The sequence below is a fragment of the Pseudopipra pipra genome, chromosome 8, assembly GCF_036250125.1.
Source record: "Pseudopipra pipra isolate bDixPip1 chromosome 8, bDixPip1.hap1, whole genome shotgun sequence".
Lineage (NCBI taxonomy): Eukaryota > Metazoa > Chordata > Aves > Passeriformes > Pipridae > Pseudopipra > Pseudopipra pipra.
The window spans coordinates 6,600,110-6,829,059 of NC_087556.1; the positions used below are offsets into that span (position 1 = coordinate 6,600,110).

General features: G+C 40.2%; 2 protein-coding genes and 2 long non-coding RNA genes across 11 annotated transcripts; 2 read left to right on the forward strand and 2 right to left on the reverse strand.

Moving 5' to 3' along the window:
* The first annotated feature begins 44,453 nt into the window (after positions 1 to 44,453).
* Positions 44,454 to 61,639, forward strand: TMEM26 (transmembrane protein 26). The gene is made up of 6 exons (XM_064662371.1): positions 44,454 to 44,796; positions 47,911 to 47,989; positions 53,699 to 53,812; positions 54,300 to 54,520; positions 55,540 to 55,616; positions 57,896 to 61,639. The coding sequence occupies exons 1-6, from the start codon at positions 44,606 to 44,608 to the stop codon at positions 58,309 to 58,311; spliced, it is 1,098 nt and encodes a 365-aa protein (XP_064518441.1). The 5' UTR covers positions 44,454 to 44,605; the 3' UTR covers positions 58,312 to 61,639.
* Positions 61,640 to 104,068: 42,429 nt separating this feature from the next.
* LOC135417841 (uncharacterized) lies at positions 104,069 to 137,211 on the reverse strand. Of its 2 annotated transcripts, none has more exons than XR_010432233.1 (3): positions 134,573 to 137,211; positions 133,021 to 133,112; positions 104,069 to 105,264 (listed from the first exon to the last, which is right to left on the reverse strand). It is a non-coding gene; the product is annotated as an uncharacterized LOC135417841 (long non-coding RNA). The 2 variants fall into 2 exon arrangements; XR_010432232.1 differs by lacking the exon at positions 104,069 to 105,264 and adding an exon at positions 122,832 to 124,101.
* Positions 137,212 to 139,275: 2,064 nt separating this feature from the next.
* On the reverse strand, positions 139,276 to 162,726 carry LOC135417840 (uncharacterized). The gene is made up of 4 exons (XR_010432231.1): positions 161,863 to 162,726; positions 160,280 to 160,348; positions 156,474 to 156,562; positions 139,276 to 139,858 (listed from the first exon to the last, which is right to left on the reverse strand). It is a non-coding gene; the product is annotated as an uncharacterized LOC135417840 (long non-coding RNA).
* A 146-nt stretch (positions 162,727 to 162,872) lies between these two features.
* Positions 162,873 to 219,339, forward strand: RHOBTB1 (Rho related BTB domain containing 1). Of its 7 annotated transcripts, none has more exons than XR_010432234.1 (13): positions 162,873 to 163,398; positions 167,551 to 167,649; positions 191,975 to 192,176; positions 192,514 to 192,617; positions 205,817 to 206,002; positions 207,482 to 208,449; positions 208,869 to 208,987; positions 211,391 to 211,541; positions 213,035 to 213,123; positions 214,537 to 214,642; positions 215,166 to 217,228; positions 218,462 to 218,672; positions 219,168 to 219,339. XR_010432234.1 is itself a non-coding variant. In XM_064662374.1 (11 exons), exons 3-11 carry the CDS (start codon positions 191,985 to 191,987, stop codon positions 215,333 to 215,335), a joined length of 2,085 nt encoding a protein of 694 aa, XP_064518444.1. In that variant the 5' UTR covers positions 162,873 to 163,398; positions 167,551 to 167,649; positions 191,975 to 191,984; the 3' UTR covers positions 215,336 to 217,470. The 7 variants fall into 7 exon arrangements, 4 of the variants coding, with proteins under 4 accessions (XP_064518444.1, XP_064518445.1, XP_064518446.1 ...); XR_010432235.1 differs by having other exon boundaries at positions 218,466 to 218,672; XR_010432236.1 differs by lacking the exons at positions 218,462 to 218,672; positions 219,168 to 219,339 and having other exon boundaries at positions 215,166 to 217,012; positions 217,120 to 217,470.
* Positions 219,340 to 228,950: the final 9,611 nt, after the last annotated feature.

A 228,950-nucleotide genomic window follows, 5' to 3' on the forward strand; every position in this document is an offset into this window, starting at 1 on the left:
CATTGTCAATTAGCATGAGTACTTTGTTTTATAACATCCATCTATTCACTGTATGACCTATTTTAGTGTACACCTCAAAATCATCTTTGGAGTGCTTCCACTGGAGCCAAGGGAGTTACTCCAGGAATTAGCTTGGCCAGTGAAGTAATTCATATGCAATAGAAATAGTTACAGAAACTTAGTCAGAAAAGAGTAATAGAGAGATACTCATTCATGCTATAAATCTTCTTGGCTTTGTGCTAATGTTATTTATCCACCTGAGATAGGGAGGAGGTTACATAATGTATGCATACTGTGCAATATGGGAAAGAGATTTGTAATGTAAAATGTCCATTACTAATGCAAAGCAACTTATTTTCATCTGCTAGATCATTACTGCAAATTTTTCTCCTCAGTCTGGACATGTTATAAATCTTCATGAAGTCCACATTTGTTCTCTTTATCTTTTACTTCCATTTGATTCACTCTGCTTCAAATGTATGTAAACACACTGTAAGACCACCGAGCTTTATGTGATTTTAGTAGGGCAATGCTTCCACTCCTAGGAAGAATTTGATGCCCCAGATCTCAGTCTGCTGGCCTAGCTGGGAGAGAGTCCAACATTCCCTGAGCATCCCTCACTGCATGGTGCCCGTACCACCATAAGACACAATAAATTTAAATGGATTGAAGCACAGTTTGAGAAAGCCCAGCAGAGCTGTGGCTGCAGGACAGTAGCCCTATGGCCACCCACGAGTAGGGTGTCAGGAGACAAGGTGTAACAGCTCCTCCAGCATCCCCATCCCCCGTGTCCCTCTGGAGCAGACTGCACTTCTCCAGTGCATTGGCAGCAACATGATAAAACAGCTTTTGGCCATTTGCAGGACAGCTGACTCAGGGGCTGACTCACATCCTGTTCAGCCTCCCATTCTTCAGCTGCGTGAATTTCTTGGCATTGGCTCTGTAAACATAACAGCCAATGATCACTGACAGCACATCCGGCCCTGCACCAGCTGCTGACACCAGACCAAATGTGACCACTGCCACCAGCCCCTGGAACTGACATCTCAAACAAGTTGCCATGTGGTCAGTTTGGTTCACCTGGATTTATTTCATACGGTCGCAGTATTTCACATCCTCTCCATTTGCCAATAAAGGTGCAATGAAAGAAGCAGTAAGTTGCTACTCATTCTGGAATGACCTTGGGTTTGGTGAGAACTATTGGGATTGTTATTAACCCTTGCCTTCAATGCCTATACAGTACAGAGAGATGTACTTACTTATCTGGGCTCCTCCAGCTGTTTCTCACCCATAAGCCTGTCTCTCCTAAGCGCAGCAGCATCTACGTTGTTGCACCCAACTCATTCTTTAGAAGTGCAGGTGTATGGCAAGGGAATAGCATTGCATTCCAATGCCAGGATTATTTGCATACTCTGTATTATTCCAACTACGTAAGATAGCAATATTGAAAGAAATACTTGGGCTTTTGTAGGACACCTGTCCTATTCCACTTCCCACTGAAGACCTGCAGACACAGACACAGCCACTGACAACTCTTCCAAGCTATTCCAGTTTCTCTGTAGCTTAATGTTGTCTTTATGTAGGTGTTTCTGTAGCTTCTATCCCCAAACATTCAAAGCAGGTGCATGAGACGCATGCTTGCTGCTGCACTTGGCTCTTCAGCTCACTTGGATGCATATATCTATAAGGTCTGGTGATGTCTGTGTCTGGTGTCTCATCATCACCCACAGATCTTAAAGCATAATTTCAATGAATATTCAAAGCTGAACCTAAGACCTTAAGACAGGTGACATTTGTATATCATTGGTGTAAAGAAAGCTGGAAGGAAATCAGTCCAATGCACACAGGTTGGTTATGGCGGAATTATCTTAAAAGCTGGACTTTAATTTCCAGCTCTTCACCTCTCACTCATTTTTGTGGTTTTGGTCAAGCCACTAACGGTTTTTAAACATGATTTCAATATAAAAATAGACACCCAAGATTTTCAAAAGCATTAAGGCATTTATGTAACTTAGACCTCAGAGTGTTTTTAAAAATCACTGAAGGTGTGTATCTGAACCTTCCAAGCAAATTTAAATTCTCTTTCAGGATTTGTCTCCACTTCATTCAAACTCTTGATTTCATTATGCAATAATTACATACACTTTCTAGGTATCTTCTAAGTTCACAGGGATCTACTAAAAATTATTTCATTAATATTTATAAACTACAAGTAAAGCTGTAAAGCTTTTTTCCTACAATAAGAATTATGCTTTTAGCATTGCATATATATATTTGTGGGAGGTATTTATTGGATTTAATAATCACTACTCTGTAGGAAGCCAGCAAAAATTAAGATTTAGCTGACATTCCTTCATCCAGGAAATCCTATTAGTGGAATCCTACATAAGACATACAGAAAACTAATGCAGTTCTGCATTCTCTTTAGGAATAGGCTCTTGGGATCTGGATTTTCCTTCTTTGGACAAACACCTCCAGGGAATCTCAACCCAGGAATTAGAAACTTCTGCTTCTTCCTTTCATTCTCTTTCATGCCCAGAAGCCATCTCTACTCTTTGAAGACTACCAAATAGCTGGCAAGGGAATGTCCTTTATTGTTAAATAGTACTTAGCTCTTTAAATAGTTCACTGACTAATAGTTACAGGTTAATAAGACACAAGCATTAAAACACATTTTCTGTGTGCTCTTCACTGGAAATGAGTTCCCAAACACTTCCTACCCTACATGAATACTGCAACTGGCAGGAAAACCAAAGCAGTGTCACTGTAACTCAGCTGACATTCCCTTGTTGCAATTCGCAAGGGTTATAAAAGTTTGTGCGTGTATTCCACCAGTGTTTGTGTGTTATTACAACACATTTTAAAATTAACCAGGGTTCTGTCTGTGGTGCAGTTCTGTTCACACTGGCTTCTGGACAGGCTGCATTGGGTCCACGAGTGCCTTAAACAGCAGGATCCTGCCTTGCTCCTTATTGCAAACACATGGACATGGAGCAGTCACTTTTTTAATGCTTTCCTAGTTATCAACACCGCTCCTCTTTGGCAGGGGCAAGCGATACACCACAGCAGAACAGCCAGCAGCCAGGACCAGTTGCCAAGCCTTCCATGTAGCTAACAAAAATGCAGGTTTTGGCTCCAGGCTTCAGAAGATTTTGAAGCCGCCCCTTTGCATCTTCCCCCTCCCCCTGGTAGGCTGGAAATGCCTTTCCTCTGCCACATCTATCACAGAGGTTTTGATGGAAGATGACCTGCACTGTCTTGTATTTACATCAAAGTGGCAGTCATATTGACCTGTTACCCCACACTATGTGCTGGCAATCACTGTGCCATGAATCCCCTATTTTATGTGATCATTACGAGCTTGACAAGCTACCTGACAACAAACTAAACACCAGATATTCCAATAGCCTTATTCACTGTATACAAATAGTAGCCCATAGGTTGTATTTGACTATTGGAGATAAATAGTTTGTTAGTGATGATCCATTGTATTTCAAACTATTTGGCAACAGGCAGAGAAACTCTTAAGTGATGCTATAATTATTAAGCTGAGTGATTTCTTTATATTTATTTTAACAATATGTATTTTAAAGTGCCCTCTGGGAGCAAAAAGATGTTTGTAGACATAAAGCTGTAGGGAGCGATACGTTCATGCCAACACATGTAGCTGAACCACTAATTTCGTTTTATTAACTTAGTTTCTGGATTTGTTCCTGATATCTACAGCTGTATTATCCCCTCATAGAGGTGGATGAGTGGGCGGAATGAGGTTGATTACAATTGATTCAGTAACCAAAGAGTATTTTTTTCCATTGTTTGTTCAGCACATTACTAAACATATGGCTTAATTACAGTTGCCTTGTGTTCTTTTCAGTCTGGTATTGCTTATTTTACTGAGACACTGATTTATGCAAAATATTAATTGAAATAGAAAACAGACTTACTACGAGAGCTGACATCCATGAAAACACCAGTTACTCATATTTTGCACCGAGCCCATTGGACTTCTCAGGGGAATCAGCGTTTACAGTTTAATTTGGAACAACATGGGCTCCCTCCCTCCAGAAACTCTGGTAGTGCATGTACTGCATCCTGGAGCACGGGTCAAAAATTTCCTTTTCCCAGCAGCTGCAAAGGGAAATCCTCAGAGTTCTTCAGCCAAAGTCTCAAAAATGTGCTGAGGTAGCTGTTCCATTTCAGTGCGATTGCAATAATTGTATGCAAATGTCTCATTAAAAGTAATTCAACTTTATATAGCTATAAATAAACTACTATGCTGTTGTAATGTGTTTCCAGGCCATTAAGTACCATAATAAAGATGCATGAATTCTCTCAATAGATTAGATAATCAAAAAACCCACCCACCCCCCAAAAATCAAGTAACTGTGCATTGAGAGATGCTGTTTTGTTTTCAGAGTCATCATTGTAATTAATCTGTTTGGAATAAATAAATCATCAAAAATAAATATAAAATAATGTTCACTCACAGAATTCATAACTCAATATATCCAGGAGGAATGTTTTTATATCTCATTTCCTATTCAGGATTTTAATTCAATCCATTGAATTTTGCTGTCTCTTTCATAAACCAAATCTAATATACAATCAACTTTATAACCAGATAGTCAGAATGCAGAATTAAATGGTTTTGCAGAGACAGACATAAAATCCTCACAAATATTTTTTAGGAGAGAGTATGAGAATTTTGTAACCTTCACTACCCACTAATAGGATTCAGATATACACTGTGAAATGATCCAAATATTTCCTGGGTAACAACCTCTGCAGTTGTAATATTAATTTTAAAAAAATACATAACTAATGCACATATCTATACTGCAGTATGGAGATAGTCATAGGAACCAAGACTAGACAATGGGAGAAAGAAAAAGTGAGACCCAATATCAAATTCAGCAGAGGTGGCAGAGAGAAGGGTTTGGGTACCATCACTGGGACCACACCCAAGGCCTGGCAAGAATGAAAACCAGAGCAAACCCAGATGTGAATTTAAAGTTTGTCCTATGAGGAGGTGAAGTCTAGATACATAAACTCAGTTTGGATACACACTCTAAATACATCTTCTCTCAGCGGGGTCATGAGGCAACTGGAACACATGTACAGCAGGACACACCCTGGGCACGTCACTGCCTCCCACATTCCCCTCTGCCTGGACCAGGCTGCACTGAGATTTTCTTTTGCTTGCTACTTAAATCAGATTGCCTTAGAAGAGCAAGAATACTAGACGTTGTTGTGGGGCCATAAAGGGGGTCAAAATGGATGCATGGTATGTTTTTGCCTTAGTTTAACCTCCAAAGATTTTCAGGGCTTCCGAAACAGGAGGAAGTACATCCAGGAGAAAAAGAACAGAGAGAAAGCAGAAGAAGAGCTGAAGTTTCAGTGACTTTTTAACTTTAGTAACAAAGGACAAGATGATATTACAAGACCGTGGGGAGAAAAGAGAGGAGAGGCAGGGGAGGCACGGGAGATCTGATTATCCTCCTTGCCGAAGTTTGCTAGAACAGGAAATAGCCACTGTAAGTGCAGTGTGCTATCAGACCCATGGTTACTCATAAAAGGCATCCACTGTGCATTCTGTCTGCTTTGCTCCTGCCCCTTTCACTCCTGAGCTGTCAGGGAAACAAACCAGAGGCAATTGTTTCCATCCCCAACCGGTTTCAGTGGCAATTTCAGGAGGTGTAATGCAGGTGTCTGCAGGTGAGCACAGCTCAGGCTGTAAAGGGAGGCAGTGTCCTGGGAGCAGCAAAAGCAGCTGCTACAGCCCCAGACTCACCCATTCTCACTCCAGGTCAGCCTCTACAGACTCCCAAGCTCTTCCCTTCCATCTCCAGCCAATAGCAGAACTCAGTTTTTCCCAAAATCCTGAGGCCTGTATTAGAGCATGGTTGCCTCCTCCAGGAAGGGCTGACTACAGCTGCAGTGTGTGCACAGCCCAGGGCTCGTTGCTGTACCTGCAGTGGGAGGGGAAAAAAACTCAGAACAGATGCCAGGCATAGGGGGACAAGCCACCAGGCCTCCAAACGAGGCATCTTGTCCTCCCTGAGCAAGTTCTAAGCCAAGGAGCTAAACCTGAGCAACTCCTAGTCCAGGCAGCTCCAGATGAAGTTCACAGGCAACAGGCACCACTGATGAGCAGGGTCTGGTGTTGTAAACCTTTGAATACTGTTTTCAAAAATGCTTCAACTGCTGAAGACTTCCCCATGTTAGTGTCTTACATCCTCCAAAGGCTTATAGCAGCCTATTAAACACAGCCTTAGTATGATACGTCCCAAAACCTTTCCTCCTCCTGGAATGGACTCGCAGGATTGTAAAGCAAGATGCAGTTCAGTGATACAACATGCATAGTGACAATTCTCCAGAAGGTGATTATGGGAGAAAAAATCCAAACCCATCACAATCACTCACACAATAGCTTGGAAACCTGAACCAACAGAAGAAAAATAAACCAAGAAAGAAGGAAAAAGAAATAAAAAACTCCAAAATGAATTGTTAATTCAAGATTGCAATATAATTTGTATAAAATATTTAAGCTGTTTTTATATTTATTCCTGAACCTAGAGTGATTAAAATGCAGCCATAGTACACTGTGTTGCTCTTTTTTTAATCACAAATGCAATTTTAAGCAAGTAGACAAACTCTAGGAAATTAAAGTGAATATTTATGTCCATATAAACTTCTTAATGGCAACATTCTTGCTGTGAGCACAGCAGCTGAAGAGGGTGGATTAAATTATTTTGGCCAGATCCTGTTACTATTGTTTTCATTGGCAAAATTCCCACTGACTTAATGGGAGCTGGATTAGATCCTGACTTGAATGAAGTACAAATTTCAGATTCATATATAACATCATCACTGATATTTCATGCATACACTCTAGTTTTCATATCTGTTTCCCCTCTGAGAGTTTTACTAATGCTCTGAAAACACTAATCAGGTAAACTATATACCAGTGATTAAAGGTGTGCTGTCTCATGTTTCCAGAATTTGGGAAAATTTGTGGTTTACACATATTTGAACTCAGAAACCACAGTCTGCATGATATTCAGCCTCTTGAGTACAGACCTTCAAATCTTAGTATGTTTAGTTCCTCCTCTTGCAGGCTTTGCAATGCATATGAATAGCATTTATTTAAAAGCCAAGGGAATTACAGCACATTTGGCAGACAGCACATGCTGTTGGTGTGATATTTTCAACCTCTCTCTCCTGTTTCCATCATTCAGGAATATTCAAGAGAATCTTGGAAAAGCTAGGAACCTCTTGGGCTTCATTCCTTCTGTCTTGAACGATGACCTCATACAGAAGAGAACAAGGTTGTTCCCCAAGCCTCCAGAAATTTTAAGAGGACACATTAATATACAAAGGACATTTCTTCATCAGAGGTCTTACATGACCTCAGAAGTAATCAGAAGTAATTCCACCTCCCTGGACAGTGAGCTCCAATGACCATAGTTCTTTGGGCTGATACTGCTCAGCTCCCTGTTGAATTTGGGACACGGGCTGTCACACCACCAGTTCCATTCCGAGGGACCTTGTCCCAACATGTACACCTGACTGTGTTGTTCCCAAGCCTCTTCTAAAGCTCGCTGAGTGTGTGCCCTGCTAGAGTTTGCATGTAGCAGACACGGAGTCTGACGCCTGACTACCTGACTTTGAGTGCACATATCGCCCCGAGAAAGGAAAGAACAGCCCTGGAAGGAGGCTCAGTCAGAACACCAGAGTTCAAGCTGTCCTTTAAGATATCTTGTTCCTAGGAAAAAAGTTAAGCTGAAGTGGTGAGCCTGAGAGGTTCCCAGGACCACCAGAGCTAATGGGAGTAACTGAGCCCTCCATATGCTCTGAGTCAGGATCTGGTTCCACACACACAGAGGGGAGTGGGTTTTCTAAACAAGTGCTCCAACACGGTGGAGATTTATCTGTGATTACTGTGGCCCATCTTTGTTTGAGCTTGGGAAAGCAACATTACTTTAAAATGACAGTGTAATTTCCTATGCAGAGGCTGTTTCTCTGTATGACTCATCTATGTATTGTATTCCAAGATGTAAGTATGAATCACGGATAACTGATAGAAAAATGCAAATGAATCCATTAAATTTTATTTTTTTTATTATGCTTTAAACAGAGCAACTTTTTTTTCTCCTCACTGTGAAATTTACTGGAAATAAAGTGGATCAAGTCCAATTGAGAAATCTTTGCATTCTATAAAGCCGCAGGCATTTTGTTGTTGTTTCAATGGGGCTGAGGATGTGGAGGTGGTTGTTGGTGCAGTTGATTTTTATTTCATTTTTTTGCACTAAGTGTGCAGGTGAAGCTTTATGGTCAGTGTCACCAGCAGCAATCCAGTTAGGTTTTTGATTTTTTTTTTAATATAATAAAAGGGATACAAAATTGATTGTTGATGGTTATTATTAGGTATCAGAGAAATGGGCTGTAGGTGAGAATCTAAATCCAGTCATTCCAGGCTCAGCACCTGGCATCTAATAAATGAATGAGAACATATTTGAGACATTCACTGCAGACCTGTTTTAAAGAAAACAACCCGCAGCAGCAGCTCAATCCTACAGCATAAGGGACTAATTTAGTTATAAGACTGCAGAAGTGACTTACAGAGGAGAACCTGTGAGAGGAGCGGATTGTGAGCACCAGCAGCACAGAGCCAGTTCCCAGGCACTGAGTGCAAGAGGGAGCCAGCCCAAAATCAGGCACTGTCTGCCTGATGCTGCTACTGACAGGGCCTGGAGCAGGCCACAGGACACATGGACCTGCAACAGGTCTTGGGATCATGTCTTCAATCTCCAGGGACACCTGCAAGGAAGAGCTCACAGCTAAAGCAGGACACATGGCAGGGTTGGAACGATTAAGCTACCCCATTGATTTCTCTCCTGGACTGTGACATCTCTTCCACAGAGCAGAGGAGACATGTAATTCCAAAGACTGCATAAATCTACAACTGAAGTGTTTCAGTATCTGAATCTATTTAGTCTCTGCACCGTCATTTAGTCTTAAACTGTAACACCAGCATCAACTACTCAATTAGGACTGATTTGGACTCCGAGGAGTGCAGAATCAAACCTGTGGGTCTAACAAAAACTGCCAGATTAACAGTATTAGATACAGAAACAAAGACTACCTAATTTTCAGGGCTGGAATGCCATCATAACTTTATCTTGTCTTGGAGCATTTGTCCATTACAGACAACCCAAATTAAAGTATGGATTTTTTCTGTATACTACTTTCTATGTTCTGCTGCTTTTCCTATTTTAAGACCATAACAGCAATTCAGAAAAGAGACTATTATGCCTGGCATAATGACCAAAACTGAAAATACCTTTTCCTGGAGTCCCTGGGGCAAAAAGACATTTATGCCTATGATGAAATTAAACTGACAATGTCAGCTTAATATTCTCCCATAAAGAGATTAGGATATCTTGTATTTAAGTGTACTTTGGGATTCAGTAAACGTCTACCTGTCCAAATCTCTGCTTTCTGGAAGGACTATTGCTAGATCTGATTCCTTACAAGTAGAGGAATTTTATAAAGTAACTGCCAAAGTAAGTAAACATAAAAATGCAATGCTAGCTCTAATATTTACTTTATGCTTTTTGAGACAATATGTCCTGAAGTGAAACATAAAAACTAAATTTCATAAATCTCAAAATCTATAATTAAGAACACCTGACAAGATAATTTTTTTCCAGCTGACAAATAAATGTTGCTTTTAAAGGAACCTTCCGCAGAGTGATAAAAACAAGCAAAGGGGCAAAAATTGTTCTGTCTTCATTGGTAGAAAACACGGAGGGGTTTTTGATAAGTACTTACAATGACCGTGCTGTTGACTTGGCAGACACATCAAAAGCGTGACAGATTTGATTCATGTTCCTGTGCAATACAAACAGTGACATGGAGGCCGGATCTGAGCAGCCCTCAGCGAGTAATTGAAGGCAGCACAAACACACTCTGAAGAACCAGCGGTGCACAGTTCTGCTCTTAATAAATAGAATTGCAAGCTAGACATCCACCTTGTTATTCCATGGTTTTCCTCAGTTATTTATTTAATTTTAAAAAGCCCTTTTTGCCTTGGGTCAGGGACTTTCAGAGACTAACTGGTCCAGTTACTCCTGAAAAAGCACACATTTCCTGTGGCTGGTGGGGCATTTTTGCACTATAAGGTTACACAGGGGATCTGCCTCCTGTTGCTGCAGAAAAGGGAAGGTGCCTTCAAAAACGAATACATTGTGACTCTAAATACTTAAAGGCAACAGAACTGGAATGTGTCTTGCTTGATTAGGTGTAGCTGCAGTGGTTCTCCTCTGGTTTCAGAGTACTTTTCTAAGTAATTCAGTGCAACTAGTTCTGTTTTTAAATACAATACTCTCTTCACTGGTACCAAGGCAAATGAATATGAAATTACTGCCATCATAGCAAATTGTAGTGGGTCAACACATAATGCTTTCATTTTCCAGATGTCTGAATCTGAGCCATTTCCTCTAAAAATGTTCATATTTACTCCAAATTAATAATGCATTTTCTTGATACATCTAATGGAAAACTTATGCTAGTCTATCATTCATATTGAAGTCAGGGACAATATTCACTTAAACCCAAGAAACTCAAGAGCATATATATTGGGGAGGTGGGGCTGAACAGAAGGATAAAAACTAATGGGGTTTTTTTGTTCAAAATTATTTGCTTTGGTCACTAAAGCATGATTATTTCTGTGTTCACCTCCAACATCCCCAATCATAACTTGTTCAGGTCAACTATTTTCTGCAGATACTTGGGGAAGTGGAGGAAAAGGAGTCTTACATGAAAAAGAATATATTTATAAGGTTAAGTGCTCTGAATGCAGCACTGATTAGGAGTATAAAATTCTAACTTCCTTGAAGTTCAACATATATTAAAGTAGGCATTAAAGTAATTTCTAAAGTGAAAGAAGAAAGAAATCAACGGCTTATAAAAATGTTCTGTTTAAGCTGTCTTTTCACCATAAAAGTGTGAGTTTTTACTAAACATATTAAGTGGCATAGAAAAGTTTCCCTTGACTAGAAAATATAGCCCAGGGCTGCACTTAAAAAGATGAGGTTACATACTTTGAATCTGTAATAGCTTACATCATCATTTTAAAGCCAAGATAATTTAGTTTCTAAATTTTTATTGAACTAAAAATTTTGTCCAGGTGTTTTCTGTTCCTTTAGGAATTTTTATGCTCATTTTCACTGAAAATTACTTTAAGCAAGTCCCTGATTTGAGAGCTTCAGCATTTCAATGTGTGAAGAACCCTTTCAGATAGCCCATCCAGGAAAGAAAAGCAATAATCACATCTGGAGGCAAACAAAGCATAAATCACCGTGCTGGCAACCAGCCAAGACAGTAGGGGACAAGTGTAAAAATGTTACTGAAATGGCAGTACAATATTCTAACCACATGCTGTTAACAAGACAAAACAAGGTTGAACATTATATTTCTATTGTCACAGAATATTGCATATGAGAAGGAAAGAAGAGTGGGGATTTGCTAACTGAGGGTCAAATCCACTTGTGGAATAACAGAGGGCAAGTCCTTTGAGAGACAATAGGAAAATTTACCTTCTTTACATCAAAACCACACTTAACCCACAGATATTACAGTTGGGAAGGGTTAAGCATTCAGAAGTTGCCATTTCCAATAAATACTTTAATATTATATTCCTAATCTAAAATACAACCACACAAGTTCAAAGAAAATCGGGCTGGAAGAGTAGAGGGCACTTGAAATGCTACACACACCAGTGGCAGTTTAGTTTGTCATCAAAAAGCAAATATAACTGCATAAGATGAATGCTGAAGCACTTCATTATGTAAAGATTTACATGATGCATAAAATTATTATCAGCTAATGTTTAAACACAAGCATAACTCCAGTCCAGGCTCAAGGATCCATTATTTTAGACATTGCTCAGGAATAAAGGGGTAACCCCTGCCACAAAACAAGTTTTAAGAACATTTTTTTAAAAATATTAATTAGATTATCATGCAGGTGAATTTCCCAGTGATAACCCTGCAATCCACAGTGTCAAATGCAATCTGACAGAATATCCATGGTTGCCCTCATATAAGAGAAGTCCCTATGATTGCAGCACACAGAAAATCTCCGACTTTCTGAAAGGGACAAAACCTCAAGTACCTGACACAGAAGACAAGAAGTGATAAACTACTTCCAGGCTTTGGATGACGATGTATTATAGGTCTTGCAAGACTCATCCCCATGTTTTAATCCTGATGAAATGAAGATGAATGTTTGCTTAAAACCTATTTAATAGCTTCTAAACTATTTTAGATGCAAACTAAACATAGTGAATGGAAATCAGTAATTTGATAAGCCTTCCACTTAAGGATGGAATTCTAAGAGAATTTATGAGTGACGCCAGCTGTAGTAAACTGGAATTGCAACTAAATATTGAAATTGTGCTTCAAGAACAGATACTATTTTTTTAGATTCCTATGAAGGCCAAGTAAGCCTTCAAGTAATTCAAACTCATTGAGAATGGGTACCTTTGGTATATGGCTAAAGAGAAAAGGAGTTTTCTGTAAATGCAAAAAAAAAAAAAATGAGAAAACATGCAATGTCAGAAATAATATGGACACTTGAAATATCATTATATGAATAATATTCACTATCAAAATGGCTTATTTGCATCATAGTATAAATGTAAGGTCATGTAAAGCTACATCTATGTGAAACAGGCAGCCCTGGTTGCACATCAGGTCAGCTGAATGCCAGCCAGTTCCAGTAGTCACTCCAGCTTGGTGTCAGAGCCATGGAGAGAAAGTTCCCTGTGAGTTCCAGATTGGCATTTGCCTAAGCACCAGCTTGGGTGGTGGGGAGAGCACACAGTGGGCTACCTACCCCTGGCCAGTTGGATATGTACTGGCATGACGAGCAGACAGATTTCCGTGTGTACCCCACACTGGAAAATCCCCAATTACAGCACATTTCTGTGAAGGTGATAAACCTTCAGATGAGAATACCTGAATTAAGAAAAGCAGGAAGGGCAGATTTATAGACAGCATTAAACAATCAACTAACCAAGTACCAGGCCTCCTGATACTATGAAATATATTTAAAATAATTAGCAAGAATGGATCCAAACTGGGAAGACATTAGTTTCGTTCCTTTGCCTTACCACCTAAAGCCTCAGAACTACTTGGATGATACTGAAAGTTTCCTGGAAAAGAACCTTTTACTAAGGGTTTGCACACGGTTTTGGTATTTCTTGCCAGGGCCAGTAATCTGTTTGGAGATTATTCTGCCTGTACAAAAAGAAAGCACTACTATGTGATAGTTTTCAGTTGGGTGACCCTCTTGATCTCAATACCAGACTTTGAACACTAGCACACAATACAAAAAGTGAATAGATTTTCCTTTTCCCCAGCACAGAAAGCATCTGTTCATACTCAAGGGCTAGCGGTCATTGTGAAGCAGATCCCCCTATGCTAGAAATCCCATAAATCTAGTTTCTGTAAGAAGAAAACCACTGTACAACGTGCTCTGTGGAGGAGGTCTGAGAGGAAGAGATAGAAGACTCAAAAACAAATCAGAAAGCCAGGAGAAAAAAAGCTTAAGAAGTTTGATGAAACAGGATGAAAGCCTGATTGATGAGACACGTTACTCCTATTCCTGACAGCCTAAAGAAATTTGCTGAAGCACAAAGTATATGTAGTTGGCAAAGGATACATGCAGTTAACTGCCTGATGAGAGAGGGAGGCAGAGCATTCATCCTTTCTTCTGTTAGCCAGTGGTTAGCAGTGGTGAGACATATTTAATCTTGTGTTTTCTCTGAGAGCAGATAAAAAGGAATGAAATTATATTCTGTGCTTCTGCCCTGTGCTCATGGGGCAGCGCTAATAGGGAACTGTCACTGATTGGGGCAGCTACGTCTCTGTGCTTGTGCTGGAGGGCTGGGGTCTGGGGTCCTTATGGTTTCCCAGCACATAGAGGAGAAGACACAGTAAGCCTCTCTAAACCAGCATGTGTGTGCACGTGTTCCTGACTTCAGTTTCACCGAGATAGCTGTGCAAAGCAGACCATGCAAATTCTCCTCTAAACATCAACCTTCTCCCAGCCGTTTCCATTCCTACTCACTTTCTCTGAACTGCATCAGAGGGCTATGAGCATATTCTCTTTTTTGTTTCACATAGAAAAAACCCACTGTGTTAAAACATGTTCACTACCAACAGCCTCTTAAAAGTTATTCCGGAAATCTGATTTTCCAATACTTTCTCCCTAATTATATCATATCCCCCTTTCCCTACCACAGTTTTATAAATCTGCTCACACTCACTTCTAATTCTTTGTCTTGCAGCCAGAATTTGTCTGTGATGTAGAGGATAAGGGATTATTCACCAGAACACAGCAGCCCCCACCCAGGCTCTTTACAGCAAGTTAAGAAAGGTGTGAAGAAACTGCTCACCCTTAACACACAGTCACAGTTTAAAGTGAAAAATAAAAACTGCCTATAAACGGAAAGAATAGTTTAGAAAAAATGTAATAGGAAAGGCTGGCTGGAAAGCATGTTTTCTTGTTTGCAGGCTTTATTTACTTGTTTATTTTACCACAGCTGGGGATGAAGCTCATACACACGAGGAATTCCTCACAGTGGGGGAAGCTGGGCAAAGCAGATACTAGTGACAGGTCTGTAACTGCTGACAGCAGCAGGAAGATGATATGCCTGCTTCCTGGTCCAGGCAACACACCTAGACCCTGATGGCTCTGCCATGAGCCTGGGCACCTCCAGCCTGGAAGCATGAGCATGTTGGGCTGCAGAGTTTGGAGAGGGCTCCAGAGCTGGGGATTTGGGCATGTCTCAAAGCCAGGCTTCCTGGTTTGGGGAGCATCCACCCTCCATCAGTGTAAATTATTTCTAAGGAGCCTTCAACAAGATGAGGAGCACAGCAGGCTTGAGTCATCTTCCTTCAGCCCCCATCTTACCCCCAAGTATCCCTGAGAATAGGTAAGCACTGATTTTCTCTCACTGAGATACTGTACAACAGGATGAAGTGCCTACCCTTTTCTCCTCTTTCTGTGTCTAGAATGGTCCTCTGAGTGTTCCACCTGGTGGAATATCTGAACATGCTGCAATATTTCAGTATGTTTATCAATCATAAAAAATAAATGTGGTTACACACTCAGGTACACGTGACAAAAATGCCAAACTAATCAGATTCTTGTTAGAAATTTGCCATATTCTATCACTTTGCTTTGCTTTCTATCCCTATTTATGATCTTATGCCACTTTTGCACTGGCACAACTAGTTTGACTTCAGTGGAGCTAATGGTGATTTGTAGCAGCAGGCAATCAGAATAAGGCTCTTATTTTTCCTTGGCAATGGATCCCCAGGGAAAGCTTGTCCATCTCCAGCACCTGTTGCTTTGCTACATCTGCCTAACTTTCCTTTTTAATGTCCACTTTTTCAAGTTTTTTTTAACGTCAATCAGTGTGATATAACATCATTCAGTTTTTTCCTTTTGCAATCAAGTTTTAGCCATCACAGCCAGATGTTGTTTTCATTACAACCCCAACCCCTTCTCAATAGAGTTTCAATGTTTAACTATCAAGAGCACTCCTTATTTTCCTTTCAATCTTCATGCTTTCATAATCTATTTCACCCTGACATCCTGTCTACAAATATGGCATGTTTGATCACCCCTGAATGTTTGCCTTTGTATTCTTTTTGCTTGCTTTTCCTGTTTCTTCTGCAGAGTGTACTTTATCCTCAAACCAGGTCAGTCCAAAATACTACAATGCATTTCTGTGTATAAAGATATTTAGAGATCATTAGGTAGCAGGTGGGGGAGGGCAGATGGAGGCAGATGAAAATTTATCGATTTCAGGACCTGAACTTTAAAGAATTGCTTGATCCCTTTCTTTCAAATTTCTGCACATATTGAGGAGGGAGCAAGCTGATATTTTCAGTATTATACTCTGTGTCTACAGGGATAAATTCCTTCACAAGCCAACCAGCATTTGATTTTTCTGTTATAAAACTCAGAAAGTTCAGCATCTAAGGAAATGTTTCTGTAAGGGATGAAAAAAAATAACATACTTTACACAAAATCACCACCTCCACATTGTACATTGCTCAGGGGCTCTTCTGTGACTACACAGTTATGCTAACAAGAGGATATAATCTCACTGATGGAGAAAAGTAGGAACAGAAGGTTAAATTCCTCTCCGCAGAATGAGGGGTTTCACACGTGCAGCCAAGGTGTGAGGAATTCAAGTAAGCCTAGAGCAGGCATGGTGAAAGAGTAAGCAGAATAAAATTCATCTGAATGAGTCCATTAACTATGGACTTCTGTCTCAAGTGCAGGCCAGGTTTGCTCTCACCAGTTCTGACCAAGGAAAGGAGGCACCACGGCCAAGCCTTTAATATTGTGTTTGCCAAGTTATAGCAACTGAACAATGGCTGCACTTTCCTGAAGCAGTTGCCTGGCTCTTAGAAATGTAGATTAGTGTATTGTGTGTCAGACATAAGAAAGGGGTTTCAGAGCTAATTCTGTATTCCATTTGATTGCAAGATTAATTCCCAAACGGTGCTATATGTGAGCAGATCTTCACCATACGATGTTTCCTCAGTGGAAAATGCAGAGATTCTTATTTAGGCTCCAATCTTGCAATCCAACCAACAGTGGCAGTTCTTATGTCCAGGAGGATAAGCACTTACTTCCAATGAATTAATGATACAGACTACCTCCATATAGATAAGACTGAAGGACTGAACTTACTCTTAAGGAAATCTATGTTGCTTAAAAAGAAACTTGAAAAATGACCGAGAATTAGACTCTAATCAGCACTGGGTTTACTCTGTAGGGGTTTGAAGAATCTGGCAGATGACATCAGTAGGAAATGAGAGAATGAAGGTATTTGTCATCACACACCTCATCATTACCCACATTGTGCCAACTGCCAAAATGAGATTGGCATAACAGCTGCTAAACAAAGAACAGGTAAGAGTGGAATTACCTGGTTTACAGCAAAGATTTCTCCTAATCTTTTGCTGCAGAAAGAAAATCCAACTTGTTAGATTAAAACACAGCTCATGAATGCATCAGGCAACGTGATTGAACTACTAGGCAAATTACTCAACTCTCCTTTTCAAAATTCCATTTCAACTTCTGCCGTTTCTTTGCTAAAAGCAATGACATTTAACAGGATTCTTTAGATCACTTCAGTAATGCAATGTCCCAATTACTGTAAATGCTCTCTGTACTTTACTAGTAGCTTGATAAAATTGATTTGATTTTTCTTTTCATTAGCAAAGGAAACAAAAAATTAAAGCCATGGTTACAGACAGGTTGGAAAACAGTTGCATTATGCTTCAGAACTACTATGAAGAGGAAAGAAAAGTCGAGGAGAAATAGATGCCAAAAGAAATAGAGTATTTTTTGTTAGCTTAACAGAAAAAAATGTATAACCCACTTATAATACATTTTGGATACATATTAATATACTTAAGATTTTTTGAGAAAAAACAAAGTGCTTAATTACAGCTATTTGGTGCTGATTACTCACATTTTTACACAGAAAAGATACCATATAAAAACACTGGCTGTATGGTCAAATACTCTTAGGGCCTCAGGCCTCAAGGAGAAACCCGAGCTGGTGAGCCACCTCTCACTGTTGTTTAAAATGGTAACAGGAGGTCTGTTGGCCAGATTCTTTGCTCTGGAAGGGAAAAGGAGCTCAGTAGCAGTTTCAAGAGCATGCAGAACACGTTCCACTTGTGCTATTTCATTTCTGCAGATGTGTCCTTGGGTGCAACACCTACATCAGCATTTTGGCTAAAGGTGACTGGGACATGCACCTCAGTTCTGCTCACTCCCACATGGCCAGGACAAAGTGCCTCACTCTCTCGTGCTGACTATGGTGGTTGCTAAACCACCAGGTCAGGTTTCTGATGTGGAGTCTAACTAAGGTATGCTATTAATACAATGAGTAGAAGAACAAAAAATGTTAGAAGAAAAATACTGGCCAGCAGGTGCTGCTGGGAAGGAAGGATACGAGCTTCATCTCTTCTGCCTTAGCTCTAGTTCACTACTTGATTGTAACACTAAACCTAGTTAAACTGGAATGTTCCCAGTTTCATTCTGAGCCTCAAATGCCAGATATTTTACGGCCTCATTTGCCCATACCATCACCAGGCTCAATATTCACTTCCTAAAGTATGTGCAGGTGGCTTTGTGGCCACCAGTGGCCTGTTCCAGCCTTCCCCACCATACAGAGAGGAGGACAAGGATCCTCCTAGCATTCGTGAAGATCACAGCCCCTTTACAGACAAGGGAAGGAAAGACAGGCTTCTCAGCATCAGTTAGCTGAGAAAAATGAGCAAGGCCCCTCATTTCCTCTCTCTCTCTCTTCCCCACCCATTTAGCAGGGTTGAAAATTTTATCAGCTCAGAGTGCTGCTATTGGGAAAATAAAGTCACTTTATGCTTATGAAGCATTCAGTCACTGCAGAGATGAGGCCATATGTTAGATAAGTGCTTTCTGTGAGAAAGTATTTTTTTAACTGTGGAGCCCAAACAACTATTAAGCTAGGACTAAAGAAACAGGATAAGATAATTTCTCTGCTATCACATTTTTGAGTGTTACAGTTAGGACAAAAGAAAAAAGTCACTCAACTCTTAACATACGTGACAAATATGTATCACTCAATTACCACTAGAAACATTTTTCATTTCACTGTTTTCTTTCTCATATAAGGTCTAAACTTGCAAACTTTTCTCAAGCACATTTTGCTCTACAGGGTAACTGTGTTTTGTTGGGGAAAATATTTCAAGTCCTGGGCACTATGGTCATATGAGTAAGGAATAAAGTGCAGTATATGAATGAGTCCAAGATAAGAAATAGAATAAGTCTTATATTCCATGCCAGCTTACAATTTCCTGTTCACTTAAGTAGGACCAGATCAAGATATTAATTTCTAATGCTGAAAGAGAATTCTGAGGTGGAAAGAAGAAAATAAATTACAAACGTTGGGGTTTTTTTTCTTCTATTTAGGTATTACTGTGTTATTTAGATTGATGAGATAGAACTAACATCAATTTCATTCAAGTATCCAAAGATGTCCAGAATTGTCACGTTTACCTGATGTCTGTGTCCCTAAGTGATATATTATGTACTTTTATTTCTGATGATACTGAAGATCCAACCAGAAAAATCCTATTGGCCAAACATAAGAGAGTTGGGAGGGTAAGTTATCCTAGCTAAATGCAGAAAACCCTTCTGAAGCTATCTGGACTCAGACCAAGATGCAGGGTGAGCCTCCGTGCTAAAACTGAGGAGTGAGCTCTTGCTCCTCACTCAACAAGAACACTCTTGCTTCCCCCTTCCCCCCCCAAAAATACTGCAGCAAGTGAGCCTGCAAGCAGCAAGAGCATCTCAAAGGGCTTTTGCCCTCTCCACCCTATGCAGGAGCATAAGTGTAAGGCAAGGCAATAGGGATTCAGGGATACAGCTTTTTAAGATGAAAACCATTGGAGACGGATGCTGTGCTTTCTCTGGAGCTCAATTCCTCTCGCTATAGAGAGAAGATAAATATGAGCTCATTTCCTATTGAAGCACACAAAACATAAAATAAATATTGCCATATATGCAGAGGATTTCATTTCCTGTAACAGCATTCAAACAGCCTTACCAATGTTTACCTCACTACACCAACTCAATTTTATTCTTGAGTAATGGAGTCAGGTGATCAATTTTACAGGATATTCCCTCAGTGAGCTGTCAGATAAATGCCAAGATATTTCAGGTGGCATTACCAAGCTATTTGCTGGCCTGGCTAAGCTGCAGTGTGTGAAACACAAGCTTAGGATAAGTAGTTCAGCATGGTCCTCCCTACCCGAATATAGACTGAAGTGAGCCACAGTACTGGGGTATTTGATTAAATACTACATTTCCATGAACAGTTTTATCTGCTAGTGATGATCCTGAGGCATCATTACAGTAACTTTCACCTCTTGTCCTTCACACACACAGCCCCAGTTTTACTCTGCTCGTTTGGTAGGACTTGGTATGTCTCAGCTTGTTTCACTGTCCAGGGTGTTCTGCCTGGCCTCCCACAGCAACCCCCACCCCTCCTCATTTCCCTTCCAAGGCACAGAACTGCAATAGCCCCACAGAATTTGGAGGGAGCAGAATCTGCTGCTTGTGCAGTTAAAGGCTGCCAGAGAAATGGGCAGCTTAGTATCCTTACCCCTAGCTCTGCTCCCTGGTTCCTGTTAAAAAAAATCAAAGGTGAGGGAGTGAGAAGAAGCTTTTGCTGGATCTTGAGATGAAATAGCAGGTCACAGACCTGAACCACTGCTGCTCTTATCTTCAGTAATCATTCAGCAGCTTGGCACCTGCCCTGCCTCTCTGTAAAATCAAGGTATGTAAGGAGTGAATTTGGCCCTATGCTATTACTTTGTTTTAATTCCTTTCCCAGAGAAAATTCACTTCAACAGTTTGATATGAATATTTTTTTAAAAGAATAGATGATATTAGCTGCCTCCTGCAGATAAGACTTCTGACTTTTAAAGCTCCCTGTTTTCACTCCAATACTTTGATTAAAGGTTTAAAGAGATTCATTTTGGTCATTTTAACTTCTTTTCTCTGGAAAGCGGTAAAGGCTAGAGTCAAAAAAAAAAAAAAAAGGAAGCAAAAAAGAAATCCTGAAACAGGACTTCTATTTCATTTTTCTGTGTTATATATAGTAAAATTTCACTCTCCAGAAGAAGTTGGGATGGTGGCATACTAGGTAACCCACATTCATCCTGTTTGAGTCTTGAGGTGCTGCCTGCACATGGGAAGATACAGGTCACAGGTCAGTTGAAATACTGGAACTTCACTGGTTCAAATCAGGAATGGCCAAGAAGCAGTGGATTTGATATGGAAACTTCTGTCAGGCTTGAGCTGTTGGTAGGACAGCAGCGAAAGAAAGCAAACCTCAAAAAACAAACAAACAAACAAAACCTCCAACAAAAATCCAAAACAAAACTAACCAACCAAAGAACAAAAACCCACAAAGAAACAAACAAAAAACCCCTAAAAAACAACTACCACACACTGTGTGGTGAAAAACTGAGCAGCTTGCCAGGGTAGGGAGAGGAAATATCAGGTAAGTGGGTCAGGTGCTGGGATGTGCAAAGGCAGCACAGTGTGTCCAGTCCTGTGCTACCCCTGTGGGAACAAAGGGTATCACAAAATGTGCAAAAAAACTACAAAATAAAACAAAATTGGCCATTCTTGCCATAAAACCGTGGAGAATCCAACTGAGTGTTTCACGTGTGTGTGTTACTTTTTTGATTCTGTTCACAGCCTTAAGGATTGGGTGGCGCCTCCCAATTTCATCTTATATAGCTGCCCTGATTTCTGTAGTATTAAATTTATTTCTGATAATAATCAGTGTATGTGAGTCCATGCATGAAAGCTTGTCCTTAGCAATGCTGTTTTTAGCCAAGTCTGCCTTCACACCCCAGCATAAAAACATTTAAACCAAAATTGCTATAGAGGATAAAGAAGCACATTGGAATGAAATTATTTTTAAAAGCTTCTGTTGGAAATATTTTGCTTTAAGTAATGTAAATTGATCTATAAATGTTATTTCGCAGCTTGCCAATAACAGCAAATATAACATGCTCCCCTACAATGCTAGATTAAGACATAATAATTGAAATATTTTGTTTGTTCGGGTTGGATTTAAAGAGTCAATAACAGCAGCTACTACTTAGTTCTAATGCAGATGTGGTTTTCCTTTCCTTGATCACATTTGCTTCTTGCAATGAAAAACATCTCATCACTTAGTTTCATGTCAAGTAACTATCTAAATAAGCCCTGTCTCCCAAACGAAAATTCACTGTGAAACTTAAAAAATTTTACGTATTTTTAACATGCCATACCAAAGGTTTTTCAGATCTGATCTTTTAAACAAATTGGTTTTTGAGAAATTCAAGCACCCCTGCTATACAAAACAAAAACATCTTTTGAGATGCCTTTTGCATATAATTTCTTCTATAACTCCTATCAGTACTTTTCTCGTTATTTTTTTTTGCCTTGTGACATTTAACATTTAAAAGGGTTCAAAAGCTACTGTCTCCTTCCACAGCAAACAAGTTTGTTATCTATTAGATGGCAAAATACCCATTTGGATACAAATTCATATCCAACATTGTATGCAAGCAACTGGACTACTTTCAATTAACCTAAAAATCCCCTTTAATCACAGCTGTTTTCTGGTTCAGCTGCTGCAATTCACTACTCCCACACACAACCACTTACCATACACTTTCTTTCCCTCTCTCCCCACCCCTGCCTACTGCCCTTTCATGGTGTTTTCATTTCAGGCCCTGTTGTTTATGTTTTATCTCATTTGCATGATATTGAAACTAAACCTCTCATAATATTCCGACTTTGCTACTGTCACCAGCAGCTACGTTATTCTCTGGTTTTTTTGTATGTGTAATCAACTATTTTAGCTCTCTGGTTGCTTTTTTACCTCCTGATTCACAATAAGAGATGTGAGATTTCCTAGGCCACCAGGGAAGAATCCACCAAGAGCACAAGGAAGAGGTTACAGGTATTAGGCAAAGTTGCCACCTGAAGCTTGAAGAATTACAGTTGTTCTCCACTGGTCAGTGTACTTAATGCTCACCTGAGTCTTTAAATTGGCTTAGCAATAAATACTCCTCATTTACATTTTTATGATGTAAAAGCTACATGATCATGAAAAAGGTTTTATTTTTATCCAGGTAACTTCATAACAGATTTTTTTTCCCTATAAAAGCTCTTCACTAAATGCTCCTTTTGTTGCCTTTAAATTCTGTTCACTTTCACTTAGCACTTTTATTGCTAAAATTTTTTTTAATATCTTGATTTAAATAAGCATCTTATACGTTAAGCCTTGATATCTATTAAGTTGAGTGTTTCCTGTTATGTTGAAATACCGTTTCCAAACTATATTCAGATGTTCCAAGGTCTGCATATTTCATGTTTTTTTTGGGACAGACCCCGTTGGTTTGACTCATAGATCTCACACATATTTAACCTTGCGGGTACATTTTTCTACAGTTCAAACCATTGTTCTTAGTGAAGACTTCAAAACCTGCTATCACTGAAGACCTGGCAAAACAGTTGCTCTGATCTGCACACAGAAGTCCCATCTGCACTGCTCCTTTTTTCACAGTTTCTCTACAAGCCCATGATTTTGCTCTTCACTCATAAAGACAGCATAGTTTGTTTCTCATATTGGAGTTTGGCTAGGAGTCTGCCAAAGGATATTCATCCACTGATGTTCTCTCAGAAAACTGACAGTGTTTTTATTCCCATCTGAACTGGTCACTTCGTTGATTATGCTACATAACGAGTGATAGACCAAGCCACACATTATAAATCGCATTCCCCAGCGACTCAACATCAAGTCTTTCAGTCTCTTTTCAAAGCTTATAGAAAAAACAGCCCTAAAAGCTCCACTCCATCAAGAGTCCCTTTAGGCCAAGATGAAAAGCAGATTCACATTTATCAATCCTTGAACAAGAAAACTATCAATCACTGAAAATACTTAATGCAGAACAGCGAAGAATGTTTGCTAAAGGCAAACAGTGCCAAGCACGGAGTTACTCAGGAACACAGAGTGAAGTCAAATACTGATTGTCTCTACAGATATGCACAACCTATACATGACACAAAGACACACTGCCCTTTGCCTAAACAAATCAAGATCTATAAATCATGCTGACACTCACCACAGTTTAACTCTCTCACCTGAGAAATTACAGCATTCTTGCTGTTTATGACTTGCAGGGGAACAGTGGAACAGAGTTTGTCCTTGTGAAATTTAACCATTTCCAGGGTATTTTCAGAGGTCTGGCAATATCAGCGAGCCTTACCAGGTTGCTGTAAGTAAAGAGTGATGACATATTGTTGCATGGTATGCAGCATAATCGTTACTGCTGGAACAGAGTACTTGAATTTTTGCCTTGCCAGCCAGCAAAGGCAGATCTGAGACTGCCTTTTTACACACAGCAACACATTTCTCTAGAAGAGCTGACCACATTGACTCTCACCAGCCAATTTTAATGAGACCAATTTGTACTGAAAAATGGATTAATGATGTAGGGCAATTACTTAGCACTGCATGTCTGCAAGGAAAAACAACTTTTTCAGGAAGAGAATAGAGTCAGTCACCTCTAACAAGGGCTGTGCCCATAACCTAATTTCATTTGTTCTGTGGGGTTCCTAGGATGTCCATTATAATGATATTCAAGTTTGGATTTCAGTTATTTCCTACATTCAAAGGAACCAGCCTTTTATTGACTAAACCGATCTCTCAGAGCGGGAAATGCAGCATATTGCTAAACCTAAGGCCCCCAGACAATTAGCACGAGCTACATTTACTCAGTAAGTCACGTAGTTCGGTCTCTTGCAGTGTCATGGAAGACTTTGAAATGCGCCCTAAGTGACAACAACAGTATTTCAAAGACCCCCTCAAATTCTCACAAATTTAGACAAAGTGATACTGAGCAATTGACAATCTCCAAGAGACCTTCTGCGAAAAGGAACTTTTTGACAATTAAATTATCACAGGAAAAAGATCAGAAAGGGTAGTATTGTGAAACCAATTCATTCAGCCCCAAGGAACACTAGCAGCATAACGGACTAATTGCTTTACGGTTGGTGTGCTGCAAATGATTGCCCTCAGTACCTGGGAGGGTATGTGCAACCTTTGGTTGTAGCTGCTTCTACAGTAGCTGTGACTTTCCCTGGTATCTATCAAGTGACATGACAGCTTTTCTCCTGGTTGGCAAAACACATAGAAACTTGATGATCTCTCCAACTTCTGTGATACCATTAAATTAGGGCAAAATCGGCTAACAGTTATTTGATACAGAACAATAAAACCAGACAGACTTACTTGTTTAAGTTTAAAACTGATCGAAATACAAATGCCATTTTTGAAAGAATTCCAAAGGTTAAATTTACAAAATGTTAACACACGCACATATATATATATATGTATACATGAAAGGTGATATATACATGATTGTTTGCAAGCTCTCAGGAACATTCTCCACTAATTAGTGAAATACAACAATTTTTCCTTCAAACTCAGATACTCTCTGACCAGGCAGAAGAGTTTGCTCCTGGTCCTTGATGGTTTGGATGCATCCACTTCAGCAGATTGGATTGGAGCTGTCTAGCACACAGATGGGGCTGTTCTAACCTCTGCCAATAGCTCTAATCTCAATGTACAGCCTTCTAGCTGAGGACCAGAACTACCTCTGATCCCACTGACATTCCTATCAAGGTTTGAAATGGAGGTGCTGCTTTAGCATCAGGAGAGGTGATCCCTTTGTCTCCTGGGGGAACACAAGATCTCACACACTTGCTGCAAGATCAGTAGAAACAGAACTGACCAAGAAAAGCATTGGCACATAAAGCTGATTTTTGAGTATGTGCCCACCAACACTTTTGTTGATTTTTCCTCTGCATATGAATCTCACACACACAAAGTAAAGCACAGCTCACATTCTAGTACCACATTTTGGGGCCAGCTCTCCACTACAATTTTCCAAATGAGCTATGAGCATAACTCAAATGCAGCCACATGGCAGCACAGCTCAAAAAGAGAAGCCTATGGTAGTGAGAATGTGGGGAATTAGTGTAGTAAAGTGAGAGCAGCTGCATTCTTTGGTCTAAAAACTAAAGCAAACCAAACCTGGATTACAATTGTTGGGGAAATATTTGATAAGATCCCTATCTGTTTGGTGAAGTATCTAACAAGCAATATTACAAGAACAGCATTTGTAGCAGAACTTTCAACCAAGTCCAAAGGGGGAAATATTGAAACTCTCATGAGAAACATCTACTCTTGTGACTGCCTTGTGTTTAGAAGAGAAAAGAATGAACAGGGATCTAAAATGACTAAAACTAAATATTTGATGATTTGTGTAAATATAGAGAAGCAGAGAGGAAAGTGCTACACAGTGGTCACTTGAATCACTATTTTTCCTCATTACTTGCTACCAACTGGGCCAAGCAAGCTGCCAAAGGGAATTCCTGGCAGGAGTGTTTGAAACATCAGCTTCCTGGTGACTTATATATTCTTAAGTAGTTACATACTCCACTTGTGTCCATCACTGCAGCTTCTTTAAAATCAGTGCTGCCATGCTCAGCATCCATCCCAAGCACTGATGGTTTGTTTTCTTCTTTTGAGCAGAGCCATTAGCACCCATTTCTTTTATTACAGTGGTAGCAGCTTCAGGTGAGTAAGAATTATGGTGACAGTCACCAATCATGACCAAAGCTATTTCTTATTTGCACCATTTTCTGAATATGAGTGGGATCCAGGGTATATCAAAGAAACCAGGGAGATTTCTCTTAGGCTTCAGCACTGTATCATATGTAAACCAGCTTCATCTGCTAAAGCTGTGCAGTGAAAGAGTGAGGCCAATACAGGGAGAGAAAAGTAGAAAACAAGTTTACAGAGCCTGAGGCTACTGAAAATAAGACGGCAGGCACACAACCACCTCATACAAACAGCTCATTTAAAAACCACTAATTCACTTTGTCTTACATTTGATAAGGTTTGGAAGGAGAAAATTTTAAACTATCAACGTATCTGGCCTTCAAGGTGGGAGGTGAGGAAAGAGCAGTAAGAGAAACAGCAAAAATCTTCACAATTTTGAGCATGACCATTATTAAGTGCTTTGTAATTTTCATTGCTGTTTACCGAAACTATATTTTTGGCCAGTTTATCAATTATAGAAGAAATTATCAATCTGATGAATACTGCATTTTGTGATGCCAATGTTTTTTTCCCATGCCTTTCCTGAGGGTATTGCCAGTGGCCCCCCCACTACACTTCTGCACTGCATGTCCACCTCTTTTTTGATGATTGCCAGGCTTCCCCCACAGGGCTGCAGTGTGCACCTACATGGTTCACATGCCTTAAGTCTAAACTCTCAGTAAAATAATTGAATTTAGATTAATTTCCATAACTGTATTATGAAATAATTGAAACTTGCGCATATATATTATCAAAACCCACTAAGCGCCTCACGTAAGCATCATATTTGCCTTCAAATAATCACTGTATGGAACATAAGAATTAATCACAAAGGAGGGTTCTCTTCAGCAGACCTGCTCTGCCAGGTACTCCCATACAGAGTGTCCTGAACATACATGGATGTTTGGACAGAATAGCATTGGAGAAGTGGAACATGGCTTTGGATGACACAGCTGCTAAAGGCTGACTTCAATTATTGCCTTCATAGTAACTGCACAGAAATGCCTCGTTGCTCTTAATTTCCTATTCAACCCAGGTTAAGGTCTAAAACAACCAGAGAGAAGCAGTCCAGAATGTCCTGCTTTTACTCCCTAGAAAGGCCCTGCAGACTAACTTCCCCTGCCTGCATTCCTGCCATCCTTGTCTGCATTAGCCCAGTCTCTGCTTGGGAGCACAGTGCTCCAAAGGAAGGGCACTTTGGAGAGAGGCACTGAGCTTGTCTCACCAAGAGCTCTCAGCAGGAATTTCCACAGAAATTCCTTGTCAAGGATCATGATTGCAACATTTAGGACGAAAGCTATTATTATCATCTCATTTATCATGTTAATAAAGCTTGAGAACATTTCAGGTGCTAGTTTAGTGTTAAGTGACATGTTCTGCTGCTCCTCCATTGTCTCCATTTCCTGTAAGGGACTAAGTAATCCAAGCAATATTTACCTGCACTACCTGTTCAATGGCAGGATAATAAAAGCCTTACATGTAATTCACAAATACATTTTTTGCTAGGAAGCTAAAGGGTTATCAAAAAGTGGTTCTTCCTTACAGCTCAGATGGTCTGGGAACAAGGGAAGTCTTTCACCCATACCTTCTCCATTTATATCTCTGAGGCATGTCAAAAATATCCAGCTTTTGGACTTTTTCTTCCCCCGTGGGCTGATTTCCAACCTTTTTTTTCAGCTTTGTGAAATCTTAATTTCTGACAGTTTTCACAAGCTGCACTTCAGAATTATTCCATCCATATAGTGACTTCATCTCAGAACAGCCAAGATAAACAATTGTAGCTATTTCATGCATCTCTTGATCATTTCCAGATTTTCCTATATTTCTTATGAATCTGGTAACATAGTATCGTGCATTTTGGCAACATCCTGTTGTTTCACTCAACAGCTGTAATTTAGATTTTTTTCAATTTATATTAAAGCTGCAATGCCTCTGATTACACAGGACTAAAAGCACTCCTGAATTGGCAAAATTTAAGATCTACTCCAACCCCCAGTTAGTGCTTTAGTTACACACTAGTGTCATAATACTCCCTCATATGTTAATTTATGTATTGAAAAAGAAGCAGGACAATTCTGTTCCACAAAGCTGGAACAAACAGCTAAGTTCAGGCAATGATGTTAACAACACTAAATATTTTTTCAAATGTCAAAGGTCAGTGTCCTCAGATGAGGGAATTACCCTATACCCACTACTCAAAAGAATTAATAGAGTCATTGATTTAGTCGCCTGGCATTTAGGGGTTTGAGTTTAGGGCCCATTTTGGAAAAGAGAAAAGAAAAAAAATCAAGGTAAAAATAACGTTCTGTTACGTAGTTCATGCTCTGAAAGTCTACGAGATTTATCTGAATTTGAGAACAGATGCTACCAGCCAAATAGGAGACCAAAAAAATCCAACTGCTACTGAGTACATTAGCGTAATTTATGCATTCATAAAACTGATAGACACATTTCGGAAAGTCTTTAAAGAAGAAGTAATAATGGAGCTAGTCAGCAATTTACCACTAGCAATTAATCATTCTCACAATATTCACAACACTCAGTTTTGTTCTTGTTATTCGAGGAAGCAATGATTAATTGATAAAACTTTAGCAAGTGCAGTAATAGCAGGTGCTCCTAATTGCAAACTCTCAGGGATAATTCAGTCTGAGCTACTTTATGCTAATTTGTACAGCATTAGTCATAACAGTCTGTAATTTTACTTTTAAAACTACTTTTTCCTGTAGTCACTATAATCTAATTAAGAATTTTATCTAGTTATTTGTATGGAGAACACTGCTGAACTGGAAACGTGGGAGCCTGATCACCATAAAAGATTAAAGAAGAGGTCCTTAAAAATGTCCCCAGCAATTAAAAGCCCTTGCCAATTGGTTTCAGAGATAACTGTTTTAAAGGACTTTTAATGTCAACATTTACCCTAATCTCATATAGTTTGAAGCCCAATCCCAATATCCATATCCTCCATTTTTTCTGGACTGAAAAACCTTTTCCTTTTAACAGCAAGTACTTCTCTCGAAGGCTGAAGAAAACCAGTGGGAAAAGCTGCATTCAGCTACCTGTTTTCCATTTCTGCACTTGTTGTGCACCCAGAAGGTTCATTGAACTCAAGCTACTGGGCAAACAACTGGTACCAAACAACTAGACAAACAAGCACACCATTACAACAGCCAAAGAATTGAACAATGGAATTTGTTATCCAGTTGGTCTTTGAGCAAATCAGCTAAATTGACTCCCGTTCTTCTTAGGAAAAAAAAATAAAAAGAAAGTCTTTATTCCCAATTTATTCCACAGACCATTTAATATTGTACTTTTCAAGCAAACTGTGGTACATGCCAGGATCTGAGAAATCCCTTGAACATGTGGTAAGCCCTTGCACATGTGGTAACAAGGTAAAATCAAAATACTCCCAGCAACAAGTCCTTTTTTTTCAATGCCACTTTACAGACGTAACTGTTCTTATAAAGAACAATGGAGAATAGTAACAAACACTGTATTATTCTATATGGAGCAGGTAGATTTTTCACAGGGCATTTAAACAACTACTTTGATGTTTGCTGGACCTCAGAAATGCTCAGGGCTCTTCCACAATACTGAATGAGGTCACTTCTCCTCAAAACATGAAAATGAATGGTCAATTCAAACATACTTGGAAATGCTTCCTGCATATACTCAATTTTCTTACAGAATTTCACACTGTGGATTATCTGACAGCTACAAAGCCAAGCTTGGTGAGTGCTCTCTGCATTACTGGTCATTCCATCAACTGATCACACAACACAGGTGGAAGCAAGCCACTGCTGACTCCTCTCATCTGTGATTCTCAGGAAATGGGGAGGTTTCATTTGGAACCAGGAGCAGCTGCCAAACTGCAGATGTTCTTGCTGAGGCCTGAAAAACTGTGTGCTATATGTCTTCAAATAAAATGACAGTCCAAATACACTAGCTAGCAGCTAAGCTAGCTTCTTTTGCAAGGCTTTGGGAAAGAGAAATGCAGTACAGACTTGGTAAGAATTGCTGTACCTTGTGACTAGGATGGGAACTTCCCTTTGGAATGCCAAAGAACTTGCCTGTGTTTGCATTTACCCAGTCTATACTAAATAAAACTAAAACTTAGACATTATCTGATGACTGCAGGAACAGGTGAAAATTGGAGGCCTTAAGTTCCTCTCTGACAAGGATCATGCCATATCTAGAATTCAATATCTGAAGCCAATGTTTAAGCTGGGAGCCCAGATCTGGCTTTTGTACAACAGCTCAATAAATATTCTTCTCTTTTGGACAAGCAGCCCTTCACCTTAATGCTTTCCCCCCAACTCATTATGGTTATTAAAATAGATACACACACAATAGAGGTCCATTAGCATCTTTATCAATACTGCAAGTGGGCCAGGGAAAAACATTAGAGACTCACTTCCCTCAGTAGCTCATTGAATTTTCTCTCCCTTTCACACACATGCACTTCTCATACCTCACCATTAAGGACTGGATTTCAAATTCCCTTGAACTTAAATCATCTATTACTAATGCACTGATCTCGGGCAGAAAAATAACTTAATTTTCCTGCTTGAGATCTGTCCTTCACATGGCTTGAAAATAATTGTCAGCTCAGTGACTAAAAACCTGAAAGCCAGTGATTGACTTTAAATACCAATAAGCTCCAGTTGCATTATTCTAAAACTTCTTATGCCATAAACATCTCTGTGGCACCCAAGTGCCTTCCAGTAGTGTATGAAGCAGCCATGACTAACATCTGTCGTGTGTCATTAGTACTCTCATCCCTCAAGGGGAAAAGCATTTGCAGTGAAGTGTTTTGTTTTGGTAGGAAATTAAAAGAAAAAACTGCACACAGCTACATGTTTATCTTAGAGGAACCAAGATCAAAGAGATGTATTTTGTACTTGGAGCAAGGTATGATATCTCTGAAGGTCCCTGGCTCTTGGGGTAGTTTATAACATGGTCTTACACTGCCCCCTTTGGAAAGTCTGCTCTCTGGTACCATCCGTCTCTTGATCATAAGGACGTTCCATCAGGTCTGAAGAGAAAGATGTCAACCACAGAGCTGCCTTTCAGCAGGCCTGAGCCTAAGCCATGGGTCTCTGAATGGAAGGACTGAAGAGCTGAGCTTGATTCAGTGCCAAGTAGTAAGTCACTGAAGATAGGCTTGATGTGCTTGAGAAGCTCCTGGTGGTGAGGAGACTCCTATGCTCTTCAGAACTTTTGAGACTCACGAGGCTTTATGGTGAGGTACTGCTGAGCTCCCCTTGGAAAGGGTCTTATCACGTGGTATCTACGAATGCTCTTGCCAGGTAACTCGAGTCGCTGCCTCCTTGCTCTGGTTTAGTTTTTCCCACCCCTCTTGTCCAACCATAAGCTAACTGTGCCATGGTGCAGCAGCATGGTGTGGTATTGGGACAGCATGTCTGGTCATATGTAGGAAAAGACAAGCAGCACATGTGTGTTGCCTTCATAGTGTCACCCAGTCCAGTCCTCTGCAGGCAAACAGCTGGACAAGGATTGGAATGGAAAGAGTTTGCTGTAGTTGGAAGTGTAGCCTCTCACCAGTATCCACCAAGACCACCTCAGACTAGTGGAACTGGTTAAGCTTGGAGAGTGCTTGTCAAAGTCCAGGATGATCTCTTCCCAACACGATCACTCCCACAGCTTTACTAAAGCATGTTGAGTTTTACTTCCTGGTCCAAATCCAGATTTTTCTAGGAGTGCAGTACAAGGCTTCACTTACATTATCTCAAACTTGACCAGCAGTATTTTATTTAAGGAAATGTTTGAAAACTGGTCTCTGGTTTAGCAATCACTTTGTTACACGTAACATTGGCTTACAAGACTGTCCTTGAAAACCTGGGGTGATACAGCATCATCCGTGGCAAAGAGAAAAGCTAAGTCCAGGTGCCTTTTCACCTTTTTCCCCAGATAGCTGCAGGGATTTCCTGGTCCACATCTCCTCATGAGCCGGAAGATTGTTTTGATTCATCAACATATTTTCAGTCTGACCTTTAGCTTCCTTCCTTAGTGGTATCAGACCAGCACACGACAATGCAATAAACCACTTTTAATCCAGTACCCACCATCACAGCACAGCAGTGGTTTATCTGCCCAAGTTTCAGAGCACAGCTGACTTCTCCGTGCTGGCAGCTTTGCTCATGTGCACATCGTGCCTTGAACAGGTCCCTGAGCAACACTCACAGACCAGCTCTGCCTACCCTGCTGCAAGGGCTCACAGCTGCTGATGTGCAAATCCAAGAGAGATCAAAACTCCATTAAAACGTTGCTCTTGGAGGCTAGTGCAGGAAGTGGAATCAATCCACTCAGAGTCACCAATTTAAGTCCCTGCAAGTTTGTCAGGGACACAGATCCTATATTTTAAAGGATGTTTTATACAATAAATACCTTGTGAAACAAAGGTAAGTTTTTTTTGTGCTATTATTTGATAATTTTTATTTAGCTATTTCCTCACACATGAACATTTTACAGTTGTACCTATGGATGGTGATAGTTACTGTAGTGACAGAAGTATTAAAATACCTTTAAATACCTCCATAGAGACATCTTTTTTAACATCTCTGGTGCAGTTGTATTTATAGCAATAGCAGTTGCCAGTTTTTCAGGGCTAATTACTTTGACTTATGGATATTTTCCATAATCCATGAAGTGTCCCTTAATATACTTTACTGTCACATTTCTCCTCTTGCAAGTTATATTACTGTACAATACATGAGTAACAGTATTTTACTCATGTAACAGTATTGTTACTCATACATGACTAAATATCTTGTTCTTAAAACAAAGGAAGTCCTGTTTTTCGAGTGCAGTATTCCTGCAAATTAAGAGGTAAAAGGCATCAAGAGTAAGTGTGGGCATAACCTTCCCCTCTCACTAACTTTTGGTACTGACAGATTGAATAAATCGGGTGCACTATTGAAAGAAACATCTTTTTTTTTAAGCTGGTACTAAAAAATCTATTCATATTACTGAAAAGGAAGCTGGAAAAGCATGAGTTTGAGAGCCTGCATCAATTTGCAGTACAGCTGCTAACAAAAAACAACCAACCAACCAAAAAAAAAACCCCACCACTAAACACCAATCCTTCTAGCTCAGCTGAGTTTGTAAAACATCTCTGCTATCTCTGCTACCACTGAATCAGCAATCTTCTCTATTTCCTTTGGGCAACTGCCTCGAAATACAAAACGAAGAGCCAGTGACTCCAGATTACAGGAAACCAACTCTTTATTTTACTCAACTCTGATTGTAAACATATTTATCTACAGCATAATGCAGCTCTGGTTTCAGTTCCCAAATGCCTCGTTTATTAAATGTTCAGTTTTGTAACCTTGGTGTGTAGGACTTCAAAACTGTGGAGCTTGCCAAGACTAAGTGGACAGTTCATCCACATCCTCCAGAGTATGTGCTATATCCCCTTAGGATACTGCACAATGTGCTGTATTTATTACTAGCTGGATTAACTCATGCTTTACTACTGACATCACGCCAAACAATGCTGCCCTCTCTCACCCCCTGCTGCATTTGTAAATCTGCCCTTCAACATCTCCAATACAGCTTCAATTCCACCTTATCTGAAATCTCAGCCACATCTTGCCTTTCTGGTTCCCTGTTAGGCTCATGAACTGACTGTTATTACAAGTTCAAGAATGCATATCCAGCCACCACACTGGAAGGTTCTTGAACTTGTAGCAACAGCAGATGAGTCATTTTATGAAGAAGGCTGGAGAGGAACTTTCTAACAAGGACATGCAGTGAGAGGACAAGGGGGAATGGCTTGATACAGAAGGAGGGTAGATTTAGATTAGATATTAAAAAGAACTTCTTTCCTGTGAGGGTGGTAAGACCCTGACACAGGTTGCCCAAGGAAGCTATGGCTGCCCCAGCCCTGGAAGTGTTCAAAGCCAGGTTGGATGGGGCTTGGAGCAACCTGGTGTAGTAGAAGGTGTCCCTGTCTGTGTGCATGTGGGGATGTAACCAGATGATCTTTAAGGTCCCTTCCAACCCAAACCATTCTATGATTCTATGATTTCAGAGTCTAGCTCTCATTGTCCAGGCTCACTTCTTCCTTTACAGATGTCTCTTTCAGTGAACTCAATTTGTACCTGTTTGGGTGATCCTAATTCACCTACAGCTGACCTCTCATTACACACTACCTAATTTCTACATCCAGTACAACTTTCTCCTCTGGCTTCTCAGTCTGTAGCCACACCCAGGAAGTTTATTCAAGTTTGCATCTTATTTCCAATCCCAGTCCCATTACCCTTCAGTCTTTTGAATGGGTGATCTACAGTTAAGCAGTTTGGGATGGTTTCCTTAAACATACTGTGCAGAAGAAAACAGTGTCGCAAGAAAGCTATTAACATACAAAGACAAAAAAAGAGAATCATAAATGAGAAGAAGCTCTATAGTCCTCCTCATATTGTCCTATCATTGTAATAAACAAGCTCATAAATAATAAATAATCACAACAATGACTAATAAAAAAACCTGTCTCTTTTTGGTAGAACCTTCCCATTCCAGAAATGCGTATTTGGAAAGTATCCATTTCATTTGTGCATGACAGCTCACAGGCTTGTAGCTAATTATTGCCATGCATAAGATGGTTAAGAGAGAAAAAAACACCTGTCAAGCCATAAAGATTGGTTAATCAGTTAAATATATATCCAATGTTTATGCAGAAACTGGAGCAGTCGAAAACTACTGTACCATCCATCTATATTGCAACATCAGTATCTCAGAATGGAGACAGGATTTACACGTATTACAAGTATGCCAAATTACAATTTATAAATCATATTCTCACATGCCATTCACTCTAATACTGGTGCTTCAGGTCTGGCACATGAGGGCGGTTTCCAGTTCTGTAGCCCCAGTGGTCACTTGGCTCAGAACTCCTGTATCTGCTCCAGCTGGGGAAGTGTTACCTGTGTGACTCCTACAAAAGCTGTGGCAATTCAGGGTCTCAGAGGCAACGTGAATTCAAAGAATACAGGCTTTCTGAATTTCAAACTTGCAAAGTTCTCTCCTGCCAATATTAGACACACTTTAAGAAAAGACTTAGATTTCAAAATATGCTCGAGAAAAGTACTAAATGTTTCCTGACCCACCACAGAAATGAAAGAATTGACAAAATATCTTCAGCTCAGCATGCTGTAAATCAGGATCCTGACTTGCTGGGCATTTTGGGCTGCATTTCAAATAATGTACCTTAACATATGATTTATACTACCTCTGTGCAATAAAGGTATTCTGGACAGCTTGATCAGTCCCCCATCATGCTTGCTCACCTCTCTTTCTCTGATTCCTACCCCCACAAAACAAACACATGCCCTAAAGACAACCTCTCATATACCCAAAACAAACCCACAAAACTCAAAGCACACAGACTGGCTGCAATTAGGAACACAAGGTTTTTCTGATGTAACTGTAATTGTGGCTCATTTTTTTAGCCCTTCTGAATACAGCAGCTCTCTCTTTGGGATGAAACTCAGATCTACAATGTAATGGGCTTATTCTAAGAGATTTTGGGTTTACTTGGTGCAGTCAAAATAATAAAAAAAGTTCCTTCTGTGAACAAGATATCTCTCTCCTCAGATCTTCCAACAAGCACATCAAAACAGTCTTGTCTGTCTTTGAGACACAAAAGAGACTTTAAAGTAGAGAACTGACAGGATCTTACAAATCCTCTTCTAGAAGAGCCCTTGTTTTCTGATTCAGTTACAGACAAAAAGAATCAGTTAGTAGGATTTCCAAATAGGATTTCTAAAAATATAATGCATTTGGATACATTTTGATTCCTACAAAGCTAAAGTTATAACCCTAGATTAGTAGATCCCAATCAAACTTCCAGAACAGGGACTCACAGCTTCTAGTCAGTTGAGGTACTGGAAAGTACTAATCAGCCAAGATGTTTCCAAGAGCAATAGGACTATCTTCCCCCATTGAAACTGTTTGCAGAAGCTGGCATAACTGAAATACTCCAATGGAATCTCTTGGATGGAATAGTTATTTTTGCTCTTAAAAAGAAACAAAACCAAAGCAAGATAACAAAAAACTCGAAGATATTAAAGCCCGATGAGACTTTATTGTTATTGTCCCATGGCTGTCATTCAGCATGGCAAACACTCTGAGGTACTCCTAAACTTCTCTCTGAAGGTGACTGAGGCTAAAGCTGCCCTAAACACACACCAGACCTATGACCACAGACCCACCCTTTTGACTTCTCATTTGAACCTTGTAATACTGTTACCTAGTATATAGTAAACATGGAAAAGTCAGCTGCTAGTTACAAAACTCAGTCTAAAACCTTTCCTTATTATTTCTTGCCAGATGCTGAAGATTCTCCTGTCAAGGAAGATTTTGCTATTTCAAACACAGTTTTTCAGGCTCAGCAAATCCACACGAACTAGTATCCATTTGCTGGGATCATTAGTTGGTTTTTCCGGGTGGCAGTTGTTTTGTTTCTCTTTTTCAATTGGCTTTTCCATGTGTGACTTCTCCCATCAGCAGTATCAGAATTGACATTTGACTTCAAGGTAGTTTAAAGGCCATCAGGAACATACTGTGACATCGCTGAGTCTAAACTCCAGAAGATATTTGTGCATGACTATTACACCATATAAGCTCTCTTTGTTCAAGTCTCTCAAGTCATTATGCATACCAGGACCAGCACAGACAGATGTCTCAAATAAAGGATGAGGGAAACATAAGACAGTGGGATAAAGCCCTAAAGAGAAGGCAACAGATGACATTATTTAGAAACAAACTGGCATTGTGAGGCATACAGTGTGAGTGATCAGAAACAATGCAAACTCATTTTTAGATATTGTCAGACAACTCAACGATATTGTTTTAGTCAACAAAAAAGTTTGAAGATCTCTGTGGGTGTCAGATAGGTATTAATAACTTATGGGTAAACATCACAGGAAAAAAAAAATTCTGGCACTCAGCCTCTCTTTTTGCCAGGAAAGAAAATGATTGAGCAGATGGTTTGTTCAGAAACCGCAGCCTTTGGGAAGAAGCTTTTTTGTAAAACTGAATATATTTTGCAACCAACAAAGATGTGGAAATTTTTGTCTTTAGGAAGTTTTCACTGATAGCAAGAGGATGGGAAAGTCATTGCAGTTCAAAAGGAGTATTGCTAATCATACTATATTTTTTTACTTAGCAGGTCTGTGGCAGTCCAATGCAACAGAATATCATTAAGCATCTTGACAGGTTTATGGAAGCCTTGCTCTAGGACAAAGACCCAGGTCATTATATTTCTACTGCAGAAATGATGAATACGATTAGCAGGGTTTTTTTGTGGAGGGGAAAGTTGTTTCCTTCCAAAGCTCCTCCTCCCCTTGTCTGCATTCATAAAACAATTTCCCAATCTGCCAACCTGTATTTTGTGGCACAGCCCTTTCTTTCAGTCTTTTCCAGCACAGAGATTAAAAAACCAGCTTAACAAATTAGCTTGTAAAAATATTGTGGAGTTTTGCACGCAGCTTCATGACTATTTAGTTTATTAAATTCTGAACACATGTCAGGGGCCTGAAAAAAAATAAAAATATACATAAAAAAATATATGTAGATTATAACTAAACCCCAGTATCATCAGGGAGGAAAGTGGCTTGCTAGGACCATAGCCAAGTGTGATTGTTTAACTGTTCTGACTGATGATGGCAAAGGCCTACACACAACCTGTATATCATGGAAAATAAAAAAATAATAATTAAAAAAATAAAAATCAAGAAAGACCCTATTTATCAAGCACAGATGAGCCCAGAAGCCACTGTCCTTCCATGACTCCTCCAATGAGTTACATCCTGGCTTTGTCAGACTTCTCATGTGCCCAGTACAAACATTACATGTTTGGGGATTTTCTTTATATAGTCAACATTTTGCCATCTCTCTTCCTTATGCTTTGAGTTTATCAGAGGCATATGATCGTAATTACCAAGACACCATGCCCAAAGAAATCAAGCTGTAGTGAGACACTGATTGAATTACCTTGATCTCAGACTCATTAGCTTGGACTTGGTGCCATAATAAATACTTCCACAAGAATCCCAGTGAGTTCAGAGCATGGAGGAAGAACTTAATTGCAAGACTATGCAGAGGTATTCAGAGGGTAAACAAAGCCAGGGCCATTAGCTTTAAACTTACATGCTTATCTTGACAACTGTCATCTGAAGCCTGAGATATTTTGCCTGTGTGCCCAGTGCTCCCTCTGTGAGAGGAGCTGGCCTTTTCACTGGCAATAGCTGCACCAGGAACCCATGCCCAGCCACCATTTCATTATGCCTCAAAACTGAATCATGTTTTTCCTGTCAGGTCATTGCATCATCCTTACATTGGAGAATAGGAGAGAGAATGACTAGAAAGACCATTTAAAGGATTCCAAGCCAAAAATAGAAAATTTTCCTCTTTCCTAATGACAAATGCTATAGTTTTCCCCAGTAACTTCAGGTCTCCTGCTTCAGTCATGGTTGAAATAGCACCTGCAGAACAAGGTTGCTTTTCTTCTTCTTTGAAATATTCAGTGCTGCAGAACTCCTGTGTGTTCTCAGAAATAGAGCCCTGGCTGGAAGAGGAATTAAATATCCTACTAAAATACCTGAAAAATTTTTTCTTTCTTTCTAGTTCTTAAAGAAAAAAGTGGTCCTTCTGGAGGGCTTTTTTTCTGAACTACAAAACCAACAGAAAAGTCGTATAACTGTAGAGAGCTATAAAGCGCTTGTGTGCTTTCCCCCAGCTTTAATCAGAGGGGAAAACACACCCCTCTGTGCCAGATTTTGGGGCTGCAGAAGCTTTGATGTCAGCTCTGCCAGCTCACACCACCTACTACTCTGGCCAGGGCCCTGGTGCCCATTGCAGACCCACATCCACTCATAACTGCAGGGCCAGGCAGTCAGTGCATTCACCTTCCTTTCTAAAAACCTGGACTCACAATGCACTAAAACAGGAACTGAAATTTGGGCTAAGCTCACTTTCCTCTATCAGATCTGTGTCTTGGAAGGCAGTGTCAGCTATCCAAAATAGCCCATTTGATGGGTCCTATCCTCCAAGGAAAAGCTATAGAGGAGAGAAACGACTACAGGCACAAGAAGGGAAGCATTGAGTGGAAATTACATCCAGGTTATAGAGATGCAAGAGAGAACAAGAGCAGGCTGGCCACCGGAAGCCTTTTGCTTCTTCCTTCATGGGGTGCATATTTGCACTTTGGATGATAAGTGTATTTTGAGACCTGATCCTGCAGCTGGCGGTGTGGGTACAGGGGGGCACTCAGACAACATCTACGTGGCAAATAGAAAGGTGCCTGAAAATACTGGGGGTTTTATTATCAGATGAGGGTGTTTTTACCTGCCTCCTTTCCTCTGCACAAAGACATGGTGCTCTGCTTAATTGGACACTGAGCATTTTAATTCTTTTTTTTTTTTTTTACATGAAGGAAGAGAGCAGCAGAAGCAGGGTTATAAGAAAGAACAGACAAGATTTGTAATGTTCATTAAGCCAAAAGCTAGGAAATTAGATGAAAGAAAACTATCAAGGGTGTATTCCTTTGATGACTGAAACTGAGACTGAAAAGTTCTTTTTAAGTGAATTATGATTTACTGGATAACAGATACAGAAAGATTTCACTACCACCACCTGTAAAACTGCATTGGTTTTTATCAAGTAGCTCCTGTTTAGCCCATCTAGTTGATGAACATTCTTCTCAACTAGCAAATATAAATGACTTATGGGGATAATATTTCAATATGTAATGACATTGCTATATCTTGGATTCTTTTAAGATCAGGGTTATTAAATATTAAATATCAAAGCCGTAAATTATTGTAGCAGCTTTATACAACTAAATTAAATTCAAACAAAACCTAATTTCCTTAATCATTGACTGTAATCCTCCAGGAACATATGCTATTAACTCAGCTACAAATGGCACAGAAATTGTACGACTTTAGTTAAGTTATTTTATATCAAATTCTAATCCAGGGCAGAGTCCTCAGTAAATCTCCTGCAGGGATTTTAATGCTTCTGCAATCATATTGGCTTTTTACTGGAGAGCTAATCTTTTTATACTCTGTTTTTTCACTCCTTTATTCATTTCCTTCATACCCTTACTGAGCTTAGCTGGTACCTTCTTTTACATATCATGTTTTGAAAGATTTGGCTTTCCCCTCTTGTATTTGATGGGCAATAGTTAGGCTTTCATGTATGCCAGAATTGGGTAAGTTTTTTTGTTTCACATGTGCAACTGAATCATTCCCATTTGTGTCAACATGTATGTTAACTGCCTCTTGTGATCTCTCTGTAAGGCTGTCAGAATTATTCACAGTTTGCAGTCAAGTATTGAGAAAGCATAACAATTTCCTCCTCTTTAAGAACCCAATGGAAGTAAAATTAAACAGATTTAATTTAAGCAAGAAACTTCCTTAGAGACTCAAGGCAGTGATTGGATAATAAAGAAATAAACTTAGAGCCCTAGGAGGTGAGACTCGGAGAAAACTCCAGAGATCATCCAGTCAACCCTCTGCCCCACACTGATCAACTAAACTGCTGTCATCCCTGACAGATGTTTCCCTAATCTGTGCTTAAAAGCCTGTGACAATGGACATCTCTCTATACAATCTATTGCAGTGCCTCACTAGCAAGAGGTGTCTTCAGACACCTACTTGCAATTTTTTTTATTTTTTTTTTAAGCCTTTTACTTCCTTCCCTCTACTTTGGGACTGGAAAAATGGGTCTATCCCTGGCCTCCTGGCAACACTTGGCCACTTCCATCTCTCAAGTTTTCTTTTCTCTAGACTGAATCACAGAACCCCCTTGCTATCCTGTCAGCTCGCTCTTGGAAAAGCATCACCTGAATTAGTGTAATTTGACTGAGGTCTGAAATCCAGCACGTTACACATCTGTTTATACACCCCAGTGTCTTGAACTGAAGAAGGCAAACAGCCACTACCCTCAAATTTCACTACCAAAAACATCCCAGTTTGTAAACAATAGAAGTAAATTCTGAGACAATTTCTTTTGCTCAGAGCTCTCCCTTAAAACAAAACCAAACTCCCCAAAAACCCCACAGCACATAATCACCAAAACTCAGACACAGTTAGTTTTTGGCATCCACACAGACACAGTTTGCAGGCAAAAAAACCCCAAACAACCAAACAAACCCAAAAAACAGAGGAGAGGGTATATCATTAGCAGAGCACTCTATACAGACACAAGCCTTGCTTTCAGCTTGGATCCAACCAACACTACAACCTCTCATACACACAAACTGTCTTGCTCCCATTCCAGGACAATTTCTGAGACCAGAAAGTCTCTATTATTGTAACCATTCTGGGTCAGAGCAAAGGTCCATCTGTTCCACTGCCTGTATCCAACAGTAGACCTAACTCCATCCTCAGGGAAAGAGTACAAGAACAAGGTAAACAAAGTAATTCTCCCCAGCCTGTGATCAATTAGCCTGACAACTGTAAGCTGCAAATAGCAGAAACTATGAAAAGAAAAGAATTGGTGGAACACCCATACATATAATGTCACCAAATAAAAAAATTAACTCTATAAGGTTTTGTGCTGGAGTCAGTGCTGTCCCATTCTACAGTGTACACCTGTACTCATGCTGGGACTCCAAAGAGTTCATCTGTTCCTCCTGCACAGCCGTGCCACCCCCTGAGGGTTTCCGTGCCACCTGACCATCCCCTCACCGAACAATTCCCTGGCAGACTTCCTGTTCATGATGTGTTAACAGACATTTTAGCTATTATGTTTTTTGCCAATTGTCCCTCACACTCCTTCAGCCAGCCTTATCATGTTTGTACATGCCAGAGTTTATCATCTTTTCAGTTTTCTTCATCTGGACAGCACTTCAGCTTTCTGAAGGATGCTTTCTTGCTCCTGCAATCTCACTAATCCTGCCAATGCTGGCTTCTTCTCACCCTTTCTCAAGTTTCTCTTGATACACAGTTATTTTCTCTGTACTTCCCATGTGATTTACGGAAGCAACATCCATACTCCCTGCAAAGAGTTAGGTGTTCCATCTGTCTTACTTTCAACAAGCCTGCTGATCTTCATCTAGTTTTCCTTTTTCAAGCTGAGCAGAGCAATGGTAGAGAACTCTGGCTTGTCTTACTCCTGCCAAATCTAAGCACATTAAGATCCCCCTTTCAGGGAAGCTCTTCAGCTGTTAGTCCCTACATCGTATCCCATAAACCACGGAGGAGTCAAGTCAAGCGCTGACCTCGTGGGCTCCTGAACAAGCTGCTCCACAAATTAGTCAGAGACATCTAAAAACATACTCTGCCAAGTCTGGATGCAATATTTGCCTCTTCTAGACCAAATAAAAGTCATCCATGAGTACTTACTTCCTCCCTCTACTCATGGTCCACCAGTGAGGGAGGCTGAGTCAATACTATATATCTTCTTCCTATTTGAGTTTGGGACTTTCACTGAAGTCTGGATTGTTCATTGATTAAACTTCTTTTGTAAGCAAGTCAGCTCCAAAGTGTCTTTAATATGCAGAACTACTAGCTATCAGCAAAGCTCACTGCATCCTTCCAGAGCACAGTATCATGGGAACATCCCACTGATCATCATCTTTCCAAGTTTGTGACATCTGCCCTGTTAGGATCTCCATGACCAGTCAGATATACCAGTTCCCCCAGGTCATTTCTTTGACATTAAGCACTCCTACAGAGGAATATCTTGTTTAAACAATCTCTTGAATCCGTCTGTTCCCAGTTTCCTTTTCTACTAGATTTGACCTTAACACCAGCGGAAGGGCTGTGAACCAGCAGCACTCAAGGCATGATATGGCCGGGTGGCTGTTGGCAGGGGATTATCAGTAGTAGGTCCTTGACTTGAATTAATTTTCCTCTGAGCGTGAGGAGTTTGATTTTTTTTGCTTCAACAAGGCACGCTGCACAGCCCATTTATTTACACAGGCATTTCCCCAGCGAGTGATCCATATTGTGGAATGGACTTTTGTTTTCCTGGGTAGGGTTATTTTAAAGTAGTCTTCTCCCCCATTATCCCCCCCGTCCCCAAGGATATCAGGTGGCCAGCACCAGCACTTCATAAAGGAAGAGGTTTGGCTTTGCAGTAAGGAAAACTTAGATCTTAGCAATTGAGGAAAAATACCTTCTTAGAAAGGTCATAACTCTTAGAAGAATATCTTCTTGTGTTTAAAGTTAAAAAAAGGACTTTTTAAAATTAAATCAGCTAGGAAGTTGGGACCTTTGATAGTATGTTACATGGACTTGATTTGCATTTTTCAGTGGTGTATCTCAATTTAAGCATGTTGGCAGTAAATTAACACAAAACTAGAGCAACACAGTAACAGTTTTGATCAAGAAGAGATTTCTCTTTCGTTGCCCAAGTGTAAATTCAAATAAAATTTATAATCTCTATAAGAAACATCAAAGCAGTTTTAAAACATACTCTGTACTTTATACACTGTTCCCACAGAGGATACTAAAAGTCAGTCTGGAGGTAACTGACCTAACAGAAAACTTCGTGTGATTTTTGTATATGTCTCTATTGGCCAATTCAGTAATATTAGTACTAGCCCAGATTTCATCCTGATTTCTGGAGTTCTGCACTCCTTAGTCCTGAAGCGGGGTGTAGATGATACAATAGAGTGGCTTAACTAGCTTTTCTGGCTTCTATTACACAAGGGATTCCAGTATTGAGCTAAATACACAGTTTCTGCTTTCCAGTATTGCAGTGTTAAACAAACGATTTTAAAAGCTCCCAAGTATGAATTATATCTTTCACGGAGAGCAGAAAGAGGGCTTTTAGTTTGCACTCTCAGTAGTGCAGTGGAGCTTTCAGCAAAAATGATTCAAATTAATAACGTGTCTTACATTTTGCCTCTTTGTTAGAAAATCTACGAGGCAAGAGCAGCAAGTGGGGCTGCAGAGGGATGGTAACTGTGAGAGGGAAACCTCCCTCTGCTGGGTCCCCGAACAGATGATAGAGGGGACAAACGCAACCCTCCCCCACCCCTGCCTTGGGGCGGCCAGGGCTGTTTCGAGCCTGCAAACCACGGTAGCATGGAAGAGTGCCTTTTTTTTTTTCCCTCTAAAAAGTTTTCAGGAAGTCTGGAGGAGGGGCGATGCTGTTTCTTTTTTGTTATAATGGGCCCCTTTGTGGAGATGGAAGAGAAGAGATCTGTGTGCCTGCGGGGCGCGGGCTTCCCGGTGACTCCCAAGGTAACTTCCCAGGGCTCCTAAAGGCGCCGGGCCCCCGCAGTGCGGGGCGAAGGGAGGGGGCTGCTCCGGGATGGAGCTGATGGTGCTGCTCAGTGCCCTGGTGACTCGCCTGCTCTTCGTGCTGCACTCTCTCATCGGGGTCTGGAGAGTGACTGCCGTGAAGAAAGAACCCAAGTACTGGCTGCTGGCACTGCTCAATCTTCTCCTGTGCCTGGAGACAGGGCTCACCCTCAAGTTTAAGCAAGGCAGAGGCTACAAATGGTGAGCATATCCCGGCGGAGCCCCTTTTGCTTCTTTGCATGTACTTTGCTGGAGATGGGACGCTGCCCCCGAGAGCAGGGGCTTCCCCGGCCCCGGCGTTCAGGGGTCGCGTTTGCTCCCCGGCTGCTCCTGGGCGGCGGGGATGGAAAACTGGTAGAGTTCGGCCAGTCCATTGCCAAACAGAGGGCTTTCAGGAGGGGCAGTTCTGCAGCAAACTACTCGGGAACCACTCTGTATAATTGTGCGTGTATCCATACTAACAGTGAAGAGTGTGGGAATGTAGCTGCAGGCAAGAGGTGGATGCTGTGAAGCTGTGGGCTGGGGACGCTGGGGGCACCTCCTGAGCCACTGCCTGTCGGGGCTACAAGCTGCAGAGGGATGCTGGGGCACCCACAGAGATTCCCTGCATCTCATACTCTGTCCTGTCGTGCCCTGGTTTGTATCTCCTTCCCTAAGGACTGTATTCCCATTCCCCCCTCCTTCCAAGAGTGCTAACACCATGCTAGTGCATGAACCTAAACTCAGTGACAAATAAAAGATGAGCGGCAACCACTCTTCTGATACAGCAACAGTGGCTTAAATATTTGGATTTGAGAGGCTCTTCCAGAGGGGAACTTTCATGCCTGAAATGCTGCCCTAGAAATGAACAAAAAAGTTAGTCATCGCAGAGCTTGCCCAAGCACATGGGTTTTTACGTGCATCTAAAGAATTGCTGCTGTCATCTACAGCTCATCAGTGCTCAGGCAGCCAAAACAAGCGCCCTGTGAAAAGGAAGCGGTCATGTAAATAATTGTCAAGATTTCACTAGGACCTTTTATTGTTAAAAAACTCAAACTGCAGGCAGGCCCTGAGACAAATCCAGAGCCCCAGAGTATTTCCATGTTCTTAAATTCCTGCCCGTTGCAACCTGTGAAACTCATCATAACAGAAGCAGTGTTGTGTGACAATTCACACAAGTGCTCCATGCCCTAAATTTGAATGTAGTAAAAGCAGCGATAATGTCTGGGACACTGGAAAATTTAACAACAGCACAGCCCTAGATGCAGTTATGAGACAGGCAGATTGAGCAGACCCAATTCACTTGGGAAAAGAGGCAGCAACAGAATCTTCATGAAGGAAGACTTGCTATGGCAGCTTTTGGAAAATCCAAAGAAAAAAAGATTCTGAAAGCAGATCCATGTTAGATTAATACATGTGCTAAAAGACTGGGCTACGTTTAGTTAGAAGAAAATTTTGAAAGTGGATGTGGTCCAGCGCCTAAAACAGCACAGTAAAGACATTTATAGGTAAGAACTGTAGACAAATGGTCAATATCTATTTGTATCAGGGTAATTTTCTACTCCAGTGGAAAACACATTTAGAACAGGAATTACCAGAAGCATTTATAGAAACACCTCTACAGACAGTCACCAATCTAAGCAAGGGGCAGACTGTGCTGAAAGGCTCCTGCCTCCAAGAGCCTCATATTGTCTCTGTTCATTACTGACAGAGAACTGTTCCTTATTACACCAGCATAAAACATTAAATGGCACATGTGGAGAAAAAGTATTCTTGTGAGCCTGGCCATGTAACATTTCCTCTAGATTGCCCCTTCTGACAGAAAGGCAGGGTTAAAGCCCCTGAAGTCTCCTGGCCTGATCTGGTATCATTAGCTCAGTACTGCTAACCTGCCAGCTGGACAGATTTTTCATGTGCTCAAGTCCTACAGGAAACACTGTAAAATATGTTAGTTCTTCCATTCAAATGAGAGGTGTGTTCTCTCCCAAAATAACCATGCTAAAAACCCACAGAATCATAACTTTTTTTATTTTTTTTAAAGAGCTAACAACAAAAAACCCCACTGTCAAAACAAACAACACTTCCAACCTTGAAAAAGAAAACAAAAACACTATGAAAACCTAAACCCAGACTATTTTACAGGGGATTGTTTGAAACATTTTAGAGCAGCTCAGCAACCCAGTCATTTCCCTGAGCAGCAGGGTTTTTTTCTTTTCTCAGTATCTAATCTCCCCACTGGAAAAGTCATGATTTTCAAAATAAAGGTACACTCAGTATAGGAACAAACAACAAATGCAACAGCATTTGACCAAAGTGTTGCTGTAGTTGCATACTTATAAGCAATTCAGATTCACTGCAGAATGTGCCAGTGGCAGGATAGAAGAAACCAAGCAAATGTCCTGAGTTTGACTACATTGCCCTGTCCTGGGCCGTACATATACGTGATACAAAGGCAGCTGAGCATCTCAGCAGTGTTGCAGCAATTCTCACTCTTTGGAGAGCAGAGTCAGATGGAACATTAGTGGCATCACACCTCATTCCTACTCCAAAAGGATAGGAATTGCCAAAAAAACCCCACCCCAAACAAATGTCATCTGTTTTATAAGAGAACATCAACTCTCACAAGAATCAGTACTTGCAGAGGGAGTCATAAAACCTCTCCATGACTTCTGCATAAACCCAGCTAAAGAAGCTGAAGATAATAAACTTTCATAATCCTAAGTGATACAGAAGACTGGCAAGGAAAGAAGAACTAGAGACAGAAATTGTGAAGAATTATACAACTGCCAGCACAAATGGGGAAACAAGGCCAAGACTCATTTTCATAGACCCATTTTCAGTGCACAGCCTGCACTGAAAGACTTGCTACTGAAGAAATACTTGTTATAGGCAAACTGATGCTATTTCTACATTTCCTGTGTCAATGCACAGGATTCTGACCCACAACCTTTATCCCAGCATCACTCAGTAAAATGACTCAATGCATTAATTCACTCTCATGAAATCAGAAAGAGCATGTTAGCTAGAGGCTTTTTAAGTACAGAGAGTGCTGTGCTGGAAATCCAAACAGCAAATTGCCTTTGGTTAGTTCTTAAAAAGAGATTTTAAATAAACTTCCATATATGATCCTAGATGCATGTACAAATAAACCTGTGATTTATAGTACTGACACAGCAAGTGATCCAGCAAAAATAGCAATTCTTATTTGCAGTTACCCTATTTCTTAATATCTCATATGGTAGAGGCACAAGATAACTTTTCAGTGCAGATAATGTTTGGATATATGGTATTTATGATGTGTTATAATACCAAAATATCTTTTCTTTTCCTTCACAGGTTTTCACCAGCAATATTTTTATATTTGATTTGCACAGTACCATCACTATGGCTGCTAGAAATTCATCATGGGACTCAGGTATTTATTATGAGACAAGATGAACTAGTTTGAAATCGACGCATTATTTGATGGGTTGGATTTGGGCATAGAGACAGAAGTCTGCCAAGTCTTGTTCCAGTTCTCTATTTCATATTGGTGGGTCTCCCAAGCCAGCTATACTATGACTACTGTGCACTTCCTAATTATCAGATAATGAGCCTCATTCCTAGCTAAAAATGAGATCATTTATTTGTATTTATCTGGGGAACTAAGGACTATAAGTTTGAAAAACACAGCCTTTCACCCCCAGGTTACCAGCACGAATCTTGCTCAATATGATGAAGGAATTTCATTGCTTTGGAGGTCTTTGTAAAATAAAGTATGAGTTTCACAGCACTTAAAAGCAGATAACACAACTCCAAAAAAGTAAAAACTGAGACAGGTGTCAGCGAAAGGGGTCTTATACTCAGGTTACCTCATATTTGCTGCAACCTAGGACAACACTCACTGGTTGTTACCACGGCCAGTAATTTGTCTGCCAGTGTTTATATCTTTTCTTTCTTTGTGCTGCACAGTAATCTAGGAGGGGGGTGTCTGGATTCCAATTCAGGACTAAAACACACAGTAACACTTTTAAAGGCAATTGTTCTGGGGTCATTTAGGCATTTAGGGCCAGAAGAGTCACTCAGCCCAGCAGCTCCCATTGAGTGAACCATCTCCTCATGCAGGCTGCTTTCAAGTCCCTATAGCACTTCCATGTAGTGAAAAGGAGATTTTGTCTATCCCAGCATTTGCACATTTGCAAGGCCTTATATCCACAGCAGTAAAGGTTCTGATTGAAACAATAAAAAAAAAGTAACAGAAGAAAATACATAAATTAGACTAAGACCTAGTGCCTCATTTTCTCCTTTGAAACATTGTTAGAGCCCACAGAAACATAATCAAATATTCAAAATTGTGTTTACACTGAAAATGCCTGAGGCTTTTTCTAAATACAGCAGCAGGAATTTATTGTCTTCTTGTTTTCCCAAATCTCCTTAAACAGTCACAGACAGGTAATGTGGATATTGAGAACATTTGTCATAGTTAAACCTGGTCCAAGAAACAGGCTAATTCTGTAGTCAAAGGCAGCAGTTTATTTCCCAAAATGATGTTAGAACATGGCATACTTTGTTCTTATTGATATACTGCTACTGTGAATTAAAGGGGAAGTATATCAAGTTAACAGCTTAGTTTATACCTGGAGAGATAGGATAGAGAGTTCTGGAACACACAATCTAACAGATTCAAAAACAATACCTCCAGAAGGCGAACAGCCCTCCTATCAATTAACCTCAAACACAGCACCCTGATTAGGACTACTCTCAATACTGAAGTATTCCTGGGACTTTCCTTATTTAAATACTAACAGAATGTGTAATTATGCTAGATCAACACTTTTAATTTATTCACCACGAAAACAGTTTGTGGTCTTTAAGGCAGTAGAACTTTGATCTTGTGTTGAATCTTTACCAGGAAAGATCAGCTGCTTGTGTTGGTGTTGTTATTTAAAGCAGGTGCTAATAGGCAGCCCCCCTCCCTAAGACAGAGGCAATTCTGCCTCTCTGTGTACTGCAGAACTGGACATAAGTAATACCATTCATATATCAACAGTGAAATACTGACTGCATAGAAACTACTGCTTTGTGGTTACATATTCAGGAATGAAATACATGTTTGGGAGAGATGATAAAGTAAATTGAACTGTACTGAGAGAAGACATTGCTGTCTGCAAAATAGAGTGTCAAGAAAATTAAAACCGTTTAATCCATTAAAATCCCCAAACATTCTTTCTTAATAATGTACAATATCTCAGAGAAAGAAATACCTCTGTTACCTTTTCAAATGCCAGGTGTATCACTGCCACAGAAAGCAATAACCGACCACCTTTTGCAGGGCTTACCCGACTACCAGTGCTGGAGTCAGTGTAGGCTTCCAGTCAGTAATAAGGCAGATACTTGTAAACCTTGTAATAATTTTTAACCACCTTAAATTGAATATTTTGAGGAAATAGTGAATATTACTGTCCATTCCCTCATTCTGAGGTGGGATTCTCTTACCAGCTAAAATTATAGCATAATGATCTCCTCGAAGTGATCTTACATCTTTCACTATTTCTTCCCTCCCATACCCATTATATTCCTCAATTTGGAAAATAGCTTAAGCAATCATTTCTCCCTGTTTTACATTTCAGCTCTCCTGTATGAGCAAAATGAAGCAGTCAGGAGTGCTTTGAATTTCTGACATCACACATGTTGCCATAGTGATGGCCACACTGTTTGCAGCAAATCACAGACAGCAAGCAGGGTACCTGTTGCTTGGCAGAGGGCCTGCTCCAGGGAAGGGCTAGGCTCTTCCAAAACATCCTCAGCCTGCACAGCCTCCACGCACATTAACAGGTTAAATGTCATGGTTGAGTACCCTCGAGTGCCAATTTTACCATCCCAATGCTGGACCCAGTGTGAAGAGTTTTAGCTAACCTCCGTTTTATTTGGGAATAATGGATTGTGAATAACATGCAAACAGAAATTGCCTGAATTAGTTCAGTGTTCCAGATGTCCCCCATGCACTGGCAGTGAGCTCTCTGCGGGCCATACACTGAGATGTCGCCATGTCATGCAACAGCATTTCTGTTTTGATTAGATGTTTTGTAAATCAGAGGTGTGTAAGCTTCATCTCAGAAGAAAGAGAAAGTAAACAGAGCTAGAATTTATACAAAATGGGTATAACTTCCTCCTGTTCTATCTTTGCACAGGAAAAAAAAAAGGCCTTTTTATTTAGCTAGATACAGTCTCAATACCTAGGAGTGACTGGACTCTAGTATTAAAAAAGCAAACCATGTTTATCAAATGCCTGTGAAAAACAGTATTGAGTTTTTCCTTGTCACGTTCCCATTAAGTCACTGCACATCCATAACTTGCTAGGTAAATATGCCTGGCATCACCAGTCCTATTTACATGCATATACATGTTGAAAATAAAGGCTCTTCTCCAAACTTTCAAGTGAATCACTTCACAATCACTACTTAATAAATATTCAGAGAGGAACAAACTGAAACAAGACATGAACATACTTAAATGAAAAAAACAGGAGCCTACTTAAACAACTGGCTTTTGCAGATGCAATTTTCCATTTCCTGTCTGCAAACAGTTGAGAAGAGCTATGGACTGGCCCTGGGAGTGCCATTCAGTCCAAGTTCATGGAGCCTTGCACTGAAATGGAAACCCACTTCTCAGCTGGAAATACTCACAAAAGTGACAGACACCAATAACACAAATTAATTTTCTTAGAGATATTTCCTGCCCCTTTGTGCCACTAGAATAAGATAAAAAGAGGTTCCTTGCAAGCCCCCTGTAAGCCATGGCATGCTTTCCTCCACGTCCTCCCAGCAGTGCGAGCTGCTGACCCCTGCAGCTCCTCTGCCGGTATGGAGGGAATGTGGATTAGCCCTGAGATGATCCATAATTGGATGTGCTTGCTGGTGGCCCAGGGAGAGCCACACCACATGCTCAGAGAAGCACTCACACACCTTGCTACCCACACACTGTAACTGCTGCAGGCTCCTGTTTCGGTCCTGTCCTTCAGCCGCCTGTCTGACTTACTGGATGTTGGCACAGAGTTTGGGAAGGGATTTCCACTGTCCTTGCACATACAGCAAGTGTGGCAAGTAGGTTGCCCTACGTGAGTTCTGCCTCAAGTTCAGCAAATTCATCTCTGAGCAACAGGGTTTTAAAACACCAATCAAAAAAAATCTCCAAACTTGGATGTGAAGTTTGATACAGGTTCATGGCTCTTATCCTCTTACCGTGCCAGACCAGGCAAGGGTGAGTTCAAATGCAGACAATGACAAAACAAAGGCTGTTGGAGTCAGCCTTCCTCCTCCTCCATGAGTTGGCAATCCCTTTGCCCTACCCAGGCTACTTGCTGATATTCACTTAATATTCTGGGGTGGTTAGGACAGTTATGCAATATTTTTAGGTCATGGCCTCCTCAGCCAACTGTGTCACACTGCCTGTGCAGGTAATCCAGAAAGACTGACTTCGGGCTGGTCTCCATAGATTTTAGGCTTTTTCTATAGGCAACAGATATAAATGTCTCTCCAGAGCACTAGTTAAATTTGATTTCCAAAATATCCTCTGAACAAGATGTTTTGTCTCTCTCCTTTTTTTGTCTCTCTCTTTTGTGGCTGAAGGGCAAACCCAGGGAGATTAGCCCTGCAAGGCTGTAGCCAGGCAGAGCACCAGCCCCTCCATCTCACTGTTTCCATGGCCAGAGCTTTAGACTTCCCTCTTCCAAATGGAAATATCATCTTCCCCCACATCTGTGTGTCAGTCTTTCAACACTCTCACACCCACTGTCCAAATAAGATAAGCATTCATCTTAGGAGTCTTTACCACCAATTATAAAAGCAACGAGCACTGACATTTTTCCCAGATTTTTCAAGTCACAAGAAGTTTATCTACCACAAGGTCAGGCAAGAGGCAGCATTTATTCAGATACTGAGCAACATTATCAGAGGCCAAGTGAAGTATCGAAGTAGAATCTGAAATTTGCTGGGAAACGTTGCCCTTGTATTGGCAGGCATTATGCTGAACACAGCTACTCAGTATGCACTCAAACACATTCCAATTGTTGCAGAAAATCACTCCCCGTGCAATAAAATGGTGGGGGGCCCAATGGAGAAATGCAAATCATCTGCTGTTCTCTGGCACAAATAGGACAGGATAAAAGTCTCTAATACCAGCATGGTTTGATTATCTAATTACCCTCCTTTTATTATAATGAAGAGAGATGTTAAGGGGTTGTTATGAAGACAGATTTTGGAACCATAACCCCCCAGTTGCTCCTGGGCCAGCCTTGGGTGTGAAGGTAGAAGGGCAGGGCAGTGCTGCAGATGCAACATAGCCCTGCCACTGGTTTACTGCAGTTGGAATAACAGTATGTTTTAGCCAACATTTAGTTTCCCAGAGCACTGGGTACTTGGAGAAAGTACTCAGTACTTTTTTCTACTCTGTGGGGGTAGGCAACAATAAAGGTCCATTTTTCTTAAATATTCCTGTATTTCACCTCACACACTTATGAATTTCCTTACAAAATAAGGCACAGCAGGGGCAGAAATGGCATAGAATACAACCCAAATATCCTACCCCAACTCGATTTCAGCCTTGAGGGAAATCACACAGAAAAATGAAACAATGGCATTTTCTGAAAACTTTTTCTGGATAGTAGAGAATAGGAGCAGATATTTTGAGAACAAGTTTGAATATAGAGCCTGACCACGAACATAACACATCAGACTGACCATGACCAATTTTTACCTTATTTGACTGTTTTAGCAAAAGAGAGCCCATGTAGGAACCCAGTGGCCTGTTCAGGAGAGCTGCAAGCAGATCACATTCAAAGAGTGCAGACTTGGCAGCACAGAGATGTCACCCACTGCATCAGCCTTTGAATTTACATCCTCTTCTGCAGTACAACCCTACACTTCCTCAGGGACCTACCAACACATCACTCTTGCCCTCACGAAAGGAATTTCTCCTTTCTGAACAAGAGGGGAATAACATTCAGAGTGAGCACCTTTGTAAACAGCAACGGTGTTTCACAAATGAATCCTCTGCAGTTCGGCAGAACAGGACACACTCAGCCACAGAGCACACCTGCTCCCTGTGTGGGATGTTTATGTATGTGTCATGTTTTTGTTCACAACAGTACTGTGGTAATGAGCCTGGGGCAGTTCAGGTGAATGTCAGCAACCAAGACTTCAATCAATCCAGAGACAGCAGTCATGGAAATGAGGGAACGGATCACCACATCATTCAGACGGTGGGACACTTTTCCTATTCCTAGTGGAGATCTTGCAATAATTAGAGCAATTAGAGAGAAAAGCTTCTTGCAGAGTGAGTAAAACTAAATATATATATCTAATTTCAGAAAAGCACATTGTGAAAATGCTGCATACTAACTATTGTTGCCAAGACAAGTGTCTGTGTAAAGAGGAGACTCTTCCACGACTCTCTTCCAGATCTCAGTAACTGAACTTAGAAAATGTCAGGGTGATGATCCTGCAAAGGATAATGCTCAGCTGAAAAATGAGAACAGGAGGAGTAGTACACAGAGAAAGACTTGCTATTCATTATCCAAAGTCTGTATTAACATGCCTTTTTCAAATTAGGCCTGCCAGATAGAAATGATTTGCTCTCATACAATATGAAAGAGAACAAAAAGCAGGCTCAAGGACAAATAGTCTCTGAAGGTACTTATAGTGTCAGTCTGCTGAAGTTATAGTATGCCATTGTTGTCTTTTAAACAGGCTAAAGTCTTTGTCAATCAGCTCTCCACAATCTGTGAGACTGTATGGACACTGGCCCTCCACCAGACTTTTCTACTGCTACTAGTAGTTGGGAGATGGCTTCTCCCCATTGGAGTCGAAATCACACGGGATCAATTGTCTCAGCTGCTTCTCATGTTTGTGGGAACAGCAGCAGATATACTTGAATTTGCCAGTGAAACCTTGGACATTGAGGATGTTCGGTAAGGACTTTTTGCTGATTTAAATAACTTGCATGGTGCAAGATGCTTGTGTAATGTGCAGTGTTCAGAGTGGTGAACTGTATTTCCCATAGAAAACAGAAGGCTACATTCAAAGGCTCTGTTTTCCTACTCTTGCCTTTCCCTTTGTGAAAGGCTTAAGTCCTACAAGCTTTCTTAGTCCTACAAGCTCTTCTCTGTTGCTAGCAGAGAAAGCATGTCAGATCCATCACAATAAAAGGTTCAAAGAGCCAAACAAGTAGCAGAACTGCCATGCAGCATCAGTTCTTTTGGCTACAAGAGCTGAAACACTGGATACATAGTAAGCCTCCTTCAAGTTAATGAATTGGTTTAAACTGGCAAGGAAGCAACTAGAGTTTGCTTTAGTGATTCATTATCCAAGTTGCTTCTTCTGTTATCTCACGTGTGCTTTCTTCATGATAGAATGACAAAGTGTTCAAAGATAAGGAGAAAGGGAGTGACAGTCTGGTATGAATTTTCAACTGTTGTGACCTCTCCCAGAGAAAGTAAGCTCATCTCCCCCTCACAGTGCTGAGAGATGAGCTGTGAACATCATAAAGGAAAAGAGTCACAGAAGAGGTTCATCCTCCCAAAGAAATACTATTTTATTTTTATTAATATCAAAGCAACGTTTTTAGAGCAGGAAAAGAGGTCCCTCCCACTTGGAAGCTTAAGGCTTCCAAGGAATGTAAGGAATGTAATCACTGCAAGGGTAAAGATATCTCCTCTTTGAGCCACAGAGTCTATTTCCATATGCTTATCATTATAATGTTAGCATCAGATATTTAGTGTAATTACACAGCTGCAACATGCAGCCTGAACAGCAAAAATTCCATACTAAGAGGTGCCTCTGTTTTCCTTAATCTCAAGAGCATGCATTAATAAATCACTCTTTCACTCAACCACTCTAAATGACATTCCAAACACAACAGGAAACATTTTTGTTATCACATAAGGAAACCGCATCTTTATTGTTATCACTTTTTTCCCCCCTCCCATAGGAAGAATTATGCTCTCATAAATGCAATTCTTGCTGTATGGACCTGGAGTATGCTACAGTTTCCACTTGATCTTGCAGGTTAGTACTTGCACGTAGACAAGAAAAGGAAAAAAACGCTCTTAAGTTTTCGCTGGCACATCTTGTGGCTGTGCACACACTACAGGCTATACCGAGGACTTCTGGCAGAGAGCAATTTATATGACAACGACAGCTTTTGAAGAAAGCCCATTATGGTTTCTTTTAAGGGAACGTTTGGTTCTGGGTAACTTCTGATCTCCCCAATAGAACTCTCTACTTTCAGAAAAAAAAAAGAAAAAGCATTGTAATATTGTATTGCTCCAGTTGCCTGTTGCTGCCTTAAACTTCACCATGTGAGCTCTCAAGTTAGATCTGGTCTACTATATTATGTCTCCAATGTGGGTAGGTTTCTAGACCCTGTGGAGAGGCAGGCAATTATTAACCACAGAGAACAGCACAGCCAAAAGCACTGGGGACATTATCCCAGGAGAAATTGCCTATTCACAGGAAACCTAAAGGACCATATGATGTTGGGACTGTACACCCTTACCTTAATCTAAAAGGCCCAATTATTCAGTCAGCTCAGGGTGGTGTTTGTCCCTGGGCAGAACAGGCTTTGCAATGACCAAGAAGAACAATGAAAGCTGTCCGAGTCCTCATCTGTTCCAACCATTTTGTTCTCCAGTCACTAAAAGTTTGCAACACAGGTATAGTAGCCCAAAGATGCTTATCCTCACTAGCATCTTACACAAAATTGGTTACTAGGTTGACACTATGACTAAAATAAGTTAAAAATTCCTGACCATTTTTTATTATTATTTTATTCACTAGCCTTTGCTTCATGGACAGCACTAGGCTTTGTTTTCAACAGTAAAGTTATGAAAATATTTCAGCATTTCAGCTCAGCAGCTCGCCTCCTGAAAAATCTGATGCAATCACATTTCAGATTTATCACAGCTGAAATTCTTGTTATGGTAAAATACATTCTGTTACAGATGCACAGCACTCAGGTTTAAAAAAAACCTTAACCAACCAAAAAACATCCCATACACATCACCACCATCCAGATAAATTCAAACAGCACTTAAACAATCTGTGCATTTTTTTCCCTCTGGCTGTTGCTTTTCTGCTTGTTTAATTACATTTACCAGTTAGAAATTAAGTTATTGAACACACTTTTCCCTGAAATTATTATGGGTACGGCTTATTTTAGGCACTTCTATACAGTTGCACAGATAGTACTTATTATTCAAGCATCAGTGTTTACTCATGCCTCCAAGATGACGTAAAAGAAATTTTTAGGCACTTACGATTAGACTACAGCAATGCAGTTAGGACTATTAAACAGCAATAGCACAAAAACATATTAAAAAATTAGCTGCTGCTGAAGCCTTGCCTAATGGATTCAGCAAATTTCTACATTCTACAGCTCATTTTCCATTTGAGTCTCATCTGGTTTTCCCCCTCTCCAGCGATGACTCAAACAATAGAATTCTTTTAGCAAGCTGAAATGTTTGGTGGTTGTTACTGCATCACAAGTAGTGATGTTTTTTAAACTAATGAAATCTCACTGCCCAAGAGACAGGTTAGTTAGTTAAGCTACGTGCATTTTTGTAAGAGACAGCCAAAATGACCCCATACAAACCCTCCCAATGGTCCTTCTCTAGGCACCACAACACAGAGAGCATTTGAGCCCACCACCACCTTTATAGCCAAGGGGAACACATGTATGCACGTTCCAGCAGCTGTGTGCAATTGATACCCAGAAAACTAAGTAACTGTGGCTCAAGTCTTGCATGGCAAGCAGAAACCACACAGTGTTCAATACTGCTCTGCACTAACAGGACTTACTCATTCTGTGACACATGAAAAAGGCAATGGTTATCTGGTGAATCTTTTAAAAGCAAGTTCTTAGACAGCCTGGAACAAGCTGAAGTGCAACAGCTCAGGCTGCTCCTATTCAGCACAGTAGTTTTTTTCTTAAAGATACATGATTGATGTATCAGCATGTTGATTTACCAAAGAAATGTCTGGGAAAGTTGTGAAGAAAGATTAGGTGATCTATTTCTGTTTCTTGCTTTAGAAGTGTATAAATACTGGTATCTTTGTGGGATAGAAAAAGGGAAGTGGTTTTTGGTCCTGTTTGCTGGACCACATAAGTGCCTCACATGAGCTGAGTGTTTTGCCGAAACAAATCCCAGAAAATGGATATGCTGCATGTTGCACAGTTCACAGTTGAATGCATCAATAATCCGGGGTACCCTGTCTTATAAGGGCCCTTTAAACCAACCCTGGCTTTGCTTCACAAAGTTGTTTTAACATAACTGTTTTGCTTCTAGTACAGCATATTGGCTGCAAACCAAGTGCATCATCCAGGCGGATCCCCAGCCTGCTGCTGTGCAGGTACAGCGCAGAACTGTGGAACATCTGGGTCAGCCTTTTCATACAGGATGGGCCCTTCTTCATTGTGCGTTCAATCCTCATGGGCCACTTCAGAATATTCAATCAGATGCTGGTATTTTTTACAGCTAAGAATGTCTTGGTTGTGACTCTACAGTTGTATCGTTTGGCAGTGATAATGTTCGACTTCCGTGCCACCATCCTGCAGAAGAGCAGGAAAGGAGAGGTCTGTTGCTGCCCATGTGAGCCTTACGAGGCTCGTGCTCATGCTGCCAGTCACCACGACAACGAATTGAAAGAGCTGGTTGCTTTTCCTCCAAAAGAGGAATCCCAAGCTCCGTCAGAAGATCACTGAGCAGTCACTGACTTGAAAGAAGTTGCATTTCCCGCAGCTTCTTCAGAAGGGCTTTGCCTGTTTCTATGATCAAACACACCTTGAGTGCCTAAGTCACCTCTTCCACCATGAGAACATTAACTTCTTCTAAATTGTAGGGGAAATTTCTCAAGCAAATTCACAGGAGTGGGACTTCCTTTTTAATCCATTTATATGGTGGGTTTTGACTAGTTTCATATTATTATTATCCACAGGATTTTGTAGGCGTAGTTTGTAGTAGAAAGGTTGTACCAAGAAAGGCTGGGTGCACTAACAAAATTGGTTATTACCATTGGTGGCACTGTGCTAACCTATGTACTTGCATGTATTCAGATAGACAGACAAGCCTATCCATATGGGAAGTACAAAAGCATTTAGCTCTACTTGAATGGTTGGGCTATAACTCGAGTGTGATGAACAATATCTTCACTGTGTATGGGAGCAACTTCAGCAGCAACAACTGTGCAAGTGAAGAGGGATGACAAATGTCTGCTGTTACTATGACATCTGAACATTGTTCATTCCATAAATTTAAGAAAACCTTCTTCAGATGTTACCTCATCCATGGCTGGATTCAGTTAAGAACTATGCAACACCATGAAACTGCATATAAAAGACACTTACAATCTGCATGGTCTGAATAACCTAAACCTTACAAGAAAACCAAAAGCAGCCTTATGGATCATTAGGAGACAACTGCATTTGCTAGAGGCATTTTCTACAGAGTTGCTTGCCTTTCTATTTCTACCAGTTAGAACACACGCACAGTTAGAACACACACGCACAAAACCTCACCAAAATATTTGTAAATACTTTTTTTCCCTCTTGATTTCACTGTTCTTACAGGTGAGACAAGTTTTTAAAATATCTCCATTTTATATGATTTTTTTAGAAGTGGCCAGACCCAGGCATACAATCTCACTAGAAAGAAGATGGCACTGCTGCTCAAGCTTGACAAGACAATCTAAGCAAAAGGATTCAGGCACCCACTTCACATTTCATAAAGCACCACAAGGTCCCCTGAAATAACCTGAGAGATTGCCTGGTCTGGTGAGTTTCAAGACCCATTTTTAAGACATGGCTACTAATTATTAATTTACACTTTTCACATTTAGAATGAACTACATATGTCCCAATTTCTCCCAAGTGCACACTTGAGATCAGTGTAAGGCCATTGACTTTGCTGGACTTGGTTTATAGAGGCTAAAAGTAAGAGAAGTGATTTTTGAAAGTCCACCTAAAAATTAAATTCTCACACAGAATGACAGGTGGTTTTACAAATTTCTGCATCCATTCTGAAAGAGAGCAGAAAAGCATATAAAGTGACCTAATTAAGGTAATTTCCCTTATGAAAAATGCCCAATTAAACACTGTTTTCTAAAGCCTCAGCCATCTAAAGCCAGAATCTGTTTTCAGGAATGAATAAAAAGTGTTTCTGCCACCACTGCAGCAGTCATACACTTATTTATCTACAGCCTGAGAAGCAATGACATTTATTCTTTAAAGGTGAACCTATTTAAAAATTCCAAACCCCAAAGATGTGAGTATTTGTTTATGCTTGTGAGTTTTTCTTACTATTTTATGCAGGATCAGACTCTTCCATTAGGAAAGAAGAAAATGCATAGCCATAAAGAAGGAAGTCTCATGTACTTCATAGCCCTTTCTACCATTCATACAATAGTAATAATATGCAATACCTCCTCCTCTTCTTATTTTGGGCCTTTTTCCACCAGAAATTTAAAAAAGCCTATCATTATTTGCCATGGTATTGTGATGTAGACATATGGAGAGTGGAATGCAACTTCATTAAGGATTTTAATTCAAGTCTAGAGGTAAAATGTGACATTTCTGATGATGAGCTGTGCTGTCTAAAACCTTTCACACTGGGAGGAATTTAGAATCAGTTGGTAGAACCACAACACAGCTCTTCCTTATGGATGCAAGCTGGGACTACTCATATTCATTTTGAGTTTACCACTTGCTGATATAGTAATTATCCTGTTAAAAGGATCACTGCTAATTAATTTGGAGTGTACTGAGCTTGCTAGAACATCATTCTAAATTCATCAGCACAAAAATTGCAGGATGTTCTTTTTTAAACTTGCTGTCTATTTAAAGGCTTAGTTCAGCAACAAACTGCCTACTAGGCTCAGCCTGCAGCAAATGCAAGATCCCCTGGGGTCAGCAGTACAGAGACTGGTTACAGCAGGAATATTTTACAGAGAACTCTATTTCCTGGTCTTCAGTCTGTTCAATTTTAAACAGCAGTAAAGCTTCTAATCAGATTTATGGTAAGAAGAACTCGCTCCAGTGTCAGGTGGTTACTACTAGATCCCATTCCCATTCACTCAGACAAAATCCTCCTTCCTGCTTACAATAGGATTTGGACTTTCCTTTTCCTCCCCAGTATTGCAGTGATGGCAATCAGATTGCTCAAAACCAAAAGAAAACCCAAACTGACAAAGCACTTCAGTGGTGGGTAGACTACTACCTCCCGACCTCTGTGCAGAGGGGAATCACACACGCCAGGGAGCAGCAGGAATGACATGCAGTTCCCTCTACTTCACTGAGAAGCCTGGGAATGGCAATTATGAAGTCTAGTACCTCGCATGTTTTGGGCCGAGCAGCAAACCCCAGTTGCAAGCCCTCCTCACCCCTGCAAATGTTCTGAGCAGGAGGATGCAGCAGTGCATTTTGCAGCTGGCTGTTTGAGAGCCACTGTGCCATCCCACTGCCTTCCAGAACTCTGCACTAGGCAAGTGGTAGAATGGGTTCCCTTGAAGATCTGCCAGCATCTGTGGTGCACCCAAGGATGTCACATTTGCTATGCAGGAAAAGCTGCAGTAAACTTTCAGATGGGGAAAATTCAAGCCTTCAAAATGCAAGAATTTCAGAACATTTATCTTAACAATTATTCACTTTTGAGTCAGAAGAATTACATTACTAAATCTGTTCTGCAAATAGATATCTGGCCATTTACTGTTATTTATTCTGGTTGTTCCTGCCTTGTCCTTTTAGATTATTCCATATTAAACCTCACTAAAATGTTTTACTACTTGTTTTTCCTGAGCTAAAATGTATTCCTCCTTTCCTCTGGACATTGGCTCAAATAAGCTCATAGCCCTGAGCGGGAAAAACAACAAACAACAGCGATGATTTTATTGCATTCCTGTTGGTATTTGTACTGTACGATGTTCTCTGTGACCATGTGGAAATGGAAGAAAATGTGCAATTACTTTTAAAAAATTCCAACTGCACTTTGCAAATAAAAGGCAGTTACCTCAGGCATAGCTGCCAATTTATTATGTGAGAGCTGACTGTTATATGTTCCCATTAATTATATCTTCCACATGCTGCTTTTCCTTTCCATGCTTCGTAAGTTAATTACTTAGGCCAGATTCTGACTGCAGCCACTGCTTCGAAAACCTACAGCAACTGCAGTTAATTCCATTCTCTTCTGGATATGTTGTTCTTTATGCAGAACCTTTGCCTCCAGGTATGCACAGTGCAATCCCACAGAGGATGTGTTTAATATCTGCATACAGGAGGCATTTAACACACACAAATATGTACATGCATTTAGATATCCACACACACCTGGCAATGCCCAATACATACAGCTTTTATTTCTGTTACGATCTGCATGATTGCTCATAAGAACATTCTGCAGATGTCTCTAAAACACTTACAAAAATACCTAAATGTTACAAATGTCTTGAAACTCAGAGCTCTAAACAGTGATTTTTTAAAAAATTTGTTTTAAGTACCTTGGAATATATTGTTTCCAGGCAGATATCCTCAGTTGAATGAAATGTACTCAATTATTACTTTCCCCTCAAAAATAAAGATTTTTAGAAGAGCATCAGAACAGAACACCAGCATCTAAAACTGCATAAGGTTGTTTCTCTGGTTCTGTGTCAACAGAAAATAGGCAAGTCTTGAAATCAGCAGGTTGGAGAGTCCTTGGCCCTCTATCTGGGGATTCGGTTCTCCACTTTTTTCACGCTGTTCTATGAGGAGGGACGTCTTTCCTTCCTTGTGAGAAGAAAGAAAACAGACTATTCCTAATCTGTAATGGTGAGGCAATAAAAATGGGTCACAGTGGCAGAAGTAGCAAAGATGTTTGCCCAAGATTGTTCATTGCACAAGCAGAGACATACAGCAGTACAGACCCCTAAGGGAACAGATACTCATGAATGAGAGAACCACATATGAGCTGTGTTCTGAAAACCTTCCCTGGCCCTTTAGTGCCAGCACAGGAAGAGTTCTTGACAGTCAGTTCTACTCCAGTGATCTCCAGCAAGCTGCTAGGACAGGAATTCCAGCTATCCCAAGTCTGTCTTGAAGGTGACCCTAAAATGCTCTGTGCAAACTTTCCCTAATTTGGGCTCACTTGGGTCAGGTCTTTTCCATTAAGGGTGGATAAAGGGGTAGGAATAAAAGCAAAGTAACTGTAAAAAACTTCATTTGTCAACCCAAATCCTTACCTCATCCACTCATACTGCCCTTCTTTCCTCAACCACATTTCCGCCTGTTTTCTGGGCCCACCTTCCAGATCTCAGCACACAGATGCTAAAAGATCTCAGACAAAAGATGCTAAACACTGCACTTCCCACTGCTGCCTGTGAAAATCTTTACGAAAGCACACAAGAATTCAGGCCAAAGATAAAGAAGAGCCAAGCCTACCTCTTCCTGTTAAAGATGAAAGCTATCTACAGCTGCCAAAGAGTTTCCTCCATTTGTTTGTAGCCTACTAGAGGGAGAAGAATCTTTTCCTGGGTAGTCTGTCTGTGAAGGACTAGCTTATTGAAAAACCAGCATCATTTCCTGTAGCCCTATGGATTAATAATATCTCTTTCAAACTATCATGAGGTCGCACAAAGTTGGAAACAAGACTGTCCGGATGTAGGTCAAGACAATGGAGTTGAAGGTTGGTACAACATAAAAGTGATGCCCTAACCCAGCATTTCTAACTCTGGGTGGTGGGAAAGGACTCCAAGCCACGTAAAGCAGGTCTGCATGAGTATCATCTGTAATAGTGGCTTGGAAGAGCTGAACTAAAAATCGCTCTAAAATCTTCAGTCTCCTATACTTCTAACTAATAAGTATCCTGAAATAATCGTACAGAATGGGTATAATCAAAACTAACACCCTTGCCCCTCAAAAGACTCCAGAATAGTGTTAGAATAGATCTACAGTGTAAAAAACTGGTTGAGTGTTGCTGTTCCTTCATTTGATATTATTCTGAATAAACTGATGCTTCACATTTGAAGAATGTGTTGGGCTTAATTTTACCTGACATCCCGTCTAAGTGCTTCACAATTACAGTCTCCTGATAGAATTCACAAAAAAGCTTGTTTTTCACAACAAACTTGGTAGAGGCCTTGTTGGAGCATCTTTCAGGATTGCAAGAGACAATGGTATGCTCAGCAATGGCAGTCCCTGAACAAGTCAGCTGTCAGACACTATAACTCACTGCAGCCCTAATCCTGCCTCAGTCAGCACTCACAGTGCCACTGCTGAAGATCAGCACTACACCTATAGTATTACAAGAGAAACATAAAAACAGGACTCATTTTCTCAGGCAACCAATCAGAATGTTCAAAAAGCACCTTCCAAAGATATTTATCACAACTGCCAAACTAGAATACTGTCTTTTACTCATTAGAGGTCAGCCCTGAAGTGGTTAGCCTTCTCCCTGAGTGAGAGAAGAGAACTCTTTCTTCTTTCCTTCTCCTTCCAGATTTCACATTGAGGTGAAATCTAGTTGTTCTAATCCCATAACAAACTAATACCAGTTAATATTCTGCCTTATGAGCTGCATATCAAGTCTAACTTGAAATTTAAGCTTCATTGTGGCAGAAAAGATTATTTTGTGGTCTAATCCAAGGAATACTAATTAATTAAAAAAACCCTCTTACATGCAGAAAAAGGAGAGAATGCATAAGTAAGATTTGCCACAGGGGTAGCCTGAAGCCATATGCCAGCAAGTTACACTTCTTGTATATTATGAGAATTTTTATCTATCTAATCAATAAGAAATGAGTAGTTACTATGGCAATTTCTACACTACAAGGTATTTGTGCTGCAGTAGAGTATGTTCTAGAAGGACGAATACACTTGCCACTCTGTTATGTAAATTTTTGCACCTTTTACAGTGTTACAGTACAGTGTGTAGGCTTGAGAAAGGTGAGAAGGAAAAAACAAGTTAAAATATAGTGGTGGTTATAAAGGACAGCTTGGGAATTCTTAAGTGACACTAATAGATGCCAGGTGAGAACATTCCACAAACATTCAAACAAATCAAGCAGCGATTTTGCAGATCTTTATATGAAATCATATATAATGAAACTAAGATTTCAGTATTGCACATCATTTTTATTATCTTCCTCAAAGTTAAAACTAATGGGGCTAGAGAGTAGTCTCCTTTATACCACTATCAATTTATACTAATATTGGTTTCAAAGGACAGCAATGCACAGTAGTAACCAGGGCTGATTACAATGGATGTATTCCCTTCCAGCACAATATTCCATAACCCCGTAGGGCTTGCTGACACTTACACAGAACAAGCATAAAACTTCACTCTCAAGATACAGAATACTACAATAAAAGTGCAGGGTTCTTTTAAAGGTTTTGAAAATAATTGATCACAATCATCTTTATGAAATACACGGAGAAAATACATATGCCTCCCATAAAATATTTATCACAACTCCATCACATTATGTTTTGAAGTTGTTTTTTTTCCCCTACCCCTCTTCTCAAAATATTATAACTTTTCAGATATTAGAACAAATGGGAAGTGGCAAATGCCGAGGAGAAACCTAAACACTACAGAGGTGGGCAGTTCCCTTTGAGAGGTCTGGCAGGGAGAGATGCCATGGCTGCACACAGAGACAAATTAAAGCTCACCACAACTGCTGAAAATGGACCAATGATTGTAGCAAAAAAGATTTTTGGGAGAGAAGCCTGGGTAAATTACCATGTGGACAACTTCAGATGAGAGAAAAAGGGACATGCAAATGCAGGACACTTTGAAACAGCCATTAACTTCTCCCATAATCCATACACATACAGGGAGAAGTTAGAAGTGTGCCTATTTCTGACAAATACATGTTTAGATTTTGACACCTTTTTTTCCAAATGAACAGTGCTGAGAACTGAAAGCTAATGTAACTAAAGTACTGTGTCCTTTCCCATAGGACTCAGATACAACTGTATTTTCCCTCATAAAATATTACTGACTCTAAAGTTACATTACAGAGAAACACTAATTCCTACATAAGAAGGCTCTGGGACTCGCTGTAGTAGCAAAGACATGCCCCAAAACCCTCACAGGTGGAATATAATTAAAAGAAGCAATAAGTATAACCCACAATATCATGTAGGTTCAAAAGAGATCTTTGAAGTGGGACAATGCCTTTGAAATCTGAGAAGAATTAAATAGAGACCTTACATCAAAAGACAAACGTGGGTAAATCTTGTGAAAGCTGGGAAGTTAAGTGATAGTTGTGTATCACAGGCCAAGCAAACATTGAGGTAATGTATAATCATGCAGACAGAAATCCAAAGCTCTAACATTGCACAAAAGAAAAACTTAAATTAGAAGGTGTGCCTAGCAAGCTTACCCTACACACACCATCATAAGGAGCATACTAAGAGGCAGGGCTGCTCTTGGAGAGGACACTCAACCTTCACACTCTGCCTGCAGCCAGTGTATCACAATAGCCAACCTTTAGCCACTTGAAATTAACACTTTGTCTGGATACAGTTTTCTAGGACTTTTGAAAGGACTCACAATTGGACAAGAAGGGTGTTTAAAAGGGCTCTTTGTTTTCTCCTGACTGTGTTACCTCAACAGCACACCCATCAGATGATTTCAAGTCCATTTCCTTATTAAAATAGACCAGCTACATCAATTTTTCCACTGCAGAAAGAGGGCATGAAACACAAGGAGACGGGCCCAGAGACAGTCAACATCATAAAACTAGACTTGGAAAAGTCTTTATTCTCACCTCTCAGAGGTTTACTGAGATCCTTAAAGCCACAGAGCAATTCCTCAGAAAATACCACATAACACAGCTACCAATATCATAGTTCAGAAGTTAGTCAAGAACATAGAAGGGAAGATTTCACTATTTCATGCAGAAAAACTTTAAGGCTTGTGTTTTAAAGGTCTGTAGATGGAGCAAGCCTCTTAACTTGAATCAGGTGACCAGGGCAAGTCTGATACCTCCTTTGAAAAAAATCTTCAGCTGATCACATTTTAAATTTGCACCAAATGTGTCTGTGTCTACCTCCATGCCACTCATCCGACACAGAACGTTTTACAGCAAGTTGTCCTTTTAGTTAGCTCTGCAGCCAAGGTTAAAGCAGTGAAAATGGAAAAAAATGTGGCCTGTAAGGAAACACAACAGGAACTGACAGCACATCTAGGCTACTTTTTGAGAAGTGGCTTTTCCATGGAAGTGTTTCCAATAATGAACTTCAGCAAATTTCCATTTTGCTATTTCAGGAGTCTGTCGCTGTGGTTTCAACAGGGTGCAATAGCACCAACTATTCACATGACATGAAAACCAAACCTTTTTAGAAGAGCAACTTCACTGTACTGCACTGAGAGAACTGCTGCCTACCAGGACCTAGAAATTACCTTGGAAGCATGAAAAAACAGTATTTTCCCCATAGAATGCTTAGGTCTTTTAAAAAAAGTCTGAAGCATGTCAGCCACTCTCGGATCTCCAGGATAGTATAACCAAGACAGAGCATGAAATATGTGCTGTTGTTACAAAACACAATGAGCTCTCCAGTTTCAGTATTTTGTACACCCTAGCCTCCCATTATCTAATTTCTATTGTGTAGTGTCCTATTTATGGACTTCAGACTCCTTACTGGTTATTTTATTGTCATCAGAAACAATTGTTTCTGCTTTCACTACTTCCTTACCGGAGACTTATACAGCCCTCACACTCTTAAGGAGAAAACCAAACAAATAACTGACAACCCAACCCCACAACACATAACCCACACTTTCCCTATTTGGTGAGGAGTTTACAAAACAGCTATCATAAGCACCTTGCAAGATCATAGGTCTAAGCAGAAGCAAAGACAATGTTAAACATTTCACTCAAATTGGAGCATGAAAAGATTTATCCTAGAATGAGTCATTATTAACAGTTCAATGGAAAGTAGGATCTTCTCCTCTACGAGTATTTAAAAAAGAAAACAAGTAAGAAAAGAAAAAAAGAAAAAAAAGTCATTTACTGAGTCATAGTGGCAGCAAGAGAAGTCAATTCTCTTCATTCTACCTTTCTTCTACGTCCTGAGAGATTACTCTCATCTCCTTGCTCCTACACAGCGTGGTTCCAAGGAGCTGCATGGACAGGGATCCCCTATTATTTATATTTCTGAAAGATGGACCTCAAACTACAAAAAACTCTGAAAATAAAAGTGAGTAAAGCCCAAGAATAACTGCATCTCACCACAGATGGGAATATTAGTTAAAGAGAATAGAAAACGCTGCACAGGCACCCTTGTCCTGGTGGAATCCAGTGTTACTGCTTTATTAGGAGAAGTGAATAGTCACAAGAACATGCAAGAAGGGACAACACTACAGGGAGGTTTCATTCAGCTACATACAAGAACATACAGCTAAACCCTCTAACTGCACATTTCAAGGGCACAGTGAGGGACCGTGTGTTTTTCAAATGCTCGGTAACATTCCAGATGATTCCAGATGTTGTTTGGAAGTACTTTGCTTGGACACAAAACTATTAGAAGGAGACCACAGGCATTGGGAGGGAAGCAGGGAGAGCAGAAGGGTACTTAGAGAGTTAGAAACAGGGCACACATTTGCACCTTACTGTGGGGCAGGCAGAGATCTTGGTTAACCCCAGGGTTACTGCAATCAAATGATTCCTGTAACAACTTCAGCACAATTTTGCACAACCTCAGAGTAACATAGACCTCTTCACACCACACACCTTCAGTGCTGCAAAAGACAGATAGGATTCCATCAGTTCTACTTATCATAATCTTGCTTTCAATTGTCCTGTAAAGGGGAAATCTGCTGATAATCCTTCAGGACAGATTGAAGCAGAACTAAGTCACATCAGAAGGGGTGACCTTCCTCTCTACTGCATTCAAGAAATGAATGAACACTCCTAAAGCAGCCAACTTAGCAAATTGTGAACTACTTCTTTGTCTTTCCTTTTCTTTACTATGGGACTATATATGTTATGATTAACATAGTTCTGAGCCCACCCTGACCAAAGACATAGGAAAACTTTACAAAATAACCCACTTTTGAATTCACAACTTCATCACCACCACAGGAGAACAGAAAATGTTCTTACCATGTCAGAGCAGTCCATTTCCCATCTAAGAGTCCAAGAATACATACAGACACATAAGCACTTGAACTAATCTAACTCCCTGCCTGCAACAGGAAGAGCTTTTACTCTCCCAAATGCTTGTTCACTAGCCCCTCCCTTCCCTCTTACTCCTCCTGGGGCTCACCTGATGGCATTTAGCAGCTCCTTGATCCAATTCAGCAGGAGACTAAGCAACAGAGGCAGGGGAAAGGGAGGCACAATGTGTTGCTGCACTAACTCAGCTGTGTTGCCTGACTGCCTGATGAATGACAACTCCCATAACCAAATTGGAAGGAGCCAGATCAGGAAACTGTTTCTATGCTTAACTGTTGAACAACGGGGCTTGCATTTGTTGGATCATTACTGACTTGAAGCTCTCTCACAATATGACAGGAGGATTATCCAAGGCTATCTCTGTCCAATGCATTACACAGAACAAAACAGCAGAAAGCCCTTCAGATTTGCCTGAACTTGGAAAGAGTTCCAGGAAGGACAAACTGCAGTGGCAGGATTCCTTTCTGGTTTAAGTGGAACAAGTCTATCCAAAACAGCTGCTTGCCACTGAAACAAGAGGCTGTGAGACACTGACGAGAAAATGGAGCAGAGAACTGACCAAAGGGAGATGGACCCTTTCCCCAAATAGAAAACAGCACCTCTGCCAGTTTTCCACTTCTTTCCCCACTTCTCTGTATTCCCTTAATAAAAAAGAGGATTGAAATCCCAGATGGTAATGACAGTGCAGATCTCTTTGGCCTCATCCCCTTGGGCTCTGATCACATTCAAATGTATCAGAAAAAGGAGTGATTAACTCCCACTATCAGGTTGGCTTGTGGGCAGAACAAGAAAAAATTGCATTAAATCACAATTTTAGAGACTTCAGAGAATTTTTTTTGAAACTGACTTATGGCCCCCATATTTCTCTGCCAGTTTTTACAGGATATAAACTTCTTTAGGGCTTTGTAGCTTGCCTGAATACTAAATGATTCATCTAATTTTCTATTTGTATATATTCATATTTTCAGCCACAGTGAGAGAAAGACAATAGAGGCCAGATATGAAGAGCACAGACACAGTTGTGTAGTCAGGCTCTTCTAAAATCATCCCAGTCTGTCAGGCCATAGTTCCAAAGTAGTCACTAGTGGCCAGTTTCCTATTTATGCTGCCCTATGGCTACAACACCATATCAAGCAGCCCCTTACGTTCAGGTCATCATGAGTTTCATTGAAGATCAGTGATCATTTCTGACAGTCATTAATTATATAAAGGGCAGGTTGTTGTGTGTCTCAGCCTCTAACTTCTCTGTTTTTGATGGAGTTTGATCTTATAATTGTTCATCTGTGCAAACAGACCACTCCTCATTGGAAGGCTACAGATTCTTTGCTCAATTTCTTCATTCATTTGAGTTCCAAGAAATGGATCTGTCACTTACTGAGCTTAATCTAACAAAATTTCTTTGTCTTGCAGTATACTGAACCAGGATTTAGCACTTGGTCTAACATCCCCAGTCTTCAGTGTGACAGCCAGTGTTATAATCATAGAAGACCAAGTCCAGGCCTGGGCTCCCAGCGTTAAAAAACTATAAGTGCAAATAAAACAAGTGTTGTTATTCCTTCTCCTGAGCAATCCTGAAATTGCTACCAGCCAGCAATCTACCAATCTGACATATATATGTCAGTATGAATGCATGTTGAAGGGCTGTACACAATGGCAACAGCATCTTCTCCATTTCCGAGCACAGAACTTCATTTGCAGACCCAGGTGACAAAAGGGAGGGACCCTGGGGGAGAGCCTGGCAGCCAAATACAGGAGTCTCATGGACCCCTTGGTTCACTGTTAGAAAGCTGGAAGATCCAGTGTGAAGCACAGCAAGTGGTGCTACATAGAAACAACTTACAGGTTTTCAGAGTATGACAGGATGACAGACCTGTTACAACTCACAGCCATTCCTCAAATTCTTTACAGCAAGAAATGGTAACCCTTGGGTGAGCTGACAGCCATGGGGATCTCCATGTATTGTTCCATGTACCATTCTTCGTATGTTAAAGCCGACTGTCAAAGATTCATGCAGTATCAAGGATGACTTGTTGATTGTTTTTCAAAGGTTTCCAACAACGTTAGTTGTCTGAGAAAAAGAACATGTGAACAATCTTCATCTAAGTGAACTGAATGAAAAAGTAATGCAGTTATCAGTAAAAAGCAAAGTGTCATGATAAGACACTTGTCTCATTCAGAACATGAGATTACATCAACCACCATACCATTTGCACCTAACCCCCATGCAACGTAATGCAGCTCAATTCAGCACACACATAAATCTAAATGTGGCTAATCACAGCAGTCTGTCCACACAAAATGAAATGACCTGTGACTAATACAGATGGAACTGAGCATCTGTTTGGGCTGCACTCAGTTTCTCGCTGGTTAGGAAGTGAGGATGGTAAGAAAAATAGGACCCTTATGCTCAGCAAGGCTCAAAGCTCAGCAAGCCTTTCACACACAGGAAGAAATTATTTTGCCAAAAGACAAATTGTTCAATATTTTGCAAATATTGTTTTTCCCCCTGAAGGACAGTTATTTGGTTTGATATATTCCCATGATCTCCAGGGAACTACACAGAAACAAAGGTGCAGATAAAGACAGAGAGAACAGTAATGAAGTCAGATGTCCTGAGGTACTGATGATGTGCTGTCAGGTCACAAAGTAACTACGTCTAAGCATTTTACTTAGCAGAGATATACACAGTTCAGAAGTAGAAAATCAGAGATGTCTGTTCAAAGGCCAAAAAAAGCTGTAATAGTTCATATACCATCTGAGGGTGTGGCTGAACACACAACCATGTTCTCATTAAAGACTTCAGGGAAGATCTACAAGGTGCATTTCCTAGAGGTAGATAGTTCAGGTAGAGGAAGAGACATCAATTGTTAAAAGGACCTAATATTTCCTGAACGCACATCAGTACCACTGTGAGATTGAAGCAGTATCCCCAGGTAGTCATGCACTTTGATGCTGGGGATATTAGTGACTACCTTAGGCTAGGTGATTAAACAATTATGCTTTTTCTACTTGTAGGTATGAAGCAAGAAAGAAGGTTCCCCACCTCCTCATTATAACACACAGAAAGTACAATTTGATGCTACATATATTAACCACATGAAGACAGAAGTTCTCCATTAACCTGCACCTCAGGAAGTCCCCCATCATCCCAACATCACCATTGGCCAATCAGAGCTCAAATCAGTCCAGCAGTTTAATTACCTTGGCAGCCTCATCTCCTCGGATGGTAAGATTGACAGGGAGATAGACAACAGGTTAGCAAAGGCATATAGTGCTTTTGGAAAACTCCACAAAAGAGTATGGCATAATAAACACTTGAAGAAAAGTACCAAGATCAGTGTTTACAGAGCCATAGAGCTGTCTGCTCTCTTGTATGGTTCCGGATCATGGCTCCTAGAACGCTTCCATCAACGCTGCCTCCGAACAATCTTAAACATCCACTGGTCAGATTATGTGACCAATACATCTGTTCTAGAGCAAGCAGCAGTCTCAAGTATTGAGGCCATGTTGATGAGAACACAGCTGCGATGGGCAGGGCACGTCTCCAGGATGAAGGACCACCACCTCCCTAAGATCCTGCTCTATGGTGAACTTGCCACTGGCTGCCGCATGAGAGGAGCCCCAAAGAAAAGGTACAAGGACTCCCTGAAACAACATCTCAGCCTTGGCCATATTGATCACCATAACTGGTCTACTCTGGCCTCCAGTCAGGAGGTCTGGAGACACACCATCTATAACGCAGCTGTCTCCTTCGAGAACACACGCAGGATCACCCTCGAGGAAAAAAGACAACGCAGAAAGAACCGTGCATTGCAGAATACACCATCTAAGGAGTCTTTCTGCTGTGCCTTTTGCAATTGGACATGTCTGTCACGTATTGGCCTCATAAGCCACCAGCGTGCCTGTATCAAATGTGGATAAAGCCTTCCTAAATCTTCGTTTGTGAAGCCTAGCCATGATATTAACCACATAAAGCAGCCTTAGGAAGCAACTACAGATCCTGTGACAAATGCATGTTATGCCAGAGACAAGATCTAGCTCAGCAGGCTTTTCCTTTTCTGAGCCGTACTGAACAAATGGCCCTTGCCAAAGTGTCTGGGGAGTAATGACCTCACACCTCTTCAAGCTGCACATGCATAAGTGTGGATGTGAAGAGAGAGGACTGGGATGGGTTGAAATTCACACCAACATCAAAGTTTGTTCAAGCAGGAACTAGCGATGAGGACAGATGACTTCAACCATGCAAGACCTCTGCTTTCTAAGGCCAGGAACAGAAAGAAATGTCCTAGAGCATCTGAGCTGGATAAACTGTTTTCCAGTACTCTTCTGAATAAAATACAGTGAAATGATGCCTCAAGAGAAACTGAGATGTAGACTGAGTACCAGCCAATAGTATATGTTTATAAGCAACAGCCTGATTCAGCCGAAGAATTCTTTTTGGATGTTTTTGTTGTTTAAATGAGGAAGAGAGACACTACTGGCAGCCTGCCATTGTAATGTGATATCTTGGCAGGAAAACACTTTGTGTTATATCACAACCATATGGTGGTGGAAAAGATTTTTTTTCTATTAAGTTTCTGTAATAATCTGTTCCCATTTTTAATCCAGCCTTTTGGCATAAGAAGAATGTGTTTGCTTCTCAGTTCTGTCACAAGAGTTGTTAGTATATGACTACACTTTTATACCTAATAATGGCAAACATTAAACCATCACATTTTCAGAGGTACAATTAACTCTCCTATTGTAAAAAAGGAAGATGAGCCCACCGATGGAATGGAGTTTCTGTGAAGAGTTAGCCCTGGTTTCCCATAGGATGGTACTCTTTTTTTCCTTTCCAGTGGATGAGATTACTGCCCAAATCAGCTATGATCACCCTCAGAAATGAGGTCTGGTATTCTTTAGTAACAGTGAAAACAGGAAGATGTGTGGGAAGTTGTCGCTTGCATTTCTGTCTTCACTGGCTCATCTCCATTTCAGGAACAGCAGCAATAAATAGATTTCCTCAGATATGTTCCTACTGCTAGTAGAAGCTCAGAGCAAGTCAATGCTGTAGGTGACTGAGTTTGTCACGCATTCTTAGGACAAGTTCCTGCTCTGGTCCAGATGACTTTCTCCCTCTTACATGTCTAGGAATCAGCAAGTAGAAACACCAGTGAATTCAAATTTTTTAGATTTGGAATTCTACAGGCTTTGAATTTCCTGTTGGGATAAGTCTTTTATCAGTGTGAGGCTACAAATGAGTTTTTGGCGTGTGCATACTCCCCAGAATCCAGTAGCAAGCACGTGTTATGATGCTGCTCATGTTTCCAACTTTTGCAGTCTTCTATCTTTGCAACACAAAAATGAATAAAAGTACACAGAATTTCTTTTTCATCACCAGTAATCCAAACACTACAACAATCACCTCTGCAATCACCTTTTATTTGCTAAGGAACTGAAATACAAGATAAGACACAGAGGTACTTATCTAATAAAGCTTCCTCGAGCACAGCAAATAAACTTCCATTAAGGGTTCCTGAGGCAGATCTCTGCAGGATCCTAGTTCAGAACACGATCCCCCTGCAGCTTGCTCTTGCCCAGACAACTCTGCTGGTACTTCCAGGAGTGTGTAAAGCAGTGGATGGGTAACTGGATTATGCTTCTTCACTGACGTTCTTTGGCCCTCTCTGGCTATGCTGAAGTGCAGTAGTGGATTAAATAATGCCCCAAACATTTGCAGACACTGAAATGTGACCATCTATGCAGTTAGGCAGACAGGATGTTTTCTGGCATGTTTCTGACCCATGCAAAACAGTATTCACCCCTACAACCCCAAGGTGTGTGTTAGGGCCGTGATGTTCCAGAAGCTGTCCCCAGCTGGTAGGAGGAGGCTGGGAGGAGGCCCAGAGAACCTCCAAGGATGCTCATATGCTGTTCTGTGCTGGTAATCCTCAAGGCCTCGATATTTGCATCATTTCTAAGAGATTTAATTTAGTAGGAAATATGTAAGCTAAGCTTGCATTGATTTCAGCTATGAACTAATGTCAAGGAATAGTTGCACTCTGTGAATAAAAGCAACAAAGTCTGGCCCACATTTGAATTTGCCCCAAGTCCTTCGTGATATTGTTATGGTCTGGATGCCTATGAAAACCAGGTAAGAACAGAATGACCTCTGGAATGAAAAACCCAAAGGGAGGAGTTTGTGGGAAAATGATAGAAAATTTAACTGCTGTGACCTGCATGATGACAGCGCTGAAATTCCTGCAAGAAACATTACTAGGGCAGGTACAAATATGAAGCTGTTTCAACAAATGGTCCATAACTTGCCTACATATCAGAATTCAATTTTCTCCACTTTCATACACCTTTATTGCACTTCTTGGAACATAACAACCTAAGAGGTTTCTCTTTATGACATGGAGCATATGAATGTTATAGAAAAATATTTACAGCAAAATATTCTCAAGAATTATTTACATTACTGTCAGCTCTTTTGAGACATTTAGACTAAGCCTGTCTTTAGGGATTTTCCTTGTTAAAAATCTCTGTACCCCTTGATAAAGCCCTTTACACTTTAACCAGAGAAACCATATTTTGCTAATATTATGTATTTCTGACTGACAGCATCATTTTCAGCCTTTAAAAATATCCATATGCAGCAGTCAAAACATTGCATTCTTGCAGCCCTTTGGAATCTTAATTCCAAGTCTGTCTAACTTCCTGTCAAAACTTACAGAGTAAGCAGTAATCAGAAAGATCTAATGTGAGAGTCACTTTTGCAGGATCCAATGAGACAAAGCAAAGGGGGTTATCTTCTGATTTTCCAGAGCAGAATTGCAAAACAAACACTTCAGACTCAAAGCAACAAATCCGAATTGGTCATGGTATAGCTCAATGGAGAATAAATAACTCTGAAAAGAAAATGAGAGATGAAAGAAAGACTTGACCGTAATTTTTACATTTGTTAATATGGAAATTACGAAAATAAGTAAATGTTTATAAAAAGACATTAATAGAATTCACTCAGATCCACAGTTTGAATTTGATTTCTTCTTATATGTAGTCGAACAGAGCTCAAGCTGCCCAAAAAAGCACCATTATTACAGTAATGCTGATGTTTGCTCTGCCTAGTCATGAATAGCCACTCTGCCAGTGAATGTGCTCCACTAGTAAGTGCCCAGGAACACAGGTTTCCTCTACTTTGACTACCACCTGTACCTTCCAGCCAGTATCCCCTGAGTAAAGCTTTGTATTCTGCAGGCCTTATTACCAGCTCTTTCCAAACCTGTGCTTACAAGTCAGCCACAAATAACACTGAGAGTTTGCAACTGTTCCTGTTGAGCTCAGCGGTGAAATTTGCTTAAACTTTGCTGCTCCTGGGAGTGTCACGGTGTGTGGTGTGTGGGTGCCCTTCAAAATGGCTACAGCACTAGAGCAGCCTGTGACTCCCACTGTAGAGCTCTGGAGAGGTAAACTGGTCTCTAGTCAGGTCCCAGATATAATACGAAATGCAAACCCACTTCAGAGATCACCAAATCAAGACATGGTCACTCAGAATGCCCATGTGCCCACGTGCCCAGAGAATGAGCAGGCCTGGAGACAGCACAGTTACATGTCAGCACGCCTGCCTTGACAAGAGACTGATTTGTTCGAACCCAACTTGTACTATGCCTAAAAGCAAGTAATTCTCACCTTGTGTTCATTACATTCTCTCTGCTCTTTATGTGAAAATGATCGTTCTGACCTGCAGAAAAATGTTTAATTATTTCTCAGTTTCATGGTCACAGCATTAAGTTTTTTCAAAGATGTCTTACAAACTGAGAACAAAAAAAAAAAAAAAAAAAGAAAAAAAGAAAAAACCTGTTACCTAAGAGCCTAAATTCTTTAAGTCTCTGGGCATGCATTATGTATTCACCAAGTTTGCTGCTGGTGATGTAAGTTAGAAATTCTCCTGCTGGTTTTGATTACAGCTGCAGAGTCACAGATTTGAACACCAGTAGACAATCATTCTTCTGAGCCTGCACATAAATGTAAAATGTTTCCTTTTTCTTTATCACATAAACCTTCCACTATGATTACTTCAAAATGAATTCCTGTTTTCTTCAGATTTTCTCCACTTATGGTGTTACAATTAACAAAATGTATTCCATCCAACAAAGCTATGTTATTTGCATATTCAAAGGTCACCATATAGGTTAAAGTTATTTAACTATGAAAGAGATGATAATTTTGCAATCTTTTTGCATGCAGATAAAATACAAAATTACCTCTGGGTTTTTAATTTGCACATTTACAGACACATGATAAAGAGTTTTACGATAATGGTATAAGCAGCATAACGAACTTTCAATTAGGCTGTGACAGCTCTTCCCTCTAGTCTTTGCATTGTCATTTTATTATTTAAAACACTGTCATGTCTTTAAGGCAGCAACAAAGAATTTTACTTACTACACTGATACTTTGGAACCACAGTGGCAGCTTCTCCCAGGAGTGCTGCCTCAGCGTGTCAGCTCGTGTGTGCATGGTGTGGCATTGCAACCTCTCCTTGCCAAGGGTGGCACAGAGATGGGGGCAGATGAATTATATCAACAGACTGTCAGGTTTTATGAGTGTTCCTACCACTGAACAGTCCAGATCATCAGATCAGAGCAGTGATAAATTGCAAAGAAAAGTCCTGTGTGTTGCTATACACCCTTGCGGTGTTTGTTTGTTTGTTTTTTTACATGTTGAATTTTTACAAACACAATAAAAATCCTTCTGGACATTAAACCTAAATTAGTCCTGGAAAAAGCAATGCTCATTGAATTCCCTATGAAATGGTAACAAAGTGAAATTCTTCCCCCATCTAAGAAGTTCTTGGCATACCTTAGAGAAAATTAGATGCCTCAGCACGATACTTCATCCACCTCAGGTAATAAATCAATACAGCTGAGCTAATCATGAGTCCAATCCATTTCAAAGTTACCCTTTTCTCAATTAACACCATGATCACAAACCAATCCAACCTCTTAAAATGAACAAGCAGAGGACAAACATTTCTTAATATCATCAGTTACTCCAAAGTCAGTTGCTGTGACTACTTCCTATTTGTGTTGAAAGCCAACCATGACAAAATCACATTTTGTTTCATTCTCAATTGTCTGCACTTTAAAACCAAGGAGTAATTAATTACAACAAACCAATTTCTGTAATTCTGTACGTCTAACCAAAGCCTGCGACTGCAACTTGAAAATTCCTAGAGACACAAGCACTAAAAAATATAAAAATTATGGGAATTTAATGAAAAATAAGTTGCTACAAGCCTCCAGAAATTGACATTGCTTATTGAAAATCACAGGTAATTTTACATCTCAGCTGACTGCAATAGATTGCAGCCATTTCTGGACATAACTGATGTAACAATATTGCACACCAATGGTAAATCTTTACAAATGGACCAATTTTGAAGGGTGTAATCAGTAGGTCACACAAAGCAACAGCCAAATTACTTCTCCCTCAAGCACTCTGAACAGTAAAGAAAGGTGAGATACACATATAGGCATAGGAACCCCTCTGGGAAAATCACAGTAACATATGGCTACAAGGGGTCTAGAATAGCTGTTGAACTCTTCTACTGTCAAAGGTTTAACCCTCTTTAACATGTGCCTTCCTCATCTTCATTTGCCATGAATCCCATCTGGCCTGGGACATGGACAGTTCAACAGGTTACACAGTAAAAGAACCCTCTCTTTAACCCATCCTGAGACACTTTAAAGGACCTCTGCACCTTCTGAGATTCATGTAATTTTATTTTTTTTCTCTGTTGTAGATTGGTTTATAGCAGCAGGAGAGGAAGAGGCAAATGTAAGTCACAATGAATAGTGTCCTAATTGTACAGAATACAGGTACATGCTGTTCCCCCCCCCCCATAGTAGGTGCCCCCTTCAAAAAAAAAAAAGAAGATTCAAATTAGTAGTACAAACCACACAATCTTAGAGTTAGAATGCAATTTTTCAAGATTCTTACTAGAGGAAATAAAACCACATGCCTTCAGGGCTGGAAATGAGAATGCCATTGACAATGTTGCAATAGGAAAACCAAATGCCATGCATTTAAAAGACTGTTAAGAAAGACATGAAGAATTTAGAAGTGTGGTGCCCCTAAGGCTGCATAAGAAGAAGTGAGTTAATATTGACTGAAGAGGAAGTCTTCAGGTGGATTTAAACTTTTTAGAAGTTGATAAAAATGAGAAGCTTGGCAATGTGCATTTCTCTCCCTGATTTCACCTGGAAGTGGTTGTATGAGAAGCACTACAAAAACCTTCAATTTTTATTTCATATCGAAAAAGGCTTCAAATCATGTTCTGGAGAACTGGAAGACTTGGGTCAAGATTAAACTGCCATTGTAGCCCAGAAGAAGACTGTATTTTACAGGTGAGAAACTTGCTTGGACTGACCCTTTACAAAGTTTGATACAACACTGAAGCTCAAACTAACCATGTTAAAATGTCTGAATTTTAAAATAACTTATCTTTCTGTTACTGTTACATGTAGGACAGAATTCACAGTCTAACTAAATTTTTTTTCATGTAAAATACAGGGGAGCTATGGAACCACCAAGTTGCTTTCAGTAATTCATCCTGAAAATCCTGCCTCCAGTTAGTGCTTTACTGCAGAAAGCACCTTGAAGCCAAACTCTAGCCATTGATGTAAAGGAAGAAAAGAGCAGTGAAAGGTGGTTTGCAATCAATGTGCAGTTGGAAGCCCGAGAAGCTTAAGGACTTAGAAATGTTATTGGTCATAAAATTACTCAGCACTTTTAAACTATCCAGCTACAATATTAGTCTTGGTAACCTTCCTTGACAATGACTTTACAGACTTACCAGACACTGAATAAAAGTAGTATTTCCTTTTATTGCATACATGTTTATTCTATCTAATATCATTAAGTTCACATATTATAAGTAAGAACAAAGAAGGATTTGTTTTCACTATACATTTGTGAGCTTGATGCAGATTTTTTTTTTAATTCAACAAATTCTTTGTCCTAAATCCTTGCCATCCTGCCCAACTGTATGCCTCTTCAGAATAAACAAAATAATAATAAAATAAAAAATAAATTGCAGGAGGCACAGAAGTTGACAGTCTCCTCCTAGGATACCTGCTGTCCTGATACCCTTGTCTCCATCCTGAGATATGAAAGGCTCTTTGAATTACACTATAAAATGAGCTGTATGCCTGAGTGGCAGAATAAAAAAGACCCACTCTTCACCAAACTGTTTACCAGCCCACGCTAAGGAGTAGCCAAGGCTACTGGATGGAACTTCAAGAAAATCTTTTAATACTCAATTTGACAAAGAAATTGAAGTTTTAGGCCAGCTCTCCAGAAATTCATGCCAGATTCAGAAACATTCTGGCTTTAGAAAAAGGAAAAAGAACTCACAAGAAAACAAGACTTGTGTGATCATGCTATGCAAACGTTTGCGTCCCTCACTGCCACCGTTTACTCCCCCTAATAACTTGGACAACCAGTAGGCAGTGTTAATTGCCTGGCACAGCAATAGCAGCTCAAAAATTCCTACAAGTTCCATGAAAACAAACAGCAAGCTAAAGGAGGGAGATCATTTTAGTGCACACACTGAGGGGACCTCTGACTGCACTGGTAGGTACCAACAGCTGTACATGAGCTGCACATGGGCTTTGATCACAACTCACACCCTGTTCAACACCCAAGCACCGAAACCCAGAGCAATGAGTCCTGTGAGTTCTGCCACTTTCAGGATGGAAATCAACACAGAGAAAAAGCAAACCAATTCTTCCAGCATCTTCAGCACACAATGGCTAAGCTCCGTGTGGGGAAAGATGGAGGAAATCCCAGCTCGTCACTGCCTGAAGTAGCCAGTAGTGCATGGTGAAGGAAAGGCATTTCAGTCATTGCTCTAACTTAAATCAGAAGGAAAATTCTTATCCCAACACCATAAGAGATTAGCCAAAGAGAAGTGACTCAGTGGTGTCTTATTGCCACAGAATCCCCACAGAGCCCCAGCTCATGTGTTGCTCTTTGCTCAAGCCATTGCATCACCCAACAGCTGGTCCTGATCAGGTACTATCTGTATACTAAACCACAGCACATTTTCCAGCAAAGAAAATGAGTATTTTATTCTCTTAATGCATAGAAGTACTTTTCTCTCTGTATCTTATAAGTACTTCTGAATTTCAGCTACTTTTACATTTATTTTAAATCCTCTGCCTCCAGGTCATTTGTTGAATCTTAGAGAGATTTTGGAGCAACTTTACAAAGTTATTTTTCTCTTTTAATGAAGCCACTCTTCTTTTTTATTGTACCTTCACTTGAACATTTTTATAATACAATAGAAAGACAAAAGAATGCTGTACTTAAGTGCTCTGCTTGTGTTACAGAACTATACTCTCACCTTTCTTAACCTGACTGCACATCAGTGCTGCAGAGCTCAATGCAGGAGGGCACAAAGCATTGGCTTAGGACAGGCTTGTTAGACACTGAGGGCCTGGCTGTACACAGAGACTCACCCTGGAAAAGGAACCAGACAACAAAAAATGCTGCCAGTTGCACTCAAAAGCAAATTTCCCAGAAAAAAACATAATTCAGAACTGGAAAAAGGGCAAAAAGATCTTGGAAAAAGGCAGAGTTCCTTCATTCTAACAGGGAGATTGTGGTTGCAACTTCCTCCCATGTCTTCCCCCTTAGAACAGTGAAAGGTTTTCCATGTGCCCAGGACTGAAGTGATGGGAATATGGAGCCACTAAAAGGCTCCAGAGATTAGCTATGGAAGAAGGAAAAAGCAGAGGATAGAGCATTTTGTTTACAACTTTTGCCAGCATTATTCCTTCAGGAGAAGGAGGAGTCTTTTTTGGAGTGTGGGTGGAAGAGTAAGTGGAAGGCATTGTGAGTCAGATCAGATGAAGATCTTTCTTTCCAAGCTTTCCATTGAGCTTTCTGAAGCCATGGCCTTGCAAACAACATTCCTCTTGGGCCTCAGTTTCCCAGCTGCAAAAAGACATCTTGTTTCATGGAAGCTGAAAGATGGCTGTTATTTAGTGTGGGTCCTTACAAATAAGCATCAAGGAGTGGGAGGTTCCGGGCAGACAACAGTCTGTGAAAAACAGATATTATCATGTCTCAGTGCTGAGAATGTGTTATTTCTCAAGAACCATAACCACTAGAGCTTAAAACTCTCCCAAATCTTATTTCTAGTTAAGTATGAAAGTTTAACATTTGAAAGATTCTTATGGATACAAAACAATCTGAAAAGTAACTTTTTAATGTGGAAAAGCTCTAATTCTGAGTTTATTTTTTTAATGTGGGTGGAAAAAAGGATATGTTTGTCCATATCAAGAGGTTCCCTGGGCTGCACTATACTAGGAACAACTCAGGGCATTTTTAGCTCCTTTCCCATGCTGTGGTGACAATGGCCTAAAGTCCTGAGAGTCCTCACAAAGCTGAGGCTCTCAGAGTATTCAGAAGGAAGAAGGGAATACGTGAACCTTGGTTGCAAGGGTCCTTGGAGCAATGATATCAGATCCCCAGAAGGTTTCCAATAACACAAGCAAGACAACTGGTATGCAGCATTCTGTCCAGAAACCTGGCATTTTGGTCCAAGTTTCCTGAAACTCAAATAGTTTCCATGAAACATTCAACTGTGAGTAAATTTATGTTGTCTGATGAAATCCATTTAAGTAAGACGGGGCTTGCTACCCTTGCTATTGCAGCAGGAGGCTCAGCTGAAAAGAGTGGGGATGTGGGGGCACTGAAGTAACATCTTTGCTCTGAGGGTTAGAAGAAGCCCCGTGCCCTCCAGGTAGGAATATTTGTAGGTGCACTTTACATAAATCCGTCTGATTTGTCTCTCCATCATCTCATGTTCTATCTGCAGGAGAAGACAGACTGGCCAAAGGAGCCAAATGCCATTTAGAACAATCACCAGTGTTAGCACAAGCTTTGAAGGGAAGTTGTTTCGTGAAAGTTACCATAAACCTAACTCCCTACCCAGCTGAATAGCTACTAAAAAGTGGTTCTCAAGCAAGTAACCTAAAGTGAATGGAACAAAATAATCAGAATTTAGAACTGAAAGGAGTTAGTTTACTAATCATGCACAAAACACTGACATTCCAAAAACCAAACACACATAATTCAGTATCAGATCTCCTGAATAATACTGAAAGCTTCATTGCCTAAGCATATTTATAGGCTCTAAGATGTGTATTGAGTTTCAGACTTTGGCAATATTCTCCAAGGCTCCTGGGAAATACACTTCCCATGTCCTAATCCACACCCTGTTGATTGTTACTAATGTTTTGTATGGTACAGACTAAACAAACTGACAACAGATCAAATTTAACAGGAAATGTTGATTTTGAAACTGCAGCAAATCATCCTCTAAATGCAAAATCAGTATGTCTAACATTAATCTATTAGTATCCTTAGCACATTAAACAAGAACAGTAGGAGCTGGTCTAATTTTTACTATCTTTTCCTTTTTTTTTTTCAAACTAGGGGAACATATTTTAAAAGATACAAACTCTTAGAAAGTGTAAATAAAGAGTAATTGAAACACAGAAGTAATTGGACAGTATTACATCACTGGTTACCTGCATTCACATCACTAGTTGACAGAATCCTATCAACTTCTAGATAATTAATTTATTGCATTATTAAAAAAATTGTAATTTAAAATCATTTTCCTTGTTTATAAACCAACTTCCATGTACAATCCCTGAAAAAGCCTTAATTATCTGTAGAGCTTTCAGGGATAACACAAACCAGAAAGTCCTACCTCCTTTTTAGAATTCTGGTTTATTTTCCACCATGCATAGCTCACACTCAGATATGTACCTTTGAACTCTTCTTTAAGCAAAAGCAACTCTTTAAGGCGTGCTGCATGACCAAACACTCAGAAAAGCACACTGATGACTAGCAATCATTGCGTGCTATCATTTTCCCCACAAAAATAAGTCGGAGCAAAGGTTGTTTCCCATATTTGAAGCCGATAATATCTAATGAGCATCCTCAGCAACAGGCACTGATAACCACACTCTTTACTACGGAATAAAATTCTACATCAAGAGAGCCCAGGGAAAGCACATAATTTCTTTCTTCATGAAGAAGTATGTGATAGATAAAAAATAATTCTAAAAGGCACTTAGAAACTTTGCTTTCAGATGCAGCATTTTGCCTTGACAACTGAGCCTTCTGAAGGGAAATTTCTGGAGTGAATATGGCTGAAATTAGCAGCTGAAATGATTACGGGAAACCTGCTTGTCCCTTAGGGGTTCAGATCCCATCAGTACCTGCTGTAGTTGCTCCGGAATGACCTCATCATTAAAGATTAAACTCTCGCTGTGGCAGCACATCATCTCCTAGGTTGAGTTTGGTTATTCCTTTGCAGTTGATATGCCTTTTCATAGTCTGCATTAATACTCCTACACGGGGCAATGCTGCTTGGCAATGGCATTCAAGAATGATCTATATGTACTGGGGCTGCAGTTCTTTCAGCAACTGGTTCAGTGGTTCCCCTGGATGATGCTTTAGTTTCAAGATCTACGTCAGCTTTTGCTGTCCAGAATGACATCTCAGTTCTCTGATAGAGACTACACAGCGTTCATGGATATCCATTTCCTCAGTTCCCTTGATGGCAATCTCATACGTCCTTGTACTGGAGGCTTTCTTGGTGAAGAAAGCATTATCCAAATGTTCTGGCTGTGCCCTCTCTGACTACATAGTAGGTACAAAGGGTAAGTGATTTCTTGAACTTTTATTCTACCACACTGGTTGGCTGAGCTTGTCATTGCTGCACATTCTGCACTCAAGACTTTATCACAGAAGAACCAGCTCAAAGGAGAGAGGAAGAAAAGGAGTGGGGTTTGTTTTTTTTTCCATTAAAATATACCTTTTTAAAAGAGTTATAAATATCTGTAGTGACTGTTTTGTAAAATAAAAAGGGGACTCATCTGTCTAGTACTATTAAATCAGCATCAGGTTTAGGTATCTGCTGTACTGAAAGAGAACAGAGATGTATCCAATGTCAGGGCTGAGAGTGCTTCCACACAAAAAGAAGGCAATATGTTCCTCTTCAGGGAATATTGCAGTTCCCAGACTAAGGCTGGGACTACTCCATTCTAACCTGAAATTGCTTTGCTGCCCAGTGAGAAATCGTTCCTCTTCCCTTTGTGTAGATGAAAGCTTTAAAGAAAACCCTAAAAATGGAAATCTAGACTAAACTCCATTGACTCTATGTCCTGAACTGTAGCAATATCATTATAAAAACAAGAACTGGCTCTGACGGCACAAAATCAAAAGAAACTTCAGTACAAAAAAAACTAATAAGATCTTTTTCTTAAAATATATTCTCGGGAGTGTTTCAACAAGATACTACAGTGACTATCTCACACAGGTTAACAAAGCTTTAGAACTGCCAAAAGAAAAGAAAATCACTTCAAATATAATATTGAAAAAGGGAAACAGGAGCAAAGGAAATATAAATCAGTCTGTTACATGTTTGGTTAGAAACAGCTACTAAACAACCATGGAGTAAAGTTACCTGTATAGAACCATGCTGGCTCTGCCTCTTGCCAGCAGGATGATTGTGTACAAATCACCATCAACATGACAACTTCACCCTGCAAAAGTTGGGACAGCAATAACCTGCACTGCCTTTTTGATACCCAACAGAAGTGTAATCCTGTTCCTCTCAGGAAAGCAGCTTCCTTCATCTAAACAATACTATGTTTGATCACTCTTTTATATCTCCTAGGCCTTTTTGAATTGCCAGCTGTGAATCAGACTCCAGACTGATTCTCAAGCTTAGGAGCCTCTCTATATCCAAAAGAGCTTGTTACCCCTTCTAGGTTCTCAAACAGCTCATATATCTTCTTACAAACCTTAGTCTGTCCTAGAGTAATGATTTAATATTTACTTTTTGCTGGAAATCACATGCAAGACACCTGTAAGTGTTAGTGCACCGACTCCTTGGCTTCTGCCTTTCTCTCAGCACTGGCAGGGACATGTGCTACAGGGTCTCCTGTACAGCTTCTCATGAGAACAATCTGGTCACAAAAGAAGAAAGTAACCACGATGGGGACATGGACTAAGGATGTTTTTCTGGGCAGGGAGGGGATTCATAATCCAACAAAAGTCAAGTGTTTCTGGGGAAAAGAATTCTTTTGCTCTTATTACACCTGTAGGAATTCATAATTGAATCTTGTTTTTTTCCTACTGGAGAAGATGCTCTGTGCTATCTTGGCCATAACACAAAATGGGGAGACTTAGAAGAGATTGAAATCTCATTGTCAGTAAAATCTGTGATTATTATATGATTTTTATGTAGGCAAAATTATAGACTTTACTGTAGGATAGGACTTCTCACTTGGTTATATGGAATGAGATGACTCCAGTCTCATCTTGAAGCAGATTTTGTGGTGTTCTATTGCATGGAAAATCATAACAATTTACAGCAAAGAAATACTACCGTATTGCTTATAGCAGATGTGGCTGTGTTGACACACAGTTTCAGGGTTTGTTTTCTTAACATTTTGATTATATTTTGCCAGTATTTTATTTTTAAAGTAGAAATATTACTTAAATGAGTCCCACAGTTTTCATTGCTTGTTGCTCTAAAAAGAGACTCATCAGATGGTTTGTTTTAAGGATTTTCGTAGCCCTTTCTTGGCCTAAAATGAAAATTCATGTCAGGAAATCAGAGTAGAGAGATATTCCTGCCAGAGCTAGAACGGATGAGTTTTCTAGGTTTAGCTCATTTGAGAAAAGCCCAGGTGCAGAAAACAGCATAGTGAGATTAAGACTGGACAGGTGCTACCACAAAAATAAAGGCTACACAGCACATCTCACCATGATTGAGGGCAGTTTATGTTTTGATTCAGTAAGTTATTAATATGACTCATCCGTATGTTACCAAATATCACACCCAGCAAGTGAAAATTGAAACATATGCCTGCGAGATATAAAAGGGAGCTTTTACGAGAGGCCTTGGCAGGATGGGTGTGAGGGAGGGGTAGAAGCAGGAAGAAAAGAATAGAGCTTTTCTTGCTGTTTGCTACATCAGGTAAAATGAATGCATTGAAATTTTCCGGTAAAGGAAAATAGGCAACACCCAGACTTTGCTTTTCTTTCCTGTTGGCTTACCTTCTAACTCCTAACAAAGGACAAGGTGAGGATGGGAAGGCAGTGTGTGGACTCATCACAGCCCTGTGCAGAAAATAAGATGAGGTGTTTGTGATCCCTCTGATTTCTCATTCCTTCAGCCTTTCCCTAATCCCAGTGCTACCTCGAGGCCCATGCAAGGGCAGAGAAATGCGCACGGTATGAAAGGGAAGGCTTTTTGAGGCTGCTCTCTGAGCTTAGCCCAATACCTATTTACAGTTTCTTAACCATTTCACATAGGAAGAATTCACTAGGCTAGTGGGAAATTATGCAGGGAAATTACATTCTTTTCATGTGTCTTTCTCCAGTTATTTTCAGGAAGAACACCACTAGATGGCACTGGGAACTGTAACCACCCTGCGTGGAGCTGCAGGCTCTTACCTGTAAGGGCAGGCAGCCGGCGTGCAGCAAGGGCTGCTGCTCCTGGACTTGCTGCCCCGGCTTGGACACCGCGGCAGAGACGGCACAGCACATCACTCCTACCAACAGTCTCATGGATAGGAATAGTTCTTCATATCAGAATAAATCTGACTGATCAGCGTTTTACTGCTCTTTAAACCACGCTCTATATTGTATCAGCTGTCTGGCATAATGGCTCCACATGCTATTAAAGTGATGATAAAATAATCAGGGACTAATGTTACTATTCACATTATCAGCAACATCGTTTTCAGTTCTTTCAAGCTGGGGCAAAAGGAGGAGCACTGAGCTAGTAACGGACCCTAACCTCACTCACAGGGTGACAAAACCACAGAACAATTGTATTTTGCATAAGGTTGTAATTCCTAGAGGACAAAAAACCTTCTGTGAAATTTCAGGAAAATACATTTGAACAAGGGTCTCCCATGATTATGTCTACATATGTGTAATTAATTTAATTGGAAGAGCATCAGCATACATAACAAGTTTGTGATCCTAGTTGTCAATGTACAATATTTTTACATCCAGTCATGTAACGTTTGAGATACCATACACCATGTGTTTAAAAAAAAATCCTGCCAACACACACAAAAGAACACATTCATCATCCTAAATCCAATCTATAAAACATATGCTACTTGTACCTTCCCCTCCCCTTCTCTCTGTGTGAGAAACTGGCACAATTGCTGTCTCTAAGCAGAAAATCTTCATGTGAACATGCAGTTCTGCAGCCAGTTCCACACTGGTGAAGATCCATTAATTTCAGTTGTACTCATTCATTCCCAGCATCAGGGCATAACTCTGAGAGGGGTTGCTTTAATGCTGCATAGCACCTTGAGTTAGTCAGGCTGGGACTCAGAGAACCCTCTCTCAGCCTAACCTTTCAAGGCTCTACCTTGAATGGACTGGGAGCACTGAGCAGAACCTAGAAGCAAAGAAGCAAAGAAACCAAGCAGTGGGTTTGGCTGAGATAAGCAAAACCATCCAAGCTCAAACAAAAAAAAAAAAAAAAAAAGAAAAAAATATTTGATCCTTATGGCTCTGTTTCCCCATTAAAGAGCTAGTCTCTGTGTGAAAGAAACACTTATTCACATGTTAAGAAGAGCTCAGGTACTTCTGTGTACCTCTGTACCTCAGTGTTTGCTGCCTCTTCAACATCCAGATGACTTGCCAGGTGCCAGTGGGCCAAAGACCTCCAGAACTTAACACATATTTCTATTCCTTATTCTCACATGCACTGTCTAGAGAAATCTTTTTACTAAGAATTTAGTAGTCATTTTTTCCCATTGTCCCAGAGCCAACAGGAAAAAGAACCCTCTGTACTCATGAAGATTAGTCTAAGGAAAACTGGGCTTCCTGAACAAAAGATGCTTGGAAGCTCCCCTCAGCCTGGCTTCAAGTCCACTAATACACACAGCACTTGAGTTCCTTCCTCCAACTGTTTCCTGAGGAAAGATAAAGGACTAGCAATTCACATATTGTCACTTGCCCATCTCAAATCAGTTCAGCTGGATGGTCATTAAAAAACTTCTCATGTAGGTCACCAAGAGTGAAGGAGATGGTGGTTTTTCTGTGAGTTAGAGGAAATCTTATATGGAAGCTGTGTCCTCTATAAAGATCGTTTATTAAGTAGAAGTATTTCTTAGGTGTGAGGCCAAATTATTCAGTTCACTCATCACACATGCTGAAAATCCCAGGAGGTAATTTTTTAATCATTCCATGATACTCAGAAGCAAAGTCAGACACCCAAAAATTAAGAAACCAGATGTATTTTAAGAGAGTGTGAAAAGTTCCTTTGGAATTTAATCACAGACTCAGAGTAATGAAAAGAAGTCGTTTCCCATATGCTGCTATTCAGAATTCTCTGAAGCATGTTACACCCATGTCACAGGTCTGATCATTTGCAACAGCAAGCAATTCCTGAGCAGGCAACGATGTAGTTGGGAAATGCTGACAATGCCTCTGAGAGGAGATTGATGCAAGACAGTCATTCTAAAGGTTACCAGAGATCTACAAAGCAATACATCAGAAGCCATTCCACAGGGACATAAAGGTATGGTCCAGTCTGGTAGGCTGGTGGACATAGATCCTTGAGATGCCACACAGAGGAGTGAAAAACTTTTGAGAAAAAAAAATTTCTGACTGCTAAAATATTTTGTTTTGATATCTGACTTTTTCTTCCTGCTTTGAGAGGAAAAGACAGAACCGTTCACTGAGCATTACCAGTATTCCCAAAATTGAATGATCCAGAAACTGAACTTTTTGGCAAATTAACTTTTCTACAGAGGAGGAAAAGAATAATCCAGCTCCACATCTCACTGCAGCAACTTTACCACAGCAGTACTGAGAATAATTGACCAGCTCTGATCAGAGAAAAAATTCTATTGCAACCTCAAAGTATAACTCTCTCTAATGCTGACCTGGATAATTTTTTTTTCAATATTCATCTTCTGGTTTTAATTACTAGGAATATTAAACCTCAAACTTTAAAAGATGCACTAGTGCCTTTCCGAGTGCAATTGATACAGACATAAATCTACCACCTGTGTACAATGTACCAGTTATTTGCCATTCTAAAGATCCACCATAAAACAAAACAAAATCAACAAACACACTCTAGCTGCTGCCTCTAAATCTGACCAGTAGATGTATTTGGACAGCTCTTCCATAGGTCCTGGCTGACTTCCCACAAATGACCTGATTAAGCCAGTGCTCATTCAGAATTCCCCAAACTCTGAGTGCAGCAAACCAGAACCCAGATAATGTCTGTCCCCAGAGGTGTTTGGGGAGCTTTCTAGATGCCAAGTAGGCAGTGGGATGTAAGTCCTCCAGCTGTGGATTGCAGCAAAAACAGATGCAAGCTAGCTTAACAGAATAGCTGACTTCACAGTTTCAGCTTTGCAGGACTTCAAATAAATTCAGAAACCTTAGAGTCTGCTGCCTTCAGACACTTCCTTCAGATTATGAACATTTTTATATAAGTCCCTTTTAAAAAATACTCTTCCTCCTGTCTTGTTATTAGCTGCAGTCTCATGGCTATTTGTAGCATCATGGTAGAAAGGTGTACAGAACCATTTTTTTTTCTTATGCAGACAACTAATCCACAAGGAATAGCAGATAGATGATTGTCTCCTTTCTCAGTTCTTCTGAGATTTATGGTCATCATTTACAAGGAATACAGCAACCTGAAACATAACTTTCTTTTATCTTTGGAGATGGTTCCTAGCCCAAAGACACTCAAAACAATACTGTAAAGGTAAATGTTTTTTTGAATTTTTGCTTTGTCAAATGGTTGCATCCGTTTCCAATTCCATTTGATAAAATACAGTACATTCACAGAATTTCATTCCAACTTAACTCTAGAGTTCCTCAGCACTAAAGGAAACCGAAAATCCATCCATATCCAGCTTGCTACACACTATGAATTCTTATGAGCAGGAAGAGAGAATTCTTGTACAACAGCTACATTATTGGAAAACTGAGTGTATGAAAAAATGAACACCTCCTATACGCAGACCAGTTTCCAGACAGACCAGTGATTACAGAGTAGCTGAAAATAAACACATCTGATGTCAGCCTCAAAGGTTTCTCCATATGTTATTGGATTTCTACCTTCTTCTTGCTGTACCTATATAAGCTGAATTCCCTGAAAGACATGTATACTAGAAATGGATCCCTCATTTTAAATCCTGAAAGACTTGTGAGTTTATCAAGACCAGGAAATTTTTTGAGGGAAAGACCTCCTCTTTTCAGAGTAATGTAACATTTTTTACATGTTTATGTTCCAGAAGTTGGGCAGCCTCTGGCTTCCTGCTCATAGTAAGAACAGCTAGAATGAAATCAGTAGGAGCCTGAAAGCCCAGTTTCAGTACCCAACAAACCTACTTGCTTCAATTAACATTAGTACCTGGATGCACAGATAAGAGCAAAAATTTTGTAGCTCTCTAAAGAGATGGAAAACACTGCACAAATATTGATTTCCCCTTCCTCCCTATGCCGTAGGTCATTAAATATTAACACTGCCAATACAGTAATAGTCTACGCTTTCACATCAAGTAGCAACTTAAATAATTAATTTGAGAGAATAGAAGATAACTCTTCAGAATGGATAGGCAAGGGGTATCCCTGTATGTCAGGGAGTGTTTTGATTGTCTGGAACTTAATGGTGGTGGTGACAGGGTTGAGTGTTTATGCATAAGAATCAGGGGTAAGGCCAACAAGGCAGATATCCTGGTGGGAGTCTGATATAGACCACCCAACCAGGGTGAAGAGGCAGATAAAACACTCTATGAGCAGCTGGGAGAAGTCTCACAATCGCTGGCTCTTGTTCTCATGAGGGACTTCAACTCCCCAGATAGTCTGCTGGAAGTACAACACAGCAGAGAGGGAACAGTTTAGGAGGTTCCTGGAGTGTGTGGAAGAGAACTTCCTGACCCAGCTGGTGAGGGAGCCAATCAGGGAAGGCTCCTTCTGGATCTGTCTTTGTCAACAGAGAAGGACTGGGGGGTGATGTGATGGTTGGAGTTTGTCTTGGGCACAGCAATCACAAAATGATAGTTCTTGGTTCTTGGAGAAGTAAGGAAAGAAGTCAGCAGAACTGCTACATTGGCCCTCTGAAGGGCAGACTTCGACCAGTTTAGGAGACTGGTTGAGAGAGTCTCTTGGGAGCCAGCCCTGAAGGGCAAAGGAGTCCAGGAAGGCTGGACATTCTTCAAGAAGGAAATCTTAAAGGTGCAGGAACAGGCCATCCCTGTGTGCCAAAAGACAAGCCAGCAGGGAAGAAGACTGGCCTGTCTGAACAGAGATTTTTGGCTGGAACTCAGGAAAAAAAAGGAGAGTTTATGACCTTTGGAAGAATGGGCAGGCCACTCAGGAGGACTACAAGGGTGTTGTGAGGTTATGCAGGGAGAAAATTAGAAGGACCGAAGTCCAATTAGAACTTAATCTTATTCCTTCTGTAAAAGACAATAAAAATATTTCTATGAATACAGTAGCAACAAAAGGAGGGCTAAGGAGAATCTCACTGGATGTGAGGGGATGCTATACCACTTAGACATGCAAAACAGTATGGGGCTGGATAGGATCCATGCCAGGGTATTGAAGCAGCTGGCAGAAGTGCTCCCTGAGTCACTGTCCATCATTTACCAGCAGTCCTGGTTAATTGTGGAGGTCACAATTGACTGGAAGTTAGCAAATGTGACACCCACCTACAAGAACGGCCAGAAGGAGGATCTTAGGAACCTACAGACCTGTCAGTCTGACCTTGGTGCTGGCATATGACATGGAGCAGATCATCTTTAGTGCCACCACATGGCATGTAGAGGACAACCAGGGAAGCAGGTCCAGTCAGCATGGGTTTAGGAAAGGCAGGTCCAGCTTGACTGGTGTGGTCAAGTATACCCTCAGTGAGTTTGCAGATGACACAAAGTTGGGTGGGAGTGTTGACCTGCTGGAGGGCAGGAAGGCTTTACAGAGGGACCGGATGGGCTGGATTGATGGGCTCAGGCCAGCTGTATGAAGTTCAACAAGCCAAAGGGATCCTGCTCTTGGGTCCCAACAACCCCCTGCAGCACTACAGGCTGAGGGAAGAATGGCTGGAAAGCTGCCCAGTGGAAAAGGACCTGGGGGTGCTAGTTGACAGTGGCTCAACACAAGACAGCACTGTGGCCAGGTGGCCAGTGGCATCCTGGCTTGTATCAGAACTAGTGACCAGCTTGTATCAGGACCCACAGTGACTGTCCCCCTGTGCTGGGCACTGGTGAGGCCACACCTTGAATCCTTTGTTCACTTCTGGATCCCTCACTACTAGAAAGTCATTGAGGGGTTGGAGCATGTCCAGAGAGGGGCAACAGAGCTGGGGAAGGGTCTGGAAAACAAGTCTTATGAGGAGAAGCTGAGGGAGCTGGGAGGGCTCAGCCTGGAGAAAAGGAGGCTCAGGAAAGAACTTTTTGATCTCTACAACTGCCTGAAAGGAGGTCGTAGCCAGATGGGGGTCGGTCTCTCCTCCCAGAACAGGACAAGAGGAAGCCGCCTCAGGACACACCAGGGGAAGTTTAGGTTGAATATCTGGGAAAATGTCTTCATGGAAAGGGTTGTCAAGCATTGGCACAGGCTGCCCAGGGAAGTGATGGAGTCACCATCCCTGGAGGTATTTAAAAGATGTGCAGATGTACCACTTAAGGACATGGATTAGTGGTGGGCTTGGCAATGCTGGGTTAACAGACTCGATGATCTTAGAGGTCTTTTCCAACCTAAACAATTACATGATGCTACAAACATCCAATGTGTTAAGTGCTTGAGTGAGTAGGGCAGATGGTAGAAATCAGCATGATTGCATGGAAGCCATAGGGAAGCATTATTGGATCCAGAATCACAGTCAAGAATAAGCTCTGCTGGTTCTCTGCTCCCCTTTCCAGTTGGGTTCCCCGGCATAGATCTCTGTTCATTGCAGACAAGCTGCAGGGGAATGGAAGTAGGGAATATATTTGAAGCCAGAACATCTGCCACCAAAGGATGGAAGAAAGAACTAGATTCCCAAGAAATCCTCTGGCTTAAGAGAAGGCCAGGCAATTAAGGATTAGGGAAGAACTTTCAGTGGTTATTTAGTAACACCACATTGACTTCCTGTGATGTGTTAGAAACTACTGTGAAACCACATCTTGACAAACCTTTGATTGAACAAGCAGGTTTACATTTTGTTATTAGGGAGAGAGTGCAGGGAACTTTAAGCATCTTGGAAGACTGCAGCCAAGATATTACCCTAATGCAATTTTCCCATAGTTAGGTACAGATGTTTTTTTTTAAATATGTGAGCATTAACACTCTGTCTTTCTAATTATGCAGGCCTAGACTCTTACATCATGTTTAAGGGGTCATAAATTTAGTGTAATAAATCTCAGCTAAAATACTTTAAACAAAGTGTGCTCAGCGCTACTTAAAAATTACTTTTAAATTCCACATTTGCAGGGCACCTATATTTCCATGAGCTTTTTAGAACATCAGGTTCTTTCTTACATGAAAAAGCCACATTGGGGATTTTTTATGCCTAAAGAATACTCTGAAGAAGGTTTGAACATTCAAGGGTGAATGTTCAAAACAGTATTAGAAAATAATGTGAGATTAATTAACATCTGTCTTCTTCTGCCTTGAAATCAATTCTGCCTGCATCCAAGCTGTTGGAGAAATCTCAATTGCAAGCCTTGAATTGTAGATTACCAGTGATCTCTGCAAGGTAAGGCAAGTAAACATCCACATTCCCTTATGCCTTCACTTTCCTGGCCTGTATGTGCAAGCTGACTAAAACAGAGAAGAGCATCAGCTGCTGTAGTGTCTTCAAAATATGGAGATGAGCTCAGGGATTAAGACCTACGGCTATGAACCTAAATTATGAAGGAAAACTATGTAGCAGAAAACTGAAATGATATATTGGCTTAAAGTGTTCTGGAGAAAGTCGACTGTGAAAAGACTTGTTGATCATATCTGAGCTGCCAACACATCTCTAAGCTCATAAAAAAGGAAGAAAAATAATTTTTCAAAGATGCTTTGTTACTGTAAATCAACTTCCTTTTATGAGGTTTAAGAGAGCCCTGAAAAATCTTTAAGGTGAGCTGACTCTCCATATGTTTGCTTGGTTTGTTCTGAATGAGCAGCAAAAAGAACTGGAGTCCTCAAGTGATTAATTACTCAAGTCCATATGATTTTTTTTTTTGTTACTCCCTTATAAAAATACCCCATATTGCATTTGCACAGACATATTGTATCCTTATATTTAACATGTGACAGGAATTATTTTCTCATGAAAATAACACCTTGACAATCCTTAACATACCATATCTTCTGACCCTATGACTAGATTGACGGATGAAAGAATATTATTTAGTGATTCATTCTTCTGCATTTACAGGCTAGTTTATAGATGCTTCTACAGCAGTATTGGAAATTTATTTTGACACTGACTGAGTAGCAAACACAAAGACAGCAAATAAGCCAGTCTCTGAATGAATTAAATCCATGAGGTTGTACAAGTACCGGTTTTGTAGCATAAGCTAAAATCAAATAGTGAATTTGTTGGTGTACTGGATATTTACTGCACCTCTTCCATTAGCTGTCTTTCTAACATGTCTGGAATCTGCTCCAGGAAGATCTAGGCTGGACATTCCTTTCCAAGCACTGGAGAAATATTCCTGCAGTACTGAGGGTTGATAGATGGAGGGGATTATTTTCTAAGCCTTATTCCAGTTCCAGTTGATCACAGACATATAGGAGAAGCCAAAGGAGACAGCAGGTCACTCACTGGAGCTTTCAGGAGCGCTCCAGCTTCGTGTTAAAATGTTTAGCTGAGGAGAAAACTTCTCCCAGTCACCTGCTTCTTTGCCATCCAGACAGGAGTATCTCAAACCAGCACTGAAGGCAAGAACAAAGCAGAGCTGAGGACATGATGAACATACAGTTCATTGTGGCGAAGTTACTGCAGAGAAGTCCTAGTCTGATTCTGTGGCCTAAGAGCTGCTGGCAGTCCTGTCAACACTATCTTATCCCTGTTTCCACTCTGCAGAATGAAGCCTGCAGCTTCCTTCCACACCCTCTTTGCTTTCAGTGTCCTGAGTTTGACTTCATAATTACTCCATGAGACTAAACTTATTCCACAGCTACAAGATACAGTTTTCTGCAGAGTTTCCCAAAGGAAAACTTGAGGGTGTGTTTGCCTACAGTTATATAAATAGCCTGACCTATTTCAAATACCATTTTTCAGTTCTTCCAGGACAAGTGCTCACACCTTCACTTGGGGAGTTTCAATCACAACATCCTCTCTGTGCTCTCAGGATTATTTTTTTTAAATGCCAACAACAGCTTCCATAATAAGGCCTTTATCCTCCATGCTGGGATAAAGGCCTTTTGGGTTTTGTTGCCAAAACCCAAGAAACTGTCACTGGTTTGGGATATAATAGGCTGTTCTGGCAAAGTTAACCTATTTTTCTTATTCTGTCTTCTGAGAGATACTGATCTATAGGCAATCTTCTGAGATTAAGTCAAAATGGAAACAATAATTTTTATGCTGGAGCCTGCTCAGGCACACAGAACTCCAATATGTAAGCTTTTACATACCTGTCAGCAAAATCAGGGCTGTAAATGTAGATTCTGCCACTTAGGAATATCACCTGTGTTTGTGGTATTCCTCAAAAGATTTCTGACTCTTAATTAATTAAAAAAAAAATAGGGATGTCCTTTCCTGACATGCACTTGTCTTACTGCTAAAAAAGATTAAACTTGAGGCCTGCCAAAAGTAATTAATTCTCCTCAAGATTTGATCATGAAACCACTGTCAATAGATTTTTATTACTTTTCCCAGTACCAGTAACAATGCCCAATTCACTGTTCCCTACACAATAGTAATAAACCACTTATAAAAAGAATATTATTTGAGAGTATTTGAGTGATGGCTGCATTTATTTCACAGCATATATGCAAATGTCTTCAGACACCTCAGAATCTTGTTGTTCAGTAAAGTTTACTTCAATAGCATGAAGAGTAAAAACCAGAAGGCTTGACTAGGAGTAGATCCCAGTCTTGTGTCTTCTTTTGGATGCTGTAACCAAATAATTATTCCAAGGCTCTAATTATTGCATCAGCTTCTCAAGGGTGATTATTTTTTCATGTAGTGGAATGTTGGCATTGTTTAAAGGAAGACATAACCCATAATTCAAGAATGTGCTTTTAAACACGGCTGTTTCTGCTTAAGAACTACTCCAAAATAAGCACTGAATACACTCAAAAGAACAGAAGGAAGCAAGAAAATATTCTATCTTTATGATGGATGTGGCACCACATTTTGGACTAAATATACAGGGGATGTTCAACTGCAAGAGTAAAGTCACAGCTGCTAAACAAGTTACCACGTGTTAGCAGAGCTGTTGTATCTGGTCCGATACATCCCAGTCTGGAACAATTGTCCAGGTCAGCTTATGCTGTCCTTAAGGCAGCCCCACATTCCAACTCCACTAATTTACTCTGTAGAGGAGGATGAATAAATCTAAACAAGAGTTTTGTGCTGTTTTTAGTAGATGGTTTTTGACATCTAAATGAGACTGAGAATGCTCTGTTTATGTTAACAGCAGAGTGAACTGAAATATGAGCAGCTCTTAACTGCCCTGATAGATCATCTGGAGAGCTGACATGCCTAACAGGAGCCAGTGATTTATTCCTGTGAGTAAACAAGGCACATTAGAGCAGGACACAGTAACAATGAGCACTTGAAAGCACAAGACCTTTGGATCTAGCCCAAGGGCCAGGAATGATTTTCATTTAGCAAAGCTCCCATGTAGGAAAGTTAAGCATACACACCGGAAGTAATTACCAAAGTCTCGACTGTTGGGGGGAAAAATCCATTTTTGGAGGGGTAACTCCATCTGTTCTGAAGCATTTATAAATTATTGCTAACGAGAACTACAGTGCCCTCCAATGTGAAAAAGCGCCAAAGCTGCTGGTGAGAGGGAACATCATACCTTTGCTGTGCAAAACGCACATCTTTGCATTAATATTTTCTCATTCCCAGTCTTTTTGAGTCTGTTAAATCTCTTTCCTCTGCTCACACAGATCTGACCTCTCTGTAGAGATATTCCTTCTCCTGGAAAGTAATAATTTTGTTTGCAGGAGAGGTAGAGAGAATATAAAGCAGAATAGAAAGGGACAATTTCTTTGCACAAAAAGTGAGAATTTCTTACAGTCACTCAAAATAAATATTAAAAAAAAAAAAGACTAAAGGTCTATAAGATTTTCTGAAACCAGAAACAGTCAGGGAGGAGGGAGTGAATTTCAAGGTGAAACTTCTATGTTATGCTTTTTATTTATTTGGTGTGTATGTATCTGCCATTTCTCTGTATTTTTCCTAAAAACCCATGAGTTTCCATATAGGCTCCTATGCTTGTGCTAAAAAATAATAGTACATGGCAGGTAGAAGAACAGACTCCCAGCTCTACTGCATGTACAACACTGCATGCAATACTAATATATGCAGACAGGTGGGGTTACCCTGACCACGTAGTTTTAAATACCCTTTTCCATATATACAATTTTTGCTTTTTCCATTCAAAGCACTATTCTTTCTACAAATGCATTTCTTCCACAGACAATAGTGAAGATTCTTCAGCAGTAGAAACAGTAGGAGTTTTTAGGAAAAATCTCATTACCTTGGAAAATAACTTTTTTCCAATTACCTTGGATAATTAAATACAGCTATCAGCCAAGGACATTCTTCAAAACAGCAATGTTTTCATTATTTTAGACATGCAGTTACCACTGTATTACAATCTGCTCTGCATTAGCATTGGAGCAGAAAGGATTCCTAGAATTTGACTTTTAAAGCGGAATCTCACACTATGATTAAATTATTACTGCTTCTCCAATAAGGACCGGAAAAAAAGAGCTTCTTTTAACCTGGGGGGTGGGAAGAACATTAAAAGTTTCACTGGCTAAAGTCTGAACACTTCTCCAGCCAGGTATCCTATTTAGGGATGTTTGCTCATTACCTCGGACACACAGGCTGCATACCCCGGTGTCATGTGCCCAACTCCAGAACCCATTAGAAAGTCACGAGGTGAGAGGCGCGTGAGTGTGACTGAATAACCCACCCTTGAGCTCGCAGGACACCGTCATGTCCCTGCAGCCCTGTCTTCACAACATCACCAGCGCAGCCTCTCCTGCCTCTGCTCATAAACCTGGGAATAAGATCATGTTGGTCACCAGCAAATTTTACCAGGCAAAGCATTCACGGGGGTTGGGTCAGAGAAGGACTAGCAGGTCACTGGAGCTGAGCCAGTTTTCCTTGCAGCTGTTTGGGATACACAGCTTTGCTCAGCTCTGCCAGGCTTTTCAAACAACGTGTGGATACAAGGATGCACTTCCAGGGCATCCCTAAAGCAGCCACTGTAAGAGGCAAGGAAAAAGGTAACTGCAGACAGGCACAGGAGCTGAGGTTGCAGCCTCTGTTCAAGGCAGGTAATTTCAAACTTTCTGGCCGACAAGGGCCTGGCTTTTCCATCCTTCCTGCTGCAGCAGGACCAAGGTAACAGTGCTGCATAGCTCCCCTAATACTCTGCAGCATATTTCCCCTAGCACCTTTGGGCACTCATTTTGCTACAAGGAACAAAGAGCAAAGAGTAGTATGGACTATAGAAAACAAGAAGGAAAGTGTTATCTGTGGTGGAACACAGGAGTTTGCATGGAATAACATGATTTCCGTTCTTCTCATGTCTAAGTGTTCTCAAAAATGAGCTCCCTTATCTTTTCTCAAAGTGATCACGAGTATTTTGCTCTGTCCAACTATATCTCTTACTAGATAAGCTTGCATTTCAAGATCAGGAAGTTCTTTATCTAAGGTGAAAAAATGTGTAAAACTATCTTGGTGTTCAAGCAGTGAGTGTTCCTTGAGTTATACTTTATAAACTTTATTAAAAAAAAAAAAAGAAAGATTTTGTTCTCTTAGCATTTTATGTAATGTTTAACTACTGAAACCCCAGGCCAGAGTTTTCAGCAGCTATAATAAAAACAAACAAATGAACCAAAACCTCACAAAACCAAATCAATCAATCAAACAAACCAAAATAAAACACAAAACCCCCTCAGACCTGAACAAAGGTAATCCCTTGAGGTTTTATCATTGTTCATTTGTGTTGTAAATGCTTCTGAAGCTTTTCCAACCCTAGAGCAAAATAAGCAAATAGGTGAAGTGAGACATTCTATAACTAATGTCTCAGTTTATATTATAGTTTATATGATGGCAGTAACTAGATCAATATTTGGTTTGTTTGGAAATACTGCATCTATTTACATTTCTGCTGGACATGCCACATGGAATCTTTAGAAATGTGCCTGATTTTCTTTCTTATTTCTAACAAACGGGACAGAAATGGAGGGGAAGAGCCCTATGTTTACAAATCCACTTGCATTAGAAGTTGAAAGTTTGATGATTCATAAACAGCTCTAATAAAGTTCTCCCAACTCAAGATCGAGCTACATAAAAAAAGACTACTTGTTTGACTCTCTCTGAATTACTGCTCTTAGAACAAGGCCACCTGGGGATAATGAACAGCTGATTTAATTTTTAATCAGCATTTAAAAGCCTTTTAAGTGGAGCTCATTTTCATTAGTTTAAATAAAGAACACCTCGGAAAGTGAAAGGTCATTAAACCTCTGGAAGTACATTCATGCCAAGACTTCAGCTAAACATAGGTCCTTTTAACAGGGTGTCAAGGGATTTATTAAATATAATGTGAACAGTTGTTCATTTCTGTAGTCAAACAGGGCCTCATAAAGGGATCTATTGTCTCATCAATGCCTCACACAGGAAATTGCTCTATTTTGAACCTGCCTATGCCATCTGAAAGTATCTTTGTAAAGCCCCCACTGCACAAGGTATTCAGAGCTCACTTTTGGTGAGATCCAGGGAAACTGTGCACACAGGATTAGGGGCAATGAGTAGCATGGTTTGTAATCCAGACCCAGCTGCTTGGTAAGAAGGAATATTTTGCATCTCAATGCTTTGATATGAGATTTGACCATTTCCTAATCTGCAGGCACAGACAGCCCTTGTGAGATGTTTGTACACACTTGGTTGTGCGTCTCTTTTCAACTTGCCTGTTCAAGCCAGGCTCCAGGGCTGGCCTTCCAAAGTACACCTGTTTTCCTTGCCTACAGAACAGACTACTGTCATAAGTCTAACTTGCATACCCTTCAAGTTGTTAATAAAACATGGTCAAGCATAAATAAATATAGATATAATCAAGGATTGGAAAGTCCATTCAGTAAACAAGGCTACCCTGAAAAGCATGAGGCTCAATTCCATCATTTCATTCCCAGTTTTGTTCCATTCTCAGAGCAGTCAGGGGGTTAATTATTTTTTTATGAGCCTGTAAACATATAATAGAACATTACTTATAACTTCAAGCTGGGAATTTCAGCTCCTGTGATGCTCATTTTTCACAAACAATCAGGAAAATTAATGAGATTCAGGACACATTTAGGATTGTTCAGGATATTAAACGTCACAGCCAGAAAAAGCGACCAGATTCATGCTACCTGCTTCTGTTAGGGGAATTCATGCTGAGCATAAGAGGATACAGACAGTAAAGAGTCACACTACCACGTCTTACCAGCCCTAAGGTCTAGGTGAGGAATACTAAAGGATAGCCACAGGTCTTGGTAGAAGAAAACTCAACCAATATATATATATATATATGGAGAGAGAGAGAGAGGTTGGGCTCTACACAGACTTTCCAATATCCTCAAAACTTTGTACCAATGCTGAATCAAGAAAAATATTCATATCCTTCTCACTAACTGGAAGGCAGATAGTTTCAAACTCAAAAGCTTCTACTTCATGAAAGATTTAAAATAGTGCTTCACCTCCCAGAGAGGTTGGGATTCATCTGAATGCACTGGGTTTTAGTGTCCCTGGCAGCTCCTCAGCTCAAGTGTTGGTTCTTATCTTGGCAATTCTTTTGTTGATGTGTAACATGGACTAGGAATCCCAGAGATGGCAAGTGTCCTGGAGTAAGCTCACTTCAGAGTAAACTCAGGGCACTCAGTATTCTTCAATGTTAGGCTGCACTCATCCATTACACATTTGACTCCTTTTGAATTCAACAGCCTTACAGTTTGTATCAAAAAGCTGAATTTGACGCCTCCATTCATAAATTCTATCCAAATCAGTCAGAATTCCAGGTTTGGGATGGTGCACTGTACAGTGCATGTATGTGTGAAACAGATCTAACAATCTGACTGAATTTCTACATGATATGAATGGAACAACTTCTGCGCCCAGGTTTTCCTGTCAGAAACATTAACTTCACTTTCCCACCCCTGCCTGTTAGATGGCTTAAATTTCTCTTTATGCAGAAGACAGATCTAATGAAAATTAATTTCCCATAAACACTAAAGATTTGAGGTTGTAGATTTGCAAAATGAAATCACTCATTGTAACTCAGGTTTTCCCTTTAAAGCAGCTTTACAGTGTTCCTTCCTTAGGATTAGATAAGCCTAGTGAGGCTGACACATGTTTTTAAGTACAGGGAAAAGTTACAGCCCTACATGCCCGTATGTGTGCCCCAAGCACACTGCTAGACTGATGCTTTGAGAGATGTTAGAAAAGCTACTGATTCTTCTGAAAGGATCAAGCCATCTCCAAGTGTTATTACTGATACGAAAATTATGGGGTTTTATAATGCAGAAGTAGTAAAAAATCCATATTTACGTTCTCCTAGGTAGCAGTGTCTTTCAATTGTACCAATATCCAGGCTAAAATGTGGAGAACTAGGAAAGAAGTGGTAGTTTCACTGTTTAATACTCTCAGTGCTGTTCTAAAAGTTAGTTATTCTAATGTTCTGGTTTCTTATGTGTTGGCTTTTTTCTGGTTTTGGAATAACATACTATATATTTCCATCCAACAAATCACAGTAAAATTATTAAGTATATCCTACCTAGCAATTAACACAGGATTTCAATCTTTTCCAGGACTTACTCGGGGAATACCATGGCAGAAAGATAATATACAGTTGATTGCTTCCAAATAGGGGGAAAAACACCCTTCCAGAAGTAAAGAACTTCTGTTTTAAATTAAAACAAGGGCTAGGTTTCCAAGGGCATGTGATCATTAATTTATAAAGGCCATGGTTTGCTTATCAGGTGACATTAATGGAATCACTGACCTGTATCAAAAGTTGTGGAAAGAACAAACTTATGTTCTTTGAAACAAACAGGTTGGTTCCATGCCTTGGCCACAGACTACTCTAGCTTGTTTTCACCTGTGAAGTGTCCATACACAAAATCCTTGGGGATATTTCCAGGAATCTCTGGCTATAAATGCTTACTGCAGATCTGGATGAAAAAAATAACAAAACAAATGCACAAAAAAAAAAAAAAAAAAAAAAAAAAAAAACACCAACCAAATGAAAGCCCCCCAAAAAACCCAAAACCTAAAAACCTCCTTGATAATACAAAAAACTGTCCATTGAAAATTCAGTCTGTAAGATCTGAGATGACTCCAGTGCCCCAGTCACTGCCCATATGCTAACACAGCCAGACCCTACTTAGACTAGTTACATCAATAATAGCTATTTTGTCAACATGGAACCAAGGCAATGATCTTTACAGGAGACATTGTTTGTTTTACTAGTTAGATTAATTTTAAAATTATTGTAATAAGCGTAACAGAGAAATCTTCTGTTAAAATATGCCAGCTTGAAATTTATGAAGTGGAAAAATTCTATCCAACGTTGTTGATTCTTTGTCTAAATTATTACCTTTTAAATAACACCTTTGTTTCTGTTTACTCTTGAATGGACACACTAGTCAATAGGAAAACCAAGTAAATGCTACCTCAAAGTCTACAGGCTTCATTTGTTAGAACTGGCTGAACCAACTTTTGATATGATCACAGTTCCTGTTTTTTACACATTCAGAACAGTTTCAGAAACTGGAACCATGAAATTTGCTCTAATTTATTAAGTTTTGCATAATTCCCAGTGTATTCATGGGAGGATATACAAGCTTTCAAAAGCCATCCCTCACCAACAGATAAAGAGTCCAATCAAATGTCTGGTTTTTGACTTGTTCATCCCTGTGAAGAGTCAAATGGAAAGTATTATAGGAAATATCAATAGTTTTGAACAGTAACATTAACAAGATAAACCTGTTTAATGCCCATTGGGTCTATTTATTTCATAGGCCTTCAAGCAAATCCAAACCCTTACCAGCTCTTGAACTTGCACATTTTTTTCTCTAGCTTTTTGGATACAAGATAAGGGTGGCATATAGAAATCTCAGCTGAAAAGAATTTCAAACTAGATAATTCCTAATGTTCATTTATAAATATCAGTTCTGTACTTCAAAATGCTTTTATTCTCAGTGCTTTTATTCTATTGGTTGACATTATGTTAATATTAGTATATTATCTGAATTACAGAGTTTTTAAAGATTAACACTGAAACTGTCTTGGAAAACAAGTCTGACTTCATAAATGTTGTGTAAGGATAGTTATCCTTAGTTAAAATATCTCCATTAGTTAGTTTACAAACCTTTTGAACAAAAGCCTAGATGAGATACAAGTTAATTGCTCCTATTACTCCATGAACAGGAACCAGGTGCCCTTTCATATATTAAATTAAATATTCATATATTTATTTCAATTACTGTTCAAGGTCTAATCCTCTTTTGTCAGTCATAAGAACTGCCAAAACCTGCCTCTCTAAAGCATAAATGACATATATGCTTATACATAACTTTAGAAAAAGCCTTAGCACAAACAGAAAATACTTCAACATAATCATAATAAACAGGCAGGGTCTTCTTCATGGCATGAGAGTTTAAAGGTGGAAATTATTTATTCCTGCAATAAATCAGAAGCAAAATGTCATAACCCTTGATGCTCATCAGGACAGGTAATGGATAGATGGATTTCCTGTGAGTTTTGCTGTGCAACCTTTTCATAAAGGCAACTCCCAACATATCTGAACCAGAAACAAGAGCATGTGTTAATCAATGAAAAGAATTAAGGAGGCAGATGAGAGATAAATAGGAGCGGTAATGCTGTGAAAATAAACTTTCCATGGCTTTGCTGGCTCTTGTGAACACAACTTCAGCATGTTTTGTGAAACAGAGGTGGATGGCAGCTCTTAAATGCAGCAAGTGTTACAGCTGCCAAGCAGCATTCCCTGATATTTCATCATCATTATGAGATATTCCCCCTGACATGGCAGTGTGATACAAATGGCACATCACACCAGTCTGATGTCATCTTAAAGTCTGTCCCACTCCGTTTTGGTAGCAGATACAAAAGCAGGTAACAATGAAACCAGGGATAAGCTGGGGATGTGCTGACATTGTTGCATTCTTTCCTGGGTGGTACACACCTGTGATGGGATTTAGGTTTCTATACAATTTTCTATAGCCAAAAAAAGGAAAAAAAGAAAAAAAAAGTGAGTACTCCTCAGCACTGAACCAGTTTTGCAGTCCTCTTTCAATTTCTAGGAAAGAAGAGTCATCATGGAAATGCAGACAGAGAGTTAATGATTATGGAATTTCCTTGAACCATTTCGCTGGAGCAGATAAATGCTCCAGAATAACAGGATGTTAGATTAGAAACTGACTGAAATGTAAAAAGAAAAAAAAAGTTTTTAGAAGCTATACAGAATTGGTTGCTGCAAGGAGTTCTGATTGTTTCAAGATCCAGCACTATAATAAAGTTTGAGCAGTTTCAAACAGAGAATAAAATAATAATACTAATAATTTTTTAAAAATCAAAGATCCTCTTGTGGTTTCTACCAAAACTTCCTCCTGGTTTTGAACCAAAAATAAACAATGCTACTTTCCTTTTCTGCCATCAGAGCCTGACTGACAGTGCTTTGCAGCTCAAGGGATACATGAGGTTTTTAAAGTCTCAAGACTATTTCTGGCAATCTGACTGTAAAAAGAGATGAGTTCAAGTTATTCAGAAAATGTTTTGGCTTAGCAGAACTCCCTTTCTCTGATTCCCATGTGTACGGTGCTGTGAAACATATCTTCCATTTGTGCTACAAAATCCAAAGATTTACCCCAGCCACTTTTAAAGAAGGGGACCCCCTGGAAACAGAAGAGAACTGGAAGATATCCCTGAAAATATCCCATAAATTATTTTATAGAATCAATATTAAGGTGTTAAATCACAGGGAGGTGCAGAGCCAGTGTAAATGGAAATGCTGAGCACTCACAGCCTAATCATGGCACAAGACAATCTGCACACAGCTGGCATGGGGTGCCTGTGGGTGGAAACAGGAAAGAGCTGCTGGCATTTCTCAGTCCTCCTAATGAACTTCTGAGGTAAATTTGAAATCACAGAAAAATTTCAGCACAATAGACTCATCAAAGTGGTATCAACAGGGCAAATGCGTAGTATTTCTCTCTAAGCATCTATGACTTGCAAATTTCTGATAAATCAAATTCCTACAAATCCTCCTTAGGACCACAACAGCTGGCTAGGGACACCAATGCTTTCTGGCTCCAGGACAGCCACAGAGGTCAGGCTTCCAAGTTCACTGTCACAAAGCTGGCAGCTGTGTGGACTGAATCTCCTGGTCATTATGAGGAGCCTAAGCACTTCCACAGTCCTTGCTCCTCAGTACAGCTTTGAAGTGGGTAACCTGGAGTCTTTTAACACCCTTTAAATGGTCTACCCAAAATTAGAGAGGTCACAGTTTCCAAAAGTTTCCAAATTCAAAAACAGATCTCTCAACCACAGAGTACCAAGAGCAATAACCAGCTGCCAACTAATCATATTTATAGCATCTTCCAATATACATGTTTCTTATGCATTTTTTTCCATGACATTGTGCTTTAACCTGTTAAAAATTGAGGTAAACATGATCTGCAGGGAAAAACTGAAAACAACTATGCAGAGTCTTAAGGGATCAGGCTTAAATAGAAAAGAAAGTATTTCATTATTTCCTGTTCACATACTCATCCAACAGAAGTGGCTGCTGGAAAAGTCAGACCCTTTCTCCCTACTCAATCCCAGTCATGCATGATACCCAGGTTTATTCCATGTAAGATATTCAATGAAACTATGAATTAAAAACTATCCAAAGGAAGTCTTCTACAGAAGAAAAATCAAACACAAACAAACAAACAAACAAAAACCTTGTTCCCACTGTAATAACTCCTGCCACTGGCTTATTCTTTATGCTTCTAATGTTTTTTGAAAATTATATATATACACCTGTAAGTATGCAGCAAGCAGATTATATGTCCCTGTAACACAGTAATAACTGCTTGGAAGTGTTAATAATCTTCTTAATTTTCCTTATGATCCAAAGTACAAGTAGTCTAGAACATAAGCACATGTTATGCAGTGTGTCCAGGAGGAGAGATGCTGAGCTTTTCCTTCACCAAGAGCCAGGCACAGGTGATGAAGCTGTAACTGCAATAGGACTGTCACTGTAGTTCAGCTGAAGGGCCTCTGTGTTCTTACAGGTTAAGCAGTTATTTTTACCAGAACAGAGTTGTGAAAATGACTGACATCATTGTTTTTTCTATATTTTCTTGCTGGGATAACATACCTGCCACGATGAATTCAGACAACTAGGAACAGGAAGCAGTTCAGCATCTCCTTATTAGGAATGATCTACTCTTTGTAAGCAGTGGGCAAAGCTGGACTCAAGTCTAAGGGTGGCATTTTTGAGACAGATGCTGTACCACACCCTACCACTATACCCAGTGCAAGTGCAGTGGGGAGGAGAGGTGGCTGGGGATGGGTGGAAGTTTATTTTCAACCCTCCCCTTACTCAACTTTTTTTTCTATTACTATTCACCATCAACACAGCATATACAACAGATGACTCAAGTAAAATTTCCTTCTCCTAGAGCAAGTTTCAATGTCTGTCATGCCATTTAGCAAATCTTCCTGAGTTGATTCAAGAAGTCACTATTCTTGGCTACTATTTACAAGCTCATGACTGTTCTCAGTGCAGAGGCAGCAGAAGGGACTATGTGTCCGAATCTCTGCCTTCCAGACCATGAAATTTGTTTTACACTGGGAGTTAAGACACAAGCACATGATCCTCACCCCGCTCTTCCTGCATCAGGTTCAGTAACCTCCATCCGAAGGTGAGGTAGAGAACAGAGACATATCTTAAACTGTCCCTGGAAGATTTATTAGTGTGGGCCCCAGTGGGTCCAAAATCTGCCATGTTATGAATTAGGCAAACTGTGCTGTCTGTGTTCTCTTTTTGGCCCTACCTCTAAATGTAAAAAAGTGCCTGTTTCCAGTATCCATGCTGTAAAATTTAAATAGATCAAGCTGGGTGATTTATCTCATCAAATGTTTCTTGTGTTACAAACTTATTACTCTTCACAGTTCTCAGTACCAGTGGCATACAGAGTCTTTTTTCTCCCCAGTGAAAGGTGGTGTTACTCTATTGTGCAAGCACTCTGAAAACACAGGATGCCCTTGTTAAGAGAAGACGCTTGTGACGCATCTATATTTTGAGGCTTGAAATACAAATTCTCTTTTGTCTTTTACCATTGTTCTTTGAGTTGAATTCCAACAGCTATTGAAGCTGCTTTCTTGCCAAAATTACTGGATTTTGTGACAAAATCGTGATTTGGCACTTCAGGTTTTGCATAACCATGAAAGAAAACCTGAATTAAAATAGACAAGGAAGTGCTAAGTAAATACAGCCAAGGCTGTACTTTGACAGCAAAACCCCAGCCCCACATTTTCCATCTAGCTAAGGAGGAAACAGCTGTTTATTCCTGAAGTACAGTTGCACCAACACAAATACAACCACAAGCTGGACCCTCATTTAGACCACTTTTAGATATTAAGTAATTCTAAATAAAACACCTCAGGAAGATGAGAACTGATCAAAGGAGCTGACTGTGGTCAGAAAGTCTGTGTGAAAGAGGGAAGAAAAGGCTGGTAGTCCATTTAGAGGAAGAGTGGAGATTCATCTAAACTTGAAGAGGTGCAGTTATTTGTTCTGAGTATTCTTTTTACAAACAATCTTGTTTACAAACAAACAAAATTTCTTTGTTTGCAGCCCCATCTTTAGATCTGGATTGGGCTGTACCAGAAATGCAAGGCAGAAGCACAAAAGAAATTTGTAAGGACTGATTCTTAAGAAAAACCAAACAGCAAGCTAACAGAAATCCTAGGGACAAAGTAAATTTTAAAATGTCCCCTCTCTAAGCTCAACCTCTTTTGGTGCTTTGTTCAGATTCAATTTGTTTAGGAAGAGCCAGTCCTCCATCAACTACCTTATATCAATCCAAAAGTCAGGGCTAATCTCAAATGGTCACAGTATACAAAACTATATATATATACATATCTCAAAAGAGTTGTATAAAATGTTATCTACACTTAATATACTATAAGTCATCTCAAAACGTGTTTGCTTATTAAGGCCTCAGGTACCTTTCTGAGGTCCTTGCTTTGAAAATGAGAGGAATTTGGCTGTCTTTAGTCTATTTTGATATATTTAGAGTTTCTGTTCTAAAACGAAAACCTGACCCAAGAATAACCCCATAGGAAGGACTACCTTGACTACAGCCTGCTCAGCGTGCATCAACAGCATCTGACCTGCAAAACAGGAAGGTCTGAGCAGTAGGGTCAAAAAGTATGATTTTCATTCTTGGCCTATGTTATTTCCTCTATGAATGAACACTTATAAATTTGCAATTACTCAATATATTCTCTAAATCAAGTGCATTTACTTGCAGCTGTGACACTAATCCTATTTCAATCTTTCAGAACATTGCTTTTTACTGCATAAAAAATGTGACTGAAGTGTTTCAAGACAATAAAATGTGCTATTAATAATGAATTGTGCTAAAAACATACTCTTCAGTGTTATCACTTGAGCATATCACTTAATATGAGAATATCAAAGACACAGGCAATGCTCCAAGTTATCTACTGAGTCCTGTCCAAATGAGAAAAAGGCTAGACCATTGTGACATGAATTTTCCATTGTCTCCATTTTTATTCTCTACACTCTTTTCATCTCTAACTACTTGTTCAACTATGTTCGTTCAATTACTGAAATCCAGCTGGTTGAAATGTATCCAGTTGGGCTTTATTATCTTTTGAACTTCTTTTTTAGAGAGGTCTTTAATGACTTTAACTGTTGTTCTTGCAAGTCTCTCTCACTCACACTAGATAATGCCAAGTTATCTTTGTGAAACCTATCTATAAACTTGACTCAAGTTCACTTGTATGCAAACTTCCAGGAGGGGAAAATGCACTGCTTACACAGTGAGAACACTCAGCATTCATTTCCTACCTTCTAAGAGCATTTTATATTAAATGCTTTAAAAACCTTCTTAAACAGAACCAGATGTTTACAGAAATTCTCTGATTGCTGTCCAAATGAAATTATCTTCCTCTCTTTCTCCAAACTCCCTTTATCATTAAATAATGCATTGAAATGGAAATATAGAGCATGCAATGCTTGCCAGAATTAAACAAGGGGCAGATGAAGAGAAAACTGAATTACTTGGGTGTTTATGGCTTTTTTTTCTTGGTTATCCAGTCTCTCTTAAACACATTCTCTAGTATGTATTTTGATCCCAAGAATACATGTTTGCTCATCACAGTTTCTTTAAGGATCATTTAAAAACAGATCCTTTGCTTTTATTTGTATTCTGAAGTGACCAGTTTTCTGGTTTTGCTTGTGGGGCTGATAGGGAAAGGCCCAGAAAAGGAGGAGAAATCACTCTTACACATTCCCATGATGTCCATTTCTGTGGAAACCAAGGGTTCCACTAGGACAAGTCTCCTGATTCCAGAGAACCCATGCTCTGTGGAGAGGTGCATTGTGCCAGATGATCCTGGGGAAAAAATGATTTCAGGTGTCTACATCACCTAAAATGCACACAGCATTAAAGCACATAGTGGTTTCTGTCTCTAAATAACAGAATACATTGTTCCCATCATCAGTGAAATTACTAAAACCATGGTAAATTGCAGAAATCCAGCTCATGATTCACAAGCACAAGTATTACTACAGCCCGCAATGGAATAAAAGGGAAATTAGCATTGTCTCTTTAGACATATAATCAAACAAGGTTCTTCATGCCATTAGAGGTCATTGGAGCTGGCTATGACATCAGCAGAGTTCTACAAATATGCACCAATTTGAAGTTTTAAAAAAAGGAATAGGAGAAAAGAAGGGAGTTCATTTTCTTGGGATGCACTTCACTTTTCTCCTCTCAACTGGATTCAATCTTACTCCACAAAGAGGGTTAACCCTCGGCTTCCTGTTGAAATAATGTGATTTGCTTATGTAAATGTCAATGACCTCTATTCTTCTAACATCCAGTTGGATATAGAAAAACCTTTTCTGTAGAAAAGCCATAATTATGGAGCTGATTCAGCTCAATAAATTCTGCCAATGTTTGCCTGAAGTGTTCAGATGTTGTGGCTGCCCTGAACGTACTGGGAAGGAGTGTAAGAGGGAAGAGAGCAAGCCATGTCATCTGAGGCTTAATATGATTGCCAAGTCTAACAGCAGTGTAGAGTGTTTGAAACGTATTCCATGTGCTTTGTCACGTATCTATCTATTTATCTTTCTATCTGTCTATCTATCCAATCTGTCTATCTATGTGTATGTATGTGTAGGTGCACAAGGAATATATCCATTCTTTGTTTGACCACAATATTTTAGCATGAGTGCAAACTATAACACACAGGTCTTTTCAAGTCTCTGGCACCCGTCTTTTCTTTCCTATGTAAGCCGATAGGAAATCACTCTGAATCACAAAAAAAGACCAATGCTTACCTAATATTAGTCTGTGTGCAGTGCTACAGTGTAACACATGGGCTATTCACCTGTGTAGCCCTTGCTTTCATCACAATAGCAGTAATATGGTCCAGCAGCAACTCTCTAACTCAGCAACAGAACTGACAGACTGATGGAAGCAGCCAGGAAAACAAGAAGAGGCCAAAACCCATGTTTCTCTGCTCCACAGTTCCCCTGAGTAGACTCACAGCTCAGCCACTGTTTTTCTTCACAGTTCCAGTGACAAGCAGCGTGGGGACTCAGTTCAGACTGGTGGCCTGCTGCAGCTTGGAGGCTGAGAGCAGAAAAGACTGACAAAAGTAGCAATATTGGCATAAGGGTTTTATTTTCAAATCTGTTCTCTTTCTTTTGGCTGGTTCTTGTTTCAGCTTTGACTAATAGGCAACCATACCAGTTCCCCAGTGGAGGGATCAATGAACTTTATTAGCGGGCCAGTGCCCACAGTGACCTATATGGTCAAAACCATAGGGTGCTCCTGGTATGCACTGAGCAATAATGATATTTACTTAGTACAGGTACAAATGCAGACAAATTCTGCTGATCAGTGCTCTCAGCAGCTCAGATTCCAGGTTTAAGATGTATTTTATGCCACTGCCTCTTCCCTTCCCTGCTCCCACCAAATAAAATGGAGATTCGATCTTTAATCTCACCATATGCAAGATCAGTCTCTCCATTAACCGTGAGTGTTTTTCAACAAACTCTCTACCTACAGCCCCATTATCTTCAGCGGGGATCACACAGAGCACATCTGCAATACAGGACCTGTTGCCAATAATCAGTGCTAGCCAACACAGAGCAATTGCCCTCATTAAGACTGCAGCTCACAAAAGGAAAGTAACATCTTAAACTTCAAGAAGCTGAGGTATCACAGCAGTGAGAGCAGAATAAGAGCAGAGAGAAGAAATCTCTTTGAACAGAGCCCTGCTGCAGCAATTACCCATCTGACAGGAATGTTACTTCATTAAGCAGGAAATACATGAAGGCTATTATCCTCCAAGTTCTATATCATAATTGAAATAGCTGCAGAGGTATTTCTTTTGCTATCTGATAGATCTGCTTTTATATCTGGTGACAGGAATTCAGCTGGAATTAATAGCTGTAAATGTAGAATGTACAAAAGGAGCGTAGCTCCACACAGTGCACTAATTTCTTCATTACTTTTTGAGCACCTTAAGGATAAATGACATTGAGCACTCAGATTCTGAAATGTGTTAAACATCCCTGTGACTCTCAAAGGCATCAATGGTTTCACTAATAACAAGTTATGTTAATTAGCCTGTGTGCAATGAAGGCCAGATGTCTCGGTGCTGAAGGTTACAAACATTCAATGGTACTACGGCACTTCACTCATTTTGGTCATATTGCTTCTCAAAATCTGGTTTTAGTCCATGGAATTCATCTTTCCAGGATGCCAGAACCAAATGTTTTTATGAAGTCTGGATTTAATTTTGTTTTTATTAAAGCCATGTCAAAATTAGAACCAGTATTTGTACATATTCGAAAAAGATTAGTGAAGTATTATTACTTATAGCCAAAAAATCACAGCAAATCACATAAACTTCTGCAGACAGATTATATTATTTCTTTCTTCTCTTGATATGTTAGTTGCTCACATGACAAATCTCTCTTTTTGTTTCCTTCTTTCCTTTCCCTCCTCCCTCCCACTCTACCCTTCTACCCACAAACCATAATTTTCGTAAGTCTTAAACATTTTTCTCTGTTGTCTTAGATTTTTATAATATACATTTCTTAATTATCTATTGTTTGTTCCAATCCACCAAAAGCTTAGCTAGTATCTCAAGCTGGTCTAAACCACTGGGATAAAAATAATGAAAAATTATCCATGTTAAAAAACTCCATCCAGACCTATTGCATGCATGTGCCTGTAAACAAGCAACTAAAATACATTCCATTAAATATATTATCTGAACTATCACACTGCTGACTCTGAAATACTTGGAAGGACAAATGTTTTCTAGGAATATAGCTGACTGTGAAAATGTACAAACATAGTAACCTCAAAGATTTGCAGCATCAGCAAAAGATTTCTGTATGGCTTGTCTTCCCAATAAAAACTACAGTATTTAACATGGTCCCCCATCAGACAAGGTCTTGTGTTCTTTAAAAGGGACTAGTTGTGCTCACTGTTTGTGGAATCTTACTGTCATAAGATCTGTAACTAGAGTAAGAAAATTATCTGGAAAAATGAGTAGTTTGGTTAACTAGAAGTTGTTAGCGTTCACTACGGGTCTGCTATAAACAAGGGTCTATCTGGACAGAGGCACAGTCCCTGAAGGATCTCCTTGAAGAACAGCTCTTCTTGGTACATAATTGAGAAGAATATTTATGCTCAAAAGTGGGAATCTTGTGCTTTATTTAAGAATTTGCATACATCAAGCTATGGGTTCTTGGGTCATTTCTAACAGATGGTAAGTGTTTACAAAGGAAAATGTGCTTCTAAGCACCCTGAGAAACAATACTGCAAGGCAGAGCAGGACTTGAATGAACTGGGTTCTCATGTGTGCAGTCCTCTGAATTTTAATACCCTTACACATTTTAACTCCAAAGAGACCATTCATACGTTCCCGTGATTTTAAGGATTGTCTTCCTCTGTGATTCAGAGAAAATTCTCATTTTTGAAGCATCTGTTCATCTTCATCCTTACAAAGCCTGATTAGGTGTATGTATTGTATAAATCCCAAGTAGCGATACAAAAGGATACATGAATTCTTTCTTAAACACATTTTTCTACCTCCATTGAGAAAAGACAAGGTCTTCAGCCCAAGTGCCGGTGAGAACAATAAGTGATGTACTGTTCAACGTCTTTCTGGATAGATGCCTATTAAATAGGAGTTTTTCCTTTAATATCCCCTTTTACTCTGTTTCAGGAACTTCAGGTGCCATGAAACCTACCTTTAAAAATAAAGTAACTATCTGCCAATTCACCATGATTTCTAAAGAATTACGTTTCCTATTCTTCTAAATAGATTCATATTCTTAACGAGCAGAACATCGGGGACAATTTGCCTAAACCAGTGATGTAATCCCTAATGGCAACAACTTTCATCCCAAACAGTCTGATAAAGATCCCCATGATATTCTCCCTAAACTGGATTCTGCTCTCATTTTAAAATGTACGAAGCTGCGGATGCTGCAATGAAATGGTATTTTGACACAAGACACAAAATGTTTTTTTTTCTGAGGAGGGTTTATAAATTCTGTGAAAATTATTCAAATACGAATGTTTCCCAGATGAGTCAAGCATGCAGAACAGCTGCCACTTAGCCTAGTGGGCAGTAGAGAAGACTTGACTAATTCCTGTGATACTCCACAAGCTTTTGGTTTTTTTCAAAGCTGTTACTGAAGTTCCGTTTGTTCTTTTCCTTTCATTTCCTTTTTCACCTTCACTTTGGAACAGCTGTATGTAACAAATTAGTTCTTGAAAGACAGGAACACTGAAAATATGATGTAAAATAATTTCCCCTGGGAGTTTAAACTATTTGTGTTAAATGAAATGAAAAATCAACTTAAACATCCACATGAATGCCCTAGGAGAAGTATTTAGCCACTGTGATACTTTCTACCTTTTCCCTCTTCACTAAGGAATAGAGTAAGAGATTTCCATTAAAATAATGTTATGTATGAATTACCCTTTGCCCATGGGGAATAGGGCAAATTACAGCTTTTATACTCTGTAATTTACAGGGACTTGTTTTGGGATGCACTAGGTTTACTACAACAGTGCTGAGTACTAAGTGTTTCCAGGGCATAAAATATGTCATTTGCAGAAGACCTGCACTGAACTCACAGGAACTATTCCAGCCATTTCAAGGATTCTGTTCTCCAGCCATGTGCAGAAAATGCTGAGGTGCCTGTTCAAAGTGCAATTGTGAGTTCACAGAAGGACTGGACTCATTCCCATACCCTAAGATCTTTTTGAGTATTTGGTAATACTTGGCTTCAGGCAAGTCTGTCTAATGGTTCTTATCCAACAGTCAGAAATCCAGTTAAAACCAGTTCACATGGATGACACCTGGCCCAAAAGATTGACCATGTGCAAATCATAGAGTTGCTGAGGAAGTAAAACATTCACATCTTGTCCTCCATCAACAGGTACAGTTCTCAGCTCCACATACAACAGCAGCTGTGCATGGGCACAGTTTCAGTTCTGTTTAAATACTGCAAGATATGGTCTCAAGTTGTCTTTATCAAGCCATGTTTCTTAGGCTGTGTAGCAAGTAAGATGTGTCTGGACACTCTGTGGCTCCAGCTGCAGTAGGACTGGGCGCAAACTCCTTTGAGAACAGCATCAAAGGAAAAATTCAGATTTCAGCAAATTTAATTTTCTGACTATTGTAATAATCACTGCACCTACTCAAAGTTGTCACAAAAGCCAGGGCTATGATGGCACTGAGGTATGTCAAACACAGAGGCACTAGGTGAAGTGATATCAGATCTGTTCCACTGGGGTACTCATAAATTCATTGGATCATATTTTGCCTCAAAGTTGGAGCCGTTTTCCAGGACAGAACTGACCAGAGTACATTACAGTTTATGAAGATGATATCTGAGCTTTGACTAACTTTAATCAATATACTAATAAAACAATCTACATACTAACAATACTGTTACATATGACATACTATTTTCTGAATGTATTTTTGACAAATACCTTACATGTTCTTTCTCTTATTAGGAAAGTCTAATAATTACTGTGTGAGGTAAATATTTTTTACTATTTACACAAGATCCCTGTTCATGAAAGGAGACATTTTGGGCATTAATCTGAGCCCTCTGAAAGACTGGCAGTGTATTAAATGCAAACCATTCTACCCCAGTGAGACATAATATGGGAACCTTTGGATACTGTGCACATGAAACACCTTCTGTCATTTAACATATAAGTTCTGTCCATCTTTGTAGTCCTAAGGTCAGGAAACCTTTAGTCAAGACTGCTGAAGAAGCTGGTACAAGCATTAAATTGCCCTTAAACCAAATTGTTGTGCATAATGTATTCGAAATGCATTTGTAAGTGCACACAGTGTTTGCACAGACACAGACACAGCTCTGTTCATCACTATAGCTCTCAGACAATACAAAGAATAAACAGTAATTATCATGCTTGGCAATTTTTAATGATACCTCTGTGATTTTGCTTACAACTTTATATGAAAGGACTGTAAAGTGCTGCCTCAGTGTCCCTGTCCCAAATGCAACCTCATGTGGTACATGCTCTGAAGACTGCTCTGGAAAGAGTGATTGAGGGGCTGGACATTTATCATGAAATGAGATTCGGTTTTTGTTACACCATGTTTTTCCAAATGGCTTCTGTCTCCTTGCATATACAAAATGAGGTGCTCTATCAATGATTGAGGGTTGTGTAGTGCAGAGTGTACCTGGAGAGAGGCAGGCTGGACAGGAGAGACAAATTCTCAATCCCAGAAACTCCTGTCCTCTTTGAAGGCATGAGATTGGGAAAGTTGCAAATTTCCTCTACCACAGACCTTCTGATGAACACACTAAAACTGTCTTGAAAGTTCATCTTGGCTGGAATTCATACGGATGAAGAGAGGCAATGATCATTTTTCCTTTACTTTCTCTGTACTTATTCATAGCTAGTTTTTGGTTGCCTCCTGTCTAGGCTTTCTTTTTTATCTTGAAAGTGCCTGTGGCCCACTTTTTAGTCTTCCCAGGGCAAGTGAGGTCTGTCCAGGTACTTTTCCATTAGTAAACAGAAACACTTGCTGTCTCCTAGGTGCTTAGCCTTGACAGCAAGAGGGGAGGGCAGAGCAGATGTGTTCTTCTTCAATTCTATTAATAGCATCGTAGCCTGATTGTCATTCAATGGGGAAATCACCTTTCTGCAGGGTTGATGCAAAGAAGTTAGAAATATAGATAAGCAAAATGTCTTTTATGTCTCCAGCTGTGCTCAGTGTTAAATCAATTGTAGGTGGTTCTTGTTCAAGGTTAGAAACAATATCCTGTGCAGTTTGGTTGTGTAAATCCTATTTGCAGAACTGCCCTCTGAACACAGCGTTCCTTCTTTCAGTCACGCCCCTCCAAACGTAGTTGATCCAGTGATGCCCAGGAATACATATCTTCCACTGGACATGTGCCTTCTCTAGTCATGGGTACTCAACAGGGCTGTGTGTGTTGTGTCCTTGAGGCTCACACAAGGTCAGGCTTTTGAACTACCAGTGCCAGCACTGGGGGACATTCAGGGGCAAACCTGGATGTTGAGATCTCTATTAATTGATAGGAATTGATAGGAATATCCAGCCAAACTCATGTGGGCTCAAAGGGGGCTGCACTATTCTCGTAGCACCAAGCCACTGTGACTCCGTTTAGGCATCTTCTTGCCTTGTACTGCTCCATGGATACAGTCCTGTATTGAAGAACCCTGTCTGAGCCTCCTTTCTGAGTAGAGCCACCTACCTAAAATGCCCCTACTTGCATGAGACCTATCCAGGATTAATGCCTCTGTCACTCCTGGTGTGGGAGCCATGGCTGGGAATACAGCCCTCCCAATGCCTTTGTTCTCTCACACCTCCCCAGGGCTCATTCACTCTCCCTAAGGCTGGCAACTCTGCTCCAGGTGCTGGACTCTGCTCTGTGAGACATTTCACCTCTAACACTGGCATGGGGAATGGGTGAACTAGATAATATACTGGTTTATTTTATCAGCTGATGATTATTTCAGTTTTAATCTTTTGTTGTGGTCAGGCTATTCTTATGTGACGGGTTTGCTGGGTTTTGCAACCCTAAACGTGCCAAAGAGACTCTGAATATGCTCCAGAGCCATTTCTTACTTCTCACAGATACTTGTTTTCCACACAATTTTGCCAGCTGACTTGGTGTTATTGGAATGAAAAGCACATAAATGCCTCCTAAGAAATGCTCGTGATTTGTTTGCTTCTCTTTAAAATCCTAATCCAAAAAGTTAACACTGACGTTATGCAAAATGCCACATTTACATTTAATAACAGCATCCTGAATAAATATTTAGAAAAACTGCAGTTTTTTAATTAAACCTGTTGTGAATGAAAGAGCAGATAAATAATGCATACAATAATAAACTTTCCTTAGTCAATCCACCCTTTTGGCAGCATAGTTAGTATGTGATTTTATAATATTTTTAAATAGGTAACATCTGAGCATGATCCTTCCTATTTTTGTGATTATTTGTTGACTGAGTATATGTACACACAGAGTTCATCAGATCAGTTGATTCCTCCATCTGTTCATTTCTGCCCAGAAAGGGAGACAATATTTTATTAATCATGAGCAAACTATAACATAAAAGCACAAACCCAGATTCACAGAGCTAGCCTAGCAACAGAGCAACATTTTAATTTCAGAGGACATAGCAAAAGGACTCCAGCATTCTGACTCAGTGATCAAAATTTAATACTCCAGATGGGTGACATTTCTCATTTAACAGCCTTAAAAAAACCAAAACCTAAACTCTTCTCTGTAACAACTCAAGTATAAATAATTCTTCTGTCTCACTGGCCAGATGAACTAAAACATTTATACTTTTTTTTTACAATGAAGATGTAGTTTGGTCTACAAATTGGAGGCCAATTTTTACTTTTCTCCCCTTGCTGACTGAAAGGTTATGCTCTCGTATCATCTGACCCAGACCTGGCTGTACATAAGGGGTGTTCCTGCCCACAAAGCTTATCCTGAAGTTCCTCATTCTACCTAAGAATAAGACCACCTGACCTGCGGACACAGTGTGAACTAGTACAGAAGACAGTTTCTTTTTTGAGCCCCGGAGTGTACTGCTGCTTCACCAATGATCTGATTATCAGACTCATGCTGCATGGATTAGAGAGCCACATTCTTGGACTCTGTCTCTGTACTTCTGAGCCCTCTGTGGCCCTGGCTTTACATTCAGTGCCCAATGTCCAGCATCAGCTGTGTCCTGCCTGAACAATGAAGCTGATAGGAGAAGAGCAGGAACCAGAATGAAAGAAGAAAGAAGCCCTCAACATCCCCCTAAGGGGCAGCAGATGGTTAGGATCACACTGAGGGTGGCTGCCATTGGCCTGTACAGCTGTAGGAAAGACTGAGCTGCAGGAGCAGCAACTGTAGGGAGCTTGATGCTGGAAGACACTCTGAGCATTGCAGACCACTGGAACAATGACTGAACACAAAACGCAGAACAGCTCTCCCTCCAGAACCAGAGTTAAGAATGAGCGTTGCTCCCATCATCAGCACAGCACAAAGCCAACTTCTCCAACTCACCTTTTCCTGCTTAATTTACTACAGATTGCATAAAACCCAAGAAATGCTAAACAGTGTTTCAGTTTGGGTAAAATTATGCAGGCCCATGGCAATTACAATGAAATGATGAATATTTCCAGCAGAACTAGAGGTCACAGTTTATAGATACATACACACACACAGACACACACACAAATTCCCCCACGTAGGAACAGACAGAAGATATTCCCACTGAAAGGGTTAAAGTTCATGAAACAGCCATACTCTTTCACTGACTATTCCTATTCTAATAGGAATACAATGTATTTCGTGTTATTTTATTGCACACTGAAAAATTATGTAGCTCATAAGGAAACAATTTATACTACAAAATTCCTGGTACAGAAAATTGGTGAAATGTTACCATTAAGCACTTTTAAGAAACAAAGATCCAGTTTCAAGATTTCAGGACATTCAGTTTCCAGAGAATTACTTGTTTGAACTTACATTATCAAATCTCCACGAGAAAGTGTATATTTTTTTTGTAGATCCTCACTAGTTTTTTTCTCACTTCCTATAACTGGCTTTGGTACTTGTAAATTATAAAAACACTGGGAAAAGTTATCCTTCTAGGTGGTCAGGGAATAGCTCTTGTTCTACCTGCTTTGTCACCATACACTGAACCCCAACTGCACCAGCCCTACAGCTGTACATATCAGGCTTGTTACTACAGATCAACTTCTGTGCACTGGAGTTATTTGAAACTGTGTTTTTCCACAGGTTACATCCCTGTGGAAACCTGATTTCTTCTATTTAGCAATTTTGGATTTTTTTTTATAATTTCAAGATAACAATCTAAATTTGTTTTCACATTTTTCCTCTCCTCCTCATTCTTTTTTTTTCCCTGCTTCCACAGCTTTTTCCACTTAAGATACAGCAGATTGTAAAACAGAGGAGAAAAGTGCCAAGTGTAGAAAAGAGAAGCGAGTAAGAAAATAAAAATTTCTTGGATTTGTGATTTTTCTCCCTTTATTTTGTGTGAAACTAAGATGGTAACAGGCTTAACCAGAATTTTAGTTCCTTCAGACTTACTCCAGTTCATGAAGTATTAAACTAACTTCTCATATTCTCTGAATTCTTTGGAACTGGCACTATGTTATGAGGGCTTTGGCTTGGTCCTGAGGGGACCTCCTAGATTCTACAGTAAAACAAATACAAATTATAATCCCTGAGAATGTGTCTCAACATGAGCAATCTCCCTACTTTTTGTTTGTTTGGGGTTTTTTTATTGACATACCTAAGGAATTGAGATGGGGTATTAAGGAATTAAAAAGAAAACACAAAACATTTTTCACACTGAAAGTGCAATCCTCTAAAATTAAAGTCTTTAATGATGTGTTTTCAGCGAGGGAGACAAATACCCAAAGAAACTCTCCAAAAGCTTCATTCTGACATATTTAAGTTGTGGTACAGCTGAAATTGGCTGCAAAACTTCCATTTACTTCAATGTGACTAAAAGGTCCCTCTGAATATCTAATCTGTTTTCTTTATGCTGTCATTTTTCCTGTTCCTATTATGAATACTACTGTAATTTATCTGCATAGACTTCTCCCTAGCTTTTTAGCTCCAGCAGCGTTTCCTGATTCAATTTAGCTCATAAACAACTGCATTTTTTGTTCTTCCAATGTATTTCAAAAATGGTACAATTTTCACAAATGGACCCCATCTCATTATATTTGTTCAGTCTAAAAGCACACAGATTTTCCTCAGGATACAGTGTATAATACTTCTTGTTTCCATAGCTAGTGTTTTTCTGCATATTATTACAAAGATCGAAGAAGCATCTTCAATACAGCTCATGAAATGAATTCAGATTCAAAATCTCCATTTTTTTTCTCCTACAGATACTAATGCTCTTTTAGAAGTGTGGAGCTTTTTCACTCCCACTTAATATTGAAATTCACACATTAATTCTGCCAAGTCTAAGAAAGTATTGATAATAAATAATAGTAGAATTATGTGGTAAATAGATGCTCTGTTTATTATACACTACAATGGGTTTAGAACATAGTATTTACTCATTATGCTGCAGAATGCTACATGTAATACCACCTAAAGAACTGCTCTTGCCTTTTGTGGTAACTTGTTTTGCAATATCTAGAATGATAACACAACATGGACCTATTTGCTCATCAAGTCACTGGAGGGAGCTAAGCAAACACATCAATTACAGTGAAGCAGAATTAGCAGCAAAACACACAATAACAGATTCTAAACTATTTGTTCGAAACTACAGTCTAGAAAGCCCTGAAATGTTTGATTAATAGAAAATAATGTGTAGCTAGTTTAAATATTTACAAAGAATACAGATGTTGCTGCCCACTGGTGGAACATTCCTTAGGTGAATCAACAGCCTGAAACAAATTCTACATGGTAGATGTTCAATTGATGAAAATCTACTCATATGCATTCAATGAAAATTGTAGAAGTCAGCTGGTTTCTCTAATGTGTGTGTAACTGGTGTCTGCAACATAACCTCTGAAACTACTGCTGTTCATTTGACTTCTGTATGTACTCCGTATTTATAATACTTGAAATTTGAATGAAACCAACAAAATAACAGGAAAATCCATTAGCAACCTAAGCACTGCTTCTATAGCATGTGGGAGGTTACTCTCAAGGGATCCCATTACCACGGAAGAGAGGAAGCTAATGAAGCTCCCTGTAGCAAGGGGGTTCATAGTGACAAATAGTCAGATTATCACTCTGCCCAGCACAGGTTAATGCAATAAAGTAAAGTAACAGAATGCTGGACTGCAAGGTGAGGAGTAGGGACAAATAAATCCAAACTAGAAAAGATATTCTTAGAAGAAAAATATTTAACAATTAGAAATAACATATCCGAGTATGAACACACTTTATATCCTGGTCACATAGTGTGCCCTGCTGGATTACATACTGTGAGAAATTGAAATTGTCCTGCATGTTTTTATTGGATTTGAGAAGACAGCATTAATTACAAATGTCCACATCTTTTCTCCCATGAACAACACATAAATTAGCTTTTCCAGAAAAAGTCTGCCAGTTTTGGCTTGATGCCTCCATGTCATGGTATTAGAGACATATGCAATCAGAGGAAGTGCTGGCATAAGAGAGTGTTGTATCACTCTGACTTACACTGATGACAAATCTGGCCCATTGTTACACTGCATAAAACTGTTACTGCTGAAAACAAGGCAAGTGAAACATTCCAGCAGCAGAGACAATGTGCTACACAAATTCAAAGCATCCAGGGCTCTATGAACCTAAACCAGCTATCAGATGGTAAAAACGTGCTGTCACTGCTGATTTGACCTAAGGGAAAGCCTCTCCTAATCATTACTAATTTCCTGAGTCAGTGTGTTCCCTTAATGCCTGTCAGTAATCACACAGATTTACTACTCAGTACAGTATTTGTGAACCAAAGGAAAAGCTCCTGATATTTAAAGATTATGAAAGACTATTAACCTAACATTAAAAAAAAATAAAGTAAAGCAAAAAAACCCCCACAACCCTATAAAGACAATGATGAGCAATGGCAGGATTTTGACTTATGACATTATGACAAGATAAGAAGCACCTAATCTGAGGGAGGAAAACAATTACTTAGGGCTGGTTACGTGTGTGGCAACATGTCCGTTACCTTTCTGCTAAATATCAAAGCTCCTGCAGTCCTTCCACACTATCCCTGTAAGTTGGAAATCAGCTTTGCCATTTATAACACATGGCATTTCACTGAGGCACCCAATTGGGAGATATTTTTAGACTACAGAGGAGAGATTTGTTGGCTAATAACCTTGCAGCATTCCTGCATTATGTTCGTGGAAGAGTCCCTGACAAAGTAACAGTTCAAACACTGTTTTTCTGTCATACTCTTGCTCTTTGTTAAATTCATCCCCTTCAACCAATAGCTTCTAAACAGCTGAAAATTCAGAAGTCTGTAAAAATAAAATGCCTGCATGAAAGGTATTGGATAAAATTCAGTCAAAGATCACAAGGTTAGGATGTGACGAGGCAAAAATTTCTGCTGTGGGAACAGAACAACTAGTTAGACCTATTGATTTGACCTATTATGTGTGGATAATACCTATCAAATACCTATTTGACCTATCTTGTGGATAGGTTTGCAGGAGAGGGCCCACAGCTTCTGGAACATAAATTTACTTTGTTTTGTTCATTAATGTCTCCCTGCTGCTGACCTAGAGAACAGAAAAGATAATTATTAGATGTTTTCAACACTGTTTCCCATTGAAATTAACTTCCTGTATCAGGAGCAGAAAACAAACACTGTAAAACAGGTCCAGTCCCCATATCTTCCCACTGAAGCAGAGTGAGTACTACGGATTCAGCACATTTCAAATACTGGTTATATCATTTATGCAATTTATCTTTCACATTGTGTAGATATCTCATGCCTCTTTCATTAGCTGAAGCAATTAAAGTACAGTCAAACATAAGATTTATATTTTCATATTCCCTCTTTGTGCGATTCATTTTGAGATAATTAAAATAATTTTTCAGAGAAGCTGTCACAGCATAATGAAAAATGTTATGGGAATATAAACAAGACTTGTAAACATTTTATGAGGTTTGTTTTTTTTTAAAGGGGGAGGGATCCACAGCAGCTTTAAAAAATCATAAAGGATTCCCAAGGTGAAGAAAGAACTGTAACAGGATTTTTAAGACTCAGCTTACAATTACTTGAAAATAATTGCTTTCCCAGAAAAGAAGCATATGAGAAAAACATCAGCTGATGAAAATAATTCAACATTTTTCCCCTTATATTTTCTTTGTGTGATTATTACTGTACCTGTCCAGATAACAGAACAGACAATGTGAAATAGTACACATCATTTCCTGTATTAGCTGCTTTAATCTGCTGTGATTGAGAATGTATTTCTGGACACTGTCCAGACAGGCTTCTGGCAATCAGAGCAGTGACGAGACCTGATGTACCTTGTTAATTCTCTTAAGGCTAAATCCCAAAGTCCTTGCCCAGGCAAAATTCTCATTGAGAGTTTTATTTAGGTTTGATTTTGACCTATTAACCTTAACATCTTGAATTCATGGTTCTTTCGTCCATATAAATAAAGTATCAGGTTTACCTAATATACTGATACCAAAAGATATTACTTGGTACATCTAACACCATGTGTCGTCATGTCACTGGGGATCATCACTGGAGAAAATCTTTCTGTGAGTTATGGGGTAGTTAAACTGATGTGAACATACTGAAATAGAAGACAGGCATTAGGTCATTTTATCCCCGTATTGCAAGCTGATATGTACAGGAAAACCACTGGATCCACACAAAGCACAAAATTACATGACTAACTTCAGGACTAAAAGAGTTCACTCCAGCAAAAACTTCTTGAGTTTTTTTCCCCCACTTCATTTACTGTCTATTCCTCTGGAGACTGGTCTACATATTAGTATTTTTCTTTAAGTCATCCTTGTGATCTTTAGCAGTCTGGAGTGTTTTAATTCTGTGAGAAACCACAAGCCAATGTGAGTACTTTGGGGCTGACATTCATTTAAAGAATACACCGTTAAAAAGGGAATATATACCTCAACAAAGATTCATCTTATTCCTTCAAAGACTGATTTTGGAACTCCTCTCCAGGCAGTAAGCACAGATCTTGCCATGTCAGTCACCTTTCTCTACACCTGTAATACTTTTATTTACCTTTTTAATTAAAAACAGTAAAAAAACCCATACAGCAAAAGCTATGTGTTTCTGCTCTTGTGCTGTCATTGCCATAAAATCCATCATTCAAAGCTTATTTTCTCTACAGTAAAATCTGACACTTGACATTTGGGAAGCTCCTCCCTGTATCTTTGCCTGCAACTTCTTACGTGACCTGAATCACTAGAGTCTCCATATTCCTTATCTTTTATGGCTGGAATTAACCACCTCTGTTTGTTTGATGGACTTTTTGCCACAGCCCTGTTTCAGTCTTCACTTTGTACTCTGCTGAGCTACAGGCCTAAAAGGCATTCTATAGGATAATGCAAGAGATAAGACATCTAAATGCCACCAGTTGGCTGCAGCAGAGGCTGGATTCATTCCAAGGTTCACCATGTCCCTTCTGTATCATCTCTGCTTTTATAGTTTAACTTACTTATGTGCCTTTACTTTAAGAAATATACTTTAAGCTTGGAAGTGCCTGCCATCAAAGATATTATATAGATAAAATTATCTGCACTAGGTCTGAGCCAGATGGCCTAAAGAACAACAGTATTACTGACACAATAGCAGAAACTTCTACATGTTTGCAGCAAATACAACATACCCTACATACATACCCTGAACAGTCACTTTTTCATGGCAGACATTCCTGGATCCCGAACCCTTTTTCCTTACAGATGACACTGGAACAGTCCAAGAGATCACTCATAAGCTAATGATTCAGTTCAGGATCATTTAGAAAGTTCTCTACAATTGGTTGTTCTTAATTGTATGAAATTTCCTTACTCCTTTGTCTTTAACCAACAAAATTCCTCTGTTGAATATTGCATACCTGGAATTAGCTACTGAAAGCACTTTGACAATTGTTGTTACACAGAGTTTGATGCTGTGCAATTTTCTCTTTAAAAAAAAAAAAACTTTTAATCATCTACTGCTTTTGTTTGTTATAACTAATACCAAAGCCCACCTGTGCAAGCCAGAGTGTAAAGTTACAATTCAAAGGAAAAACTCCACGCTTTCTATGTGTAACAGTTTTGCAGTAGGCAAGCACTTAAAACGAACCAGACCACCCAGTTCCCAGCACTGTTCTATTTGAAGTCCTTCTAATGTTGAAACTAATTATGCATCTAGCTAGGCAGGCGAGCATCAGAGCTGGAGAAACAGCTTGAAATAAAAATCCCAACAATTTAGGATTTAAAGGATTCAATTCACACCCTAATGCGAAGCCACAAATAATCATGAACTCTCACTTTGTTTTATGAGCATTCATTGCTGTTCTGTTGGATATGTTCTATTTTTCAATAATAGTTCATAAAGAAAATGTCTCTTGTGGTAAATAATACAAAATGTTTCATTTTCTTAAGAGTAGAGGAAAAGTTCCCAAGTTACAGTCACTGGTATTGCTGTATGCAATAAGCTAGCAAAGATTTTAAAGGAAGAATCTAGGATGGAAGGAGGATGGAAGTGCTGAGAAGGTGAGTTAGCAGAGTACACACCTTCACCTGGAAAGAGTATTTCGGCTGGCATACTTTTCATCTTTTCCCTAAACAAAGTGAAAATCTCTATCACTAGAAGGGGGATTCTACTGGTACCATCATGTTCAGAGATGGTATTTTCCAGCAGGAAAAATGCATTTTGAAAAGCAAAAGCCATTAAGGGAATAAGAAACTCTGTTCTCTCTCAGAAAAAGAATTAGAGAGAAAAGAAGAGAAAAGAATAAAGAAAACATGTGGCAACCCACTTTGTCTCCTGTTTTTCACTGTCAGTGCCCAACAAGAGGACTCATGTTACCAGAAGGCTCTCATTCATACAGATCTTCTCCCTTTCACACAAACATCCAAACATAGTTACAAGTCTTGCTTTCAAAAGAACAAGGTTGTGCACAGTATCTACAGCCTTCGTGTGCCCACAGGGGAAACACTCTTCTCCTAATCACAATCCCTTGGCAATCCAGCCAAGCTCCTGTTTCAAAGACATGCACTGTGAGTTAGGGTGTCATCCACCCTAGCCCTCAGTTCCCCTTTAACCATTCACCATGGCACAGATGTCCCAACAACAGCATTTCCATCATTTCCCTTCCCATTTAGAACCCTCATGGAGCCTCATTTCTGCCTGGCATCTGCAAGGACAAGCTAACCAAGGGCAAGGCCTCTGCAAAGCCCCAGCTCTTCAGCAAGAGCTCCAGCAGAACTGGGAACTAATAAAGGAAGAGCCAGCAAGGATGTTGATTTATAGACATTGCATCAGGATACATCAGTATAATTGGAACAGCAGAAGCAACACAAATATTAAATACAATTAAGAAACCATAGTTTTTTGCCAAGATAATTCACATTTGTAGCATTTTTTTTTTTCTGCAAAAGAAAGTCAAAGCTATCCTTTCAGACTTTCTTAGAAATGGGGAAAAATTTAAGTATGGAAAACCTGATTTTTTAAAAATACTTTCCTTATTTTTCCTAAAAATGGCATGTTTCATTTTAGGACAACCCCCCACACACACTTCGTAGTAAAAGATGCTTAGAATTTCTACTTCAATCGGCTTTCTCTTACATGTCTGCCATCCCAAACAATACTTCAGATATCTATTTAACCTGGGAAAGATAAAGCCACATTTGAATTCCCAAGCAAGTATAAATGTAGTTTAAATGAAAATAATCCAGCACCAGTTCTCACTTTTCTTTTTCTGTCCATAGTTCAGACATGTGGGTATTCTTCATATTTCTTTTTCTCCTGAGTCTAATCTGACATTTTCTTCCAACATACACAATTTAAATCCTAAAGAAGGCCAGAAGCAAAATTTATGGCTGGTAGAACTCCACTGAAGTCAAGAGAAATTTATCCCATGTGTATAAAGATCTGGGGGTACAGCAGTTGTAGCTTTAAAAAGAAAGCAGAAAAGTTGAAGCGCTCTAGACACAAAAAAGAAGTGTAGAAGTTTGCTTATATGGGTAAATTAATGAGTTTCGGTACATAATCCTGATTTACTGCCCTGGAGCTGTCACCTGCCATATAGAATACCCTCACAGCCTTGCTCCTCTTATAGTTACAAAGGATCTAACCCTACTGTAGCAGGATTTTGGCAAAAAAAAATTGAATCTACAAAGCCCAAATATATTTATTTGAAAATTAAAAACATAGTGTATTTAAAGATAAAAGCATAAGCCTCCTGCACAAAAGATTTATATGAACCTGACTAGTAAGACATTTCCTTCTTCTAAAATTAGTTGCTGCATGAGTAGCATAACTAATGAAATGGCTTTCTTATAGATTTGTCCCCTACTGTCATGACCCAGTTCCTGCAGCAATATTTCCAGCTGCATCCTGCAAGAGACAGCTCGAAAGCAGAGTTACAGCTCATCTGACAGTGCACAAATGCTAACTGGCTGGTCAGGTACATTTTGACTGATTAGTTATAACCAGATGTTACATATAATGTGTGAGTTCTCCCAGGAGGGTCTTCATTTGTGTACAGCTCTCTCTAGTCACGAGCCAGTTTTCCCAAATTTTGAATCCATTTAGGCATCTCTGACAGTCCTACCTGTTCCTCTTTCAGGTTTCACTGGAATTAACCCCTGGGCTCAAAAGTAAGTGGAGATGGGGCAGAACTGACAGGGAGACAACTGCTACACTATGGAAATATTTTCCTTGGGCACCTGACTTACAAATATAGAGGATAACATCTAGAAATACCTGACAATCCCTGTCACTATTACAAAATACTTCATTTAAACATCACAGAATTAATTCTTTAAATTATTTTTTAGGAAAAGCCTTAAAGAGATGAAGAACTGAAGAGCAAATAATAAGGGAAGCTGAGAAGTAACAGGGCCTTGTTAGTCTGTCAGAACATTTTTATAACATTGAAGGCCAAACCCGGATATTCTTCATCAGCTTGGCAATCCCATGGTGAGAAATCCTGTCATGAGTTCTAAGTGACACTCCTTGGAGCAGGCAGGATTTGGAGGTCTAGATTTCTTCCTCACCATTGGCGAGGATTTAATAAAAGACTGTGGGTGGATGCACCTGAAATGCAGGACAATTTCCTTACCCTCCTGCCCTGGGAAGCATGAGGGTTTCAGAAGAATTTTTTAAAATACAGGTTGTCAAGTAGTTCCCATGAAAGAAGTAAACATTTTGGTTTTTGTCTGGAAACCAAAGTACTTTGTGGAAAGCTTTATTTGCTCTAAGGTCTGATTTACCTGTTTTCCTAACATATTAGATTTTGTTCAAAGTCAGATAACCACTATTTTGAAGAGGGGGGGGGCGGACAGTGGGGGCACCCTAAAGGGTGTGGATTTTGTCTTGGATTAAAGACAATGTAGTGGCACTTCCGTCCCAGTTACTTTATGTCCCTATTTCATCTGGCAATCAGAACTCAAGACTGCAGATGTCAACACAAAATAATAGAGTAAAATAATTTAACATATTCAGATATTGAATGATATCTTTGGAAAAGGCAATGTAGGAGTTGTGCCACCCAGTGGAACAACTAAGAAGAAAATACTGTATACAGAAAGTTCTACAGTGCTCAAACTGCAAATACTCTCCATAGTATCATTTAGACCATGGTTGTTAATTCAACCCTTTTATTTATTTTTCTTCTGAAAACTCAGTGGGAGCTGCCAATACTTCTTTGCTATAGTAAATAGGATTTTAAGCAGTATACAAAAGACTGGTTCATGGGAGGTGTGCTCCTTTACCTTATTTTCTATCTTTCATGGCTCTATATAGACTTGATTTCTGAAAGACTCCCTTGCAATAAATTCAAAAGTTCTGCTTCAGCCATGTAAGTTCTCTCTTAATATTTGGCAGTAGATTAATTTCTATGGAGTATTTCTACAAGAGTTTAACTGGGGCTGCCACTGAGAAGCCAATGATCAAAGACTATAGCTCTGGTCTCAGCAAACAACTGTAATTGTATTATGCAAAGTGCAAGCAATCTCAGTCCTCATATCCAACAATCAAACTAGCACATGGGGCCATCTGATGAGGAAACACTCATTAAAGATGTTCAAGATCAACCTAATGAGGTGCATTTCAAGCAAAAGTCTCTACCTTGGAACAAGAACTTAAGTGAATAAGACACACTTAAGCTGTGCTTGTGGTTAAGGCTTTTCTATTCTGTTATTTAGCAAGACATTCTCTGCCCCATTTGTTTGAGAAAATGGTTTGAAAAAAAAAAAAATACCTGAGAGAAAGGCATTGTAAATCTCTTGTAGGCATTTCCTTGTAAAAGGAAACAGTGACTCCATTTAAGATTCCTCACTGTAAACTGAAGGACTGGGAGAACCTAAGTGAAGCTGCAGCATGGGAAAAACATCTTCTGTCTTGCATGGACTATCAAAGTGGGAGCCAGTCAATGCCTCAGCAAGTGCCAAAGGTAACATTCAGAATCCTTCTGCTGTGGAGGTGCTAAGTAGAACAGAATCCTTCTCTCCAGCAGCTTTCAAAGCCCAAACTCCTAGATCTGCTGATATACTAATGCTGTAATACATTTATCAATGTACATATTAGGTATGAGGTAGAGCTTTCTACATAAATGTTTGTTCCAGCTGCTGTCAATCTCTGATGTACCCTCTAAGTCCTCTTTGTGATGAACATCAGAATGGGATAGTTTTGCATAAATAATGCTACATCTTTGTTTTAAAAGGCCTCCAAATGCAATGCCATAGTACCAGACACAGAGGAACACTAGGCTTCTTTTCTGAATCCTTGAGAAGCATGTTAAATTGTCTTACTCCTCGTTCATTAAACAAGTTACCACACTGCCAGGTGACCTTTCAGTTGCAAATCTCTTCAAAACTGCTTTTTCTTGAGTTGGTTATTCAGCACGTTCTCAGAAAGCAGACATTTGTCCTTATTTCCTTATCATTCGATAATTATCACAAAACATAGGATAAAAAGGACCTTGTTTATTAAGATGAAGGGCAGTGTGAATATGTTCCTTTTTGGTATATATCTAAATATTTGCTGTTAAATATGAAACTACCATCCACCTTCAGAAAATGTAAGTTTTGCAATTTGGGGGGTGTCATGGTTTGAGATCCCCAAAATCTAATTCCCTAGTCTAAGCCCCCTGCCACATCTCAACCTAGTATAAAATGTGTTTCTTTTTTTCCAGACAAAACACGAGACTCAGAATGGGGGAAAGGGAATATATTACAATGACTGTACAAATAAATATTATAATACATTATACACACGATCACAACTATCTCTACCATGACATAAGTATTTACAAGGGATCAGATCTTTTCTCCCCTCCAAATAAAAGTCCAGGAGGGAAGAAGGACAGATCCCTTCTAGTCTCTGAGAAGCAGTATCTTCTAAGGCAGCAATCTGTCTTCTTCACATGCAGCAGCTGATAGCTGGATCTCTGCCAGCACTCACAAGGGGGGTATCCAAGCCCCCTCAGCCCCCGTCGTTTCCAAGCGAGGGGGTCTTCCATGGGCTACGTTCACCCCAGACAAAGGTCATTCCACCACGGTCATATCACGAAATGCAGGGGCATCTTCGTGACAGTCTGGTATCTTCAGGGAATTCAAATTCCCCTTTGCAGAGCTCCTGTGCCCTGCCTCAAGATGGCTGCGAGCTTCTTTGTAGCTTGCAGCAAGGGAGGGCCCCCAAGGTCACCCTCTCTGCATTCCGTCCTGGCTGAACTCTCAGGACCATGTATTCCAGGCTAAGGTCACACATATGGGTAGGTTGCCTGCTTGGAGGAAGAGCCAGCAAACAACTACCAGGCAGCTGCAACCATCTTAGCAAGACTGTGTCAGATAGTTGGACCACAGAACTTTCTCTGAGAACATTCTCTTAAGTTGCTTCATTGGGAGTTACTTGGAGTGATATAACTACATTTTGGTATAATTTGAGAGAAGGATATTGGGGTGACTACTCTAGAATCTTCCATTTCTAGTCACCTAGTTCAAAGTACTATTGGTCTCACTGAATCATTAAAGTGGTACTAAGGATATCTGACTGAGTGCCTCGGAACTCAGCAGTTACTCTGGCTTTGTGTGATCTGCCACTCTCTTCCTCCACTCTCTGCCATTCACACTCCTCTTTATCTCAGCCCTCAAGGAGTGAAGAGATGGTTGGCTGAATTTAGCATCTTACAAGTGTGCTTATGCACTGGAGCGTGCTTATGTGAATCTGACATGGTGAGCTAGTGGAAGAATGCAGCTGGTTTAGCAATCACAACAAAATAATCTTTCAAGCCAATCATGCTGTTCCTCTAGGCTCCTGTTTCCAGAGGATCCCAACTGGAGGGTTTGCAACAAAACCAAAGCAAATGTGCATTGCCAGGAAGCAAAGCAGAACACCTTAATGTGGGTCAGTACATCCACCTCATGACAGAGCTGGGGCTCTCGCTGCTTGGAGGCATGTACCCTTTTGTCTACCAAACAGCTACTTTGATTAGATATTCTACCTTGGGCTGTGATCTTGATTTTCTTATAGTCTCCAGCTGTATTTTCACATTTTCCTCAGACCATCTGCGAGAAGGATGGGGTAATATAACCACTGTTAAAAGCAAAATGTAGAGTGAAACATTATGAAAAAATATTTACTTTTCATATCTGCCAGGTAAGACAAGTAGCAGACTGTCACTCTTGTTAAAAACTCTGTAGCATCCCATTGCCAAATTTCAGCATGGATAATTAAGGAAGTGCTCCTCCAAGCACATAAACTCAGCTGGAATCACTTCCTGAGATCATTTAGCTACATTTCTACATGAAATTAAGAACATCTTTTAGTCTGTGCAGGGCTTGGACTGAAATTCCAACCTTAGATTTTTCATTTGTTTTTCTCCCGTTAGCAGTGGCTAAGCCAGGGGGCACACAGACCTACAGAACCCAAATTCACCTGACAATCCTGGCAGTTCAAGACTAAACAAAAAAAAAGCTGACGAGTTTTAACACTTCTTTGCTCAGATCTGTGTAAGGTAGGAAAAGATCTCTACCCCATGGCTCCTTATACCCTAAGAATAAAAAACTAGCAAAGCAGCTGTCATTTTTCAGTGAAGGAAAAATAAGTCCTTTATTCCAGCTAATGATTTATACAATTATCATGGATTCTTCTTTTTTTCACATTGTATAGGATTATTCTTCTTTTTCATGTTATATAGAGACTTAACTTTCTCTGTACTTCCAAGTACCTTTAGGACCCTCTTGAAAAGACAGATGGTATTTGTTGTGAAATACTAATGTAGAGAAGTAGAGGGGTGAGGAGAAGCTGAAGTAAATTTTCATTTTACTGTGGAAAAAGATGGTTCCTCAACTGGAAGAGGACATCTCCTTTTTCTGTTTTAGTCCAGGTGTATTTCCTACCTATGTGCTTTCAGGCTTCCAAGGTATATAGTGCTGCTTTAAGCAGGAGGCTGGACTAGGTGACTTGCAGCATCCCTTCCAACCACCGTGTCCGTGATTGTGTCTCTCATTTCTACTCTTATTATTCCTTGCCCTCTGCATCCCACCCAAGCTTCTGTGGCATATATTTAATTTTTAAATTGTTCTAGAGCAATTTCCTTTGTGTGTTTGCAACCATTGTCAGCTGGCTGACATGTCCAGCTGTGCCAGTATGTCATAGACTGGTTCTCAGCAAGAGCAGAAGCAGCAACCTGCACTAAGGTTCTGCTCGTGAGAGAAGACCAGGAGGCACATATAGAAAAGAAAATTTAAGATCTGTACCACAAGGCCAAAAAGAAGGTCTGCTATAATTCATGATGGGCCTTGTGTGGTCCATCTGCCTTTCCTAGCAAAAGCCTAAGGAATTATATGACAACAGCCAGCCAGCATTAAGACATCATGAAGTAACTAAGGTCAAGAGGTGTCTATGGTGACATCTGTTATTATGATAAACTGTCTAACTAGAATAATCTCACTTAGATAAGTGTGTCTGTGCCATGAAAACTGATCTGACAGCAATCCCAGTTACTGTCAAGAACCTCACCATTAGCCTGTGCAATAAAAAATGTAACTTACCAGCCACTGTCCTCCCTGCTCCAGAGGTGACCAGTGTAAATCAAGAGCTTGCTGTATCACAGACGAGCTGAGTGACTTTAATGAGAAATCTTGTCTTTATGGATTACTGTTCCCCTGCCACATCTTGTCAGCAATTCTTTAGAAAATTATTCTACCATTCCCAGTTGCAAGGAAACAGATGGCACATGGAGGGAACCTCTCTGAAGTGTAATGTCTTGGAAAAATAAGAATAAATAAATTAAAGACCAGAGGCCAACACTAATATTGTCTTCTACCAAAATACAGCTTAACTAGGGGTATTGGGTTTGTGTGTCAAGGTGTTGTAGCGGAGGGGCTGCAGGGGTGGCTTCTGTGAGAAGCTGCTGGAAGCTTCCCCCATGTCCAATGGAGCCAGTGCCGGCCGGCTCAAAGATGGACCCACTGCTGGCCAACACTGTGCCCATCCATGACTACAGTAACACCTATGGGATAACAGATTTAAAAGGAGGAAAAAAACTGCACAGCAGCAACTGCAGGCAGAGAGAGGAGCAAGAATATGTGAGAAACATTGCTGCAGACACTAGGATCAGTGGAAAAGGAGGTGGGGCAGCTGAGATTCCTCTGCAGCCTGTGGTGAATGAAGCCCATGGGGAGGCAGCTGGTCCCTGCAGCCCACCTAAGTCCATGGTGGAGCAGCCCTTGGAGGACTACATGCCAGAGCAGGAGACTGCCCAAAGGAGACTGTGACCCCATGGAAAGCCTGCACTGCAGCAGGTTCCTGGCAGGAGCTGTGGCCCTGTGGAGAGAGGAGCCCACACTGGAGCAGGTTTGCTGCCAGGACTTGTGAACCCATGGGGGACCCATGCTGGAGAAGCCTGTTCCTGAAGGGCTGTCTCTCATGGGAGGGACCCCATGCTGGAGCAGGGAAAGAGTGTGAGGAGTGTGAGGTGCAGGGAGCAACAGAAACATGTGCTGAATTGACCACAACCTCCATTTCCATCCCCCTGTGCCACTGGGGGAGCAAGAAGTAGAGCATTCAGAGGTGAAGTTGACCCCAGGAAGAAGGGAGGGGTGGGGAGAAAGTGGTTTAAGATTCAGTTTTTATTTATCATTATCCTAGTCTGATTTGATTGGTAATAAATTAAACTGATTTCCACAAGTCAAGTCTGTTTTGTCTGTGCCAGTTACTGGTGAGAGAGCTCTCCCTGTCCTGACCTTGACCCATGAGCGTTCCATTATATTTTCCAAGGGGAGTGATGGAGCATCTTTGATGGGCTCCTGGCATCCAGCCTGGGTCAACCCCAAACACTAGGCTACATTTATTTTCTATTTAGCACTTAGATAGGATGGTCATTGTTTGATCCACTTTTAGCTCATTCCTGCAACAGCTGCCTAAGCAATATATACTGTTTTCACAACAAGCCACTGTGAGTCATAGAAAGATATGAAATAATAGTAAGAGGAATATATGAATTTTCTTGGATTTCCAAGTATCTGAACAAATACCAGGGCATCTATACTTCAGTCATAATTTATACATAGGCATATTACCTGTGCATCTATGCATATGAAATCCATACACAAGATAACAAATACTCAGTAAAGCGTATTTACAACAGCTCTTGCTAGTGCAATGAATCCCAAACCTTAAGAAGTAATGCAGAATGTTACAAAAATGAATATCTGAGTAGCAGTGAATGGATACCAAATGTATTCTTCATTTGTTTCCATGCTTCTCAGCTCTGTAATAGAAGAAAGAGGGGAAAATTTTCCTAAAGGCATGAGTTATACACAGACTTGCAAATAACATCTTTAGCAACTTACAGCTGGAGAACAAGCAGAGAAATAGCATTTTTTCTTATTGAAGTATTATGGGAAAACTCAGTTCTTGTGTATAAATACAGAGTTCCTTAGAGAAGTAATTCATTCAAACATATTTGGCACAGTGTTCAACAACCATTACTTCTGCAAGCTGCATCCAAGTAAAGGCTCTGAGTAAAGCAAATGTATTGATATGTAACTCATGAACATACTACTGAAGCCATCAAAAATTTGCCACTTCTAGAAAGCTCCTGGAACTGTTTCTATACTAGTATACTATTTCTTTGGTCAAAAGAACAGTGCTGTGGAAGGGGACTGAGTACTATTTATAGGATAAGGAATAATTTAGAGGATACCCTAAGCACCTGCACCACTGACTATTCTGTGGCTGGACTTCACTCTTCTGAAAAACTCCATGCTCATGTAGACAATGAAAGCAAATCAAGTACTGGTGCAGTCTTGCAGACTTTCACTCCCTCTCCAGGGATACCCTGCTGGAGTGCATGAAGTTAGGATAAATACCTGATTTTCCTGTTAGAGGAAATTCTCTTTAAAGTACCGTGGGTACTTTGACACAATGTTGAGTTTGTGCCCCACTGCACAAGGCAGGTGCAGCCAACAACCTCTGGCTGACAGAGCTGTCACTGGAAGAGTTCAGGTTCCACAGCCAGTGGCAAGAAAACCAAAACAGAGAATACATAAAAATTTAATACACAAAATTTAATCCCAAAAATGGGATACAAAGAGCCATCTCAAGTCTGCCTGAACAGTCCTTATCTCATTAGCAATGCCATGAAGACCAAAAGTCACTAAACCACCCATTCCACCATCAAAAATAACTTCTCATACACTAAAGAACAAGACACAGCTTTTGCTAGGACCAGCCCAGTAGCAATTGGCATTAAGCCTATGAAAGTTTTGTTGAGAGCAGACTGTGAATATATCTGCTATTTGAAAAAAATTAACAACTTTGATGCTACCTTTCAGATTTCATAAGTTTTAAATAAAGCAATTACATCCAGTCTTGCCTTTCATGACACGGTCTATTACTTTTCACCTAAAACCAGCTCTGCTGACACCTTCAGCACAACAAAAAAAGAAAGTTACTCTGGTGGTGATGATGACCAATTTGTACCTTCTTTTATTTTCTGCTGGCTACCTGGGAGCTGCTGTGATGCAAACAACCACTTATCTTGCCAAGCTAAATGGAGAGGATGTGACTCACATGCTCTGATACAGGTAGTCTATTAGTCATGACCACAAGACCATTGTTTTGCTATGCTAAGTTCTGACTCCTGCTATTGCTATTATGCCCATGAGTTTTTGATGATGATACATGGGAACAGTCAGTTGTGAAAGAGAACAAGGTGCTCTGTACTGCAATATTTTCTGCTCTACTACTGTGCATTTTCACAGATGGTGATGGATTTCCAGAAGCAACTGAGCTTTTCTTTGTTCTGACGTATGTAATGTTCATGACTGCAGGAGTCAAAGATTAGTTAATATGGTCTCTAAAATAAACATACAGTTCCCCATCCTACCTCTATATTGCTGTCAATGCCAGTGTTTGCTCCAATATATTCCAGAAGGCATCCAGACGATCAAATATATCAAGAGGTAAAGAATCCATCACTTTATTCAGCATTTTACTATAATTGGCTCACTTTGATTTTTAAAGTTTGTTTCCAGCTCACTAAATCATTGATTCTTATGTCTTTCTTCATCAGATCTGGATGAAGATGGGGGATAACAGCAGCTGCAATATCACTGTTGAGTTCTCTAGTGTCAGTAGATCAGAGAAACACGTTTGTTCTCATCTTCCAGGACTCTTGTTGAGGATTCCTATATTTTAATTGTTATATTTGTTACAAAGAAATTGCAATAAGAGAAAAAGATCTTTTTGGTGCCAATGGATTTTTATGACATAAAAAGTATTAGTAGCTATCGTATTTTTATCAGTTATGATCCATTTCAAGCATTCTAAAATGTAAAATAACTTACATATGTGTGTGTGAATGTATGAATGCAAATATATGTATAGGAAAAACCTATTATTTGCATAATAAAGGCCTGATTCTGCAGAAACTCAGACTTCCTGCTGGACTTTACCTTTGTCAACAGGACCATGGATTAGAAGGACAGTGCTCTTCAGGTGCTATGAGCAGATTATGTGTTAGGATCATGTGGCCATTGGTCTAATTTATTAACTTCTCCCAAAGACAGCAAATTGACTTTACCTAAGCAATACACAACTCATGTCAATACTTCTTCAGATTTCACTGTATTGTCTGACTGAGGTCACAAAAATGTGACAAAGGTTATATATATATATGTGCAATGAAAACCTGTTATCCTAATTATTTATAATTTGCTTGAACTGCTAACTTAGCACATTCAGATACAAGCAGCAGATTTTCTGTGGTTACTATATATATATATATGTATCCATATAAGACAAATAGTCATACCATCGTTAGATCAAAGCTTACAGACTTCTATAAGAGAAATTGTATGAGCACAGTCACTACTCCGTGGTTTGACCCCTTCTTGCCACAGCAAGCCTGTACTATGCTTGTTCCCCGTGTGTGTTACAGAGAGATTTTCCTAAAGCAGCCTTTCAGAGGGGCTGTAAATAAATTCTCACGCCCTGAGAGAGTTTTTCCTGATGTCTTGAAGGACTACAGCTACATAGTAAAGGAGAGACTTCACCAGAAAAGCAACATTCTTTTAAAAATCATTGAATTCAGATGTCCCTGCTTGAGAAAGCAAGGAAGTAATAACAAAAGCAGAAAACTTACATCATTATTACATTATTCATAATGCTATATATTATTGCACATAAAACATTCTTATACATTATTGTTTTTAATGAATCTGTAAGATTTTCCAGATGCACAGCACTGATCTCAGCTGAAAAGGCTACACAATAAAGATATGTGACTTTTCTCAAATTGTTTCCATGGCAGGGACTATTCTCTAAGGCTTGTTCTTGAGATATGGTGACAAGCTCTCTTCTATGGGAACCGCAATATAAATAAATATAAATAGCCATGTAAATAGTCAGATATAAAGAATAATAAACAATGTTTTATTATATGGCACATTTTAGGGAAGGTATATTTTCTTTAACATGCCATACATTGTCACCTCAACTGCATATTACTACTGCCCTCAAAGACACAGTACATAAGGCATACCCATACCTTCCATTTGTTCTATAAAATTTAAATTATTATAGGTTTTAATATATCTCAAAGCAATCTCTGAATTTCTGCGTTTAACAGAATGGAACCAGTTTTATAATTGATCTGTTATCTAAACAATTAACCTTTTAATACTTACCAATGCTGATCTGAACCTCAGCCTTAAGCAAATCAATCATTCAGATCCAAGTTTCCTTATGTGTGGAAAACGGTTTTTCAGATGCAGCATTTGAATGTACAAATTGACAGAAAATATTCTTCAAATGGCAATAAACTGAAAGAACTGGGATATGAAGATGGAAAATGAGGTCATTAAATGTTTGGTCATATTCTAATCCAAGATTTCTCAAGTGTGAGAACACGTTCTACTGAATCTCTCAGGACATAACACTTCTCAAATAATCCATATCCACTTCTTTGTGAAGTTACCACTTTCTAAAACATAAACTGTTCTTTAGGGGACTAGATGAATCAGGCTCACACAATTTTATTCACCAAAATGAAAGATAAAATCAGGTATTTTGTGGAGCTCTGAATAAAATAAATTTCATCTTTTTAACTTCTCTTCTTATTTCCAGAAGAAGTTACATCGAATTTTCCCTTAACTTTTTATACTTACCTTTAATGTGAAATGTCATAAATCTCAGTACACATAGTATCAGATTGTTTTTATTTTATGGTCATCATAAAAAATTTAGCACGTTGTGAAACAGAAACTAATCAATTCATGAAGCAAAAAATTACTTTTCATACTGTGGATTCAAAGCTGACAAAACAAACACATGTACTTTTGGAAAATGTTGTTAGTTAAGGAAAATTAATTGAGAGCTTTTATCAAAACAACATCATAAATTTTATTGCACCTTGCATTATAGACCCTTCAGTTTAAGATCTACAACAGAATCAAACATTAACCAACAGTTAATTTGGATAGTATGGCTAGGAACATTATGTTGCCTTGATAATTAATTAATTCAGCATTCCCAGGGCATCCTTTAAAATAAGGAGCTATGGTTAACTCTCATTTAAGCACACAGAGTCCAGGGACACCAAATGACCCACTGAAATAGGGGTCCTGTGCAATCACAGCCATCTCACACATCGGCTGCTCTGGCCCAGCACTGCAGTGAGTTCCAGGGGGTTATGCAGATCTTCCATCCCTGTCTGTTCAGACCCTCCAGGCTGAGCAATAGGAAATCTCTCATCTACCCTCATCATTAGTACCTCAACAGAAAAATATGGCATCAAATCCTCCAGAAGTCCTCGGATAAGCCATTTCCAGCAGACTGTATCCTATCTCATTTGTTAATTACCTTACAAACTTGTCTCTTTTATTAATAAATCCTAGTATTAGTTGACTATGGTTTTTCTACAGTAAATAATGTTGTAAATTCACTTTAACAAAATAAATTGCAATTTCCAGCATTTCCACAACACAGAGACAGCAGTGTTCATGGTTCAAAATGTTCTTCACTCTGTGGTCCAGAGACCACTGGCAGACCATAACCCACCATAAAGTAGTCTATAAAAAGAATACAAAAGAAATCCAACAAAGAAGCAATGCATACATGTTCTCACATGTACAAGGAAGCAAGCAAAGAAACATAGGGAAGAAACAAATGTAATAAATATGCATTTTAGTAGGTTGTGACTATTATACACAAGATTTTCCTGTATGAAGAAAATAACATTATCATTGCATGTATTTAAAATAACAGAGTCAAAATACTAATGTCAAAACAGCCAAGGGGCAGGAAATCACTATAGATCCCAAACACAACAGAGTTATTAAGCCACTTTCATACTAATTAAATCTCATTTTAATGTCTAATATCCTACAGATGGCTTTGTACAGGCTTTTCTCACTGTTATAGAATGAGCCTTACAAGGTAACCCCTTCAGTCTCTTCAGCTGTAAATTCTTTATTGGTAGAGCTAACCCAAAAGCTGGTCACTTATCTCCTGTAAAATTTGGTTTTAAAAGCTTTTAAATTCAAAGCCGTGAAATATACTTGCTTCCACTCTCACTTTGTTTCAAAATTCCAAAATTTCCTAGAACTACAGTGAGGGATTCTGTATAAGTGATGATGTCTAATTATTTAAAAGGGCAAACAAAGGTGATATAACTTTAAGCCAGGAGTTATATTTACATAACTGGGAAAGTTCCAGTTTGGGATTTCATTATGCTTTACACCTTGCACCCTAAGACATAGAAGGGACTTTTCTCTGGTAGGGGATGTGTGTATCCACTGTGTCAGGATATATGACAGTGGCATAAATAATCCTTTCCCACCTCTTGGAGCTTTGTGCTGAATAACTTAGCCAAATCTCAGAATCTGTTAGCATTTGAATGGCATTGGAAACTGTATCACACTAAACTGCACTGCTGTGTTTCCTGTGCTGCTTCAGAATGTCAAAGGAATCTTTTTATAATTTTATTTCTAATTGAAGTGGGACAGGGACAACTCTAAAGGTTATATCTTGTGTTCTGTTCATAATACTGACCTCCTTACCTCATTTCCACTATTAATAGATTTGCATTCCTTAAGACAATAATAAATGAGGCTAGTCTTGTAAGGGGAGTAGTATATTTTAATAGCTGTACTGAAATAATGGGAAAAAACAGAGAAGCTTGCAGACCCTAAAGGAGTGGGTTGTGTGCTGAATACTCCTCTATTTTCTCCTGCTAAAGTAGTGGTCTAATAAAAAGATAATATAATGTTATCTTTTAATACTTATGCTTCCTTTGTATCCCCAGACCATCACAACTGCAACAAATCTACTTTAGACAGGTGACTGTTCACAAACCAGTTTAAAACAGAGAGGAATGGTTTAATATAAAAAGATATGTATATCCTTCAACTACACTGTGGAGTAAAGTTCCCTTGGTTCATTAAACAAATAAAAGTCTTACTGTATTTCTTTAAATACCAACTACCAATTTTAGGAAAAAAAAATCTAATCAGATTTTCACTTGCACCTTTAATTAAACATGAGCTTTAGCTACTTTCATCCTTGGGATTTCCCACAATTCATCTGTAAGTGATAAAACTTAGTGATACTATGAAATCAAATGCTTTACATTAAAAGCCCATGATTTCCATATTTTTTGTTCACAAAGGACAAGATTTATCATAACTAACTTCTGCCACCCACAAATTAGAATCCTAAACTTACCTTGTCACGTGGACCCCCTGATAACAGACAAATACTTTAGAGGGATGACTGACTCGTCTTGATGCCTCAGACACATACAACCATCTTCTGAAGAAGCCCATCTCTCTCTTCTCTGATCACACAAGGAGCCAAGACAATTTGTTTAGGCTGTGGATTAAATGTAAGGGTCTAGTCCCATGGGAGTGCCCTGACACAACCACTGCTGCCCCAGAGGATCAAGGATTTGCCTTAGGTCCTGTGTCAGCCTTATGGAAGTACCTCACAAAAGGTAGGGCATCACAAATGGCACTACAGGTCTCTGTTTAGGCAACTGAATCCTGCTATAGATGTGTAACTAGAACCAGTCAAAGTTAAATGAAATTTCAGCCATAGGAATAATAGTGAACTATGTAATATTGAAAGATCTTCAGGTAAATGATACAGAGAAAAGGACAGAAAGCAATGAATGCATCTCCTTTTTTTTTTCTGCTGAGGTAAAAGGAGGTCTTTTCCCCCTACCACTTCTAGGTGGTAAACTTGCCTTTTACCCTAGCATTTCCTACTTTGGCTGCTAAGGAATGAGCTTGCCTTGTTTCAATCTGCTTTAACCAGGGTCAAACCAAACTTATGTTAAAGGTGAGGAATGTGTTTAATTTACTTTGTGTTTGTGTCCTGCAGCTGTCTCACTGTCACTGCAAGAGGTTTCAGACACTTTGCATTTGCAAATCCACAGTGAACCACAAAGCCTTCACAAGGCCTGGCCCCTCCACCACAATCAACAGTGCATTTATAATCACACATAATCAGCTGAGTTCATGTGAAGGCACATGAAATGGTATGTTTGCCTCTGCCCTTGCAATTGCTTCCAAGGTTCACATTTAAAGCAGGATTTTGCAAAACCACAGGACTGTGTATGCAGTACACAAAAAGACAAAGTACTGTTACAATAATAAATATTCCACATTTTCTCTGCCCACTAAGAGGAGGAAACGTGGGTTGAACATTGCTTTATTTGAGAGCTTCATGGATGTACAGTTCATGAATGCAGGAAGTTGGGTTCAGAATAGATTTAATTCCATACTTCGGATATACATCTTGATTAGATTATTCTGCATCTGCCTCATTTTAAAAGAGGTGTTAAAAAGCACTATCATATTTCCAAATCTGGTTCACACCCTTTGGTATGCTAAGAATTTTAATATGTCTCACATTCTACACTTTACTGTAAGAGTTAACGAATTTTGCATTCACAATCCATGCTTGTTACTAAGTATGTGATTTAATAGTCAAAGAGAGAACTGCTCTAAATCATTTTATACGGTATGAGGCATGTAACAACCATTTCTGCTCTGCAAAATGTATCAGGAAAGTCTGTTGTTACTCACTGAAACACAAGTGTTTGAAGGCCCTGGGATTATAATCCCATTTTTAAACCACATGTTTATATGAAGATATATTTCTTTTCTAATATATGATAAAAATGCAGTAAATTTAACAGATAGTAAATAAAGCAGATGTGAACCACGAACACTTGTTTAGGAAATGTGGGATAAGGTAGGATGAGATGATGCTATCTTGAAAGCTTCATGGACACTTGCCCCAGATCAAGAATAGATGTTTTAAAGTGCAAGTAGGTTTTCTAAATTACTTGTTCCTCCTTGATCCTCAGACACATTTAACTGCAGCACAAACCTTTCATATGCCTCCATATGCTCATTTTAAGTCAGCTTTGCATCTGATGAATTGCACAAACCAGCTCCATTTGCATAGTTGGAACCTCTTAAATGCAAAAATCCACATTGAACAGTAACAGGACGTGCAAGCTAAATATGTCCTCTTTGCTAAGAACAAGAGCAGTCTTATTGGAAATAGCTCATATGACAAGAGGGTCACAGGAAGGCACAACACAAGTTTAGCCAGGCCACACAGGAAGGCACAACACAAGTTTAGCCAGGCCACATTTTCTCTCCAGAATCTCATCTCCCAAGGTGAAATCAGAGCAGATTGGTTTATACCACAACTGTGCTCTAGAAGCAGTAACAAGTACAGACCAAATTGACATTGGCAATACATATATGGGTTGTTATCTGGTCAGCAAATATATTCAAAGCCAGTGCCTAACCATCAAATACCTTCAGGCTCCATTACCCTTTCCTTTCACCCAGCTGCTGTTTACAGACAAAAGGAATCCATTCTGTTTTGCTGAGCAGATCAAAGTGTAACGGGCTATATATGGCCTGCAGTGGAGGAAAACAGTGTGGCACGTCATACCACTGCCCTGACGTAAGGCATTTACAGGCATCAGCAATGACACATTGACTTTTGCACCTACTGCAATATTTTAAGCCTCTTTCCACCATGTCATCAAATATAGAGTTCAGCCACCAGCAGCCCCAGGCAAAATGTGCCAGTGCTGGCCAAAGAGGGCTGGGACACAGAGGACAACTCTAGACATGGGCTTGAGAGCCAAGGTCTGACGGAGCTCTACCTAAAGCTCCTGGATCAGTGAATGTCGTGGTGAGGTGAAAAGGTAAGGGTGTGTAGCAAAGAAGACTCAACACCCAGCAAGAGACAGAAAGGAGAAATAGCAAAATTCAACCATAGTTAATTCTTGATAGAAAGCTTGTGTAAGCTGCTCCCCTTGCTAATGGATTCTTAAAACACAGTACAGTACTTACAGCATAGAGAATCATGAGAAATATGTAGGAGTGGTCTGGATCAGTTCCTAACTACCTGAGTGTGCTGATGTGAATCTCATTAGACACTATGTCTCTATTTACTGATCTCATCACCAAAAATGTTTTCTTCCTCTTAGATTCAGTGCTAATGCAAAAGAAATTTCAGGTAAGTTTAAAAAAGTTTTAAAAAGTTTCTAACAGTACACAGTTTGTGCCTTTGCCTTCCATAAACATGGTAATAACAGTTATCTACAGAGGGACAGAATGTCAGAGGAGCAGAAAAAAGATGCAATAAAACAAAAGATGTGATGTGATGAAAACACCCCTCAAAATGAAATAGGCACTACTTGAAGATTTACATCATTGGAGAATTAAGGTAGGCTAAACCCAGTGAAATTGGAAGCTAGTTAGCACACCCCATGCAGAGAAACATAGCATTGTTTTATAGACTGGCTTATGGTTAATAATATTATGAGAATGGTTCACTCCAGCTGACATGTGCAACTTCAGCTTAAAAGATTACCTTTTTTTTTCCAGTCATCATTATAGTAAAAGTCTGTGTTGGTCAAGCTAACAAAAAGGAAAGAGGATTTGTTTTAAAGGAAAAAACGTCTCACTCAATGAATGTTTAAGAACATTTCAGCTTTCCAGTTTTGATCTACTTGACTGGTTTATAAACTGCTTTTAAAACTGACAAACAAATCTTGCCAGAGAATAATACGACACAAAACTAAGCTGTAGCAAATGATTTCCCTTAGGGTTAGGTTTTGCCATGTGTCCAGAAAAGACGAAATAAAAACTTGTCCTTGCTAAAATAAAGCCGTTTTTCAAAATTCAGCATCCTTTCCATACACAGAGTTTTAATTTTTGCAGCAAGGCTTTGCTGTCTTTTTGGTTTATGTGCACATATGGATTTCAAGAAATGTCAGTAAGAACAGAGGGACTTCACCAGACTCCTCGGAAGGTTTTTCACCTGGCTCTATAACAGCTGTATGTGCTAGTGAAAGCTGAGAAGCCCCAGGTTTATGATTAACAGTTTAATGTTAGTTACATCATGGGAGAGGCACCTTGTGCAATCTTCTGACATAATTTACTGTACACGGTATTCATTCCAATGTGAGTTATAAGTCATCCATGAGTAAGTTCTGAAGAATCAGAGGAAGCTGTAAGCAATACACAGGGCAGCCTGACAACAATGACCATTTGTGACTGGTTAATAACTTTGTATTGACCTTTAAGTTTTGGGTTTCCAATTGTTAAGTATAACCAGCAGAAACCTCCAGACTGATGTAATCTCTCATATTCCCAACTTGCAGAATGGGCCTTTCAGCTTTTTATTTTTCCAAACTGCTGTCTTTGTTAGTGCTTGCTGCAGAAAATTACTATGAAAGCATTAATAGCTTTTGATGGCAAAACAATGAAATTCTGAGAAAGCTGGGGTTATGCATAATCATGATCACAGTCACTTTATATGTGTGAATGATTTCATTAGACTCTTATAATTTGTAACTTTTTATGCTCATTCAACTAGGACTACTTTTATCTTATATACATAAGGTTGCTAATGCATTTGAATGACTGAGGATTTAATTGAAATTAGTAGTATGCAGTAACAGTCATAATACTGTAGCTACTTCCTAAGCACACCAGCAACAGACTACACTCCATGGTGTTCAGTGTTGGGAAACAGCACAAACAGAGGTAGAGAAAAGAAAACCAAAATTTCCGAAGTGCAGCAGTTGTGTCAGAAGCTTTAAATGAAGGGTTGCTGATGAACCAAGGGAGAATGAACCATTGCTTGGGGGCTATGAAAGCAAGACACAAACATTTGCTATCAGAAATAAACCCAGTAAATGTACCATTCAGCAAATATGGGCATCACTAATACAAGTGCAAAGCTTTATCATTCACCGCACTTGAAATGAAAAATTCTCAAATCTCATTCCCACATGTGGAGGACACACTACTACAGCTTCCATGTATAGGCCTGCAAAGTTGTTTTTTTTTTGCTGCTACATTTTGGACACACTTTGAATTACAAACCTGATGGGAGCAGGAGCTTCTTTTATTTAGATCTGCTTACAAAAGATGTTTTACACATATCAGTATCATAACTGCATTATATGCCTACTATGTATTTTGTATTGAACATTATGTTATAGCAGAGAAAGGAGATCTTTCCATTTAAAACTTGCAGGCAGACTCCAAATATTACCATGGTCTCTAAATAGAAGCAGGAATAGCCAAAGTTGTTTCGATCTGTTGTGCCCTCTTCATCCATGAAGTACTTAATTCAAATATCTCTTTTTGCACCAAATTTATCAGACCCCAGGGATCCCCTTGGCACCAGGAATTCTGGCTCAAGAAAGCAATCAAATGGAATGGAAGAACTGGGTCACCAATCAATTTGTTCTCTGGGATGCTCAAAATATCCTTAAGTCTGCTAAATTTGACTATGTGAGTGATCTCTGTTGTACAGAGGGAATTCTCAGAAGGCATGGAGCTGCCAGAGTAACTTCTTTCACCATGTCCTCCAATGGGCCTCTTTTATTGCATGAGGCACAGACAGGAGAAGGTAACTCCCTGCTGGCACAGATCCCAAGGGCCACAGCTGTTATCACATGTCCCAGTGACCAGCCTGACATTGGGATGGCCACAGCTCTGCAGCCACAGAGTGGAGCTTTCTACCAGCTTCAACCAGAGCATGCACTGCCCTGCTGCAAGTTGCCAAGTAATCAGTTCTCTTTTATACTCAGTCAATATTAATCATAGTAGGTGGGATTGTCAGGAATGATTTATGGCACACCTGCACATCCAGAGCAGCGATAGAAATCTGCACATGAAAAGAGTGGCATTACAGGAGTTTTTTTCCAGGAAGTGACTGAATATCTGTGTGTGTATCTGTTTTTCCTTCACATAATTACTTTAAATGTAGTTTTTTTGGCAGAAGTTGCCATCTGCAGCTACATACTATGTCTCACAAAACCCAAATTCTGATCTGATAATTTAGCTCAGTTTTCCACTGCCTGTTCACTGACCTATGTCCTTCCATGTCATTTCCCTTAAAGACTTCATGTAGTTGTGATCTTACAGCATGTTTGTTTCTACATAACAGTGTATGTAGCAGAACCACAGACGAATACAGCAGAAAATTCCATACAGGCATACATAGAACACATGTGTACATATACAAAGACTGACAGAGCCAGGCATATAAGCTAAACCCTAGGAATCACACTCAGGAATTAGTGCATGGATCAGTATCAAGGGATCACACAGCCAGGCTTTGAGGTGGAGGAAGACTGCATGACCACATTGTGTGTTCACTATAGCAGATACAGAAGATGGTCATGTTAAGTTCTAACAGAATTAGATGCAAGACCTACATCTCAAGCTATCTTCTTCTCAGTCTGACATTCCTGTTCCCAATGGGTCCCGAAGGCCATAGTTTACTGGAGTAAGACTGTATTTCACTCATTCTGCTCCTGGGCTCAATGTAATTCCCTATTTTGCATTAAAATCACCTTTGTGAGTCTGAACAATTATACTTTAGTATCAGTAATTAAGCAAGGCTACTACAGGTACAAAACGTGTGTGTTCTATATATCTCCAGTGCATCTAAGATATTTAATTAGCTTTATCCAGATTAATAATGCTGAGAAAAAAATAAGATTGATAAGAGATCCCCAGAGACACAACTGTTTTCTGACCTATTACTGCAAGAGATCCTTTCCTCATTATTTTGAAGTAGGTTATTTCCAGGTAATGTTATTTCTGCCCAGACTTGCAAAGTACCAAATGTGTATGTAAGGAAATTATCTGTTGTTTTATAGAGTACTATTTGGCAAAATTTGATCTGGAATATAATTTCAAACTTGCCACGTTCATTCTGGATTCATAAGCACTGCCTTAGGTTTGGTCAATGTGGTTTTGTATTTTAATATGGAATAGAACAATAACGGCTCTGCCTGAGAGAGATTTAGGTCTTAACCAGAAATTCAAGATAAGGAAACTCCCCATGGTGCAATGTGAGGTCACCTGGGCTGAGTAAAGATAACAGCCAGGATTCAGTAGAATGTCTTAATTTTAGGATGTCAAATTTGAGACAACTTGAAAAGCCTGGGTTTTCAAAGGACAGGTGTTCCACAGTTCTCAGAAAGAAGGCAGCATAAGTGTTACTAAAAACAATGAGCCAGCAAATCTTGGGAAAAGTGCTTTATTCCAAGAAGAAAAATTGTTTACATTAAGGGTAAAGGTCCTTTTTCCATTTTACATTAGGCACTTGAAAACCCAGCCAGCAGCTGCAAAGCATATGTGTTTTAATGATTGGATGAGAAGAGGCAGCTGTAAGGAAATGATGGCTATGAAATCCTAAAGTAAATTCTACACAAGATATTTTTATTAGTCGCTGGAAGCTTCTGTATTTAGAGGACATTCTCTCCCTTGCTGTGTCCATTGAAGTAGACAGAACTTTTCATAAAGCTGCCTTAGAATTATGATATGGCAACAGCTCTAGCCGATGTCACCAGACCTATACAGAGTTGGATACTGTTATTCCCCTTATTAGTTTATATCTGCTTTCAGCTGGGCTTCACCCAATTACTGTGTGCAACTCAAGACAATGTAACCAAAGACCTTGCTCTGTGATGATACCTGGTGCTAAAAAGGTTTACTGGAGGGTGGGGAGGGCCAGGGCAGGTTGAGGGGTGCAAGCCACCCCTAGGATGTCTTTCTAAGATAAACTGTATTTACATTTGCCCAGTGTCTGTGTGCACTGAATGACCTTGGCCCTGACCTCACAGTGACTGTCTAGCAGGTATGACACAGATGTACTCAGGTAGCTGCACTCTGTTGCAGAAAGCTGTAAAGCAAAGGAGAGCACAGGCTATCCTTCACTTTTAAGAGGATCATGTACCAGATTATACATTACTTTGCCTCCATGCCTTTGTTTTTATATATCTTACTCCTTGTGCCTTTTACTCCTTGTACAGAACTGCAGAACTTAGGAGTGCATTTCCATCCACAGCTGCCTCACTGCGTCTGTGTACCACCTTTCCTCAGATTTTAAATCACTTTTGGAATCCCTCCAAAGGCCTATAGAAATATGAAGTTTCACATCCCATGCCTCTTCTAGTAACACCTCCACTACCTCTTCTCCCTCAGAAAGATTTTTTTTCCCAATCAGGTATACATTTGTAAACATAATGACAAGAATATGAACTCTGTGCAAACTGTGAAGTAGTTACCAGTATGCTAAGAACACTTCACTGAAAGAGTAACTGGAAAAGAATGCAAAGAGATTCTCTGTCTCTCAGCTTAAGGTTTTAACTAATTTCTTTTAGCTACTGTACAATGATACCTGTGTGGATACCTTTGCTAGAACTGGCCCATTAAACCCTGAGCTCCATGCTGAACAGAATCTTTAAATCACCCTTCCTTGGGCTATCTAAACATCAGCTTTCTTGTGTATTTATGAACATCAAAATCTTTGACACATTTTAGCATCTTACTGCAGAAAAAAATACTCTCTTGCTCTTGCTAAACTCTCTTGTTTTGCAAGATAGTACAAAATGCACAAAGCAAATATATCTGGCTCTTCTAGGAACATGCAAAGAAACAGTCACTATTTTTTAGGATATAGCCAAGGATCTGGCTCTCCCCCCTTCTGCCTTCCACCTCTGGAAGAATATGAACAGGAGGGTTCTGGGTTCCAGCCCTTTCCCTTGTGTTCCTGAACACCTGAGCAAGCACTCAACACATCCCCATAGCTGCCAGAGACTCAGCTGCAGCCAAGAATCAAAGCCCAGGTCTTTTTTTTTTTTCTAATGCAACGTTGGAAAACATATTTAAGAGCCTCCCCTTCAGCTTCTTCCTCTCTTTTCTTCTCCCCAGGACTGTCAATTCTGTCTCAGTTCTTTTGACTGAGTATCATATCACTGGGATTGATTGCACAAGAGTCACCTGAATGCCAGTCACAATGTTTAACCTTCCATTCACCTGCACGCTCTGAGACACATGATCTTCTTCAAACAGTCACCTTATGATTTACAGGTAGGGAAAAAGTGAACACTGAGGCTGCAAAGTACAGGGCTTCAAATGAACTGAAATGAAATGTTTCATATATGCAGGCATTGCTACACACTGAAGTCCTTGTTTACTATTTTATTTTACCTTCAACCCACAGTGACTTTATCACACCTCATTTGTAAACTCTGGGTATGAATTCTCACAGACTAAATGTATTTCATTTATTCATACTGGTAAATCTTTCCTCAAGGAAGTTGTCCTGCTAAATCCGTTTGGGCTGAGACAATGCCTGTAGTTGTGCATTAGCTTAAATAAAAGCCCTAAGAATGGGCCACTTATTTCCACAGAACCTGAACGGGAGATCAGCATCACCCATTCCAGGAAGCCTGCACTGTCCCAGAACCAAAAGGAATGTAACCACATCATTCCAAGACAGCATTTGGGCTGATGGCAATTGAAGCCTATGGCAGTACCCTTCTTGATAGCTAAACTACTTGGCAGGCTGCTGCTGCTGCTGCTGTGTTATATGGGGAGAACAGAAAAAAAACAAAAACAAAAACAAAAAAACAACAACAACAACAAAAAAAACCAAAACCAAAACCAAAAACCAAAACCAAAACAAACAAACAAACAAAAAACCCAAAAAAACCAAACCAAACCAAAACAAAAAAAAAAAAAAGGGCTTTAATCTGTTACATAGCAGAGAAGTAAGACACAGCATATTTCAGAGAAAACCAGGACAGTAAGAAAAGAGCTTGCTAATAAACAATCACTTAAGTCATGACGCTTCCTTTATATGCACAAACCTAGTCCCACCCTAATATCCAGCCAATTTCAGTCCCTGACTATCCCAACTGTGAGGAAAATTTTGGTCAAGGTGCAGACACCATTAGATCCCCAGAAGATGCAAACATGAAATTGTACCTTCTTCAGCCCTGCTTCTCTCAGATCTGTTTGTAACTCAAGAAATATAAACTAGACAAGGTGCCCTGGCAGATTCACCAAAGTTCTCACTGACTTCCTTTCCTGGTAGTCTTCTATTGCAAAAATTGCAGTTCTGTTCTCCAGACATTGGAAACAGCAACTACCAAAGACATTGAGTTTATCAAAGATACTCATTCCAGCCAAAAACTCCCCATGTCATAGAATTTACCAGATTTACACCAATTAGTGCCTTGGGATTTTCCACTTTCATTGCCTCATTCTCCCACCAAAAAGTAGATATGAATCCCTATTATTCTCACTATCCAGTTAACAGTGCTCTTTGCTTTTAATTCCCAGCAGGATCAATTATCAATGAACAATTAACAGGAGTGCTTGAAAGTTCAGAAATACAGCCTAAGAAGTAAAATATTTTCAGATGAATGCATGTCCTCTTAATCAAATTTTACACTCACCAATCACAAACTATTGCTTAGTTCTCTTTCTAATGGCCCAGATTTATACCAAAATACAAATGTTCTTGCCAGAAAGTCAGAAAGTCAACCATGTCACTAAGGCTACAGCTTTTTTTTTACCTCACAGATCAACTTTGGACTAAGAAAAGAAAAACTCATCTATTTTCCACAAAATAAACCCTGAATTTAAAAATAACACGGCTTTTAACTGTGGATTTTGTCAAGTTTTTTCTTCTTTATTTTCTGTTCTTAGGAGCCACAATATGTAACGGTACAAGTGATGTGACAGAACAGATGACAGGACAGATTGCCTTGTTATCTTTCAAAAGCCAAACCACATTCAGGGGTAGAAAGAAAGGAAACTTTCTATAGTCTGAAGTACTGACACTGATTTCCTGATGAGACGAGTAGTCTCAAAATGAGACCCCGCAGAAGTGCTGCTTCTCTGTACTAGGAGGGAAAGTTCCTGTCACTGCAAGTTCAAATCTCTTTCCATAGAATTGAATCTTGACACACTGTAGGTGCTGCTGGTGATTGTAGCATCAGGGCTGCCTGATCTGGGAAGCTTGGAATCTGAAGATTCAGTTGGGATAACTGAGGTTTATGCAGGTAATTTGTAACAATTTCTCATAGCAACTCTAGTTGCTGCCATCTGAACTGGCAGGACTCTCATTCTTTTAGATTCCTTAGCACAGGAAAGATGGGGACCTGCTGGAGTGGGTCCAGAGGAGAGCCACAGAAACAATCAGAGGGATGGAATACCTCTCCTGTGAGGAAAGGCTGAGATAGTTGGGATTGTTCAGCCTGAAAAAGAGAAGGCTTGGGGAGACTCTATTGCAGCTTTTCAATATTTAAAGGCGACTTATAAGAAAAATGGGGATGAACATTTTAGTACGGCCTGTACGATAGGACAAGGGGTAATGGTCTTAAACTAAAAGAGAGTGGATTTAGACTAGATATAAGGAAGACATTTTTTACAATGAGGTGGTGAGACATTGGCACAGGTTGCCCAAAAAGCTGGTGGATGCCCCATCCCTGGGGCAGCACCTTCAAAGCTCTGTTCAAACTCAAAACTATTCTGTGATTCTATTATTATTTTGCTGTTTCAGTATTTGTAGCCAGATTTAATTCTTCCTTTCCCCCTGATCTTCTGTGTACTGGTTAGTGGCTCTGTGTGCACTCCCAACTGAATAAAATGGTAGACACTTGTGGAGGCACAAGCATCCATTTATCCTTTTTAGTGCTAGTAGATTATGTTAACCCTAAACACTGACAAGTGCTAGGGCACAAATAATCACATTGTAGACACTGTTCTGCATTTTCAGAACATGGAAATACTATCAAGAATTTTTTTTGGATGTTGTCAAGAAGTTTTCAAAACTCAGACTGGTGAGATATTAGGAAAGATTTCTAAACCGTGTATGTCAGTCAAATGGCAACACTTGTGCTTGCAGGTCTACTGAAAAATGAGAGAGAAATTAAAGATGTTGCTCTTCATAACAGACTATAATCGAAGGGGTAAAAAATAGTTCAAATATTTATCACTAAATCTACAGAATTCCTTAAAAGGAAACTGTAGTGGTTTGAATCTTGTTTTCTCCCAGAGGCTAAGAAAAGTGGTAGACCCCAAGGGGTGGAAACCCCTGGAAGTTTTGAAGTTTTGCCCAATGGGTGCTCCTGCAAAAAGGTAAACATACCACAAGCAAACGGAAGAGATGAGTTGTAGTTTGGTTGTTGAGGAGAGGTGGCCATGGTGTAGAGCCACGAGGAAGGGGCTCTGAGCCCCTTGGGGCCTCTGGGGCCTCCCAGCCCCTGGCTGGGGGGGGAACTGCAGAGACTTGGAACAGTGTTAGACTGGGCTAAGTGTTTGTGGTTAAGCTGGGAGATGTTTCTCTCCACCCTGGGCAGCAGAGACAGAGCAGAACGCAGAGACGCAGCATCCAGAGACTGGCTAAGAGCCAGGAGAGATAAGAACTGAACTGGAGAAGCAGCAGAAACAGCATGTATCGCAGAAAGAACTCTTGGAAAGAGAGAGAGTCAGTAGCAGAGGTACAGAGTTCTGGGGTAAGAACTGTACCAGACCCCCCCAAACTCCTTTGAGACCCCTCTTGGAAAAGAGGGTCATGGACTCCTATTTTGGAGAAGAGTTTTAGACATGCAGCACCGGAGAGAGAGAGAGGAGCTGAGAAGCTCAAAAGACGTCCCGGAGCTGGACCGGGACGGCCAGATGGAATGCGGGGGGAGTTGACCTTGGCCCCCCTTGCTGCTGCTGACAAGCCTGGCAGCCTGAGACAGAGCACAGGAGCTCTGGTAGAACTCTTGAGGCAAAGGCTTGCAACTGAATGCTGCCCAAGATGTTCTGACTCAGGGGAGAATGCCCTGAGGAAGAGACTTTCACGAAGATGCCCCTGCATTTCGTGATATACCCGTGGTGATGCGAGTCTTGTCCCTGCTGGCAGTCCACAGGTGAGGCCTTCGCTTGGACCGAAGGAGAGCCGAGGGGCTTGGAGACCCCCTTGTGTGTATTGAAAAGAAATCCAGCTATCAGCTGCTGCGTGCATGAGAAGAAGAAACCTGCTGCCTTAGAAGATTTTCCTGCTGTTCAGAGACTGGAAGGGATCTGTCCTTCTTTCCCTCCTGGACTTTTTATTTGGAGGGGAGAAGAGATCTGATCCATTGTAAATACTATATGTCATGGTAGAGATAGTTGTGATCGTGTGTATAATGTGTTATAGTATTTATTTTTACAGTCATTGTAATATATTCCCTTTCCCCATTTGGAGTCTGGTGTGTTTTGTCCGGAAAAACCCATCTCACATTAGGTTGAGGTGTGGGAGGGGGCTTAGACTAGGGGATTGGATTTGGGGGCTATCTCAAACCATGACAGAAACCAAAATAGTTCATATTTTATGAACTATATAGAAGTACAAATATAATATTCAAAAGTTCTTTGAACAATTTATATATAAATCATTATAAATCTAAGCATGGCATGGACAATGAAGTATTATCAATAGTTATAACTGTAATGGCTGAACCAAATATCAAGTACTTATGAAGATGTCTATTAACTCTTATAAATCGAAGGGTTACTGTAGTGCAACTGCTTAAGAGCTGGTAGTCAAGTAACAAGTAACAACATTGCCTACACCATCCAGTCTGTTCCTTTCTCAGATTTCAAAACATCTGAACTTTCCTGAAATATTTCAAACTGTGATTCTTCAAACATCTTTCTTCCAGAAAGTTCTAGCAGAGGAGAAATCTGTATTTAGAGACACCAATGGAGCATTGGCAGTGACTGATTTTGTTAAAGACAGTGGAAAACTTTCAGGAGTTTAGTGCCACATGCACTCAGTCTGAAAAGAGTAGGTACTTTGTAACAAAGCACGGGACGTTGCCAAAATTTTCTCTCTGTACTAAAATTGTTTTCATGCTTTTTCTCTTTTTTTCTTGATCTACAAATACAGTATGCAATGTTTACAGGAGCTAGTTATCTATTTAGAAAACAACTTTTCTACAGCTATCAAGACACAGAGACCTCGAGCCCAAATGAAGCTCTGCAGATTAAATACTAGTTTGGCAGTATTTACTTAACTATTTTCATTAAAATGTAGGTGTGAATATTCGAAAGTAATACTCACTTTTCTCTTTCTTTTTCTCCATATTTCCAAATTTCTTGTCTTTTTAATAGGTTCATTTAAATGTATCTGGCACCTTTTCAATGTCTCTCCTGGAAAATGCAGAGAAAGTTTTCTTATGCAGTATACCACAATCTTCCAACGCAGAGGCAATACAAAAATTTTAATTCTCTTTCTTGATCCTCTTTTGCTCTCTGGCTCACAAACAATTAAAATCCAGACCATCCATCTGATCCAACATCTTGCTAGAACAAAGAGATCAGAATCTGAATCCAGACAAACAGATTATTTACTGAGGTTGTCACTGTAGCAGACCTCTCTCATTTACAGTGAGACAACTCTAGTCTCCACTGCTGATACTCTACAAAGTGATAATTCTTAACTTCTGTTGGGGTCTCATAAGCCAACAGCAAATTAGGGACTCCAACTGCACATGGAGCAAAGGAGAAGGTCTACTCAACACTCAGGTCCTCTGTGTTCTCAGAGATGGCTTTGTGCTGTGTTGACTTTGGCTTCTGAGGAACCTCAGTGCTTACACCCCTTGGCAGAAGGTTTGGGTTTGGGCCTTTTTAACAGCAAAAACTTGTTGAAAAATCTTACGTAAGCACCTACATTTCATTCTAGCTGATAAAAGGGAGACAGAACAAAGATATGAAAACAGACAGTAAGTAGATTAAACAGCATGAAGAAATACTACTTATAGTTAAATTTCCTTTTATGGATGGCAGACTATTACCAGGTCTGGAAAATAATGTTTACATGTGGTTCAAACACTCTACAACTAAACATACCTGGTAACACATTGTACCAGCTTGAGAACTACCCAAACTGCCAGTGTTGCCATGTCAGACACATGTGTGCATCCTTTTTTGCAGGCACATCATAATCTGAGATATCAGAGAGCACTGTTTTCCCTGTAATTATAAAGACTGGCTTGTTTTGGCTAAAGTCCTTTGGTACTGTGAGTGGTATTTGTGAGGACAGAAACGAGGTCATAGTTCATCTCCTTAACTGCTTGTTCTAACTTATGAACGGGACAGATGGGGGGTGGGAGGGAGAACACATGACAGCTCCAGTATGTGCTCCAGAGTTCTGTTACAGCAGCCAGTATTTGAACTGTTGTATACAGTCACTACAAAAAAATATGCTTATGTGAGAGTGATGCTTATGAGAGACTCCCACATACTACACAACGGGAGTTTGAGGCTAGGTGATAAGGTTGGAGGTGTTGTGCTCATTCTCATCTTCCTCACTGGTTCCAGACTTCAAGATCAGAAGTGAAGGCACACAAAATAATTTGCCATTTGAATAGTGCTAAACCTAGGAAGAGAGATAAAAATTGCATCTTTTTCTTGGAAACTCATGGTCACCAGCAAAATTCGTGCCAGCAAACAAGGAATTGAATTAAATCCAGTGCACATTTTCAGCTAAGTGGCATTTAATTCACAATGGGACTGCTCTCCATGAGTTACCGCTGATCACATATCCTTTCCAAAGTAGGTTAAAGCTCTGCTGTTCTAGATTGGTAGCATTTCACATTCACTGCATGGTGAAAGGTTATGGTGAAAGGTTGCTGAGAACTAAGCCTAGATGGTATCACAGGTCTTGGCTTGTTATACAGAGAATTTGCTAGGAAAGGAGTGACATAGGTGGAAATCCTCTGTATTGGCGAAGCAAACAACCACACACACTGTGCATTGTTGCCATCCACCTTGGTTTAAATTCTGCAACTCAGGCTACATAGAGGGATACTATATAGCCACAACCCTTATGTTGCGGGAGCACACACAAACAGAGGGACTTTCCCACATCAAATTCATCCCTGAGCTCTGTAGTTACAGTGTAGAAGAAGGATAGGAGAGGAATATTTTGGTCAGTTCTTTCTCTGCCTCAGTTTTACATCTGAACACAAGGATGGATAAGCTTTAGACAGTTTAACACTCTACATTACTTCATGATCCCTTTTTCCTGGATCAATTTTGTTTAATTATGAAGGCATACAAGCTTTCCTTGCTGAACTTTGTGCTTTACAAAAGATTAGTTCAATGTGGCTAAATGTATTCACTACCTTTAATAAAACTGTGGAAATAAATGAGGGAAAATATTTGTTTCCTCTATCCTCCTTCCAAGGTATTGTTGTTCTTTCCAGTGTTCTTTGGAGTGTATTTTTGGTAGGCTTGTCCAAGCTGGTTAAAAGTCTTTTTATTTATAAAGAATGAGCTGTATGAGGACATGACTTTGAGTGATGCTGGATAAATAGGGACTGTCCATCAAAGCAGAGTTAAAAAATGTTTATTTGTTAGAACCACTAGACGTCAGGAATTCTGCTGTCATTTCACTCCTGATATTTCTGAGCCCAAAGAAATGGGAGATTCAGGTAGGTTTTCCAAAATCAGTAATGGGTTCTGTCTGCATAACTTTTCTCTATTATTTGACATTTCCACAACCTATTTCTCCTCAGGCTACAATATTTCACTGTTATAATCTGCCAATGAAATCCTTCCTCTCCCAGTTTCCAAGTCAGTACCTTTACCCAGACAAACCTTCACCAGTCTTACGCAGGTTTGTGTAGCATAAACACAGTGGTGACTGCTGCAGTGTTTATAATATTATTTTTATAACAGTCTATAAAGCTGACATGCACCTTCAGCAAAAGGTTGTAACACACCTCCTGACATTCTATTCAGCTGTTGTTCCACTCACAACTCCCATTGAACTATGTACAATGTTTTAGGTGTGGATGTGCCAAAACGTCACAGGGAAGCACTAAAACCTCTCACTACTCTGATTTGTTGTATTACAGCTTAAAGCCGTAATAAGGCTCTGAAAGCCCTCAGTAGCCAAATGACTGTGACTCTGATGTCTCTTGGGACAAAGAAGAAGCTTTCAAGGCCAGTATAGTCTTTGCCACACACGGATGCGGGGAACAGGAATTCCACCTGCCCTAACACCAAATGATAGGGAACAGGAATGTAAGGCAGAGCTGGCCACAGCCTGCTGGAGGCCATGGGCAGAGCCAGAGAATACTCAGCAATAGAATTCCACTATCTGAAGCCTGTTCCAGGCCAATGTGGCAGTAAAGGACTACAGTAACCACAGTCATAACCATAAGACAACAGAGAATAAAACATTAAAAACATCTCAATAAATTGTAGCATAATGAGCCACTGGCTTTCAGACCTGTCTGGAAAGGCCTGGCACTTGCTCATCTCCACCTTCCACGTGACCTCCCGTGTCATCACAGTTCATTTGGCAGAACTGAGGGCACAAACACTCCCTGTTCCACCACAGCACAAAGGTCTATGCTCTATTCACTGTCTGTGAATGCTTCAAGGCACTGCTTGAAAACAGGTGTGAGGACCTTCAGAAAGCTCACAATTTACCTCCGTCCTATAAAATTTAGTGGGTGCTGAAGAGTACAAATGCACTTACTATCACAGAACAGATTTTTTATCATTTTTCTGCAGAAAAAAAATAACCTCTCCCAAATCCTTTATCCTTTAAGAACTCAGACATATAATGAAAGCCATGAGTCATCTGGAGCTACTACAGTCAGACTAACATAACTGCAGCTTGACAACAATGGTGCAGCAATGAAAACACACTCATAAATATTTTTGTCACCTTGGTACCTTCTGTGAATGGAGAGCAATGCAATCACAGTTTGACATCATGACTGGTATCAGTTTGTCTTTTGCCTAGGTTCAAGAGATATTGTCATAAAAGTTACACAACTGTCTGCCAATAATTATTCTTAACAGCAAATTTAATAGAGTTTTGGCATCCATACCTGGAAGCCTAGAACTTACATAGCTTCTCCTCATGTGCACTTTGAAGGATAACATCACACTCTGCATCTCTCCTTATAGCTTCAACACCTGCAATTTTGCATAAAAATAAGCTGAATCTTAAAAGCATAAATGAATTTGCAAAAATCAATAAGGACAATAAATTAAAGTTGGCAAAAATAGAGCAGGGGTGCTGTGAAGACCATTAGCTTTCCAGAGTACTGCCTAACTAATCTAAGGCTGAAATGGAATAATCACACTTTAAAGAGCAGATTACTTACTAAACACTTGCCTTTTTGTTTTTGTTTTTTTTTAATTAAACATACAGTCTTAGTATCCAAGGCATAGTTTTAAGGTAATAACAATATCCTACCCCCAGTAACTAAAGGGCAGTGAAGAAACAGGAAATCCTGTCTTTGCTGGCATAAGAAAGCAAGTGAATGGGACTATCCTCAGCCCAGCAAAGCTTCCTGCCTGGTAGCACTGAGAAGCTTCCTCGTGCTGGACCAGTCTGGGATTAAACATTGGAGTTCAACTACCAAAACTGTCAGTCAAGAACCTTTCAAGCAACCTAAATTCATATTGAAGTGCTAAAGGAAATGCATGAAATAGAAGCAAGTCATTCAGTGTTCACAAAAGACAGCTGATTTAAAGCAAACTACATAACCTGTTGCGTGGGTGGACTTTTATCTCATGTGGGTTTGGTTGACAGAGCAAAAAATGTTAGCCAATACAAGGTTAGAGGCCGTCCTCTGAACAGATGCAAGTGATAACCCTGTGAGCTCAGCTGTCTGCTCCAATCACCTTGCAAATGATAGCGTGTTTCCAGCAAAAATTACAGGAATTTAGTCAGTTTGTTTGGACTAAGTGAAATTGCACAACTATATAATTCTGCACGCAAATGCTGTGGAAGCACTGTGGAGGCTTCCTCATAGGGGCTTTAAATAGAAGGTACCAGAACTCTATAAACTCTCCCCAAACAAAGTAATGCTTCCATTTCTAGGGAGTAAATGTGGCCCAGCAATCTTTCTTTGCCCTTGGTACCACATATGCAACAAAGGTAATTCTCCTTTAGTATTTATTTAGAATCTTAAAATTTAGCCAAGTTAAGAGTTTCTAACTCCTCAATGAGGGGCTCGCAGTACCAAGTGCCATTTATTTTAAAGGCCCAGCTCCTGGAATCCTGTGATCATTCTCCCACATTTCATTTACAAATGTAAAAAGCACAGGGGATGCTGGTGTTTGACAGTACTCTAAAGCTGATTTATATGCTGAAGGCAGTCTATCCATGGCAGCACGGAGCTGCACACAGACAAATTCACCCTGCTGCACTGTTCAGCATGCTGATACAGCAGGTATTGATACAGCTTGCACGTATATCACAATATTGATACAGGATACAGCAGGTAAGTTTCAAGCCTTCGTGACTCCCCAGGGAAGCACATGAAATAAAAATCATCAAAAGAAGAAAAAAGATTCAATGAACCCTGCTTCTCTTCTGGTTTTCCTGATCTGGGACGAGGTTCATTAGTTCTGAGTAGAATGCCTGATCTCTGCCAGTCCGATAGGAGACCATTTTGGCTGCAAGCCCAGCCTGCCTTTACCTGCAATACTGCCAGCTCCTGCTGTCTTTAGGCCCTTTATCACTTCTTCTTTAGCCTGGAAGGGCGGCGTTGTCAGAAACTCTCCATAACCAACACTAAACGTCACTGCTGAGTGATGTGAAGCACTGGCACAAAGGCTGAGCACCCACAGTCCTCTGAAATCCTCCTGAACAGATCAGAGAGATCCAGGGTGGAAAATTCAAGACACTGAGTAAGCAGAAAATTCCTTCAACACCAGGCTACCGGACCATTCCTCAAATTTACCAAAGCATTTCAGCAATATGCTCTACAACCTTCTTAAATGCCCTATGATGCTGGATTACTTATGGCTTCCCACTATTGCTCCCATTAAAGACTTCTGTTAGTGTATTATGCATACAGAGGTCAGACACTCTGAGAACAGTGTAAATGGAAAGCATTCTGGATGAAAAACAGGCTTAATGCTGCTTTTTAGCTACAATTCAGCATCAAAGTCCTGCGTGGGGCAACTGAGGCGGGCAGCATGGTGTGATGTTCTCGTCTGACAGCAATGGCAAACACAGCAGTATCCGCCCCCGAGAGAGGCGCACAGCACGGTTCAGCATTTCATCATGCGGGTGCTCACATGGAGCAAGGACCTTCTCTGAGGAGGGGGCGGAGGGCACCTCCCGCCCCCCCATGCTCCGCGCTGATGGGACGTCAGCGCGGCCGCTCCCCTTGCGGGGCCCCGCAGGATTTCCTGCCTCCGCAGCCCCTCAATTCCTGGAAGCGATGTCTCCCGAAGACAGGAAGGGCGGGCGCGGCGCCGCCGGCTGCACCGAAGCCCCCCGTGAGGGGATGCGGCGACCCCCGGGCCCCCTCAGAGCGGAGCGGCGCGCGCACAACCCCACCTCCCCCACCGCCCCCCGTCCTCCCCGCGCGCTTCCCGCCGCCGCCGCGCGCACGCAGGCGCCGCTGTAACGGCCGCGGCAGCGGCACCGCGTGCCGGGGCGCGCTCACGTGACGGGGCTGATTGGCTGGGGCGCGCGCGCCCGCTCCGCTCGCGCCGGGCCGGGCAGGGCAGGGCGGGACCCGCCGCACCCGGCACCGCACCGGGCATTGGGCACCGGGCATTGGGCACCGCGCACACCGCTCCACACACCGCACCGGGCATTGGGCACCGCGCACACCGCTCCACACACCGCACCGGGCACTGGGCACCGCGCACACCGCTCCACACACCGCACCGGGCACTGGGCACCGCGCACACCGCTCCACACACCGCACCGGGCATTGGGCACCGCGCATTGGGCACCGCGCACACCGCTCCACACACCGCACCGGGCACTGGGCACCGCGCACACCGCTCCACACACCGCACCGGGCACTGGGCACCGCGCACACCGCTCCACACACAGCACCGGGCATTGGGCACCGCGCACACCGCTCCACACACAGCACCGGGCATTGGGCACCGGGCACCGCACACACCACACGCAGCGCCGGGCACCGCACCAGGCACCGCACCGCGCTGGGTCACTTCTGTCCCGCCCCCAGCGTGTCCCGCTCCGCGCTCAGGTGAGACGCTGCGGCCCCGGTCATGGGAAGAAGGGAGGGAAGAAGGGAGAGAGGGAGCGAGCGGGTGGTGCCCGCTGTCTAGGCTTCCCGAGGCTCTCCCGGCGGGACGCGGTGACCCGGCGGGGCCGGGCGCGGTGGGAGTTGCGCTGGAGCTGCGGGAAGGAAGGAGAGGTGGGTGGCGGAGAAGCCCAGCGGGCCGGGGGCGCTCCCCGCTCCGGGGCACGTCCTGACCGGAGCCCCGGGCTCCTGCCCCCGCGGGGTCCTGGTACCCGCCCGGGTCGTGCTGGTGTCTCGTGCCCTTCGCCGGCAAGGCCAGAAATGCTGACGGCTCTCCCGGGAGTCAGGCGGTCCTGCTGCATCGCTGCCGACCCGTTAGATACCGTTAGGCGTGTTTGGTGTTTCTGTGGTTGAACGCGGTGCAAATAGTGCGCCTGGGGTGTTTATCGCTGCACCTGGCATGACTTTTACACGTTCATGCGGGAAATTTATCGTGGATACCCCCTCTTTGTGAAAACTAGATGGACAAATCTAAAATTTGTTTGTATTTCACTTTCCTGGTGTTGGTTTGGCACATTTTCCATAGAAATGAAACTTTCTTCTCCTATAGAATCTCCAGGCGCTTTCTGAAAGCACTTTATTTGAAAAGCAATTTGCTGAATTAACATAGCATGCACAAAGATAACCTGAGTTGACGTACTAGCAGAATAACATCTATCTCGTGAGCAGAAATGGAATATTCCTGCCCTTAGGTTCCTTTTTAATCTTAAATTATTAATGGTTCTCTGCATTACAAGAATGAAATTTGTAATTGGTACAGAGTGCAAATGCATGTAGAGAACTGGATACAAGAAGACCTGATTATGAAGAAAGATGTACCTCCCAAAAAGACTAGCAGGAGAATGAAGTTAGAGAGCCTCTTCTTTACAGTTGTTGAGAACCTCTGGGGAGAAGCACTGGGCTGTATCCAGCCCAACTCTTTTGCAGCTCTCCAAAAGGAAGAATGAGAAAAGGGCAAAACTTTTCCCTACTTGGATAGCATAGGAAATTAGAGCTTTAGTACATGCACTTTTTAGCAGCTGTTTAACTGAGTCCTTGTGGGTGCTCCTAAGGCAGGGTGAGTGGCAATCATAGTATCCCATCTTCTTTTAGAACGTGATTGTCAACTTCTCACCAAATGTTGTCATTTGTACTTAGCTAAATAGAAATATTTACATCACATGTCATCAGTTTCTTTTGTCTGCGTAATCAATGCAGGAAAAAATTCCTTTTTCTCTAAGGGAGACCCTAGAAAAAGCACACTTGCCTAAACTGAAGTAGAAAGGGCAAAACACTTGCATTTACTATGGATTCTAGAACACTAATGGTTTGAAATTATCTTGAGAGGAAATATTGGTTTAGGTATCAATGGGAGGTAAAATTTCTACTGTCTGTTCAACCATGTAATGTACAGCAAGTGAGGTGTATCATAGTAAAGATTACAACAGTGAATTAAGGTTCTGCTCTTTCTTTTACTTGAACTTTTTCCGGTATTTGAACTCTTAAAGGCAAAAGTTTGAAGTGAGAACATATTAAACAAGGAAGAAACGTGAGGCTTAAAAGCAGTTTTCTTCTACAGAATCCTTCAAAGTTTGTTGAAGAGATTTGGGGCAGATGTACTGTGAATGTGTGGTGTTACAGAACTGAAAGCAATACATAGAGATGATGGGCTGGTAAAAGGAAACTGGAGTAGTATTAGAGGATAAAATTCTGCAATGTTCTTAGTTTTGTAATAATCTTCAAAAAAAACCAGGGGTGAGACAAAGACTGGATCAGCTTAGGCTTCTGAACAAGCCAAAGGTGAAGCTGAGGTGGATTTGAGGAGAAAATTGGGCTGAGCTTTCTTGAGTTTTCTGTAGTGTCACTATGTTAGAGGAGTGTCTTGTCCATAACAGAAGAGGCTCCTAGACCAGATCACACATGATTGTTGGCCCCAACAAGTCATCCAGGGAGCCTAGTGTTCCACCCGGCCTTGCCTGCATTCCTTCTGGGCCTGGTTTACACTGCAAATGTTTCACCTGCCAACCTGCAGCAACAACCACCTGCTCCTCACCTTCCTGCCTGTTTAAAGGAAATTCCCCCCTTTGGAGAATTAGACCATTTAGGTACATCCCTCCCTGAATTACTCTGTGTTCCAGCTGGCTTTAGTTTCCCTCAGCTTACGCTGACCTTGCTGCGTGTCCTGCAGACAGTACCACGGTGTGCTTGCTGTTGTGGGTGAGTGTGAGTTCTGGTAATGACTGCCTGGGTGTGGAGCAGATGGAAGAGAGAAGGAATTGCACTGCCATGGAAGGAACTGTTGCTCTCTCATGCGGGCACTCAGGGTGAGAGTTGTATAAAGCCAGCTCTCTTCTCAGCTATGAGAGAGACTCAGATGAGGAAGGTCCATGTAAGATTTAGCATCTCTATTCTTCTGAGTGCAGATCATCATCACAGAGATAGATGATCTGCTTGCTATGAAAGATGTTTATAATTTGAAGTTGTAATCAGTCAGCACAATGCTAATTAAGAATTGAGCCTTTCTTTTATGGTCCCAGCTATCTTCAAAACCAGAAACCCAAAGACTGAGGGCGGGGGAATGGAGGCCAGAAACATTTTTCTGTGAAGTGGAACTTTTAGGCTTATGCTTTAGTAATGATGAAAATCAGGTTTAGCTACATTTCTATCCACTTACATTCTTCAAACAACTGGTCTGACTTTACAGCATAACAATTTAAAAACGTCTCAGCAAGCAGGAGAGTCTCAGTGTGTCCTTTAATAGGACAATAATGTAAATAATTAATGATTGCTGAGAAAGAATTATGAATGAACTGGTGCATGTCTGTTTGAGAGCGAGAAGGATCTTGATGTATCTTTGGAGGCCATGTCTGTGGATTTTAATGAGGGCAAAGCAGAGAAAGGCTGTTAGAAGTGTATGAGATCTCAGTGAAATATAAACAGGGAGCTCTGGGTTTACAAGCAGGTAAACCAGATCCTTTTTTTTTTTTTTTTGAAAAGCTGCAAGTAACTTCTAATCTTCCTGCCATCAATACAATTCTCAACAGTTGTAGCTGCATGAAATATGGCAGTTCAGGAAGACTGATATGATCTTTACCACTAAAATGCTTATTGTTAAGAGTCAAAGGGAAGGGAAGGACTTCTAGAGGGATATAAAGATCATGCCTCTAGCTCTTGTGTCAATCCCTTTGGCTTGCTTATTCCACAAAGGTGGAAGGAAGTGTTACTTCACTTCCTGTGTTTGCCCTCCCTGTTGTGTCATGCTGGGTATCTACAGCAGGTGAGAATTTCTGTGAGTAGCTAACTTCAGTCCTAAATTCAACTTTGAAAAGTTGCTGATAAGAAGGGAGAAATGCCTGGAGAAGCTAAGTGGGCCACTAGTCTGTTCAGCTGAAGAATCTGCATTTTACTTCTGCTACTCAAGCTAGAGCATGAACCTCTGAAACCTACTTGTGTCACTGAGCATTGCTTTGAGGGCACCATCTGAGGTGAAATCAGTGTTGCTCCCACCTTTGGTTCTTGGAAAACCTCAGCCTTGCTCTTGGATGGGAACCAAGCCACAATAACACAGACGTTTCCCAAACCCAGCCAAGCACTTTCATAATTAATTTCATTTGGGACCAAAGGGGAAGCAACACAGAAGTTCCAGTTCATGTGTCATCAGGCTGCTAGCCCATATTTTAGTCTTGATATATTCTTGAAGGTGGGCAAAAAAACCTACTCAGGGTCTGTTACCTAACAGAGAGGAGCTGGTCAACTGTGATAGAGTAGTGCTCACTTATGACACCTAAGGTGATTTTTAAAATCTAAATCCAGAGGAAAATTACTAAAGAACAAGCTTCATTTGACAGAGCTGTGTCAATCTCCAGTTATGCTCAAGAGCTCATCTAGCTACCCATGATTTCTTCAGTTCATTGGAGCAAACAGTATTTTAATGAAGATTTTCAATCTACCTGTTTGAAACTTTGAAAGACTGTTTTGTTTACCAAGCAGGCCTGTTTTACAATATATAATGGATCATAAAAGATGTCTTTGCTATTGCATGTGTTGTAATTTTATGTTGAAAATAAGGTTTATTCTCTCTTCTTTTTTTTTTTTCCCCTCTCCTTTCCTCTTCAGGAATGCCACAGTAAGAGAAAGACATGAAGTATCTTTAAAGGAATTCTGCTTTTGATCAAGCTGCTAAAAATGGATATGAACACTATTTTCTCCTTTGAGGTAAGTATTGACAGGGAGAAATAAAAGAAAACCTGACTTGTTTCACTTAGTGTTGCCTGTCACCACTGCTGTTCTGTCCAGCAGCTTTTGATCAGGTATTTTATAAAGTTATAGCATCTGTGTCTTGGTGAACTTTGTACTGGGAGTCTTAAATAGAAAAGTCCTAGAATTAATCCTTTCATTTACAGAATTACTCAGCTTTGTTCTGCTATTCCAGTAGATAAAAACAAAGGCATAAAGGATGGGTGTTGTTGCAGGGTTAGCAATGGGTGGCTTCTGCACAGAGTAGCTTTTGACCCAATGTCAGGCTTTTTTTTCAAAGCATCAAAGAAACGGAAGCTGCTAAAGTCTAATTTTCAAGAGTGAATACTTACACAGACTAACTGCAGATGCAGGAAATGAGTGAGATCTTGGGATGAAAAAAGAGATTGTACCACAAATATGCAGGTACTGTTTCATGCATCCAAGCAGGTTTCTGAGTTCCTGCTCTCTGCAGCCTAGGGAAAAGTGGGGCCACTGCCAGCCTGAATTACAGGTGCATATTTATATTGCTTTTGTCAAGTACCACAGCCAGATCTTCACAGTTCCTACGGTAAGCATATAAGTTAGTAAAACCAAATATGTGTCCTTAATTTAGGATCACAGGAAAATTCAGGTTGTAAGGAACCTCAGGAGATCATATAGCGAAGCCCTCTGCTCAGAATTTGGAGTAATCAATGAAATTAGGTCGTTTTCACCCATTGGCTTTCTCAGTCTATTTTATGTTCAGAAGCATTAACAAAAGATGGATTTATATCTTGCCATATGTATTGAATGCATATTATAATAATGCAGATAGGAACATAACATGCTACTGAAATTTATCAGAAGGGAAAGTGTTTTAATTAAGACAGGATTGTACAGGAATGGTCTGTTTTTCTGAACAAAAAAGGAAACAATAAGTTTCTAATGTATTCATTTCTTGCAATTGCAAATGAAACCTCTGCAGGTCAGCTAACACAGTGACATGCTGCCAGTATTTTCAACACGGGTTCCCTCCAAGAATTACCCCTTCCCAGGCATCTCTAGGGAGTCTATTTATTTACTTCCTTATACAAGCAAAATTGCTTTCTCATAATAAGGGGAAGGGAAGTGAGCACATTGCTTATCCTGTCTGATACATGTTACTGAAACATTTCCTCTGAAGTATAAATATTTGTTCATGGGAAAACATAGTGACAATGTGAATAAAAATAAGCATCTTGTCAGGAAGCTTAGGGAGCAATGTCTCCCCTGGGCTCTAAAAGTAAACACAAACCAAGGATCCCCCTCCCCCCATCATTATGTACTACCAGGCAGAACATTTTGTGAGCCATAGGAATAACTACTTCAACTGTTTTGGCCAGGGAGTGTCATACAATGAAGGGGTTAATCCTGGCAGGAGAAAGATATTTTAGCATTCAGAGCCTCATAGGAGGGTCATTGAAGTGAAGAGACACTTGGTTTACTTTGGATTTATGCTTATCTCAATGTGCTTTGAATTGATCCCTCAAAATTGGTAATTTAATAGCTTTAATAGTTACATTAGTAATTTAATGAGCCCCTTTCAGCACATCATCAAAGACAAACATATACTTTGTGAATAAAAATAGAAGTCATTTTATAGGTAATGCAGTTCCTGAAAGCCAGTCTATAATATTACATATATGCAGGTTGGGATTGCCTTGGTTTAACCCCAGCCAGGAACTAACTACCATGTAACATCCCCAGTGGGGAGGAGAATCAGAAAAAAGGTAAAACTCCTGGGTTGAGATAAGGACCATTTAATACTTGAAATAAAATATAATAATCATTGTAATGAGAAGGGAGACAGCAAAAAGAGAGAGAGAAATAAAACCCCAGAAAGACAAGTGATGCACAGTACAGTTGCTGACCAAGGCCCAGCCCGTCCCTGAGTAGCAATTGGCAGCTCCTAGCCAAATCCCCCCAGTTTATATACTGGGCATAATGCTTTATGGTATGGAACATCCCTTTGGCCAGTTTGGGTCCCCTGTCCTGGCCATGCTCCCCCTCAGCTTCTTTGTGCACCTGCTCACTGGCAGAGCATGGGACACTGGGAAGTCCTCAATTTGGAGTAAGCATTACTAAGCAACACCTACAACATCAGTGTGTCATCAGCATTCTGAATAAATCCAAAACACAGCACTGCACCAACAACTAGGAAGAAAATTAACTCTATCCCAGCTAAAACCAGGACGGCGATGCTATGAATTATTTAATATGCACTAAGACTGATCTCAGCATCAAAAAGTACTTATTAAGGGAAATGGCATACCTTAGAACCCCAATATATCTCTTCACCTCTGCTCCCAGTTTCAAGTCTCATTTCCCAACCTGATTTTCTGTCTCTAAATGAATTTCTAAATGACATGCATAAGTCATGTAGTTAAATTACAGAATAATGTTCTCAGAAACACCAGTTTCTGTTGCTTCTGTGATTTGGTCTCACTTGTTAGAGAACGCATCTGCAGATCTGAACAAAAGTTAACTTGTGTACTATCATGTACTCGAGTCAGAAGATGCTACACCTGTGGAAGGCATGTCTTTGTAGAGGTGTTATTTGCTCCTTAATATCCTGGTCACAGCTTATTTGCTTATGGGCTTTTGTGTCACTTGAGGCATTAGCAGACAAGTAGTAGTAAATTTAGCTCTCTGGGTAAAGAAGCTACTGCTTTCTCAGAGATTACTTTCTTCATGCTCAGTGGAATAAAATAGCTACATGTGTGATAGCCTCTACAGTGCAATTTGGTAATTTAATTTAGCTGACAATTCAGATTGGTAAAAGCAAAGTTCTGGACTGTGCAAACCCAGCAGAGGTGTGTGTGTGTAACGGTAACCTTCAGTAAAATCAAATGTGGCAGAGGAAATTTTAAATTTTAAAACTGCTTGAGTTAGTTCCTTGCAAGGTGATCATTGTTTGTGGCTACAGATTAGAAATTTGGGGGACTGCCGCACACACTGTGTGTGGTTGGGGTGTGAGGGGAAGGGCACTGTTGCTGTTTGTTGCTTTTGATCTTCGTAATTAAATTTATGTTCTCTAGCACTGTTTATCAGACTGTTGAAATCCATGTTTCTAACTTCATCATGGGATCTCCTATGCTTTACAGAAAGGAGAGTGAATGATTTTCACACCACCAATGCAGAATCAGGAACAATTTGTTATTAATAGGTGTGAAATGAAGAAAGAAACGGTGCAGTTCTGAAATGTCCATTAATTCAGGGAGCTTAAGCATCGAGGTACCCAACTTGTGATAAAAAAGCAGTGCTGTTGCTCCAGAGCGTTCTCTTGCCAACTGGAATTACCTGTCTCTCACACTTTTGGAAGCAAGGGCCTAGAACTCCAGATGAGGATTTGCAGCAATAAAAACATAGTCTGGTAACAGTACCTGAGCTTTAGCTACTTGCTTGTTTTCACCACTTTGTTGGTGATGAAATGTGCTTCTACATGAGCTCCTACATGTGCTCAGCATGGGCAGGTGTTCCAGTACTTGTCCTGAGCAACAGGTACTGTTTACATTTGAGGTGAATGTTATGGCCCTTGTGGCTGTCAGTGTTTCAGTTCTTGATTTAATGCCATTGCTCAACACTTGAACCCCTTAAATTTGGCTCTTGTATTTCAGAGACATGTTTTTGACTGTCATATGTGCTTATGACAGTAATGTGGATTATTGGTCACTAAATACAGGAGAAGGTTTAAAAAAACAGTTCCCAGTATTCTAAGGAAAATACCTGTGGGTCAGGCTTTTCTTGAGGCAATGCATCTTTCTCCTCTGAATTTCTCCAGGGGTGAATTGTTCTTTTAATCCTCCTTTCCTCATGTGTTTGCAACAGTGCTTCCCACTGGCAGCACTGTAATTAGGGAACTCTCAGCATTTCGCTTACAATAATGGTGCAGTAGTATTTTAGCTGTAGGTCTGAATTTCAGCTACTGTAAAAAAATTGGAATGGTGGAGAAATGTTTAGCTTCTTTAACAGATACAGTTTGATGAAATTTTATTGGCAATTGCTTTTGTAAATAATTCATATTTTTCCCTGCAAAAATATTTCGGTGATGAGGTGTGGGAGGAATTCAATTCTCTTGAGGATTTTGTAATGCTACAAAATGCACCCTGCTCTAGCAATTTTGCCAATATGTATGGGAGTAAATAAGATTAATACCTTTGTCGTTCTTCTCTTCTGCCATTACCAAGGAAAAGGACTCTTGCCTGACTTGGAAAAGACTGTAAAAGGGTTCTTTAAAAATAAAGCTCTACGTGCCTTGCTACTTTATTGAAAGAGAAAAAAACCCTGTTAGTAGGATTCATGATGCTTTGGCAATATGACTTCCAAGCAATGAGTGCATGAGAAATTTCAAGGCCCTGGAATATTTTTGAATTTGTTAAAGCTCCCTGATGCCTGGTTTTCGAAACCACTGCTAGTGGTTCTAGTTTGGTTTTAATTTTACAAAGGTAAATTCTGCTCCTGACATTTAAATGCTGAAGTTATTAATGTATGTGTAATTGGAAAGGGATGTCTTTCTCTCCGTACTTTGCAAATTACACAGTATACACATACTCCTTTAAGCCCTCTGATTTTTGCCTGATCTGCATGTAACAATGATACTTTGGCAGCTACTGGAGTAGTATGTTCTACACCCTCTGTAAAAACTGCAAATATGTGCAAGAAGTATGTGATTTCATGGTCCATGGCTTTTGAATGGTAGCATTAAAAAGAACGGAATCCTTCTTGGTAACTATTCCAAATAAACATAATTAAGGAAAGTCTCATCAAACAGCCTGGGGTGAAACGTGAAAATTGTCTTCATTCCCTGCTTCTTAGACTGGGAATCACTTGTGTGCATTCCTCTGCCGTTTCTGCAATTAGCATTATCCTTCAGCTAAACCATTTTGCTAGAATTTATAGAAAGTGTTTCAGGGGGAGAAGGATATCCATCAGAACCAACCCTGGTTATATTCTTTCTGCATATGATTTAAGGCCTTAACTCACTGGGGAAACAAAAAAAGTGGTACCTAGATTTGCTTAGAGATGTTGAAGTAAACCACTAAAATATATGAACTGTGTTTGGACAGTAGAAACCTTGTGTTGATATAAGCCAGTCTAACCCACTGAATTTGTTGTGTTGCAAAAGTGCAGTCTTTGCAAGGCAATCTTTGCTGGTGTAACTAAATCATGTAATTAAACTGGTGTAAGTGGTTTTAAGAGGCAGAAGGTCTTACTTTCTTGGAAAAGATGAATGGTTCCAAGGTATAAAATGTGCAGAATGTAACAGGAGCTTCAGACTTTGAATTTTGATCTTGAGTAAAACCACAGTGTTGCTACTGTGCAGGATCATACTGTTCAAAATAAAGGAAGAATTGTACTGTAATCTTGAGGAGGATTATAATCCAAATCAGTACATTCTTTGAACAACCTAGTGAAAAAAATATTTAAGTTACAGGTGCTTCATTCATTTTGGTTTTGCTTTAGCTACTTTAAGTTATAAATCTTCATCTTTCTAAGACAGGCATGTTGCAACTAATTCTGTGGATTTTTTTTCTTCTTGAATTACCACTGGAATTGAAGCCCAGAGGAGTCACTGAAAGAATGCTTTTCCCCAACAGTTTCAGTAGGATTTATATCAGGCTCTTAAACGGTAATTGGGATCTTTTACTTTCATGTCTAGCTTGCTATGGGACAGAGGTGCAGAAGAGCAAGTTGTAGTTAATAAGGCTGTTTCTCTAAGATTAATGATGATGAGATTAAGCTGCCCTTGATTCTTCTATTTAATCCTGCTCTGTTGGTTTGACACCCTATAAAGATCAGGATATGGCTGTTGGCTGCTGTTCTTGTATATAAGCAGTGATTCAGAGACCAAAAACACTTGGCTTTGGCAACTGTGAAAAAGGCAAGAAAATCTACTTTGCTTCTCTTTCCCCTCCCCACTCCTATCCTGTGTCTTCCAGTTCCTGTAACTAGAGATCTGTGTTCTAGACTTGTCCTCGTGATCTCTGTATTACATCAGTATAAGTAACTCAGCAGGGATGGCATATTGTTGCAGAGATCTCTATTTGTGTGTTGTTCCTGTCAAATTTATGCAATCTTTGACCAGCTTCTAAAATTTGGTCTACATTTTGTATCCTTCTGCATGTAAAGCTACTAGTCTTTTAATGGGTGATTTATGCAAGCCTCAAAAGGCAGGCAGAGCATTTTTAATGCTTGAAGAATAAGGGCTGATCCATTTATATATGGTTTTTGAAGCTCAATAGCTCAGATCAAGAGTGAGAAGCAAAGACTGCGTTTGCCGCTGAAAACCTCCTGTAGTTGTAGTATAAAGATATTCCAAGTCTCTTTGAAACTCAGTACTTAGAGACAAGTGAATTTTGACTGATCTACATAGAGGAGAGATGGAGACTGACAGCTAGCCAGAAGGTCAGATAGACAGACAGAAAATCTTCCCCATCTGACTGTTTGCTATGACTCTCATTTCATTCCACAAAGAAGTTCTTTCCATTCCATTAACATCTGATTAGATGGCAGAAACGCTTTAAGAAACTCTGAACAGTTATGCAGGTGCCAGCACTATTACTTCCAGATTCAGTCCCTTGCCAAACAGCAAAATGACACACAATCAAGAAGAAATCCTACTAGTCAGTTTGTCCTCTTTAGCTCTTGTTTGGAACTGTTTTTATAAGCTGATTGAATCTTTCTTGAACATGTAGTTCTGAGGATCTAGAAGCATGGAATGTAGCAAATACAAGCTGTTGCAAAATTATTACCATTAGAGAAGATTACACATGTAATACAAAACTCTGCCATAGAACAAATTCTTAATACAGCCTTGTCCTCTCTGGATTGTGAATGCAGTGAGCCATAACTCTGCCACTTCTTCCCTTGGGAGACTCTTATGTAACTGCTCAGCTGTTTCTCTTGCTGTTCTTCTTATTAAGCCAAAATTTTGTTTTGCTTAGTCGTATTCTGGTACACCTAACTTTGCAAACTGGGACTGTTCAAGTGAATCCACTCCCTTTTAAGACCAGACTATGCAGCCTGTAGAAAGACAAGTGCAGCAGCAAAGACAGTATCAGAGTTTTGTAAGGCTTCATGAGAGGCTCTGACAGCACAAGTGAACATACCTGGCTCAGCTGAGCACCCTTCCAGCAACACAGGTCAGCCCTATCCTGGGCTGTGTTAGGAGGAGTGCAGCCAGGAGGTCGATGGCAGGGATTATTCCCTTCCACTCAGCACTTGGGAGGCAGCTCCTGAAGAACTGTGCTCAGGCTTCACTTGCTTGGATTGACCAACTGAGGAGAGTGCAATGAAAGGCCACTGATATGGTTGGGGATTGAAACATGAGATGCACACAGACACTGAGGGAGCTGCTTATCTGGCCTGGAGAGGAGAAGGCTAAAAGGGCTTCTAATTACTACCTCAGATACCTGACAAGGGACTATAGGGGAAACTAGATCTTCTCACAGTTGCACAGCAAAAAGACAAGAGGCAGCAGTCACAAGTAGCAGCAAGGCAGGTGTAAAGAAAAACATTTTCTCAGTGGTTGTAAAAAAGGCCATTATCTTAGTGTGGGACTAAGCAATGGAACAGGTGGGTTGGAGACTGTGGAATGAGCATCCTTGACGTGATCAAGGTTTGAAATTAGCTGTGCATTGAGGAGGAGGTTGGACTAAATGAACTCCAGAGGACCCTTCCCACCTGTTGTGGGGTGAGGTGGAGAGAAGCAGGGTCTTGTAATCAATGGGTTAACTATGGAAGCGAGGAGATGCAAAAGCCCACATCCTACACATGATTAGACTGAAAACTAAAGCATTGCTGAAATATAACCCTCTGAAAAATTGTAGATATCTAATTTTTATTCCAAGTTATAAGTATTGGCATTTTCCTTCTCTAGATAGTCCCTTTCCTGTTTACTCAGCTGTTTAAAATGTATGCCTATATTAAGCCTTCTATATCCCTCTTCCAGTGAAAAAGAATGTAGAAATATAATTCATAAGGCAAACAAACTGGTGCTATGTATCATTCACAGAATGCTTTAATAAAATCTGGTGCACTGCGGGCTTCTTAAACGATGATGGTCTTGCACTATATTTAGCATTCAATGAATAACTGGAAAAAACACCCTAACAAATAAATGCACAGTGGTCTATGTCAGTGTCCAATGCACACAGTGAAGGTATCATTGTATATGTTGCATGTCTTCATCTCTGAGAATTAAGGCGATTGTGTGGGATCGTAGGAAAAGGGATGCAACTGGCCTACTCAATTTGCATAGCTGGCTGAGAGTACACGTTGACATCACTAAGTAGACCCACCTTACGTCAAACACTACATTCTGTCCATATTACACCAAAGAGTAAAAAGGGCTGGGTACAATGCACAATAGTTTTGAAGAGAAAGCTAATTGTGAATGCATAAATATTTGGCATGGGTGCATTGCAGGCCTGAATGCAAACCTATTAATGAAAAACAATGTATTGACAGGAAACAGATTGAATTTTATTGCAGTGTGTATAGAATATGTATTTACGTAGTTTTTTTCAAGGCATTTATTATCTTTATTCATTTTTTATGGGTAAAATCTAATGAAATGTATCCTAATCCATTACAGAAGTAGTTAAAAATTATTTTGATCTACCCGCATCATTAAAGCCTTTAAGCCTAATTGTGGGGGAAAAGTAGACTTCAATGACAGGAGCTGGGTAATTCTGATATTTTAATTCACATGCTGCCAGTTGGCTGAGACTATGTATATCACAGACAATGGGTGGATGGTGAAGAATATAACTGAAGTACCACATGTCTCCTTATTTTGGTTGTACATCATTCACTCGTGTTCTTTTTGTATTGTTGAAAGCAGATTTCATGGGCTGTAGAGAGCACCTTCTGTCCCTGTGAGATTGCAGTGTGGAGCCCATACGGGACAATTTAACTTACTTTGTTTTACTTAATTCCTTGTGCATTTAAATTATTTCCACCAACAATATTTTCATCTAAACATGCTCCTAAAGTCTTCTAATGTGAAAGGCATTCAAGAATAAGGAAGAGAGAGGAACTCTAGTTTGCCCTGTACTGTTGAGTTTTGGTTTTGGACTGTCCCAGGCATCTTCTGCAATGTCAGACCTTTCAGTGCACACTCAAACTCAGTCCTGTAACTGTCCCTGCTGACTGTTGGTGGTGTAACTTGTCTTGGGAAACAGCATTTGTTGCTTGGGTGTTAGTACCTAAAACAGAGGAGAAATAATATCAGTTGTCCTGAATTAAAAGCTTGCTCCTTCCCTCAGATGGAGCAAGGAGCCACATCACCAGTTTGTTTGTTTGGGTTTTGTTTGGTTTTTTTTAAGCAGACTATACCTAGACCTCTAGTGCAGGCAAGAACCCCTTCCTTCCGTATGGCCCATGGGTCTGGGATGTAGACTTTCTCAGAAGGCTGCTAAACAGAAATATAAAAACTAAACCCCAGAGTTACCATGCTTAGGCTGCCATTCTGCAGATAGAGCAGACTTAGATTATGGCGGGATGGTAAGAAGCATGGGCTGGTCCATTTCCTCCCCTTCCAGAAAGTTTTGTCAAAGAAGCTGAAGTAAGTGCTTGTAGTCCCTTCTTCCTGCACCTCCTGTTATCCTTGACTGGTATTTTTTCAACCTGTCTGAGCCTTTCCCTGTTGTCTCGGGAGTGCAGAGGATGGAAGGGCCTGAGGGCACTGAGCTTCAGCATTTCTGAGCTGGTAGAAACCTCCCTGAGGAGTTCTACTAACACTGCATGTCAGAGCAGCCTCTGAAGTTAAGCTAACTCTCCAGATCCCAGAGCAGAAAGGTTATTTGTAAATTCAGTTACAGTTTATGCACAACTGATGCTCTCTCCTGAGGTTTTTTAATCATGTGAGAAATATAGTCTCAAAAACAAAAGGTTAATTTAGCCCCAGAGTAACAAATAATATGTTGGAGCATATGGGAATGTACATTTTACATTTACTTCCAAATGCGTTCTGTAATTTAGCAAAACCAAAATAGTTCTAAGTAAGTAGAATTCTCCGTGGGTGTGAACGCATTTTTTAATTATTATTTCATTCTTTTTTTAATCCAGTTCTTCTCTCAGCTGTGTGATAGTGTTAAAAGCGCATAGCGGAGCTGCAGTGATGGAGCACGCTTGGCAGCCCATAAACATGTTTTGGAAAGCTGTATCGACTTGGCAAACAGGGACTCTAGTTAAATGGTCCAATGCCATGTCCTCTAGGATTGCTTGCAAAGACAGAACTTACTCCCTTCTCCCTTCCCCCTCTAGCTGTTATTCCCCCCTGAAAACAAACAAATTAAAGTGAAAAATCCAAGCCGGCTACCTGGGATACTTAAACATCTAATTGAGTAAAATTTTACCAGTCATGTATTTTTAATGCTTATGCAAAGTCAGTGGGAATACTTGTGGTTTATTACTGTGCTTTCTTGTACCACAGTCTAGAAACTGTCAGTTGCTCTGCACCCTGTTGGAGATTCATTCTAACCACTTCTCGAGATGTCACTCAGGTTTATGGTCAAAACTCAACTGTTTGTTTTAAAAGTTTGGAAAAACGTAAATATGATTGTGTGTCAGAGACCGAAGAGCTTCTGGCTGTCCTGGGGTTTTATTTTATACCTTGCCAGAAAAGCTGACACCTGAATTATATAAGAACTTTTACGTTTGTGGTGGGAAAGCACTGAATGGTAAAAGTTGCTGTAGATGGCCATTAAAATGGAAACAACATCGTAGCATGGAGCTATTTCCACAGCTGCAGAAGCCTTCAGGCTCTGGGTACCCTTTGATGAAACAGAAAAAGAGAAAAACTTGAGACCTTTTCTTTATCCCCGTCAAAAGCAAAGCTCTCTTTCTCTTTTTTCACATTTCAGCCACCTGACTAATCTGTGTCATTGCTGTATTTTGCTAAATTTACTGTTGTGCACTAAAAATAACACCTTTTTTTCTGCCCTCCTCCTTTATTTCTGTAGTAAAGCTCTGTAAAGAACTTGCCAGCAGATTTAAAGGTTTGTGGGGCTTTTGTTGTTTTAATTTTTTATTGCAGTCCAATACTTCTTGAGTCAGTACCATGGCAAGTCTGGTTCCTTTGTGTTGTTTTTCTCTCTCACGATGCTCACTTAACCTGTCCTGACATTAATGCTCAGTGCTTGCAGCAGTGATAGTCTAGGTGGTTTTAATAGAGGCATGGGTTCTAGCTGTGTGATTTGTCTTCAGAAACCGATCATTTAGACTGTAGAACAAAGGTACCAATAAGGAATTAAAAATTGCCATACTATAAAAGGAATAACATTTTTATCACCCTGCTTTTTTCAGTCTCCTGAATTCAGCAGGATGAACCTGAGTGTTTTTGTTTTCCTAAAAGTTGTGTGTTGGAGAAACGAGTGAATACCTGGGCTTGTTGTTCTTGCATAGTATGAAAATTTTTAGCCCTCATTTGTGGAGAAAAAAAGTTCCTGTAGATCTCGAAACTTAAAAAATTGAAGGTAATTATACTATACATTTTAAATCTGTTGTCATTCTTTTACTTTTTGTTGCCTGCATTATCAAGTTGATATTTTTTTTGATTGCAAGTAGGTTGTCTGAGTGAGAGCTGTTTTCATTTCTGATGCATTTGTCTTGTCCATCCAAACTCTGTGCAAAGCTAGGAGAGTAACACTTAATATTTGCCATGATGCACATTGTTCTCTTGCCCCTAATAGCTGCCAGTGATATGAAGTTGCAAACTGTAATTTGTCCTGACATAGATGTACTCAACTGAAAATTGTTGCAGTCTGACCTGGTTAATGTAAGTTTGGCTTCTGGGTATTTGAAAAATGTAAGTAATTGACTATAACCAAATGCAGTTGGATGCTGTTAACCTGTTAATGGTACTGTTAAGTATTATTATAAGTGGTATTTTTAAAAGAACTTTATAATGTTTACCAGCAAAATACCGTGTTAATGCTACGAGACTATGCAATTTGTGAGTCCTGTTTGCTGTTAAGAGAATATTTTTTGAATAGTGACTATTTTTTTAATAGTCACAGCTGTGTCAAAAAGTTCCCTTAGCTGCAGCAGTTGTACCCATGCCCCTTACTGGTCAGTAACATTTTTGTTGATGTCAAGTGGTAAAGGGAAGAGCCAGAGACTGCTGCAGGGAGTGTGGTCAGGGAGCCTGATCTGGATTGTGAGTGCTTTCTGCAGTAGCACTCAGGGCCTTGAGCTGTTTTCACTGGTTTGAAAACACCAAGTCTACATTGTCGATATAAGGCAAGGGGAGATTGTGGTTTAATTGTTACGTGTTTATTTTATATGAAGGGTTCAAACATTAGTGAAAATAGAAGCCATTTCAAAACATAACAGCAGCACCTGCACTAAGAAATCACACACCCAGCTTAGGGCATTATCCAGGGAGGCCCTCGGAACCTTTGTGCTGTGTATGTATACACGGTGTTTACAGTGTCTATGTACAGAGAATGGGCGGGGGGGGGGTATCGGTTTGGTTTTGGCTGGTTTCGTGCCCGAGCTTTTCCTGTGCGAGGCCGTGGAAGAAAGCCCCCGCCTGCCGGTGTCGGGACAGAGGATTGGGATGTGCCCCGGGGCTGCCCCGCTGGGGCGGTGGGGCAGGATCGGGATGTGCCCCGGGCTGCCCCGCTGGGGCGGTGGGGCAGGATCGGGATGTGCCCCGGGCTGCCCCGCTGGGGCGGTGGGGCAGGATCGGGATGTGCCCCGGGCTGCCCCGCTGGGGCGGTGGGGCAGGATCGGGATGTGCCCCGGGCTGCCCCGCTGGGGCGGTGGGGGGGACGCTCCGCGCTCCTGCGGGCGCTGGGCGGGCGGGGGCGGCTCCATCCGCCGCCCCTTTACGCGCGGCCGCGGTTTCATGAATGAAATCCAATCGCCGCGCTAAAAATAGACCGCGGGGCCGGGACGTCACGGCTCCCGCCGGCCCCGAGCCAGCGCCGCGGGGCGGGACGAGCCGGGCCGGGCGGGGATCCCGCGCTCGCCGCGGGGCCGGGCGAGCGGAGCAGCGCCCGCGGCGATGCCGCCTCCCTGCCGAGCCGCGCCGGCTCCGGGCGCTGCCCCGCCGCCGTGAGGAGCAGCGGGAACGGGCAGCGGCGGCGGCTGCCGCCCCGTCCCGACCTCGGCGCAGCCCCGCCGCCTGCACCCCGGCTGCCGGGCATCCCGCCCTCCCGGGTAGGTCCCGCGTCGCCCGGGCGCGATCGTGCTCCGACCCGCCGGTGTCGGGGCCGGGTTGGCCCCCAGCGGCCCCGCAGGGGGCGGGTGCCGGCGCCCTGCGCGTCCCGTTTGCTCGCAGGTGCGCTCCCACCTTGTCGGGAGAGACAGGAGGAGGAGGAGGAGTTGGCATCCTCCCCTCCCCCGAGGACAGAGGGCTGAGTCCTTCATGAAGCGGATCTGTCTGGCTTCCTCTTCAGTGAGGCCACGAGGTGTAAGGCAAAAATAGAGGGGTGCGATGTGTACGGGAAGTAGAAACCTCCTGGCGCTTGGTACTTCTGAGTGTCATTTACTAAAAACTCGAAGGATTTCTTTTCCTCCTTTTCCCCCTGTCTTTCCCCCTGCCGCGTCTGTGGAGTCTGTTGTGAGTTGCTGTGACAACAGCAGGAGGCTGCTGGGGGGTCTTGCAGCACAGATTATCAGGTGTCTGTGTCGGGACCTATTTGGGGGCCATAGAAAGGGGTAGAGCCAAACAGTAGTAGACTTTTAATTTGTTTAATCAACCTTTAGTGGCATCCAACATCTAGAGCAAAGAGAAATCGGTCACTAGACATATTGAGGCAGACTAGTCAGAGAGCTCCGAGTTGCCTTCTATTGGTCAAGGCACCACTCAGGCTTCTGAAGGAAGCAATATACTTGTTTAAAAAATGATAATAATAAAAGAAGGCCCTTGAGGCTCTGCATATGGTCACAGCAAGAGCAAGGAAGTGATGCCAGAATAGTCTCAATGACTTTGTTCATCCTCAGTTTGTGTACTATTTCAGGACACACAGCTGACTCGAAGCCAAATGTTCAGCTTGAGCTGTAATAGAAGCTGAGGTGGAAATAAGCTTGCTCAGTGTGCTTAAGGAGAGTTCTTTAGCTACTGTTCTTTCTAGGTAAAAGTAATGCATGTGGGGAGAAACCCACCACTCTTAGGACTACACTGAAGACTTGTCATATGACTGCTCAGTGTAAGTAGCAGTTGAATGGCACAAATCTCAGTACAGGGTGTATTTCAGGACTGGTAATCACACTACATGGAAACAGAATGGCTTAATTTCTTTTCAGTATTTTTCTGATTTCCTCTCCCATTAGGTTATGCTTTTCTTGTCTATGCACGTTGGATTTTTGCACGGTATTCTGTGTCTCAGATATACAGCGTATCTGTACGCTATTAACAGAAGAAAAAGGAATTGTGAGTTCCATATTTGTACTAGGGTTCTTTATCTGAGTGACATAATACTTAAGGAGCATAAGATCTGGGACAGACTGAGATACACAGAAGTATTTTTATCCATGAAGAAATAAACATCAGTTTTAGCTCTGGGGAGTTTTCTAAAACTCCTGCCCTTTTAAAACTCCAAGCTTCACAAATACTGTAGAGCATTAGGCTGAGAGGAAGAGCTGATCACTTGACCAGTAAATCCCAATGTTTGATTCTTTGCTAATACATTTTATTTGCTGGAAAAATGCTTAAGTCCTACATCCAGATGTTGCCCTGTGCTGAAGGAGATGAAAGGACAGAGAAGCCTTGAAGGAGGGGAAGCAAAGGAGCAACAGGTGTTTGATATTCTCCTCCCTTGCTCCCATCTATCCTGCCAGAAGAGTACACAAACACTGTAAGACAAAGTATGTGCTTGAGGGGGGGGAAGGAAGGGCTGAGCCGTCCTTGCTGCACACAGCAGACATGTGGAATAGTTTGGAGCAAGACTAGTCAGACTGGTGTGAATGTACCCTTGGATCATTGATTGGGTTTCCATAAAAGAGTTCAAAAGCTTGTGCTGAAGGAGTGGATGGTGCCTGAGCTAGAACTGGTGCAACCTGCAGTGCGTGTGGTCACATCCCTTTGGTACCAGGGATAGGTTCATGAAATAAAAGTATGCATTCCCTTTGGTTCCCATCCAACACCATTCTACTTTCTGTTTTCCTCTCCTTTCTGTCTGACATGAGACACAAAATAGCATTTTCTTTCTTCATTTTAAAGTATATTTTTCTTTGCAAATGAGTCTCTGTGTGGCACTAGACAATACAAGTAAACCCCACATCTTCATGTCTCTTGCACTATTCAGTTAATGTTGCTGAATTTGCATTTGAGACCTAAATGCAGGACTTGACCTATGATCTGAAAGTAGCATTTATCTGAAGTCTGACATCCTGAAGTGTTTGCTATTCTAGTCAGTGTTTAGGTCTTTGGGGGGCTTTACCTGCTGTCATTGTGAGGTCTCTGGGTAATTTCTCCTTGGGTAATTTCCTTGTGGTAAGAACTTCTGGGGATGAATAAAATCACAGATAATGTCTTTCTAACATCACTGATGAACGAAGAGGAAAATGCATGAGAAATGTCACATAAAGTTCAAGAAATAAGAGCCTGATTCTCTATTTTGTAGAGTAAACAAGTACAGAAAGTGAATTCAACAGCTCTCTGTGCTAGAAGGTCACCAGTGTCTCTGGAATATTTTTCTTTGTTTGTAGCTCTAGCAAAACTTGATAAATATTTTCCTCACAGAAATGCACAAAAGTTGGGAGAATGCTTTATTTGGTGGTGGTTGTTTTTCTTTCTGTACTGTTGGGAACACTGCTCAGAATAATGTTGTTACCAATCAGCATACAGTGTTAACACCTGTCTTTATAAATGGGTGAAATCACCAACAATCTATTCTTCAGTATCAAGAGTTTAATACTGTACAAATGTCTTAATTACAAAAGAGTAAAACCAGAGGTTTCATCGACTTTATTACAATTAAGCCTAGTAGTGTTGAATCAGGCTTTTCCAGTGACCCTTCTTCCGTAAAGCTCAAGTTTTTTATATTATCCCAGATACTCTTGGGCATTGCAGTCAATAAGGATTCAACTGCAGCCTGGCCCCAGTTATGTTGATCTGAATACTAAAGCAGGAGCCAGAGCATCTGATGTTTTATCTACATTAGTGGATCATGTGATGCAGTTGCAGGGGACCTGGGCATAAAAAAATTGGTGCTGAGGACCCAGTGTCCACACTGCACACAGTTCAGGGACAAAGGGTGTTACTTCAGATGGCCTTTAGTGTGGTCCTGTGGACTGGACATTTACACATTAGTGGTGGGTAGCACACCTTTCAATTCAGATTCACCTGAAAGGAATTCGGTTTGTGCAGTCTGTGGCTGCACCTGATTTGAACCAAAGCATGGAGCATTTGTTTCAAAAATGTATTCTTGAGCTGAATTAAAATGCTATTAGCAGTGCACCCTTATTCTGCTCCTGCAGCATCATCTTTTCTTGCAGAGGGAGGACTAATCTAAGGACTCTGCACAATGGCATTGTATGGGTGGCTGCTTTATAAAGTGCCAGCTGTTTGTTGATGGTTATCACCATCAGTGGGTATTGTCTGTTCTTCAGGTACGTGGTTCTCTAATGTCAGCCTTTTAAACAAGGCCAAATCTTGGTCACTCAGTCCCTTGTGTCTGCTGGGATTATCACTGTTAAATGGAAAGAGTAGTCAGTTGTAGCTGGGTGTATCTGAAATCCTCACAAAATGCATCTGCAAAGCCAAAGTGTGAGCCTTAAATCAGTTATGTACCAGCTGTGGGATATTTCCCTCTTTCCAGGAGTGGGTCCAGTATGGTCACCCTTTTCCACATCTGTGCACAGTGAGAGAAGAAGCAGAAGGAGGTACAAGGGACTGTCTCGAGTTGTGGCTTGTTCTTGAGGTAGACTCTGAAAAATTGGTGAAAGGAAGAGTGACAGCACTGCAGGCTCTCCCACCACATAGAAAACACTCATCCCAGATTCTCACACACAAGGTTCTTAAATATCCTTCACCTGCTATATGGATTAATTTCTTGGGAGATGATCTCATCACAAAGGATATCCCAAGGTATGTCACAGGTCAAAATAATATGTAAGCTGCTCCATGTAATCACCTTGCTGATTTCTGCCATTCAGATCTTCAAAACTTGTCAGAAAATTGACATAGTTCAAGTCTAATGCTGAACTCTGTATTTGGATCTCTGTTTGGTCTGATAGTCTAGGTGTGTGTAACACAAAAACAGGTCCTTGTGGGCTGCATGTTTTTCAAGGAGGCTCAAGAGAATCTGTTATTGTACCTAAAGCTGAATGTTTTCATGCTTGGCTATTGAGCTTCAGGGCAGTCTGTTTTATACATTGTAATGGGGGAAGAATTTGTGTTCTGCTAGTATCTCTGATTTTTGTTCATCTAAGGAAGTGCTTATTCCTGCTGATCAGAAGTTGTTCTTTTGATCACAGAGGTAGATCAGGCTTGATGAAGGGTCCTAATAACTAACCATTAGAGACAAACAGATCTGGACTCACACATGCAAAGAGCAGTGTGACAGGCTTCTTATACTACAAACCAGGAATTCCCTGTCTCTACAGTTTCTACAAAAGTTGTGGTGATTTGACTGAGAAGTTTTCCAGGTAAACTTAGAGACATCTGTTCTGTCTTCAACTTTACATCTTCATCAGGGGCTGTTCTGTTCATTTCTATGTGAGACCATAGTCAGTTTTTTTTCTCCCTTTAAAACTTGAGGGATAGAGTGGGGACTGTGGCAGATGAATGAAGGCTTCTGAGAACTTACTCTTCCAGCACATGATACAAAGTAAGAAGTCGCAGCCAGGAATAAATCTGGTGCTTGTTGACCAAAAATTGACACGAAAGAAGCTGGTTCAGGTAAGCCAAGTGGGGTCTCTCTTGATGGCAAGCTCAGTACTTACCTTCTCCAGCTGTATCAAATTTTAGCAGCATTCTATGGGATTTATATCTTTGTTGATACTGGCCCTAAGCTATTCTATAACAGGTGAAAAAGGGTAGAACCAGGTTCTGCCCTTTTGTAAGATATTGACCTGCATTCTCCTTTTGTGAGCAGCAACAGCCAGGGTTATCTCATTTATCACCTCATGCAGTGAAAAAAAAATCCTGTCAGCTACCCCTCTCCTACCCATGGTAGATCCAAGGATCTTGCATTGTGGATCAGGTCAACTTTGGAATATAAGGGCTTTTCTCCATTCCCAGTCATTGGCTGTATCTGTTTTCTTTGGTCAATGGACCAGGTGTAGAGCAAGTAGGTGATAAATTCCAGATTTAATTGGAATTTCTTCCTCCTGAGTCAGTCTCTTCCTTTTCAGTCTTTCCATGGGCTTTAACTAATGGCTGTAGGGTGGTGCTGCTTCATCCTGGGCAAGAATCCAGCCTGATGTGCATCATGCCCACCTTTGTCCCCTGGTGACCTCGTGATCTGATCCCACCTTGAATCTTATTACGCTTTGTCACCTGCTGGTTCTTTGATGCTGACCAGGAATAGTTTTTCTTTTTAAACCAGTCTCCCCATCTGCCCTCCTGTGATTTAATAAAACACTAATACTAATGTATACCCTGGTAAAAAATGTTTTGTGATGGTCTTTCAGCAGCTGGTGTAGCTTACCTGTTACTTGATACCGTGCTGTGATTTATTTCACAAATATACGTGATGGAGCCCTAAATTCAGTGATTAAATTGAACCAAACCACAAAACAGCCTTTTGGCCCTTAACCTTTCCCCAGATCAGAGCTGTGTGTGAATTCTGTGCTCTTGCACCAGTGACCACTAAGTCCCCCTGCTTTGTCCCCTGGTATAGATGTGTTAATCCATTAAGATTCTGAAACAACACATGGCAGGTTATATATTGAGAACAAACATTTCACACGCTCTTTCTGGCTCTTGTGGTTTTTGGTCCTTGCCAAGGTGCTGGTGCCTTGGGACTCTGCAGTGTAAGGTAGTGATTTCAGTGCCTGAAGAACTTGGCATTTTGCATCTCCTTTTCCAGTCTCCATGGTTGCAAGCAGTAATTTTGCAACTTGGGGATGGAGGTAAGGGTGTTGCATAGACTCATAAATTTTTTTTGTATTCTTTTTGATGTGTTATTTCCTCATGGCTCTCTGAAGGAGTCACTCCAAAACTATACTCAAAAATACATCTCTGGAATAGATTGAAATATGGAGTAGCTACAAATGCTTTTTCATATAGTTTCAGGGAGTGTGGGTTTTGGGGGTAAATGTTGATGATCTTGTTAGCTTCCTGGTGGCCTGAGTTTTTCAAATAGTTCCCACTCCCAGCATTCATATTAAGTCACGTTGGATTTTGGTGTCTCTTTCCATTAGATTTCTCTAATAAACTTGTGACATTGTAATTGTAGTTGGCAACCCATGTGTTTAAAGGAGTTCCTGGTTTGCATGTTTAGTCATATTACTTGAGACAGGTTGAATTTTTTATTTTTTTTTTTCCATGGAATAACTGACAGGAAAACTCTACTGAGCAGGAAGGGTTCTTACATGCTGTCATTCTGAACTGTCATCTGAAGAGTTTGCTCTTAACAACTAGGTAAAATGCTTTCTTGTTTTCGTGCTAAGGGGTGCTATCTCAGTCTTATGGGGCATATTTAAGTACATAGCTAAGAAGTAAATGGCTGCAGGATCACCCCATAATTACTGATTAATCACTCTTAGTGATTTGTTTGTGGTGTTTTGCTGAAGGGAAAAAGGATGATAATTAGCTACTGCTCTTTGAAAAAAAAAATCTTGATTATGTTTTGTATATGCTAAGTGATGATTTAAAATATCTGGACATTTCAAAATGGATCCATAGGGGTGGATTCATGATCCTGCACAGGCAACTCGCTATTGGTTTTGGATCTTCATCATCTTTCTTTCTAGCAGAGAAAAATGCAATTATAGCTTTAAATATGCAAGCTGCATATGTAAAACTGCATTTGTAAAACAAGACAAGTTCATGGTTAGGATCTGGTTATCTGCTGTGTACTAGTACACCTACTTTAATACAAAGAGTGAGACTGTGTGTGTCTGTGTTTAATTTTGTGTACCAGGGGACTAGATAATGAAGTGATGTGCTTCATCTACAGATCCTTTGGAAAATTTCTGTAGAAAGGCAGTGTTTCATTATTGAGGCTGACTAGCCTGCATGCTATGGCAACCACAACTGTTTTTTAGTGATAATAATAACAACTCATTTAGCAATGAGGAAAAACTAAACAAAAAACCAAGCACCCTACAGCAATTTGAAGTGAAGCAAAATAGAAAGAAACCAGCAACTGCAACCATCTGCAAGCCGTGGTTCAAAACACTAACCTTCTACTTCTTTGGAAATAAATCAGCTTTATTTGGAATATTTCTTAGGTGCTAATCAAGTGAAATTAATAAAATGGCTTTATGTTAGATCTTGAGTCTACTCACATCTCCTTATTTTTGGCTGTCTTTGTCTTCCCTTTGTCTGCAAACAATCACAGGTGAGAATGTAAAAATGGAAACATCCTAAGAGATTTTTGAGATCCTGTGTTATTCTTACGGGTATCTTTTTCATTTCCATCCATCTGCTCATCTTTCTTTAGAACTGGATTAAGGAGCTGAATCTTGCCCTGCTTTCTTTTGGGAACAGCCATTTCTGATCAGACCTTTGCCTCAGTACAGTTCCTGCTGCCCCTCATTTGATGGCCCTTCTGTCTTTCTCTGGGCTTTTTGGTAGTGCCCTCTCTGAGACTGGTCATGCTTCCAGTAACTTTCCTCTGAGCTTTACCCTACTTTGTTTTGTTGGTAAACTAAACTATTGCAGGTTGTATGTTGGTTTTAGCAAGTTTTGTAGTGGTGTTGGAATGTTATGCCCTTTTTTTTTTTTTAATCTTTATATATGCTGGTTTGTTCTTGTCTAACCAGTTCAGTTTCTGTTCCAGTTTGCCTTCCCAGATTTTACCAGACTTTCAGAGCTCAAATCCAGTTGTTTCATTGTTGTTGATTTTTTATTTAAGTTTTGTAAATACATGTTTAGCATTTTAAATCAGTGTGATTATATAACAGGTTTTAGCACAAGCTTAACCTAGGGGCTACCTTAAAAAAACTGTGGCTGTATTTTTTAGATCTTGCACATATTCCTGGCTTTGATCATTCCAGTAGCCAGAAGGTTTCTGGCTACATTTGTAAGCATTTAATCAACTTGTTTTGCTAATTGTTTATACTGTAATTTGTTGTTAGCATCTGGTTTTATTTGAGTTGTCTAGATATTTGTCCAGGCTTCTGTCTGTCAGTCTCTTCAGGAGCTATTTCTGCTTTAATCTCTTCCTGAAAACTAGTAAACAATATTAAAATGATCCGCATTTTTAATACATAGTTACACTATATACACTAGAGCGGATTTAAGAACTTTCCTTACCATACCCACAAAGCTCTATTTTTGTTTTTATTCCCAGTTTATTTTAATCTCTGTCCTGTGCAGTATGGTCATGCTAAAAATATCTTCATTAAATTGCCATTGATCTACAGCAGTGCATTCGGGCATGCTGTGTCTGAGCCCTGTAATAACTTTGCTTTAATTAAGTTAATAAGTGTATCGGAAAATTAAAAAAATCAATAATTTCTAAATTTTTTCATGTGTTCCTTTTCTAGGACTCTCAGATAGCTGCATTGATTTAACTAGTTACTTTTATTTAGCTTTGCTTGTTAATTTTAAACTGGCCTCGTTATCCTCTTGGAAATTTTTTTAAAGATTCCAGACTTTGTACTTAATACATATTTTGTGACTGACTGAAGCACATATTTGCAGAACTACCATTGAAGAACTTTTAAAGAATTTTTAAATCAAATTGTTATATTAAAAAACCTCAACTAATTTGTGTAACAGCATTTTAATGGAATATTGGGTTGGAAGAAAAACTGATTTGGCATCTCTGCTTGGTAGTTTAAAACCAACAGACACACTGGCTAGCCACGCTCCTTCATTTTGTTTTCTAGCCTTGTAAACATTTCCACATTCCATCTGTGATGTCTAGTCCATGCATGAATAAAATATGAAGTAATTTAATACCACATAATATGTCAAGAGGTTGCTGTTTATTCTCAGACTTGAAATGAAACTTTTTAAGATCCCATGCTGAGAGCTCTTGGGTTTTTGCTACTCATTCAGGGCCCTGCCTAAGAGGCAGAATGTCTCATTCTCTGTAACGTGGAAGAAACCATCTTGGTTTTGTACTGTTATTTATGTAATGACTGATTTCTTCATGAGGGTGCTGAGGAGGCAAGAGGAGTTAGCTCTCAGTTCTCTTCTCCTGTTTGGAATCACAGAGATGGTGCAGAGCGCACAGGCCATCCCAGCTATCATCCTCATGGGAGCCTCCATCCCAGAAGCAGCTGTGGTTGGATCACAGACAGGCAACTGGAAGTCTCTGTAGTGCTTTATCCCAAGACTGGTAACCTTTCAGGATGCAGGTTACAACTCAGATGAAGGGATAAAGGCAGTATCTCAGCAGCTTTGTGTCCCTATCAGTTCAAACCCCTGTGCCAACCCAGCAGGTTGGGATCACAAGGCCATTGGGGTTTACATACTCTGTATGTGTGTTTGAAACCCTGTTATTTGCTCTACATTTGGCAGATTGCAAAGTTCTAGTTGTGCAACCATGTACTTGTGCCAGGATGAAAAGTTTCTGGGCTTGTGTTTCAGTCTAGTGAAGGATAACTCTAAAATGATTCTTATGTGCTGGTCTGTGCTGTAGCAATGTCCAGGAGCATTCAGTATCTGTGACATGTCAGTGTGACACAGGAATGGCATAAACTCACCCTTGCACCTTGCTGTCTGTGTCATCCCTAACTCCTCCATCCACATGTAAATAAAGATTACAACTGTACCTTAGCCATTATAGCTGTTAGCATATGGCCCATACTCAACATTTTATCTAAATAGGTAACATCTGATTCTAACTCTGACTTTTGTTTTCTTGGTTAAATAATGAAAGAATACAGTTAAAATTACTGTTTGACTAGCTGTTATTAAACTTGCTTTTTCCTTAAATCAGAACTTAGCGCTTCTGACAGTGAAAAATGGATACCAAAACAGCTTGTATCTGTTATTTTAAACAGCCTGACAGTTAATATATATTCTATATTAATGTGTGAATGAGATGTGAATATTAAAAAAGATATTAAAACAAATAATTTGTTTTCTTTATCTGTAGTGCTTTCTTCTCAGGAAAAGGGACATCATCATTCCAGATAATGACCTGTGTTTTGTCAATTAAATTGCTGTATGTTTTCTTGCTGAAATAATTATTAGGCAAGCCTTCATGAACATGTTTGTGACTTGCATTTTCCCTTTTCTCCTTCCTTGATTACAATTCCCTGGCAGAGACCAGATTGCTCAGCAGACTACCAGACATTAGAGAACCAAATTCAGATATATCAAACTATGATCCCACATATGAAAATGACAGACTGTAGTAAACATGTGTGAGTTGGTTTTAGTTTTTGAAATACCCATTTTTCCCAGCTTGCATTTATATCCAGGCATATGTTCAATATGTTGCCATAGAATATTTAAGTAAATAGTTTCAATAATAACTTTCCATGAGGATAGTATCTTCAAAACTTCTCTTCACTTTCCATTGTCATGTCAAAAAGAATTTTTAGGTGTATGTGTATATTTGCAAGCTCCTGCTTGGCTCTTTGGTTTCATTTTAGTCCATGAACTGTGCAAACTTCTGCTTGGAACATTAGGAGTGTGGGATGCATACAGGATATAATGGGAATTGTGGTTTGTAGAGAACAGTCTCTGGAGTCACCTTACAAGTCAGTTTTATTGTGTGCTAAAGCCATCTGTGTGACTTGCTGTTACCAATGTTGTTTGGACAGCCCTAAATCAAGTCCTGAATGGGTAGGATTGTGGAAGACAGGTTTTTACTGGTATCCTTCAGGTTAAACCAACTAATGTCCAGCCTTTTTTTTTCTTCTTGGCATAAAAAGTATTAGCAAGAGGTAAGTTTGTGCTAGCTGTCCTTGTTTCACCAAGATCTATCTTCTGCAAACAGGCTCGTGTTTACAGAAACCAAAGTGAAAATAGCATGTGAACAGCAAAAACCAACCGCGGTCAAAATAGTTGTGCATTTGCATAACTGGGCGGCATTTAAAGGGCTGGCCAGCTCACTTGGGTACAGTTTACTACAAGCTTTTCCTTAAGAGGTTGTCCTCTTCAGACACCTCTCAAAAGTGGAAGTAAAAGGCTCTGATTCTGAATAGCGTTGTTTTCACACAGTAGTAGAAAACAAATTTAACCATCTTGTTACAGTTTTTGATAAATGGACATTGACATGGACTACGAAAGACCCAACGTTGAAACTATCAAGTGTGTGGTGGTTGGAGATAATGCAGTGGGAAAGACTCGTCTGATCTGTGCAAGAGCCTGCAACACAACCTTGACTCAGTATCAGCTGCTGGCAACTCACGTCCCAACTGTCTGGGCCATCGATCAGTACCGTGTCTGCCAAGAGGTAAGGACTGCAGGTGTACACAGTGTGGAGCACATGCTGTGAGCTGGGACTATTATTTATTGGCAAGCCTTGCTCTGTCAGGATGCAGCAACGAGCTCACAAGTATTTTATGAGTGATCTCTGCTGCAGCCGTGGTCTGATACACCTCTCATTCTAAAGGAAATATTTTATCAAACCTATTTTTAGGAAGGTGCATATTCTGCCTGTTTTATGAAACACTACATTTGGTGAAAACTATGTGGGATAGACTCTTGACCTTTGGGCCTTCTTGTGGGGCTAATTAGAAATGTGCTTGTTTGATGGAGGGAAAGAGAACGTTATGTGTGCTCTGTTCTAGGTCCTCGAACGCTCAAGAGATGTTGTGGATGAAGTGAGTGTTTCTCTCAGGCTGTGGGATACATTTGGGGACCACCACAAAGACAGGCGCTTTGCTTACGGAAGGTAAATTGATCTGAGCAGAATTTTAAGTAGTACCTGCGGTAAAATTTTAGGGCAGAAATAAATTGCAAATCTGACTTTTGAAAAGGAAGGACTTAAAAACAATCATGGGTATTCATGTTCCTGCCCACTGCAAAGAGGATTATCCTCTGCAAGGATTAAAAAGATATAAATATTTGAAAAGCAGCATAGTTTTACTACGCTACGTTTCCTTGAACAACCTGCTAAGCTCTGTCAACAACTGTTGTCCTATTTTGAATTTTAAAGAACATTCCCTAAAATAAGGTAGTAGTTTTACAAAACTGAACATCAGCGTTCCCTGCCTGTATGAGCAGTGCATGATATAATTGCATAACAAACAACTAACAAGGAGAGATGTTGGGAAATATCACTCTTACACAATGAGATATTCATTTTATTAAAATCCGTGATGTTGAATGAGCAGATAACCTCTTGAGAGTAGAGCCAATTTCAGGAAAGGTGAAGCTCTTCTATATTTTCTTAATTAAAGCTGAGGAAAAGAAAGATATTTATAGAAGAAAAATAAAGTGTCTGTTGGTGAATGGATTAACCCTGGAAATTCTAAAAAAAAAAAAAATCAAAAACTAATGAAATCTAGATTTTCCCAGCATAATTTATATATCTATAATTTTTATATATATAAATTATATAATTTATTTATAATTTTTGTGTGTATGTGTGTATATATATATATATATATATATAATGTGTATAAGTTCAGCATAGTTTCGACAAGGAACATAGCCAGTGATAGTCTTTCTGGTTTGTTTAATTAGATCAGGCCTTGTGGCAGTACAGGCAGCAGAACAGCCATATTAGGCAAACACTGAGCCAAAGATGGGTTTTGGACATTTATTTTCATAACTGACATTTGGGTGAGGTCTCAGTCCTCGCACATTCTTTCACCTTGTTGAGCTTTTTCATAACCTTTTCGTATCTGCTTCAGTCACTCCAGACTTTCACAGACAGATACTTACTTTTTTTTCCAGCTGGGAACGCCCTTTGTGGAGTGTCGGTCCCAGCTTTGTGTTCCATGTTGCCAAAATGTACTGTCTTGCTGTTTTTCTTCTCTCTCTGCTACCTGATGGCACAAGTGACTTTGAAGGAGGATGCTCTTTTCTATTCTCTATGCTCCAGAGGGTTCTGTAGGTTGAATCCACCCATTAAATTTTCACACTGTAGAACTCAGTATGATGGTTTGTGCAAACCCTCCCTTGTGTACAAGCACTGTGGTAGTTGATTTTTCACCTGGAATTTTCTGTGAGGAGCTAAAGTAGCAACACATGTGCGCTACACACCCTGTAGTATTTGTAAATCAGCTTTGTGAGAGAAGTTACTGACTGTAAGGTAATATTGACCTTATATTTAGTGCTACTTGAGAATGTGAATAGATACTGTTTTACCTTTTGGCAGCATATGGAGCCTGTATTGATAAATTTGGGTGTAACTTATTGTTTCCACTAACTGTTCCACTTTGATGTGGCCTCCCCATATTCTGCAACAGATACTGTGTCACTGAGAAGATTATTAGAGATTAGGAGAGCAGAATCAGGCATGTTCTGAACTCTGATCCCTCGTTTACTGACAGGAAGGGAGAGGGAGGAAACAACATGCTTAGAGTCTAATCCTGCAAACGCCAAGGAGGATGTGAATAACTTGAGATCTCGTGGATTAAGCATATAAACACAGCGATTCATTTGTGATGTTAGCAGAACTGAACTTGTGAAGAATGAGGTTTTCTATACCCTAATTAATTTATAAGGCTGTTCTGGAAACCTGCTATCCCATTAGTGGTTTTCCTGCAAGTCTGTTAATGCAGAAAGGGATTGGAAACTCTAAAGAAACTACTTTACAGATAGAATTTCAGTTGTAAAATTTTGTGATCGTAAGCACTGATAGGTACTTTGTTTTGAAATGTATTAATGCTGCATTTTAAACAAACTGTTTAGTATTTTATCTGGTTTAGCATTTTAAAAAGAGTTTATTAATGTTGAATGTTCACATTTATAGGAATTTATTTTAAATCATCTCTGGACATTGAACTACAGTCTAGTCAGCTGTGTCAAATCTTGCACTACAGTGAAAGGTGCATTTTATGCCAAACTGCTCAAAATTACACCTACAAGGGCCCCATGTTTTGTTGTCTGAAGGATCATACAATAATATTATCCTTTGGTTCCATTCAAAAAATTTTATGCATATGCCCCTTATGCATGGGAAGGTTTATTTCAGCAAACATTTAAGGAAGACCTCTAATTGTCCTAAATGTGGTGTAACAAGAACCAGCAGGTCATTAATTCACCTGCTACTCACTGGAAAAGTTTGCTTCATACAGCTTTAGAAAGTGTTACATAAATAGATTATGCTATAGATGACAGGTGAACAGTTAACAGGACTTGGAGCAAAGATAAATCCTTCTTAACTCTTTATTTTTCACAGATAGAAACATGAAAGGAGAATGACAAAAGGAATCTGTTTTCCACTATTTTTCTGTGACAGAGAGAAACATTTACTTTCCACTGAGGATGGAATAGTTAATGTTTTTACTGCCATCCTTTAAAATGGCAGCGTGGAGAGTGAGATCAGCTTGCATTCTGCTGTGTGGTGTTTAGTTTAATAATGACAGTCCTCCGGGAGCTTTGGGAAACAGTTCCTGACAGCTTAAGGGAGTGAGGGGGATGTGGCTGGAGAGACTTGGGGAAATATTTGCTGCAGTTTTACAGCATGACATTTCCCCCCCCCCCCCCCCTTAAACTAAAGTGTGTGCTTTAGTTTTGGAAGTATCCTGTTCACTTCAGCTTAGGCAATATGTGAAGCCAAAGAGTCATTTATTGACATTCTCCCATAAGGTTTTATTTGGTGCAAAATCACTCCAAAACCTTGTAAAATGACAATGTCTTTGTTATGATTAATGTATTGATTTCCAGCTCCCAGTCACCTCTTTGTTTATTAACAATCTCATCTCAGTGCTATGTAATTGTATTCTCTAAGCCTGCAGATAAGGTGTGAACTTCATTTGAGGCCCAAGTTGTTATTCTGTAGCAGTTTCTCTGGGAGGCATGTGTAAAGACAAGAAAACATCTTAATTTACATTTCAACTTGTCAGGATTCACTGTCCTCCATCCTCCTGTCCAATCTGGTTTTGAATGAAAGTGTCCACATATCACGTTCAAAATAATTCTAAAAGCTGGCTCGCACCCTTTTTTATTTTTTTTTCCATCCTTTTGTTTGGGTTTTTTTCAGGTAAACATATTTGGCTAATTTGATAAATAGCCTCTGTATCCTGGGGTTTTTTCCCATGCAGCTCTAGTATGTGTAAACATGAGCACAAATCTACAAAGAGTTAATTCAGTCTCAATCAAATATTTATTCTCAATACCACGGATGGGATTCATCAGCTAATTCAGCCAGGATGATTTATTTACTTGCAACTTAAATATGAGCTGTAGACCAAACAAAATCTGTTCATACAGCATGGACAGAAAACAGCTTTTTCCTCATGACTTACAAATATGAATGAGTCTTGCTGTAAGACTGCTGACAGAGCCTCTTAAAATATGTTTAGAGTATTTCCTCTGTTGTGAATGGATTTCATAAGCCTTGTGGATGTTGTATGTACACAGAGGAACACAGGCATCCGACTTCTTCTGTGTGATTACAATTCCCTTAACCGGTTACTTCAATGTAATTGAATCCCTAAAAATACACCTTCAAAATGCTGCTGAAAATAGTCCATCAGAACAGGGGTTTTATCACTGATGTTTGAAGATTTCCACCAATCTCTTTAGGGTTGTTTTTGTTTTCTGTTTCTTTTTCTTAAAGGACAGTGATGATGATATTTCTATTTAAAAAAAAACCAAAACCAACAAAACAAAATCAAAAAGAAACAGGTAGCTTTGATGTAAAGTGGTATTTGCATTCAGCAAGTTCAGTGAGATTAGGGCAAGGTGGGGGACTTCACAGAGTTACTGGGTTTGCCTTTAATTAGATCAATGACCTCTGTCACACAGCACCTGTCCCTAAGCTGAGACTGGGCCAGCAGCTCCCTTCCTTGGACCAGGGAAGGTCTGAGGTTTCAAAAGTGCTTTGTGAATGAAAGGCCACACTTTCCCCTGCAGTCTTGCTGTCCTTGTTTTTGTGTTATGATAATTCTCCACCTCACACATGCCCCACGAGCTATGTCATGGATTGGAAGGGAGATGTGTCTCTACAGCAGCAGGACTTAACAGACACAGAACAGTCTTTTTGCTTTGTTAGCAAAGGGTCAGCTGATGGGAATCCAGATTATTTTCAGATGTCTTTCACTTTGGCTGCTTCCTTTTGCTATTTTGCTGCCACAAAAAAACTGATATGCAGTATCTTCAAATCATCTTGAACTACCTAAATTTGTGAGCCTCCCCATCTATTTTTACAGTGGTTTATAAGCTACTCAGATTCTTCATCAAGTCATCCTGAAGCTCTGCTGGAAAAAAGCATTTTTTTATATATTTGTTATGATTTTTTTTTTGAGTATGACTTAAGCCCAAGAAAGACTAGAATAAGCAGAGAGGTTCACAGAAACAGCTTTCTCAAGTAACTTCATTCTGATATGGTGTGTGTGTGTATGCACTAGTATTTTCTTCTTTTGTTATCTACATTAACATCTGAGGCTTTTTCACTCAATTAATGGGATAGTATATGCTTTATACAGTTAAACCAGTGAAATTAATGCAGATCTACCTTTCTTCGCTGCATCCCACCACGGTTCCATACTGTGAGTAGAAAGAGATTGTTATGGAATTTCTGTTACGAACCCTTTGTTCTTTAAAAAGGTATGTGCCAAATGACTGTTGGTGGGGCCTGAGGCTCCACTCGATGTATTTGTAGTCTCTCTGGAGGAGGACACCTCTAATGCTTTAAGCCTTCCTTGACTGGAGTGAAAAAGTGTCAATTTTTATTTGCAGTATTGCATCACTTCCCATTTTGCCTTGCTTTCCTAACTCAGGGGCTGGGTGAAAAGAAGGCATTTGGGCTCTATCCTAAAAGGCTACAAGGCAACATTAAAATCTTTTGGAAATGAAAAACCCGGGAAGTGACTTTCTGTCAAAATCTTGATCTTAGTGAATTATTTCTTTGTGAGTAGGTGCTAGGTGGATTTCTTGTGCTGTTTTCTACTCCAGGGGTCTCAGGATCTCAGTCTGGGTTTCCTTATACATATGTCAGACTATGGAAAATGCTCTGCACAACCAGTCATGACTGTTTTAAACTGAGTTCTTCTCAATAACTTTGTGCCATCAACTTGCCAGATGGAATTTCTTGATAGTTTAATTTAAATTAAAAAAGAGAAGGAAGCTGGTTTTGGTGATAGCCCAAAAAAAACAAAATATATGAAAGTCCATCTTTTCTCCACAGAGAAAATAGGCATCTAGCATCTCTTAATGTTCAGTTTCCATGTCTTGTGTGACCTCAGAAGTCACTCTCATACTGGATGCAAACCAAACCTTATCATTATTTCTTCCTATCTGCATTTTTACCTCCCTTTCTCCCTATACGCATTCTTCAGCAGGACTTACAAGGAATTGTGCTTTTAATGAAATTTGAGACCTGGCTTTGGATCTTCCTCCTCCTTCTTTATTTTTTTTTTCTATTTCATCCTTACATCACTCTGCTACCTTGAAATAATGTTTTTCTTCTAAATATGCTGCTTCAAATGATGTTTTCACTAAATCTCTTCTTACTGCTTTTGAATTCAGTGTGTTTTTCTCACTGATCATTTTTTCTCGGAATTTTTTAGGGGATAAGACCAGGAGTAAAGAAGTGGTTCTTTTCTTCTTTTGTTTATACTTTTGCAGTATCTTTGGTGAAAATTAGGTGGTTCTCTGTGGAAAGATAACATGTAGTTCTCATCTGTAAGCAGCCTCCTTACAATAACCAAAAATAAGATCAGAATGCCCACCTTCCCTTGTGTGTCTGGTTTTTCCATCGTTTTATGAATTTATTTCTCATTATTTTGTTTTCTGACTGTTGTCTGGAGACAGCAGCTGATATATCTTAGAAAAGCATTTTTAGCTATATTCTTCTCAGTCCCTTTGTATAATATTGTGAGTTTTGGTGTTTGCCCTGAGTTGATCAGACATGTTCCAGCCAGCCCTGTGTCCTCTCTTGCTCCAACCTTTTCTTTCATTCTTCTCCATTGATCTCAAGCTTTATGTCTTACTTTTAAAAACCCCAATTTTGCACAGGATACACAGAATATTTCAGTATTTCAGCCTCAGTTAACCATGTCTAGATTTGTATTTATCATAGAATTTTGATTCCTGTATCAGAAATGCAGTAATCGAGATCTCTGCTCCAGGAAAGGGAAAAAGGGATGTATTGGTATGTTATGGTGAACATATATATACCTGATTCCAAAGACAGTTTTCCTGAGTCTACTGGCAAAATTTGGGGTATCTTGCAGGCAGACAGTTTCAACTGCAAAGTTCTATATGGCACCAAGATGCAATTTTTCATATGTAAATATTGAACCAGAATTATGTGTGAATTTACTTCTTATAGTCAGCACTAAAAGAAACCAAATTCCAAGACTGTGCAAGCAGACCTTAAATTACTTTTTTTTTTCCTTTTGTTGCATAGTTCCACACAACTTTGCTATTCTTTTTATCATTATTGCTGATCAGGCATTTGTACCATAGGAGTAGATCTTACAAGCTTCTGCAGTGGAAAATGAGGTATTTTAATCATCCTTTGTGATATCAAAACATTTTTTGTCGTTTTCTGTAAATGCACCAATGTTTTCCCATGAGTACTTTAAAGAACACAGAAGAGATTTTAAAATGCTTAACATTTAAGAATGTTATGTTGTTTGTAAGGAATGTATGGGAAAACTGCTTCCACTTTTGAAGCACAGTCTTGAAATATGCAATTTTCTTGAAGGTAGCTTTTTCTTCTTTTAATTGTTGTTGTTTCCTACTGAAAATGACATTACAAAAATTGTAGCAATAGACCTGCATGCGACTCACCACAACGTCTGGATGTATTTCAGGGCATTTTGACACATTACACCAGTGCTTAAGAAGCTTCACTGCTGTCGGTAAAGTATAGAACTAATTGATTCTCCTGCTCACATCCAGGGCACTGCATGGTCTTGCCCTGCCTTACCTGGATATCTTCAGTTCTTCACCTGCCAGGCACCCCGTGCATTTTAGTTTTTGTAGCCTCTCATATGAGTGTGTGCACATAAGTCCTGTGTCCTCGGGTCATTTTGTTATGCTCACCAGTCACTTAATGAGTTTCTTCTCATTTCATGTGATGGCTGCAACTGCATTTACTAAAAACTGAGTCCACTTAAAACATTATCAGCCTTGCTTATCTGCACAGTTTTGTTTTCAGCTCGGTGAGATGCCTGCATGAAAAGTGTTATGTAACTGAGTTAATCTCTGTCTTCAAAATGTATCTGGACTGACATGGAGATGTAGCAGGGTTTTGTTCAGCCACAAATGAGATTCTCAAATTAATTCTTAGATGGCCTGCTGCTGCCTGAACCTGCTGAGTTTGAGAACTTGGGAGCTGGTACTTGCACTCAAGCTGCTGCCCTACCCAATCTGGTTGAAGGACTATGCAGGTAGAGAGCAGAGATAGCTCTTGTCAAATTCTGGTCTCAAGTTGAATAAGTTCAGCTGACCTCTGAGAAATCCTGGGAAAATTATGAGAAGTGTGTAGGGGAAAAAAAATAAGGGCAGAAGGAGTAAAATCAAAACTACTTTTTATTGATAAAGAAATGTCTATGGGTTAGCTGTTTTGGTAAAGTCAAGAGAGTCTAACAATTTGGATGAACCTCTACCAAACTGTTTACTCTATAAAATTCTAATAGACTTCCTTACTTCAACCTTGCTTCTCAGAGAAAGCTCATATCTAAAAATAGGGAAAAATAAAACCTATAATAGGAAAAAGCCTCTGGGTTGTTTTTTTTCCGCCTCCCCCCCCCCAAGTCTTTTCTTAATGTTTGATTTGATTAAATATGTGCAACAGACTTCTTGTCAACCAAACTATAATTTGTCTATCCTTAAACTGATTCTGTCAGATTTGACTCTTATTAAGCTCTCTAAAACAAGATATGTACTTTTGACTTGTCCTGTAGAAAGATGAGAATGTAGCATAGCAATACATTTCAGTCTTCCTCCTTTTCCTCCTTCTCACTCCCTGCCTTGGTTTTCAGATCACACACATCTCTTCTTCACATTCTGCATTCCTCACAGCTTTATTTCTTCCCCTTTCCAAACCCAACAGTATTATTCCATGGCTGTATGGCAAATGATATCCCTTACACATGACCAGCAATTCTTGCATGCAGCAGTTTTCCCCAGTAACTCATAAACTACAAACTAAAGGGAGCAACTTCTACCCAGGTAATGCAGAGTGTACGTTTCAGAAGGCAGCCTTTCCCTTTAATGAGATATAAACCCATGTTAGTGTATCTCAGCCAGTTCATAACTCCAGATCCAGACTATAAAACGTTAAACTTTTAAATACACTTGCCATGGAATATACCTCATTTGACATGGCTGTTTCCTTGAAGTTCTGTCTAAAATAAGATTAGTGAAGATGGAATATATGTAGCGGATTTTGTTGAGAGTTAGATCTGCAGTGTGATGTGTAGGTACATCTGCAGTGCATCTTACACCAGCTCTGGAGCACACATACCCTGCAAGCAGATGACTCTTTCAAAATCTCAGTCCCAAACCACTGCTGTGTTACACAAAACAGCTCTAATTAGAAAACATTAAACATTTACTTTCCCGCTGCTTCTAGTAGTGTCGTCAGAAAGGCTTGTTACATAGCTCATACACTGCTTTTTCTCCCCCCACCTCATGGGTTTCTTATTGTACTGATTGCACAGAAACTTCCAGACATTTAAAGTGGCTACCTGTGCTTGACTGCTGCTGAAGGCTGAGGCTGATAAAGTTGTTTTTGTCAGTGCTATACTGCTGCTTTTCAGCAGTGAGTTGGATGCTCACTGTACATCGGATACAGTTCATAACTCACACACCAGGAGCTCACAGGGTGGCAGCACACCATGGGCTCATTCCTGCCAGAGATTTGGTTGTCTAGAGGGTTTCTTTTCATTCCCTGAAGTCTAAAAAGGGGTAGTTGCTTCCATCAGAAGTTCTTCTTACCCAAGTTTGGGGAAATATCACCAAATGCATTGATGTAATATTTACCTTAGATAGATGGGTTGCTTCTCCAGCCAGTGGTAAGATTCTTTCTTTGCCCACAGAAATCTCCTATGGGAAGGCCGTAGATATGTTTAGACCAAGCTGAGTTGACTTCAGATGTGTATATTTTGCATTAAGAATTTTGCATTTCTATGACTCCACGGGGAGCATTTCAGTGACACTTACACTACTCTTACATTTCAATGTGAGACTCCAGTGCAGGAGGTGACAAACATGTGAGTGGTGGTTGATTTGCCCGCAGCTGAGAGAATCTGCTACCTTTGTGTAGATAACCTGCCAAGTCCCACAGATCTACATTGTGTTCTTCCCTGTTTGGAGCCCCAGTGAGTAGAAAGAAACCCATTTTCTTCCACTGGTGATGCAGTGTGTCACTGGTGGTTGATCACACACTAGAGCAAGTCACACAGAAATTCGGAGTTTCGGTGATACTTATGTTCAGAAGTTCAAATAATGAGAATAGATGATATGCAATTTTTTTCTGATAAGCCTATGAAAATATAGAATATAAGAATGAAGCAGTTATGGATTTTCAACAGGTACCATGGAATCTACAAGACAGCGTGTTGGATATCCAAGCTACTGTTTCTGTTTTCTGAGTTATTTGTAGTACTTATTTTTGTTTCTCATGATGCTTCAGTATCAAATAACAGTATATTCAATATATATATATTTGTTTTATTTAACAAAGGTTAAATGCACACAGTGCATCTATTGCCCATCTCCATTGGATGGTACTCTTGGATGAATGTGATGCAGAAGTTATAAAGCATTTGCCAGAGAAGGACTTTTTACAAGAGCACTTAGTGACAGGACAAGGGGGAATGGCTTTAAACTGAAAGAGGTTTAGATTAGGTATTAGAATGAAAATCTTCCCTGTGAGGGTTTTGAGGCCCTGGCACGGGTTGCCCAGAGAAGTTGTGGCTTCCCCATCCCTGGAATTGTTCAAGGCTGGGTTGGATGGGGCTCTGAGCAACCTGGGATTGTGGAAGGTGTCCCTGCCCATGGCAGGGGCTCAAAATGAGGTGGTGTTTAAAATCTTTCCCAACCAAACTGTTCTATAATTCTATAAAGCACTTTTTGGTATTCAAATTTATGGAAATGTTTCTTGAACTGTTCCTGAATTTTACTGGGAAATGGCTATGAAGTTTTGTTTTTAGAATCAGTGCAGCTTGTAGTTGTGAATATATTGCTGTAGAAAGAAGAAAACAGAAGTAAACCGATTCATCCTTTCTCATTCTCCAGGTAACCAACACAAAGAGTAACTGCACAAAAATGGCAATAAATTAGGCAATTTTTTAAAATTATATCCTTTTACATTCCCTAAGAATATTAAAATAACATTGGTAAATTTTTAATGTTTGGGAAATATTAATGCTTTATTTTAACCTGACAGGTTCTGGCTTTTATGAACAAATGTCAAACCAAGCTTTATACTGCGATGTTTGCAAGTTGTAAATGTGCCTTTGACATTAAAAGGAATTGTAGGTATTTCAATTAAAGTTTCCAAATGACATTTTTCCCCAGGTGTTCACGGTTCTGTGTAGACAGTTAATCTTCGTCTCTAGTTTGTACTAAGAGTGCAAATCACGCGTATGACTTGAATGAAAACTTAATTTATTATATTAGAGTGTCTGTATTTTGTGAGCTACCAGACCCAGCTGTGGTGCTGGTTGAGGGTGTGAACCCTGCCATTGCCCAGTGATTTCCCATCCGTACTGTTTATGGCACAGAACCATTAATCTCTCTCTGTTCAGTACAGAACTGTCAGAAATCTTCATTTTATGGGGAAGTCCAGGTTTTAATGCAGGATAAATAATGTGCAAGTCACATTTTTTACCTCTTTTTTTTCTGGTTTTCTCTTCATTCGGAAGACAGATGAGAATGTTCTGTTAGTGCAGTGCTAGTGTGTTGTGAGTTTTGGGTAAAGAACTGAGCTTTCCCCAGCCCTGTTTTACGGTCTCCCAAGGAAGGTCAGAGGCAATGAGTTGCTCAGGAATCACATGGAGCTCGGAGAGAAAAACATGAGACTTCCTTGGCAAGGGCTGTAACACATGCAGGGGCCAGTCTGCTGGATAGTCTGGGCCAGCCCTGTCCAGGGAGCAGATCCTCCCTGGCTCTCTCAGGAGCCCAGATCCGTGCCCAGCCCAGCATTGGCCTGCCTGTGAATGCCTGCTGGAGCTCTGCTTCCTTTTGGTTTTCTGAGGGATGTGATGTGTGTCCTGTGGCTTGTAAAGTCAGGAGGCTTGGATACTTGTGACTGCAATTACTCAGCTTAGGTATTAATTTCTGAAGGACACAAGACAGGCTGTCCCTCTAAGATGCTTAGTTACAGTGAGGAGCAGCCAGGCAGCCAACGCTTGCTGCTCCAGCAGTCGTAATGGTCTTGAATTAAACAACAATTGACCAGATTAGAATACATGTAACCCAGATTATTTTTTTTTTTTTTGTATTTTAGCTGTACACTGATTTCTCTTTCTCTACTGTAAGATTTTACTCTTACCTGACCTTGAATAGAACAGGTTTGAATTTACAGGGTGTTTGCCTCAGCTATGTAGCAAACCAGTGTATGAGCTGTGTTTTACTATTTGCTAGATAACTTTCCAGTTTGAAAAGCCTTGTTCCTAGATATAACAGATGTGTTGCAGCTTACATAAGAGAGAAATTCGGAGCAGGAGCATTTCTCTTGCATTAGATTTATGCTCACAGCAGTACCCGTATTGCATATGCAGCTATCTTTGGAAATGGTCTTGCTGGATATATCTGTGCCCTCAGTGAAATGTAGAAAGCAGCAGTACTGAGGAGGTATTTCATTATTTAAAAGGTGAATGCTAAGATTCACTGCTGCTGCTCTGTACATCACACAAACTGCAGACACAACACATTGGTGCTAAATTAAAGAATAATAAAAGTGAGATAGACGTGGTATTGCTGAGCTTATCCTGCTGACAATTCTGTATCAATAGGTTGCCTCCTCAAAACGTCCCTTCTCAATTGTTCTCAAGAGTTTCAATTCAGCTTTTTTTCTTCTTTTTTTTTTCCTCATGAGACACCCCAGAGTTCGAGGACTGCTTTGTAACATCCCATCCCAGTTGATAAATAATGAAATTGCTCCAAGTTAGGAATGCCCTGAGACAAGTATTCAGGCATTTCTCTGTCTTTGGGTGCTAGCTCTGACAAAAGTCAGGCAATGGTTGGGTGGATGAACTGTCAGCCTTGATCCTCATATTTATAATTTATAAAGTAAGTTTATTTAGTGAAGTACTCATTTTTTCTAAGGAAAAAAAGCTTGCAAATATTGTCGTGCTTACTCTAAGCCACTGTCCTATTGTACACTTTAGCGACCTTATTTTCACCATGTTTATTTTTGCTGATATTGTAGAAGTGGTCATTCTGCAGTACTTTGACCTTCTAGCAGGTTATTTATTAAAGATATTAGAGAATTTCCGTTCAAAGCACATTGCAGAGGAGACCACCTCAGTCCCTAAAACAGTGCAGTAAAGGTATTTCTCCATGACAAATTTGGAAGTGATCTGTGCCTGCCTGTGTGGCCACTCTGAAGTTTTGCATAACTCCTCTCTAATTCCTAAGCACCAGTGATCTTTGAACTGCAATTTAGGTGTCCAGTCAACAGAATTGTTTCTTGGGCAATGACAGCCTCTGAGTAACTGTGCTGTGAAAGTAGAGAATGGAAAGCCCTCCCTCTTGCCTTAGTGCTCACACGGGCAGGGATCATCTCTCAGAATAGAGAGGCAGTCAGTGCTCCTGGGTATGTGGCTTTGTGCTCCCATGCTTTTGTGGTGAAATGTGTAGCTTCTGTCAACCCTCTGCACGAACAACATGTGTTCTGACATGTGACTGTCAGTGTATTTGTCAAAGAGTAGAGTGGAGTGGTGATGAAAACAGGTGAAACTGCAGCAAAAGTCCTCCGTGGGGTTTTAATCGGATCTTTTCTCGTTTCCTTTCTAGGTCTGATGTGGTTGTTCTGTGCTTTTCCATTGCTAATCCTAATTCCCTGAATCATGTGAAAACAATGTGGTATCAAGAAATCAAGCACTTCTGTCCCCGCACACCTGTCATTCTGGTGGGCTGCCAGCTCGATCTCCGCTATGCAGACCTGGAGGCTGTGAACAGAGCCAGACGGCCTCTGGCAAGGTAAAATTTAAACAAAAATAAGAATTAAAAAAGAAATCACCTTGGTAATCAAGTTACAGCACTTCCAAAAGAGAAATTAGACAGCCTAGATTCCTTTTTTCTATACAATAGGAATATATGTGCTTTCTTCTGATTTTGTTGTCTGAGTTGGTTGGTTCTTTTAACACGTGCAGTTATTATGTTTCCCACAATATTTTTACACATTGGACATCTAACTCATTTGGATGCCTGAACACTATAGTAAGATAGAGGTAATAATGTTTATTGAAGGTTTTAATATGTGTCTTTCTCCTTCTGAACATGTGTATCATGAACATGTGTATCATACCCTGTCACTACTGTCAGGTACTGTTTTAAACTGGCAGATTCTACTCAAGTTTTCTTAGTTCTCGTTTGGTTTTTTTTTTTGGTAATTGTAATCCTTGATCATGGATGGCAGACAATAAAACGGTTGCAAATTAAACTTCGAAAAGTTCTGGTGTTAAAAGAGAGTTTGGAGTCATTCTGGAGAAGCTTTTTTTTTGTTGCCCAGATTCAAAAGACAAGCACTCACATGTTTGGACAAAACCATCTCACAATTACCTGCTTGCTTCTAATTTCTTCCTTCCATGGGAATTTGAATGAGACCAGATTCGTGGAAATAATATCCATGATCATGTAATTAAAGACTGTATTGTAAGAAATTTCTGTAAGGAGATTGAATTAATATTTTGTGGACCCTTAGAAGACTTTGCATTGCATTGCATTCAAATTCTTGATTTGGCAATATGATTTTCATATGTTTGTTTATTAAGCATTTCTTCATAATGTGGATGGGGTGGGCTTTATGTTTGACTCTTTAAAAGGAAATGTTTGATTTTTTTTTTCCCCATAACTCTTCTGCCCTAATTCCTGATTTCACCATTAATAAAACTGAATTGGTACTCCGCATGTCTAGCACAGACTTCTGCCACCTGAACTGGTTATTTATTAGCTGATGACTACAGCAAGCTGTTGTCTGGGGTGTGTTAAGTCTGTGCCAGCTTGTGTCTGCCCAATATGGAATGCTCAGAGAACACACTGTTGGGTCGTGTCTTCTGGTGAGATGATTTTTTTGCTGGGAAAATGGATCCTAGCCCAGACTTTTTACTGGTTTTGTTTACCCTACCTCATGTACTAGAGCTGTTCTGGAAATTCATGAGTTCTCACATAATGCTTCTACAGCCAAAAAAGCCTCTCTTGTGAAGAGTGTGTTCAATTACACAAGGCAGCTTACTCTTTTTCATGCAATTGATTTCTACATATATTTAGTAACAACTGCAAAGACACCACCACACTTAAATGAAATTTAAGTATGTGCTATTCTAAAACTCTGTGGAGTCATGATTGTAGATTTCCAAAGGGAATTAGTGCTGAATGTTTTGTAAAATTCCATGCTTTCTGGAATAACTTTCTGGTGACTGTTGTGTGTGACCAGGTTTATTTTTTGTTTAACCCTAGGCCGATAAAAAGGGGAGACATTTTGCCCCCAGAAAGAGGCAGAGAGGTTGCCAAGGAACTCGGGATACCATACTATGAAACCAGTGTATTTGATCAGTTTGGGATTAAAGATGTCTTCGACAATGCAATTAGAGCTGCCCTGATCTCCAGAAGACACTTGCAGTTCTGGAAATCTCATTTGAAGAAGGTCCAAAAACCTTTGCTTCAGGCTCCATTCCTACCTCCAAAAGCCCCTCCTCCGGTTATCAGAATTCCTGAGTGTCCTGTGCCGAGCATGAATGAAGCTGGATATTTATTGGACAGCCCACTGTGTGCAGATGTCATGTTTGTTCTCCAGGAGCAGGACTGCATTTTTGCTCACAAGATTTACCTAGCTACCTCCTCTTCAAAGTTTTATGACCTTTTCTTAATGGAATGTGAGGAAAGTCCAGACTTGGATGAAACACAGTGTAATAAAGAAAATACAAGTAAGGATGTTCAGACAAGTCACCCTGAGACAAATAGTGACAGTGATGAGAATTCCTTGAAAACTGCTGATGTTAAAATTCCCCCACCAGAAAGCAGTGACTCTTTAAACATGCTAGAACCCGAATCTGGTGAAACAAACCCTGCAGCGAGATCTCTGTCGTCCTGGGGTAAGGGATTTGTTAGTGTGCACAAGGAAATGCAGGTGAATCCTGTCTCCAATCGGACATGTCCTGTAACTGTGGTAAAAATGGATTCATCTGTGCAGGCTGGACCTTTTAAAACTGTTTTGCAGTTTTTATACACAGGCCAACTGGATGAAAATGAGAAAGACCTCACAAGACTCGCTCAGATTGCTGAAATCTTAGAAGTATTTGATTTGCGGATGATGGTGGAGAATATTATGAATAAAGAAGCCTTCATGAATCAAGAGATTACTAAAGCATTTCATGTCAGAAAAGCTAATCGGATAAAAGAGTGCCTTTGCAAAGGGACATTTTCTGGTGAGTAAATACGTGCTTAAGCAGGAAGAGCACTAATTCTTTTCTCATTCATGTTACTCTCACTTCCCAGGCTTCAAAAACTCTGACAGCTTACATTGTTCAGGGAGGATGACCCCAAAACTACAGTGTTACTCAGGCCAACTGTTCCAACCTGGGATTCTGTAGTTTAATTTCTCAAAATTTACCCACAGCTTTTAAAGAAGGGACTCAATTCTCCAAAGTGTTGAGCATCCAATATCCCCCTTTTAAATGAGGCTTTTCATTTAACTATATAAAACTGAATTATTTTTGGGGTGGGGGCCATGGGAAATGAAAGAGGTCCTTGGTTAACAACATGCCAGTGACACACACATTCTGGAGGCACAATTTCACTTGAAGCACAGCTTTGCAGCACGTCTGTTCCTTTGTTCCCATGGCAGATGTGACATTTAAATTGGACGATGGAAGCATAAAGGCCCACAAGCCACTGCTCATCTGTAGCTGTGAATGGATGTCTGCTATGTTTGGAGGATCATTTATTGAAAGCTCCAACAGTGAGGTATTTGTCTGTTTTTGTCCATTTTGCTTATAATGTTTAATGGATTTAGGGTGATGGGACCATCATTCTGTATCTATTTGAAAGGTTGCAGTAATCCCTGGAGTCAGTCTTTATTCTTCCCTTGCAAACTTGGGACAATTTTCTTCTTAAGGCATTAAATAAGGTTGCCTAGGAAGATAGCATCCTTTCTGTACAAAACTTCCTTCCAGCATTGGAGCATGTGTTTAAACCCAAAGTCCTTTAAAATATTAAATATAGGGATGGGGGGGAAATTAAGTATGAATTAGTGAATTTCTTTAAAATAATTTTTTAAGCAGTGTGAATATACATTTGTACAATCAGAAGCATTACAAAGAATACTTGAGACGGGGCATTGATGAAGGAACTGAAGAAGAAAAGGTATTAAAGAACATAGTGTTAAACTAGAAAAGGGAGCTGGTTTCACAGAAATTAAGTGAACTTTGGTAGAAGTTCTACTAACTTTAGTAAAAACTCAGCTCAGATTCTGTATCAGTTTGTCCTCTGGAATAAAGCAGGTATGCAATACAGTTTAAAAGATCTCAGTGCTTTGAATTAAGATATTGAAGCAGAAGCTTTGTATTTTCAGTTGCCTTCATGGTCTGTTTTTCAAATTCCAAACACTTGGCTAATATTTCTTTCTTGTGCTTTATCCATGCCCAGAGTTTTATTTTTGTTTTGATTTTCTTGTTCCTTTCCATACTCATGGGTCTCGCTCATATGAAGATTTCAGTTCTTTCATGTTTAATATTCAGGAAGATTTTGTTCTACTTAGATTTTTCTGGCTTCTTCTAATACAGCTGTAAACATAATTCCTTTCCCAGAGGCACACTCAACAAGTGGTTCATTAAAAATACATAGTTTCATTATAGTAAGCTACATTTGGCAATGAAGAATATGCTTTATTTTCTACCAGCCTATTTTTAATGATTAGCTTAACAGTCTTAGCTTATCTTTCCAATTTAAAATATTTAGCTTCCATTTTGTAGAGTTTAAGACATTCAGTAATGCTTTTGGAAGTTTTAAAATATAGGTAGATATGAATCAAATGATTTCCTTTGACTGGTTTACGAAAAATAAAACCATCTATTTTTACATATTACCTTTTCTGTAATTGGGGCAAATTTAATAAACTCATTCATTGAATTTACAGTTCTCTGCACTAACAAAAATGTATTAATAATGAATGAGTTTCACAGCTAGCTGCTCTCACTTGGAGAACTGAGTGGCTGATGTGCCGGAGAGCTTCATGCTTTAGCACTAACAGATCTGGGTTTGGATCCCACCCATCCAGGCAGAGCTGAAAAAAAATTCACAAATCCCTGAAGGTTAACAACCAGCTACCTGGCAACACTTAACCCCATCTAGCAGGAAGTATGTGCTGACTGCTTAACAGTCAGATTGAGTTGCATGTACATTTAATTAATTCCTCATCATATTTTTTTATTATTTTTCTGCTGTGCCATTCTTTTTCTGCAATTTCTTCAGAATACCACAGTGCATTCTTCAGTGACAGCATCTCTTTCTTGAGTTATGAAGATGTACATTACAAATTGGTGATTGATGGGATCCACTAGCTCAGGGGTTGGAGGCAGACCTACCAGCTGCAACCTTCAGCCCTGCAAGTTTTACCCTGTTCTTGGAGGGTTGATCGTGTGTGCAAACTGTGGTTGAGATGCTACAGTGATAGGTTACAGTGGGGCTTTTGAACTGTCCTTCCTCTTCTTCTAGGTCTCCCTGCAGTGGAATGGAGTTAGGGTTATGCTGGGGAAAAAATAGACAACTTTTGTCCTGGTCTTGGTAGCTTCATCCCATGCTGGTTACACTAATTACATGTGTGGCAAAAACAGCTTACATTTTCTTCATTTCTTCAGTTCTCAGTTCCTTCCCAAACTTCTTTGCTTGGATCATTTGATTATTTACAAACAGACTGAGAGTCTGTTTTATTGTTATCCTTTGGTTTTTGTTAGTCTCAGAATATTCCTTACCAGGAGCAGATAGATTACATTCCTCAGGACATCTACCAAGGGAGGTTTGGCATGAGGAGTGCTCAGTGGCTTTTGTGTATCTCACTGAGCTGTCCATTTGCAGGCTAGAAAAGCACTGAACAGATTCACTGCTTGATGTGAATCCAATTCCAGCAACTTGGTACCGAGTTGCTTGTATGTAAACTGGCAAAGGATCTGACTCTGGAGGTATGCTTACCTGCTGGCAGCTTCTTGAACTTTAATGGGAAATTTCTGTTTTGAAAAATGTTTTCCCTGCATTCCTAAAATAACATGAAGAGAAAAAGGGAAAGTCCAGCAAAGTCAGAGAGGTGAAATATGGCCTCTATATTAAAATCCCTTAATTATTAGAGACTTTTTTCTTAAATATCTTTTCCAGGTAGTTCTTCCCAACATAAACAAGGCTTCCATGCAAGCGGTTTTAGATTACTTGTATACCAAGCAACTGTCCTCCAGTCAGGAACTGGACACACTTGAGTTAATTGCATTGGCAAATAGGTTTTGCCTTCCTCACCTGATTGCTCTTGCAGGTAAGAATTTGTGGCCTTGTCCAATGCAGTGTCTTCTGCAATGGCTAAAACGTGGTTTAATGGTTTTTCAAACATACAAAGATTTTCCCAAGTGTCAGAAAAAAAAAATTTTTTTCTGAGAGGGACATTGTAACACAAATTGATATTTTCATATAGAGAAGTGTATTTGCCTTTCTCTTGCACTTTGCAGTTTCTTGCTGAGTCAGCTCAGAACATTGAAGTTTTCTGTGCTTTAAAAACAGAGGGAGTAAACCTTCTCTTCAGAATTGATTCTAATGTCTGTGGATTGTAATAGCCATTCTGTTGTTGTTAATTTACCTGAAAACAAGAACTCCTCCAGGTTTTCCTTCAAGTCACGAATGAAGTGCTCCATTTTACATTTCTGTTCAAAGAAAGTAACTGAGCCAGGACTGATCTGGATGATCATGTTTCTCTCTATGTATGTAACTTGGCACTGTTATGAAGACATGACCAAGGCCAAAACTCAGAGGCAGATGAAGCAAAGCTACACATATCTACAAGACAACATTTAGGCAAAACTTAATCACATACCAAACCCTAGCTCTCCTTCAGTTGTGCATCAGGACTGTCTCATGTCTTCACTGGTTCTGACAGACCAAATCTTTATTGCCTGATTTCGTATATACATTTTATCTGAAGTTTTGGTTATTTTTTTTTAAGTAATTGCAGCATAAACATATGTACAGTATTAAGAATATTTCATTCAGTTTAATTCTTGATGAAATAATTTTGAGTCCAAAGGCTACTGCCAACAACTGAACCCAGCAGAATCAAGTCACCTGACAGCCTTTCCCAAAAAGCATTCAAACTTCCAAGATTCTAGGAAATAGTTCTAGGAAAGGGTTAGGGAGAATCTTGAACTGAAGTGACTGTTGGAGGGGAGCTGGTCAGCCTTCATCTGGATCCCTAGATCTGAAAGTCTGAAGAGGTCCTGAAGTGACCTTTTCTCTCTCAGTGCTGTGTACACTCATTAATAAATCCACAATTCAGTGGGAAGTGCGCTGTTGCCTAAAAACTTCTTATTACCCAAAAGAGACAGCTGATCTGTATTTCTAATTTATATTGAATATTGTACCCATACATTCTTCCAGAAAGAGAATAGTGGCTGCTGAACTTTGTCCTTCTGTGAGTGGTTATTAACTGCAGGCTTACTTTCTGTCAGAGAGAGATAAGAATTGCATGAAACCAAAATAAATTGTTTGGGTTGAAGTAAAGGGGCAAATCCTCATGGGGGCTGTGCTCCAGTGGAGCAAGACAGTTTATACCTGTGATACAGAATCTTCAGCCACAGCTTTAAAGAATTTGACTTTACCCAAATCTGATGGTATCTGGGTGAATGTGACCTGTGCATAATGTCAGCTAACACCAGGAGGAGGGAGAACATCCCACCTTGATTCTTCATTACCTGTAGATGATCTGACCTTGAAATGTGACCATTTGCCATGTGAGTGATGAGTTTTCTCCTCTAACAGAACAGCATGCAGTACAAGAGCTGACAAAAGCCTCCATGAGCGGCGTTCCAATAGATGGGGAAGTGCTCTCCTATTTGGAATTGGCACAGGTCAGTGTACACAGCTTTTTAAAGATATTCTGGTCTGCAGCTCTGCAGGACTTGCTTTTAGCACCTTACTGGTTCTGAGCATTGCTTCTGAGTGGCTCAAAGTCTGCAGTTCTGAGACTTACTGACAATAAAACTTAGTTTTATCTTCTATTTTAAGGAAGGTTTTTCCATTAGTTCAGAGGTGAAACATCCCTTTAAGTAATCTCAGAGGAGTTGTCTTTCAAATATATGTTTTAGTTTTTCTTGACTGTGAAACTTCCAAGCTCCATGTTCTCATGACCATGGTTCAGTAGCGTGAAAAGCAATGTAATGAAGCTGTTCAGCTTTGTAATGGTGACTGATTCTTGCCTTCCTTTCAATTCAGCTTTGGTAGATTTATTTAGACCCGTATTGCAAAGGCAACATTTTTTGAATACTTAGACTGGCTATTCAGAGTCAATCATCTGATAATTCTTATGTTCAAATACATTTCAATGTTTCTTGAGTTCCAGAAATCATTAAAAAAGAGAGTCCCTAGCTCACAGTTAAACACTGCTGTTTTCCAAAAGGAATCATACAGCAGACTCCCAGATACAGTAGAAAAAGATTACATATTTTTAAAATTTTATTATTCTTGATTTCACATTAATGAGTCAGCTGCAGATTGGCTTGAAGTCTGGGGTTTAAGTAGCACTAAAATACTGCAAAGCTGGCCACCATGCAACATTTCCTGCAGCTGTTTTCAAGTGCCTCTCTTGCAATACCTATAATCCTGTTGGAAAACCAGAACTGAACCCCTCCCAAGAGAGAGCAGCTCTCTTCACTTCATTTTGATTTTACAAAGAGTAATTTTTCATTTTTTTCTCCTGGTTGAAGACAGAAGCAATATCCTTAACTACTGTTAGAATATCCTCTGTGCCCAGTACCTAGCTCAGTATGATGTGTTCATAACCTGAGATCACAGCAGGCAGTCAGAATGCTGAAATCCATACACAGGCTATACAACTTGACTTGCATTTTAGCTGTGCTTCCTTGTGACTGTAGGAAGCTTGTACAAGATTCTGCCTTGAGCTTCTGTCAACGAGCAGTTCTGCAGGGAGTTACTTCAGAGCAGAGTTTGCAGTAAATACAGGGACACATGACTGGTACAATCACACCAGGAAATTCAGTTCCAGTGTGCATGAGTCTGAACACTCTTTGCCAGATACTGGGTATGTTAAACACCTGTTCTGGGGCCAGTGGTTGCTCCAGCAGAATTGTGCAACAAGGTCTGGGACATCTAAAGGCCACTTCAGCCTCAAAAGCTCTGTGTGCTTGGGAGAATTCTGCCAGGTACAATCTGCTGGAGACCGTTCTAGTTTCAGCTGTTAATGGGGGCTGCAAAATGAATGATAACCTCAGGAAGTGCAATAAGCTCTTTGTTTTTCTTCCCAGTTTCACAATGCTAACCAGCTGGCAGCTTGGTGCTTGCACTACATCTGCACCAACTACAACAGCGTTTGCTCCAAATTCCGCAAGGAAATCAAAGCTAAATCTGCAGGTATGGGCAACTTCCTTCCTCAGTTTTCATGAGGTTTCCCCTTCTTTCTCCCCACCCAGTTGATTAAACCTGAAGACAAATATGAGCTCAGACAGCTCAGCCATGAGACTGAACCTCTGCGCTATCTGAATAGCATTCATAAATTCTTATCTGCAAAGAAAGGTCATAATCATTAGCCTGATTGCTGGGCAAGCATTATGTTCTTTACCTAATTCAGTGATGCTAAAAGGAACAGAGCTATTTTCAGGCTCTGCAATGAAAAATACACTCTGTAAAGGCCTTGCTTTTTTATAGCTTTTGGTGGACTGTGGCCTCTTTAGTGCAACCACTTTCAAAGTCTTGTCTCACTGTAAGTAAGGCATTGGAGGAAACTGGGTGAATCCTTGATAAACCAGACAACATAGAGACTGGAAGAGGGATTAGCTGCACAGGTTTTTGCAGACACTCAAGACTTTCCAGGGGTTTGTATATCTTATTGGCTTGTTTGTTTTGCTTTTTTCTTTCATTGTTTCTTTTTAATCAGATAATCAAGAATATTTTGAGAGGCATCGGTGGCCGCCTGTGTGGTATTTAAAGGAAGAAGATCACTACCAGAGGGTGAAAAAGGAAAGAGAAAAGGAAGATGTTGCACTGAACAAACATCATTCGAAGCGGAAGTGGTGCTTCTGGAATTCCTCTGCTGTAGTTGCCTGAACAAAGCAAATAAGTGGAAATCCATAGCCAGAAATTGTTCTTATTTGTTAGAAATAAGATGTAGTTCAGGTTTTCAGGAAACTGTGTTCCAAGTGTGCATTTATTACTGCTAGGGTCAAAAGCACAAGCTCACTGAAAGTGAGCCTGGAACAGCTCGAAGTCATATGTACATTTTTGACTGATAAGCAGATAAATGTCGACCACTATTACATTTCTTTTTATACAAAAAAAACCAAATCCAGCATTAATGTTTCAGTCTCCAGTTGGGAAATATTTTTATACTGTCTGGTGTATTTTGTTCAGATAAAATTCTGGATACTGTTTTATTTTACAGACCACAAAATAACCATGTAGCAGCTTTGTAATTAGATTTTAACTATTTTTACTATGCGAGCACAGTGAAATAGACAATCTTCAGTCATAAGAGACTGCTTTTAGAGTATCTCATAAAAAGTCATCTTAGGAAAAAAAATCTAGTTGCCTACTATGGGTTGTCTTTTTTAAACTAAGTACTGTGCACTGTTAATATAATTAGATGGTTATTTCCCTTTCTAAAGTAAAGGGTTAGAATAAGATCCAATAACTGCAAGATATAGAGTGCTTGATCTTTGCTCAGCTGAATAATAGGCAGTATAATTACCTGTTCAACTGCAGGCAAATATATTTCTAATATTTGCCATGTAAGTGCAAATAATTATGACTATGTGGGCCATGTGAAATCTAGTGATTCTAAGTATTCAGAGGTTTTATATGTCTAGATCAAAGAGGATATTTCTAAAATCATTTAGAAGGGCTTATTAATTTATATCCTTATACAAGTATGGATCTGAATGCAAAAAGCAGTCACACTGCTTGCATTTGAATTACTGCATGGCAGTTACCTTGTTCTGTAGGATCTTAAAACCATGCAGCCATTTCTCATCCTGAATTCCTTTTTGATTCAGTGCAAGCAAATAAAGGGCTGCAAAACCAAGTAGATGTCACCTAGTGTTACAGCATTTTGTAAGTGAAGAAGGGTCTTCACTTACAAGATTACTTCAGTTTGATCCAAACTATTTTATAGCTTTTCCCAGTTAGAACTCAGAATTTTAGGTTATTTTTAGGTAGATGATGTATTTCCCCTGGAAGCAGATTCCCAGAACTCTGGGGGGAAAACTGATGGCAGAAGGGCAGGAATTCTGCACAACTGGTGCAAAAAATGAAAAAGCTTCCAGTGTTTTCAAATAGCCTGTGTGTTTATGACTTTTTATCAACCATTACTCTAAAGCTGCAGTGTTACACTAGATTATGTAAGGATGAGAGCATTTCTTTAAAAGACCAAAACTGAAATACATAGACTGTAGAACATACACATGCAATCCTGTGCAGTGTCTCAGGCACAACTCTGTAACCAAGGTAGTATTGTGTGTTAGGTTCAGTAATACTGTTTTGTGCTGGCAGCTCAGCACACCAATGTGAAAAGCTGTTTGTTTGTTTGTTTATTTGTGGTTTTTTTCTGTATCCAAAGGCAAGGCAGTACAGTCACACCCCAGCACTGTAGGTCAGGAAAGGCTTTGGCCTGAAAGCCATATACACCTCGATGTATTTGCGTTCTGAACGGACTGATTCTTGGCAGACGCTACCACAGGATGGTAGAAGCCACCCAGCACGGAAAGAGATGCTGCTCTACAAACTTCTGTAAGGAAAGCCAAGTGAGGGATTCCTACCCCTTTAGGATTCATCACTGTATGGTGATAAAGAAGGGCTAAAAATGATGGTTGCAAATATGTCTCCTTAATTCTCAGTCAGTGACAATGTGTAGTGTGGAGGAGAACATGGAATGAGAGAAGACGTGTCAAGACTAAGATGAGATCAATAGCTGTTGTCATAAAATGTTAACCAGTCACATTTTAAGTAAGTATTACTACTAGGTTTTACACAACCAAAGCTACTGTATGATTGTAATCTTGCCAAACTGTAATGGATATATAAATGAACCTGAGGTATATGCAATAATATCCAGTTATTCTAGTTATCAGCTACTATAACCAAGTGGCTGGTTCATTTGGTTAATGCTGTCTATGGCCTTTTATCTTGGTGGTTATTTTGTGTTTTTTATTTTGGAAAAAAAAAGTCAATAAAACTGTTTAGTTACAGATTGTCTCCTAGCTCTTTGAAGAAACTTCCTAAACTTTGTGTTATGTGCTTCCCTATTTAGTGCTGCTTGTAAGCATTCAGTTGTGGTATCATTCATTGAGTTTTACTGAACTGATACTTGCACAGCACATTTATGGTTGGAAATGTTACAAGGAAATCCTGCAGTGGTTGTATATGATGGTGGAAGGGCTGGTGCTTGTCACTTACTGTTAAACTGCATAGCAAAAAAAACCCCAAACAACCTCTTGCCACTTTGCCCCATGGTTTCTGATATTTAATTAGCGTGATACTACCCAAGGGACATGAAACTAATTGGTCATGACAGACACAGGGGGGGAAAATGCAGGTAAACAGCAGGAAGTCTGAGGTTTTCAGTACACTCTAAACTTTGTACAGACACTGTTTTCCCTGCTTTCTCACTGCCTTGGTTGCCAACCATTAGACAGAATTCCTCATTAACTGCTTATAGACCCTCAGTAACTACCTCCCTGAATATAGCTTCTTTAATTGACAGATGTAGAAAGTTGGTACTTTTCTAGAGAATTTTTGCAAGATGTCATGCAAAGAGCTTTGAATGTCATGTTAAGACATGAGATGTCATGTTAAGAGCTTTGAAAAAAATCACAAAGCAATGCCAAGGACACTGAAAGTAAGCACATTCAGTACACAGTGTTCTTTTTTTTTTTTTCTGAGTGCTAATTTATGATAATGTTACATATCCAATTTATTTTTGGAAGCAAAAGTTTATTTCTTTGAATTTACCATTAGAAAAGATAACGGGCTTAAAAGAAAAAGTGGTGACATTAGATGTAAAACTGTTTCCCTTGATTATGAGGAAAGCAGTAGCATGGAAGAAAGGAGCAAATCAGAAGCATTACTCTTCAAGGCGTTCTTTTTTAAATATTAAGACCAATATTAAGATGTTGCATGTCCTTTTTTTCTGGGGAGTCTCATTTCTTAGAAACACTGTTTTTCTATTTGTTCTTCAAGACAGAATTTCTGTGAGCAAGTTTCTCTGCAGCACAACACGAACCAGCTTCTGTGGCTTCCTACCCACAAATAGCACACCAGAGCCAGGAATAGAATTGTTTTGCGAGTAAGATGGGATTGGCCAGACTGCAGCCACAACTCACTAATTTCATTCCCTGAAGACCCACTCATCCCAGTCTTTTAGTCAGAGCAGGCCTCCCAGTGTGCAGAGGTAAGCCAGACAGGACGAAATGTGTGGGTACATTAAGAAGGGTTGCCCAGTAGAAGAGACTAATCTGGAAATCCCTTTTGAGCACTTGAAAGCATGATTCTGCCAAAAGGAGTAAGGAAAAGCAGCACAGTGATTTAGTGCCTTAATTCTTCAGCAACTTACTTACAGATAGCCCTCGAATAAATTATGCCTAGAAGTGTTGGATTTGTAAAATCAGGGGATTCTTTTTTTTCCATTTGTGAGTAAAAAGCACTGATAGACCAGCTGAAGGCATCTTGGAAATCCTTCTCTCAGGGTCAAGTCTTTCATCCTCTGTACAAAGAGGTTTAGATAAAGATCTAATGTGCTAAATAGGATTAATTTTGGTACGTAAACGCCAGGATGGTGACATATTACAATTCTTCCAGACTTTAAGATTACAGTCTGGTGAAGAGATTTGCTTTGTCAGATGACATTACAGTTTTGTCCTTATTCTGTCCCTTCTTTTTTTTTTAGATCACAGTCTTTATACTGTTGTCACTGGATAGACCAGCATTTATTTATTCTGGATTGGAATCCAAAGTATGTACTATGCAGTGAGATGTCTTTAAGGTGTCTGCTTGCCACTCCTGAAACCCCTTAGATTTCTGGTCTATTAAAATGATCTAACAGCATTTGCATGAGCTTACTTCTCCTGCAGGCAAAATTCCTATTGAAATGGATGAGATACTACACACACACAGACGTTGGGCTTTGAGGTGCCACCTAATGAATTGACACGTTATCGCTTGCCTGTGTTTCAAATCTTCCAAAGAAGTTTGCTCTGTTTACTGCATGCAGGATAGGACAGTGTGTTAGGAGTGATAATCCCCATCCTGCAGGCTCTACAATAGGGTAATTTATTGTCAGTTAACTTATGCCTTTGCCTTTAGCTAAGAGAATGTAACCCGTGTCACGGATTCACTTTGCACCAGCAGCCGGAGTAGTGGGACTGTTGTACATTTATACATGCAAATGAAATCCCTCACTGCTGCTTACATAAAAATCTTGATTTCTGGTATAAATATGAAAAGCTTTTGGATCAAGGCTGCAGGAGACTAAGATGAAAATTTGAACATTAGAAGATGCAAGAATGGTTATGGTAATGTATCCCAGCTCTAGAGAAAATCAAACTGAGAAGGTGAAGGTGTGATTCAGAGTGAGCAGTTGGCATGGGACAAGAGAGTTGTGATGGCTCCTTTGTAATTGCTCGGCCTTACCTTACCTTTTGGTTTGTAAGCAGGGCACATAGATACAACATCCCACTGGGATGTTCTGCAGCAACAGATGTTCCCAAGATGCAGGTCCTGCATCCCACCCCACAGGTTACAGTGGAAACATATTATGTTGCTAATTCATAGTGGAGATTTTCCTAAGAAATTTTCTTGCCTTTGACATTAAAAAAAAAAAAAAAAAAGAATTCTTTATTCCCCATTGGGATTCATATTTTTGTAAGTTATGGCTGCATAATAAGGCTTACGTGGCATTCCAAGTATTAATGCTGCATATTCAAATTATTCTCACAGGTTTTAAAAAAATCCCCTACAATTAGCAGCAGTTTATGAGTATATGATTAAACTTGTATCTTAGTCATTAAATATAAGCTGGTCCTTCAAACTAGATGATCAGATGTACTTGCCCCCACCTCCAAACTATTTTAAATATTAGTTGTGCACTACATATTACAAAGAAATTTGTTTACATTTCTGCCCTGGGTGCTGACTTAGACTTACAGCCTTGTAAAATTTTGTGGATCCCTGTGCTCTTTCTATTACATGTACATTTTTCAATTATAGTGTATCTGGGGTTAGTTTTTAAATAATTGGCAGATCTCACCAAGTGATTAAAGTCTGTTAGATGATGATGTCTTTTCCCACAAGCAGTATAAAGGAAGGGGGTTGCTCAGAAGCCCCTGGGGAGCCAGGGGAACTCTGTGAATCCTCACCAGTCCCATACAGCAGAGTCTGCAGGAAGAGCTGTGTCGGCTTGCAGGGGACGTGATCAAGTGTCACCAGTGCTGCAGTGTGTAAGGCATCCAACAGCAGTCTAAAACAGCCTCAACCAAGTGTAAGTACCCACAGACTTGCTGCTCATCTTTGGGTGACTCCCTCAGGCTGGTCTGCTGAGGCAGGTCCTCCCCAGCTTCACTCCCCCTTGCTTTTGGCTGGCCAAGGGCTGTGAAGTTGGGAGTGTGCAGGAATGATTTCCACCCTACTGAGCAGAGTGCATCTCTGGCAGGTGCTGCAGCTCCCACAGCTGCACAGCCTTGCCTTTCTCAGGTTTCCAGGGCTTGGAAAGGTAACGAGCTGTAGACTGATGTCTGCCCTTAATGGGTTTTTTTAATCTGCTCAGGGGGTCTGTTTGTTTGTTTGCTGTAGTCGCAGCAAGGTTTGTTTTGTAGAAGCTATTTGTTAAGAAGATAGGAGGAATAAGAAATAAAAAATGACTGCATCAAAAGATAATTGGGTGATTACCTGAAGATAATTGGGTAATTAAGTTAAGGACTTGCTTTCCTTTCTGCTTAAGGCCTCCAGTGTGTCTGAAGGTGAGGAGGGGACTGAAGGTCAGTGCAGGGATTGCTGGGCAGAATTTTCTAGACTGTTAATAGAACAGATTGCTCCTCTGTAGCTGAACAGAGGGGCAAGGAGGCTGGTGCCTCAGGGTTTGTTAGAAGCCATGAAGCACCTTCAGTTTGTTCTGCTGCCTCTTGGCAAAGCACTCCAGTAGGTGCTGTTGGTCTGAGTTTGTTGTAGGGCCCCAGTAAGTGTTCTGTGCCCTGCACTGAGTGGGGGTACATAGAGCACATGTGCCATGTACCTGTAAAATGCAGGCACTTGCTGCATGGGGTGCAACTATAGGGACAGCATTTGATGACCTCTCTGCTTTCTTCTAGATCCATGGCTTTTGTTTTGACATTGCTCACCCTCCCAGCCCATTAACACTGGGAAACTTCTTAGTTAGAACTGCATTCTCCCTTTTGGCTTCAAAAGCTTGTTTCCTTAAACCTGGTACCCAGACACTGAACAGAAATCCAGTTCTCCCCACTGCACTTCCCATTGTACTTACGAGCTGTTTTTTCAGTTCCTGTCAGCCAGCCTGCCCACACAGAGCAGTCAAGCTGCAGAACTTGCCACATGACACTGGGGATGTGAAGAGCTTGCATGAGTTCCCAGATAACCTGGAAAGGATCATGGATGAGAAGTCACTGGGAGTTAATAAATACATAGAGAATATGCCTGACTGAGCAGTTTCCAAAGTCAAACAAATAGTTGGGGGTTTCCAGAAGAGGTATTGCTAACTGGTCATGCTGTTCTTTGTTCCTCTAGGCACTGGGGTTTGGCTTCTGTCAGAGGCAGTGTAAGGGACAGATGAATCCTTGGTTTGACTCAGTACTGCTATCTCTATGCTCCAAAAATGCCAGGATGAAGCAGAGGGGAGCTTTTGCCACTTTTCTGTGGGCTCCTTTGCAGTGAGCCTGCCTAAGAACCCTATCTAATAGGGTTCTTTCCATGCCCTTTTGCTAATACCTTCCTTTATTGAACATTCTTATGATCCTCTAACGCCATTGTTATAAGTGCTAATAATAAATCTGTGTGACATTGATGGTGGCAGGTTAACATACAGTACTGAATGGAATTATTGCCTATTCACTAAGCCACACCTTGGCAGGCTGTCCACCATCCACCGTGGTGGCTCCGGATTGTTATGGTTTTTTTGCAGCAGAGTTGAAACAGAAATGGTTTCATCAGGGTCATGCAAGTGATCAAGACCTGCCCCTGGTCTCTCTCCTTTAGGTGTACAACTAATCATAACCAAATCTTGAATGGACTGTCAGGTGTAAGCTACAGCCTCAAGTAATCTGCTCTCTCTCACTGCTTCATCTACTGCTATTTTCTTTCAGGGACACATAGTCAGATCTTCTCTTTGAATTCCCTTTTGGCCTTAATTGCAATACCTAGGGAGTAAAATTTTCCCCTTGGCCCTTCAGCAGTCAACCACACTGTCATCTTCTGATTTTGGCAGCATCTGAGTGAAGCACTAATCAAATCAAAACCATTTGACATGGGCACTTGACATTTCAGGAGCGTCCTGGTTCTTTGACACAGGCTATAATTGGGCACAGGGAAGGCAGACTGGCACAACATCTGTATTTGTGGTGAGTTGTCTATGCATTTGGAGGGAGTGACATACACTAGGAAACCAGAAGACTCCCCAGGAAGAGTTAGCCCTTCTAGCCTGCCAGGAGAGCAGGTGTCTGTAGCACATGAAGGGCTGTTCAGCCTGGGGTGAAAATTGGAGAAGTCCAAACTCATGGAAGGTGAAAAGGCATCAGGGAGTAATTTAGCACTCCCATAGTATTAGAGTTGAATGGCATCAAATGAAACTAGTACATGGCAGGTTCACCACCAAGAGCATCTCTCCACACCAGTGTTAACTGAGCTGCAAAATTTCTTGCCAGAGAACACTGGCTGGAAAGTCACAGAGCTCCCAGATGAAAACTTTGGGGAGGAAACCTGTCAAATACAGATCATAACCTCTGCTTCAGGGAGTTAAATCCAAGGCACTGCAAGTTGGGAGCATACCACCAAATATAATTTTGTTATTACCTTTGCTTTATGTTTCCTGAAGATTGTAGTATTCCGTTGTTATATTAGTCTTTTAGAAGAGGCCAGATCCATGAAGTGACTGAGTATATAGACGGAAAGACTGCAAAACAGACACCCTTTGAACACAGGAGCCAGGCTCAGGCATCAGCTCCTGGGACTGAGACAGATTAGTCCTGCCCTATATTCTTAATGATGAAATCTGGCCTCACAGTCTCCAGTGAATGCTGGTTGTTGTTCTGGATGATGCTAAATCATATGAGAATACACAGCATGAATACAGTGTCTGCCAGGGATTTTAGGTCATCTTGGATCATTTTGCCCTAACCAAGCACCCAAATAACACATTAGATTCAGCTCTTTGTGTTGTGATCCCCAGGGTCACCTACGCTGCCCTGCTCTTTAGGATTCCCTTTTACCTGTTGGGAATGAATCACTTTCCAGTTCTGGAGCTGCACAGTAGTATATTAAAAAAAGAAACCACTGCTGTGAGCAGTGATAGTAGGGAAATCTGGAGGTATATCTTGCCTTGAGTGTGGCCATCAGCCTGTTGCTGACTGTAGAGAGCCAAGGTAAATACTGTGTCCAGCCATCACTTCTGCCTGCCCTCTGTCTTGCTTCTTACTCACTTGGCTTATTTTCACAGACAAAGCTGACAAAGCACCATCACTTAGTGTGATACACGTTTCTTTGATTGCACTGGGAATAATCTTTCATTACTATAAGCTTTTTCAATTTTCTTAAGGCCTTTTACCACTTTGCCAGCATAGCATAATTTATTTTGTTGAGCGGTTTACACATTAAAGTGTGTGAAGTTTTATTTATATGTCTCTGATGAGTTCCTTCCTGGCTAGTGGATCAGTGCTGTGTTTTGTTTTTTTTTTAATGTAGCTTTCTGCTTTCACAATGCAATTTTTCACCTAAAAATGAGACTTCAAAACCTGCTGACTTCTGCCACCTCACACCAGTTCAATTCTCAGCTCCAGCAGATTGAGTAGAGCCTGGCATCCTCCCTGCAGCAGGAACAGAGCTGAGGACCCTTCAGAGAGCAAACTGCAACTTTTCCCTCTGAGGTGCTGTCCTTTGGTTTTCTGGCTTCATGCCTGTAGTTTAAGTTGTGTATTTTTTACATATATTTTTATATGTAGTTTTAAATGTTTGGTCTCTCTTAACTCTTGCCTTTAAGACTGAAATGGTTCCTTCTTCCCCATATATCCTCCTCCCTCTTGAAACTTAAGCTTTTTGTAAACTATGTAGCAAAGTGTGGGCATTAAGTGTGATTATAGATGACTGTGGGTGTATTCATATCAGAATACAGGGAAAATGACAGTGACTGAGAGCTTGTGCAGCACCTCAGGTAGGACAGACCAAGGCACAGCCAGAGCCATCAGGCACTGCCCAGTTCCCACTATTTCTTGTGAAAGAAAGAAGGGGATACACTCCTCCCAGATTGCAGTCACAGCACATCACTTAATCTACCATAAATGCCTTTTGGGAAGTGCCCAGGTTCAACTGAGAGCCATTTTTATGTGAGGCTTAGGGACTGGGTTTCTTAATAGAAACCCAAACCTTGACAGAACACCTATGTTTGTCAAAAGAGTAAGCATTGAGTCTATTGGTACTAAACTAAGCTGGCTAACAAAAATTACAGCCAAGTTCAGAGCATTTAAAGTTCTGGGAGAAGAGCCCCTTCTGTCTTTGCCCTGCCTCAGTGGCATCCTGTTTGGCAGATTAGACCCTTGGAAGTACTGTGTGTACTTCACCACCTTTTGGACTGGTAAGAAGAAAAAGGAAAATAGTGTTTGGAGGAGGGTAAAGAGTGTATGGTAGGCAACACCAGGAGAAAGGAGGGCTTGTTGTTAGATGCACAATCATCACCGTGAGTGGGTTCACCTGCATTCACCTGAGCTGAGAAGAGACTTTGCAAGCCTCACACACTCACTCAGCTCCGGGTCCTCCCCCGTGTACCATCACCCTCTGACCTCCAGCTGCAGGAAAGCACTGGAGCAGCTCATTAGGCAGGACCACAGGTGAGTCGTTAGGACAACCTTCCCACCCTTCCCTTTGGATGAGTGCCACCTGCACAGATGGCTTCCTTTTGGCTCTGCTTTCTGCTGAGCTGGAGCAGAAAGAGCCTACCTCAGATCAAATCTGCCTTTGCAGAGCTAGCTAAAACAGGGCTGTGTGACTAGTTGTGAAAGAGCATCGTGTTCCCTCGTAAGTATGAGGCTCCTTTCCTCTGGTTTGGGGTATTTTACCTGCTTGCTGAGGGTTTTGAAGGTTGCCAGGAGAATAGGAAAATATGTCAAACAAAAAAATGCATTACAACATCTAAAGAGGGTAAATTAAAAGCTGAATGGGCTGTTGAAATACTAATTCAGGCAATAGGAGTGGCTGATCATTAACTTTTCTGTAGTAGACCAGGCAGTGCTATAAAAGCATATTACTAAGATTAATTAACTTAGCACCATAACACCTCTTTTAAGTAGGTGGATTACCTCACTGAATAGGGAAAAAGTAATAGAAAGGAGTACTCTGTGGAAGTTAATTGTAAGTACATCAGCTGCACAGAGCCCCACACCTATTTGTCCTCAATCACTGTATAAAGCTACAACAATACCCTCCATAGCTTTGAGCAAAGCATTTTCCCTGCTATTAGTGACCAGGTGGGATTTGTGATCATGATATCCCACGTGGCAGCTCATCCCTACAGTTATTAGATGTTTTACTACTCATTTCTTAATTAAACACCTCTTTCTTTAGCACAACAGTGTAGTATAGCAGCAGGGAGCAGAGACTGAAGTCCAAAGATGATGGGAATTTACAACTATTTTCTTAACAGAGGCATCTAGCAATGTTATGAACTAGTACAAACCAACCCCAGTTAAACCAGAAGAAGGCTTATAGCCAGCCAAAGTCTTAGATGCCAAAACTGGACAGAAGAAGCTGCAAGGAACACTTGGGTCAGTCTAGGAGCAAACATACAGGTTAAACAAACATGGACCTAAACTGCTAACAGCGGGTAACCACTGAAGTGCCATGGGATGGAAGATTTCATGCAAAGAAAAAAAGGTTCCTATAGGTCTTGGAAGATAAAAATCTCCTTTTCCAGTTTCAACTTTTTACATAAAAGAAAAATAAACGTGAGTTTAAGCCACGTAAGCGTGAAGCACTTTACCTTTTGCTTCCTTTAGCTCTGAGCACAACTGTTGCCCTCCATCAACAAGCTTCCTTGGGGAAGCGATTCCTTTGATGCTCCCTCTGTCCGTGTCACACACTGCATTTGTTCACAGTTTTGTAGGGAATACATGTGACTAAATATATGAGAGAATTACCAGGGCTGTTCCCGTGCTTTGCATGTGTTCATCTGAGGCTCTCTGGAGCTGTATGCTTTCTTCAGCATGATGAAAGCTCTTGGGGGTGCTCTGTCAATCTGGTTTGTGGTCCAGGCTAACATTCCTTGTGCTGTAATTTTACCTGCTGTAGGGAAATTCCTCCTGCCAGGAGGGTGATTGGTAGTTCATGAAACAGGTCTGTATGGGTTTGGCTGGGTCTGTTCACTTCACTGCTCCTGCCAGCCCTTCTTTTTGAGAGTGGGGTTTGTTGATGGGGCTGGGACCTCTCAGGTAGTCATAGGACATTAAGCCTCCAGTACTGATGTCTCAGCTGGACTATTTTATCTGGTCAGAAAGTCCTATGGGGCCAGTTGAGATCACATAGCTTGTAATTTTATAGCCAGAAATTATTAAAATAATTAAAGTAATAATAATAAACCTTCACTTACTTTAATGTCAGATCTTTCTGACACTGATGATTCCTCCAGCTTGCACATAACTCCCATAGCCTGAAACTCTTCTGAATGAGTCCCATGCCCTCAGTTCCACAATCTCAGGGGTAAAACCTGAAAAGCTGACTTCAGCTCCTCAAGAGGTGAAAGGCTTTCTGGGCCCTCATAAGAGATTTCATTGAATCCAACAATCTTTCCTTTGGAAGCCAAGTTATTAAAATGGCAAAGTCAAGCACTGTCAAAATCATGGCAAATGCTGTGAGCCTGTCACTTTGAAATTGCAGGGGCAGAAGGTGAGAAACTTGCCTGCTGGTCAGGGAACTTTCTGAAGGCTCAGTTACTCAGACCAGGTTGATTTTTATTATTATTATTATTTAATATGTTTTTTTAAGAACTATACTTGGGTTACCCCCCATTTGTCATAGGCTCAAAGCAAGTATCACCTAATATAGATCAGGTGCTTCATGGTAATGTCACATCCCAGAATAACCTTTTCATTTGACTGTGCCTTTGGTAAAGCAAGGAAGCCTGGAAGCTTTTTCCTCATTCTGTGTTCCTCCTCAGTCTTAGCAAGCCCCAATTGTAACACAGTGGCACGTTGGTTTTGTTTTATTGGTCTTTTTTTCCCCCAGGAGATATGAATTAACAGAATACTTTCAGGACAGGGCTTAAGATCTAGGCAGCAGGACAGTCCCTGTCCAAACACAAAAAATGACTGGAAGAATAACCAGTGCTGGATGTGAGCTGGCTACTGAACCGACAGCTGCCTGGGATGTGCCCATAACACGCTCTGAGGCTGTTCAGAATTTTGGGATTTGGTTTTGTTTATCTGGGTGCTGCTGAAGAAGCTTTCCTTTCCCTGGTATTTTAAAGGCATGTGTTGTGACCTGTCACTTGCTAGATTTGTTTGATGTGAAATCTGAGTCTGGCTATGGAAAAGCACACTGCAGGAACGTGTTTATTTTGCTCTCTGCTGGAGGTAACACCGAACAGCTTAATTTCCAGTTTTCTTGTAGTTTCAGCTCAGTGTTGTGTTGTAAATGTAATAATCACATTTAGGAGGAAAATTGTCATGTGTGGTCTACAAATAGAAGGCCCAGAGCCTGCAACTTTGCTTTAGCTTCTCCCAGGCAAACAGCCATGTTCACGCAAAACTTGTTGCAGAAATGGTGCTGGAAACACCAAAGCTCAAATTCACATCTTCCTTAGTCACTATGGGCTTCTCTAAGTCACATCTGCTGAGACTGTTGGCTTCATCAGCTGGGAGATACTCTCCAGATTGCAAAATACCAAATGGATTTTAAGGCCACTTACTCCTGTTCTAATTAAAGAAATCAAACCAAACAAGCAATGGAACCAAGTCAAAACCATTTTTTAATGCTGCTTGGCTGCAGAGAGGTAAAACGGAATCATTTGCTTTGCAAATGATTTGCAAAACACTCCCTCTGTTTAAAATAACTGTTGGATACGTGCAGAGAATGCTCTCAGTTCAAATGACAATATAAAGGTATTGAGGGCTAAATTAAACAGCTGATGTTTGTTCAAAGCTTGAAGAAGGGAAAACCTGGACAAGCACTGCTTTTTGTTATTCATAACCTTGTCTTTTTCCAGGTCAGGACTATTCTTAATTAAGAAAGCATTTTCAAGTATATATATATTACATGAAAAATTATTTTATACAGGTAAATTTCTGTGTATAATTTCTCTATTGCAGCAGACCATAATGTCAGAGCTAATGTTTTTTATTTCTTACTGACATGAGAGCAAATTAAACTCTACCTTATTTCTCTAGTTTGTTTTTTTTTCTTTTAAGTGACCAGTCTAGTTTTTATTGTACATGGCAGGAGCAGTCTGAGGACTCTAGCTAGA

Bases quoted from the DNA above. Each gene is read 5' to 3' on its own strand.
- TMEM26 (XM_064662371.1), top strand. From the start codon at position 44,606: ATGGAGCTGATGGTGCTGCTCAGTGCCCTGGTGACTCGCCTGCTCTTC. The intron at 44,797-47,910 runs GTGAGCATATCC...TTTCCTTCACAG, and splicing joins CAAGGCAGAGGCTACAAATG to GTTTTCACCAGCAATATTTT. The intron at 55,617-57,895 runs GTTAGTACTTGC...TTTTGCTTCTAG, and splicing joins GTTTCCACTTGATCTTGCAG to TACAGCATATTGGCTGCAAA.
- RHOBTB1 (XM_064662374.1), top strand. From the start codon at position 191,985: ATGGACATTGACATGGACTACGAAAGACCCAACGTTGAAACTATCAAG. The intron at 211,542-213,034 runs GTAAGAATTTGT...CTCCTCTAACAG, and splicing joins TCACCTGATTGCTCTTGCAG to AACAGCATGCAGTACAAGAG. The intron at 214,643-215,165 runs GTATGGGCAACT...CTTTTTAATCAG, and splicing joins AATCAAAGCTAAATCTGCAG to ATAATCAAGAATATTTTGAG.